The sequence below is a fragment of the Pangasianodon hypophthalmus genome, chromosome 7, assembly GCF_027358585.1.
Source record: "Pangasianodon hypophthalmus isolate fPanHyp1 chromosome 7, fPanHyp1.pri, whole genome shotgun sequence".
Taxonomy (NCBI): domain Eukaryota; kingdom Metazoa; phylum Chordata; class Actinopteri; order Siluriformes; family Pangasiidae; genus Pangasianodon; species Pangasianodon hypophthalmus.
The window spans coordinates 19,724,192-20,012,549 of NC_069716.1; the positions used below are offsets into that span (position 1 = coordinate 19,724,192).

Consider the following 288,358-nt stretch of genomic DNA (forward strand, 5'->3'; position numbering starts at 1 on the left):
AGAATGACTAATTTTTTTGAGACAGATAATGTTTAGCTTTACTTCACAGTTCTCCCAAAGTTCTGAACCAAAGTCATACTGATTGTACCACGCTATATACCATGTAGAGCTACAGGTCATTCTACAGGTGAACAGTTTATGACTCGAAAAAGATCAAACAGCGTGCACACGTGTATTTAATGGACTTGAGTGAGTTCATCTAAATTTTCTAAATAAAAAGTATTTTCCTTTCTCCTTTATACTAGATAAGAAAATAATTGCACATCTGGATAACATCACATTACACGTAGACATATTATATACTATTTGAAAGCCATTTAACCAATATACAGTATGTCACTGCAAATAAAATAAAAACAAAAATCATCATCCATTGCATCAGCTGTTATAATCAGATCCTTGCTCACTGAACTGCCAGAAGTAACTGCCGGAGAATTCATTTTCTATTTTAAACGCTTTAAAAAAAAAGTAATAATCTAAAATAAAAAATAAATAAATTATAAATAAAAATAAATTATAATTAAACTATCTGAATTTCTTTTTTCATGTTTCAAAAATGAGTAATTGTTTTAAGTGAATGCTATTTACATGGTACTGTATATATGTGAAAGGTATTACATTAGAATATTAACTAAATGTATAACAAATATTTGAAGAAAAATAAGAAATGTAAAAATTTTATTGGTCGTAATGGCTCAAAACCAATTAAAATCCTAGAATTGTCAGATATTTCCTTTTAATTGCATTGTCCTAGTTTTCTTTATTTCTACTTTTTGTCATATTAAGGTTGGCAGGACTAATTTTTTTTTTAAATATTTCTTTTTTTCTGTCATAAAGAGTTGAGTGCAGCACTCATTAATTCAAATAAAATAATGTTATAAGTGTTTAAGTATTCACAATAGTTAGCATCACACGAAAGGCCTCAATACATCACAGCAATTATCAAACTATCAAAAGTACATTATAGAACAAATTCAGCTTCCTCCTTAGAATTCTCCTTAAATTATGAGCTGTTCTTTCATTTTTAGCATTTCCACAACCACAACAAACCTCATGCTCATGAATATTCATATGTGTAAGGCTGCAGTGAAGTCTCCAGTGCAGTAGGAAAGGTGGGAAATGAGAGTGTTACAGCTATCAGTGGAACAGATGAAGCTAAAGTGGGCTTTTTAGAGGTGTCAGAGACATGAAGTAGGTGCAGCTGTAAAGGATGCTGAGGAAAGAGAAGTCATTGCCGGTGGAGTGTTGTCCTGAAAATGCCTCCAACACCTCCAACTAATACTATTAATGTAATACGCTATGCAGCAAGTAAATAACATTAGGCCTCTTTGAATTAAGAACAGAGATTTAGAGGCTGTAAGGTCAGATGGTGAGAAAATTTGATTATATTTGTGCTTTGGTGAAATGCCAACAGTGCACTTTTAGTGGGAGAAAGAGCATGTCACCTGCTCTACGCAAATGCCACACTGTCAGGCAGAATTGCTGAGTAACTTTTTGACCTTTTCTGGACAAAGATTATGCCTAGACCCACCAAAACATGAATTCAGATAACTAGAAAAGCACTGTTTAAATGAAAAATAATTATTATAAAATAAATGACTTAAAACACCATTGGCTTTATATGGAGATGATAGAAAGTCAATCACACTGGGGAGGGAACTTGAAATGTGATATAGTGGCAGTATGGCTTTTGTGATAAGAGCAAATGTGTCACACTGAAATTGCTCTTAAAATGGTTGATCTTTTCAGTGAAAAGCAATCAACAGGGGCCGCTTTCTAAGAATTAAACACTGAATGTGTGTCACAAGTGAATATTATCCATGCATTCACTGTGCAGTTGAGTTTGTGTGAAATGCTATACACAAACTGTAAGGCTTTTCATTAATGACATACAGAAAATGTTACACAGTCAGCAGAATATTGCATTTTTAAGAAGAAACACTGCATTTTTAAGAATAGCACTGCATTTCACTTTCATCAGTGGGTTGCACTCATGCCACACTGAAATGCAGTCACTACCCTAAGCTGTGCTCAGACAGCGTGGTTGTAAAGGGAGAAGGGTAGAAGGGCCTGAAAGCCTTTCAAGGAGATGTTGCTGTACATATAAAGGAATGCTTTTTATAGTTTCCTATAGGCTAATTGTCTCTTCATTCCTAAGGCACTGAAACCCTTTATTGTCAAACTTTTCAGAATTATTACCAAAACATGACCAAAGTGTTAATTTGACTACAATACTTACAGGCACTACACAGGCAATACCAGCTGCGTATTGCATCTCACGTGTTTAAAATACCACTATCAGTGATGATTAAGCTAAATATTTACAGTTATTGAGTTACCTGCATCTGGAGCTTGATCATAGCATTACAGAAGGTTGATGCTCTTAAATTAGACTCTGTAGCCTTAATACATGTCCTTGAGGTCCAATTGACTTCTTTTAACTCATATAAGATGCTCAGGAAACAGGTCTCAGCCCTGATTAAAGGTGCTTTCAGGCAGATCTAATTAACTTGTTGGTTTACACCACATTAGGGGATGGGCCAACAAATGACATAACAAGCTGCTTCAGAGCTGCTCATTACTTGTGCAATTAGAAATGTAATTATGAGGAGCTCCTAGTCCAGACTGGGGGATGTAGGGAATTTGTAGCTAATGGATCTTACACATGTAGACAATTTTAATTATTAACTGGAAGAAAAAAGATAAATTCACAACACTATGTTGTGTTCCTAACATTAATAAAGAGCTTGGCACAAACTGAGTGCCTGCTTTACAGTGCTGCTTAAACAATGCTTTCCCACCAATCTTATAGTGGCTTGATGTGGTTTCACAAATCTTCTAATGACATATGACTCTATGACTCATTCCTCCTGTCGAGTTTACACCATAGCTACAAGTAAACTAGCTGACAACCTACAATCCAGTTTTCTAAATAACCAAAGCAAATACTTCTCTCCTGACAGGAGTATGTTTTATTTGGACAAAATTCAGCATGCAATGTTTCATGTTTTATGTTTTGTTTGTCACATGTTCAAGCCTCAGATGCATTTAAATAGACACTATTTAAAGGTTTTCATTCACAAGTACTTTAAGAACATTTTTATTTTAACTTCTTATTGTATTTTAAACAGTTTTGATGCATCTGACCGTCTTTAATTGGTATTACATTGGATGCATAATTATGTACAGGTGGCAAGGTTTAGAAGTTTGACTCTTCTGGGAGTCACTCTGAGATCAGGGCCAGTATACATAAAGCTGCTCAGAATACATTTTGTGTTCTTAAGTCACACGAATTCTTAGAAATTCAGAAATTTGTCTCAAACTGTTAAGAGAAGCAAAAGGTATTATCACTCAGACAGAAAACATGCACTTGTGATTTTTCATTATATAATTGTATAATTGTGCTTTGACTACTTATTGTGCACTTCTACTGGCTCTTACTAGGGAAATGAGGTGTGGCTGATGGATGTACAGTTGTACTTCATCAGATAGTTGTACTTCAGGCTTGCTTTTTGTTTCTTAAATTCTGCCTCCTCGCTTCCTTTCCTTGCGTCCCTTCCTCACTGCTCCTCCCACTGAAGGCATTAGGAAAGAGGGCAAGGAAAGGAAACAAGCACAGGAGGAATCAAGGACAAATGAGATGTCCTTGTTCACCCAGAACATCATTTTAACTTGGTTTAAATGAATTCACCTATTGATTAGAACTAGAAATACACTGATGCATGTGTACATTATACACATAAATGTTGATGGTTTACACAAACAAGATTCTACTCATCACCTTCTCATATGTCTGTTTTTAAAGCACGGAATATTTAAATTCAAGGATTTTATTGGCACCCATTGTCTATTTAGCCTAATTAAGATGATTTTATTTGTGGATATTATTATTATTATTATTATTATTATTATTATTATTATTATTATTATTATTCCTTGATCCTTCAGAGCGCATTTTAAGAATTGGTATATCCACAAAAATGGCAGATTATCATCGCTTTCCATGTCATGGACTGAAAAATGTTGGATTCAGGAATCAAGGAGGCATGAGTTGGAGTTGCAGCCTATGTCATAGGATTAATTTATGAATTTATGAATTAATTTATAACACATAAGGACCTAAGCAGACTTCTATATTTTTAAGAGTAATTCTCAGAAACATTATACATATTAACCCTGACTTTGGCACAGCCATCAAGAACAAGATGCAAATTAGCACTCGTCATTTGGGATCTCTGTATATCAGGGCTTCAGTTTACAATAGTTATATTTGCTCAGTAAGCTATGGCAGTCTTCTGTCTTCAACATACAGTACTGTGCATAAGTCTCAGGTACCCTATTTTTTTAGTACAAACTTTGTTATAGATTTTTATTTTATGACTTCTACATTATTGATTCAGTACAAAAACATTTTAGAATTCCAAACATTAAATGTTACAGAAAAATGTTTGTATGTCAGTAAAGAAAGCAGCATATTACGTAAGAGACCACTTTTCAGACAAAAAAACATAATGAAGGCTGCTGGGTTTTGCTGCAAAAATAAGAAGCAAATGTGACAGTCAAAGTCTCCAGAAGATCTGTGGCTGCTTCTGCAAGATTCTCAGTAACACTTCCAGCTAATTTCCTTATAAAACTGCACAAATTATACCTGAGACTATTCATCACACCAAATATTGACTTTGTTTCATTTATTACTGTTCACTGCTCTTTAAATTTTTTTTAACGTAGAAGCATTTAGTTTCATGATTTTTGAAGGCATCTTTGCTCTACAGCATTTCTTTGCATGTGCCCAAGATTTTTGCACAGTACTGTATGTATATGTGCCGTTGTTTATCATCAGGGGTGTTTATTATCAGAGGGATTTTGCTGTGCTTGAACACTGCTTTCCATTTGAATGAGCTTCCTCACTAACCTTTTGTTCCCCCTAGGGGATTATGTTTTTCCGGGATAGAGTCTCTTCTTCTGTTTGTGCCAGACAGGATCCTCAAGCTGCATTCCGTAGCTCAGATATTTTGCTTCATTAGAGAGTGGTTTAATTGGGATCTTTCATGATTTGGCAAGAAATATGTTTGGGTGGTGTAAAAGTATGAGACAGGACCCAAAAGCATCTTGTGCCAAAATTGTGAGAACTGACAACCCTGAAATAATGTAATAGTCTACTGGAGGCACACAACTTTAACTCTGAAGCTCTGACAAGTATATATCCCTTTACTCAAAGGTTTCACAGTTCACTGTTCTTCCTGCACACTAATTTTTCTCTACTTGGCCTGACAGATCCCTGCTGAAAAAGCAACTTGGATTTGTGTAATACAAGTGGATTGCAAGAAAGAACCCAGCAAGTCCATACTAGTTGCACCAGCCTGACCAGACCATGATGGTTCACCAGCATAAACAAGCTTGGACCAATGCTAAATTTACATTGGTTTAAGCTTTCTGCATGGTTTTCTCACTATCTGCGTCCATGCTTAGCCTGTGTAAACACTGCTATGATTCTGACTTTACTTTTCCATGGTGTTCCTTAAGTATTTTATCAGCATGTTTGGTTGTAGGCCCTTAGGTATTCTTGAGTCCTTATACAGAATGGTATGGTGTAAGTGCTGTATATACAGACAAACCCATGTGTGATTGCTTTAATCATCATTTTCAGTCATTTTGTCCTCAGCTGTGGCCCGCTATTACAGTTCACATCATCCAAAACTGGACGGCATTTTATGATCAAACTGACACTCTGTCTTACTCATACTTTTGTACTGGTGTGTGGTCTAGCTTTACATCACATTTTCAGGTACTCTGAACACAAGATGTTTTGTTAGTTCTTTGCAATGCTAACTACTAGTCTGTGGTCAATTTTGGTTCTAAATTTTGCTATATGTATGTAAGGCCTATTATCAGGCAATGCTTATGAGAAATGACATATTGGATACCACTTTATGTCATCCATCATTCTGTAACAACACATTCATGTTCATATTTGGATGCATTCAATGAGATTTTGGTTGAATTGGTTTATCTTTTATCCTTCTAGTACCTAAAATATAAGAATAAAACAGCACTGCCTCTATTAGCTTTACATCTAAGCTTTTTGAATTCCTTGTCCTTTCTTATACAATTCCCTCTGAAAGTATTGGAACAGCAATACTTGTTTTTTGCTATACACTGTAGACATTTGGGTTTGAGATGAATTTGAGACGATAGACCAGAATTCTATAGAATTTTTGTTTGAAACTACCCATTTTTCAATCAAAGAATATTTGACCATGTGACTGACAGGTGTTTCTTGTTGCTCAGGTCATGCTCAGTTTGTTTCGCCCTGTTAGATTGCTTGTTTAAACAATTAATAGCTCTGATCTTGGTTTGAGCCCTGGGTTTTGCCTGTGAAGAACGCATTTGTTAATTAAACAGGATAAACCAACATGAAGACCAGAGAGCTGTCTATGGGAGAAATGCAAGCCATTTTTTGACCAAAAAAAACGACAGCAGTTGATGACAAACATTGTGAGAGCTATGAAGAAAACCCTGAAAACAACAATCAGTGACATCACCAACAACCTCCTCAGGGCAGGGGTATCACAATCCACTGTTCAAAGAAGCCATTGAGAAGTGATATATAGAGGCCATACCATCAGCAGTAAGAATTGGAAGGCCAGTTTCGAATTTGCAAAGAAATACAGAGTGTAAAGCAAAAACAAAATAATTGGCCTTGCTATTCTAATACTTTTGGACGGGAAACGGCAATTTTTGGACTGTATGTGTTTTTTTTTTCCAATCTGAAATGGATTGTTTGGCTGTCTTCTAGATTTCAACACATTACCTTAGCATAGGGACAGACTCCCCACTGTCTTCCATCACACTCTGGCTAGTTCTGGTTCTGACACTATGTTGCCCTGTGTATTTGTGTCCAGTTTGAAGAAGACATCTGTTCAGTTGACTGCAGCAGTCCAGTGTCCATCTATTTCCATGCTGGAGATATTTCAGACAATGAGAGAAGTATAGGGACAGACTCCTCACCGTCGTCCATCACACTGGCTAGTTCTGGTTCTGACACTATGTTGCCAGTGGATAATGGACACTACGTCATCAGTGTCCATTTTGAAGAAGACATCTGTTCAGTTGACTGCAGCAGTGCTTGGAATGTCATCAATTTTTTTTTTTTTTTTTTTAAATCTTTCAGACATCTCCAGACTTTGCTCTGACTGGAATCCACATTTTATCTTCTATCCTGATACATCTCTTGCCTGGCACAATTGTTTATCTGTTTTCTAACATCTGATCAGGCTACCCGAGGAACTTTTCTCTCAGTCCCATGACAAATTCTTAACTGTCTGTTCCCAGGCTGACTGTACTCTGCTATCTTTTTGAAACTGGAGGTTTCAAATACTACTCTACACCTCAGGCTAAAAGCTAGCTCCTATCTTGTGTAGCTCCTAACTTGTGTAGCTAGATAGTAAGAGTAAGAGTAAGATATTCCTTTATTTGTCCCGCAGTGGGGAAATTGCATAATTGCATAGTATTCCAGTACACATTAATTGTTGCCTGTTGTCATCCCATTGCAATGTGCAACGTGTTGTTTCTAACATTAATGATTGTCAGAAACAATGTTTGATTTAAGGATGCACAAAATCTTAGGATCTCAGTCATAAATAATTTGACACAACCTGTTAGTCATGTTCATTAGAATGAACACTTGTGGCATTTTAAAATCCCACACTTTCCACACCTTATCATCCACAAGAGCTATGAGCATTGACTACAGTGCTGCAGTAAGAATATAACACATGCAGAGGGCTGAAATCCTGCAGAGCCATACACTATGGGGATTACAGTGATTTTGAACGTTTCAGCAGAGTGGCATTTCACCAGAGAACACTAAATCTGACTCATGATAAAAAAGGATGAATCTACTGCACAATCCGAAGACGCCTGATTATGGTAAAGCCTTAGGCCTGTACAATTTACAATTTTCAGACTGCACTAAAAGTGCTGCAGAAGCTAATGATGGCAGTTTATGCTGCTTTTGTATGCTACTGCAATTATAGCAAAGAATATTTACAATCGCGTGATCAGCTCTTAAATACCAGTTTGGGGAAAAAGCAACAATTGATAGTGATAGCATATATAAAACTGTGTAACATGCATTCTGTAACCTAAGACTATTGTCATGCATTTTTCTAAATTCAGCTTCCTTGTACACACATCATGTCTACATTATAAACTTCCATGCAGAGAATTAGGGTTTAAGAAGAGCACAGGAAGGCTGAATTAGCATTGTCTTTAACTGAGTGAGCAAAACAGCTTCACATGACACAATCTACACAACAGCCACTATATCTGCCTGCCAGTTCCTCCATTTTAATCATTCCCTGTGTCGTCCGGGAACATCTCAATTCAGAGCCTTTACAGTTTCCACAGCAGTAATGGTGGAGTAATTAAAAAGGCTTGTGTGTGTCTCTAAAGAGCCTCAAATATGGGCCCATTTGTGCTCTTTTGCATTGTGGCTGATAAGCAGCATTATTGAGCAGCACCATAATCAAAGTGTCTACTGAGGGTGATGCAGGACACAGTGGTTCTGGGGGAAATAAGCACTGCTGAACAGATGCTGAAAGAAGACACAGTAAAAAGCACTTTTTGCAGTGAGGGCTGGTCATGATATTAGATGGGAGGGATAAAGGTTATCCATCAATAGCTTGACAGTGAAACTTTTAGGGTGGAGCAATGCATTTTATACCACAGCGTGGCTGAATGCTTGAATCTGCTTGGTCAGTAGGTGTGCATTATTTTCATATAACAGCATGGTATGTTGTGTGTTATTCCTTACATATCACAAGGTGTCATCGATGGCATAATTTTGTCTGTGGGGCTATTACACAACTATTACATACACTTAAAGTCAGAACGTGTTGTGAATCTGTAATGCCCTACTGGGTTCATGTTGTGTTTTCTCAGAATATCAAACATGCTAAACAGACAAAAACTGTACAGTTCTGTCGTTTTGTTTAATTTGTACTTTGGACATTGTATGCTCAGTCTATCTACTTTTAGTTTCTCCTCTAAAGGCATTTTGGAAAAAAAAAAGATAATAGAATAAATAATCCAATTTGTTCACAATCATTACACCAGGGACTATATTTAACATATACTTCACAAACAATTCTAATGATGTGCTACGGATTGTGTTTCACTCTGTCTAATCATCTGACATGACTGTCACTGACAGGCTGCATGAAGCTATAGTCTGAGCTAAAAAGAAATCAGCCCCGGCCTTGCTTCCTCATACTGTTCTGTGTGTTTTTCTTATGACTGTTGGTGGTGCTGTTGTGCCTGGTTCCATAAAATCCACATTAAACCATTTGTTAACAGCAAATAATCTGATGTGGCCACAAATTAAACCTTACATTGATGTCTTTTTATCTTTGAAAGCCAAAGGGGATTAACCCTGCTAGTCCATTTATGCCAGCCACCCCTGACCTCGTATTTTCTAAATACAAGACAATGAAACATGAAAATAAGAGATCCTCATGTTTCCTGAACTTCTTTGTTTTGATCAACTCATTTCTTGTTCAATGGAAAAAGTCCTCGTTGTAATATTATGCAATTATTACCCAATGTGATCATCTGGTGTTGGATTCCTCTTTCTCTCTACACCCCCTACTCGTTCCATCTTAGTAAAACTCGCCCTTTGGTTTTCTGGCCTAACTGTGCCCTGTGCCAGGAGAGCCAGCTGAAGAGCATGGGCAATGCCCCGTCTCCTGACTGTGGGCACTCAGCACCCTGCCAGTGCAGCAGACTCCTCTCTAGCCTCTCATGCCTGTGGGGTTTGTGAGCACACTTGCTTGGCATCATTAGCCTTCTCTTCCTGTGACACAATCTGTGTACAGAGAGAATACAAATGTAAGGGCAGGACAACAAAACACACAGTCCAACTTGGATGTTTGGGATCAGATTTTTTAATTGGGTTTCAGCTCACATAAATAACAATGTTCATATATATTTGTATTATACAATTTCATATAATATATATTTCCCCCTATGATTTACATCCTTGTCTTGCTAAAACTGATAGATCGACCGAAACAGAAACATGATAAACACACTAGTGTTTGATCATCTAATAAAAACTGAAATAACAATAAAACTTTGTGTAATCATTCTTTTTTTCCTTATTGGACATGTAAAAGTAATCAGTGAACAATGGAAATGTAAATAGTTCATTAGTCTATCATTTTAAATGCAAAGAAATGCACAGCTAATTGTAAACCTGATATGCAGTAAAGCAAAATGTTCAGTGATCTCTATGCTGCACATTCTCCTTACAAAACAGTATAGAATATTCATAGGAAGCAGTTCAAAATTGGTCTGAAGGACCCAGTGACACACACTCAAACAAACAATTCAAACCTGTCAGTTAGAGATGAACAGCCCCTGAATAAGACTCGAGCATTTTGGAAAACCTTTGCTTACCTGTTACTCATCCTCAATGGCTTCTGAAATGTAACTGGCATTAGAATTAAAAACCAAAAAGTAAAACAGAAATGGAAAAAAAAGGAAAATAGACTGTCACAATCTACATATATTGCTTTCATGTTTAGGGTCCACTATGACATCTTAACTACTCAGTTGATAATATAAAGAATCAAGATATTGGACAGCTGGAAATTCGCCGAGCTCTTACGGGAAAAAAAAAGTAATTCTTGCAACAACTATCCATTTATTGTGCATGTATGTTTCCAATAGCATTAATAATAACCTCACAGAACACACAAGAAAGAATATATTGGTGTAACCTTACGCAATGGGAAAAATGGATTAGCACTGTGATCAGAAGCATGCTCTGGGATTTTAGTACAAAAAACTTCGAAAAGCAAAAATGGCCATGGGAGAGGGCAGAGCTGAGCAGCCACAGGGACAGAAAAATAAACGAGAGAGACCCCACACATGACTATAGCAGCAGCAGGAGAGTGCCATCAGTAGTATGTCTGCTCTCTAGGCTGCACAGAGACAGCATAGTTCAGTTGGACGCCCATTTCTGTTTCAAGGAGGGGCTCAAGTATAACATACTATTGCCAATATACATTATCATGCTACACAATATTTTTTTGCCCACAAGGTAGAAATGATTGTCTATGACATCATTCACTGATTCCTCCCTGAATATTGTACTGAGGAAAATCATATGAGGCAAAAAAAATTCTAAAGCAGGATGAGATGGGATTGTTAGCTTCAATATGCCTGCACATTAATCTCAAAGTAGACTTCCTTTTACAGAATGTCACAACCCATGAAAAACTAAGCATGGAAGTGAATAACGTTATAATCAGCCCCTCCTTTCAACTGTTTGAATGAATCGATATGTGAAAGTGTAAATTGTATTCCATAAAGCCCTTTGGAGATTTAGTTCACCCACAATGCTTTTATGAGTTGGTTGATTTGGTGAGATGGATTCAGCTTTACAATAAAAAAAAAAATACTACATGGATCAGTACAGATCCATGTCTATAAAATCAGCAGTGGGACTGTCATGCTTTTCCACAAAATACAGAACAAGAAACCAATAGAGTGGAACAAATCACAGAGGAAATACATATCATGCTAGAAACAACTAGACAAAAACACAAAGAAAACGTTCTCCTTGTTCTCCCTGAATATGAAAGTTGTGAGTTTGTTTCATCAGATATTATTAAATGTTAACCTCAGTAGAAACGCCATATCTATATCCCTTTTTCTATTACAAGATAAATCCACTATATTATATCCAAACAATGTCCAGCCCTGTCCTAAGTCAAGTTTCTTTTTTCTCTTTTTACACACAGGGGCAGTCAAAAATCTTCAAAAAAAAAGTGCTTTTAAGGATAATAGTAAAACTGACAAAAGAAGCAAACCAACCTATTAGTCGTGAATAATTTACATACTTTTCCCAATGCATTAAAGTTCGCATAATCCATGACTAGTAGTCATGCAACACAACTCAAACACCACTGACTGCAATAATCAAGGTAAAATTAGCACATCCTTCAAACCTAGCTCCACCAATTCTATCTACACCATCAACAATGTGAGCCAGTGGTGGGGCCAAAATAAAAGTGAGGAAGCAGAGCGGACAAAATGAGCCCATCGGCCCTAGAGGAAAAGTTTCTGGACCGTTCTGGAAGAGTCGGCACGAGCATCTCAGTTGCAGCTCTTCATCGTCAGGCCATATGGAGACTCTTGCTGCCGGCTGCTGCCGTCCTGCTGCTCAGGGCAGTCCACAAAGTCAGGCACAGGCAGGCCAGACAGGATCATCAATGATTTATTTGAGATCATAAAGGTAGGGGCAACAGGAAGCAGGAAGGAGATGTCGAATGTGTGTAGGTGCTGTGAGTTCATGGCATCATAGAAGGAGAGCGTGTTGCTGTCATAGTCCAGTAGCACTCCGAGCCTCCGCAGCTGCAGCGACGCCTCCACCAGCATCTCTTTTCCGTTGTGCCGCACCAGAAAGTTATTGTTGCAGCGGGAGAACACCCATGATGAGGAGTTCTTGCCGTTCCACTCGTTCTTCGGGGCTGACTTGTATGCCACACCCACGGTGTACCTGCAGCACAAGCCGTGTTTTCAATGCAACGGTTGTGTGTATCAAAAATAATAAACTTCTGTGTTCAGTTTGGCAGCATAATAAACCAACCCCCAAGCCCAGCCCATGTATGGTTATTGTTGCTATGTAGGTCAAAAATTTTCAAAACAGATTTGTTTTTGGATTAGGAACAGTTTCAGGTAGAACTGGACAGCAAGGCCCTCAATACATGTTAGATAAATTCATAAACAGATAAAGGCAAAAAGAAAACGGCCAAATGCTATCAGTATTGACTTAAGCTGATCTTGCTCTACTTGATAAAGTTACTGCACAGCTACCGTGGGAAAAGCAGTACTTTAAGGTTAATCTTAAATAAACTATCAGCACAAAAATAGCTTTATGCTAAGATGTTTTTTTTTTAAAAAAAAGGATGATTCAGCAAACGTGTAGCATGCCAGCTAACTTTAGCCATGTTCCAGATGTTAAAATATAGATGTTTTGCGGGAGTATGATACTAAAAGCTTATTATTAAGTCAAGCCAAGCTCATTTAAACAGTAGCTTTAACAGCAGACGAAATATCTCGCCTTTGAGCAGATGGGTTGATGGTTGTGTTCAGCTGATGGTAAAATCTGGTTTATCACACAGACAAATCCAAAGCTGACATTTTCTTTTAGCTTTATTTTTGGTTTTGGGTATGGGTGGAATATAAATAAAAACGGACAGGAATGGTTACTAAGCAGTGATTGTAGGGTCAGGAAAAAGGAATTTTAGCTGCTTGAAATACAATAATGTACAACACACACATCAGATAGTACAGTATATACAGTATCATACATGGAGACTATTTTGTAGTAGGATAGATGAAAGATTTTTGACTGTGTAGAGCATGCTGGTGTTAAAATAGGCATGAAGGGCAGCTGTTCACAAAAATGTTGACTGGGTGAGGGCTGGGTGGTATTTTTTGTTCAACAAATCTGGTTAGTAAAACCAGTGCATAACTCTACAAATATAAATACAAATCGGCAACAAAATGGCGCTGGTACAAGGCTCAGAGGAGCACTGTTCCTGTGCCACAGTTATTCACAGTTATTTTTTACTCACCATGTGGAAGCTCCTAACAACACCTCCCAGTAATGGCAGCCACTGTCAATAAATACATTGCCAGCAGCGCCGTAGGAACCTGTACCACTGAAGCGCTCTGGTGTGTGGCTCTTCTTTAAAGAGCTCTCATCTTTCTCCATGGTCAGGCAGTCGTTAGACAGGCGCAGCTTCTTATGAGCCGTCTTTGGGTCCAGTTTAAAAGGCTGGCCTGTGGATGAGAAGACTTGACTGAATCCAAAGAGACAGCAGGAACATGTGCTAGTCTAGGACAAGGTTTTTCAAGCTTGGTCAATTTAAGCATTTTCCCTGATTCCAACACACTTGAATCGACTTAGCGAGACTTCAAAACGGCTGTTACATATGATAAATAAGCAGTGTAGAGGTACTCGAGGACCAGGGCTGGAAATGCAAACCTAGGTGACGTGAAATTTACTTTGAAATTTAGCACAAGCTGACTAAATGAACCTCCTGCTCATTAAAAATGAGTTTTTATTAAATTACAGTTTGTCTATGTGGATTCTTATGCATGCATTTACTATTAGGGATTATTATTAGCATTAGCTAGTTTTTTGGATTCCTCTACTATGCTCCAGTGCAATTCATGTCTGTCAATACAAAGCTCATGTTTTAAATTAAATGGTAAAATCAAGGAATGTGGAAATATGGAAAAGGAAAATCAGTGAGAGAGACTGCAAATCTAGATGAGGATGTTTCTCCTAAAGAGTTTTCCATCCCTCACTCTCTCACTGCAGAAGTCTGGGATTGGGCTTTAAATAAAGGTCAGGCCTGACATTTCACTCAGACCTGAAGCTAAGCCTGATTCCCACCCTAATGACTGACAGCATGGCACAATGGTCAGCTGGCATGTCTAGCTTCACCTGCAGTGTGAGTTACTGTGCTTGGCAATGAAGCATTCAGGCAATGTGCTACTTCAAGCCAATTCCATTAATGTGCTCTTGTGCTTTGAACTGCTTATCGCAGTGAGTGCAGTCCTCCCCAAACACACATGCACAGCCTTGCCTTTCCATGGGGTTGTAACTGGCAAGCAACAAGAGAGGCATGTATACACACACATGCAGACACGTGGCATGCTATAGCCAGGGCAAATGAAGAAAAACCTCTAGCCTATTATAATAAATGAACCAACATCCTTAATACAAGGAATGTGGAATAAGCCTGTGTAATAATTCATTGAGAACTTTGTAATAATTCCAAAGTGCTCCACATTAGCCAACAGCAGACTGTGTAGGAGAGCTGCACTCGGGGGTGGGAATGACTATCACATTTCTAACTCTGAAGGGATCTGATAAGAACATGTTCACAATGTAAACATAAGTGCTGATTAGTGTGTTTGGAAAGGAAGGGTATTTCATCTCACATTCTGTTCCTATACGAGTGGGAATAACACCAGGACAATGCTCTTGTATTTTTTTTTATTCCTCCTAATCTGACTTACATAGTTCTGAAAGGTTCTTTTTTTGTGCAATGACTATACAGTGTTGAAAAAAATAAAATGGTGGCTGACATTCAGGAAGTGTGCTGTCTCATAATGCAAATCTAGGCAATTAAACAAGTGCAAAGAGGACAAGGTAACTCTTAGACACTTAAAAGCTTCTCATTAAATATTCCAAACACCTTTGCTTGTTTATTCTAATTAAGACACACAATAAATGAATGCTTCAATTGGCCTGTAGGTGCCAAGACATAAACAGACAAGCCTGGTGCCTAATAACGCATGAAAATTAGAATAAGAGTTCTGATTTCACAGCATTTTTGGATATTTCCATAAATAATAATAACATACATATACATATAATAAAGAAACTTAAGATGCAAACGTACATAAAGCATCAAAATATTTTTAAAATACTGACTATAAGAATACTGATGCTGAATCAGTTTCCTAAAAATGAGCCCTCGTTGGGCTCATTTCACTTGGTTTCATGTGCTTCATCAGCTGTAGCACTGCTGATTAAACAGAGCCTTCTGTTGGCTGTTGAACACGCACACGCGCACGCGTGCACACACACACACACACACACACACACACACACACACACACACAAAAAGATCAGCATAAACTCATTGCATACACTATGGAGGTACGACTGTGTAGGTTGTTTACTGACTGAGGATAACAATAATTGAGATGTACTTCAGCACAGCTTGATTTCTCATCCCTCACATAATGAAGTGGCATTTTACTGGACGTTTAAAGGTCTATTGCACTGGCCCTGGTGGCTGATGTTGCATATTTTCAAGCTGGATTGAAAATGGAACTCATCTGTGGCTTGCAGATCTAAACATTCTGAATATTTAAGATGGGGAAAAAGTCTCAACATACCTAGAGGCAGCTATTTCACATTTATAGCCTCTGTCAGCATGGCTTTGATTTCTATCTTTCTATCTAACAAGCCTACAAAAAGATAATGCCTCTTCTCCTTGGTTGCCCTTAAGGCAAGATATGACATGATATAACTCCTGGTATTAGGTAAGGGATGGTTAAACCTTGTCTTCACCATGTTCTACAGGCATACTTTTGAGAACATCCTGACAAGATGTATTAAGGTCTGACATGGGTAATGTGTCTGGTAATTGCACTGTCTCGGACCTGTAACACAACCTGAAAATGGGTGAGAGCATCACAAGCGCTGCATCTGTAAAGCCCAATTATTTGCTCCCCTGCTATCTGGTAAGAGGTCATGCAACATTTAGGCCATGTGTGCCAGACTCATGCTTCTTAACAACCTGCTGTTCCCCACCAGCACCCGCAACAATCAAGTAAGGTCTAAATTCTTCTAACAGAGTGTTTAGGGTGCATACTAGGTCATATCCCATGCAATGTGTCAATTTGTTTAGGTTTATATAACTACGGCACTGGTTCATGTACTTCTTAATTTTACACTCTCTCATTTTACCCTTAATACATGCCATCAAATACAGTGTATTCTGAGAAAACACACACACGCACACACACACACACAATCACTGAGCATAAGGCATGAATGCACACTGGATGGGATGCCAATCCTATTCCTATCCTAAAAAAAACCTATTCAGTTTACTAAACTTTTTGGCTAAACACCCCCTGTTGCTTGACAGAAAAAAAGGGTAGGAAGCACCCTAGAAGCGCTATTACACATAAATAGTGAACTTTTGTGAAATTTCTGACAGGCATGAACAGTCACTCACTTATCGTAGCTGAATCTTGATTGCCATTTTATTAGGAATATATATTCTATATGTAAGTATGCTATATGCTATGTAGTGAGTGTATATAGTGCATGAATACATTTTGAATTTGGCCTATCTGTGTGATGGACCTTAAATAAAAATAAACAACTAAAATTCAAGACTTACTAATATCCACATGCACTTGTATGCTAAATGTTTTAAATGATTACATACTTTAATGTAATTCCTAAGCACAAAGGAACTTTTGCATGTTATGCTTTGTTGTAGATGTTTCAGTGCATGCACTCTTGCCCTTGCATTATGTTGTATGTGCACCAAGATTTCATATACTTATACACTTGTATATAAGTCAAGAAGACTTGTGACAAGTTCTTCTTGACTCTCGTTGCTAGCTACTCTTCTCTTGCACACGCCACACACACTTGGCTACTTGTGGGGCTGCTGTTAGCAAGACTTCACTTTAATGATGCAGTCACCAGCAGCTCTGCTTCTGGATAATTACAGCCAGCTGATCACGCTGAGACACAGACTCGCTGGAAACAAAAGATTGTGTTTCAGAATCTGCTCACTCTGAATCTGTTCATCAAACACAAAGAGCTTACGTAAATGGATTCAAATAGTAGTGCTGCTTTTTAGAGTAAGCTATTGTGTGATTGTGTGTGGCTGTGTGAGAGTGTACGCGTAGGGGCAGAGGAAAAGAAAACAGATGAGGGACATGCACAAAGTCACAAGAACAGGAGGCACTGTGGCCTTGGCCAGACTATCATGCCTGTACATGGCACCATGGGACAGTGTTCCTGGTAAACACACCTGCTGAGTAACATGACCCTTAGTGAAAGATTCCCATATCTGGCCTTTGCTCCCTCACCATTTAAAGCCTGTCTTTACCATGCATGCTGTGTGCTGAGTAAAGTAACTGCACTGAAAACCCAAGCCAGCGCAACAGGAATCGAGACTGCCTTTGATCAAGCAGACAAATAAAGCAAAAAGAGATGCTGAGTCTGGGTGTGATAACTCAGGCTGAGGAAGAGAAAAATAGAGGAAACAACAGGAGGATGAAATGTTAACCTTTGCTTCCAGACAGCCTGTATTTCAGCCCTAAACCTCTCAGAGCTGCAAAAAGCCTCTCATCCAGGCATCCATTTAAATAATATCTTCTAGAGCTTGTGGGTGTTTTGTAACATGATTGAGAGAAGGCAGGATGAGGTCTTACCATGCATGTGAGATCTGGACACAAACACAGTGCACAACTGTGCTATTATTATCATCAGGCTCAGTTGCTCTCTACTGATGAAACAGTGATAAAGCTGGTATATGATAGATCTACATAATTTGCCCAATTGCACGTCTAGACTGATCTACACACTGAGCCAGAGAATTCTTCAGGATGGAATTTAAATAGCAATCTTGCGTTAGACACAGATAGTAATTCTTATCAATCATGCAGCCTCTGGAAGTTAGGTACTGAAGAACCTAATGCATATTTTGAACAAGGCCCAACAATATGCATAATAAGCAAATACATAAAAATTCTAATGTGATTAATTAAGGTTTTTGCTTATGAATGTTTGTACAATTCCTTGCTGTGATGTGAGTAACTTACTGTTGGTTTTGAGGCGTGCTGGCTCGCTATTGCGGCTGCCAGCCTGGTTGATGGCCTTGACAAAGAATATATAACGGGTACCACTCTGAAGCCCATGCACTGTGTAATGATTCTGCTTGATGTTGGGCACAATCATCCAACTGTCCACTGAATTATACAGACCTACAGAGAGAGAGAGACAGAGACAGAGAGAGAGAGTGAGAGAGACAGAGAGAGAAAACAAGACAGCAAGATGGGAGACACAGAGGCAAGATGTGTTAAAACAAATGCACTATTTTTGCATACAATATTTTTTTTTTTTTATTATTCCTGGTTTCTTCTGATCTGGAGTTATCTATGTATTTGGGAAATACCATGTGAAATCTTGCTTTGCTTATCACAATAAAAAAAATGCCTACCAAAGAACAAATGTTTTTCACCATGTGTAGTGAATATATTGATTGGCCCCTTTGGGGTTCCAGGATGTGTACTTCAGGCAAACAGAGACAGCCATATACACTTCCCAAACCCATTTCTTATGGTGCTAAGATTTATACTAAGCATCTCCAGAGAATATCAGTGTATAGACATGAACCTGACTGTCAGTACTCCCAGCGTGTGAGCTTCAGACATGCTTCCTATCCACCGAAAGTGGATCATCCCTAGAGATTAGCACTCTCGCTTACAAAATCACTGAAATTAAATGTCAAACTGCCTACACCTAGAAAACATGATTCTAGTACATCACCCAGAAAGGACAGCTGAACAGCATCAAAAATGCACTCTCAAACAGCCCCAGTTAAACATTCATCGTCACTCCATCATCCTCACCACCTATGGCCTGAAAAAGCAAATCTTTCATCAATTTAAATCTTGCCTTTGCCATGGACTTCCTCAAGATAATTCAACATAAATGAGATAAATATGAACGCTTCAACTGTCATAAATAAGGCAAGGAAGACTTCAGACAAGCCTGAATAAAATTCAAACGTGCCTTCAGTTTCTTTAATAATTTTTAATGAATATGAAAAATTTAAAAAAGTATCATGACTAGAGTTTGAGGTTATATTATTGACATTAGAACTTGGGCACTGTCTGCTGTTCTGAACCAGAAGTTCAAAGAAACAGATGACACTGAATGTAGAAGGAATACAGATAGTATGATCATCACTCCCAGTCTTGTGTGTGTGTAGGTAGATAAAAGGATGAAATAAAATGAGGAAACATCTGAGGAGTACTGGGATGCTCCAAACCTGTTTTTGATGCTGCAACACTGAGTTTTTATGTGTACGCAGTGTGTGTTTTTGTGTGTAAGCAGGTGTGCTTCCATGTACAAGATGCCAATGACTGTACACCTAATGTCTGTGAGCAGACTGCATTCTGCATCTCAATAACCCAAACGTTCTTGCTATCACACTCAGTCTAACCCCTATCATAGGTGGCCTCAGAGGACTCTGCCTTTATTCTCATCTCATTGTTCCCTGCAATCCTCTAAAGCCCAGCTTATGAATATCTGCACCATAAAGAACTGTGCTTTTGCAGGAGTCACGGACAATGTTATCACGAATAAGCCTGCAGAAGCCTCCTTGAAGCCTGTCCCAATATGAACTGGGACAATGACATCATGTGTACATTATTATCTTCAAGGCTAATCGGGGACCTCATTGAGCACTGTAGAATTCTTCAATCCACCTTCAGAAAGTGTTTATTAATCTCTTATAACAGCAGGGCTCTGACAATAGTACCTGCTGCAAGGCAAATCACAAGAGTATTCTAATCTGCTCCTTCTAATACATTATCCTTTCTATAGTAACAACGCATTAACAGGGACTTGTATGGCAATACTCTCATAATTTATGCCCAAAATAATAGCTTTAAAATAACTGTTATTATCTAACATCCAAAGCTCTAGTGAGGCTTTCTGTAAGGAGATGTTTAACATTTATGAAAGTCAGAGCTTTAAGGTAAAGCTGCTCCTTTACGTTTTCCACTGAGGAGAAGTCTTCAGGACAGGGGACTCTGCTGTATTTTCCTTATTAGCTCTTTAATAGCAAGTTAGAAAAAGAAAAAAAAGAGAGGCCGGTGAGATGCTTATCATGACTAAGGATATTAAAGGTATACTCCAGCATTTAACCTAACCTCTATCCACTGCTTCTGAAGAAGTAAATCTTTCACAGTGTGTACAGTGTAGATTTCAAGCATTCATGTGTAATGATTGATTCATTTGTTCGTGAAGGACTGTCAGTGTCCTCAGTGTCAGTATTTCTGTGTCCCTTCATTCGCTTTACCCATGCTTATCTTTTCATAGTACATGGTATTGTTGTAAGAGTAGAAGGCAATAGCAGGATTCACTTCAACTCCACTTTGAGGTGAAATAAGCCACCTGGCAAGATGATCATATGGCAAAATACAAATAAACCTATTATTCATGAATAAGCTTGAGATCTGAATCAGTGTAATTGTAACTGCTTACTATAACATCACAGTTACACATTTTACCCTGATAAGAGATCAGCATTCCCTCAGTCCTCTCTACTTTGGAACAGGTACAGAGGTAAGGACAAATGGGTAAATTTGTACAATGCAGCTCGAGTGAATGCTGCTGTGAGGCTTGGAGTGCCTTTTGCTGCTGGCTTAGCATGCAGCTCCAGCAACTCTCATCACAATCAATCACCATCACAATAAACGGAGTAAAGAGCATTAGCTCAGGTCAGATGTAATCGTGCCTGATGCCAGGACAGCACCTGCTCTCACACGGATGGAAAAATCAGCAGGCTAACCCAGCCTCCATGCTTGGGCTAATGACTGGCCTGGAAGAGTGCAGTCCCTGAGCAAGAGAGGGAGGAAGCTTTTCACTTCTCGACTTCCACCCCATTAGTGTGAGATCTGGCTGAGATAGCTGCCTTTGGAGCTGTTTTTAATTAGCCACCGAGGGGTGCCTTTGTGTCTGTGCCAAACGTGTAATTGCTGATATCTGACCTGTAGAGAAGGGCAAGGTAAATCTATAGCTATTTTGCATGTTTTAAACTGGAACAAGGCTATTCAAATCATATCCTTGTTTATATTGGAATGAAAACTGGAGTAAAGAAAAAGAAAATTAAGTTGAAAATCCTTAACTGGACTAAGTTATCAAATTTTAACTGTCCCAAAATTGATGATAATTAAATGCAATAAGAAAGCTTATGCAATCCAGTCCAATGAAACCTTTTAAATATTTTCAAATCACTTCAACGATATTCCTCTGAAACCCATTTCAAACATAATCTTTTCAGAGATAGATCAGGAAATTGTTATAATCAGAGCAACCATCTACAGCTTATTAAAAAAATGCAACATAACACACTTAGGCCTCAAATTAGATTTGGTTGGGAATAAAACATGTAGATATCTTCTGAATGAGTTGTGTATGTGCAGAAACCAAGCCAAATAAAAGCAACAGGAAAGGCTCATATTTCTCCTCATGGGATAGAAGCAAATGCTACCAATAACCAGCTAGTGGCTACACTTAAGCACTTGCATCCACAGAGCGATGGAAAAAGTCGTCAATCCGGGAAGAAAGCATTCCTCTCCATTTCTCAGCCTCTCGGCTTGAATTCTCTGAGGAGGCTGCAGTAGCAGTGGCCAGAGCAGTGCTCCCAAGTCTCTGGGCTATTAGAGGCTTAAAAAAAAAGTGCTTTCTGTGCTGCTGTACCTGGATGAGTACAGCTCACTCCAGCAGAGAGAGAGAGAGGAACAGAAACAGTTGGAGAGAAAGGAAAAGAGGGAAAGGGCAGAAGGAAATGTGGGAGAAAGAAAAAGTGAGACAGTAAAGGAAAGATAAGCACAGTGTGTATTTGTGTAGGAGTGTACACAAGTGTGTGAAGGAAGTGGTGCTGTTCGAGTGCCACTCCAGTACTGGGCCTCTGGATTGCAGTTCTCACTTTCTCTTCCTCTTAAGCGGCTTCCTCTGCCAAGATCACGTCAAGTGCTGTGATGTCACCACTTTCATCTACTCCAAATAAGGACTTTCATTAACTTGTATGTTAATGAAAGGCATGGCACTAGTAGGTGGATCATGAATCTCAGAACGAGAGTCAAGTATATTTCTGATGCAGGAAAGCTTAACGTGTCAGCAGCTTGGAAAGCAGACCTCACAAGAAGCTTTGTTATACAATGGAGAGCATGCAGAAAATCTGCTCCACTGGGCTCTAACTTACATAAAGCTTGATCTCATCCTGCACTGCAGAAGCACATTCTTGACTTTAGTAGCTCATATTTCTAATTTTGGACAGCAAATTCAATACCTATTCTCCAAAATATCACACAATGCTGCTTATGATGCAGAGGAAAAGAGAATGTGTGAAAGGTACACCATACAATACACTGTATTTTAATGCAATACTCACTGATGAAGTTGGTCTGGCCCGTGTAGATCGTGTACTGCAGTTCATAAGACGTGACACTAAACTCGTCCTCAGAGGTCCAGTGCACGGTGATGGTGTCGTGGGAGGCTGTGCAGAGCTCATCTCGTATAGATGGTGGATTAGGGGCTGGAAAAAATATAAAGCTTATTATCAGCAACATGTATTTTTCTGCTCGAAAAAGGGTTTGTAGGGTTGCTGTGTATCTGACTCACCTGTCAGGTAATCCAGCCCCTCCAGGATTTTCTTTTCTCGGGAGAAGTCGAGGGCAAAATTGTCAAAGGCCTCATTCAGATTGACATCTGGGATAAGGACCTGTGAGGAGGCTGTGGCCATGGCAACCCTGGGTGTCAGCGAGAGAGAGAGAGAGAGAGAGAGAGAGAGAGAGAGAGAGAGATGCGCAGTGAGAGCAAGCTCCACTCGCTGTTAAACTTTATTTAGCACACTATTTCACTGTGACAGTCGGGTTACAAGCTCATCTAAGAGCACAATTAAAGAGTCTTGTAATACTGATGGAAATGGTACTGCATGGGGGCGATTATGCGTACCCTGTCGTACCCTGGCACGGCTGTGGTGCCACAGTGGTGGCACCGGTGAGCAGTTGCTATTCTTGAAATAAATCTTGCTACTGGACCCCTGACCTTAAGTCATATCTGTGAGAGGTCCCAGAGATTCATGCAGACTTGAAGTGCCCATGAACTCAAAACCAGTGTTCAGAGCTTTTTGTATCCATATAAACACCAATACAATACTATATCTAGGTTAAATACGAAAATAGTTTTGGAAATATACTCATTTTAATTTTATAGTAAGTCTCTTCTGGGAAAGCTATTAAAATTTTTTGATGAGTCATCTTGTACTGGTCTTGTTTTCCTCCAAATAAATGCTGCCTACAATATATAGGTCCTGCCTCCAGGGACAGGTCTTGTTAGCAGCAAATATGGTTCGTCTGTGTGTTTATGGCTTTCTGTCTTCCTAAAAACGTTTGGGGTTTATTCATTAGGAAGAGGGTGGAATTTGTGCATGATCTTGGTTATGTGATGGGCATGTTTCAAAGGAGTGTTTTACCAACCTGGGGCTCTTCAATGCTGGAATGTTTATAGTCTTTATGCAATGTCTGGGCTTGTCCATTGGTAGGAGTAAGCAATATTATTTAATCTACCCACTCAGACACATCAGATGCCTCATTGTGATGACCCTGTGACTTTCTGTCATCTCTGGCACCACTGACAGTCGAGTGTGGTTCATATATGTATGGCATAACTCTATAAACACATCATCTTCTTGTCGTCTAGGATATCGTTTTCGTTGAAATTGACAGACATGGGTAAAGGTAGTTGGAAAAAAGTCCTTGTTAAACCCTAAACTGTTCTGCATATTTAGTTGGTTCGCTAAGCTACTGTGAACTTTGTTTAAATTTGGCGAGGGTGTTGTGCATCTTGAATGCTATTGGCTGTTCTGTAAATCAGTCAAGCACTTCAATACAATTACTCTGACCTCCTGTTTCAAAAGAAAATCCGTCAACATATGGATTCAATTCACAGTCATATCAGGAATTTAATTTAATTATATTTGGCACATGGTCAAATATAAATCCTTACTGCAGCACTGCAGGTATTTTGTATGCAAGACCCTTCAAAGGATGAATCCAACAATCACTATTAGCTAGACTAAATCTGATAGGTGTGTGGAAAGCGTAGTTTGCTGATGTCATGGCCATGAGATGCCCAGGCTTAACCACATGTATCTGAAGGAAAGACTATTATTTATCCATTGCAGATTATAAGACTTGACACTGCAAGTTGAACCTGATGGGGAGAAAGTACAGCATTCAGGCACTTGTGCACACATAAGAGACTTTGCAGAAGCCACAGCACCCTTCAGGGTTCTTCAAAATCCAGTGTGACCATGTGCTCAAAGTATAGACAGAGCTGAATGCAGACCGTGATCTGCAGCACTCAGAGTATAATAAATGTGCAGACGTGCTAAAAGTTGACTTCATGCTGGGAAACGTTGAATGGTGTAGAGAGACACCGTATGTGTTTATGCATATATCTCACCTCTCTGCCACATTTCTGGCAGTCTGGAGGAAGCGAGCATGGTCGTTCTCTTTTAGACTCTGCTCAGCTTGTGTGATAAGAGCACTGGAGCGTTCCAGACACTGTCTACAGTTAGCGATCTGCTGAGCCAGCTTACGGAGCTTCATCACCTACAAAGATAGACACACACACAGATTTTTTCAACTATCACTGTACAAAATGAATCAATCCAACTACTCCCACAAGGTATATCATATGTCCTGTAGTTTACACTATGATGGAAGTGATGGATGGTGTTTAACCCCCTATGGATTCTCTTTTCACTGAATCACTGAGGAAAAAATGTAAACAAAATTTCTGTATAAAACCTGAATCCCACTAAACTGAAATTTGTTGCACAAGTTTTGCTTTGTGTATGAACCATTATTATTTTTTATAGTGTATTCTATTTTCTTTTGGTGTAAATATATCTCATAATTCTAATTCAAATATATCTCATAATTCATCTTGCATGAGTTGCTGTAATCTATAGCTAACGTTTTCTAATAGGCATGAGTCCATATTTTTGGACATTGGATTTTTGAAAGAATCTTTAAAAACCAAATGAGATGTTTATGAGTATAATGTAATTGTGATCACTTATGAAGTACTGAGATTATGTATCACAGTTGCAGGAAAGTGTGTCACCAGTGTGGAGGTGTATGGCTGCTGGCAGCTTATGAGTGTTGGAGAATAAGTGTTGTGAGTGCTGCATCATCAAGAAGTGCTCGAAGCAGTTCTACAGTCTATTATTCTGGATGCAATTTTGTGAAAACATATTTCAATTTAAAATAAAAAGGCAGAGGACCATTCTTATCTTTTTTGTGTCTTTCTCAGTGCTGACACTCACTCTCACTGTTATCTCTGTGCAGTAGCCCACTGTCAATAATTCGATGCTGCAAAATGTAGAGACTTTATTCCCTATGTCTGAACAAACTGAGACTCTTCTTGCTCTCCTACAGCGGCTTGTCTCAGTGGTTGAGCTTTGAAAGGCAAGCAGCAAATGGGTCAAATCTGAGTTTGATTAAAGTTTAATTGAGCTGCAAGGTGTAAACTCTGAAGCGGGTCTGCCCTCTCCACAGAAAAACTTTAGAAATTACTGTAAGGAGATGGTTACATGCAGAAAGTAACTCACTACTCTGTGGAAAGTTTACACACCACACTGTGCATCCATACACACAGTACAGCAGGTAAAGCTTTAATGTCATGTTCTTTGCGTTTGTGTGTGTGCAGTAGTTTGAATATTCAAATATTATTCAAATAATACCTTGGAAAATTGTAATTAAAATGCATCTCCTTATTTTATAATAGCATTTCTTTTATTATTATTATTATTATTATTATTATTATTACAATAATAATTACATATTTTCAGAACAATCAGTACAATCAGGCTCCTGAACAATTTCAGTACAATCAGGCTGCTGCTTAATCCTTACTTTTGTTCAGAAGATTTTGTATTTATATTTAGTTCATTTGAGAGGTTACCATGCCAAAGTAACACCCAAAGAAAACAAAATATAACCAGAAAAGATACTGAAAAACTCATGGTTATATAAGCAAAACCCCAATAATGGTGGCAATGGTGGTTGGTTATTCTGTAATGCCCAAGTGAGGCAGGAAATACACAGGCAATGAGTAACACTGCTCATCAAAGCACAATGACAAGAATAAACTATGTATACAGTCAAATATAATATGGAAGGACATTTTTTCCAGTATGTCTCCCCTCAGTATTCACATGAGACTGCTGCACTGAAATGTCCTGGACCAGCCTTTTAAGACCCCTGTGCTCATCCAGCCACAGAAAGAACATGATTGCTATGTAAGCTGCAGGCTGATAAGAAAATTGATTAAAAATGCTGGTTTCCACTCGACTGATGACAATGTCCTTTGGTTAGATTATTAGTGTTCAAAATATCTCATCATCACAGGACACCCTGAACCTATGCAAAATGCTTCCCTCATCACATACCTGGTCAATCCTTATTTTTAAACACTTTCTGTCCTTCTTGCCATATGACTGTGCTATAACACTCACAACAGTTGTCCTAACAAAATCTCATGATACGTGTTAGCACAGTCTGTCTTTCAGAAATGTAAATGTGCTACAGCTGGGAGCAGCTGGAAATATTTCTGTGCTGTTTTCCAGATAAAGCTTTAAACATGCAGATAATATCCTCCCGCTGCATGTCTGCGTCTAGACGAACAGAGGTATGCATTGTTCTCTCGTGGAAAAACACATGCTTCTTCCAAGTTCATAATGAAGTGTCTTATGGAACTGTTGTTTTCTCTTTCTGTCTCCATCCATCGCTTTTAAAACCTGTGGGAAACGGGAGCAAAATTGGCAAGCCAGACCACATTGCTATGCACACACCCCAGGCCTGCTTAAACAAGCTTGTTGACACTGAGACTGATTATGTTCTTATGAAACGAGTCAATACATTGTGGCATTAGTAATACAGTTATTTTCTCTTGGACAAAAGGATGACAGACAGAGTATGCCTTCAAACAGATCAATCATCTGTCGTGCAGTAAAGGAGAGATGCAGCATACTGGCATTGGATTAACTTGTTTAGTATAAAGGTATGATCTCCACTTGACTCAACCTGCTCCTGTTTTCCAAGACTTGTTTTTAGGGCCATTTTGAAAGGTCAGTGACATAATTTCAACAGTATTTTCATGCTTCCAGAGACCCGTCATATGAAATCAATCTCACTAGATGTGATAACCATCTAGCACTGGGGATTAGTACATCTGCCTGGGCTTCCTGCATCCCATTTTCAAGATAGTGGACCCTGACCAATCCAGCTATCCTGCTCTCCACTCAGGACAAGAGATCGTAGATGCTCAAACACTGTTTGATTAAGGAATTTTTAGGGATAGAGTTGTGCATGTTCAGAAATTAGTTTGAGAGTCTTTAGGGTATGGTATGATTCTATATAAATAAATGGTGCACTGAAGAGTGAAGAGTTACATAAAATGGCTGTAAGGTCAAACATAAAAAAACAAACGTATGGTAAAAGCAAAAACAGAGTTAAAAAAAAAAAGTAAAAATTGACTGAGAGCAATAGAAAGTAGTAGTTTACCAGTGAATACAACTTAACAAAGGAAAGCAAGCTAACAGTGGAATCCTGAAGAAAGAACAAGTCTGTGGCAAGGAGTTATGTCAAGATCAAGAATCTACTCAGAGTCACTATTTAGAAAAAAGTCGACAAAATACTAACATTAATGAACAAAATAAATATAAATATAATGCTGAGTGGCTGAGGGATTTCCCCTGGCTAGTTTATTTAAAAAAAAAAAAAAAAAAAAAAAAAAAAAAAAAAAAAAAAAAAAAAATCATCAAGAACTGAATCTAGTCCTTTGGTGTCTTTGGTGCACCAACAGTTAAGTTAACCTAGAAAAGAACAGTGCAGTGGACTGGCCTTCTTGTTTATGTTTGTGCTGGTTGGCATTAGTGAAGCGCTGCTTCTTCTCACCAGAGAATGCTTGTTAAGTGATCTCACACGGCTGGAACCAACACGCCATGCCTGGCTGGAATGAACCTGAGCCTGGCTCACTGTCTAATCTCATTGGTCTCGCATGAGCATTGTTTCTCCCTTTCACTTTCTCTCTCAGCCCATTTTCTCCTTCAAGCCTAGCACCTCTCTGCACTCTGCTTGTAAAAGTTTGTGGCTGGATGCACAGTTTCCTCCACTAATACTATATCACCCATCTCTCCAGGTTTCTGTCAAAGCAGGCTACGAAAGCCCTTAGAGATCTCCCAAAGGAGTGACGTGCGTCACACTTTATCAAAAAAAAAAAAAAAAAATCTCTACTTTCATAGGCTTTGTTATCAGAAGGCTCATGAGCGATCCCTCCCCTTTTTTCAAGCATCATAGACAGAAGGCAAGTGACAGGTCCGGCAGCATCACTTCCACTGACACAGATCTAGTGATAGGTTTTGAGAGTAAGCTCAGAGCTGTCGTCTCCATATGGGCTCTCTAGTTGACAGGTTGCTGGGGAGCGAGCACAGATGGGTCTTTAAAGACAAAGAAGAAACTGAAGCTTGTGAGGAGCCTATGCCGTTTAAAAACCTGTTCCCACAACTCATTCCTTTTCTATGGTTGAAGTTACTTTTGGCTGTATCATGTCACTTGGTCTGAATACATAATAGCCTGTTTTACGTGTAATTGATTGGCATTCAACGCACAAGCGCAGCCAGACGCAGCACCTCTGGGGCTGACTCAAATTTGCAATTAATTTCCCTTGTGTGCTGTCTTGGAGGAGCATGAGTGTGGGATAGCGTACCTTTGACTCTTTGATCTTGACAGCGATGACCTGTTTCCTCTGGCGAATGATTTCCACCAGCTCATCGCACTCCTCTACCAGCTTGGCCTCGTGCATGGCCGTATTTACCTGCAAGAAAGGAAAGCACAGAGATGCTGTCACGACACTTACACTCAGAGCAGTGCAGTGTGCTGCATGCTAATCTTGCTTTCTATTTGCCCCACTGACTTCTTCCTGTTCAGGGTGCATCAATATGCACTATGCACATTTAACTGTGTGTGAGGAGGGCTATGTCATTACAGAGAGTATTCTGGGAGGTTGTAGCACTGTACGACCTTCACTCTTGAAATTCCATTTTCAAGAAACACAGCCTCAATACAACAAAAAGTTATGACTTCGTTGCATACTCTTGACCTTTAATCACACCATATGCCAATCTTTACCCAAAGCTCACTATGCACATTAGAGCTGCTTAAGCTGCTTTAATCACACACATACCATGATACAATTAATTCCATCTGGTCTTGATCCCATTAGCAAAAGTAAGCAGTTCAAAAGGTTAACAACAGAAAAGGCAAACAAATGAAAGAAGTCAAATGACATGATAATGGAGTGATGGGGGAAAAAAAAAAAGAAAAAGAAAAATATGCTAACAACCTGTCACCTCCTACTCATACAGTAACTGTTAACCCTCTCTGTCTCCAACTGAATCTCTACGTAGTCATATGTTCCCTGGAAATATTATGGGAGCCTAGGGGTGGAGGTTTATTCAATCTCATTCACAGTGACACCTTCAACATGTGGTACAGTGCAGCTGCCTTGGTTCACACTCTCACAGTACTCCAACTGATTAATCTTTTACACTTTGAAGAAGTTTCATGTCTGAAAAACGCCTGCTGTTGTCTCTGCATATTTAATTAAAAAAAAAAAAACACATCAAAGCCTGCAGGGAACTTTGGATAATTCCAACACTTCTTTGAAATATATTCCACACCCTTTGTTTTTAACAGATTTAACCGAAGGCAGATTGAGCAACCGCCTTTGACTGTGCAAGTTCTGATTTTAGTCCGTGAGAAGAAGCTGTTGCAGCATGAGCTGATTGCAGTGGGTCTGGCTAATGGCTTCTCTCATCAAAGCCTGACTCCTGGTCTCAACGACACCCTGTGGTATGTTTAAACTGCTAATCTGCACACTTGGGGATCCCTGCAGCCTGTCACCAGTGAGGGACATCTCAGGGAAAACAGACAATCTTAACAGCACAGAGCAGATGCCAGTGAGAATGAGAGCTCTGGTTTGTCCTGCTGCTGATTACAGCATGGCTTTTCTGTGCACTGACAGCTCAGGACAGAATGGGACAGGAAGTTCTCAGTGCAAGGCCAGGAAACAGTCCTCTGAGGCCTGCGGCTGTGTTCTCACCGAGACGGAGATACTGAACTGCATTATTAAAAATGAATGAGGCAGAAATGGACTGCAGTGTGGTGGCCAGGGCCACATTGCAATTCACATAAAGCCACTTTGTCCAAATGAAACAGAGTAAACTCCTATGGCTTAGAAGTACTATAGGGAGGAAAGGGTGGGGAATTTTACTTAGATTCCAAGAATCTGGAGGAATCCAGAAAATTCTTGGGATATTTTGTCACTTAAAACTAAAGAAGTGAAGTGCACCAGAATTGAACTTTATTATTTATTAATTATTTGCTTTTCATGTAATCTTTATTTTACCAGGTAACTCCTACTGAGAGCCCTGCTTAGAGGCCATTACCATGATCACTGGTGCCATTATGCTATAAAAATTTCTCTACCCCCAAATCATCCATCATAATTTATAGATGACTAGATAAGAGCTCTTTTTATGACTCCATTTCATACTTTTTTCAGGTGGAGTAACCCTCTAATGGAGCTCACTTGAACACCACAGCTAGTGCACAAACTTTGTCTAGGCATGCATTCTAAAAGCAATAAACTCCTGAATGGTGCAACAGAAAAGAGACTGCTCTACCGTTGGGAGATGGCGAGTTTGTAACCTGACGAAGCCACAGCCATCTGTGGCTGGGAGCCAAGGAAGCAAAATTAGCCCTGCTCTCTTTCCCATCAGTCACAGCTACACTAGCCAATCGTGGGCGTCTATGTGCTCATGTATGCAGAAGAGTTCAGGAATCGTTTCCTCTGCGTGTGCTATGCTGCCCTGTGACACCGTATGAACAGTTTGATAAGGTGTGGTTGGCATGATTTTCTTTTCCTTTTTCTTTTTTTTTTTTGGAGGAAGCACGTGTTAGCATTCTCACTCCCCGGTTGGGAGCTGTTGTATGATGGAGGAAAGCTGGCTGGTGGGAAATGGCGAGTGACCAAATTGGGAAGAAACATGGGAGAAACCCCCAAACAAACAAACAAACAAAAAGTTTCGTGACAGGATTTGTTTACTGCAAGGAAGAAGACTATGCATGCAAGGGATATATCTTACCGCAACTTTAGCTCTTTTAGTATGTAATTTTGTAGAAAGTGCTTTATCTTGTGAGATAGTGAACAGGTTCACTATGTGGCATATGCGACATAGAACAAAATGAATAAAGAAGCTTAGATACTTCCAGAATTATTTACTTCAGGCAGATAGAGTACATTTCTTAAACCTTTCAATGTAAAAATCAATTCTGGTACAATTACAAACACCATCTGCCTAGTAATCAACAAAGTGTTTACGTACAATAGGATTTCATGGACACATTTCATGGATTTCACGGACAAATCAAATCATTACTGCAAATTACCGATATATTTTTGAGACGCATCAGTGTCCATGAATAATAAGCCTCATCTGGACAGCAGTAATCCACAGAGCTAGAATACTAAAAAAATCTGTTATCATTTAGGCCTTTTTGTAACACAGCTCTCATTTTGTCTCCTGGTCCTAGACCTTTATTAAATCACACAGGAACAGTGTATTTTGTATGACTCATAGGCTGTCTATAGCCATTTTCAAGGTTTTTTTCCTCTATTATAAGGAATGATTTTCTAATCAGAGCAGGGAAAAGGACAGAAAAGTGACAGTACAATGACAGTGACTGCCCAAACACTGCTGCACTTCCTGTAAAGGAAATTCATCATTTGCCATTTAGTACTCTCTGCTTTAGTAGAAATCTATTAGAAATCTAGTAATAGATTTCTGCACAGATTGGAGCATCAACTCAATGTTAAAGGTCATCAATAAAATGCATTTAAACAGGAAACCACTGACAGAATATTCATATAGAATCATAATCTGCATGATTTATTCTGATCTTGGGGTTCTAAATATTTAAATCACTGAAAATGAGGGAGGAAAAAATTAGCTGACTTTTATTTCTAATATACAGGAGTTTAACTGTTATTGTGGGCCAAAGTGTCCAAACTAGACTAATCTATAATGTAAAGCTTATGAGGAGAGAGTGGCATTTTGGGGGTCTGATAATGATGATGATGATGGTTATGATGGTCAGTAATACTGAACTGTGAGTTTGGCTGGACTTACCTCCACCTGCTGGCAGATCTGGATGAGTTTGGCCATCTGGTTTTCCAACTCACTGTTCCTTTTTACCAGATTGGTCAGGTTATTCTCCAGAGTTTGCTGTTGAAAAGAAAGAGATGCTGCATTGAGCTCGGAAGGTAATCAAGCCTTCAATTCAACTCAGAAGGGCTCTACATTAGTTTCTGTTTTGGGATGAGGTTGTTAAAATTGCCTGATCCTCTATTATTTCTGTAGGGTTTATAGGGTTTGTTATAGGTTCAATTTGAAATTTCATCAATTGCATAGATCATAAACAGAGATCCTAAAGGTCCCAGATGCTCCTGTCACACCTCAGACAAAAAAAAAGGTTTCACCTCAATGAATTACACGTATAGAGCAATGATCACAAACTCAAGAGAGACACAGATAGTATGATTTTAAAACAAAAGGTTAATGGTAAATTAGTTTCACACAGTCATTATCAGTGAGGGGGTACAGTCAAGAGCAGACAGTCTGTGGGTGAACTCCATAAGCCCTGGTGTTCACTGTGAAGATCATGCTGCTTAGTAATCCTCAATAAAATCAAGGTTAGCCAGAGACTGGCCATTTGTTTTTCTCTCTGCCAAGTGACAGACTGTAAAGCATGTACATCAAAGACCCACGCTTTATTTGTTAACCATGACGAATCTCTACCAAAAACCTATATGTAAGATGAGAAATGGTAGGCTGTAATTGAGATTACTGCGCATGCTTGACAAAAATACAAAACACAAGAGATGCATCAGTCTGAATGAACCCAGTCTCTCTGGGTAAATACTTGTGTATCTACCTGAATCAGAATGAGAGAATGAAAGAGAAGCACACAGATGGTGCCTGGCGAGGCGGCTAGTGGTAATGACATGGGTAGATAAAATAAAACAAGTTTCCAAAAAGCGTGGAGCGACGAGAACAGCCATGATCAAAACAAACACAACAATAAATAGGCACACGGAAAAGAGGCTGGAGCCTGGCCATCCTCTGATGGCGAGTCATGCACGTGGGATGCAGCCCGGGCCTCTCGACTTATCCCCCTGCTGTCAGCAATGCGGGCATCATGGGCACCCGCACACCTCCGACACAGAGAAGGGCCAAGGTAGCCTGTGACTCACCGCAGCGCTTGTCTTTGATGCCTCCATAACCGCTTCAGATACTCTGCCGGGGCTCACGTGAAAACCCTACAAACACACACACATACACACAGCCTTACTGGGATAGCTGGCTCCCTGGAACTGGTGGTAGCTAGTCATCCCTGCCTTCCTGCCTCTTTCAGTCTCCCTCTCCCTTTCTCTCTCTCGCTGCTGTGTGAGCCACCTGGGAGCAGGTATGCTTCCTGTACTCAGCTGGTGTTGGATGGTTGCATCAGACGAACAAGTGGAGCCATTCACGTGGCTTGTCAGCATTTTCAAATTCCGAGTGGCTAGGCGAGAACAGATGGGGGTCATTAATTAAAGAGCAAACGAGAAGGGGATGATTTATACATCAAACCCGAGCAGCATTTCCCTGGAGTGCAGGAAAGGCAGAAGTCTTGTTCAAGTGGCATTATGTAGAGAAAGAAAGAGTGAAGGGAAGAAGAGAGAGAGGGGGGCGAAAAACAAAGTCAGAGAGACACTGAGGGAGTAAGTGAGAAATTGAGACGGAGAGAGAATTAAATGGAGATAAAAGCAGAAATTTATAGAGGGGGAGAGAAAGAAAGTGAGAGAGAAACAGCTCCCTGGAGCAAGGTAGCATTGCAGTGCCCTCAGTCCTCTAAATCTGCAGCAGCACACACAGAGCCATTCAGAAATGCACTCATTAAAGCAGGCAGCAGACTTCAAAGCCTCAGCCTGAGCCATGCAAGAGCAGACAGCACACAGAGGGAGGGAAGGGAGAGAAATGCTGTGGCAGACAGGACAGAAAGCAGAGAAGTGAACAAAAAAGGAGGAGGGAAATGGGATGAAAAACAAACGAAAAAGTTTTGGAATGTCTGCATTTGGAGGAGCGGTGACATTATTTCAGTTTGAGAGGTGTCTATGGAGCAGTCGAGTGAGAGGTCTGAAGATGAGCAAGAGAGGAATGGCTGAGAGAAAGTGAAGGAAAATATGTGGATAGTGTAACAGCAAGGAGAGAGAGAGAGAGAGAGAGAGAGAGAGAGAGAGAGGAAGAGCATGACGCTGAATGAAAAGGTGTTGTATTCCTGTCAGACCATCAGCTGTTCATCACCCTGGTTATTCTCATGCACGTGTGGCATAATCACAGGCACACCCAGATGTTGTTCTCATCTAAGAGAGGACACACCACTGATCTCCTAACACGGAAAAACTTCCAAGCACATGGTCAACCTCGGTCCTCCAGGTGTCCTCTAGCCTCTTATTCACAGCTGCTCTATGAACTCTCTGTGTTAACTGTCAAGAACATTCAGAATACACATTAATAATGATGTGTGTGCTCGTAGAAGTAGCAGTTAGCCGCTTATCAGGCAAGCATTGTTTCTCTTACAGTTTGAGCATCGGAGAAACAACAACTAAGAAAATGTGGACATAGGATAAAAAGCGAAGGCTTTTTTTTCAGAGCCTGCTGGCTGAGACATGACTGACTCTCTGGGGAGACACTCTCTCATAGTGCTTCTCCACCGAAAAGTGCACCAAAAGTGCATCTGTCACTTTACCACATTAAAATAGGAGGTGTTTCTCTGGAGGTTATCATATGATGAATTAATAGATACGAGTACAATCTTCATCTTCAGCAATTGCGGTGAGAGTGGTGGTGGATCCAGAACTAATCTTGAGAATCATGGGTGTGATTTAGGAATACACCCTGGATGGAATGCCAGTCCATCACAAAAAATTCAGAAAATGTTTCAATTCAGCCTGGCTAATGCATCTACCAGCATGTTTTTGGGAGGTTTTGGGAGGAAACCAGAGAACCCAAAGGAAACCCACACGGACATGACTCCACTCAGACAATAACCCAAGCTCAGGATCAAACTGCGGACCCTGGAGTTGTGAGGAGGCAATGCTACCAGTTTGTGTAAAATGCTAATCAAATTTCAAATGAACTATTTTGAAATTAAAGCAGGCATATATCAGTTGATGTTAAAATGCACACTGGGACTGCGTTTCTCTGTCAGCAACCAAACTAATTAGCCCAACACACAGCGAGTTTGTAAATGGCAGCTCACACACCCAAACACACATGTGATAATACTGGAATGAAAATAAAGAGGAGCAAAAATTAATTTAATGGCTGCCCACATGCCCAAACATAGCCAAATGTGCCAATAACGACACTTTAGTGACAGTCGTGTATTTTATCTCACTGTCTACACTAGGCAGGACATTCAACACAATGTGAATAAGAAGCCATTTTGCATTTGCCCTAACTAGAAGATAGATTTTACTTGGATCATGAGGAAGAAATGTAAGATCGGTTGCTGGCTTCTTTAATCCACCAGGAAAAGGATGTTTGAAAAGAGTGAGAAACTCTGGCAGACATAACACTAGCCTACTACTCAATATTAGCTCTACCCATATGTCTTGGCTCACATGGCTTAGGGCCAAGAAGGGTAAGTAAATTCAGCACGAGTACTTAACTATGGCATGGCTTGTGAAAATAGTGACAATGTGGGGGATTATAGCTAAATTGCTGAGCCGAGCTGTGCTGCAGTGTCTGGTGGAAAAGTGCTATTACTCTAAGGAGAAGCCACTACTGTTTTATATCCGGCTTGGCATTTATTTTTAAGAACAAATTCACTTTGTTTTGTCTATACAGATTCCATTTTTTCCTGCCATTTTACCTCCAATTTTCTTTATCCTCTAACACAAGAAAAATTCAATGCATATGAATGTGATTCATTTTGCTTTGGAGATTTTCTCATTTTAATTTTCATCACTTCCAGGATAATGATTTTTTTTTTTTTTTTGATGATTCATATGTAGGCCTAACTTTGTGATCATCCAATTAAATGCTTTCTAGAACCATATACTGTATGTCCAGCCCCCGGGGGCAGTTCTTGATCTACAGAAGTAGCTCATTAGCAGCAAACATGGTTTGTCAGTGCATGTTTGGCAGAGCATTTCCCCACCCACATATTTCCCTTTTTTCCAACAATTGCTTGGTTGAGGAAACATGGTTGGAGTTTTGAAAAGGAAAGAATTTGTATAAGGTCATGATTACGTGACAGACATTTTTCAGAGGTGTTTTAACAACAATATGTCGCTACCGTGACTGATCGAGAATGTGATTCCGTCTTTATACATCGCCGGGGGTTCTCCATCAGTAAGAGTGTAATTCAAATGTAGATTTGGTGGGGGTGTGGCATATCTTGAATGTGTTTAGCTCTTGTATAAGTCAGTCATGGAGTTCAACACCATGTCACTCTAAGTTGCTGTTTCAAAAGGAACTACATCAGTATACGGAATCAAATCACAGCTAAGAAGCCATTTCATGGGGACTTTATTAGCTGTCACTTCAGTCTCTCAGATTTTCAGCAATTTTGAGCTAATGTCATTGGTTGCTTGCTGTTAGCTCACTAGTGTTAGCTGTTCGCTGAACCATTACCTTCAAAATCACACCAGACAGCGCATTATGGCCTGATTTTTGGTCCACTGCAGTGGAGAAATTATAGATGTGAAAGTCCATTGTGACTGTTTGCAACTGTTTCCTACTGATTCCATCCTGCACTGTATTTACAGTCCTCACATAATAACTGATTTCTGTAATAAGGGTTCTAGTACAATACTTCTGATTTACAAATTGAACAGTAAGTAATATTATGGGATAACACATTGCTAAATCTTCACTGATTCCCAAGAATTGAACTATGAGGCCCTGCATATCTCTTACTTAATTCCTGTTATAGGCAGTGCCATTAAGCTCTTAACATGGTTGACTTTTCTCCTATCCGTTGTTCATGACCTTAATTTGTCAGATGCCCTGTTAAAGTCTGACGTCATATCAATAAGTCGATTTGCTAGAACAAATTTTCTATATGCTGTAGTTCATCAGCTCATGTGGAGTTTGTTTTGTGCATAACAGCCACTATCTTGAGAACAACATGCAGAACATCCAATCATACAGCCATGTGCAAGCAGCATGAAGGTTAAAGAGACAAGCAACGACCTCTTTAATCTCTTCTTCTTCCGACGGAGGAGGGCCTGTGTCTCCTGAAAAAGGCCTGAAAAGAAAAATATCTATTCGTGCTAATTATACCCACACATGACGTTAAAGGGGAAGGAACTGCTCAACAGATTTGCCTAAAATATTGCTCCATGGTCATTATCTATCAAAAAAGCACATTCAACATCTGGTGAGCTTGTGAGTCGATCCTGCTATTATCCTTGAGCACTGGTGATGCTTTAAAATATAAATATATCTTATATCTGTGACTAAGTCAGACAGGCAGGATGCTCTTCTAACGAGACCATTATCTGTGGACTCTGTGCCTCCTCTGATGGGATGGAAACATGTTTGGCAGAGAATATATGCAAACAGAGCCAGCAGGTTAGAGTTAACGGACAAGACTGTGAGCAAACAATCGGTTTTGCAAAGAAATAAGACGGGATACAAGACAGGCCTTTATACGAAGCACAGTCTACACAGGTGAAAAAGCTGAGATTTCTCCCTTGCTCTCTCTTATAACCAAACAGAAACCTCACATGCATCCAAAATAATCACCACAAGACAAGCTGCAGGCCAGCATTTGACAGACAGCATAACAAATGGAAATTAATTTGCAGAAATAAGCCTGGCTCTTCTGCCAATGAGTTAAGTGGCAACAATTTGAACAAGCATGAAATATCTGAAAAAGTGGCTCACGTGGCTTGTCGGGGAAATGGATTTACATTTAATTTTGTGCAACAACATTAGGTGCTGATGAATTTCCCTGGAATTTGAGTGACATAGTGATTTACTTCTCCTGGAAGAGACAAGCTCTCCAGTGCTCAAGGCTGAGTTATCTTTTGGAAAGATTAAACTGCAGCAGAAACACTGAGGCTGCATGCAGTAAACAGGTGCCTGTCTTATGTAATCATTCAGGAATGCTGGAGTTTGCTGTTCTCAAAGTCTCATTAACCCAACAGTGTGAACTAAAGGTGAGAGTGAGGGTGGAGGTTGCAGCAAATCATTTGTCACAGCTTGTCATCGAAATGAATCATTGAGGTATTGGAAGCTAGAAATCATTGGGAAATCAGGTTAGAAGTCAGGCAACTGTGAAGGCACCCACAGCAGTGTGTGTGTATATATATATATATATATATATATATATATATATATATATATATAAATTAAATGTCATGTCATATTTATGACCATTATGTTCTGCTATTACCTGCTTGGTATCTGTGTACACTCACAGATATAAAGATACCAGACTGCACTTTTCCTAGTTGCTGGTGTGCTACTATCAAGGGTACATCTATTGTACCACTGGTATGTATCCTTTACCTTTAAAAATAAATAAGTTAAAAGTACACCACATGCACTTTCCCGGGTAACGGATACATACAATGGATATAAAAAGTCTACACACCCCTGTTAACATTAAAGGTGTTTGTGGTGTAAAAAATGAAACCAAGATGAATCATGCCAGATCTTTTCCACCTTTAGTGTAATATAGCAACCTATATAATTCAAGTGAAAAACAAATAGTTTTAAGAAAATGAAAAAGGTGCCAATAACCTCGTTGTACCTTTTGCTTGTAATACAGCACTCAGGTACCTGGCAGGCTTTTTGAGTCCATCAACTTATCCTTGACTTGGAAATTTAATTCCACTCTTCCTTGCAAAAATGCTCCAGATCGGTCAAATTGTGAGGGGATATTTTGTGCATATCCCTCTCTTCACTCCACAGATTTTTGATAGGATTCAGGTCTGGGCTCTGACTGGGCCATTACAAAACATTGATCTTCTTCTGAAGTCATTTCTTTGCTGACTTGGATTTGTGCTTTGGGTTGTTTTGCTGCTGGAAGGTGAAATTTGTCTTAATCTCCAACTGTCTAACAGAGGCCTGCAGGTATTTGGAGCTATCCATGATTCCCCCTATCTTGACTAGAGCCCAAGTCCTACCTGAAGAAAAGCAGCCCCACAGCATGATGCTGCCACCACCATGCTTCACCGTGGGCATGGTGTTCTCCGGGTGATAAGCTGTCTTGTTTTTCCCCCAAACATATCTTTTACAATTAAAAAGCTGTATTTCAGTCTCATCAAACAATAGCACATTTTGCCACATGGATTGGGGTTATTTAGATGGGTTTGGATGCTGTTTCATGATTGAACCACCCTACCCCACAGCCCAGACAAGTGACCAACACAGGAGATTGTTGTGACATGCAGGGAGTGACCTATACTTGCCAGATATTCCTGCAGCACTATTAATGTGGACGTAGGACTCTTTTTTAGCCCTCTCCTGATAAATAATTTTCAATAGTAAGATCCTGCATATGCTTTGTAAACTCTTTGAGGACGATGGAAAGAATACCAAGATGATGGCAAGAAAATCCTACAGAAACAGCTGATCTTTATTGGGGGTTAATCAGAATCACTTCATTGATGACAAGTGTATGATAATTACTTTTGGACATGAGTTTGAATGTGATTGTGCTCACAACTAACCAATCACATGGCCCATTATAAAAGGGTGTGCAGACTTATGTAAACAGGTTATTGTAAGTTTTTTTTTCCTTTTTCTTTTCCTAAAACATTTCTATTTGTTTTTCACTTTGGATTTTGCTGGTTGATATAGCACATTAAAAGGTGGAAAAAGATCTGACATGATTTATTTTGGTTTCCTTTTTCTTTTCATTACAAAAATCTGCCATTTTAACAGGGGCATGTAGACTTTTTATATCTACTGGGCATTAATGTTCCTTGCCTAATCTCTCATTATGAAAGATTATCGAAGGTGTGTTCAAAGCGTTCAGGAATGTTTTAATGTCTCAGCACGCTGCAATAAAAAGAAGAGAGGAATCACTGTGTACAGGACGTTTAAAGACACTGTACGTGCAAACATACAAACATACTCTTGCTTATGTTTCCTTATGTGCAAAAGACGCCCTGACGAAATGCAAAATGCACCCTTCAAACAGAGAAATTTTAGATCGTGAAACCTGCAGCGAAACCTGCTAGAATAATAAAACTCTCAGCTGGAGAGGAGATGAAATTTAAGGAGAGGCCTGGCATGTGCAATGACTTGCTATTTGAAGCCTTATTGAGGATAATAGGTAACTCTCTTCCTGGATCAGGAGGTCCTACTGCACCCTCTTCCTACTCAATCCTCCATTCTCTCAACAGTTTAAAACTGGAGAAGAGGGGTTTACTACTGAGGAGGACTTCACTGCAGTGTGTGTCAACTGCAGCATCTTCATACAGATATTATAGTAATTTTTATAGTAAATAGTAATATTTCAGCAGTTTCTTAACTATAAATCATGAAATCATCTAATCTGCAAAACTAAGTAAGGGTAAAACATGTTGGGGTTTGCTGTTCTGGGAAAAGAATTAATGTGTCGTGGCTTGAGGTAAAGCAGAGTTACTGTTAACAAGCCAAAATTGATTTATTTCCAGCAACAGCACATCCTGAAGTGTTTTCTTCCTCTTACACCATAGCAAACACTACATAAAAAAATATAATAAAATAAATAAATTATATATATATATATATATATATATATATATATATATATATATATATATATATATATCTCCATTTATAGCTATGTTTAATGTCGTGGAATGTCTGAGATACAAGTTAGTTCCTGTTATCATTTACATCTTAACAGTTCTGAAGACTTTCACATGTTGGAACAAGCTTATCTCTTATGTGAGATGTTACTATAGAAATGATAAGTTAAAGAGTGCATTCATATAAACCTTGCAGATGGAACTACTCTCAGAGCTGTTTAGAAAATGAACCAACATCATCTGACCAGTCAGAATTGAGAATTCAACAGCACTGTGGTGTCTGCTCTTTGGACATTAAGACAAGCTTCCCTGTCTTACCCAGAGGCAAACTGCCTTGCTGGCCTGCCATATAAACATCTTTTAAATGGAGGATGAAACGGCATACTGACAGCAAGAGCGATGAGGGCTGCTTTCTTTGGGGGTTCATAGCAAAGACATGGCCTAGTTCTTGAGCCACAGGAGACATCTCAAAAAGCGGGTTTTTGAGATGCACAACATGGCTGAGTGTCATGTTGTGAGGCAGGCCTCTAAAATTGATCTCAGTTCCTAATTGGCTGAAAAAAAAAAGTTTTTTTTTTTTTCCACACAATCTGGATAATACTTTAAAATATAGTGATCTACATTTTGAACTGTCAGAAATTTTAACACAAATGAGTGGTGAAAATAAGCTGCTGTGCACAGAGTGTGCTGTATCGGGCCCAACTTGTCACAGTGGGACAAATAAATAATAAGTGTGACATATTTATGAACTGGCAACTGCAGACATTACATTAGCACTTCCAGTTTAGCAGTCAATAGGGTGAGAAATCTGTGCATTAGCGTATTGGTCTCAGTGAATGCATGTGGGCCAACAGCCAGAGGATTAGTGATTTAATCCACACAGGCAGAAACAGATAATTAGCAACAGCCAGGGTTTGCACATAACAACTCCCCTTTGGGAGTAAAGTGACAGTGACTGACAGATGACAAGTGGACTGTAAGGAGATGATGAGCACACGTTGCACACGGGGAGATATGGATGTGTAAAATGAAGACAGGCTGGATGCGTCACATTGAAGGCTCATAAATCAATCAGGCTTCCTTTCATATAGTTGAAATTTGTGTGTAGGTGAAACCTATACCTGATTTACCATTACACAGCAGTGACATGAATATGGGTTTGATATTATTATCCCAAAGGAATTTGCTTTGCCATCAATATACGTTCCTGCACTAATTTCAGCTATGGCTGCTTCTCACCGTCCTACAGCCTACTTACTTCTTTCCAGACTCATTGTTGTAAAGAAAAGGAATATTCCTGAAGCAAAACAATGTTGTTGTGTACATCGGCTTGTCCTTGATAGTCTTGGAAACACAGTAACACAAACAAGAGCCAAAGAATCATGGATTTTGACTTGCACTATCAAGTCTAAGTCCTGCTCCCACTCATGTATATCTCTGTAGTGCAAATAAAAAGACTTTTGAGTAAGCACACTGTAATGCAGGATGTGTAATTATGTTGACAGCACAAACTATTTTAACTCCTCTGAGACTTATTCTCCTGCAGTAATTATATTAGTGTGCATAGTGGAGGGCTTAGTGTTAGCGTATCAGATAAACAGGCAGTAAGATGGGGGTGAGGCTGCATGCTGAGACTGTGATCAACTCAGCAGCTCTTGTGAGGCTCTTGTGTTGCTCTCTGTCGCCGGCTTTCCAAACAGCTGAGAGATGATGCGGCTGTTTTTAGCAGCCCATTAAAGGAGAACTCTGTGCTATAAAGCATGCATGAACAGCACAATGTGTCTGTATAAACAGCCTCAACTAAAGTCAAAGGGGCTGGGCATTTCCTTGCAGGTCAAACGCTCTGCTGGCTTCCTGTGATTTCCTGCCTTCAGACAGGTTATCGTTTGATGTCATTCATAATATGCTTTCAGCAGAAGAGTATAAATGGGAGTAGACAGTAGTTTTAAGCTATACACTGCCATATTCATGAATCTGTCTCAGAAGCTTTTGCTTGAAGTCAGCCTTTCTTGGTACAAATTAAATTTCTCAACTTGCTTATCCGAGGAACAAAACTGTTTGGTCCTATTTTCATACCAGACTAGGAAAAAATAGCTACCTAGGGAGAGTAACATAAGGCTTTTAGAGAAATGTACACTTACCGGCCAATTTATTAGGAACACACGTATATATACTCGTGCATACTCATGCAACTGTCCAACGTGGCAGCAGCACAATGTTGAAAATCATGCAGACACAGGTCAAGGGCTTCGGTTAATGTTCTCCTCAAACATTAGAATGAGGAATAAATGTGTTCTGAGTGACTTTGATCATGGCATGTTTGTTGATGTCAGACAGGCTGGTTTGAGAGTTTCAGAAACTGATGATCTCCTGAGATTTTCATGCACAACAGTCTCTAGAGTTTACACAGAACGGTGCAAAAAACAAAAACTATCCAGTGAGCAGCAGCTCTGTGGGTGGAAATGTTTTGTTGATTAGAGAGAAGAATGGGCAGACAGGTTTGAGCTGACAGGAAGGCTACGGTAACTCAAATAACCACTATTTACAACCACAGTGAGCAAAAAAAAAAAAAAAAAAAAAAGCATCGCAGAATGCACAAAACTCTGATTCATGAGGTGGACAGGCTACAACAGCAGAAGACTAGGGGTCAACTGATATGTTTTTTTCAGGGTTGATACCAATACCAATGATTTGTAATCAAGGACACCGATAACTGGTATTTGGGGCTGATATTCATTTACAATAAATTTGATGTTTGCGGTGTGAAAATTTACAAGAATTCAACTCACAATGTACATATATATAACATGAATATAACATTTAATATATTATTAAAATGAAAAATTCATAAAAAAAAAAACAAAAAAAAAAACAATTGAGTAACACCAAGTTGTGGTGTAGAAAGCACAGCCTTTCTGCATGCATGTTCTCCTGTGAGACTGCTCCCATTATTGTCATATATTGCTGTGACTTCAGTGAAAGCACATTCATGCAGGTGCTGCTTCATTCCCATGTTTCTCACAAACACTGAAAAGCATGTTTGATTAGATTTACTCGACACATGGTCAACATTTTTACCAATCCAATAGCGCTGCAGGTGGAACATAGAGACAGACTACAGATCTGTTGGTTAGTTGTACTCAATGCGTCATCCACATTTCAAACAATCCAATAAAGCTGTGGGCAGGACATTGGGCCAGACTACAGAACTGTGCTTTTTTTTTTAATAATGGTTGCATCAGACATGCGCATACATAATAATACTACTAAAAAAAAACACTTTTATTGGCAAGGAAACAAGTTCAAGTGCCGATTCCGATAATCGAAAAAATGCCGAATATCGGCTTCGATTATCGGCTACCCCCCGGAGGACCACACTGGGTTCCACTCCGGTCAGCCAAGAACAGGACTCTGAGGCTACAGTGGGCACAGACTCACAGAAACTGGACAGCTGACAACTGCAAAAACGTCTGGCGAATCTAAATTTCTGTTGTGAAAAGAAGGTCAGAATCTGGCATCAACAGCATGAAGCCATTGACCCAACCAGCATTGTGTCAACAGTTAAGGCTGGTGTAATGGTGTGGGGAAATTTTGGTCCCTTACTACCAATCAAGCTTTGTTTAAATTCTACAGCCTATCGGAATATTGTTGCTGACCATGTTCATCCCTTTACTACTACTTCTACTAGCATGATAATGTGCCATATCACAATGCATAAGCCATCTCTAAATGGTTCCATGATCATGGTAATGTGCTCAGTGTACAGTGGCCTCCCCAGTTAGCATATTTGAGTCCATTAGAGCACCTCTGGGATGTGGAAGAACGGGAGATTCGTGGCACAAATACGCAACTGAAAAATCTGCATCAATTATGTGATGCAATCATGTTAATTTGGACCAGAATTTCAAATGAATGTTTCCAACACCTTGTGCAATTCATGCCAGTGTGAACTGAGGCTGTTCTAAGAACAAGGGGTAACTGGTTTGGTGTTCATAATAAAGTGGCCAGTGAGTGTATACTCCCTTTTTTATTCCTGGTTTATTTCTTGAGGATGTCTTGTTTTGACATGTCCAGCCTTCACACTGACCTCAGTGGAAGGGAGATAAGATACAGGCCCTCTGTCTACCACCACAGCTCATTGGAAGGGTGAGAGATAAGAGCAGCAGAGAGGATTAAGTTGAAGTCTTTGTCATGGCGTTGTTGGACCCTGGAGTGGCCTGGAAGAGGATATCTGAGATTCCTGTGAGGTCAAAGAAACTGGGGTCTCAGACCTCTGATAATGCAAATGGCCTGTCTCACGCTTGCTGGCTTGTATTGTCTCCCAGACAGGATGCCATTCTGGTAAGCAGTTCCTAAACAGCAGGCGGAATATACTATGATGTCAGCAGCAGCTTGAGATGAAGACAAGCCACAGGAAATTCCTGCCCTGGTTTAGCCTCTGACATTCCAGCACAGAATGGAAAAACTCAAAGCATCTTTGGAAGTGGGGTGGTGACACAGGGTTAGGCGAGGCCCTGAGCTTAAGGATCAAAATAGCTCACAACAGAAAGAGAGTGGTTTAAAGATTGCTCTTTGTTTGGGTTAATCGTTCACTGCATTTTAAAATATGCATCCACATGCAACCCGTTTAGACAAAAGCTCAAGACTTCAGCTCACGCCTGTGCTGCCACCTATACTCTCCTCTGAAAGAGGTAACGAAAGTTCACTTCACGAGATCCTCAGAATACCGTATTTTGACAAGGCCAGAAAGGAGAGATGACAGAATATGATTGCATGCTTGAGACTTCTCATAAATAACTAATACAAATCTTATTTCAAAGGACAGCTAGATTGTGTGGAATAATCTCGTAAAACCAAGGTTACTATAGCTTTTAATGCCTCCTTGGGCAGTGTAGAAGTGACTGCTTCTGTTTGCTGATAAAGAATGATATTTATTTCGCCATACCCTGCAGAATTCAGCATACAGTACTGAAACACTGACATATGCTAGAACAGGGGTGTCAAACTCAGGTACTACCCTGGGCCACATCAGCATTTTTGTGAGCCTTTCACGGGCCACAATGTAAGACTGTTCACTTCATTTTTCAACATATTATCTACACTATCGATTAACACCAATAACCTAGGTGCTGACAGTAGAACAGGATGTCTCTATCTATTCAGTTGTATGAACTGATAACATTTATTCAACTAATGAAAGCCTTCTCAAAATGTATGTATCTGTTTTCCAGATATTGAAAATCTTTATTTAAGAAAAGCATTTAAGAACTCACTCTCTGCTAAGAACATGCATCTTAGTCTCCCATCTCTCTTGTCTTCACGCTCCATCAACTCTTCTTTTTTTAACACTATATGGCCAAAAGTATGTGGACACCTGACCATCACACCCACTTGTGGGGTCTTCCCCAAACTGTTGCCACAAAGTGGCGAGCACAGAATTGTCTAGAATGTCTTTGTATGCTGTAGAAGATTTCCCTTCAGTGGAACTAAGAAGCCCAAACATGTTCCAGCATGACAATGTCCCTGTGCATAAAGTGAGATTCATGAAGACATGGTTTGTCAAGGTTGGTGTGGAAGATTTGACTGGCCTACACAGAGCCCTGACCTCGACCTACTGAACACTTTTGGGATGAACTGAGACGCTGACTGTGCACCAGGCCTCCTCACCCAAAATCAGTGCCTGACCTCACTAATACTCTTGTGGCACAATGGGCACAAATCCCCACAGCTACCTTACAAAAATCTAATGGAAAGCCTTCTCAGAAGATTGGAGGTAATTATAACAGCAAAGTGGGGACTAAATGGGGAATAAGATGTTCAACAAGCAGATATGGGTGTGATGGTCAGGTGTCCACAAACTTCTGGCCATACAGTTTAATTGTAGATCTCTCCACTAAGTGATACTTTTCAGGGTTTAGAGTCATTCACTGAATCACACTAAAGGTCAACACCAGACTTGTTTCTGAATCTTTTTTTTCTACACAGGTCTGATTTGCATAAAAGGCAGCAGATAGACTTTGACTTTAAGCAGCACTGTGAAATAAGAGTCCAAGTGCGCTGTACAGTGACGTGTATGAAACGCGGGTGATTGCTATGCTATGGGATTGGTGTGAAATCAAGTTAGTGAGAAAATGTTGTAGTACTACAAGCTGTTTCAATATAATTTTTGCAAGTTTGTGCGATACAGATAGGGAAGCAGGCCATTATTGCCCACAGGCCTTGAGTGTGATGCCTGTGCACTCGAAGAACAATGAATGAGTAACTTCTGGAGTTGAAAACTTAAGGACTCGTTATAGCTCTGTAGAATACCATTGCATCACACAGGGATAACTTCATTCTGTGACTGTGGTAACTTGACATTAAGTATGTATGGGAAACAGTTTTTGTATGGGAATCCAGCCCTTAAATTTATTTCTAGGCATGGATTGGTTATACCTCACTCACATGCACTTCAAAAAGGCAAAATAGAACGCATGTTAATCAACAAGTACACTATTTTCTAAAGAATGTACAGCATGTCTCTAAAAAGACAAGAGACAGACAAGAAATAATTGCCAATTACACGCTTTGTCCATCCTTGCTTTATTCCACACACAAGCCTGTGATATTTAAAGTCAACCTTTATATTCGGATTATTTCTGTAGGTGAGAGGGTCAGTATGATCACTTCTATCATTACTCACTAAGTAGAGCACAATACACACTAATATATTAGCACACTCCTCAGCCCATATCTCTCTCCAGCACCTTTCACTGTAGAATGAGTGGAACTAGGTCAGTTGCAGAAAAAAGGAAAATCTGTCCGGGGAGAGTGTGAGAGGAGAACCCACTACACTCACTACAGAGCTTAGCATAATGACCCAGCTCTACTGCCTCGTACTTGCAGGCTTGGAACAAGAAAATAATAGCAGCATTTAGAAAGTGACCTGAGCATCTCGGTGACGATGAGAATGTAGAGGAAGTAAGAGGAAGAGTGTTTGCTCAGCTTGGTTCTTATCATCAGGAGGTCATAGACAGCTTCTTTAAAGAGCTTAACATAAGAGGCCCTGACAAATGAGCTGGAACTTGAATAAACAGCAAGCTGAAAGACTGCTGTGATTTGCAACTGTCAAAATAGAAATTAAGCCGTTAATAACCTTTTTTCATATGTCATATTTTGCATTGAAACACACACACACACACACCCACACCCACACCCACACACACACACACACACACACACAGAATCTAATCCCTGGGTATGTATTTAAACATGGCTCATATGCTTTGAAAGCATTAGTGTCATTCCGTATTTAAGTCACGTTGAACGAGTCAAAGTGGTGGAATCAGTGAGAGTTTGACTCTCATGGAGCGTCCACCAATGAGGGTAAAAACCTAAATGTAATATTCATCTTGACCTGTGCCTGAAGCTTTTAATAAAGTGTGATGGGGGTTTTTATTTTATAAGACTTTATACCATAACGCTGTCGAATGCTTGATTCTGATTGGTCAGTAGGTGTTGATTAATTTTCCTCAACTGCTTTGTCCTCGTTGGAATATTTTATTGTTTTTAGTCACAACTTGCACAGGGACTTGTACAGCAGGTGCAACACAAAAACAAATTCTACAAAACGTGAGTAATTGTTATTATGGGCGTTTTCTCATGTTTATTTAACATTTTTTTGGAAGAAGTCTCCAGTGTCAGTGCAGTGGTATAACTGTAATTTTTGGAAAGTCTCCAGGACAGAGAGCTTTCCAGTTTCTGAGTAACATGACAAGCTGCATTTTTTTTATCTTAATAACTTCAAGTCAGAGGAAAAAAAAAAAAAAAAAAAAAAAGGCTGGTGTGGGAACAACTGTTTATAGTTTCTATAACGCAAGTGGTAACAGCCACTAATTTGTTTCGCAGACATTCCACAACATTAAATGTAACTATAAAGAACAAAACATACAACATGTAATCGTATTGTAAATGTTGTGATATAAGAGCAATCCAAGACATGCTGTTATTGTAAATCTCGGGTGGTAATGCCACATCACACCACCCTTTCAGTGATTATTTTCCAATAACATCATGCCAGTTGTGTTTTAATCCTTGCATAAAAAAGATAGTGGCTTATTAGCAAGATCATGCAAGCAGTGCACATAATTATCTGCCTCCAGGCACTCAGTCACCAGCAGGCTGCGTGAGATGCAATGTGGGAGCTTAAGACTCTAGCAGTCACAATTCTCTCCAAGGCTACAGCCCTTCTGCAACAGTCCTGGAAGCTAGAACTTTAACTCAAGACACGAGAAGATTAAAGGTTTGCTGCACTTAGCTCAGCTACATTCCCTCTCTCTCGCTCTCTCTCTCTCTCGCTCTTTCCTCAGGTTGTGGACTGGGAGTTCAAAGTCAAGCAAGTTCAAAGTTGCAGCGGGGAAACATTCAAATTAGCTGCTGCAATGGAGAGAGACACTGCGTCAGCACCCGACACGCAGCACGAGAAGCCTACACATAAAAGTGCATTTAAAATGAGCTGTCTTCAGTGCTGGCTTTGACGAACACAGCAAAGCTAGAACTGAACTGCTGTTCCTGCAGCTGAAAACACACATGTTTAAATACTGCAAATCAGACCACTGAGCCAGTGTAAGTTACAGGACTTCTTTCAGGTCACTGGGAACAGCATTCAGAAATTAAATCTTGTCCCGGTGATTCATGCCAGTTTCTTTTTCCATGTGAGAGAATCTCTGGACAAAAGAGGTGGAACTTTCTCAGGTATCGACTTTCCTCCATGCAGTACACAATGCCGCTCATTTCAAACAATTCAGGGCTTCCCAGCATGGCCATATTCACATACTTGAGGACCAGAGGGGGGAAAACATCAATGATCAGAATTTCCTTTATCTGAGGGTGTGTGAACAAAGAGGTCAGCATGAATAGGTGATCACAGGGAGATCACATATACTTTCTGTGCTCGCCACTAATAATGATGCACACATTTAATAGCAGGCTCTTTGTGAGAACAGATTATGGCCTTCAGCACATCTCATATTCACACAGCCAGCCTATGAGCAGTGGCAGGCCGCACATACCGCAGGAACCTTAACCTGCTCTGTGCTTGTAATACAAATCCCACTGTGATTACCACCTAATGGGCAAGTAATATTTTATGAGCCTTTTAGAGTCAAGCCCTATAAACATTAGGGCTATAACAATATAAATGATATTTCACTCTAACACAACATAAGATTCTCTTTAACTGGAGTTCCAGTGGAAAAAAACAGATGATATTTACATAACCAAACTAGTTCTGTTTTCCGGTAATTCTCAGAAGTCTGTACACACTAGGAGTGTAACACAATGCCACTCTCTGTATCTGCTTAGTGTCCAAGTGTTCATCTGTATTTGGAGTTAAACCTGAAGTGAGCTTCATATCTGAGTGCACGTTTACATCCGCGAAAAAACCCCTCCTCCTTGTGTGACTTTTTTGTTGCGTCCCGTGGGGTCCGAGTCCCGATACACCTCCAGTCTCTAACTAGTTACCTCTAGTAACTAGATACCTTGTGAACCTTTCTGGCAAGCTTTATTTAAAAAAAAAAAAAAAAAAAAAAAAAATTTTAAATAGTGCACCATTTATTCATATCAGTATTTGCATTTATTTAGAACACATTTTTAAATCTGAAAAATGTATTCATACAGCAATTTTTTTAATTGTAAAGTGAGTCTAGTTGAAGAAATCACTATTAATAATTAACATCATTTCAGTTTGTTTGACCTGGTGTGTGTGTGCATGTCTGTCTGTCTCTCTCTCTGTGTGTGTGTGTGTGTGTGTGTGTGTGTGTGTGTGTGTGTGTGTGTGTGTGTGTCAGCTCTGTTCTGGGCTGTGCCTCAGTGTTTTGATCCTGATTCAGCAGTATTGTGCTTTGTGGTGGTCGAGCACTGATCAAAGGCTGGCTCCATCAGAGTGCAGACTCATCTACTATGATAATAACTCCAGCTCAAAAGAGCAGCTGGACAGGGTTGCTATCTCTTCCACACTTCACTCTGAGTACTGTAAACACACTTGCAAACAAGATGTAAATGCAGGGTGGATGCTTAGACTACGTGCAAGATGAGGCAAAATGAGTGAAGTGGATAAAACCTAAAAGAAAACCATGGAGCTCATATGAAGCATATTCAGCCACCATGAGTGCTTTTGCGTCCTATGACTGAATACAGCATTATCTCAAACAGCTTTGGGGAAACCAGCAGGAAATTCCACTTTTATGAAAAGGACAATGATAGAGATCAGCTGGACTCAGCTGAAGCATAGCCAATGAACTATCTAATGTCAGCAAAAAAGTCTGAAAAACATAATGTAAGGCTTAATGTCGAAATGATTCGTGTGGTTAAAGTTGTGGAAATAAAGTAGTTCACTGTGATTACTGGCAAAGTTACTGAAGCACCAGAACGTCATCATCTAAATGACATTCTGCGCTGTAAATTCAGTTTTCAGGATATATTACAGTATCTTCTTACAATTACGTACTTTCAAAGAGAATATAATTAAATTGTACATCTTGCCATGGCAGAGTAAGTATTTAATTAGTCTAGAAAACTTGCTAAATGTTTTAATATATTTGAAACCTACTTGCTCTCTACTTTTAGAAATATAGCCTATATTGGCTGATTTGCACCTGCTACATTTGTATATTTGTCTCTTAAAAGCCTTTTTGAGGATTTTTTTTTCTTTTCCAGTATATCATAGTGTTATCTACATACCTACTTCCTATTTCACTAACATAGTTCACTAACCCCTAGGAGACTTGCGTAAATACAATGTGGCTCTGTGGCGAGAAAAGAGAAAAGGCATGGGCTTACCTTGAGCTTGTCGAAACGCTCGCTGAGAGAGGTGACGTGGTGCTCACGGTGTCTGCCAACCAGCTTGCACAGGGTACAGATAAGCTGCTCATCTGTAGCACAGTACAGGCTCACTGTCTCACTGTCGTGCTCGAGGCAGGCCAGACCGCGCAGGTGCCCGTCACCTGCCGGCTCCAGCAACCGGTGGCTGGTGAATGGTTTCTTGTTTGGATGTGTGGCACGCAGGCAGCGCTCGCAGTACGACGCTTGGCACGTGGCACACGTCTTCACGGCATCACGAGGAGGCTCCTGTTCACAGAACTGGCAGGGTACGCGCAGCTCGGCCGACATCGCGCTGCCGTTAGCGCTGCCCCCGGTGGGTGTTGCGCTGCGAGGCCGGGGTGGGGGGCGAAGGCGGCTCTCGCTGGGTGAGCCGGGCCCGCTGAAAGAGGCCTTCTGGAAACGGTCAATGATGTTCTGCAGCGTCACATTGCGCCTCAGGCCGTCGAGACCGCGTGGGCTTAACGTGATGACGTGGCGGCACGTTGGGCACTGGAAGGCCGACACAGACTCAAGCGGCTTTGCGCCGGAACAGTGGGAGACCAGGATGCGATGGGCACAGCTGAAACACAGGCTATGGGCGCAGGGAAGTAGCAGCGGGTCCTCAAACAGCTCCAGGCAGATAGGGCATGTCAGCTCCGACTCCAGGGTTTCCATCTTCAGTGGGCCCGATCTAAAGGTGACATCAAATCCCACAGAAGCTGGTGAGTCACCTGCATGGCAGATAGCCAGGGGGTTAGTGGCAAGCTGGCACCCCTCTGCATCCAGGCAGCGTGGGGGGGGCAGCTAAAGTGACATTCCACTCCAAATTCCCAGTAAGATCCTGGTCTAGTCAAGATTAAAATTGTTGGTGTACTGAGACTACAAGGATGATATATGAACCCTATGGAGTGGAATGTCACTTTGACATAAAGCAGGCTGGTTAATTTTGGCAAACAGGTTAAGCGGCAGTGGCATTCAGTTGTATCAGCACACTTTAATGGGCATTGCAAAGAGTAGACTTCAACATCACAAAATAAGGATGTACAGTAATTTCTGCTCATCTACACAGGAGATTAGATTTAGAGACGGGTGACAAATTAAAGGAAACACCGCTGACTCTGTTACGCTGTGCTGGCATGGTTTGGGTCCACTTGTCCCTCTTACAGAGAGGTGCAAATCAATTACTGCAAATCAATGCAAAGTTACTTTGACTGATCACCTTTACCCCAAAACGAAACATTTCTATCCTTTTCCTTTAATTTGTCACCCGTCTGTATATTGCCTCCTATTACATAGCAAGACAGGGTCAAGCAGGGTCAGCTTATGGAGATGGTAGTAAGAGATGTGACATTTGCACAGATATCTCTCACACACACACACACACACACACACACACACACACACACACACACATTTTTGTCTTATCCTTGTAAGGACCTTCCATTGACAAAATTATTATTGCAGGAAATTAATGGTATACCTGCACCTAAACCTAACCTCAGTTACTGTCAGATATTCCTATCATTGATATAAACCAAAAACTACACACACACACACACTTCCCTTTTCACTTCAGCCAGCTGCCTCTGTCTCTGTAATAGCCCGAGCATGCTACATTAGAAACAGGAATTCTGACTCATTTGAACTGGCCTGGAATATGAAAGGTGCCTGTATGGCATGGTACGAATAAGGGGTGGGGGTAGTACAGCTACCTGTTACAATTTGAACGCCTGTGATTAATCAGAATTGTGTTTGGGAACCACCAAAATTCTCAAATATTTAAAAACAAACAAACAAACAAACAAACAAACAAAAAAAAACAGAACTTGAGAGCTTTACAATCAAAGGAGGTCTTTCAACTGGAATCATATTCCTAATTAGCAAACCACCTTGAACAGGATTTTATCATAACACCACAGGAATGATTAACTCATATTCTGTGGCCTTGAACGTTCAAGTAGTTGTGCTGTGTTGAGTAGAGAAAGGACTGCACTCTGGTATCTCACTCACTCATCCTGAGCTCATATACACTCCCTCTATGACAGGTTTATGTTACTGTCTGAATTTATGAGAAAATAAAGATTATAAAGAAACACTCTGGGAAGAAACAATGAAGAAGGATCAGTTTTAGTTTTATTCTCAGTGACACAATCAAAGTGTTGATTCAGTGTTTTATGAGACATTGTGAAGCCGGTAATAACGGGTGAAAAATAGCCTATAAACCTCACACACACTTCCCCACAGAAAACACACACACACATATACACACAGAGTAATCTGCTCGGGGAAACTAAGTTAGCAACATGAAACAAAGGAATTAAAGCTGATGAACATTGTTAGTAAGACTTCATTAATATTTCTCACTCTTGAAAAAATTCACACCTCTCTGCCATGAGACTTTTCACAGCCATTTGGCTTTTTACTGATTTGGACCTCAGAACACAATTGTTTTAATGATTTCCATATTCCGTGTCATATATCCAAAATCTAACACAAGACTAAATAAAAAAACAGCAAAAAAAAAAAAAAAAAAAAAAAAAAAAACCCACAGAAATCCTGATTTAATGCAGCTCATTTTCTCATATACTTTAAATCAAATCATTGCTCGTCTTGCCTTGGGATTGCTGATATGAAAACTCTGCCAATATGCTATGTATATACTGCTACAGATGTAGACTGAATTTGTCTAATGAAGCCTTTCACAGCAGCACTGCATGCTGAATGGACTGCACAACCTCCTGTGATCACTTCTTCCCATGAAGTCACCATGATTAAAGTGGCGCCAGGCTGCTCAGTAAATTCATTACTGGAAAAATAAATAAGCTGCTTGATCCAATCATGTAGATAGCGTAGTGATAAGAGCCAGCGTCCTTGTATTACCTTCACCTTGCTGCCTGCTCCATCAGATGGAGCTTTATTGATCTATGTCATTTAAAAAAAAAAAAAGAAAAGAAAACTCTTATTTTTAATTTAGGAAGGTCAGGAGATTGAGAAGATCTTGGATAAAGGTCAGTGTCAAACTTTGACCTTGGTGCTTTAATTAAATCTCGTGTTCTTACACAAGGTACAGAAGGATTCTGGGTGTGGCAGTATAAAAAGATTGCCAGGGTCACGTGGAAATAAGAATTAAAATACCAACTTATTTACTACCATTGTAAAAAAGAAGCCCTGGCACTTACTATATCTTCTTAGAAAGAAAGAACATTTCAGTGATCACACACTAAGATGTGTGTATGCTGATGAATGCCAGTCCCCTGTAAAGTGCAAAGCGCATGCATGACACAGCCCACAAAACGTAAAAAGCAAAAGGTAAAGCTCACAGGGAGCTGAAAGTGCAGAACGACGAAAGAAAGGAAATTTCTCAGAAGCAGAAGTGGAGGCTATTTTGACTATGATTTAGCAATGTAACAGCACCTGAAAAGGGCAAAATCTGGAGACAAAAACACACAAAAAACTAAAAAATAAAATAAAATAATAATAATAAAAAAAATCACACAGCAGCATTTCTTTTGTCTAAATCGAATGACTGGTCATACTTGTCTTAATCTTCCCTTAATGTGTTTTCTTACGTTCTTTAACGAATATGAAAATCAATATGAAATGACTTTCACAAAATTTTCATTACATTTGCACGTGCAATCGAAATAACTAAGCTATTTAAATTTGACAGAGAAATCCTCTGTTCGGGTGATTATTTTAAAGGTACAGTAAACCCCTCAGGGCAACGTCTGTACCGCTGCTGTGCTCCCTCCCACCGCAAACGCAAAAACAATGCATGCGTCATGGTGTGGCATTTTTGGAACAATGACAATTAGCCTTGTCTAAACAATGGGGACAATTCATTTGTAAAAGTGACTCGTAGAACAGCTCTTCCTTGAATTATATTTGTACAAGGATAATGACACAATACATAGTAAAAACTACTTCACTTGAGTAACCAGAATACATATGTGTTCTTGTCAAATTATACATTTATAATATTATATATATATATATATATATATATATATATATATATAACACTACAATGTAGACTGTAATGAAAAACTGGTGGAAAAATGTTTTAAAAGGTGCCACAGTTTGGCAACAGTGTAAAAATAGCTGAATCTGCTTAAATCTATGTATAAGCTATATTGTATTAATCATAATCATGGATTCTGACACGGAACTAGATGCTGTATGTACAGTTCTCCATGACGCTGTGACCATATGACGAGTCTGTAAAGGTCAATATAAGGACATTTCTATGCCACTTATAGAATATTTCAGCAATAAAAATATCTATTATTTTGGAAATCCAGCGCTGACCTACATACCTGATGACACAATTTTAGCCTCCTCTAGCCAGTCTAAGAGCCACGGTGTGCAAGTGCTCAAGTCCCTGGTGTTTGTGTGTGTGTGTGTGTGTGTGTGTGTGTGTGTGTGCGCGCATGTGTGTGCGTGTGTGTCATGATAGGAGTTTGCAGCCACCGTTCTGGTTGAGCTTGTGGGTCAGATCTCGCCTGTTGGCCCAGACTCTCTAATAGAGCAATTCATCTTGTGTCAGCCTGCAGCTGGATACCAGCTCCACATGTTTTGGTGGAGTCCCTGAACCGGAGATGTTAAAGCAGAGCAGTGAAGTTCACCCCACCTATACTACAGCAGCCATCGATTTAGAGCATGCCACGCAGCCTACTGGGATCTTACTGCTATGTTACTCAGACAGGAGCCAAGTCCATTCCCAACTTATCATTCTGAATCCGTGGTGAATGACCTACAGGGAGGAAGCACGGTACAGGAATGCAGGGGTGCATACAGGGATGCATGGAATATATACTATATGGCCAAAAGTATGTTCACACCTAACCATCACACCCACGTGCTTGTTGAACATCTCATTCCAGATTTAGTCCACCTCCGCTGTTATAATAAGCTCTGTGCTTCTGGGAAGGATTTCCGCTAGATTTTGGATCGTGGCTGTGGGGAGTCGCTCATTCAGCCACAAGAACATTAGTGAGGTCAGGCACTGATGTTGGCTGAGGAGGTCTGGCATGTAGTCGCTGTTTCATCCCAAAGGTGTTCAGTGGGGTTGAGGTCAAGTCACTGTGCAGGCCATGCGACTTCTTCCACACTAGCCTTGGAAAACCATGTCTTCATGGAGCTCGATTTGTGCACGGGGGCATGGTCATGCTGGAACAGGTTTGGGCCTCTTAGTTCCAGGGAAGGTAAATTATAATGCTACAGCATACAAAGACATTCTATACAATCATGTGCTTCCAACTTTGTAGTAACAGTTTGAGGAAGACACACATATGGGTGTGATGGTCAGGTGTCCAGAAACTTTTGGCCATATAGTTTATAGTACAGCTGTCAGAACAAATATCCCTGTTCAGGTACTATTTGAATTTTGATAATGTTTAAGGTAAGTCTATTGAAACTACCTAAACTCTCTGTCCAAATATATAGAATATAAAAAATGTATGTATACATAGTTAAGTAATAGATAAGATGCATGAAGAAGAGGTAAAAATTGTTGATTTTTATACTGGCCCTTGGTTGCTGAGTAATAAAATCTAGCTAAATATCAGAAACAATGACAAAATGTTGCCTCACCATGACTTAATTTATAATAATTATCTTTCATGGTATATGAGATAAGTACATACGGTGTAGCGCTAATGCTATTATTCTCTGTCTGTGGTAGCATACAATTAGATGGTTATTAATATTTCTATTAATAATTTGAATGTATTCAAATACTTTGGCCTTTTGGTTAATTGGGGGACCGCAGTCCAGATGCAGACCCAAAAAAGCATTTCAGTGGATCTACCCAAGCACTTGAAAAATACTATAGCAAAATGATCAAGGTATAAAAAATTGCCCGTAGCTGACCCAGTTCGGCTTCTGTAGCTTATCCTCTGTTACGGCCAAATGTTCATTTATGTAAATTATTCAGGTGAAACAAGCTTGGTGAAAAAGTTCTTTCATAGAAACTTTCATAGAATATTTATTTTCATTTACTCTCTCTGCCATGAGTAGTAAACTGATGAAATTGTCATTCAGAAGAAAAGCTGACAATGAAAACTATGTTTAAATATGATTGACCAGAGACGTATGCGTTTATTCTCTGCTTGAAGTTCAAAACAGGTGCCTCAACTGTTCAAATGTGGTAATGTGAATCAGCACTACAAAACAAAACATACCCACTTCAACCACTCGTCTTTTATTTATAGCCTTATCACTAGAGCTTAAACATTAAAAGGTAAATATTGCCAACACTCATGTTAGGTGCTTATCCGACTCTTTGTAATCAAGTCACTTTATGTAACTGGAGCTGCATGAATTTGAGTAACACATACCCATAACACCTACAAGAAATGGAAATAACTGTTACATTTCCCTACCATTAAAGTCCTCTGCAGCCTTACAAGTAATTCCTGACATCTCTAACTGCTGTGTTTTTTTTTAAAACAAACCTCAATTACCATAACAAGCCTCGAGTGTGGGTTGTGTTTACAGCAGAAGCTAATCCCAGGAGAAAGCGGTGGATTAACAAAGCAAGCAGGTGTGTATGAGGCAAAACGACTCTCCCTGGAACTGTAGCACATTCAAGCATGGCACACTTGCACTGTGCACTTTCTCTCACTCTGAATAAACACTGTCGGAAAAAACCTCTACATTCATATCCAAATGCTGACATTAAATATCAACGTGATCGGATAAGTGCACTATCTACTAGGTAAGCACTACACGTGTGCAGATTTGATGTGCAGGAAACAAACTAAAAGCTATGAGTGTTAATTGCAAATTATGGGATTAATCCACAGGCTACTTCATTTTGAAACGAAACAAATGGCTTTCTTAGAGTCTGGAGGCTGAAATGACCTTAAGATGAAATATTGTTGAATATGCAGTAATTGAGGACAACATCAAATTATACAAATTTTCTAGTTACCTCTAAGGTAGTCAATCAGCCACATGTTTTGTGTCTATGTGATGCGGCTTTAGTTTAGTATACTGGAGCTACAGGGCTGACATAACTGCCAGGTTAAAGAACAGTGTTGTGACTGAGACTCTGGAGTTCAAAATAGCTGCACTGACAGTGTTCAGGTAGAAAATGTGTCATTTTTATAACACTATGTCAGATGGTGTCAGAACCCACATAAGCGAGTCTATTTGAAACTGAAAGATTATGATAAACACACATTGCCACTGAGGATTTGTTAATCCAGTGAGATTTTCCTCCTACGCTCTGTAGCAGTTACTTTGAACCTTCAGAGCACACGCTGGTGCAGTAGGGCTACAGGCTGAAATACTGAGCTAACATTCAGTAGGGATTTAGTCTTAACCAGTCAGAGTACCTAATGCACATCAGCCAAATTAAGACAAATCATGATTAGTTATGGATGTTCTGTATGTATATAATCATAAAGCTCATTAATTCACTGTGACACATTTTGGCACAATGACCTAGGAAATCGCACAGAAAGTGTAATTTTCCATGCAAGCGGCCAGGCGTCTATTGTCCTGCTGTCAGAGGTCATTGTGGCTGCTGGCTGATGTTCAGGTTTTCCACATCCTCTCTTTAAAACATGCCATTTCTATTCATAGAATGTAAACAGCACTGTGGACTAGCAGTTGTGTTTCACTGTAAGTTGAGCCTGGTCAGAGGATGAGCTCTTTGGCATTTGTCCTGCACAAACATGGCTGGCTAACCTTCACGTTTAGCACAGCCAGATCCAGGTCGAAGCCCATCTGCTGCTCTGCCAGTCAACAATGTGGCTGTAAAGTGATGAGTGTCTTGCTGTAGGATGTGATTAATCCTGGAGACCAAAATATTAAACAGAGATTCCCCCTGCATGTCAAAGTGTGTGATAAATCTATCAAATTACATCAGCAAAAAATATGGATTTGGGGGAAAAAAAACAGCAAACGACTGAAAGCAGTGGCGGGCTATATGACAAAAATATCACAATTATTGATGGCAGAAGATGGCATATGATCGCATATGATGCACAAAATATATTGCGATATGTAGGTTTGCTCACAAACTGACAGCAATACAGAAAAGTGCTCGCCTTATTGTCAAGAGATCACAAGTGTGAATCCCAACTATGCCATATCCATACCTGGCCGGTAGCCTAGGGAGCAAAATTGGTCAGGAGGTGGGAGGGATCAGAGCGACACTAACCAATCACTGAGCTCTGTGAGCTCATGTATGTGGAAGAAGGTAGATAGTGCTTTCCTCTGAGTGTGTTTGAAAAGATGCAGAAGTTGGCTTCACATATTTTGGAGGAAGTGCATGAGTTTTAAATTTTTTTGCAAATTTATAATAAATGTATGCATTTTTTAAAATATAAAAACATTTTTATTCATGAAGAAAATGCTTAAAAAACTTTAAAAAAAGAGAAAAAATATATAATTTTAACATCATATCACCAATATGTGCCAGATTTAGTCCCCCTAAGACAAGTACAAAGACATTCTATACAGTTGTGTGCTTCCAACTTTGTGGCAACAGTTTGGGGAAGAGACACATATGGGTATGATTGTCAGGTGTCCACATACTTTTGGACATATGGTGTAAAAAATATTAAAACTGTAATAAAAAGATAATCACAAATCACAAAGAATAATCCTGATATTCACCATATCTCAGAAAAGCTTACTGACATAATTTAGCAAGTTATCAATATCATATCACATCACACCTAGGCCTAGCTTAAAGCATCATTAAACAGCTGTCTTAATATTAGTTTTCATAACTCTCCTACACAACTGATTTATATGACTCACTGTAAATTATACATGTATTTCATTTAAAAGTGGAATTTATGTGCCAATTTATAAAACAACAAACAAGACAACAAACAAGGAAAGTATCCAAAACAAAGTGAGAGCTTTATCCCTTTCCCCAGCATTCAGCACAATATCTTCTACTCAAGACAAAGACATCGCACGGCACCGCAGTTTCCTGGGCTGACACAACAAAGTGAGGTTCTGCTCATCATTTTAATTACACTGCTATTGCCAGAGCCGTACACAACCGCACCTTTCCCCGACACAATGAAGTTAAGACCTTCAAACGTCCTGTCATTTCCCTAATGCTCTTAGCTCGAGCTGTGTCTTATCGTGCCTGAGCACAGTATAGCGCCTCTACACACTCTCTTACTCACCCCAAAGCACTTCCATTATTGATGTGCTTTTGCTCTGGTAAGAACAAAACCGGGATATGAAATGCACTGCAAAAGCTTATAAGATATTTAGCACGGTTTAAAGAACAGCAAGCAGAAAAAAAAATAAAACGATAGAGTAACCTCATTGGCTGTGTCCCTGAGGTTGACTCTCAATTGGTATCCACTGCTTTTCAAGACTATGAGAAAAGATACAGCAAATTTGAAAGGGACAGACCGCCTCTCTCATTATCGCTGTGTCCTCTGAAGAGTTGTGGCGTCACTAAGGTATTTCAGAAGAGTGATACAAGGAAAGAATCTCAAACTCTTTTCTGATTGAGCTTGGGCACCATGGGTCCATGTCTCGGAGAAAATAAATAGACTTTGATTTTGTCGTTCCTCTTAGAGCAGGAGAGTCGATTCTCAATCATAAAAGATGATGTGGCAGGATTTGCCAATTTCTACTCCACGTTCTACTTTTGATAAAAAAAAAAAAAAACTCTTTCATTTCTTGAAAAGTCCAACCAACAATTTGGAGCTGAATGATTTCCATTACGTGCTGTGTTTTAGGAGTAGAACACTAACTGAAAAGAAACATTTCTAAGGGCTGATTCAGTATTTCCATGCTAGTCCCTGATGACAGACAATAACTATTTGATCAATAAGGGTGTAAACATTTGCAGAAGCTGCAGCAAATCCTTTAGTTACATCGCTCTGTAAACACACTTCCAGACACAAATTCATTTTCAGTCTTGTTTTATTTCCAGTTGGCTGTGCACCAGTATTCTGTATTCTGTTGTGTCGTCATATTCATTTCCTTTTGAGTATAATTCACCGACGATAAACTCGAGTGGTGACATGGTAAGCAAATCTGTTGCTACAGCTACAGTAAATGTGTGATACCTTTAAACATGGTTACTGTCGTAGGATCATGTGATTGGTTTTAAGTGGAGATTTTAAGTCAAACCGCAAACTGAGCTCGTAAGTAACACTCCCCAAATAGTATGAATATATAGTTTAAACTTACAGTCGGGTCCATAAGTATTTGGATAGTGACACAATTTTTGTAATTTTGCTTCTGTACACCACCACAATGGATTTGAAATGAAGCAATCAAGATGTGATTGAAGTGCAGACTTTCAGCTTTAATTCAATGGGTTTAACAAAAAATACTGCATTAACCGTTTAGGAAATACAGCCATTTTTTTTTTTTTTTTTTTACAGAGTCTGTCCATTTTCACAGGCTTAAAAGTAATTGGACAAACTAACATAATTATAAATATAAGGATTAGTTTTAATACTTGGAGGCAAATCCTTTGCAGTCAATGACTGCCTTCAGTCTGGAACCCATGGACATCACCAAATGCTGAATTTCCCTTGAGATGCTTTGCCAGGCCTTTACTGCAGCTGCCTTCAGTCGCTGCTTGTTTGTGGGTCTTTCTGCCTTCAGTTTTGTCTTCAGTAAGTGAAAAACATGCTCAATTGGGTTGACGTCAGGTGACGGACTCAGCCATTTAAGAACATTCAGTTTCTTGCGTTGCTTTTGTGGTATGTTTTGGATCATTATCCATCTGTACCGTGAAGCACTGTTCTATCAGTTTTGCAGCATTTGACTGAATCTGAGCAGAAAGTATAGCTCAGTATGCTTCAGAATTCACAGAATACATCATCAATAAACACCAGTGACCCAGTTCCATTGGCAGCCATACATGCCCATGCCCATGCCATAACACAGCCTCCACCATGTTTGACAGATGATACAAGTTAATCTTGATCTCATCTGTCCAAAGAATCTTGTTCCAGAACTGGGCAGGGTTCTTTAGACAGTTTCTAGCAAAGTCTAATCTGGCCTTTCTGTTCTTGCATGTTACCAGTGGTTTGCAACTTGAGGTAAACCGTCTATATTTATGTTCATGAAGGCGTCTCTTGATTGTAGACTTTGATATGCCTACCTCATCGAGTGTGTTCTTGATTTGACTAGATGTTGTGAAGGGTTTTTTTTTTTCCACCAAGGAAAGAATTCTGTGATCATCCACTTTAGTTGTCTTCTGTGGTCTTCCAGGCCTTTTGGTGTTGCTGAGTTCCCCAGTGCGTTCCTTCTTTTTAAGAATATACCAAATTGTTGATTTGGACACTCCTAAAGTTTCTGCTATCTCTCTGATAGGTCTAGGTTTTGTTTTTTCCAGCCTAATGATGGTCTCCTTTACTTGCATTGACACCTCTTTGGACTGTATATTGAGAGTTCCCATGAGCAGCTACCAAATGCAAATTCAACACTTGGAATCAACTAGAGACCTTTTATCTCCTTAATTTGTCATGAAATAATGAGAAAACAGGCCACACCTCGCCATGAAACTGCTTATCAGTCAATCGTCCAATTACTTTTGAGCCTGTGAAAATGGAGGGACTCTGTAAAAAAAAAAAAAAAATGGCTGTAATTCCTAAATGGTTAATGCAATATTTTTATTAAATCCCCTGAATTTAAGCTGAAAGTCACATCTTGATTGCTTCATTTCAAATCCATTGTGGTGGTGTACAGAGGCAAAATTCTGAAAATTATGTCACTGTCCAAATACTTATGGACCAGGCTGTAAATACATTTTAAACAAATGTGATGTCTATAAATTGTATAATAGGCTGCAGGCTATTAAAAAGCAAAAAAACAAAAAATGACAGACAAGCAACAAGGGTCAACAACAACTGACAAAAAATGACAGACAAGCAACAACAACCGTTAATCAAACCAGACGATACTCTCAATAAAAAAGCAAACATTTAGACTTAAGCTCTGTTCGGACGGGATTAAATTTACATGGGGTCCTGGGGTAATTTCCTATTTCACAGGAGCTTCTCTGTGATTTTATGTGCATCTGGATTGGCCGTGTTGTTTTTTTCTCCATTCTCCTCCGACAAAATTACAGGCCGAATTACCTACTGTTTTTCACCAATCATTTTAGTCCCGTCCGATTACACATCGGTGATTTTATATTTGGATGTTGCCTTACTTTTGAAAAAAAGATGTTTGACTGCAGCTACTTGCCGTATTTAGTCATTGAGCCCATGCATCAGTGACCCTACCCCAGATATTAAACATTGTGTTCATTTTATTGCTGTCTGGATGCGAGAGTTTTATCAACAATGAGACATGTAAAAAACTAATCCAATCTGACTAGGGCTTTAGGAGCACTTTTTGTTACAAACTGTTGGACTCTGCTACATCACCATGGCTTTATAACATCTCCAAATATGCAGAAATTGTGCTGTGACAGTCATTTTCTCTTCACTTGCAGAGCTGTGAGTGATGGGAATCTACTTACACACCACACATTCCTTTCTTTCAATCAAAAATAACAGAATCATCATCACTGATGCAAGTCTGGCTCTCTTGCTACATCTCAAGTGTTTAGAAGTCTTTTCACAGCAGTCCTTCTTTGAGCTGCTTCTGACCTGATGCACAGATTCTATCTTTTACATGCTGGATAACGGCCAAGCAGCGTTGGCACAGTACACAGTGTGTTTAATGAGAGTCGTCATACTGATGAGAGATATTAGATATCTCATTTCCCCCCCTGCATCTCCCTCCGGCCCCTCATCACACTTCAAAAACCAGGCTTGAACTTAACCCTTTAAACTTCGATCACTGGAGAGGGAAACAAGCACGGAGAGCTTGAGTCAATGTTTAAAATGGTATCCAAGTTCACATGATGGCTGTAGTGGACCTCATCACTTCCTTCAACATCTGATCAGACCATTTACAGACTTACGAGCAGTAGTGGAAATAATGCTGATGAAGTAAAGATGTCTGTCTGAATATTATAGAAAAGCGGCATTCATGAATGTTATGCCATTTTGAACAACTCCCAAATGCAACACAGATCACATTATATTTTTCTTCTGGCTTTAGACAATAAAAAGTTATAAAACCGCAAATGTCAAACATTAGGAATGTGAAAATAGAATTTGTTACTGCAAAAACTTTACGAGAGACCTCGCCATTGTGAGATTTATCTGCACAGATCACAACCTATGACGTGATAACACTTTTAAAAACATTTTGTTTTGCACCACGGATCTAAAACATTACTGACATTGAACATTTAAAGTAAATAATGACATCTATCACAACTGACCAAACCAAAATGTTTTATAAAGGATGAGGAGTCAAATATGGGGGAAAAATTCATTACAGATCACTTTATCTACTATATACAGTTACTAATGCATCCATTAGAGGTCCTTCCTTGGCATTATTTGGTGCTTTGGCATTATCTCAGAAGCACACACACTATTGTACACATACAGGCGAAAATTGTGCATTGAAAAAAAAAGTCTTTGCAGAAAAAATGTGGATTCAGAATGCTGAGTGCTCCAAGAAAAAAGGACAGAAAAAGTAGCTGTGCACAAAAAGTTTAATATTCAAAAGTACTGCGAAACCAATCATTATAACAAATTTATAGCAATTTGTTTTTCACTATATAACATTACATCACTACAACCTGTGTTGTCTATTGTAGGTATAAATATAGGCCAGTGATATCAATTTGAATAAAACTTAAAAAATGAATAAGGCACTTGTTATTAATGACAAGTGATTGGATGTACTGATGTGTCCCCTTCAGTGTAAGAATCCCTAGATAATTTTGCCACCTCTGTTTTAGATAATTTAAGACTTCGTGGATTTCATTTAAGGCTAAAACTAAGCTGTGGAATGATCAGGCTGATGGGGTGGTAATGGAGCTGCACACGTCTCCACATTTACAGCTCAGTAATGAACACCTGCACCAGAGAACGACTTTGTATTAATAAATGAACAGCTCTTTGTGAGGTGTTACACGACTGTGAAACCATGCACGAAGAGGGCAGGGGTGAAAGGAGGAGAATGAGGGTAGAGAGAGAGGTTGGCAGGTTTCCAAGACCCCTCTCAGACGTAGTTCCCATCCTGCACTAGGTTACAGAAAGGAAGATGCTTCTATTTATAAGCATCTGTAATGTTTGGTATTTCCTTAGGGCATGAGGGTGGGGAGAAGGCATTGTTGTTTTTGGCAATGTCTCATTGCCTTATTGAATCTGTACACTCAAATGCCTAGCTCTTCTTTATTATGTTGTTAGATTTGTGCTTTACAGGGCAGGCCTTTGTTTAACTCGTTTCAAGAATATCTGCAGTGCAAAGTGACACATTTCTTGAGAGTGAGAGCTTAGTTACGTTTACGTACATAAATTGTGCCCTTGAATAAAAAGGATGCACCATCGAGCTTCCATTATGCCAAAACAGAGAATAGAGAATGAAACTATAACATTGCTAACAAAATTTATTTCAAAAATAACTAACAAAAATACTCTCCTGTCCAAAAAAATGGTCTTGTGCTTTGTGCAGTCTTCTTGAATAGTACCATATGGAAAATGTTGGGCTTTGATAGAGGCTGTTTTAACATGAATGCCAGGAAAGAATTAAAGTAGTTTACACACACTACACTCCTACATCCCCCACATCTATTTCCATTCAGCACTGCGGGTCACCAAAATGCAGGTTAAACTGCACGTAATGGATCTTGTACGTGTGTGGGTGTGTGTATGCTTGATGAGCTCACTTTTGTCTGTTTTGTGTTAGGTATGCAGAAGAGCCCACTCATGCCAGGGCTTAAGAATAAAAGGCTACTGTAGGACAGCTGGAAGTGTCCGGTATCACGCAGGCCAAGACCAACATCTTCAGCCACATTCATCACTGATTCATTTCTCCTACAAGAACTCTCCAAAGCCTCACTGCTTAAGAAAGCAAAAACACTGTCTGTGTTCTCACATGCTTAATCAAGATGAAATTAGATGCTATTGTTTAGTAACAATTGCTCGATCAAAACCACCACACATCAGCTGTAGAGAAACACATGCTTGCTTGCAGTGAAAGATTATGCAGTGTGGAGAGTGGGCTTTTCAGCAGCACTCTAATCCAGCTGGGCTGGAGCTGCTGGACCGAGTAGGAGTGCACTCGCCATGCTCGGCTGAGAAGAACGGCATGGCCGTCGAGTGTTAGTCATGCAGCCAAAATGACTTTGCTCTTCATCCAGCCGTGCTCCTCCTTCTCCTTCACCTGCTCGTTCTGCCTCTCCACAAAAAGAACACAGGGGATCAAAAAGCAGGTCGGAAGTCCCTGGCTACATGTTTACATGCAGCCTAATAATCATGTATACACCTTATTCTGAATAAACCAATTTCTATTCAACAGTATGAGGTTGGAGATCCTTTTAAAAATGCATTGAAATAGAAAAATAATAGCCATGTAACACTTTGTGTCCAATTGCTTTCACTATCGGAATCAGCGTGTGATTTCTATGCAAGCGTTTAGCTCACAATGTGATCCTTGTAAAATGGGTGTGTAAGGAAACACAGTTCATGCTACAAATTTTAATCTATTTACAATACTTGTGAGGTTGGACTGAAATCAAACTAATATTCTGAGGCAGATGCAGGATGTGAATTGACCTCAGTAAAGTTTAAAACTTATTAAAAAAAAAAAAACACCTATATTTATTGTGTTATTCCCAAACAATGGACTTTACAGTTGGTAAACATTAAGTATGAGTAAAGGTATTTACTCACACATATCTGTTTTCCTGATAGATAATGTGTGTATTTTATGTTATTTTCAACAATTAAAACATCCTTGTTCCTGAACTTCAGGCAAAAAAGACATGCTGTGAAATTTACTGTGGTCATAAACTCTACTACTCAATGTCCATTTAAAGATCACACTTGGAGGACGTTTTGTTCAGTTTAAAAATATATAAATTGAATTAATCTTTCAGTAAAGTTCTGTGTAAATGTTTGCGTAAGCCAAACCAAACTGCCTCCCGAATTTACAAAGGTTTTAGAAATGGTGATTTTCTTTGTACTCGTGTGCGTATGTTGATCATCCATGAAGGGCAAAGCGCGTTCCTGACATAGCTCATTTGCATGATGTGACTTCCACAAAACTCCATATCATTACAAGTCAATCAAGTCGAGGTTTACATTCACACACTCAGGAGCACAATCAGGATACAAATATTTTTCTGAACTTATGGGATTATCCTGAATACCAAATTTCTTGTGTGAATGCTCATGTGAATGATTTACAAATAAATCCATTCGTATCCAGCTTGATAACTGAGGCCCATAGCTAGTAAACCTCTCGCCATTCACACACAATTTTGGATAGGATTACATGTAATGTGCATAGAAATGAGGAGTGTCCAGTTTAGGACATGCATAAACAGTTCATTTAGAATTTGTAATTGGAATGAATTCAATTGATTAGTGAAAATCTTTGCATGTAAACACAGCCAGTAAATAGTGTGCAGAGGTTACTGGCACATTTATTAAAAGACACTGCAGTGTTTTGGTTGGAGCCCAACATGATTATCATAAATGAATCAAGGAGAGAGTATGTTCATGCTAAAATATGGAAATCCTGACACCGCTGATGTCTCAACTGTGTATGCCAAAGACTGCTGAGCATTTAGGTGCTTCGGCTAATTAAAGTTTGACAAGCATTTTGTCACAATATGCAGAAACCTAGCTTCTACTCTATGATGAAGAAATGAAAGGACGTTTTCTGCTCCTTTTACTGTAGCTATGCTACCCTGTTCAGACAGATAAGTGTGTACACAGAATGCTTGAAACAAATGTGAATATTCGCATGCACCACTGAGTGTATTTCTGTCATGTCTGCTTTTTAAAATCCCTTAAAATGCAGAGAGAGAGAAAGTAGTAATGTGCAATGAATGTGCATGCCTTTTTCAAAACTAGGTGTGTATGCTACATGCCTGTCAGAGCACATCACGTCCAGCTACACCCCTCCCTGCCTGCTCTCCAGTGCTTTTATCAATCCGAGAGGACGAGACCCAGGGGTTAGGGTGGATGAGGTTGCTGATGATCCCTAGTGCCAGGTGAGATCATGGGAAACACAGGCAGCTGGCTCTTAACAGCCACAGCAGAAGCCTCCCTCCCTGCTGGAAACTCATGACCTCTTGCCTACCTCCATCTCCACAGCAGCACAGTCAATTAGACCCATACGCTCCCCTCCACCTCCATCAGCCTGAAGCTTCAGTTCGGAGCAGATGTTGATAAATGAACTGGATTTCAGGCAGAGAACTGCTGGATGGATCCACTGAAACATCTGTGGTGGTGTGAGAAAGCACTGCATTCTGATGTTAAAATCTGGCACCTTTTTGAAGGATGGATGGCTATTTGCTGAACTGATAATGGTGCAGATTTGACATATTGCCCAAACTGATCTATGATGTAATGCCATTAATGTGGGTTATTTCACAGAACTTGGCTCGGTTACTAAGAGGATGTCTATCAGAACTGTATCAGGTAGCAGCTGATTCTCAGAGCTCTGATATCTGTATACCACTGGAAACAGAAAAAGTGAGGTGTATCCCTAATTCCCTTAATGCCCACTGTCACTCCTGTAGGACATTTAGCTTCATGCAAACAAGGGCAAAAGACAGTATGCAGTAGGGCAGACAAGGCCCCATTTCCTGTTGCGGCAGAGGCAGCAGGGGCAGTAGGAGACTGAGCATAATTCACCATTCCTAAAGTCAGCAGACCTATTACACATCACTTCCTGTCCTGGTACATTTAAAATAAGCTTTAATAAAAAACAGAATTACTTAAGTGGTAATGACTATCTGTGTATTGGTACACCAAGTATCATCTCTGATGTGTCAGGACTCATAGAAGCACTAGCAGAAAAACCAATTAAGGCTTTTTTTTTCTTTTCTTTTCCTTTAAGGAAACATGTGCAAACTGCCTCAGCGACTTGGGAGCGCTCTACTGGAGGACGGTCCTGGAATTGAAAACAGCGTGAAAGCTTCCCAGGGACACATTATGGCACCCAATCTAGTCCTGAGCATAAGCACATTGTTATGGAAGTATATCAGTGACATGTTGCCACTGTTCACGGGTGACTTCATAACTTCATTATCCAATGCCTGCCACTATTCACCAAGTGCTTCCTCTCGGGCACATTATGGTGGATCAGGCAATAATAGTGAATGAAGACCTAAAAGGCTCCATATGTCACTGAGAAAACAGTAAACATGTCAAGTACATGCAGAAAGTCTCAGTCTCTGCAGCGCGCACTAGCTGGTGCTCTTATGGCACTACTAGACTGCCATGCTGCTTTAAGTGCCTGGGCGGAGTGAGAAAACAAGTCAGGAGCTTGACTCAGCAGGACCTATTCCAGCGCTCTATTGTGTTGTGTTCCTGAAATTAATTATCAGCTTGTAAAGAGGAAACTCATTCATAATGCATGACACTTCCTCGCTCCTCAATGCAGAGGCCAGGACTGACTAATGTAGTCAAGCACAGAAGCATATGATCCCAGCAATGGTCATTTTTTTAAGACATAATCAATCCCACTCAAGCTAAATTACCATAACGTAGTACACTTTCCTGCCAATTACCACTGTAAAACTTAGTATGATGGAATTATAAATAGTCACTTAGATATACACTAAGGTGCTTTATAGATTTGGAGCGTTTGACCATGAATCGAATGTGAACACACACAGATGCTGTACATGATGCTCTCAGTGTAGTGTTTGTGTGTTATTTTAAAAGTGTTTTATAAACAACAGGAATTATACTTTCTCCTATAGTTGAAATTTTCTGTACTACTGAGAAGATACAGCATTCAACCATTAAAAAAAAAAAACTTTATAACTTTATTTTTCTCCTGCTGCATCATTTGAAGGAAGCTAGACATCTGTTTTATTGTATCTGTGTAACAACAAATAATTGAACAAATGTGTAAGTAGACATTACTGATGTGTTACTATGATACTATGACAAGTTAAAGCCTCTAACCATTGTGCCCGATATTGCGAGGTGTAGACACCTGAGCTGAATGTGATCTCCAGGGTCTTCTCACAACCAATCCAGACATAAACAAACAGAGCTTGTTAAATTTACTTTGGACTACTCCTTCTACATAAACATTAACACCACATAAAATTATACCTTATATAATCAACTAACATATGAGCTAAATATTTCAGAAATCTGTCTAGATACCTGGAAGCATCAATATCGAAAACAATGCCAGGACCTTTTTTTCAGGCCTTGTGGACAGTTTCCCATAATGCCACTTTTACACCTGCAGGACTGGGGGAAATAGTCCTCTTTAGGTCTCCATGGATACAAGGCTGAAAGACAATAAACAGTACAGCAGACCCCATTTCCTGTTGGGGAAGTGTGCACTGTAGGCAGCAGGGACAGTAGGTGATACAACAGAGACTGAACCTGAGCCAGCGTGGCCCTGTGAGAGCTAAATATATTACATCTATATGCCCGGTTATACCTCACTTACTGTCTGTACATGGATTTCATTTCTAAATGTACTGATAGCATACACTTAGCTGTTGGGAGTATTGGTGTCCATCTTTATATGGCAAGGTCAACATTATTTAAAAAAAAAAAAAAAAAAATCAATTAAGCATTATTTTTTCCCACACAGAGCTTAAATAATGACTCATAAAACTAATAACAAATAACCAGTACTTAATCAACACACAGCACTGCATCTGAGCTGATTCATGCTCAAACGCTCCAAATCTATAAACACACTGTATGAAATATTTCTTACTAAATTGGAAAGTGATGCAACATGATCAGACATTTGACAGTAATGCAGGTAGTTAAGGCAAGATGATCACACCTTTTAACAGGTGATGAATAAAGGATACACTTTTTTCTGTGATGGATTTTATCCAGCATACAGTACAGGATGCCCTGATGATTCCTGAAATAGACTTGGCGCAGTAAGATGATGAGTAAAGAAATCATAACACCATTGTGTCACAGATCTTACTATTCAGTGCACATACCTGGCACTGAACATTGGCAAACTGGGCACTTAGTGCACAATTTGGCACAGGCATACCCTCCAGGACAGTATTGTTCATGAATTCCCCATATTCATGACTACAATAGCCCCGATTCCTGCAAACAGTGTGAATGCTGCATATCAGGTCACGTCAGGAGGCTTTTCACTCTGCTCTGAAACACATGTTACCACATCACATGAATGAGTAGATTTAAACAACCACACTCTCAGCTGCTCTTGTTGCACGTTTGTGGATTTATACAGCCCAGATGTCTCATTTACAAAGACATGTGTAACAGGATCCTGTGGACATGCAAATGTTTCCTAAAAGTTCCTACAAAAGATTTATGAAATATTCCTAAATGTTTCTACAGGTTTCTAAATCCTTCCTACCTGTAGCATGTTTATTAATTGTCAAATAATTAACGCCAAAAGTCAGGAATCAATGGAAATATGTTGAGCAAATATGTCCATCCAAACATGATGTAGCTGCTGAGAAAATGCGTAGAACATAAGGGTGAAATGTTGAGCATATGTTGTAAATAATAAATACAAAATCAAGTATATGTATATGTTACTCTCATTGGTTCCTGAATTTTTTGGACACTCTGTATATAAAAGTAGCCAGTGAGTGTATATACATACACACACACACACACACACACTATATATATATATTTCAGAAACTGCTGATGTGGGATTTACATGCACAACAGTCTCTAGAGTTTTCACAGAATGGTGCATAAAAACATCCAGTGAGCAGCAGTTTTGCAGGTAAAAACGCCTTCTCAGTGGAGAATGGCCAGACTGGTTTGAGCTGACAGCAAGGCTCTGGTAACTTAAATAACCACTCTTTACAACCGTGGTGAGCAGAAAAGCATCTCAGAATGCAAAACATGCCAAACCAAGAGGTGGATGGGCTCAGAAGACCACATCAGGTTCCACTCCTGACAGCCAGGAACAGGAATCTGAGGCTACAGTGAGCACAGATCAAAACTGGGCAGCTGAAGATCGGAAAAAGTCCAGGCAATGTTTTTCCGATCTTCTGTTGTTCATGAAAATCACAGGAGATAAGCAGTCTCCAAGATCCTCAAACTAAAACGTCACAGAGATCAAATTTTCCCCCACTGTGATGTGTGATGTGAACATTAACCGAAGCTCTTGTCCTGTATATCCAATATTTCACACACTGTGCTGCTACCACATGATTGGCTGACTGATTATTGCATGAATGAGCAGGGATACATGTGTTCCTATTAAAGTGGCTGGACACATGCTAGTTGACTTACTGATAACGTATTCATTCAGTCGCTCTCTATCATGTAACACCGGCATGAGTAAAAGACCCTGACCAGGAGGAGTAAATGTCCACTAGATTACCAGTACATAAGCACTAAAGATGTCTGTATAAATATTTTTTGCACTTGAGTACAATCCAGATTTGCACATTTTAATGTAAGAACAAATCTATTGCATTTAAGATCAAACCTGATGCTCCAACATGCGCAACTGGCGATTACAGAACAAAATTACAGTAACAAAGAACTGGTTATTGCTTACGTGTCTGACTGTCAGAAAGCTTGTCTTGTAGTAAAAAGAGCCCAAAGAGTGCCTTCCTACAGCTGAGTGAGCAGCTGAATTAAAGATAAATATGCAGAGAGGCAACAGAAGAGGGACAATGTGTGCCCATTGTGTTCATGCTTCTGTAAATAGCTTTCCAGCGTTTCCAGCCATAAATATTAAAGGGATTAGAGCTGTTACTTATGTGAGAGGAGAGCCCTATGGATGTAACCAGGAAGCGAATCAGATCAATGTGAACAATACACCTCTGAAAAATGACGGCTGCTAGATGCCATTTTTATGACCTTCAACACTGTGCCGACGGGTATTCTGGATGTAACGAGAAAACAACTCGATCAACAAACACCAATTTCTATCAAACAAAAAAAAAAAAAAGATTTATCAGTATATTTAAAGGATGAGGAGGTAAACAAAAAAAGGCTCCAAATATATCAAAATGTCAATAATTGTTTCAAGATTGAAGCAGCCTCCTGCAGAAATGTCTTTCAGATCAATACTTGGAATAATGAAAGACTTAAAAGTGTCCTTAATGGATTCACGACATCCAAAAAAAAAAAAAAAAAGCCTGCTGCACTTAATCCAGCTTTACACTGTACGATTTTCAGTCTGATTTTCCTCTCAAACACAAAAATCACATATTAAACAAATTCTTTGGCTGTGTGTGGAGATCAGTGGTCTCAGAATGCATAAGGTGATTTAGTATCAGCATGAGAAAGGTCATGATTAAAATCTCAGAGTGGGACTGCTGCGATGACACTCGTCTAAAAGCCACCAATAACAGTACAGCATACAATTACACAAAATTCACATGACAGCTACAAATACCGTAGCGGCAATGGCAGAACGTAAACAAAACGTTAACCGACATGAAGTATATCCTTATGACCTCAAACTCACTTTAACGAAAGTTTGTTTATAAGACTCTGTTTTCTGCATGAGCCCGGATTGATGATGTAAGCAGAACACAGTCATTTCTTTAATCCTAGATCTATCGCTAGAAGATCTTTATTATATAATCTAACACATGCTATTGCCGAGCCTGTTATAGAATTCTGCCAAAATTTTATCGGGATCATTTCGTAGTGTGTGACGTAATAAACGTATATCATAAGCCTGATGAAACTGTACAGATGAACATTTCAGCATTTTATATGCTTAAGGGGAAAAAATGGAAGATGAGGACGAGCAACACACTTTTTCCTGTGTGATTGAGAGACAGAAAATGATTCAGACATGCACAATGATCTACGCAGAAATAAACAAGGGTGAGCTGAAATCATTTTAGAAATGTCAACAATGCAAAACATGACAAAACTCTGGTAGATGAGATGAGCTAGATCAGCTGAAGTTTTTTTTTTTTTTAGCCTTTCAGTTTTGGGCTCTTTGTGTCACTGGCAGTCTCATGTTGAAGAGTGCTAAACTTTCTTTTAAACACTTGATCCTGAGATCTGAATCTGACACTGAACCTGAATCCACTTGGTCCAGGATCCGGACATTTTAACCACAACGCGTGTGAAACACACCAGTTCATTAACGCTGTGGACTGAGGCTGAGGCACACACTTCCCCGTGATGCCGAACGGCAACACGACTGATTTCTCTCTGACACTCAGGATGAACATAAATGAAATTCATTCTGCATTCAGGAACAGTCGAACATGGCGTTTCCCATGCTGTGTGCTTAACGTCTATAACTGCGACGGAAACTAGTTTAGCCAGACCTTTGCTTCTGAGGTAACAGGAACCGGACAGAAGTGTGGGATTACAAACGGGGGCGTTTATTAACAAAACATAAAACACAAACTTATACTAAAGCGTCGAATTATCACTTAAACCTCTTAAACCGCAAATTCGGATAAAATATCCTTAGCCCTGAGGAGAAGACGAGAGCTAGGCTAGCAGTTTCAGCAGCTCGAGCAGTTTCATGTCTCTTATGAAGAAGCCCACCAGCTTGTGCTCAGAAGCGTTTTGAGAAAAAGCCAGAGAGACGTGAACGTACCAGCTTTATACGTCGACCATTCTTTTCCTCTGTCATTTTGAAAGAAGCCTGCGGAACCGAGTGAATAAAACGTTAGACGGTGCAGGAGTCGCTGTGGAAGCGTCTCCACTCTTCAGCTCTCCAGAAACCCGAAGCTCCGCAGCGGCGCGCGACTCTCACTGAGGCACAGCGGAGAGGAAAAGCACGAGCGCGCAGAGCGGAGACAATCACAGGAAAGAGACAGACTCCACCCACCTCACAACACAGCTACACCTACACACACACACACACACACACACACAAACACAGCTACACCTACACACCTACACACACACACACCCACCCACACCCACCTCACAACACAGCTACACCTACACACACACACACAAACACAGCTACACCTACACACACACACACCTCACAACACAGCTACACCTACACACACACACACACACACCTCACAACACAGCTACACCTACGCGCACACACCTCACAACACAGCTACACCTACACACACACACACCTCACAACACAGCTACACCTACACACACACACACACCTCACAACACAGCTACACCTACACACACACACACACACACACACCCACCTACACAAACACACACACACACACACACAAACACAGCTACACACACACACCTCACAACACAGCTACACCTACACACACACACACACACCTCACAACACAGCTACACCTACACAAACACACACACACACACCTCACAACACAGCTACACTTACACACACACACACACACATACACACACACAAACACAGCTACACCTACACACACACCTCACAACACAGCTACACCTACACACACCTCACAACACAACTACACTTACACACACCTCACAACACAGCAACACCTACACACACACACACACACCTCACAACACAGCTACACACACACACAACACAGCTACACCTACACACTGACACACCACACAGCTACACCTGAACAATCACACAGAGCGCAGCTACAACTACACACTAACACCCAGCACAGCTACAATTACACACAGCGCAACACAGCTACACCTACACATGTACATCACACACACAGCACAGCTACACCTACGCACTCACACACAGCACAGCTACACCTACACCCAGACACACCCCACAGCTACACCTAAACAATCACACGCAACGCAGATACAAGTGCACACTCACACCCAGCACAGCTACACCTACACACTCACACAGCACAGCTACACCTACACATGTACACCACACACACAGCACAGCTACACCTACACACACACACAGCACAGCTACACCTACACCCAGACACACCCCACAGCTACACCTACACGCTCACAAAGAATGGTTACACCTACACACACCTACACGCACTCACACACACAGCGCAGCTACCATTACACACTCAAAGAACAGTAACACTAATACACTCCTATACTCTTACACAGAACAGCTACACACACACAAAGGACAGCTGTGCACGCTGCAACACACACAGACACAGAGCACAGCTACACCTATATGCTTACACACACTCAGCACAGCTACACCTACATATTCACATACACAGCATTACCTACACACTGACACACAGCACAGCTACACCTACACACTCGCGCTGGCCTATTACTATAACGCTAGCTCTAACTGGAAGCTACCACTGTAGCTGTAATATACGGACCTCCATATTCACTTGTATGCAAGTACCGTTTATGAAGTAAGCAAGCCTGTCATTTTATTCATTTGCTGTTAATCCTCTCCTCTTTTCTCCTATCTGACTGAGAAAAAAATCTTTCTGCTTCAAGCAAATAGTGACAATAATGCCAGTGTTTATGTGGTAAACAATCAGCTCTAATGCTTGCCGGAAATCATTGCACCCTGCCTCTACATACTTCCGGTTTTTGTGAAAAAGGCCCATTGCACACCTAAACAATGCGCAGGGAAAAATCAAGACAACCCAGTAAAACCTGTAAGATAAACGTGCATCTAAATAAAGGCTGTACACAAACACAACATATTATTATAAATGCTCAGCTAAAGAATAATGTCATTCTTTACTACTAATGTCCTCCATTCATCTTCAGTAACAGCTTTATTCTGGTTCGGGCTGTGATGAATCCGGAGCTCTGCCTGGAAACACTGGGTGTGCGGCGGGAATGCACCAGGAATGGGAAGCCAGTCCAGCACAGTGTGCCCACTTCTAATGTCCTTTAGTAATTTTCTTTTTTCTGAGAGCCAAATCTGCCATATGCAATAAAAAAAATTGTACATATATATATATATATATATATATATATATATATATATATATATATATATATATATATATATATATATATATATATATATACATTGATACGATTCTAAATATATTTATATAGTCTCACTTGTTAATTAGGTTCACACATGTTATACCAAAACTCACTGCCCCGGGTGCATTATGTAAGTGTACAGTTACTGACTATAGCCCATCTGTTGCAATGTGCAAGTCAGCCAACCTCCACCCCATCTATCAGTGGAAAGGAACTACCATAGCTTCATAGGTTATTTGGGTGGTGAACCATTCTCAACACAGCAATGACGCTGATATGGTTGTGTGTAGGGTTCTGGTATGAGTGTATCAGGCACAGCACCTTTCCTGGGGTTTTAAGCACTGTGCACATACAGTATATACAGTACATATACTGTACATATTTGAATATGGAGAAATACTGCATATGTATATACTGTACATTTTTCCATTGGTTGTCACTCATAGCTTTCAATTGTCAGCATTGCTCAATCAGCAATATTTCACTGTATCCATTGTGAGGACTCTTATCGCTCTCGTTTCAAGACATTGTTCCATTTGAAATCTATTTCCTGCTTCCGTTCCCATCCCAGGGCAAACGATGGAAATATGGACAACAATAGCACACTATGCAGTTACATGTATGTTTATGTTCCCAAACAGTCAATGGTTCCCTGTTGTGAAACTCAATCAGAAAGTCATTCTCATGATAAGGTCATTGTGTGTGTGTGTGTGTGTGTGTGTGTGTGTGTGTGCGTGCACCATTCTGTGATGCATGACACATCCCTGTCTGACTCAAAGTCAAAATATAGCTCAAACACACTAAAAAGCACAGATGTATCAGTGGTAAATGCTGTTGGTGTTTGAAAAGAGTGTATAAGAAATACAAGGCTACAGCAAGCATTTGTGATCCAGCTCCAGCATTCAACCCCTGAGAATTACAACTGACCCCTTTGGCAGGGACATTTATCAAAGTCAAAGCAGATTACAACCCACATCAGTGTATACAGAGATGGAAGTCTGCCCTTGCCATCCATAATGCTAGTCCTATGAACTAGCACAGATCTAGCTTTTATGAACTAGAAATGCAAAATAACTGAAACAGCCAGGAGTCTGGGTAATAAAAACATTGGAAAATAATATTGTGTTGGTCTTCACACGCTGAGCCACTAGACACACCCATCACAGGATTCAAACCTGTTAGACTCGCCAGACATACTTGTCTTAGACTGGACATGACACATTTCATCTCTTTGCATGAAAGACATGAAAGCCAGTGAAGCCAGCTGATGAAACAGGAAGGCACAGTCACCAAGAGCCATATTGTAGGGCCTTCAAAGCCAAAAGTACTTATTGATCTGTGCTGACAATACATATTTACAATAGAGTGAGTAAATTGGTCTGTTTTTGTTGGCGTGACGCATTTTTGAGCAAGGTTATGTTCTATGATGAAGTTATTGATCCCATTTAACAGCACAACTTCCAGAGTGCCTTTTCAGTGTGATGAATGTGCAGTGTTAAAAGCATTTTTCAGCAGTCTGATATATTTCTAGCCACTGATTAACAGTCCGAGATACAAAGAGCTGAGAGACAGAATGGGGGTAAAATTTCTGATGACAGGGAGGACAATGGTCACGTGAAATGTAACCTTCTTTTCCGAGGCAGGAGAGAGGCCTGACATGTGTCCTGCTTATATAACAAATCATCAACACATCATCATGTAGATCTAAGACGGAAGTGCATGGGTGTGAGAAGTGCGATGGATGACACTGTGTATGACGGACAGCTTTATAGAGCACACAGTGCAGCGGAAACAGGTCAGCTTTCAGCTTTAGAGCAACTGACAACATGAACTAATGTAATGGAAGAGAGTTGAAATGGAGGACATGCAAGGACTGAGTGAATGCAACACGATCGGCATCTAGATGACCTGTGTCAGGTGGTATTAACTGAACATACAGTGCTGTTTAGCTCTTTTGCAGGGACTGTGGAAAAACAAAAGCGAAAGAAAAGTTGAGGTGCTGAAGACAGATGGACTGCAGAGCTCTTTGAGCTCTAAAAGCCTTAGCTCTTTTTCATGTGACAATGAAAGATAACCACATAAGACAAGGGCTTTAACTTCCACTGTCATTTCAAAACAGGACCAATAGCTCTGTGCTCACTGTGACTTGAATCAGCACTGAATCAGCATAGATGTGGGAGTCATTTTGATCTTTATTTGTCACTGCTCACGTGTTACTGGGTTAACAAGTGAGAAAATTTACAAGAGGGCAATGAGTTCAAGATTTCTGCATGTTTACAGTTATATAATATTCTGCAGGGATATTCTGGAGTGCTAGTATACAGAGTTATACTTCAGTGACCAAGTGAATGAAAAGGGGATTCATCCAAAAATGCACACTAAGAAGAAATGAGGAAAAGACACTATATGGCCAAAAGTTTGTGGATACCTGATTGTCACATCCATATGTGGTTGTTGAACATCCCATTCCAGACTTAGACCCGCCTCACCCCCCTTAGCTGTTATAATAACCTCCACTCTTCTGGGAAGGCTTTCCATTAGATTTTGCAACGTGGCTGTGGGGATTTGCCCATTCAGCCACAAGAGTATTAGTGAGGTCAGGCACTGATGTTGGGTGAGGAGGCCTAGGGTACAGTCGGTGTTCCAGTTCATCCCAAAGGTGTTCAGTGGGGTTGAGGTCAGGATATTGTGCAGGCCACTCGAGTTCTTCCACTCCAACCTTCGCAAACCATGTCTCCATGGACCTCCAGGAACTCCGTCATGCTGGAACAGGTTTGGGTTTCTTAGTTCCAGTGAAGGGAAACTGTAATCCTACAGCACACAAAGACATTCTATACAATTGTGTGCTTCCAACTTTGTGGCATCAGTTTAGGGAAGGCCCATATATCGGTGTCCACAAACTTTTGACCATATAGTGTATAGTGTATCCAAGTATTATTCTAATAGGAACAGTCACTATCAGTAACACAGAAAACTACATATACAACGAGACAGATGGACAAAGAAACAAGGGCAACAGCAAGAGAATTGTAAGCAGCATCTAATTGACTCTTCATTCGTACCTCTGTTGGAGAGATAATTGTTGGAGAATTATGAATCACTCATCCTGATATGTGGAGAGCATGTAATGATGTGCAGTGGACTCGTCTTAGTAAAATCATTCAGTGAAAAGCATCAGCCCACATGCAAAGTCCACACCTGAGGCTTACAGCTTAACGGCACCATCACTTTTCTTTTAAAAGCAATTTATAATGGCACAAAGCATTAGATCGAAGCGGGGCAACAAATCAAGAAAATAATGTCTACTTAAATGATGACTATCTACAACTGTGCACACTCATTATCGATTAATGAAGTAACTGGGTGGCACAGTGGTGTGGCGAGTAGCGCTGCTGCCCCACAGCTCCTGGGTCCCTGGGTCCATCCTGAGCTCGGGTTAGTGTCTGTGTGGAGTTTCACATATTCTCCACATGTCTGTGTGGGTTTCCACAGTGATCTTCGGTTTCTTCACAAAAACATGCCGTTAGGTGAACTGTCATCTCTAAATCGCCTCAGATGTGAACGTATGTGTGCATGGTGCCCTGTGATGGACTGGCATCCCATCCTGGGCGTATTCCTACCTTATCCCCATTGTTCCCAGGATAGACTCTGGATTCACCGCTATCCTGACCAGGATAAAGCACTTACAGAAGACGAATGAAGACAATGTACATTGCCTTTAACCATTACGTAACAATGAGCATACCTAATAATCTGTGTTTCTCTCTCTCTCTGTCTCTGTTGAGCTACATTTGCTACTCCTGAGATATCACTGATCCTTTGCTCTCTGGACCTGCCTGATCCAACCTGATGCCTTACTTCTGGTTGGAGTTCTCATCACCTGAGTATGAGTATGGCCCCACATGGACAGCCTGAAGATCAATGAGATAACTGTGGTCGGTAAGACACTGAAATCAGAAAGATGGGTGTGAATGGTCTTTCTTGGTTAGCCTTAGGACTGCAATTGCTACAAACAGTTTTGCAGTCAAGTCTCCATCATTGAACACTTGAAAAGACTTCAAGTTAAAACTATAATGAATTCAGAAATGACTCTGATGCTTATATTCATGGGATGCTCATAAGCTCATATGTTCCTGGTTACACAACTGCACTATTTGATTATATAACACACAGTTATAGAAGGGAAATTATTTACAATCGCACTATCCGGTGTCACCTAGCTGAGGATGGGTTCCCTTTTGAGTCTGGTTCCTGTCAACATTTTCTTCCTCATGTCTTCTCAGGGAGTTTTTCCTTGCCATCATCGCCTCTGGCTTGCTCATTAGGGATAAATTTATAAATTTAAAATTTATATAGGGAATTTATATATTTCTGTAAAGCTGCTTTGTGACAGTGTCCATTGTTAAAAGCGCTATACAAACAAAACTGAATTTTAAGGAATAAAGGAGTTTCTGTGATTGTTCACAAAGCAACCTTATAAACAATGACAAATGAAAAACTTTTCCCTTCTCCTCATTCCTGGTATGCAAAATATTCTAGGTATGAGTGGCAAGCTCTGCACCTGGGTCTGCTGTAAGCTACTTGAATAAATAGTATCCCAGACTACAAGTCCGGCTAAGAGCAGCCTCTGTGTGGGCTGTGTGAAATGAATGATTGTGCTAGGCGGAGGTTTGGGGCGTAATGTCGATGGAAAAAAACACATGCCTGATTATGTGGGCTGTACAGCCCTACGGCTGGCTACAAGAATTAAACTGTAATGGCTGCAGTTAAATATGTAATGGCCTGATGGACCACAAACTGAATTCCCTTATACGCAGAATCAGGTGAGCTCAGAGGTCGTAAAGATTGCCTGCCAGCCTACGCGAGCTTATAGGCTGTTCTGCTTCACAGAAAGGCAGCTCTGTGTTACTGAATTCACACTAACACTATCTTAAATATCTGGAGCGAAATGTGTTAATAGAGGTGTTAATAGGATATGCTTCAGTGTAGCTGGATGTTAAAGTGGTTATTGATTGCGTGAGATGCCCTGTTCATTTCCAAATGCTCCACTATTAGTGTGAGCGGGTTAAATGCTAATGTGTCTTTGGAGTGGCTAGTGGACCTGCTGAAAGTGCATTGGAGTGACAAATCTTTGTGGGGCCTCTGTCACTTACGATTAAGTGACTCTCTAAGGAGCCAAATCTTTACAGGGCCAAATCGATAGAGACCTCATTTTAAGCACCTCACATGTCATTTATAGACAGACAGGCAGCACATAGGTCATTAGGAAGCTCCTGCAATGCTGCTAATAAAAAAATCACAGCACTGATCCAGCAGGAGTGCATGCAGATGAGGTGTGTTGTCACTACTGCACCATTTAAAGGAAGGATAATCAGCTGTTCCACACCAAATTCTGTGGTAGTCTGGGGACAACTCTTTTCTTACTAATGACCCTTGACACACCTATTTTCATCCCTGCTACAGTATTGACTCGTTGCTTAACACTTCATGAACTCAGTATTATAAGGTTCTATGTGGAATTTTGCCAGGTTTTTCATATAAAACTTACAGAAGCCTCAATATTATGAACAATATTATGAAGTCACTTTAGCTTCTACATATTCTCCATGATAGAGACTAGAGATAATCTTAGAGATTACAGTCAGGAAAATAGAAATTAATGATGAGTATACATAATCATAATTTTCTCTTAATAGGCTCAACATGTCTTTCTCTGATTATGTTTTTCTCTTATTTCATGAAATTAAGAGTAAGAAATGTTCAGATAGTTTGATCTAAGAGAATAATAAGGTTCTGTCTTTACTGTTAAAAAAATGTATTTTCTAATTGTCTGAGAATTTCCATAAAGTAAATTTAAGAAATCTTAAAGTCTAGGCCTTGTGGAGCTGTAAATGTAAATCAGTACGTTAGAATTTTCCAGCTTGGATGTGAAAACTTTGATGTAAAAAAAAAAAACAAAACAAAACTTTTAATACTGGGGTCATGACATGTACACATGAAAATTAGATGAAACACTATAAGCTAAGGCTGATTACTGGTTATTGGTAAAGAGGCTAGATGCCTCGTGGGCATTTATGGTGGGGGTTAGGGAGGGAGTGAAAAGGAGGTATGAAGGACAGGCTGTGTTTCAGACTAATCTCCTTACCTTGTTTTCTCCCATGTTTGGGAAGAGATGAGCATGATAAGCATGAACACAAATGAGCACTTTATAATGTTAAATAAAGGTGCAGAACACGGGTCTTATCAGCACAGTCTCAATCTACTTGTTTATGTAGCAAACAGATCTCTCTCTCTCTCTCTCTCTCTCTCTCTCACACAAACACACACACACACACACACACACATACCCTAAAGAATTAAGAGTGCTCATGTGACACACAAAATACTCAGAGCAGAAAAAAACAAGTGAGTACAATTGGAAGTCCAGCATTTTTCTCAACTTCAGGCAAATTTGGATGGGTTTTAAATCTTCCTAGCTCGGCGAACAACATCTTAGGGTGTATATCGCTGCATACACTGCACTCAATATGTTTTTATTTCAGATTGAAAATGGCATGTCTTTTTTAGCACACAGTAAAATAGGAAATTACCTCTTTTTTCATAAAATTATTATTTTTTTAAAATTAATGTTTAATTGTTTCTACTTGTCCCATCATACAAAGTCGACAAAACAAATGCTCATGAATCCAAATATGAAAAAAAAAAACAAAACAGTATGAACAGATTGAACCTGAAAGTACAAGTCTCTGGTTAAGATGTGTACTCGGAAACCTTATTCTGTTTCATAAAAGACCATAAAATATATGTAACGTTTGGGTGATTAAAATATTCTTAAATTGCAGCACGTGGAAAATCTTGCTGATTTTCTCAGCTGCCATTTGATCTTCCTTTGCCGTCACCCTATTTGCTATTTTTAAGAAGCACATAGTGATCCATATTAGCAGTACATCAGACACTAATGACAATCTTTAATCTACCCAGTGATTAGATCAAGAAAATGAATCTAAAATGATGAAACACAAGCAATGGAAAATTATCAGAATTTTTTTTGTAATATTTATTTCTTTAAAGCCAAAGCCTGTTTTGGATATCTTGTTTGCATATAGGAACACCCACAACCCTTCTCATTCATGTAATTATCTAATCAGCCAATCATGCGGCACTAGTGCAATGCATAAAATCATGCAGATATAGGGCCAGCTTTCAGTTAATGTTCACATCAAACATCAGAATGGGGAAAATGTTTTCTCAGTGACTGACCGTGACATGGTTGTTGGTGCCAGACGAGAGGATCTGAGTATTTCAGAAACTGCTGATCTCCTGGGATTTTCACGCACAACAGTCTCTATAGTTTACACAGAATGATGTGAAAACAAAAAAACATCCAGTGAGTTCTGTGGGTGTTGTTGACCAGAGAGGTCAGAGGAGAATAGCCATACTAGTCTGCGCTGACAGGAAGACTACAGTAACTCAAATAACCACTCTTTACAACCGTGGTGAGCAGTAAAGCATCTCAGAATTCTCAACGCACCAAACAACATTGGGTTGTACTCCTGTCAGCCAAGATCATGAGTCTGAGGTTACAGTGGGTACAGGATCACCAAAAATGGACATGTTAAGACTGGAAAAATGCCACATGGTCTTCTTCCAATCTTCAACTGCTCAGATTTGGACAGTGAGTGCAGTGGGCATATCCTGTATACCTACAGATTTTATTTCAATTTCAAGTGCTTGAAGTGCTCTTCTATGAAATTGCTTGATGAAATTGCTCTGAAGTAGTCTTCCATTTAAATTAATTTATTTACTTAATACCATAAAACTCAAACACTGAACTATACTTGCTAAGAATCAAAGAGGCCATGCCTTTACAGTAACCAAATCCTTAGAGGTTGAGTGTGGTTTTGCAGCAAATGCATGAGTTCTCATTCATGTTTGTTTACAAGGCTGGTAATCAGTACTCATTAGTGCACAGAGAACACTGCAGGCCGCTCTCAAATCCCCCCGTTACGTAAGAGTCACACACCACAAAACTAGCCCTGTGGGACCTTCAGCTGCTCTACTTCCAGTAGTAGGAACTGTGACACTGGAAGCAAACACAGCCCAGGGCATACCTTAACAACCCCTCATTGGGTATGGACAATGTGGGGAAAAAACTGGGTCGAGTCTGTCTACACTTTCCTGACCTGACATAAGCGGGGAAAATAATGACTGGGCTGTGTGTCAGTTCTAGCTGTGCTACTGGAGGTGTTTTTTTCCAGATGGCAGGGTGAGAAATGGACAGTGGATACCATTTGCATGACACACATACACTCCAAATCTAGGGAACAAAACACAATGAAGAAAAATGGAATATATTATTCATACACCGTTATGATTCATAGGACAATGGTAACATGCCATCATTTAGGAGCCATGTAATTTAAAAGACTTGGTATCAGACTGAAAGAAGCCTTGTGCATTTGGGATTTCTTCATGGTGCTCACTGTTCTGCCCTTGTGAAATGCCAACCGCAGGGTGCTAGTTTTGGCCAGGACGGTTTGACTCATGTCTCAGTCACACCTAAACGCTCTGACAGTACACGCTGCATCTCCTCTTATTAGAAATCTCTATTTCACCACATATCCACAAGGGAAACTCTTCTTCACAACAGCCATATGACTTATTTAATGATGTGTATAATAATGGAATAATAAAGAGGCAAATTCTAATCATTGTTAAGAGGCAAAATATAATTATAGCCAGTGGTGATCAGAGATTTCTGTAAGTGGAGAAATTAATTCAAGCCAAAGTGAATAATCAGCAGAAATGAATCAGGAGAAGATTAATGAATAGATCCAGAACAATTCTTGTGTGACAATGGTTGTAGGCCACTGCTTATGTAATGAATCCCTTAGAAAACAGTTTTCCTTAGAGGCACCTGCTATGATGAGAAAAGAGGCATCTACATCTAAGTCATAGGATCTGTGGAATAATGTTATGATATTTCAGCACTACACTGTAAAAGCTCCCTCAAACATGCATGGCTGTGTAAATACATTCACAAGAGTACCTTCTACCCAGAATCCTACGCCTTAAATGCATGACGATCCAAATCCTGTCATGCTTAAACATTTCTGAAGAACAAATATTAATGTCACTTCATATTTGTGATGCTTCTTGTTTTTACAAGCCAGCCAAAGACCTGTAAAAAAAAAAAAAAGTAGAGGTGCTGTGTTGCCAAACTAAAATGAGATTACACGCATCATATTTTTGCCATAAGTGCAGTTTTGACTCAGCTACATGGTCTGACTATTGGAAATTTTCATAAAACAGCAAGCTCATTAAAATTAAACACAAATTCATTCTCCTGCATTATCTGCATTTTCCAAAGAAGAAAACAATGCCAAAACCCATGTGCATTCTGAAGGCCAGGAATGCTGGCTTATTATCCAAAACAAGCACTACTATTGAAAAGGTAATGTTCACCATAGTTCCATAGTGTCTAGGTATTCGAGAGAAAAGACACAAAAACAACTCGTGACCAGCATGCACAAGTGAAAACCCGAAAAATAAACATAGCATGATGCTTTGAGAAAATTTACTGTTTACTGTGACACCCCCATACTTAATATCCTCAGTCACTTTTATATTCTTTAGTGTCAAAAGCATCGCAGCATTTATAGCACATCTGCAGCATCTCTGATATGCGTTAACGTTCAGTTACAGATTATAAAGTCATAAATCCAGGTTGTGTCAGCTTCGCTGTATTTATGTCTGATAGAGACATAAATAGAGAACTGATAAAGAACTGCTCTTTTATATGTGATGTGGCATTACGGCTTTGTGAGGTTGATGAATGCAGCTCCGAATAGAAGCTCGGCTGTGTGTGCCTACTCAGCGACGCAGAACCTCCGACAGCTCTCGAAATAATGATTATAATCACCCAAGCTCAGCACTGATATGAGACTCAGCACTATAGCTACTGCCGAGAGCAGCCAAGTGGCCACTAGCTGCAGTCGGAAATGGCAGATCGGCATTATGCTTTCCAGACAGTAAGAGTCCAGGCTTGTCAGTATTTTGTTGCTTCATAAGAGAAAGAGTGAGAAAGGTGTGATTTGATATGAGATTATGTAGTATTATCAAGCAAAACAGTTAAATACAATGCACTGAGGTATGGAAGAAACTCACCAGTTTCATTCACCAAGTTTTGTTTATGATTCCTAGTGAGCTTCCAGGTCACTGCTGAACATTCAGAGGAAAGGAACCTACAGGTTTTGACGTTGGCTATGGATATGAAATTGTTATGCCCTAGAGCAGGGGTCATCAACTGACAGACTCAACAAAGTACACGATATGGCCAAAAGTATGTGGACACCTAACCATCACAGCCATATGTGGGTCTTCCCCAAACTGTTGCCACAAAGTTGAAAGTATACAACTGTCTAGAACAGGGGTTATAGACAGTTGTTGCCATCAATTGCCATCAGACTCCTCAATACTCAGAAATTTAACACACACACACACAACTGGACATCCTCCATCCTCTTTTCAATTTTTTTGCACATCCCCACATTACATTATGCTGCTACAAATATTTATTATACTGTACATATCTGATACTCTTTACTAGGCTGCTACTTCTTATGTTTACACCTACAGCAACTTATTATTGTACTCTTTTTGCACTACTGTCACTGGATTCACTTTCTAATAGAACTGTGTACTGGTCGGCGCTGCACTGGGGCTTACTGTGCCCATTGTCTATCCCAGTAGTCATTGTACTATCTTGTGCTGTCTGCACATGTTCACTTTATGTATAAATTTATGTAGTCCCTTGTAGTTCTGTGTTGTTCTGTGTTTGTCTTATGTAGCACCTTGGTCCTGGAGGAACGTTGATTCGTTTCACTACGTACTAACTGGCTGTATGCGTAGGCTCCTAGCTTGCGTTTATTCAGTCCGCACTTTTCAGCGCACTTTGAAATACTCAACAAATCCAAAACAACTCAACCGAAATGTCTCAGACTCACAGCTTTCACTCCGTCAAGTTCAAGTTCACGCTTCATGGCGTGTAGGTGTGTGCGCGTGCGTGAATACGTGTGTGTCTTGCAAGCTCGGCCAACTATAGCGCACTCTTTCTTTCTGGTTATGGCAGTTACTGAACACACAAAGAGACACAAATAAGTAGACTGGTGGTAATAAGACACAGGTGAGAATCATCACGCGTTACCTGCCAGTTCGACCCGCCTCCTCTCCGTCCACCGCTGACGCTCAACCACGCCCCCGCTTCTGTACATTACTTTTGCTATTTCTTTTAATGAAAATTGACTGCATAGCATTATTTGAATAAAAACAAATCTCTCCAAATAATTTCTCAAACTCCAAATTTAGAGTGTACATGCATATTTTACATGGTGGATCTTACCATAATAATAATATGAAAAAGTAGATCTCTTGTCATAGAAGTGTGAGCACCCCTGGTTTAGAATATCTTTGCATGCTGTAGAATTAAGCTTTCCCTTCCCTGGAACTAAGGGCCCAAAGGTGTTTCAGTTTGACAGTGCCGCTGTGCACAAAGCGAGGTCCATGAAGACATGGTTTGCCAAGGTTAGTGTGGAAGAACTCGCATGGTCTGCACAGAGACCTGACCTCAACCCCACTGAACACCTTTGGGATGAACTGGAATGATGGCTGCATGCCAAGCCTTCTTGCACAACACCACTGCTCAACTTCTTGCACTCTTGTGGCTGAATGGGGACAAATCCTCACAGCCACGGTCCAAATTCTAGTGGGACACTTCCCCAGAAGAGTGGAGGCTATTAATGCAGCAAAAAGGGAACAACTCAATATTAATGCCCATGGTTTTAGAATGGGATATTCAATACTCAGGTGTCCACATACTTTTGGCCATATAGTGAATTTCAGCAGACTGAACCAAGCACTTGGAAAATACTGCAGTAGAATCAGAATCAACATATAAAGAAAACTGGCTTTCGGCGACTGTAGTTTTTTAAACATGAACCTTTGCAGATTCTGTTGCAATTTATCCAATCACATGAATTTATATAAATTACTTAGCTGAAGGCAGCTCATCAGACCAGAGACTAGCTACAGGGCTAGAGACACTAGGTCAGAAAGGGGAGAGCTTCCACAGACGTTGCATCGACGATGAAAACAGAACGTTTAAAGATGAATGAACAGTGTAGTTGGGTGTACTCTCTGCTTCAAGTTCATGGTGCTAGTCAAAATGGGAACATGAAGCATCGCTATAAAACAAAAAATAAACACATCAGATTGTCTTATTTAATGCCCTCAACTAATCATATATAATTAAGCATTAAAAGGTAACATTCATGCTGGATAATTAGCCAGATTTTATGTTACTGCACCTTTACCAATTTTAGTTGAATACCCCTGCCCTAGAGTTAGAACTCTACTGATGTGTGAAATTATGACAGAAATGGCAGATTGGTTTAATACTGAAAGTGTCCTACGCCTGTCTGTTGTGGCTTTGATATCAGTCATTTCATCCCTGACATTCTGCATATGTAACTTTGTTGAGTCTATATCTAGCTAGTGTTATGCTTGCAACTCAGGCCCTTTGTTCCTAGTTCCATGTCTCCTGGCTTCCTCAGTGTCCTGTTTCCTGGTTTTTGGTGAGTTTCTGGTTTCTCAGCAACAATTACAGGTCTGTCGCTGTTTCTGGAATTTCCCAAATAAACATGCTGTATGTGTTACACACAGTTGCTTCTAGTTCCCATGTGTTACACTCCCTTCACAGACATATGGCAAAACTATACAAAGGGCTGGGAGAAACCACTTTACAGTTCGAGGGCTTTGATCAAATTTAAGGCAGTGCTTTCTTTGGAGGAGTCAGGGAACCAGGGACAGAGCTCACACAAACTCAGGGCCGAGTCGATCCTCTTTGAAAGTTTGCTCACTCGCGCTGGCTTTCATCAGGCAGTCTGTGGCTTACTGATGACACACATCATAGGCAGGGAGGAAAAGTACAGCTCATAGCTGCGTCAGATGTGAAATGCACGATTGTCTGCTCTTTCCAGCTCCAGCTGAATACGCTGAGGGATGGAGCGCCTCTTTTTATTGCTGTAGGGTTTCAAACTTTAATTGAGGGACGGTGCTAGAGTATTGAAGCTGTCAGTGCATTTATTCACTGCAGGCTTCACAGTTGAGGTGTTTAAAATGGTCTCCAAACTGTTTGTGGAGATGAAAAAACTTCTGTCCTTGGCATCATTTGCTGAAAAAAATGCTGCTAGCTCAGCTGACGTGCAAGATGACTATTCAGCCTGATGTTTGTTCGGCTTAAGCGGCTGTGCCATATGGCATCTAGTTATTGGTGCCATTGCAACAGATTTGTTAAAACAAAACAAAACAATCCTTCAAATTAACCTTCCTGCTTAATAGCTCTGATATGAGTTATGTGAATTAGAGTACACAAATTCAAATGAGTTGCCAGACTGTGTCATAAGGACATCCAGACTGAGTAAGCAAACAAAATATTATTTAAGCTCCAGAAGTTATGTTTTGGAAAAAAAAATCAAAGATGGGGGAAATCCTGCTTCCCGTTTTCCCCTCAGGCCTGAATAGTTCAGGAGTCTCTTATGTACCCTGACATAAATATGATCATCAGAACATTAAATCTTAAATAATGTTCACATTATATTACAGAGCGCATAGTAACACTACTGCTGTCACCTTGCTGGATGCTTTTGTTTGGATCAGCTAGAAGGAAGTTAGTTTAGGCTATAACATACCTGAGGGCTTACAATTACTGAGGATTTAGAAAAAAAGCACTGCTAGCACATGGGACCACTAGAGTGACAAAGCAGGCAATGACAAACAGTCTTTGCAAGAGAAGAGGGGAACTGGCTGCTTGAGAGGAGTTAGCCTGGGAATCCTTAATGCAGCTTAAAATCACAGCAATTTGCTGCAAGGAGAGAATTTTTTTCCCTTATATTATGCAATGCTTAACAACCCTGGCAGAAAGTTTGGGGATGATTAGTGGAAGAGCATTTCTCATTTACTAATGGAAGGCTCAAGACTTGTACACATTATCATATAAAAACAACAGGGTGACATAGACTTGTCTGAGAATATTGCATAATAAATCTGTCATTATCATAATATCAGACAAATACTGTAAATATGTATTTCGAGAAATTATTCAGGTTCATAGCCATGCAGCACGGCAGCACATTCACATTCAAGCGATAGAGTACTATCTGTCGGAGATGACACCTTGTCTGCTAGAATCAAAGCTTTCCCAGTGCCAGTACACACACTAAAATGCTGAGAGACTTAACACTAGGAGCTTCATGTACCAAGCTGTTTGTATCTGTTTTTTTTTAGGGGTAATTAGGCCACAAAATTAATAAAAATTTCTTTGAATTAATGACTTATGCAACTATTTTATTTAAATAAGCTGTATTCTTAGCTATTCACCTCTGTGAACGAACTAGTAAGAGGACATGTTTGGGCTTAAATATGTCTGAATTGTGATGATACACAAAAGCTTTCTTGTGTGCAAGCTGACTGTCGAGTCTGGAGGGAAATGTTCAGCAAGTCAGGAGTGGGCGGAGTAGGAGAAACATACTGAAGACATCAGATCAGTGACTGGCTACAAGGAATGTTGTGCAATGAGCAACAAATAGTTCATACTTAAAGAAATCACATTCATGCACATGTCCTTATGCTCACTCTGCAGTTTATGCTTTGTTATGGTTCATATGCATGTTATTTTGCTGGATTATGGACGTTTGCATGACATGTCAGACATGCTTTTCGTGTTCTTGAGGATCTGCATCTAGTTCCATCGAGCTCCCAGCCATAATAAGTGTTTGGGCATGTCAGAGCTGTGATATAATTGAATGAGGCAGCTGACATGCACACACAAACATGTGCGCGCACACACAAGCACACACAGCATGAGTCTGCATTATCTGGGGAAGAGAGCTGAGCTAAGTACCTGTCAGAAGGCAGGGATCATGCAGTCAGGGAGGCCTTGTTGTGAGAGCCTGACAGCAAACGCGTTATCTCTGACTCAATGGGAGGTCTGAGAAATTCCAGGACTAGCAATAAGCCCTGCTAGGACATGGCTGAACCTGTAGAAAGCTCAGCGTTTAAGTGAGAGGAAAGGGCTGCGTGTGCATGTGTGTGGGCTCCAGCTGGACTGTCAGGGTGGAGTGATGGTGAACAGCGAACACTCGTGCTGCTGTGAGTGGATAAGTACCAGTGGGCCCCAGTCTACTTAGTATTGCAGAGCTGTTGCACTCAGACACTCCAGACTGACAGAGATAGAGGACAGAGACAGACAGAGTGAGAGAGAGTCAGTGACAGACAGACAGGATAAGAAAACACAGCTTAAATAAAGTCTGATTTTTATGTCCCCAGCCCGCCCCCCACCCGCCAACCCCCAACCAACTGTTGGTATTATATAAAAGCAATATAGTGTAGGGGAGAGTGGGGTCAGTTGTAACAGGTGGTCAGTACCTGTTATATAATATAAATTGCTCTAATTAGCAACAAGTTGTGACACTCACTCAGCACACACTCAGGAGCATCCTCTGGCTGCTTGTGACAGAACAACAACTTAATCACAGCTCTGAAGAATTTTTTGTCAAGAGTCCAATTTTGACATTTGAAATTTTAATTTTAAGCAATTTATCTCATCGGGAGAATGTTTTGAATTATGTGTTCAATTTGTAAGCAAATGAAATTAAAAGAGGCTAGTTTCAACTGGTTTTGACTGGTTAGTTAGCATGTCAGATGTTTTACAGTGCAGGGTCAGTTGTAACAGTGTTACCAATACAAGTATATAAGATATTTGATTTAATTTTATATATTTTCTGATATTAACATGTAAATTGTATTTGTTTATTATGAGTAGATAACAGACAAATGTACCTATCGTGTCAAAAAAACCCAACAACAACTGACCTTTAGAATGCATTACTCATAAAATGTACAAAAAAGTGACATGTTACAGCTGACCCCTATATAATAAATGGTAACACTTTATTTGAGTAGTCGACTGTAGACATTCATTCTATGGTTAACAAACCATTTATAGACTGTTAACAACCTATCTGGTGGCTATCATCAACCAGCATATAAACTAATTCTAAACAACAGTTCATGGTTGTTTTTTATTAAATAACCTATACCCTTATAATTTATAGACTTTTACTTTCACTTTATTTGGACTGTCCACTTTCTAGCACTTGATGTTTCCATCTATAGACTGAAAACTCATCCCTAGCATAATTGTAATTTCAAATTCAATTTGGCCTCTGCTGAGTAAGGAATAAAACATGACAGTGTGCTGATAGAGGAAAATAATCAACAACAAGGTTGTGTGATGTGGCCTGATGCAAAGTGAAGTTACTGTTACCACTACTGTTGTGGAACATCTGCGAGGCAAGTTAGCTCTTCTTATATTATCGCATTTGTTTCGCATTTTGTTTGCCAAAAAAAAAAAACTCTGTCCTGATGACTCTCACGTCATGGAAAACTCGCTGACCGTTACAAAGCGCTGAAAATCAAGACAGCTCCATACATCTCCTTAAACATCTTCTTACCATAAGTTTCATCATAAAGATTATACATTATATATCAGCACATTATAACTGCATTTATTATTTGCTTTACAAGTCCCTGTAAAAGTTGTTACTATAGAAAGGATAATGTATTAGAATGAGTATATTAATATAAATCTGTGATGTCAATTACAGCCAGTACCACTCTTAGAGCAGTGCTCTGTCCTGACCAAGCAGACTTGAGAATTCAACAGAGCTGTGGTATAATACATTTAATGACATTTTGATGAAAGGTAGTTAAACATCATTTGCCATGTTGCTGAGAATCAGGCTGCATGGCAGTTATAGATGGTTTGAAAAGAAAAAATATTTTAAGAAGTAGTTTCAAAAAGAAAGAATTAAACTGAAACAAAGATAAATAGTTTCTCCTGTAGTTTGAATGGGAAATAAGATTTATATGTTTAATGTTTATTTTGTACAAGCATTTTTGCTTTAATGAATGCCAATAAATCTGAAGAGTATTGTATTTTTTATGTACTACAGCAGCACTTACACACACACCGAGCACTTTATTAGGAACACCTATACACCTACCTATTCATGCAATTGTCTAATCAGCCAATCATGTGACAGCACGTTGGGTTCCGCGTTGGGTGTCAGCCAAGAACAGAAAGCTGCGGCTGCAGTGAGTACGTGCTCACCAAAAGTGGACTGTTGCAGACTGGAAAAACGTAGCCTGGTCTGATGAATCACAATTTCTGCTGAGGCACACAGACGTTATGGTCAGAATTTAGCGCCAACAGCATGAATCCACGGAGACCAACCTGCATTGTGTCAACAGTCCAGGCTGGTGGAGGTGGTGTAATGGTGTGGGGAATGTTTTCTCGGCACACTTTGGGCCCATTAATACCAACCAATCATCACTTCAATGCCACAGCCTATTTGCTTACCATGTGCATCCCTTCAGCCACAATTTACCCATCTTCTAATGGCTACTTCCAGCATGATAAAGCACCATGTCACAAAGCAAAAGTCATCTCAAACTGGTTTCATGAACATGACAATGAGTTCAGTGCTCTTCAGTGGCCTTCCCAGTCACCTGATCTGAATCCATTTGAACACCTGAGCGCCTGAAAAATATGCAGGACTTGCGTGATGCAATCATGTCAACATGGACCAGATTCTCAAAGGAATGTTTCCCACATCCTGTGGAATCCATGCCATGAAGAATTGAGGCTGTTTTGAGAGCAAAGGGAGGCCCAAACTCAGTATTAGTATAGTGTTCCTAATAAAGTGTTCAGTGAGTGGGCATTACAATATGTTTAAAATACATTTAAGAGAATGTATCTACAGTATATGGACATTTATTAGTAAATACAGGTAAATTTCATAACAATTCCTGTTCCATTAGTGTCATCTCCTGTCACACAGCTCTGGGCTCAGAGAGACAAGGCACTATGAAATCATAAATATGCATCCCAACTGCACAGGATACAGTGTGCCATGGGAATAAAGAGATCGATGTAGAAATTGCATTCTCAATTGTGAAGCATGCCTCAGGCCTTTTTAATAAAGCATGCTATAAAAATGTAATCTAGATTGTTCCTTTGGAAAAGATGCATTTGCTTGAGACTGGAGTAAGCGTGATGTACTGAAGATAAGAGTGGATGGAAGATAAGGCTTAGTGCAATTAATCTAACTTATTATCTGGAGAAAGCCAGCATACCTGTGCATTTGTATAAAACCAATAATCGAATCATCCTCAGGCTCCTTCTGGAAAATTCAAATTATGTACACAGCTGTGGTTTGACAGTTTTAATTCCACTTTTAGTCATCTTGTTGGTGAAATACTATCTTTGATTCACAGTGAAGAATCCTAAATATTCAAAGTAGTTTAAATGGGTAGAACCAAGGAAAGTACAGTCAGCTCAATTAAAAGGCAGCATATAAATATTCGGCTAATGTTGCAGGCAGAGCATCACATGACACTTTTCTCTGAGGACAATCCAAGATGAATTTTTTTACATGTGCTGCAGAGTTAAGATGACAAAACACTTAGATATACACTATTTTCTGGCTACGCAGCAATCTCCAGGATTAGGTGCTTCTCCAAGGTTTTTTATGTGTAATGGGAAAAGCATTCTGCATCGGCCAATAATTAGCTGCTGCTGCCAGAGCACGCTGCCTACCTTGAGTGATCTAAATAATGAACACTACACACATAAAGGAGAAAGGAGAAAATGAACCATATTAACAAACTAAATACATTTTAAACAGGCATGTTATTGGATGTGAATAACCTGCGTAACCTTTCTACTTTAATGCTAAGATGAATCATGGAGAGGACTTGATGACTGTGAGAGGAGGCAAAAAATATATTATGTCAAATTGACAGGAAGGACATTTTCATTTCTGAATTTTTCCTTCACATTTATTCCATCTAGACTGTTAAATAGCATCTCATAATGAATCCAGCATATTCAGACTCAAATGCATAATGTTCTCTGGGATTAATATAGTCTTGCTGCCTAGATTGTTTAGCAGTGTGGGCTCAAGTTATGGATGTAATTCTTATGTAATGAGAAGATGCAGAATAAGAGACGTCTCTTTTGTTTGAAGCTGCTCCATTCTGAGCCATACTCTGCATGCAAAGTGATTTAGCTATTATTTATCACTTTAAGTTGGAGGGCAGCTTCACTTAGATTTCACAAACTGTCAATGGGACTTTTATTGCAGGGGACTGCTCTTGAAGCGTGGCTCGAATGCCCAACACCCAAGTGCTCAGCTTTCTGCAGCACTGATGGAAACCACTTGAATTTCCTTTCTTATTTAGTGCTACCAAGGATCTCTAAGGCTACTGGGAGCAGGGTTCGGCATAGAAAAGAAAGGACGAAAAGCTGAATCTGAACACTATCACAGCCCTATTTGAGCCATACTCTTGACATAAACTAGGAAGGGGATGCTGCTCTCTCCTTTTGTATCTGTTCTTTCAACTTTTTGAGCTGAGGGACAAGGAGAAGACTGATGGAGCAGATAGTCACCGAAGCCCCTAATGACAGACAGAGCAGCTCTCTTATGTTTCTTCTGTCTTCCTGCAGCTAGAATAACGATATTGTTTGTCTGTGGAGAAAACACTGCAGTTGCACTTTTAAATTGGTTGGCTATTGCCGCTGTAACGGAATCAAACAATCTTCAGAATAAGATGTGGTATGACAGCAGAGTCATGACAATATATCACTTAAATTGGGAAGTTTGCTGAAGGAAAACAACTCTGCTAAGATGTAAGGTTTCTCAGGTTTAATCCCTCTGCCCAGTTTTGTAAATTCCCATGTCAAACAAATCGAATTTACTTAATTATCAAGATCATCATAAGACAAATGAGGTTCATTAGAGTGGGAAACATGAAACTGAGAAGAGCCCTAAGCTCAAGGGCTGGAGCTGGGAAACACTAGCAAGCTACAAAGTGATAGCTGATCATTAATTTTTCCTGTACGTTTGCAACAGGGAGCCACAATTTCAGCAACAGCACCAATTCTATCCAAATTATGTATGATGCAATAAAGCAACAAATCTAGACAATTGGCTTGAATGATTCCTTCGACCAATCCTATGGTGCTTTGGACATTAATTAAATCTTCCACTCACAACTTTACTGGTTGATGAATAAAAATTGAAGACAGGATAAACTATATATGACATTAGCAGATTTTGTTGGTGCTTCTGGTGAATGTATGTAGCTAATAAAGTTAGTTGCTTTGCTAGTCTGCCAATTATGCTAGTCCAAAGCCTAGCGAATCAAACAACCAATTATCATACTAATTAGTGCATTATAGTAATATGTGTTTAACTTGTTAGCTTTAGAAGTGATATATAGCCAATTTCCTCAATTCAACTCCATACACACCTCAGTGGGTTTCTGGTGATGGTCAAAGCTAAACCGTCCATCATTAAGGATAATAATTAATGTGATTGATGTGGTTCACTTAGCGGTACGGGACAAAACAAGGAAATTATTCATGCCTACGCAGTATTGAGTGGAAGGTTTTGAAGTGAGTCGTTACAGAGAAGCAGTCCGCATCAAACACGCATCACTTGCCGAGCACTCAATGACAAACTCAATGACAAACCCTTCAAAGGATAATGAATTGTATGCTCAAGTATCCAATTTCTCTAAGCAGGTATTAATGTCTGGATGAAATGTCAATAAATGTAAGAGACAGTGAGCTGACTAACATCACAACCATGGCTTTATGGCATGAAGTGATGTATTACATCATTTTAGCTCACAGCAGTGCAATAGTGAGAAACCCGTGCTTATGATTAGCTCCCTGAAGACGCACTGGTTTGAACTCCGGCACTAATGGTAACGTCCTGAGTTTGAGATAAATGTTCTGCACTGTTGTGAATAAGTCTGCACTGTCAACACCATCCTGCTCCACCTGTCTTTGCGCAAGACACTGTACATAGACGATGGATTCAAGGTCTCAAGAAAAAAACTCAACAAAGAAACAGTTGTTAAAAATTAATTATCGCTGTGGTCAAAATCTATTTCTGAATCCGGGATTACATACTTCTAACACAAATATACGTAGGTCAGACATGTGACTATATTAATACTACCTGAGTCAGTAAGGGTGCTTTCACATCTATTAATCAGTTTGCAGAGTCTTAAACACAGTGAAATTGATCGTTTTTGTTTGTTTGCTATTTGGTTCGGTTTGGATTCAAACTACAGTTAATTAAACAGTTCAAATGGACTAATCACTGCATATGTTAAAAGCGCCCTAAGAGAGACTACAGCACTGTGTTAGGAGGAAGATGTACAAAAAAATTCAGACAGCAAAAATGGATTTGTATTAATTGTAAAGATTGTATTCTTGAAATAATTATCAGCTGAATAAAATTATAGTCTAGCTTATGATAAATGGATACAGTTCTTGGTGGGGAATTCAGACTATACTCTAGAAGTTCTGTGTAACTGAGCCTGCGCTTTGAATTCTCCCTCTGAATTCTCCTGAGTATTAAAATGATATAGTTTGAGCCCCATTCATCTCAATATCATGTTTATAGTATGTCATGGTATCCAGTTCCTCTGCTGATTCAGAGTCACTGCCTTGTCCCACTGCCTTATTCATCTCTTCTAGTAGCAACTCTGAGCATTATTTCCTGATCATCTTCCTGGTTTTGACCTTTTTCTCTGTATTCCTCTGTTTGCTGGATCATTTGACCTCTGCTCGCTTTTTGACCATGTGTCTGCCTGCTGATTTGGATTTTTAATAAAGATTAAGCTTACTCTTACAACCACCTGTCTTCTGTTCATGACAAAACCACACATTTTCAAAGAGAATGATATTAAATGCTATATATTGCTGCAGCAGCAGTGTAATTATTAAAATATTGGGTTATGAAAACTCTTGAGATTTATTATTATGAGGTTTATTATTGCTAGATTTATTAAAACCTCATTTGCCTGGTAATGTTGTTCTTTTTAAAAATTAAGCTCCTCTATTTTAAAAGCAACACATCAACTTCGGTAATAATGTATTCTGTGATAAGCCATAATAATAAAATTGATGGCAACATGCTACTTTTTGATTAAGATTCATACTCAGAGGCACTTTAAGCAGTTTCCAAGAAGCCAGCCTACTTAATTCAAGCCCCACCTATCCATCACAGAGAGGAGAAACAACATTCATTACTGTCAGGCATCTGATCTGAATAACAGCCAACTCTTACACTGGACACCTCTTTTCATTTTAAGAGCGGTAAAAGGCTATGAATAGAGGCAGGTGCGGGGAAGTAAAGGGTCAGCATTTTTAGGGGCTGGTGACGCAGAACAGTCTGTGATGAAAGACTGGAGCTTGTCTCACACTGTGGATCTGTCAGCACCCTCAGCCTCTGTTTTCCTCTCCACTGTTCCCCATTTCACTGCAAGACATTTCCTATGAATGCCAGGATCACTGGGGGTCAGGAAAATTTACTCAGTATAAGTGAAATGTCCAGGATTTATAAATTCAGTTCTTTTGTTGGCATAGTAAACTTACGTTTTTTTTTACTGCTCTTTTCGGTCTATGATTGAAAGTGGATCTATGAATGATGTCAGAAAATAGAAAGCCGAGTGATGGAGAAGGGGCCGGATGGGGCACATGTGAGTGCTACTGTGTGGAACTGAAGGCTCGGTGGAGTGCTTGTGGGTGTTTGTGTGTCTGAGAGAAAAAGAAGAATGAGGGCATTTGGTCTATGGCCCTGTTCGATTAGCATGTCTGGCTCACAGACCTCTCATTTTTCTTCCCACACAAGTGCTTTCTCAGACAAGTGCTGCCACATTCCAGCAGCTTTATGGAGAGAAAGGGCAAGACAGGTCATTGTCCAAAAGTCAGATGGCTCGTTTACTGCATTGCAGAAAATTGTAATGACCACATAAATCAAAACTGTTAACACTACTAACAATACTACGTACAATACAATTGCGTACAGTTGAAGATTGTCAAAAGAAAGGTGTTTGCGTTAAGCCAAAAATTAATTCCCCTTAAAAAAAAAGGGGACACTACAATTGTCCTTCTATTAAGTGGCCAAAGGAAAAAAAACAAACTGCATTAGCATTTGTCCAAAAGCAAATGACATACTGAGTTGCATTTGTCAAGCAGAATCAACTAATGAAAAAAGATCTGGTGGTTCTCTGCAGCAGCACAGCAGCCGAACAGCAGTCACACACATAAATGCTAAGTGCAAATTAATGAATTTAGAACGCTGCTTGCACCGGCTCGCTTGAAGGAGATACAAAGGGCTCAGATCTATAAATACCCGCTACATATGATTAAAGTGGCCACTGTGATTTTTTTTTTTCTGTGGCTCTTCCTCTGCCATCCTACTACTGGCTGGCGTTCTGCTCTTGCTCTGACACAGAAGGGAAATTAAATGTCAGGATTTTTCCAGCAGTAAATAAATGAAATGTTGCCTCCAATAATCTTCAGGACTGGCTTGGCAGAACTCATCTCTGTGTTTACAACTTTAGTAAGAATCACATTCCAAGAGACTGCTGTCTCACTACAAAGTAATTTAATTAGCTGCATATTTATTGGGACATTTTACTTCTGATGCCATTTTAATTCTGGCATGACAAAGCACTAGATTTTTAATTTTTATGCCAGTTTTGTTTTTTATCTGGAGGATTGAAAGTTTAAATTAGGAAAATGCCACATGATGTTTAATGCATTCATTATTGTATTGTAATGTTGTATGTAATGATTTTATTTTATATACAGTATATAAATTATGCAGTACAGGAGTCTGCATTTTTGTAACTGAGGAATGCATTCACCTTACAATGCCAGCAAAGCCACGAAATGTCCTTACAAGCAGATCCCCTACAGTAATCTCACTGACAATGTATGTGGTGACCAAAAGACAGTCACCCTGCATAAGATCTGCACAGCTTCCTCATAAACACAGCAAGCTTGAGCTTATATAATGCTGATGAACCACACACTCTCAAATGACAGATATGACATTATTACACTAAGCCCAGCTCCCAAAAATAACATCGTAAGCACCCAGAAATCTGCTACAGCAATAAATAATGATATATTTGTCTGATTCAGACTTGATATCATTTTATGCCAAATAAGAGGTCTCTCTGGTCAGCTTAGTCAGCTGTACAGAGACTCCATGAAGTTCCTCACTGGGACTGCAGAAGGGATGAGACAGATGCATCTCTTACATGTTCTCTGAGTTTGTGACCTTGAAAAGGTCTTGTTTGGATTCACAATCCATGGCAGTGGCATAAGAAAAAGCCTTGAAGCCACTGTTCTTCTTTTTTTTCCCTCTGTAGAAGGAAAAGCATTTATTAATTATGAAAAGTTCCAAATGACTTCTACACTTTGCGGTTTGGTAAGTTCTTTAACGATGCTTCTAGCACGAGGTGGGCACTATAATTGGATAATTGTGTGTGATGTGCTGACTAATTGTCATCTAGATTTCTGGCCTGAGTCTCTGTAAGAAAGAAAATCTTTAAATCAAACACTTTAATGGGATTCACTGCACTATTGGTCCAATGCGCTTTTAATTACCTGCCTTTCTCCCTGTGCTACAACACCCAGGAGAGACATAAATTCTGTGAATCACTCACCGGTCAGGTAGCCAGCAACGCACTGTGCATTACACTATTTCACTACAGCCTACTGCTGCTACCACTACACTTGTTCTCAATATACATCTCCTTTATGCGTACACCCCAGCATCATGTCAATCCCAGATCACATTAATGCCAATCTACGGTCTGCTTTTCCAAGCTCAAACAATAAGACTGTTTCTAAATCCATCGCACAGACAGACAGATGCACTCTCAAACGGTTGCTATGATACTGTCTGAGTGATGTGAAGTGATGTGTATCATTTAGACAGAGTCGGATACGACAATGAAGAGAAAGAAAGCATTTGTCCCTTAACATTCTTTTCAGAAAAAAGCTAAATGCTCAGTAACAGCAAGGAATAACTGATGCTGGACATTATAGTCCAGCTGAGTTAGCCCACCACACAGACATTGTATAGCAATATACAGTTTTATCACCAGCAATAAAGCACTAAGGGCCATATTCAGAGCTGGCGACTTGAGTCCAAAATTTATGTCAATATTTACATGACGAATGTTTTGCGTGTACAGAGTCTGGCTATGCACATAAGGCAATTTTCTGTGAGCCCCACTCAGATTATACAAATTACCTGTGTGCACTTTTTATTTATTGACTTTTTCAAAAGAGTCCAGACCACATCCTTTAAACACAAGCACTTCCATTTTAGCCCAAAATCATCATGGATTGAAAATGAGGACTGAAAAAGGAAATTGTGTGTGTGTGTGTGTGTGTGTGTGTATTTTTTTTAACCTTTGCTGTCAAATATAATGTGATGTATCATTAAAGCAAGAGACAATTTAAAAAAGGCTAATACCCTGATATGATATGAATGAGATGTTTTTTTTCCTTGCTGTCAAATGTAATACAATTTAAAAAAGAAAAATATAAAAGAGGAATACCATGATAAGAATGAGAAGATGGCAAGCATTAAAATAAATATTCACTAGGAGTTTAATATATTGCCAATATTGCTGCATTGTTTTTTTGTATTAAATCCTCACTATGTGCACACAGCTCAACTCCGAATATGGCCTTAGGTACCATAACGGCCACAGCTAAAGTTCCTAAAAGAATCTAATTTAAATATAAATATTAGATTGAAATATAATCACATATATTTTTAAAAGATGATGCTAGGTGTTTGGAAAATGCCGCCACTGCTGAAGTGTTTACATCCAATGCAGAGACTAAAACTGAACTCAAAAGATATATATTATATATATTAGCATATATATATATATATATATATATATTATATATGTATATATATATGTATATATATATATATATATATATATATATATATATATATATATATGTATATATTAGCATTTTATATACAGTTGAGGTCAAAAGTTTACATACCCCTTTCAGAATCTGCAAAATGTTTATTATTTTACCAAAATAAGAGGGATCATACAAAATGTAAAATAAATTCATTAATTAATCTCTGTGTTATATTGTGTAGTATGTGCAGTGGTCTTGGAAACATGCCAATATTAAGAAATTAAGAAAAATGGCTATAATAACAACAACAACAACAAAAAAAAAAGACTAAAATCATATTCAGGATTTTACTTATAACGTTTAAAGATTCCTTACCATAATGACACATGAAGATGTTATTTGCCTGATCCTGACACACTTTTGTTTCTCTTGCCCTCTGGACCTGCATGATCCTAATAGCTCTTCTGTCTGGAGTTTTCTGCACTTGCGACTCACTTTCTGCTGTTGTGGATGCTTCTACAAGAATACCTTAAAGATTGCACTTTCCAAAAACTGACTTATCTTTTATTCATTGGATAATTTCACCCAGATACTGTAGACTTGCACCTAAGAGCTGCTGCTGTAATCATATCATATCCTTTCAACACACTTAGTACTGTTTGACTTTATAGTAAACGTTTGTAGAAGAGTAATGACTTACAATCGCACTATCCGGTGTCACCCAGAAGACGTTCCCTTTTGACTCTGGTTCCTCTCAATGTTTCTTTCTCATGCTGTCTCAGGGAGTTTTTCCTTTGCACTGTAGCCTCTGGTTTGCTCATTAGGACTCAGAATATAAATCTACCTCTGGATTTTTGTAAGGCTGCTTTGTGACAACGTCTATTATTAAAAAGGTCTGGAGTTACATTACATTAGGAAACTGTTCTATATAAAGATGATAAAAGAGTTGCCACGTTGGAATAAGTCAAGACATAGTCTTACATTATTATTGTGTTTGTCACAAATGCTGGTTGAAAAAAAAAACAACTTGTATAGCCTGTGTTCTTTTTTTAAACACTGCCCAAAACAAACCTTTATACTAAAGGAAGACAGTCTTCTTGTTGTACTTCACATTTTCTTCTTGTTTTCCTGTTAGAGTTGTTCAGTTATGAGCTGAATTATGGAGAGCCATGCATTGCTTCGCTATACCGGCTGATTGTTTGGTGTGTACAAGCCTGGAGTATTACTGCTTCGTTACAGTCACCTTCTAACATCAACTGATCTAAATTCAACTGTCTTCAGTTCTTTTATATTCTGTATATTTTTATATTCCTACCCGAAGTGAACGTAAAACAAGAGATTAAAGCAGCAGCTACAAAAGGATTGGGATACTTTGGTTCTAATAGAATATGTTTAATATTTTAGCTAAATATTTTCTTTTAATTATGAGTGACATGCTATAACCCCAGACAGTGAATTGGAAGTGGATCTATAATTACCTGTTAAGTGGGGCTATAATCGGTCATTTATTATAATTACAGTAATGAGTCACTTAAAGAGCCTATAGCAATTGTTAATGAGTCTCAGGTCCACCTGCTCTGACATGAATTTTAATTTTTGCAATTTTTTTGCACTTTGTGTGCCACCTGGTTCAGGTTTCTTGGTGCTGCTGTTGTTACAATATTTCGTCACACTGCATATGTGTACAGATGGGATGAAAATAAACTGGGAAACTCTTTTTGTCTGGAAACTTTTTTCCCCCAGCAGCTTGATCAATGTGACCACATGTACAAGCACATCTGGCAAGCCTCTTTTAAACAGCAGAAGATCAAATGCAGATGTAAGACGACCTTATACATCGCCAGTGATGGACAGCTCCCCCAGCAGGTTGTAAGGTAATACACACCTACACTACAGTTTTTATAACTGTTTCATATTATTTGCAAGTGGCATTATGATGAAACGGCAGATGTTGTTAATCATTAATAAAATGAAGGTGAAGGTTTTGATTCTGCAGTGCCTCTTATGTTTCGCCACCCCTGTGTTCCTGAATGTCTGGCTTTGTAGTTGACTCCGTGTGGCTCCTTTGCTCTTTGAACATGAATTGGAATGTTAAATGGTTCAGCCAGAGCTAGGAGCGTATTCTAAGGACAAACATTTACATAATAAATCATAAATTAACTGTATTATATGTCCTTAGTTCTCTGACACTTGCCTCATAACCACAGAAACATGTAACCAAGACTAAGTGGAGTGCTTCAACTGACTGTGGTTAAGCCTAATTACTTCAGTGGATCTGAAAAATCCCCTTGCAAAGTGCCAGACAAAAAAATTCAATGCTACGGACTCATTTCAGAGCAATTTCTCTCTTTATCCGGGGGCAGTAACCCAGCGCCGGATTGTTGGAGGGGAGAGGACAATGGTAGCTGCTGCTTATGGGACTGAGTTAATCCCAGCGCAATAGACAGAAAACCTCAAGGCATACTTGAGTTAAATTTCACAAAATTAACAATGGCATAAACAAACAGATATACACAAAAAAAAACCAAAAACACACACTCGCATGCAACCCTAAACACATTAGGTAGATGGATCTGATTTTTTTTTCTATTTAAAAAGCTGGTGCCATGTAAAATGGAGACGTAGAACAGTCCTTTCAGGTTACACACATCATCCAGAATTTCACAGTAAACCCATTAGCAAGCCCTCGCTCCTTAGAGACAGGACAACATACAAAGGAGCTGTTCTTTCTAATCATAATCACACAGTGCAACGCAGAGACAGAAAACTCAGGTGTATGGATAAGTGGATTTAAAATGGAGCTGCAACATCTTTTCCATCTCAAAAATGGAAAAGAATTGAGGAGCATCTATTTTTAATCTCCGTCCCACTTCTCAACTCAAGAGACCTGCAGTTCGGCGGATCATTCCTGGCACTCGATTTTTGCTTTTCAAAATGTTACATTTAGTAAAATACGCTGAAAACTACCTCAATCCCAGACGGATACAAACCAAAACTCTTCTATCTATTCTTCAGCACCACATATCATATATTTATCTTCAAAATAGATGTCCAATCTTATCTGTAGCTTTTCATTCCAACCAAGTTGGAGCACGACTAATAAGTCATCACTCGCTTGAAGACCACGACTAATTGATTAAACAAGTGGAATCCAGTGCTGCTGCTTGGTTAGAATGAAAATTTGCAGACACAGTGGCAATTTTAGAGCCCTGTAGCCTTGTATCTGAATATTCTAACATGAACTGTTCTTTTAGAGAATGCTATCCTTGACAGAAATGTCACTTGTTATATACTAAATGTCAGTGTTATATACTATGTCCCAAACTGTATGTCAAATTATGTTAAATAATAACATTAGTGATATACTTATGTGACATAATATTTATGGCATACTATGCTGTTTGGTACACGTATGTGTACATCACACTGTCTAGTAAGAATGGGGTGATAAAAAAAATATCATGATACATGAAGACATTTCTATAATACACAATTTGTATCATGGCAAACTTTCAGCAAAACAGTAGTGTTGAATTTAAATAAAATGAAAAACTGAATTTGATATAAGAATACATTATTTCACACTAAAAAGAAAAAAAAATTTAAAATAATAATTCAGTACAAAATTTTAGCATCAAATCAGCTTCTTATCACAATTTTGTAATTGTTATAATTGTTATATAAAAGTATAAAAGTTATAAAAAGCTACTGTGACACATACGCTATCTCAGAATAGTGTATTGTGGCATCTATATCATGATATGAATATTATAATATCATATTGTCCAGCCCTAGCTTCCAGTCACATGAGCTAGCTTGGTGCACAAGAATACTGGAGATAATATCAAGACGATTTAGCATCAGGTATTCTTGTTAGCTTTACTGGCTATGTTAGAGAGACAATATCAATGAACTATATTTATTTTCATTTTTTTTTTTCTTGAAACAGCTTTAAATGCAGTATTAAATGTACGATTAAGAATCAGTTAAATTTTATTTGTATAGAGCTTTTAACAACAATTGCGCCTCATTTATCAAGCTGGATAGGAATGGATTTATTCAAAAATCGTTTGTATGAGCGTTTCCACAGGAAATTTGGTGTTCAGGAAAATCCCATAAAAATTTGGAAAAAGGCTCCTACTTGTGCTCCTGGGTGTGTGTAAATTTACACACAAGAAAACTAATTAATGTAAACCCTCACTGATCAACTTCAAATCATATAATTTGCATAGATTAATATACAGATTAAATTTAAATCACTTATTTTAATAAGACACAAATTTTATATATTTTTAGTCCTATTGTTTCAGATCAATGACATAAAAAATATTAAATATAAATTAAGACAGCAAGCCAACCCAAATCCATTTTAAGACAAATAAGACTAGTCATTCAATTAAGAATAAATGCCTGTGTATAAAAGGAGGGCTGGTGTGTGCATATGGTAGCTGTAATCTGAGGCGGTGAAAGTGGCAGAATTGATGATACTGGAAGAGTCACCACATGCTGTGCTTAGGATGGACCGGATATTTAGGTATGATTTTTTTTTGCAACAGTTTAGAGCCAGCGCTTGCTATTTCACACAAGACCCTTGCCATTTCTTTGTATGCCTATATTTTGCCCTTGTTTGGATTTCTTGCTATGTTTCAAAAGGTACGAGTGAACAGTCTGGTATGTCTCAATTTACAGTGAGCAGTACAGTCCCTAGTGTGCTGTGTGCCGTAATCCTGAAGTCCATAAAAGCGTCAGAGCGCATTCCTCCTCCAGCCCTAACCTGACATGTTTACCGCACGTCAGCGCCTCATCTGTTGCAGGCATAAACAATGAAATCTGTAACTAACTTGTTTAATTTGCATAGCCAGCTTTATTTTCACCTTTTCACATTTTGCAGTGATTGGCATATTTGCTTTAAACTTGGAGTTACTGCAAAGTCCTCCACTGCTCTGGGTAGTGCCCTGCTTTTCCAAGCATCGGTGAGGACTCTTGGTTTCTCTCCATATTTTGTTCATTTCAGGTGCTGTGACTCTGATTATGTTGCTAAATAATAGATTTTTTATTCTCATACATGTGAGTCAAAACAAGTCCAGGTGTAGATTTATATTTAGAAACCTCATGAATAAGCCCTAGGCGACAGTAGCAAGCAAAAACACCGACATGAGGAAGAAACCTTGAGAGAAACCAGATTCAAAAGGGAAACTCTTCTGGGTGATACCGGATAGTGGGATAACTCATTACTCTTCCGCAATTGTATACTATAAAGTCAAAGTGTACTAAGTGTGTTCTGGATTTCCTGCATGAGCATCGTAGTCTTTATCAAGGACTTTAGCTGCAGTCCTTAGATACAAGTCTACAGTATCCTGATGAGATTATTCTGAGATTATCTCACCAGGACACTGAGATTATGCAACCAAATAACTGAATAAGACTCTCTAAAGCACTTAACAAAACAAAAAAGAAACACAATGACAGAACCTGAAATGTAAAACTGATCATGAAACACAAGAAGTGAAGAAGGAGGAAGAGAATCGTTGTGACACCAGCAGCAAGTGACTGCCCTCATACACTGAAACGTCAGCCTTCGTTCTGTTCATGTCTTATTTTCAACGCATGCAACTTCCAGTAACACAAAGCTTCTTCTTTCATAAGCCAACAAAATGCAATTAGGAAGAAATAGAAAACATTTCCCATATTGCGTGTCAGCACAGCACACTTGTTTTTATTAATGTAGGTCTCTGTGTGTTTTTATTTAAAAAATGTTTTTCAAAAGTATAAGCTTGAAACTGAAAAGCGCTACCTATACTCAGATAGCTACATGCTATAGATTCATACAGTTCCTCAGGTCCTGTAAAGTCAGAGCTATTTAGCAGAAAAATGATCTAACAATGTTTGACAGCAGAGATGAAACAGAGGTGTGGGTTTTCCTCAGCCAGCTTCTCCTCATAATTGGCTCTCTGTATGGTGGGAAATCAGTACATGCTCCACACATGCTCAGCAGTTCCCCAGCTTATTAAACAACTGGAACTCACAACACGTCTTTGTTGGAGTCTGCGATGGGGAGGCGCCCTGCTCGAATGAATGACTCTCAGTTTAAAATAAGGAATTAATACAGTGTGAGTCTGTCTTAAAGATCAGTGAGAAGCTATTTCACACCCACAGATGAAATGTTACGCCTACTGATTGAAGTCATTTCAACTGAAGAATAATGTACCCCCTCACAGACTCTTGTTTCATGCAAGACATTCCACAGTCACTCCATCTTTTTTTTTGTAGATTTCTGTATTGTGCTTTCTCTGTCATTTTCTTTTATTAGTTTCGGGTCATTTACTGGGTCAGAATAAGAAGCTATTCTTTTGTCCTGATAAACACGCTTTACTGCCTCAATGAAATGAGAAAGTTCAATAAAAATGGAAAGCGTTATAGTTAATTCAAATGAAATTGATTTGGAAAATGCAATGCTGTGTCTCAACATTCAAAATGATTAAAAAAATTGGAAGACTTGTTTCATGAATCGTAAAATTGTATTTTATGAGTCTATATAAAATCTAATCTAATGAATTAGCTTTTAATCAATAACTGAATAAATTAAAATGCAAAATATAACCCTATCTAGCATTACGCTTTCATTATACTAAATGTCACATGCATATACAATCACCAAACACTTTATTAGAAACACTATACTAATACTGGGTTGGGCCTCCCTTTGCTCTCAAAACAGCCTCAATTCTTCATGGCATGGATTCCACAAGATATTGGAAGCATTCCTTTGAGATTCTGGTCCATGTTGACATGAATGCATCACGCAATTCCTGCATATTTTTCAGGTGCACGTTCATGCTGAGAATCTCCTGTTCTACGACATCCCAAAGGTGTTCTATTGGATTCAGATCCAGTGACTGGGAAGGCCACTGAAGAACACTGAACTCACTGTCATGTTCATGAAACCAGACTGAGATGACTTTTGCTTTGTGACATGGTGCTTTATCATGCTGGAAGTAGCCATTGGGTAAATTGTGGCCATTAAGTGATGAACATGGTCAGCAACAATACTCAAAGAGGCTGTGGCATTCAAATGATGATTGATTGGTATTAACGGGCCCAAAATGTGCCAAGAAAACATTCCCCACACCATTACACCACCTCCACCAGCCTGGACTGTTGACACAAGGCAGGATGGGACCATGGATTCATGCTGTTGGCACCAAATTCTGACCAAACCATCTGTGTGCTTCAGAAAAAATCTAGGTTCATCAGAGCAGGCTACGTTTTTCCAGTCTTCAACTGTCCAGCCTTAGCTTTCTGTTTTTGGCTGTCAGACATGGAAAGCGATGTGGTCTTCTGCTGTTGTAGCCCATCCGCCTCAAGGTTCAACGAGTTATGCATTCTGAGATACTTTTCTGCTCACCACAATTGTACATTGTGGTTATCTGAGTCACTGTAGCCTTTCTGTCTTTCAGCTCGAACCAGTCTGGCCATTCTCTCTGACCTCTCTCATCAACAAGACGTTTCCATCGGCAGAACTGCTGCTCACTGGATGTTTTTTCTTTATTGCACCATTCTGAGTAAACTCTAGAGACTGCTGTGTGTGAAAATCCCAGGAGATCAGCAGTTATAGAAATACTCAAACCAGCCTGTCTGGTACCAACAATTATGCCATGGTCAAAATCACTGAGATCACATTTTCCCCCATTCTAATGGTTGATTTGAACAACACCCGTAGCTGCCGCCCCGTATCTGCATGATTCTATGCATCGCACTGCTGCCACACGTTTGGCTGATTAGATAATTGCATGAATGATTGGGTGTACAGGTGTTCCTAATAAAGTACTCATCAAGTGTATGTACAGCATTTCAGTCTGATCTAACAACTCCAAACTGCAACCAATAATAAGAGCCTATATAAAGATTTTCCAGAAGTGAAATCATGAGCTCTGGACCAGCAGTTGTTTTAACCAGATACATCCACATGAGGTTGCTGAAGGGATTTTCTGTTATAAATTTTCTAACTGGGTGAATAATCTATTTTAGAAGTCATCACAAATAAAACTCATGTGTGTCAGAATTAACTGAAGAGCTGATAATTTAATGCAGAGATTAAATAAGAAGCTTTTCCATTCAGATACAAAAACCATTAGCATTCATTCTCAAAGCAAATATTGCAGTGCAACAGAAAATAATAAATTTACATGATGGTAAAAATATGAACAGTTTAGAATTGTTTCCCTGATTTTAGGACCAATCTGACTGTTGAATTACTAACTACTATGGTAGATCTGGTAAATGTGAATCAGGTTTACCCAAAATGGATATTATCATGCATTTCCCTGCGGTGTGAGTCTGATCACTGGGTCTGATCTGATCACTGCTTTCATGTTGCTTTAGGTTAATATCATGTGCTTTTGTTTACATTACCATGTGCATTTTGTTCTAGTCCTGTCTCCACCCCTGTCTGGCCACTGGTTGATTATGTTAATGTGTTGACCTGTTCCATGTCTGACCTTGATTAGTTTGGTTATTTCAGCTTTGTTGTTTCTGTTCCTCCTTATGAAGAACCTTATCCTGCCTTCTGTCCGAGCCTTGTTCTCAGCGTCTGTGGTTCCTTCTGTGGTTTTGACCCTGCTTGTGTTTTTGTTTTGGAATATGGATTATCCTGTTTTAATGTTGCCTCCCTGTGCTCTGACCCGTACTCTGGACTTTGACAATGATTCTAGGATTGTCCTAAATAAAACACACGTTGGGTTTACCCACTTGCATCCTGCCTCCCAGTTCTCCATGGTAACAGCGTCTTTCTATTTCTACTTGCCAACACATGACATGTCCAGACCATAACTTCTGAATTTACATTTCCACACTATACTTAATTAAATGCTTTTCTGATCCAATCCACTGATTGTTTATGAGCCTGACTGACACAACACCTAGCTTTCATGTGACGAGAAGACACGACTTATCTTAAAGCATCCCCCATAATGCCTCTGGCATTTTCCCATAACTTGGCAACAGAAGCTTGCAGAGAGTTGCCTCTGTAATTTGTCAAATCTCTGATATGTTACTAGATCTACTGAGGTCTAATAACCATACTGTGTAAAAAAAAAAAAGGGGAATTATTGCAGCTCTAAATGTAATGTGTTATTTTTCCTAAGGCCAGTTGGAAACATACTTGATGTAGACAATCTAAGAATTTGAAGAAATGACTTGGAAAGAACCAGGAATGTTTACACTGGCCTTATTCATGGCATCAGGGATGAGAATGTGCATCTTGGCAGTGTATTGCCAGCATACGATAACCGCCTCCTGAGATCTGATTAGCTGCACTGAGTAAAGAGCATGTTTCTCATTGAACGACTCTCAGGAGAAACGAGCTGCTCTAAGAGATCAGGAGCACAGATTTCACTGCAACTGCCAGGCGTCTAGAATTGCGGCACTTACCTAATTTTTGTTTGTGCGGCACTGTACTCCAGCACACTGGATTTCAAATTAAACAATGACTGTGCATAAATAGCAGGATGCCAGATTTAATTTATCAGTATTTACATATATATTGGGTGGGCAGTGAAGGAATTACAGTCCTTTTCATACAAAATCACCACATCCTACGTGCCATGAACACAGAGGCAAATTGACAGACAAAAAATGTATCACTGTTATCCCTAATCCACTGTGTTGTACAGACACACAAACTCTCAGAAAAACCTGCAAAAGACATACAGTACACTTCTACTTTCCTATAGTTAATTTTGCAGTGTAGCTGATTCATGGTTTTGATTCTGCAGAGTGCATATGATAAGAATTGAAAAAAATGATATTTAACTTTAACCATTTATATTTAATTTTATGCACATATACTGTATGTATATTGTGTCCATACATTTTACGAGAAGAATGTGTGTATGTGCATCTTATACTGCCATCTAGTGATGATGAAATCCCAGAAGAAGAGACAGAAGCCATCCTTTATACAAAACACATATAGGATATAATGTCGATATCATGAAATTTTATGGCACAATATGCTTTTCTGAGATAAGGTGAATATCATAATATGTTTTTATTAACTTTTAAAAATATAATTACGAACTGACTCAAACTAGCTGATGATGTTAAAATTTTGTACAGATTTTTTTCTCCTTTTTAGAGTTAATTTTTAAATTATTTTTATAAATAAAAAATTTTACATTATTTTATGTCTACAAAAATATAATTAAAAAAACATTAAAAAAGCAACACAACTGTTTGTTAACAAACCTACATTTATGATACATTCCGCGTATCAAAAAAACGACTTTGAGAATCATAATATGACATTTTTGTTATTTCACCCATCCGCAGCTCACCAACTGGTAAGGATGTCCACCGATCTGCCATAACATTAAAACCACCTGCTTAATATTGTGTAGGTTCCCCATGTGTTAACAAAACAGCTCTGAGCCGTCGAGGCATGGACTCCACAAGACCTCTGAAGGTGTGCTGTTGTATCTGGCACCAAGACATTAGCAGCAGTTCCTTTAAGTCCTGTAAGTTGCGTGGTGGGGCCTCTGTGAATCGGACTTGTTTGTCCCGCACATCCCACAGATACTCGATCGGATTGAGATTTGGGGAATTTGGAGGCCAAGTCAAACCATTCCTGAACAATTTTTGCAGTGCAGCAGGGTGCATTATCCTGCTGAAAGAGACCATGGCCATTAGGGAATACCATTGCCGTGAAGGTGTGTACTTGGTCTGTACCAATATTTAGGTAGGTGGTACGTGTCAAAGTAACATCCACATGAATGCCAGGACCCAAGGTTTCCCAGCAGAACATTGTCCAGAGCATCACACTGCCTCCACCGGCTTTCCTTCTTCCCATAGTGCATCCTGGTGCCATCTCTTTTCCAGGTAAGTGACACACATGCACCTGGCCTTCCACATGATGTAAAAGAAAACATGATTCTTTAGACCAGGCCACCTTCTTCCATTGCTCCATGGTCCAGTTCTGATGCTCACATGCCCATTGTGGACGCTTTTGGCGGTGGACAGGGGTCAGCATGGGCACTCTGACTGGTCTGCAGCTACACTGCCCTATACGCAGCAAGCTGTGATGCACTTTGTGTTCTGACACCTTTCATAGCCAGCATTAACCTTTTCAGCAATGTTTGCTATAGTAGCTCTTCTGTGGGATCAGCCCAGACAGCCGAGCCTTCTCTCCCCACGCGGATCAGTGAGCCTTGGGCACCCATGACCCTGTTGCTGGTTCACCGGTTGTCCTCCCTTGGACCACTTTTGGTAGGTACTAACCACTGCATACTGGGAACACCCCACAAGACCTGCTGTTTTGGAGATGTTCTGACCCAGTCATCTAGCCATCACAATTTGGTCCTTGTCAAAGTCACTCAAATCCTTATGCTTGCCCATTTTTCCTGATTCCAACACATCAACTTCAAGAACTTACTTGTCACTTGCTGCTTAATATATCCCACCCCTTGACAGGTGCTATTGTAACAAGATAATCAATGTTATTCACTTCACCTGTCAGTGGTTTTAATGTTATGGTTGATTAGTGTATGTTGTAATAAATTATGTTCTATACCAGTGACAATAAAATGTGAATTTTTTATTTTTATTTTTTCACTCCAACCTTGGCAGAACATGTCTTTATGACCCTTGCTTTGTGCACAGGGGCATTGTCATCCTGGAACAGGTTTAGGCCTCTTATTTCCTTTGAAGGGAAATCTTAATGCTATAGCATACAAAGACATTCTAGACAATTGTGTGCTTACAACTTTGTGACAACAGTCTGGGGAAGGCCCATGTATATAAATTAAATAGTAGCCATACAGCATATTTATTTCCTTTTTGTTACAGTCATGTGCATTGGTATTTTTGATGTAAGATAATACTTCAAATGTACTTTCCAAAAAGGATAAGGTATAATGTGCATAGACAAACATTGCAGTTATCTGTTAATATATACATACACTTCTCAGTCAAATTTATCACAGAAAGATAACGTAACGTAACGTAATGTTTTAAATATATAATGTTTTTTTGCACTAAAAATACTAAAAAGATAATCCTAATTATTCTGATTAGCACTGATCTATCACAATTATTCAGATAATTTAGAAACATAATAGTTTAATTTCATTTTATCATTTTAAATAATCAGCATTTTCCTTCATTTCTTTCAGCTTGCATGACTTCAAAAGTATGTATCACATACATCACATGTAATGCTAGGATACTGTCTCATTTAAATGTTAAATAGACTGTGAGTGCACTAACTGCACTTGCTCAGGTGTGGCTGGATAGCTGTGTGGAAATGTGACACCGCTTGTGTCTGGGGAATTTGGCCTGAGATGGATTGAGGCTCGTGTTTTGGTGGGGAACCGGTGCCAAAGAGCCGAAGTGGAAATTAAAAACTGAGCTGTGGGCTTTTGGGAAGGAGGGGGGACAAGCACATCGCCCTGCAGCTGAACCATGCAGTTCAGACGAGGGACAGCCACCTGTCATGAGCCTATCCAAACTCATATCCTCTTACCTCCAACAGCCCGGACACAGCCTGGCTGCCTGGGAGGCCCTCTGGCTTACATGGCATGTGTGTGTGTGTGGATTAAAAGGCCTGGATGTCCTTCCACATGACTGATCCTCTTTTTCAGGCACAGTGAGCTGCTGTTGGGGAACGTACAACAGCACAGGCTGAACAGTTACATGTTACTCTGGAGGCACTGTGCTCTGTAACATCTGACCTTCATGAGACCACTACATCCGATTTGGTGTGAAACTGAGCTAACTGTTATTACTATAACAGATGTCAACTGACATAACACTGGTGATGTATAGCATAGTGAAACCAGCTTAGAACTTTGCTAAGTTATAGCAACGCTGTTAGAACCGACTCCAGTCAGTTTTAGAAAACCTATTTTTCTATCATGCATTCTTCTGCTAACAACATCTACGTCTCCTTTGTCACTTCAAAGGAAGTGGCTGATTGCCGGGAGACTTGAAGGCTATTCAAAGAGACAGCAGCCCTCGCCAGAGGACAGACATGAAGAATGTTTTTGAAGAAATGAAATAAAAAGGTAATCTTGAATGTCATATTGTTCTATTGTTCTCAAATCACTCACAAAGATTAAAGGTGACATAAGCACTGGAGGTGAATCATGGCAGTCAGATTAATCCCACTGTAAGATTCAAAATATAAATCAAGATTCAAAATAGGTGCAAATGTTAAAGCACTGCTCACTATACAGTGAAAGCCTTGAGCAGAAGTTCTGTCTAATGTTGCAGACAAAGTACAGAGAGAGAAAGAAGGAGAAGCTGTCACTGTTGGCTGCCTATGCTAATTACAGCATAAGCATGCGACATGATGCCACACTAAATAATGATCTCGACATAAACAAAGTCTTACTGATTGAGAGCGAATCTGAGCCTTTCTCTGCAGAGCTACAATAATGTGCTTCACTGTGAGAAGTTCTCTGAGCTTTGTTTCTCACTGCTAATTGCTGGTTGTCTGCTTTTCAGAGCAGTCTCAGTCTGTGGGAAGAAGACATGAGCAGCAGCAACTGGAGAAGCCATGATCTGTTCCAAACTGTTTCCAGTCAAAATTCGTTGGAATATTAATGCGTGAATTATGTGTCGATTGCAGATTCATAAGAAATCATACAAGCCAACTCATATAAAGACTAGTTAATGGTTAACATTAACATGAGATGTGGGTGGCTGTGGCTTTTTTATTAACTCCATTTGAAATCCAACAGTCCTGTATTTCAAACGTAGTTATAAAAAAATACTCATCCTAAAGTTAACGTTTAACTGCTTTTTATATGAATTGGCTTTTATGATTTCTTATGAATCTGCAATCGTTGGACTGTGTTGTCTGCTTATATGGAAAGAAAGAAAATTAATGACATTTACCCTTGCATACATAAGAAGCACATCTTAAATAAAACAAAACGAAAAAAATTTCATCTAGCACCATTGAAAAGGCCATTAAACTGTACCTTTCCTCGTACCCTCAAGGGTACATCTTTCGTACCTTTAGTAGCCTATGTATCATTTACCTAGACAGGTGCATGTAAAAAAAAGTCTCAATCAGAGTGGAATTTGACACTTTTGGCTCGTTTGCTATTTGTTTTGGTGTTTTCTAATTGCACACAATTACGCAAAAAACCCAAAAGCAAAACGTGTGGCCTGAGGGGTGTGTAAGGCTGCAAGCACATGCATAAAACCCTTTGCTAACCCATGAACGGAATACAGCAATGGGAAAAACTTTCCAAACTACGAGTAGAAAGAAAAAAATTTCACCCATGCACGGAGAATACTGAGCCACTAAAAAAGATAGATTAAAACATTCTGTGTATCATATCCACTGTTTATTTTTATTTCTACCCATTGCATTACTGCAGCACTACAGCTCTGTGCTTTGGCTCAGTTTCCACCTCACAGCTCACTTTAACAGCTCACATCTGCAGATACATGTTACAGTGGAACTCTAAATACACGGCATGTTTGGTGCACTTTGAACGGTTGGATTGATTCAGGATCGAATTGCTTTCTCACTGCAATCAAACCATGCTGGAGTTTGACTGGCACCAGACTGAGACCACTTTGCTCAGTCTCAGACCTGTTGTTCTGGTCTGCATGCGCATGTGATCGCTGTGTTCTCACCTAACCTAAACAAGTCTCACCAAAGAGAAAAATGCACCAGGCCTGTGTTTAAATGAACTAAATACTGCGTATGTGAACGCACTCTTAAAATCTAATTACAGCCCATTTATGTACCTGAAATCATTTTAAAGGTACACTACGTACACACATTTCCATGTCACAGATACATGTTAAAGGTTCAATGATGTATCCCTGATTAAGGGTACCACCCCAGCAACAAGGAAAACACAGTTTATTTTTTTTTCTGTGAGTGAAAAGGTTCTTTGTTTTGGTTGAACTCTTGATGGTACTATGTTGAACCACATAGCAGAAGGTTTCCCTTTTCCCCTCAGAGAGGAACACGAAGGACTCTTAACTATCCAAACTTTTGTTCTGAGAGTGTATGACAAGAACATCTTGTTGACACCCACGGCCATTCTCCACCGAGAATAGTAATAGTTCTCTGGCAATGAAGTAAAGACACTCTTTAAAACTCTTTTCGCGTTGTGGGAAATCACAGCTCCCCTGTGTTGTGCTACTGTTAGGCTCTCAGCAGGAACGTAACAGACTGAATGGTCACGGCGTTTGGAGCGTCATTTCCCACACGCAGAGACAGAACACACTAGATGAATGCGATGTGATCTGGCATCGTGGTCCATTTTTTAAAAAAAAAAAAATCCTGAGATGGGTAGAAACTTTCCCAGGATCCCTGGCTGATTTCTTCAGAGGTATGTGGCTTCGCTTTTGTTAGCACTATGGATAGATTTCCTCTCTCGAGCCCTGGAATCCAGCAGCCAAAGCGGGAGGCAACAATGGTGGCCTTTATTTGTTACTTAAGGCGCAGCGAGATGCTCCTGCGCACGGGTAGTGAAATGGTGCACTGACCCACAAGCTGCAGCCGTGACCTGGCTGAGCTTGAAAGTGGTCAAAGCTACAGGAACTCAAACAGAGGCTCAGCAGATCCAATATTTCTATAACTCTACTGGAACTGACTGTAGGTTTGACAGTGCTGCATACTTTTCTAATCAGACAACGTTCTCATGAATCCCCTGAGACACCAGAAGAGAGGGCATACACATCATCTCTGGGAAAAAATGAAGGAAAAAATTGTCAGCATGAGAGTTATAAATACTGTTCAGACGGGATAAAAATTCCAGACATACTGTATGTCTTTGAAGTAATGTTGCTGGAGGATCTCTATTGATTTTGATTGAATAAGGGAATTTTGTATAAATTCCAGAGGTGCTAGTATCTTCTTGATGTATGCATGGTTGTTACACCTAAAGTTCTATTTGTAAAACATACGATTGTTTGAACTTTATTATAGTGCTGGTCAATTTTCACAATTAATTTGGTTCATGCAAATTAATGTTTTAACGTGATTTTCGCAATGTTCTAATCGTGATTGTACATGTTTATAAATGCTATTTAAAAGTTTAAACCAATACAAAGTTAAAACACAGCATTCTTAACCTGATAAACACCTCCTACAGCCTGTGCTACTTCCAAACATAAAAAAAAAAAAATCACAATAAACTGGCAGCAATTTGCGAGGACTGAGCAAAAGGTTCAAATATCACTTCAGAGATAAGGAATTGGCACAGGTCTGAAAAGTCAGATGAACAAGTTTATGTAAAATATAATGCTGCATTACATCTAAGTGGTAAATCGCCAGTCGGAATTGTGTCATTTTCAAGCCCGGCACGTTCCACAGTGGACGCCCCCATGTTCGTATTTTGTCAGCAACAAGCTCGTCAGCTGACTCGGAGTCATGTATATTTATCTCAAACAGTTTGCTGTTTGAGAAAGAAAAAAGTGTTTTAGATTTAACAAATGAATATATCTGTATGTTGATTACTCTAAAGCTAATATTTGTTTATACAATATACAACAATATACAATATACAATATACAACAATATACAATTGTTATTGTATATAACAATATACAATATACAACAATAAACTCATTTAAAGGTAAGAAGCTTTACTTTGTTTATTTATTTCTGATGTTGTGCGTAGCCATGTTGATTTGACGTCACACTGTAAATGGGGAAAGAACTCGGATTTGAGAAGAATACCCCAAGTTGACTTCTCAGTTGCGGTGGCATTTCATGTCACGAATGACATGGTCACCTTTTACTCTGTCGAGAAAGAAGGGTTCATTAAGTTGTAAAATAAAATACTAAAATATCCTTTCTTTAAATATCCTTTATGTAAAAGAACCATTGTTTGCACTATTTGCTATAGATGGTGCTGTTAATATTTTTGTCCATTTTTAATATTATAACAGCTTGTTGTAAGGTTTGCGAATAAAAAGGTCACGCGTGATCATTAGGTCACATGACCATAACATGTATAAAGGCTGTAACTGTTCAAGGAACTCAATAGTTTCCCTAAAAAAAGTGTTCTAAATGTTATTCTGCCTTTTAAACTCAGTCAACAGTTGATTTTAGTTTGGTTTTGGCAGGAGATGATAGAAAAAGAATGCTTCCTGGAGTGTCTCCATACAGAAGAATAACTGTGAAACCTCTTTTCCCACAGGATATGACCAAATAGTTACCAACATGTCAATTCAGAGGAGATATGTATTACCTGGGATCATTTCTACAGGTCCTTATATAGGTACATGACAGCTTGATGAGATTAAAATCCAACAAAAACACTGAAAATAATGACATTAGCCCAACCCCCCACCCCATGTAAAACTAATCCAGTCTAAATAGGGCTATAAAATCAATGACAAATTAGTAATTTAGTGCCATTTGACATCTATATTGACATTTGCTACTTATAAGGATCTTCATGCTCTGTAACCTCTCCAGCCAAATGCAAATAATCCTCCCATTCATAGCCCCAGGGGGACAAATTAGCAGCTGGAGATGTAGGCCAGGGTAGCGTGGCAGTTAGCTTCTCCAAACATGTGCTTTTCTTTTGGCTGTGGTGCACAACTGCAGAAAGCTTACACAACCAATTTTGGCTTTGTCAACTTGTGAATATTTTGAGCTACAGCTGTGGAATCAGTTATTCAAACCATGGAAAGGCATGTTTTGAAAATGTCGGGACATTTTCATCAGTAAAAATATTACAGCAGGTTAAAACCGAGTGACAACTAATTTCACAGAGGACACAGTGATTGACGCTGACATAATGAAAAATGAAAAGCAAGCTGGCAGGACAAAAGATAACATCATCAACAGTAAATTGCCCTTTTTTATTTGAAGGCCAGTTATCATAGCCTGCAAATAAACTATGAGACAAAGGTTTGTAGAGAGAGACTGGTGGCTTTAGAAAGAGACTATAATTATGAACTCTGGTCTCATGTCACTTCTAAAGTCACACACCTTGCATCCTTTTTCATGTGACTTTGGCCAAGTAATACTTTGGAGGTCAATGCTTACCCTGCTTTTAGACTCGCTAGTCTCCCAGCAGACAAAACAATGAGAACAGCTTTGTCTGTTCTCTGTTCGAGATTTATAACTCTCCTAACATCTGTGCTATTCTGCTTAGCTGACACCACTGACCTTCTGCTGTAAAATAAAAGCATTAGGAGCTGTCTGATTCAGCTGGGTGCTGAGCTTTGTGTGAAACTGACACAATGAAGGTGTGAGGAGAGTGTTGAGGCACCAAACAAGTTTTACTGAAAACAGTTGTAGGCTCTGTTCTGTTGCCTGTGAAACAGTAACCTCTATTCTTCAGTATCATCTGTTTCAAAGCAGCCAGCGGCCAGTAACATGGTCATTGGTGTGTTTTGTCACATTAGCCGACAAAGGGACAAAAACAGACAAAAGGATGAACATTCCCTGAAGGAGTTTGTTAGGGCCATCTCATGACCTGTCCTGACCTTGTCCTCTGATCTGCCCTTTCACCCAAATCCAAACATCCAGCAGGGGTTCATTCAGGAAACTGAAGTGACCTGAGATGGTCTTAGTATTTTTACAGACACTGTGAAATAAATATCATCTTGGCAACTCAGCTGAGTGACTGGATTATACATTGTGTCTAATGAGCTTCTAGTTTCTGTAATTATTTCAGCATTTTAGCTTTACACAAAACAAGCTGCGAGACCTCATCATACAGTCCTCTCCTCTCACATGAGATGAAATGGCACATCTTACTGAGGACTGCGCTACTGTAAGATGGGTTCTGTTGAATCTGGGAACTATAACAACAGAACCATTACAGTGATAGACTTTTCTTCATAATGCAATTGGAAGAAACTCATAACTCTAAAAAAACAGATAAGCTACATTTTGATATTATATAAACACAAGTATACACACACTTGTTAGTATAGTTTCCCATCTCCTCTGACCTGCAGGAAATGATAATTAGTTCAATTAAGCCACATTTTATGCACAGAGCTTAAAAAAATGCCATTAACCACCTTTTTGGTATGTTAGTATGTGTTACCGGTTTTAACAAACCACACTAAATTTTTGACATATAATGCATATTACTCTAATAAAGAAGACAGACTTAAAGAGACTGGATTCCACATTCCACATTTCAGTTTTCCAGACTATCCAAATATTTATAAAAAATAACTATATTTTTCTTACCATCAGTTCAGCTGATCACTCACAGCTTTCATGTTGTTTGTCAGGGTATGTTTGAGTGTATAACTCTAATATTCGAGGCACTTTTATATCATCTTCTCGGTCTATTTTAGCCAATTTAAAATGGACATGAAACACAAGTTATACTTCCATTTTAACAAGTGTTTCAATCCACACCAGCTGCTTTAGAGGCATGTAAAGTGGGAGCCATTTTATAGCCTTGCACTTCCTGTGTCTAATTTTTCTCTCACTGATTTAAATTAAAAGCTACATTAACTGATAATTCAGTTTAACCAGTAAAATCAGATTTTGTGTCTTTCAATGCATGTTTTTTCTCATAATAATGGTAATAATGGTAATTCCTTGCTTTGCCAACATTTGTCAATGTTGTCTACACCAAATATTCTCAAACCCATCACAGAACATTGTCGTTATGTAAAGCAAAATTTCTATATTGGTAGTCCTTCTGCCTGTCCTGTTCTACTCAGTGCATGCATATCTGCATCATCACTAGATCCTTCCAACAAGGATATGGAAGTAAATTTGAAAAACAAATCAGGATAAGACATCTGTAGTTGAAATCAGAATAAGACATCTATAGAAATGCAGACACTATGTCTAAAAGTTTAAATGAAGTTGCCATTGTGAGCATCTTAAAGGAAAAAACCCACCCAAAATGACTTGCATATTAATCTTCAGAATTTATGTGATCTTCATCATATTAATCTTCATCGGTACACTCTGCTCAAACAGATAACATTCCAAAGCTTCAACTATCATGCTAATACCACCGTCATCACCACTGTGCTCGCATTCTCATAGATCACTAACTAGGCAAGCAGAATCTCTGCTGTACCGCAGTGCAACTGCTTTGTATAGCTGCATTGCATTCTGCAGATATAAGTCCAATGTTTGCTGTTTCTAATTCTATGTTCGATTTCTCAAGTTATATTACACTGACTGTGAGTTCTTGCTCTTTTGTTTTTCGGAGCAGCACTGGCTTATTGTACCACAGAACATACTCACACAAACCCAGAACAACTTCATTCAGCTTGAACATATCTAACTGAGCAACTGCAGAGGTCTATTCTTTGGAAATTCTCTTTAAAAAAGCTGGATGTGTTTTGGAATCGCCTATCGCTTTGGTCTCCGTTAAGTCATTCACTGCTGAATAAGTAAAGTTAAAACAATGCAAACTAATGTGCAAGGAATACTTTACTGGAATAAAGGCAGAAGATGGAGTGTCTGAGCTGATACAGAAGCCACTGAGGTTTCAAAAGCAATGTATGTAGAATAATTCTACTGCTAAGTCATGCTCAACTGGCACATCATGTGAATGTTTTGCCACAATAGTGATGGAAATCCCAGACTTCAATCTTCTACCTTGCACATTAAGCATGCAGACAGAGACCATAATAAAAAATAAATATTCAGCACCACAACCATTTGTTCTTGGCCCCTTGGCAGAGTAAAATAAATTACAGTGATGTCAGGTACAAAAACTGTTAATCAATCAGCCCCAGGGCTGCACTCACATTAAACATTTCACCCTACATGAGATCGCAACCTGTTAATTGAATATGCAACCCCTGACGAGAAGCCAACAGCATTAACGGACTCTAGCCTCTTTTCCTTCTGGATTCTTGGCACTGGAGCTGTGGGTGGAAGACACCTCTCTGTGTTCTCTACAGATATAACCTCCAGCTTTCCTGCAGCCAGTATGAGGCTGCCACCACTGCGATAAGAATAGTAGCCACATAGTCCTGAGAAATAGATTTGAGACACTGGGTCAGCCATGGAAGAATATCTGCCTCAATTTCAAATATATAAATATATATAAAAAAACTTTCTGACTTTGTGGACACCAAGAGATTAACGAAGTTACCTAACAGCAAGCACAAGAGTATTATTTTTCCATTAAAAATGCACAAAATGTAAAAACATGCATGTGTGCTTACATTATTTAGGTGTGGCTGACAGGGTGATACTGATATTGCAAAAAATTATGTTATGATTTGCGTTCCTGAGATCGCCAGTGTTTCTATGACAACAGCCAACTGGTAGCTGAGCTGATGTTAAAATCTATATATCCACCTGTCTTTTTACTTTCCCATTCCTGTGCAGACGTTAGACTGCTGTTTTGCTGGCTTTGTTCTGTTATCATAATGCATATCCTGAAAACGTCTTCAAGTATTTGAGTGATGTGATATTTTTACCTTAATGCCCACCCCCAATGTTAAATATATGCTTAGAAACCTGACAGGAAGTTGGGAAAAGCCAGAATAATCAGGAGCAAACCTGAACAAACACTGAGAAGACCATGGTGTTTTAGGAGGTTCCTTCTTCCAGTGCTGAATGCATTATCCGAGGCACAAGCCTTTGACAGGCTGCTGACAGATACCTGACATCCTAATGCCATGCACTTCCTCTCGGGCAAAGAACGTCATGTGAGCTGTCCTGCTCATTAAAATTCAAACAGTACCTTCATCAGCAAGCAAAGGATATGACAGATGGCCGTAGAGATAGCCACCAAGGAGAAACGTCTAGCACACAGGACTGTATACACAGTGCATAGTCTGGCTGGAGTGGCTCAAGTTTACGTTTCCTTTGGTGTGTGCAATCGGCATTTATAAACAAAGTGTGCAATAGATTCACACTAGTTACACTAACTATCCCAACTATCCAAACATCAGTCAGATGCAAATAAGCAGCTATGGGATTATGAAACCAAAAACACCCACCCAGTGGTTAAATATAAAAGCCCAAGGAAGCCTGACATGGAATGGAAAGTCACATTTTAAAACACTGTGGTTGAATTGCAGTCAAAACCCTGAGTAGGCTGTCATCTTATTTTATTTGGCTGTGGCAGCGCAGCTGGTGTTAGATGTGACAACATACAGTCTACAGAATCTTGCCTCTAAAAAGGAACTACACAATATGAACAAAATGGCATGATGCAATCATTTCTACTTATTGCAACTGTGCTATGACTTTTATCATGGTTCTGCATTACCATACTGCTAAATCCTGCATGTGACCTGGTTAAAGATTGGCCTCCAGTACCTCAGCCTTAATTATGGATCCATGATTCATCACACACAGAAATGCAGCTCTGAAATTAACAAACAGTACTGCAAAGCGTGGAAACACAAGCCATTCTACAGTGAATATTTGAAAAGGCAGGCCTCGGTGACTGGTATCTCGCAAAAAAGCCACAGAAAACATTGATGTCTTGAAGTCGTACTTGTTTCATGTAAGTTGGTTTGAAAATTAAAATACTGTCAAATACCATAAAACCTTTCATAAGTTGAAAAATATCATGATATGATATTTTGGTCATATTGCCCAGCCTTAAGTGTTCTTATAGGGAAAAAATAAGATTTGTACGAGGTTTCTAATATTGCTAAACCTTAATAAGGGGTTCTGAAATATTCACAGTTAACAGTTTTAGATGTAACAAAAATATATCATAAGGAAAGTGCAAAGCAGCAGTGTGTGTCCCCGAGATATGACAAAAATATATCTCATAACCAAGGAGGCTCATTTTCTGCCTCCTAAACCCTTTGTGGATAGTTACACATTTTCACTCCTCACCCTTCTATTAGCATCTTAACAATCATTGTTTTTTCTGGTTGTTATTGGACAATAAGCCCTAGGGTTAGGAAATGTAAAGGAGCACGAAAACAACACATCCAACAAAATTACACAATCTCACTCGGGGGATTTTTAAATTACCCCAAGTGATGCACACAACACAATGCATATTTATTAAATGACAGCTATGACATAGTACTCAAGTAAGTCACACCCATGCCACATATTATATTAGACAGCAAATACCATATTTAAACTTAGAAAAAAACATAGCACTATCTACAATAATTCACCGGTCTATCCCTCTAACATTCTAACATTGTAATCATGAGGTGACAATTTTTAGAAACCTTTCTAGGAGTATTGTCTCTTTTTGTGTTGTTTTCCTTGGTTATGTCTGCTGTCAATCACCTTTAATGGGTAAGATCAGCTATTGGCAATGTTTTTTTTGGGGGGAAAATATTGTATTGATTCTGTATCTTCAGAATCAACCTGAGGACCCGTGTTTAATGTAAAAACACATATTTTCAAAAAAAGTGTGCTAAACTGTATGTTTCCTCGTTGCTGTGGTAGAACCCACAAGCGTACCCGTACTGTACCTTTAGTATGTTTCTATTATTTCAAAAGATGCATATAGCCAATTTAGCGACTTCAATAGATTTGACTCCTTTTTAGACCCCTCCTGAGACTTTTTTTTTTTCAAAAAAGCCTGGTGACAAATCTAGTAACTTTGAGCAGACATTAGAAACTGTTCTGCATTCGATACTGCTGTCCAGCTCAGATCACAGCCAGTGGTTATACGAGTTGAGAGACAAGGTTCGGTCGACTCACCAGCAGTGTGTAAAGCCTGACTGAGTTGCACTTGTGTGAGCTGATGTTCCCAATGATCAGTCACTAATCACCACTGTTCCCAACAACCGATCACTGATCATTATTGTTTCCCAATAACTAATCACCATTTTCCCAACAACTAATCACCATTGTTCTCAACATTCATTAATCATTATTGTATACAACAACCAATCAATAATCATCATTGCTTCCAACTACCAATCATTAATCACCATTGTTTCCCAACAAATAATCACTAATCACCACTGTTCCCAACAACTAATCACTAATCTCCATTGTTTCCCAACGACCAATCACTGATCACCATTGTTCCCAACAACAAATCACTAATCACATTTACATTTACGTCATTTGGCAGAAGCCCTTATCCAGAGCGACTTACATTTATCTCATTTATACAACTGAGCAGTTGAGAGTTAAGGGTCTTGCTCAACGGCCCAACAGTCGCTGCTTGGCAGTGATGGTATGTGAACTAACGACATTCCGATCAGAAATATGTCTTAACTACTGAGCTAGCGCTGCCTCACCATTGTTCCCAACAACCAATCATTAATTACCATTGTTTCCCAACAACCAATCACTAATTACCATTGTTTCCCAACAACCAATCACTGATTACCATTGTTTCCCCAACAACTAATCACTGCCCATCATTGTTTCCCACTGACCAATTGCTGATCACCATTGATCCCAACAGCAAATCACTAATAACCACTGTTCCCAACAATCAATCATTAATCACCATTGTTTTCCAACGACCAATCACTGATCAGCGTTGGTTGTCCCACCCACACACTTCTTTGTTCTATTAAACTCTCCTTTTGGCTATATTTACAAGAAACTAAACGAGTTATTCCATCTGTAACCATTTCCTTCTTGTTTGTTTCCCAACTACACACTACCACTATTTCTTTTTGTCTGTATTTGTGACAGAAATGATAGTATTTGATAAATACATAAATAGATGGATCAACTCTATTTTGTAAATATGTCAACAGTTGTTGAGACTTTTCTTTCTATAAGAAATGTTATAATATATTATTATAAATTATTCTGATAAAACTCTACCTCCATACTATTGTTTTATTTTAAGTGTCTTCAGAAAGTCCTTCATGTAACACGTTCTGATATGCAAATAATCACGAGCATTCAAGGAATTCAAGGAATATGTAAATTCAGCTATAACGTCATCCGGCGGCTTCTACACTTTTTGAGCACTGACTGGACACTTTCCCCTGAAAAGAGTTGGCAACACTGAAAACGTCTTAAAAAGGAGACGCAGACTTTGGCAAAATGGTCAAATTTGCACAATGGTGAAGAGTAACGCGTTCCTCATTGTCTTCTAGCTCATCACTCATACTGAAGCATTGCTGATGTTTATTCGGTTGTTGTTGAGTGTAGTGTAGTGTAGTGTAGTATAGTGTAGTGTAGTATAGTGTAGTGTAGTGTAATGTACCTACAGTGAAACGCTTATAGTAAAGGAACCCCAGGTGCAACAACTATAGGGCTTATTCTCTCTCTCTCTCTCTCTCTCTCTTTCTCTCTCTCTCTCACACACACACACACACACGGTGACGTAGAAACATCAGTGCTTGTTATCGTTTTCATGTATGAACACTGTATAAGCGTCTCCTACCTTCTTCACTCGCCGACTAGCTCCTTCAAAGTACACTTCCCCCGTAGCTGTACAGTAACGTTACGCTGGCGCTCCACCGGTCAGAAGTTTAACGAGAACGGTTTCCTTGACTTGAGCAGGGAACTCGAGCGCTCATTTTCCCTCGCGTCGCTCTGAAAAACACACTGAAACTACGCTCAAAATGAGCCCGTGCCTGAACCGCCCCCTCACTAAGGAGCATTCAAGTCACCTCGGAGCGGTTGACGTTATTCCCCAGTCGACAAACTCCCACACTCAGAGCTCTCTGCGGGCACGTGACCCTCCAGCGGGAATAAAGCTGCGCGCGCCCCGCTATCTCACTATCGCGCCTTAGGAATTACTGCGCTGTGGCGCAGCTGGGATCAACTGCACTGCTATACTGTTATAGAGTTACACCGTTACGCTGTTACACTGTTATACTGCTATACTCTTATACTGTTATAGAGTTACACCGTTACGCTGTTACACTGTTATACTGCTATACTCTTATACTGTTATAGAGTTACACCGTTATACTCTTACACTGTTATACTGCTATACTCTTATACTGTTATAGAGTTACACCGTTACGCTGTTACACTGTTATACTGCTATACTCTTATACTGTTATAGAGTTACACCGTTATACTCTTACACTGTTATACTGCTATACTCTTATACTGTTATAGAGTTACACCGTTATACTCTTACACTGTTATACTGTTAGAGTTACACCGTTACGCTGTTATACTGTTATACTGCTATACTCTTATACTGTTATAGAGTTACACCGTTACGCTGTTACACTATTATACTGCTATACTCTTATACTGTTATAGAGTTACACCGTTATACTCTTACACTGTTATACTGCTATACTCTTATACTGTTATAGAGTTACACCGTTACGCTGTTACACTGTTATACTGCTATACTCTTATACTGTTATAGAGTTACACCATTATACTCTTACACTGTTATACTGCTATACTCTTATACTGTTATAGAGTTACACCGTTATACTCTTACACTGTTATACTGTTAGAGTTACACCGTTACGCTGTTATACTGTTATACTGCTATACTCTTATACTGTTATAGAGTTACACCGTTACGCTGTTACACTATTATACTGCTATACTCTTATACTGTTATAGAGTTACACCGTTATACTCTTACACTGTTATACTGCTATACTCTTATACTGTTATAGAGTTACACCGTTATACTCTTATACTGTTATACTGTTATACAGTTACACCGTTACGCTGTTATACTCTTATACTCTTATACAGTTACACCGTTATACTGCTATACACTTATACTGTTATACAGTTACACTGTTATACTGTATACTCTTATACTGTTATACAGTTACACCATTATACTGTATACTCTTATACTGTTATACAGTTACACCGTTACACTGTTATACTGTTATACTCTTATACTGTTATACAGTTACACCATTACACTGTTACACTGTTACACTGTTACACTGTTATACTCTTTTACTGTTATACAGTTACACCGTTACGCTGTTATACTGTTATACTCTTATACTGTTATACAGTTACACCGTTACACTGTTATACTGTATACTCTTATACTGTTATACAGTTACACCATTATACTGTATACTCTTATACTGTTATACAGTTACACCGTTATACTCTTACACTGTTATAGAGTTACACCGTTACACTGTTATACTGTTATACTCTTATACTGTTATACAGATACGCTGTTATACTGTTATACTGTTATACAGTTACACCGTTACGCTGTTATACTGTTATACTCTTATACTGTTATACAGTTACACCGTTATACTGTATACTCTTATACTGTTATACAGTTACACCGTTATACTGTATACTCTTATACTGTTGTAGAGTTACACCGTTACACTGTTATACAGTTATACTCTTATACTGTTATACAGTTATACTCTTATACTGTTATACAGTTATACTCTTATACTGTTATACAGTTATACTCTTATACTGTTATACAGTTACACCGTTACACTGTTATTCTGTTATACTCTTATACTGTTATAGAGTTACACCGTTACACTGTTATACTGTTATACTCTTATACTGTTATACAGTTACACCGTTATACTGTATACTCTTATACTGTTATACAGTTACACCATTACACTGTTATACTGTTACACTGTTGTACTGTTATACTCTTATACTGTTATACAGTTACACTGTTACGCTGTTATACTGTTACAGAGTTACACCGTTACGCTGTTACACTGTTATACTGTTATACTCTTATACTGTTATACAGTTACACCATTATATTGTTACACTGTTAAACTGTTATACTGTTACACCTTTATACAGTTACACTGTTATACAGTTACACCGTTAAACTGTTACATTGTTATACTGTTATACCTTTATACAGTTACACTGTTATACTGTTATACTGTTACACTGTTATACTGTTACACAGTTGCAACTTTATACAGTTACACTGTTGTGCTGTTATACCGGTACACCGTTATACGGTTACACTGTTATATTGTTATCCTGTTACACTGTTATACTGTTACACTGTTATACTGTTATACAGTTACACCATTAAACTGTTATAAGGTTACACTGTTATACAGTTATGCAGTTACACCGTTATATTGTTAAAACTCAGTTGTTAAAAGAAAATGCTTATAAGTCATGTATTGTCTCTATTTGAATGATAACTCCCAATTTGCACTTTTTTCCCACTGATTCATAATGGCATGAAGGAAGGTGACTTTACAACCATTACAATACGTATTATGAAAAAAGACTTTGTTAGGACTTCTTCATTTCTTCAGAACCTTTCTTCATTTGGGTGCTACAGATTGTATAATACAGTAATATGGATTTTGGCAGAATAAACAGTTACAACAATATATTTCTAAAACTATTTGACCTGCAATACTCTGCAGAAATACCAGGAGTGGGATCAACATTCCTGGAGCACTGCATTGGGCCCCTTCCATCACAAACAGCTTTCGAAGTGGAAAATTTCTCCTTGGAAGTTCCATCAAGCATGCACTTGGAAATGTAATCACTGTTTCCCATTATATAACCAGTGAGAGAGGACGAATATTGCACAAGTTGTTTTATAGCACAATTAAAAAATATATAAAAAACCATGTGGAATAAACAACTTGTGAAATCATTTGTGCCCTTGGAATGCCACAAGGCAGGCATGAAAAAAACCTTTCAAGCCGAATTCGTTCCGGAGTGTAAAGTGCATCACTCGCTGACACAGCACCGTTTGTTTGGGAAACTCTTGTGCAGCTGAGGGTGTTTAACTTCTCACTCAATAAATTCTAAAGACAGTACAGAGTGCATGCAAATTGGCCACAGTAATTACTGCAGGCAGAAGTTTCCAGCCTAAGGGAGAATAACTTCACACTCTGTGCTGTGCATTAAGGATAATACCCTTCATGGATCGTCCCTACTGACTAAAGCAATCATTATATTTACTCTAAACTACAGCTTTCAGCATTGCATGATTGCATCAGCATAAAGGCCCAGCTTAATTCCCACATTGTCTGATCACATGCCTGATGCAGTGTAATGTAAACAGAGGAGATGTAAAAATAGAGAAAGGATTATGTCTAAGTTACATAAAAAGTATAAGAAGGGTTTACATAGTATATCCCTTGAGGGGCTCTTGTGTGAGAAAAACTCTCAGTGCAGTCAGTCAATGGGGACTCTTAAGGCTGGAGTCAAGAGAAGTGGGTGCCTCTTTGTAGATGTGTTTTTTTCCCCCTACCTCCAAATTGCTCCAATACACCATGTATACATATAATTAAATGTGTCATGCCTTGTCTGAAAGATCTCTACTTTCCTATGGAGCAATGACACCCTGTGTCACCCTGGCACTCAACAAGTATACAGAGAGAAGGCAGGGAGACAGTAAATATATCAACAACATATGACTCAGTCACAGCAGAAACCCCCAGTGAATAGAGAAAGGCTGACTGAGAGCTGTGAAAACAATAAAGATGGAACAAATGGCAGAGGCTCTTCCTTTTCTAAGCTGCTCCTGCAGACTGAAGGAAAAGCCAGTCTGCTTCCTTGTGCAGAATGCTAAACAGGTAGCCCTAATTGCCACATGCCCCAGGCACAACCCTTTTCACAAAATAAGCCTGGACAACAGGCCCCAAAACCACAACGTTTTCTGGCTTCTGCATCTGTACATTGTGAAGGCAAAACCAGGATACAGCCTTGCGCCACTTTACTCTCTATATAAATAGTAATGGTTTTTGTATATGTACTGGTTTGTAATTGTTAGTGCCTGCTTTAGAACAGCAGCAGTAGTTTCAGATGAGCCAAAGGCAACATTTTCCCATGATGCTCATTAGTGCTCAGCTGTTGCCAGTAGAGCATGGGAAGTCTAAAAGTCATGCATCAAAAAGTCCATCTCTTTTGGAGTTCATTCAGGGAGAGTAGGACCATTAGGTTTTCTGCTTGAACCAGCTTTGCTAGTTTTCAAATGTTCATGTAGTGGCTAAGCCCATGTGCAGTATTTGCATAGATTCCACTTGGGACAAAATTAATTTGATGAAGTGACTGGAAACGAATCCACCATTGCAGTTGTTGCAGTGGTGAATCAATGTTCTCTGTGAAGCCTACAGTCGCTACAGATTTGCTCTAACTGTAATCCATGGTGAATGTTTCTATTACATTATTTATAAATCTTAATTAAGGCTAATTAATTCAGGATAGCACACTCTATAACGCTGATACTCCAGGGTATATGTCCTACACATTTCCAATGCTACCACATAAAACTCTTTGACGGTTACTAAGTAAAAATTACATGAATCTTATCCAAGATGAGTAAAGTCTTATGTTTAGAGTGCTGCCAGCCCATGGTTAAAGCTTCTGTTCAAATACTGCCAGCCATATCAATAGATTTTAATTCCATACAAACTCCTTTAAAAAACTATAGGAATGGAAATGGAAAGGGTTCTGTCAACAGACCAATGGCAGCACGTCAACTTTTTATTCATAATATCAATTATGGAAGTTATTTGGGTTGGGAAATTGTGTATTTGGACTAGAGTTTGGATAACAGCAAGAACTTCATAGCATCTCAAACAAAAGTATAGTCAATGTTACTAGAGTGGCCAAGGATAAGAAGATATCTGATAATTGGCACCAATTTACATAACGATTAGGTTATCTTGAATCATTAATGGTTTATAAATAGTTAATTGGCAATGGGAAGATCCAGCAAGGTCTGTGAAATAATTGATGAGGTGGACCAGAGGGGACATAGTGGCTAATTAAGTCCTGATAAGCTCTGTTCTTTATTTATGGCTTAAGACACATTTAAAAGCATAGTACTGACTTCACTTGATAGAGAAATGTGAAGTTAAATGATTATTGTGTATACATTCATCATCAGTGTTATGACCCTTTAGGAAAATGCTCACTCAGGTATCAACATGAAGGATATGAGGGTTGCCACTTACTGTGTAAACTGAAGAGTGTTTGTTTGTCCTGTCCATCTGTTAGAAGATTTACAGAGGGAAATTGAATGAAGTTAAGAATGCCAACTGCTCCCTCCCCACCCCCCCCACCCCCCCATATCTAATATGGGATTTCACAACATGCTGATCCCTCATACTCTCTCATAATGGCCTCTGCCCAGAAAACAGGTGTCTGGACACCTTTCAGGAAAGAACTCCACCCCGTTGTGAGGAGATGACTTGAATGTTAATGTGGAATTCGTATTTTGCTGAATAATAAGAGAAATAAATAAAAGGTTTGCTCCAACATAAGATCTAGACTGCTGGATAATCAAATTTCCAAATATTCTTCACATTTTATGTGAAGAAAATGCTTTCAAAGGTATAAATTAAACTTTTTCACTTGTACCACTTCTGTGCCAAGAAAATTGGAATATCAGTAAAAGGAGAAAAGGTTGAATATGAGAGTTCTATATTCATATAGGGTACACAGATGGTACTTTTTGATTTATGTTTTGATTTATATTTTCTAGACGTACCACTTTGGCTTACTCATTAATTCTTAAAATCAAGAATAACCCTGTCCTCTCATAGCATTATTCAACAGAGTGTGTGGAGAGGATTACTATTTTATGAGTTTTACCCAAGAGGCTTTTGAGGCATAGGAGTCCTAGACTGCAAGGTCAGGTCATACAATCATTTCTAATTATGTACTAAACTGCCTTTTGAGCAAAAGCAAGATTTAAAATAAGCATTTTCACAACACAGTATTTCAAAAAACCCTCATGGAGCAGTTAATCTAGTAGCTAGTCAGGCTAATTAGTGTGACTTTGTGACTAATGTGTCATTGGGATTAAAGCAAAGGGGCGTGCCAGTTTTACCAGGGGGATGGTTTTTGTACTTATTTTTTTCTAGGGGGATGGCGTACCCTTGCTTTTCCCATCAAACTGAGTCCTGGTGAGACAAGATAATGTTCTAATAGTCTAATGAGAGTGTGGAGTTTGTCTAATGTGCTTGGACCATGATCATGGGTATGTAATGGTGGCTCAAATGATATTTTTGGCCAGGGTAGAATGAGAATCTGGAGAAGCTTCCCATAATGTGTTGAGTACACGTGTTGAGCTAGACACATCTGGTAGGAACACAGGAACCAATAAACAGAGTGCATTAGTCTGTTGGTACTAATAAATACCAAGGAAATGCATCCTCTTTACTTTGGCCTTGAGTGTAAATGCTGACTCTTGTGTCTGAATGCTGTCTCTTGCAAGTGTCTGAAAAACTAGTCTAGTGCTACTGGTTTTATGCACCACACTTTTCCTCATGTAAAGTCATTTTAAAAAGAAAGGCATGGATTACATCTCTGGAACACTGGGTGTGAGGATGGATTGGATGCCAGTCCATGACAAAGCACCATGCTCACACACATTTACACACTCATTCACACCTAGGGGCAATTCAGGGTAGCCAATCCACCTACATGTTTTGGGAGGTGGGAGGAAACCTTAGAACCCAGAAGAAGCCCACTCTGACATGTGTAGAACATGAGAAACTCTGGACAGACTCTGGATCTGTGGACCCTGGAGCTGTGAGGTGGTAACGCTATTATTATGACACTTCTATAGAAGATATGACAGTGTTGATAGTCTAAGACTCAGAATTGAGGTATCTGTTGGCTGTCTGGACCTTTTGCTATTTGTGCTATTTAAAAGTTCTTTCATTAATCCTGCTGCTAAATTGCTTCTCAGATAATATTTTACACACACACACACACACACACACACAGAGGTCTATCACTGAAAATATGATACTAATGATGCTCTGTAATAGCTGGAGGGCTGAAGAATTTAAGTTCACTTCATCAACAATAACGACCTGAAAAAAAGCATAATGTTCAGCATATAATGTTCAGGTGTGTAGGGTATCCTTTTGGGTTTATGATGCACTTATCCTGCAAATATGCAATAATAATTATCTTCAGACATTGAAACAGAATGTAAAGAGATGCACTGTTTTACATTGTGAACTAAAATTAGGGCAATGATGGCAGTAGACTATCTTGTTCAGTATATGTAAACAACTGCTTCCACCCTGGGGGAAGAATCAAACTTTGAAAGTGCAGATAAGATTGGCAGTTATCTACTCATGTTTGAAATTGAGGTCCTGGAAGCATAGGCTTGTGCTTCAGAAATTAAAATGGGCCATGTTCTAACCAAGCATAGCTCCCAAACATAGTGACAAAATCAGATGAGGCTAGAAATGACAGGCTTGGCGTCCAGTTTGGACACAGCTAAAGGAGACAGATGGTAAGCAGCCACCTAGCTCATTTACTACGGCTTTTCAAGGTCACTTTTCTAATGGCTGCAAATCCCCCTGGTCATAAAAACTCAAACAAAAATGATTAGCGTTAGCTCCTTTTACTCAAATGTATCTGTTTTGTGTAAGAGCAAGCGGTTATATCACAGAGAATTCGATACTGTATGTGAAACAGATACATTAAATAAATTGATAAACTGATAAATTAATAAGTTCATGGAAAATGGAAAGGCTACAACAAATTAAAAACAAAAACAACAAAAGAAAATTTTGTAAAGGACCAGTTAAATACCTTTCCTTGCTCACAAAAGTCTAGATAACATGAATGAAGGATGACAACACTTATCTATTATTGCATAATTATTAATGATCATATTTTTTGCTATGAATAAAACAATTTGAAGTTATTATGAATTGTTTGGTATTGATGCTTCACATTACCACTTTTGACTAGTGCCATAGAATTTGACACAGGGCAAATAAACATACTTCTTTGTCCAAACATGTTGAAACACTCTGTTTTCATCGTCATGTTGGGAATTTTCTAATCAGACCTAAAGCGGGAAAAAAATGTTTTAATTTATGACCTAATGTCTCTAGGCCTGTAGCTACTCTCTGGTATGATGAGCTGCCTTCAGCTAAAAAATGTACATAAATGCATGCATGTGTTTTCCCAACAGAGGATCTGCTCCAGAAATTGAGCTGATTCATGTTTAGAAACCTAGAACAATTTTTTTCTGGGTTCGGCCCATTAGACTACTTTGCTGGATCCACATCTTGGACTGTGGTCTGCCAGTTTGACAATCCCTGTGCTAGACTATAGAAAAATGCCTTTGAGATTTATGTAGAGAAAATATAACATTCACATCACAGATACAGAATAAGAACATGCTGTGGTGCTTCATCATAGTCAAGCACCATATGTTTTGTACTAATTAAGAGTTGAAGAGTCAATGAAGAGTTCAGTCTAAAAGATTTTACAGTATGTCAGAGCTTTCAAGAGCTTTCAACTGATATCATCTACCAGTTTAAATGGAGAACATTATAATTAGTCAGAAAGAATCATGTCTGCTAGATTTCAGCAGTATAAATTCTAATGAATATTCATTGTCTCAAAACTGAATGATAAAATTCAGATAGAATGAGATCTGATTTGTACATTTTCTTTGTGCCTCAGGACTTTCAGTGTTTGGAAGCTAAACTTAATTTCAGCATGAATCATTACTGGTCCATCACTGTGGGTAATCGTCCCACTTAGGAAACAAAAGCTGATGTGGAATAATGAATTGCTGAAACAGAGGAAAACACGAGGAACAGTGTAGCCCTCCTTCTTGATAGAAATCCTGTGAAATGATGATACCCCAATGGTAAAGTACCCACAGGGTGATGAAGCTTTGAAAGTATACAGGACGAGAGTCAAATAAATCTCTTAGATGTATCGTGCTAGACTGAATAGGAAATGGTTGGTTGAATGTCTTCCGTAGTTTGAAATGAGGGGCAATTATGTGATATCTTTTCTCTGGTGTGTGAAATGCAGCTTCAAGGGAGAGCATCTGTCAAGGAAACAAAAGAAAGAAAAAACTAGAAGATAAAAATATATCACAAGAAAATGCTGTGATATAAGCATCAAGTGAGTATGATTTACAAAGGATCAGATGATCTAAATGAAGCATAATGAAGGATCTCTGGTCATGAGTGTAGACTAAAAGAAATACTGAACATATCTGAGCTATGCTGCAATATGTAGCCTTGGAAGACCCTTCACATGGTGAAATCTGAGGCATCAAAGTATATTTCTGGGAGTAAAAAGTTTTGTCTGTTTGCCAACAGGCTTTCCCAGATATATGACGAATGAAATTCGACTGACAATGGGTATTGTAGGCTAATTGTGATGGAATTTTCTTACTTTGTAGAAGAACAAAAGCTTTTCTGGCAAAAAAAAAAACTTCTCATATGTCAAAGTAAAAGATGTCATCTACAGTAGCCATTTAGAGTCTTCAATACTTTTCAGAGGGTAAACAAATCATCCCTATTAATAGATGAGAGGAGGAAGCAGTGTGCCAAATATAATCAATTGTTTTCTTCTGTCATTTCCCACAAACACCCGAGGCAGGAGGAAAAGGCCGTGCAAAGAAACAAACTCAAAGACTCTTTGTTGTGGTGATCTGGGAATCTGGGAAGCTTTCAGGACTTTTAGAACTGGTGTGAAGACTCAGGTACATGAATATGTGGTATAACCCCTTACCACAGTCTGCTTTTATCATTGTTGGCTAATCCTAGCCCATGGTCCCCTCAGGCAGATCATACCACCAACCAAAATAGATCTTCTCTCACCTCCTGCACTCCAGGACCATATACACTTTATGCGTGCTGGCATGCACATGAACAAGTGCCTCTGAGCAAGGGCAAGGCAGCCTTCATGGATTTGTGTGGATTTTAGGGCTTGCTATTTCAGAGGAGAAAGGTAATTCTGTGAAAGCACATGCTCTCACAGCAGAAGTAGATAAATGGACCACCTCACTATATTCTGAACTGATCCCCAGGGAGCAGTCTGAAATATCTCATCAAGAGGAGCAAGGAATAAGATAGACAGGGATTATGTTGAAAACTGACATGACCCTAGGTTTCAAGAGAACTGCTATTGCAACAGTTGAGTGATTTGAAATAAGGCTGTAGTTTGCCTGCAGTCAGGTTAAAAGCAAAGCTACAGAACAAATTCCCCTAAAACCACAGCAGATGTTCAGACCGCCCAGTCTCTGAGCTTCAATCTTCCTGCTCCTGTCAAGGGAAAGGCAAGAAAACCACAAGAGGGATGTGTGGATGCCATGAGCAGGAAGCAGATAGTTTAAATCCGCAAATGTTTTGAAAGTGGGAGGTAAGATCAGGTAAAGGCTGAATAAATATTCACTTATTAAGCACTTATTACAGAAGTGCCTCTTCAAATCCCAGTCAAATAGAAACACTTTCTGAGAAATTCTGACTCTATATGTATACTTTCACTATTATTCACTCTTAATTCTTACCTAGCAGCATGTAAACACTCCTCAATTCTTTGCAAGTTCTCCAAACAAGTTGTCTTGGTGTGGTTCTATAACTATACTGGAGCTACACATGGTTAACATATATGTATATGTATGTAAACATCTTACTAATGCAATAAAAATGATTCAGAGAAAAATATTACTTTGGATGGCTAGGCATGTGCAAGACTTCATTTCATTTGAAGTAGTTTTACTTTTCACTGTGTTTTTTCTGCAAAAAGTGACCAACAGTGACCTAATATAATCAACAAATTAAATTTGCAGTCTGTCTATTAACACCATCTAGGCCTCGAAAGATAAATATTTGTCTTTCCTTCCAAAATAATGGTTGAGATTTTCTATCAGAATTTCTAAATTCCAGTCTTCCTGTTTCTTGAGATAAACCTGTTAAATGAAAAGCAAGAAAAACACGAGATGGGAGCTGCATCCTCTCATATCTTAAAACACTTTCACAAAGTCCTCTATTTGAAACTGGTAGGTAAGATCAGGCAAAGGCTGAATAAATGTTCACTTATTCAGTATATTGAGCAAAATAATGAGTGGGATAAAGTAGGATCAAATCCCAGTCAAATAGACACGCTTTTGGAGAAATTTCATTCTGTATATGTGTACTTTCACTATTAATCTTTCTTAATTCTCACCTAGTAGCATTTAAACACTCTTTACGAGTGTTTACATGCTACTCATTAATGAGCACGCCAAACAGATTTCAGAAAGGTACATTTTAGACAATTCAGCCACCTGGGAGAAAATCATTAGAAAGACAGCTCACTAACATTCCAGAGAGAGAGCGAGAGAGTTGAAACAGATGGTGCTTGGAGAGGAGACTGATTTACACAGCAGACCTGAGATAATGTGCACTTTTTAAGTGGTTGGCCTCTATGGAGATGAAAGGGAACCTTTGACCTACAATAAGAAACACATTTGTTAACTGTCTGCCAACATGAAGGTTTGGCTCACACCCAGTGTGTTTAAGAATGATCAAACATTCACATACTAAAACCGAGAGCAAATACACCCAGGTAGCTCAGAAACAGTGTGTGAGTTCCTAATTTATATTCTGTCCATAGCTAGTCCTCAGGCATAATGCTGACTACTGTCTTGCTGGGTGTGAAGGAGGGCAAGAACTCTATGCCTCTCTTATAACCAAAGGATGTTCTCATTTGTTTGGGCATCTGCTTGTACTTGTAGACACAGTCAGAGCTTTTCACTGACGGTGCTTGGCAAGTTGCTAAAAAAACAATTCAATGCTAGGCTGCAGGCCCAAGGTGGTGAATATCTACAGAAATATAAACAGGCTAGTGTATTACTAGGAGAAAAAATTGAAGATTTAGGAATAAAACTGGCATCATTACAAAAATTGTGTCCAAATAGGTCTAAGTGGTCAACACTGTCTTCTTAAGGCAGCACAGTGGCATCATTAGACATTTTACATTGCTGACATTTTAAAATTTTTTAAAAATTATCACGTTCACTCATATGTGCCTGGAACACACATAAAGCATTGGTACTGATGCCCATCTGTCCTGTCTTTAATGTCTAGAATGTCAGTAATGATAATGACGGAGCCAACCCTCAGCAGGGAGCCACAGAGGATGGTCGAACAGCAGCCGCATGGTGTCCCTGAGTAAAGCACACTGAGAGAGAGAGAGTTAAAGTTACTACTCAAAGCACACAGGCTTCTTTGACACCATAAATGCTAGCTCAACACTCCCGAGAGTTCTAGAGCTGGCCAGCACCAATTATTCTGTTGTGCCATAGCAATCATTCTACTGGGCTGCCATATGTGTCTGTGAGACAGCAAATGTAGTCACAAAGCAAAAAGATTGTAGTCTTCTTGAGTTATCCAGCACAGACTGCAATGCTATGGGTACATAAGTGTTTTTGAGCCTCTGCTGTACCTGAAACCTCGAAAAGATTCAAAATAAACCATTATTTAGCTGTGAACAGTGAAATGAAAAGACAGAAAAGACAGTACATTAAGTGGCCTTTCAGTATGCTGTATTAAACATTATGCAAAGTGGATAATAAAAATATTACTAATTCAATAAAACTGATTCCAAGAAAAATATTCCTTCCATATTAATTCTGTTGTCTAGACATATGATGCAAGAAATAGAGCTGATTTGTATCATTTAAAGTAGTTTTTCTTTCTACTCTTTCCACTCTATTCTTTCAGCAAAATGTAAAGACCAAAATAGACCTCAAATACTCAGTAAATTAAACTCTCAGTCTGTCTATTAATAACAACCAGAACTCAAAAGGCAAATAGTAATCAATTAGCTTGGACTCTCAAAGTAATAGCTGAGACATTCTTCCCTGTTTTATTTCCTTTCAGGGAAGCACTTTAGGTCATTAAATAAGGAGAATAAAAAGTAGGTTTAAAGTGGAAAACAGCATTAAAAGTGGGATAGAACCAGCTTAAAAACCCTCTCCAAAGACTATTTCCACATAAACTGTTCCTTTCACTTTCTTTCTGAAGCAAAATGAGCAGAAAAGTAGACATAAACCTGACTGATGTTATAATGGTTTAGGTTTGATTAAAAAACTACGTATGACTAAAAATCAACATTTAAACTAAAAATATAAGAAACTGCTAATTGCATAATTACACATTTATGTAATTATTAATTTTGTACAGCTTGGACATTGGAAAGGTATAATTTAGAAAAATAAGAGAAATCCATGGTTTATAACTGAGATTTAAAGCCAACTGATATACAATCACCTGGCATAAAATGGCCTGTAAACTTTCAGTTTGGTCCAGAGCATTGCACATCTCAGGCATTTAATTATATTAAAAATGCTTTAGTACAGTTCTAAAACTATAACTTCGAAACTGAGCGGTTTATTATTGGCTGCTTGCTTCCTTCACAGCTAATAGCTTACTGACCTAATTTTAAATTTTAAATCTAATGTACTCGTGTACGTAAACAACAAGAAACTGAGCCGTACTGCAAATACATAGATACTGTAGTCAAGATAAACATTACAGAGCAGAAGAGCAATGTGACACCAAAATATGACATATCAGATAAATGATTCATTCTCACCATTTTCTTTTGACTAACAGCACGAAATAGCCTAGAGTCACTTTGGGACTTTACAGTTTTGCTTATGCAGCCAGTTTCTGTTACGTTATTTGTAACCATCAACAATCCTACCACTTTGTGACAAAATGTATTCATCTTTATGTTAACAGAAAACCAAGAACCTGACATTTGTTTATGTGGTGGTCACAATGCCACATCTTTGTTTTCCTGTGAGAGAATAACAATGCACTGTGCTCAGAGACGGAACTGTGCTATAAAATACAGTGCGATGTTAGGAATGCTATGCATAATTCTTGCTATGAATAATACAAACAGCTCTGAGCCTGGGAAATGATGGGAGAAAAATATGACCTCATTGAGATGCAACCCAATCTGGATGATTTTGTGTGACATCCATTACAGAAATCCATTCATTCATCTTCAGTAGATGCTTTATCCTGGTCAGGGTCAGGGCGGATCTGGAGTCTGTCCTGGGAATACTGGGTGCAAAGTGGGAATACACTCGGGATAGGATGAAGAGCATCAAGCATACATACATTTGCACACTCATTTATAGCTTGTGGCAATTTAGAGTAGCCAGTCCAACTACCGGCATGTTTTTTGGAAATGAGGAGACTGGATCACTCAGAGGAAACACACACGGACATGGGGAGAGCATTTTATAGATATCATGGTATTGTGGGTTTTCCCTTTCACAGGGTGACTAATATTAATGAGATAAGTCCACAATGACTCATGTATAAGTATATAAGTACACTATTAAAACATTTTTTATTTAACTTCATCTTTATCTTTATTAACAGATAGTACTGTTGCCTCACAGCTTCAGGGTTCGATCCTGGGCCTGGTTTTCTGTCTGTGTGGATTTTCTGTGCACGTTCTCCCTGTGTTCATGTAGGTTTTATCTGGGTTCTCTGGTTTTCTCCTTTTCTCCACCTTCTAAAAGCATGCTGGTAAGTGGATTAGCTACTCTAAATTGCCCCTAGTTGTGAAAGTGTGTGTCTGTGTGCATGGTGCCATCCAGGGTTTAGTCCCCCCTCACATTCAGTGTTCCGGATTCAGTGGCACATTCAGCGGTATATGCTGATGATGTGTGAGCTGCTGTAATTGCTTTTTCCACACATCATTCCTAATATGCAGTTATACCACTTGCTTTTAAAGACTTCACTTCCTGTGCAATAAGGAAATCTGGTCTACTTCGTAGATGGCATTGCCAACAAACATGTGTAACCTTTACAAGTTTAAAATCACAGCAATGCCATAACCATCCATGAAGAGAATACATTAATTGGCCCTACTCTGTATGGTGGAGGGGTATCATTCAATTCTGCCCTGTCAAGCAGAGTAACCCTAACCAGTTGTGGGTGTTCGTCAGGTCATGTATACAGAAGAGGGCAGCCGGTTTTCTTTCAAGTGTGTTTGGCTGTGATATGATGTTGCATGAGCACCAGTTATAAGATACAGTGGGAAAGCTCCATGTTTGGAGGAAGCATGTGTCAGCCCTCATCCTGCATGGATGGTACCTGTTGAGCGATAGGGAAGAGCTAGCTAGACTTGAGAGAAATAGAGAAGAAAATCTCAGTAAAAATACAAACAAACAAACAGGATATAATAAATAAATTAAATAAATTTACAATATGTCTTTGAGTAAAATTTTCATAGACCAAATTGATGTTTGAAATGATTTCTTTATAAAGTCTGTTCCTCCAAATATGAATCTAGGTTTCTGGATTGATGCAAAAGTTTTTATGCCTATGCGACTCCTCAGCATGACAAGTACATGTTGGTTGTGTTCTAGATTTAGAGCTGTCGCTTTTAGATCTGGCATCACAAACCCCCAACATCTCCCACTAAAAGTAAACCACCTCAGGCTTCTGAATTGAGCTCAGATTAGACAGAATCATAAATCTGACATCAGCTCTGACACCTAAGTCAAGTGTTGATGCGAGAGCTTCACAGCGTCCTTGGCTTTGAGATGACACTGCTGGCTCTCCTCAAGGATTCACGCTGGTGGAACTAAATCAGTCATATCTTCTGTGCCCTGGAGGCCACATTTCACATGATTAAGGTGGAGAGGTGGGCTGGGAGGTCATAAGACATAGCCCTGGGCTCAGAATAATGGCAGGAGGCTAGACAGCATCAATAAACTTTGTTTGAACCTGGGCAAAACAGAATCTGGGCATGAGCATGCATCTGGACTTCATGAGGGGAAAGTGGCAAAGGTAGCAAATGGCAAAGGTCTTTTTCTCCATAGCCTGGAGTGAACAATGTCCTCTCAACATGCTCAGCATATTGATTTTACTTCCCCTAGAATACAGATTAATGTTGAATTTTGGTTTAGAAAAGCTCACATTAGGTAAGGCAATGAAATTATTCATTTCTCTCCAAATATTAACATCCAGGGCTACAGGCACTAGTGAAAAGCGACTGAAGGTTTTATTGTTATAATGTGCTACATATAATTAGAGATCTGGCGAACTGTCAGGCTAAGTGTAGGTTTCAGGCTTCTAAATTAAGGAAAATGAAAAACTTTGTAAACATGACATTAAAATCTTCCCGGATAAACACCTCCATAATTCCAGTAAGATAAGCACAAGGCTGCATTACTGGGCATTACACCAAGTTTTACACTAAGAAAACGTTTCCATTACATGTACACTGCTATCTGATCCTGTGAAGATTAGATATATATTTTTATATGTTTTATAATAGCGTTACGCTGTACTATAAACTGGACTACAGATGAAAATGAGGCATTTGGGCTGCAATTTACAGTACAGTTGATACTGTTTATTAATGGGCACTGTCCCTGACAAATAAATTAGTAAATAAAATAAAATAGTCAGTTATTTCAGCCTTAGGTTTAATTGTTGTCCAACAGACACATTTTTTCAGAGTACTTTATACAATTGTTGTATATTATGAACCCCATCATTGGTAATTATTGGTACATTAAGAAAATGTAATAAATGTATCACAGAAATTGTCAATGGAATAAGTGATATTTTCAATGTAAACACATGGGGATACTGTTTAGTCTTCTCCTTAGTTTTAATTTTTGCATGATTTAAAATATCAGCAAGCCTTGAATATAAATCTGAATATAATAAGAGCACTACATCTCTTCCTGTATTGCATACAAATGTTATGCTTCTGGAGGGATCTTGGACCACTCTGCTATGCAGAATACATCAATCTTCACAATATCTCCTGGACTACTAGCCACAGCTGCAAAGCATCATGGATCCACCACTGCAGTGTAAAACAGGTATCGGGTGCTTTTGCGTGTAAGCAGTCCTCATTTTTGTCCAACATCCTGGTAGATAAATAAACAAATAAACAAACAAATGAATAAATATCAAAATTTATGAAGGATGCCAATAATTCTGGAGTGCAACTACCATAAAAAAACCAGTAAAAGCTGTACTGTGCACATGTTACATAGATTAAACATTTATTCATTGTACAAATTGTATATGTTGATTATGCCGAATGTTGTGTAGTGGAGGTTCTGTGTTCTGTTTCTTCAAGCTACCGTTTTAAGCAGTAATATGTCAGTATTATCTGGCAGTTACATCTGCCATGTTAAAAAAATAGTTTATGACTTGCTGACTGACTCGAGTATCATCCTATATCAGCTGCACAGTTGATGGATGGGACAGTCTATGCACATGCAGCGAGACAGCTTTATGGGTTCATAGTGACCTCTGCTGTCCAGCTTCAGGATTGTTAATCACAGTAGGAGCCATAAATTAAATAAAATTAAAAACCAACAGCAACAAAAAACCCTCCCATTTCTCAGTCATTCATCTTAAAGCATATTATTAAAAACCTACTATAAATGATTCAATAGTTAGAATGAATCACATAGAAACAGCTGTGAAGTTATGACAGTGAGGATATCTACATTAGATTAATTACATAAAGTGACAACATCAGTGATTGTGCAGATGCAAAACAGAAGGAGCTAATGGGCTTAATAATGAGCAGGGTTCACCCTTTGAAACCTATTGAAAGCTCAAAGAGCGGTGAAAGAAGAACGAAAAAGCACCTAGGATAGAAGCACTGATATGTTTTTATTCATTGATTCAGTCAGCTCTTCCATAGGTGCAGGTGGTGTGTATATCAGCCGCATATCTTCATATTCTTCCTCAGTCATCCCTTGACTTATCCCTTTTGAGCACTCAATGATTAAAAAAATGCTTTTTGATAGATATAAGCCAATGTTCTATTGAGTTGCTCACCTTTCTATATGTTGCGCAATCGTGGGGCAGCGCGCTCACTGGCCCATTTAGCGCCATAGAGTTATTATTGCACCTAGTGGTCAAAAATAGGAACTGCAACAAACACTAATAATAGACCCTTTGGGACAGGAATCATGCTGCACCATGCTTGCTCTATGTTACATCAACATTTTCAGTGGAGGTGCAGTGGGCAACATATAGATGAGATGTAACTGGGCTGGGCATGTTGGCAACCCAGGTTCGTTATATTAGCTCTTTAACAATGTCACGGGAAACACACCTGTTGTATCGAACAATATAGTCGAACAAAAGTATGTCTAAAACTGCTCAGAACGAGCCTCTAGATTGTATGCTGGATGACTATGTATATGCTGTCGAATCTCGACTGTCTATTATTTTTAGTATTACCCTAAAAATTCACTAGATAGTAGCCTATAGCATAAGTCAAGTGTGACAGCCTGTCAACTTAATTTTAATTTTAAATGTCTTAATTAATGTTGTCATGCCTCACCAAAATCTATGGTCATGAGCCTCTGCTGCATTGATTTCTTTCTTTCTGAATGTACTCTTTTGTATGAATGGGTGATAAGGGTTCAGAGAAAAATATTTTGATTGACCTTAACTGAGTCAAAATGGGACCCACAATTTATTCCTCTGAATATTAACATTGTCCATTTTTGTGAGATATGAGCAGCAAGGCCAGAGTCTGAGAGGACATATTGAAATCATCCATCATACATAATTTTCTTATAATGGAGGTGTCTGGGTTAAAGCACAGATCCATAAAAATGCGAAATATTAGAGGCCAGGTAATACAGGACTCTTCCTATTAGCAGTGGAGAGGTTATAGTCAATTTTACTAGTCAGCATGACCCTTTCTTCAGAAGGGCAGCCAATAATAATGACTGATGCTATGCATTATGCATCTAAGCTTTCACTTAAAGACACAGTACATATATAGTTGAATATGTTGTATAAGTTTATAGAATTACTTATAAAATATAGTCTCATTTTCATCCAAGTCATAATAATAGAAAACAACTTCTGCTTAAACTATTAAACACACGAACAATTAAGCTTTTCATAAACGTTTCTTTATTGAATATGTTGATTGACTAGTCACAGTCCAGGCTAAAAAGACCTTTGTCTTTATTAACTGGCAGAACTGCAGCCTTTAGCAGCAAAAACCTTCACCAAACAGTTTCTGTACCTGCTGATCTGACTTGCACAACAATGAAGAGGAATGGAATTCAGTCCAAGGATTCTGATACAAACCAATTTCAGTTAATCAATATTTCTGGGACTTCTTGAAAGAACAGTCCTCTGCAACATGTCAACTAGATTAAGGTCTAGACTCTGACCTGGCCAGTTCAAAACATACATTTTCTTCTCTTTAAACCATTCTGTTGTTGATTCCACTGTGTCTTGATGCATTGTCCACAAACACACTGCTGGATGTCTCAAGTCCACAAAATCACCTAGATGTTCTGGGGCAATGTTTTTTGGACAGATGAGACAAAAGATGAACTTTCTCCTTGAAATGCACAGTGCTATGTTTGGAGGGAAAAAAAGACACTGCACACTAACACTAAAACCCTAGCTCAACTTCGAAGCATGGTGGAGTTAGCATCATGGTTTGGGGCTGTTTTGCAGTCTCAGGGCCTAGAGATTTTTCAAACATCGAGGTGGCAATCAACTCAAAATTGCATGAAGAGGTTTCACAGCAGAATGTCAGGGTATGCGTAGGTTTTTTTCTGGTTTCCTCCCACTGTCCAAAACATTCAGGTAGGTGAACTGACTATGCTTAATTTCCCCTAGGTATGTGTGTGTTTAGGTGTGTGAATGTGTGTGTGTGTGTGTAGGGTGGCTTGTAATGGACTGGTGTCCCATCCATGGTGAATTCTCCCGCATTGCGCACACTGTTAACTGGGATATGCTCTGGATCCACCATGGCCATGACCAAGATAAAGCAGTTACTGATGATGACTCAATGTCAGGGTAGTGGTCTGTCACCTGAACTTAATTGAAGTAGGATGATTCAACAAAACAATGAGCCAAAATACACAAGTAAATATACTACAACAGAAAGGAGTAAAAGAGAAGAACAATAAAGCAATAAACCATGAGAAGTCGTATGTTACAGTGATTTAATCAAGCTTCAGGGTGTTGGCATGGTTAGGCATGGCATGAAACGGAGTAAAGATTTGGGTATTCGAAGAACAAAACAATGGCATACATGCAGCAGTTTTATTGTTTTAAAACTTGGTGCGTTAATACAGAATTTAGATTCTGTGATGTGATTACAGGATTTTACAAAATTTGAACACAGCTCAGTCAATCAGATTTTAGAACCGAAATGATCTCTTTTATAAGCTGTTTTATAATAAATAAACCTGATTCCAGACTTTACACAATCACGATGCTGTGGTATGACCTTAAGAGGGCTGTTCTTTCAAGTATCCTAGAAATATTGATGAATTGAAACATTTTTATCAGGAGGAATGGTGTTAAATTCCTCCTCACTGTTATGTAAGTTTGATTAGTAGCTGACGAAGGTTATTTCAGCTAATGAAGATTCTACACAACTCTAAGTGATGTGTTATTTGTGTTTTATTAGTTTATAGGCAGAGCGTGGTTATCTGTTATTATGACTGGGATTGAGATCAGACCACGTTTCAAAAGTAATTAATGCAGAAATCAATTCTCAACCTTTTTCTTCAGATGTACCAGTCTTGAACAACCAGTGATGGTGCTTTAATTTGTGGACTTGGTTTCTGCGCCCAGCAAGAGTACTGTGAAGCAGTATTAAATTATTGTGCTGAAATGATATTGATCTTTATATGAGAATGTGCAGAAAGAGCCTTCAGTTATGCTGAAGTTATCTTTTCTAGTTATCTATTACAATTTCATATTGCATTACTGTGCACAATTATATAAACATAAGTTTATATTATCTTGGCAAGCAATAGGTTTTCTACATTCTGTAGAAAAAGACTGTCATCTTTTGGCATCTGGTAAAGAAAGAATATTGGATTATTTGGGACAGTATTTGGATAATAACACATCAGATATTTGTGCTCTCAAATACACACAACTCTGAGTTAAGCCTTAACAACTATGTCTACTGTAGTGTGATTTCAGGTAATTTAGAATATTCTATGTATATTGAAATTATTTCTGACATGTAATTTAAAGCCCACACCACTAACAAGAGACAAAACGGTCAAATCAAATGACTTTAACCATAAAACCATTTTATTGGTGTAATGTTATAAAAATGGGAGTGCTTATGATGATTTTTCAGGAGGTCAATCCATTCAAGCAAATGGTCAGGACTATAGCATATGCTAATAAGAGCAAATGTTAAGGCCTAACTTAGAGTTGTGCAAAAAATTGATTTTATAATACTGTATGTAAACTTATGATTTATACCTCAACTGAAAATTTTAGCAATATGCATATTTTATTTGTATTTATATTATATCCTGTATTAGGATTTAGTTTATGACTTGACGTGTTGGAAAACTCCAACTGGAAAATGTTGGAAAAAATAACACAAACTACCAAATGTACTAAAAATTGCCTGTTTACCTATAGCCTAGAATTGTATCCAAGCAAACCTTTCATAATATAAATGAACTATTTGTGTTAATTAACAGAATGAGTTAACAAGATGTCTATAAATAACTATACCATAATGGCCATTCATATATGACTCATTTGGCTGTTAAAGCTTCCTTATTTCTGAATGCACTAAGGATTAGTGTATGTGTTAATTCATCATTATGAAAGCATTAGTAAAGAGTTATCAGTTATCTTTTATTTGGAAAAACAAAATTAGTAATAACAACAAGCTTTTTCTCCTCAAGAGGGCAGCATAGTTTTAATTTCACATTACCATTTGCCCACACAGTGCTTCAGTACTAGTTACAATTCCTTATGAGATTACTGTATTACTCACTGAATAGACCTTAAATGTATAATTTAAGTGAGCACAATGGAAATTTTTGTCAAATTATACATGACGTCATATTTGAGAGGTTGAGTTTGGATAACAGATATCTTTTCGTATCAGCGCTAACATTACTAGTGAAATAAGTTATACATTAACACTTTGTATTGTTTTCATGTTCTGCATACAGCCTTGCTGAATAACATCATTTAATCTCATGTTTGTGAACAGGGGCGGTGGTGACTGCCGTCCTTTCAATAAGCCTTGGCATCCTAATTGCCACCCCAATTCTAACCTCAAATCATAGTATCTATGAAAAGTCTGTTATTCCTATACAGTTCATGGAGCATTGTCAGTATTTTTAGTGTCAGGAACTATAAAGTGACATTGATGTGATATTTTTTACACACTGAAAATAATACAAAACTCATTTATGTATCCACTCTCAAGATCTTTGCTTTTCTTCACGTTTATTTCTCAAGTGACTGAGGTGTAGCCTGTACCTTGTGGAGACTCTAACACACTTACACTAAATACAGTGATACCACTGAGAGTGAGTCAGATCATTACTGGGATGTAAAACTGTGCATGGTCACAGAAAGGCTCTATTTTGATCTGCAGTATGATAAAAATCTGTCATATTTTAACTGCGAAATGCTGAATGCTGTTTTTTTTTTGCATTTTACATAATGTTCTGATCATTGAGCTGTTCAATGTTGACCTAAATTGTGAAAGACACTCTTTCGAAAATAGGCCAAAGGACTCTTCTGATCAAGGCTGTTTGTGTAGATTCTGAACAGTCTCGGGATTCAAATAAATCCCTGAGGTTAAAAAGAAGTGTTCTGTCCACTCTGGGTACAGATCACACAGTCTTAGAGTAAGATTTCTATATAATGGCCAATTTTCCTATAGTTTTGGGTTTTTAAAAATTATATGTTATTTCATTTTTTCCATGTTTGTGTTTATTGCCTGTGACATAAAGGCACATTTATACACTCACAGAAAAAAGGGTACTAAACTGTACCATTCCTTATCACTGGGGTGTACTGTATCTTTTATACCTGTAATGTGTATATTTTACCTGTGCATGAATTGTACCTTGAAATCTCTAAAAACTAATTAAGTGCAAAGAGTGTGTCCTTAAGGTGCAATTATGAAGCATAAATCATTTTAAAGGTAATATACATTCACATATCCACCTAATAGATAAGGAAAGCTACCGTTTAATACCGTTTAATACCATTTTTTCTGAGAATGAACATATTTTAGACGAGTCTGCGTCCAAGGCCGAGGTTGAGACTGGACAACACGAGAATTTAGCCAAAGAAGGCCAGAAGGAATGGATGAGGGAAGGAATGAAGTTCAACATGACATTCAAATCTGCAAATGCAAAACAGATGCAGTGACTGTGAAACAGACAGGTTGCTGTTGGAACATCCAATTTATGTGTCTCGTGATTACTATTTGAAATGACTGTATAAAGGGTAGAAAGGGAGGTGGCTTTAATAGATGGATAAATAATCCCAGAGGCTGAGGACTGCGAATTATGTATATGAACAGAGCGAGAACTAGAAACAGATTCAAGTTCAGTAGATTATTTACCCTTCATGGGGAACACTATGTACTGTTTTCTATATATAGTATTTACATCAATAATATAGTGTTTAAAGAGATGCTGTGTGAGTTACCAAGCCATATAACCTTATTCAGCTTGCACATAATGCACACTTTTAATTAAATCCCATCAACACAGATCCCTCAGCTCGAATCTGTAGAAGTTTTGTATCTTGTAGGTTAAGGCACAATAGCAAAACTTGTTTTTACGTGAGTAAATAAGATTGCTGGTGAAAAGGTGACTCTTACTTCTCCATTGCGACACATTTAACACTTTGTATAACAGTACACATTATTGCTGTCTGTTTTTGATAGGCACGCATGCAGTATCAGAGCACAGGGATTGTGCAAACAGAATTCCTGTTTTTTTGTTCACCACATAGAAAAATGCTGTGGTGGTGCCTTGACTTTGCACGCAAAGGTCAAGAAATTTCTCTAGATCTCCTCTGAAAAACACCCTTTGCCATGGCTTTGCTTTTGATAATCAGAAGATTGCATTTAGCCCTGTGTTCTCGAATTAAAGGACAAAACAAACAGTGGTGCGCTCCATAATGCAAACATGATCCACTTATTCTTCTATACCAACAAGATTGAACTGAAGTAAATCTGTTAACTGGCGAAGATATGCACCATTTATTGACCTTTGCATGACATGCCGTGGTGGAACTACAGGATTTTTCCATTTACTAAAAGTGAAAAAAAAAAAGCAAGAAGAATGCTGCTTGTGCAATCAGTAAGGTCTATCACACACAACTCCCTCACATGAACATAGCAATTCTTTGACGTCATCATGTTTTCATTTACTTATGTTTTATTGTTTGAGAATTAATGATCAGTAATAACAATAAAAACACAGTCATCAAGGACAACAAATGGACTTTAAGCAGACATTCTTGGAGTCCCTCCACAGACTTTGCCCTGTAGTCTGTTCACACACACACACACACACACACATACACGCACACAAAAGCGATGAATGTTGATCCGTTAATTGCTAGTTCTCTAAGAATGGTACAGTAATCAGCTGTCATGCAGCATGGCATAGCAAGTGCTGCATGTCAAAAGGAATGGAAAGACAGGCAAGAACCTTTCATACCCGTCTACAAATAAACCCCTGAGACACAAATACATGCATTTGTGTTTAAAATTAGTGCAGTAAAATGAAGCTAAGCAGCACCAGGCCCAGTTTGAGTACATGTACTGGATGTGTGTGTCTATATGTGCAGGTGTGGGGCATGTTTGTTATTTCTCTCTCATGTCTCTTTCCATGTCTTCCACCTCAGCACATGCAAACTATTTTTTTTCCCCATATCTGACTGAGGTCCTCCCCTAATTTGTGATGTGAGTGTGTGTGAACAGAAAGGGGAGGGCCCTGTGCATGCACTGAGCAGAATCTCTTACCAATCACAGGAGTTTCCCCACCCTCTCCCTTTCTCTCTCTCTCTCTCTCTCAATCCTGCTTGTGTGCTGCTGTACTCACGCACATGGGCAGGGAAAAAAGTACAGGGTGAGAGGAGGAGGGGACAGAAAAGCTTAGACAGCTTCTGGTTTTGCTTTCAAACACTCGCTGCATGCCATATCACCTCCCCGTGCACACAAAACCGGCGTGGCACAGACACTCTCATTCAAACACTCTTGTACACATTCAGAGAGGAAATCACATCTACACATATACACACATATACACAAACACACAGTTTTTGTCCAGCCACCCACTTGGACGACTGGAACTCCAACGGAGAGCACCTGCAGGGAAGCGAGGTAGCAAGAAATTCTACACCCTCACAGCCAAAACAGACATACGCCTGCTTCGCTGGAGCTTCAGAGCTGCCAGCACTACTGATTGGACGTGTGTGTTTGTGTATGCGCATGTGAGAGGAACTCTATCTTCCCTGAATTGGCCCAATGTCAAACGAAGACTGTCGTTCCCCCATTGGCCTGGACTGCTGCAGCTGCTGCTTGGATCTGGCCAATGGAAGTGAACCAGAACCAGGACGATCTGGACTCCCCAGCCTGGGAAGCCCGACCTCCATCAATAACTTCAGACAGCTCCGGGACCAGCTGATCTTCCAGAACCTGAACACAGACAAGCTGAACACCATCATGAGACAGGACTCGCTGGAGTCGGTGGTGCGTGACCCCTGCTACCTGCTCAATGAGGGCATCTGCAACAGCAACATCGACCAGACCATGCTGTCAATTCTCCTCTTCTTCCACAGGTATATATACACACACACACAAACACCCATACACACACACACACACACACAAACACCCACTTTCCACACATGGCCAAGGGCAGGAAGTCATTCACACTAACTCACAGTGCGTTGATTGCCAGATTATAGAGGTGCTCATAAAGGTGCCATAAAAATTAGGTTAATTAAAAATTATTTCTTTATTGCTGTTTAATGCATGTTGAGAAAAGGAACTTTCCCACAGATAATTAAGAATGAATGAAATAGATAGAATTGTGCCAAATCTGCAATCTCATTTCTGAGATCTAAGCACAAGCTAACTCAGTAATTAAACCTACTACAGAACTCAAATCATTTTTTTTGCATTCATGAATGCTATACTTTAGGATATAAGCTTGTGGATATTAAACAAATTGTAGAAAAGTTAAATCCTTTACATATTCTGTATAGTCACGATGTAGTCATGGTGAAATAATATGTAAACTGATAGTGTTGTCTTGACAGAATATATTTGTAAAACTCTTATTCTAGAAAGTTTTGTGGAATGCTTTTCTCATACTTCATAATGTTGAGAAATGTCAAAACACACTTCAGTTACAGTGTTGCTTCCTGATAAACAACTTTTTATAAAGGTAGGTAAACAGGCAAACTATCTAACATGGGGTACAAAAATAAGAAAATGAAGACCAGAACCACACACACATGGGCACATACACACCCACCCACCCACATAGGTTAACCCAATAATACTAATACTACTACTACTACTAAGAATAATAATAACAACATCATCATCATCTTATGAATTTAAAGATTTGTATAAAATCCAGAAGAAAATCTAGCCTTGTGAAATTTATCAACGCTCAAAGATTACAGTATGTGAAGAATAATAATGTAAATAATATAACGTTTGGAAAATAATAATAATAATAATAATAATAATAATAATAATAATAATAATATACACTAAGTATATAATAATTAGGCCTAAGTTTGAGCCTGGGTTCTGGACATTCTTCCTCTTTATCCAGCAGTGTGAATCTTTTGTATAAATTATGTTCGCTGGTGCTTCTTAACTCTCAGTTTATTATTGAGTTATTCACTTTAAAACATATTATTCACTAACTACAGGGAAAATGTAATATAATTCAGAGAAGAGTATATATGAGAAGTAATTGCAAGTAATTACAAGTGAGGATTGGCCCTTATGTAATCACTGGGTGCATTTTTTTTTCTAGAACCACACTTCCAAAAACAGAATGTGAACTTCTTATTAAATCTGTTACAGTTTGAAAAGTTTAGTCTGCTGCTATATGAAGAGGAAGACAAATGGAGGTGTGAAATGTTTGAATAACCAGTAAAAGTGTCTGTCAGGATAATAATGATACAAGGCATTAGCTGCTGTCATAGGTGCAACATTTCAAACACACCCTGCAAATGATGTCCTTGAGTGACATTTGGCAGATCATAAATAGCAAAGTAGCATCTTTTTTGTCTCATTTTGTGTCTTTTTTTCAGCATTGTTTGTGTCTTTTTTCTTTCCCCACTGAGTGCTAACTGACATGTGTACCTTTATTCACACACACGTGATCACCAGCCAAATAAGTGGCCTGACAACAAGCCACACGTAAGATGTGCAGAGATAGATTCTTCAGTTATTTTGATTAGCTGCTTAGGAATTTATTTCAAGCTAAATGACTGAATTATAGTGAATTATTGATAGATTGTAAAATGATTAATAGTCACTTTATTGCTCTAACCTATTGCTCAATTAATGCCACAAGACCTGTAGGGCATAGCAATCATAAATGGCATGATAACTGACTGATCAGGAATGGGTGACATAAGGTGCACAACCCTCCTAGGTCATTGATCTCCTTTTTATAGTGTTTGTATTGCTAAAACCATTTCGCAATAACGATGATAGTGATTTATGTAAGGAATAAACCACGACGGGGTGTGCAACAACGTTATCTGTTACTACCCCAAAGTGTCGTGTTTTATTCCTCTTATACCAGAGCAGTTTGCCAATGCTATTTTATAAAAATAAAAAAAATTAAAGAATGACACATATATTTTTATCCATTTATAGCTATGTTTATTGTTGTGGAACATCTGTGAAAAAAGTTTTTGCTATCATTTATGGTATACCAGCTATAAACAGTCATTCACGCAACAGCCTCTCTTTCTTTTCTCTTAATATTAATAGAAAGAAATGCAGCTTGTCAGGTTACTGGGAAACCACAATGCACTCTGTGCTGATGATTCCTTAAAAAAGGTTTCCTTACATTTCCTTTCCTTTCCTAAACTTCACCATATCAACAATTACACACTGTTTTTAAACTTTTTAGACAGACAGACAGACAGACAGACAGATAGATAGATAGATAGATAGATAGATAGATAGATAGATAGATAGATAGATGTTTGATCGTCCACCATACAAATCCCTGAGTAAGTTGTTGCTATAGAAACAATAATGTATTAGAACAGGTGCAATAATATTAACCTGGTAGCTGCCACTACTCTCGGAGCCATGCGGTTATAGAAAATGAATCAACACCTTCTGACCAATCAGAATTGAGCACTCAGCAGTGTTGTGGTATAAATCAGTTTAACTTGTGCACTTTCCTAATGAAACTCTATAATGAATAACTAAATTAGTGAAATCTTTTAATAGCACATGTTCATCAGTGATAAAAAAGTGAAATTATTCTAACATACAGTAATTTAAGTCCAGGGCTTGAGTCTTGAATCTTTGACTGCATAATAAAGTAGCTTTCATTTACTTTATCATGAATTCCTCCCTTTCATATGTAGCACTGAAAGACTACAGTCAAAGTTATATAATTGATTTTGACTCATGAGCTATGTATGAGAAATGTGGAGGGATTATAAGACCAGGAACACCTTGCTTTCACATCATATTTCTATCATATTTCATGCATCAGTGGTCATTCCTAGTATTAGAATCAATTAGCCACTGTTAGTAAATACTCCAATGCTTTTAGTCACTATGTGACCTGAAAGGCAATTGTTTTCTGTGCTCCTGCCACAGCCGTGCACATTTCAAACACAGATATTTTCTTCTTTATAAGCAATGATGTTTTCCTCTCCTTCGTTTCATTACATAATGTGTCATATTTTTATATTTTACACAGTCAAGCAGAAACATCTCATATAATAGGCCCATATAATAAGTTGCATTTTTCCCAAGATGTACACCCTTGATATTTTGTGAAAGGAGCACAGTGCTATTGATACGGCTGAGATAAAGGGGGTGTGTCTGTCTGAAAGGGCTTAGGACAGGGAGTAACTGGGATTTTGGCAGGACTGCTTTCTTGTGTCCTGCACAGGGAAGAACTCTGTGACCTATTTGCTAAAAACCAAACAACCCTGATGAGTTTATTTAAAGTGCTGAAATCCATGTAAAGGATTTCACCAGAGATTTGGAATAGGGCGTGCACAGCATTATTATTGCACTATTATTTTCCATGCAGCCTTTAAGTTGCTTCATTCTTGCCATCCCTTAAAGGATTATGTCTGGGTGGAGGTATATAAAAAATATGTCACTCAAAAGTTAAGATGGATTTTAATATAAATGATAATACAGGATTAAGGTTAATACAAGCAGGAAAACTGATGCATGCTGACAGGTTACGTCTGTTCAGGTGTTTATGCGATTGCACTAGGTCTGAGCCTTTGCTAACATATAAGCATCAGTGCTAAATCCTAAATCTCACTGACAAACACGCACAGGCAATTTTGAGCCTGTGTTATATATATGACTACTTATACCACAGTGCTGATGAATTGTCTTATCTGATTGGTCAGAAGGTGTTGACTAATTTTCTAAGACATGTTAAAATAAGAAATAGATTACCATGTGCACACTGATGTTGTTATGTATCAAAGAAATGTGTATAACTATTGATAAGGTGAAGCCTTCTGTAACATGAAGTTTATTTAACATTTATGGAAGGAGTCTTCAGTGTCAGTGCTTTGTAACAGCCAGTAAGTTTCCATCATGGGCTTTACAGCTTCTCAGTAACATGACATACTCTTCGTAGAGTTATCAACTTCAAAAGAATAACAAATAGGTTGGTGATGTTTATATCTACTATAATGTAAGTGAGAACAGGAACTAACTTGTCTTGCAGATGTTCTACAACATGAAATGTAACTTTAAATGGTTGAAAATATGACATTCATTAATACACCGCCCTGTTGTTGATTATTTTCCTGTAGTAGCATGCCCCACCGTGCGTTTTCCTTACTTATCAAATGGCAAATAAAGATATCATTCTGCCAACTTTGTGAAGTTACTAAGTTACTGAAAAAGATGGCCTGACCTGAAAAGAACAGAACACAGCCACCCCTGAGAAAAACATTGTGTTCTTAGGCTTGGGTCTCAAGAGTGAATTTCCGGACTTCCTTATGTTCACAGCGTCATTCTTTTCCAGTAGTTAACATATAAATATTTCTGCTACACAGCAGCAGCTAAGAAAGCACACACGGTCCCTCATATGCAAAGATAAAGGAATCCTGTCTATAACACAAGTCAAATGTAAACAGCACACATGCAGTTGTGTCTACAATACAAGTGATACAAAAACAACCCTGGCACAGTGGCCTGTTTGGGGACGTAAACTTTGTCTCCAGAGTGGGAGGGAGGGGACTGTGTGGGGTCATAAACAACAGCCCAGACATTTGGAAAGACAGCAGGAACAGCCCGGACAAGGGGGCAATAAACTAACGTCTACAACATGCGGTGGCTCACTGTTTTCTTCCCATAACTTAAGAACTAAGAGGTGGAGCATGGAGTTATGCAACTCCCTTCAATTTATTATTTTTTTCTGATTTATCTAGCCAAAAACATATTGAAGTTGTGGTTACATCAAAATGCTGCTGCTGCAATACCCTATTTAAAGGACAGAAGTTACTGAAGGTTTCAACACATTTTCATGGATTCTTTTTAAGCCTGTGGGATATTTCTTGAAAGGAATATGGGCCAGACTACTTACGTAAATACTTCTGGGGTCATGCAAGGCGGTTGAGGTTTTGGCTGAAGAGCTTTCCTTTGAAAGTTGTTTTGAGAAAGCAAGCCTGATCCTACAAGATAGGATAAGGCAGAGGAAATCTGGGCTTTGAGGACCCCAAGCATTGAGAATAAAGTACTTCCTACCTCTCCACTGCCCCTTAACCTACTTGTACGCTATAGCCATCTCTTGGAAGGAGATCAAGTGAATGCATTTCACAAGTCACAGCGGCTGCTCCCAGCTGTGTCAATAAATGTCTGTGCAAGATCACAAAAAATAAGATGTACAAGGGAAATGCACAGTGTGAACAGAAGCGCTGATTCACGGAGATCTCTCCTATGGGGAAATACACAAAGCTGAGACAAGCTTTTCATAACTTCCCATATGATCTCATGCAATATGATATAGGAAAAAAGAGCGATTTCAAGGAAGAGTTCATAAACTATGATTGCCAATTGTGCCCCATTAAACCCGTTAAAGCACTAGATCCTACTGAAATAGGAAAGACAGAAATTGTGTGACTGATTCCTTCCTGTTAGTCTAAAAAATGAATGGAAGCTACCACTTGAAATGTTGGAGACTCCTTTACAGGGTGAACTGACTACTGACTGGAGCCATATTCTTTTTATAAACGTGTCTCTCACAACTAATTTTACAGAGTGCTACGATTTTAGCGCAGGTAATTATTTAGACCTGGTAGTTGCATTTAAAGTTAAAATAGTATTGCTTGTATATTGGTTTCTACCTGGGCGATATTTATGAGAGTAAGCGATTTGAATGATGAATTAAAATTTCGATAAATACAAAATCAGCTTCTATGAAAAATGGACATACACTAGCAAATTACTAAGGCTAATAATTAATAAGACTATCAAGCACACTTATTCATTCATTCATCTTCAGTAACTGTTTTATCATGGTCAGGATCATAATGGATTCGAAGCCTATCCCCGGAACACTGGATACAAGGCGGGAATACACCATGAATTTTTTTTTTGGGAGGTGGGAGGAAACAGGAGAACCAGGTCTTGGGGAGAACATGCACAGAAACACTACACAGACACCAACACATCGGAAACCCTGGAGCTGTGAGGTGGCAACAGTACCTGCTGCACCACCAAATAACGCACAACTGTCAGGAATATCAACATTTCCCTCAAATATGTTAATAAATGAGTAATTTAAGATAAAATTACACTGTAATCACTTGGCATCAACTAAAAACCATATTGACAAACCTCAACATCGACGTCACAACACTAAATTGGTGATTTTACAAAATTTCTAATTTTGAAGTGCTGACTACCAGAAGAGTGAGCCACTTATGTGGAATCATCTTGTAAATGCAGTTAAACACAGCCCATTTGATCGCAGAATTGCTTTCCAAATAGGGATTATGATGTGACTCAAACACTGATTATAGTAGGCATGAGTAAATTATCAGAGGATTCGCATAAACTTGAACAGAGGTGTATGATATCGTTTTAATTGACTGGTTGAATAGAAGCATTGTTAATGACTCAGTCAGGGGCAGGGGGCCAACTGCTTGGTATATGGTGCTCTTGTTCACAGAAGCAGGGCTCTGGGTACTAAAAGCCAATGCTTACCAGACACACCCAGTCCTGGAATTTGCAAAACCACCCAAAACATCTGACTCAAAAGAATCAAGCAAATTATGCCAAGCTATTCGGTATCAAGGTAATAGATGCTGTACTTATGAATCAAACAATGTCAGATACCTAAAATATATAGCTTCTGGGCCTGTGTGGTTAACAAATAATGGAGTAATTAAAGAGGCAGAAAGAAATGGTTGACTTTACTCTGTAAAGAAAAGTAAACCTTTTTATGTGTTCGGAACAAAACAAACCCATAAAGCATCCATATGTGCTCAATGAGATTAGTTGGGAAGTGAGAGCAATGCTAGCTAATATAAATAGCCTAGCACTTGTAGCTTGTGAAACACACTCAGGTCATGGCTTTTTGGCTCAAGAAGACACCCTCTGGGATGGGTTCAGTGATGTTGATCACAGAGCTGGTCGAAGCCTGATTGCCTTGAGACACGGTTGCCTTTGAAGGCAAACATGTAGAAATCTGTCGAGAGCCATTGTAATTAAATTACAATCCATCTCCAGTTTAATTTATTTTGCAAGACTTTGCAAGTGAAAAAGAGATGAGAAATCTAGTCTTGTATGTCTGTGTCTGTGTGTGTGTGTGTGTGTGTGTGTGTGTATGTATGCATGTATGTAGTCTTGTGATACTAATGGGCAAACTTCAGTATCCGGTATATGCATGCCATGAAGGTAAAAGCCAGAAAATCAACAAGTTCAGAGTGCTATTCTCAAAGTAGCTGAGAAGGACCAAAGCGAGTTAAGCCTTATCCAAAACATATTCTTCATGCCCTCAAAGACTGCTGGCAGGAGCAGCTGTGGACTGAAATAGCTCACCTTTGCTTTCAGACCTGGCCCAATGCCCTAAAAAGGCCAAAATAACTCAGCAAGAAAATCTACAGAGCTTCTCCCCTGACTTCCCCTCCTTCTCCTCAATCTAAATCAATACTGAATCAACCTTCTGACACAATCTGAGTGCAACAGAAAATACTCTCTTTCCAACAGTTTATTAGTTTTTAAATGATGCATTTCTCTCTCTTTGAGGTAGTAATAATGGTAATGCTTTTATACTGTAACTTAGTTAAATAAAAATGGGTGTTATGTTGTCAAAACCAAGTTTTGTTTATTTTAGGGGAAAGTGTAGGGAAAGTTTTAAGGAAAGTAAGGTATTTTTTCAAAACTGAGATACGTTCGTAGGATTAGTTGATATTATCAACCTCCCTGTAGCTAGTTTGACCAGTTCTTAGCCAACATGAGTTTCTCAGAATGAAAAAACTTTCCATGGTGTTATAACATCGACAACCTGCAGCACTACAGAACCTGACTATTAACAAAACTGAGGCTTTGAAAATGCCAGTAGGATTATTCACGATTTTTTAATTCACAGTACAATAAATACTAGGGATTAGACATCCTAGCATACAATCTATGATGGAATTAGTTAAGGAGAGGACAGAGGGAGTTGCTTTTACAGGGCCTAGTGCAGAAAGCTGCACAAGGTTGAAAATCCCAGCATCCCTAATACCATCCCCAATCTATGCCCCAGGGCCTCTGTCCTCAAGTTTCCATCCACACCCCATCCGGCACTGCATCATTACATATTAGATTTTTCTTGTCCTATGTGTTTTTACTTTTATACACATTGAGCACTTTGTTGTACAGTACTGAGCAAAATATATTCGCATATACTGTATATTACCTTTTAAAATTTAAATTATTCCTTTTGATTTTTTATTAGTTTTTGTACATCTACCTTATGTGTGTTAATTATTGTTCACAGTTACTTAATGAGTCATTTTAAAGGTGGTGCTTCACTACTTTGCACGCTAATATATGACAAGTCTAATCTTGCATTTTGGATTTATTAATTTTTTGAAACATTGTTTCTCTGATATCGATTTTACATTTTGCATTTTACAACTATTTATGTGGGAATATCTTAAAGCCGATCCCTGTCACTGTCATCATTGTGGGAATATTTTCATATTTTGACTTCATATATTTCACTGAAAACTGATATTACCACAATCTGCAAAAAATTACGACAGTGCCAGCCAGTGGAGCAACAAAATTTATAAATTAATTGGTGCATATTTCCAAATTGTAACCAGATTTATTTGTCTTTAAAAAAAATGATTTGAAAATGCAGTGGAAGGTCTGAGGAGAGAGGAGAACTATTTGACATACATGCAGACCATATTTTCAGTTATTTTTATATATTGCTGATAAACAAGCTATTTTTTTACTTTGATTTGGAGGCTTTTGCTGATTTTTTGTTCACATTCTGCCTGTGAAGGAGTGCCATCTCTGCATTGCCACTCTTCCTCTGATATTTGCCTAGCTCATTTGTGGCCACCACGCCACTGGGATTGGCTGTCAGCCGAGTGGGTTACATAAGAGATAGTGAATGACAGCGAGTGCCGAGTGATGAACCATCGTGAGGTGCTGCTCTGCATTAGTCCTATCTACTCACATTCAGGCAATGACATCTATTACGATAATGAGAGAGCCTGTCAGCAGCAGCCACCCCCTTCATGGCCAAGCACAGACCGACTCATGCAATCAGATCCTGTCCACCATGACCTAGACACTGGCATTAATGTGATCTGTGTGACATTGTTAACATGGCTAATGCAAATAACCCAATAATAAAATGGCCATTATTTTTAAAATAATTCTGTTGAAATCCAGTGGTACATTTACATTGCACAGAGGCAAGCCTGGCTATGGACAAAGGTTTGCTGGTGCCATGTTTACACTGTTCCAAGATTAACCCTGACAAGCCCTGGCTTAGCCTGAAAGAAACGTTGTGTCCTGTCTCCATATACAGTGGGAGAAATGAATCATCCAGATATCACAGCTTATCCTTTGTTCGACTGGAGAGTTCCAAATAATACTTCTCCACAGGCTTGCTGTTTGGCAGCCAGAGCACTGTACCCCTACACACGCATGTTACATATTACTGAAGCTTGCCAGTAAAACAGTAGGATTTTGCTATGTACCTTTACACTGATGTCCAGGGCACTGTGTGTGCACTGACTGCAGTAGTATGAGTCTGGTATGCGAGTCTTTCTTCCTCCAAAACAGCCTTTCCTTGGTAAACAACTCTAAACTGTCTGTTTTGGTTTCGTGGCCCCTGATGGGTAATTACAGGAGCTTTTTTGTTTTATAAAATGGCACTCTCACGCAATGGGTTGAGACCATATGACAAGCTATAAAAAACACTGTGATTTCCTAGAGTGTATATTTTAGTCCAACAATCAGGTGGTAAGTGGTCATTTCCACACTGTGGCAAACAACAGTTTTTACAAGTTTGTCTAATAAAAGCAATGCACTTGAATACCTGAAATTTGAGTTGAATTACCATCATACAAATTTGTATGTGTACAAATCAGTATCTACAAAAAAATATGAATAAATTTTAGTTGCAGAGTTGAGAAACCACAAACTTGCACAATGGTTTTCTCATCAAAACATAAGTAGACTTAGGTTTCCCATTGAGTCATATAAGGTAGTGCTACTGCTGCAACACAGGCATTACGTTATCAATTTCTTGGTCAATGTTGGAACCCTTCATTACATTAATGTGATGAAAACAAGAAGATGGGAAAATACTAGAAGTATTTTTTTGTCTAGGTGTGTGTGTGTGTGTGTGAGAGTGTGCCTGTGTGTGTATTTTTATGTATTTTGTATATTCATGCCCCTCAACCTATATTTAAAACTACACTGAATTATATATTATATACTACTCAATTTTACTCACTCTCACTTTGATGGTATCACTTGATCTCTGAAAACAAACAGTATGTATTTTTAGTGGTAGGCTGCTGAATAAGGCTAGAATTGGACAGTAATTTCTTGTATATTTCTTGTTTTTAACCAAAATTGATGCTCATGTGTGACACACAAGTGTATGACTTATGTTTTAAAGTATTAAAATGTGACTGAAAGGAGAAAATAAGATCCAGTTACATATCCAGTGATTCAGAAATAGCTGATTTGGTTTTGACCTTTTTAATAATCCATGTAGTGTTTGGGCATGTAAGAATCTGTCCTTTCCTTTGCACTCATTTCTCCCATTGTGTTTACCCCAGCTGTGGGAGAACAACAGGGAAGGCAGTTTTAGTTAAGCAACCTTTATGTGGCTTTACAGGAAACTATCAGCTTGTCCTGGAAACACCCTGTTTCATGTCTGTGCCAATCTGCTTCTGTGTTTAAGTTTTTTTTTTCAATTTACATCCTATGTCTGCCACTAAGTGTTAGTCTCCACTAGACCTTTCAGCCTTAAGTCCCTTTCTTGTAAGTTAGGATTTGGTTAATTGTTTTGTAAATAGCGGATTGAACAAATTCACTTTCAGACTCCCCAGATGCTGTATTAAGCTCACCCTCTGCCAAACTCAGAGTGATTTTAGGCCTTACCCTGATTAAAAAATCAGGCTGAATATGCCAAAAAAACCAAAGCCAGATTCTGTCTGAGCCTCACCTTCTATGATTTGTTTACTAAAACTGCTGTACCAAATCTGCACTAGCACTAAGCCTTCTGCATGCACTGGCACCTCTGCTGTCATAGAAGGACACTAAGTGCCATTTACCCAGTTTGTGGCAGCATTCTTTCCACTGAGATGTCATAGAGCAAATCATGAGTGAGGTACAAGTCTGCCTGCTAACATGGCAGCTAATAGGCAAATGAGTCAGCAGAGCAAAGCAGTCTGGAAAACAGAGAAGAGAAAAAGAACACAGCTTACGAGTCCTGCCAAAGAAACCCACATAGACTGCCAAGAAACCCAAGAGAATGGGGTCTGGAACGTGAAACATTTTGCTCTGTGCCTCTTCCAAAGGGTTGAATGGGTTCCACAGAGCAGGGCTCTTTCAAGATTGACTATAGATAAAAGTCTCGTTTGTTGAGCGACTTCATTCACTTGCAGTGTACTAATCCGGGGAGGGTACACTTGATGGTCATTTAATAGTATTTTTACACTCAAAAAACTCAAAATTATTAGTGTAATTTTACTAGTAATGTGTGCACAATGTGCCATTCAAACTTTACTTCAAACACTATTTTGCATGACTGTCCTGACACATTCATGGAACCTATAACCAAACCACTAACAATGAATTCATTGAAACTCACATTTCAAACAATTTAGGTTGTTTAGCATCTGCTTCTGCTCTCTACTAATTCTTCATTCTCGGAGCCTGCTAGTGATTGGCTAATTAAACGTCATCCCATATTTGTGCCATTCATTTGACGAAGGATTTAGTCCTCTGAGCAAATAACAAACAGCACCTTCATTTCTGAATCACTCCAATTTCCAGACCGCTCTCCTATACTTCTTCTTAGTTGTTCTTCCTTATTTAGGCCTTTTTCCCCCTGTTGTTGATTGTAAAAAATAAAAATAATAATGAACAAACAAACAAATAAATAAATAAACAAATGAGCCCTCTTGATAATTTCCTAAAAATTGCACTTTGTACTCTCAATCTGGTTGAATGCCATGATAATCCTCCCAGGATTTCAACTCCACCTCTACATCTACATCAATCTAAGTCAATCTACATCAATCTCGGTCAATCTTAAGTCAATTGAGGCCATCTCAAAAATCTCAAATGATATGACATACAGTCTTCTTTATTTTAAAGCAAAATATGTTTTGTTACTGTTACCACCCCAAAGTTAATTATTTTCCAATAACAGCATGTCCTGACGTATAATTCCTCTTATACTACAGCAATTTGTCAAAGATTACACACCATACTTTTTATCCATGTATAGTGACATTTGATCTCGTGGAACGGCCACAATACAAGTTAGTTCTTGTTAGCACTTACAATACATTGTAACACTACTGTCAGTCACCTCTCTTTATTCTCTCTCAAAGTTAATAAGGCAAAAAAAAAAAAAAAAGCAATTTGTTGCAACTTTCCTGTAGTGGAAAACAAGAAATAGCTTTATCTCTGACTACTAAAAAACACTGACACTGGAGACTCCTTCCATAAATTTAAAATAAACATCTCCTTACAGAATCATTCACCATAAGAATGATTAGACTTTTTTTTCTGTTAAATAATAGCACCTTTTTTTAAAAAAAAAAATTATTATATGCCATACAAGTCTCTATGAAATAGCTGTTACTATAGAAATGATAGCTTATAAGAACAAGTGCAATATTATAAACCTATGATTTAAATTACAGCTGTCACTTCTGTCAGAGTTACTGTAACGGAAAATTAATCGGACCAAACAGATTCAAGAATTCAACAGTGCTGCTGTATAAGTTAGATATAGTGCTTAGTTGATGGAGCACTGAGTAAGTCTATAGAATTCTCACATAGCTTACATGCGACTCAGTTGATGTCCTTTGCTGTGCTTAAGATCTATTGTTTAGAAGCTTATGTTTATTGTCCTCCTCTCTAGAGACATCTAGTCCCTGGAATTCATTTAAGTCAAGTCTGGAAGTGGCAATGAATTTCATATCTAAGCCACTATAGACCCAAAGCTTATTAGCACCTGAGTCTGGATAGCATTCTTTAGAGATTCCTTCATTGCTCCATCTTGTCCAGTAATGACAGTTATGAAGGGCAAACTGTGAAGAACAGATTAAAGAATTAAAGTCTGGTCTATCAGCTGATCCAATAATAAGAAGCTCATGATTTCCCATATGTCAGCATGTTCGTTCATGTGACGAGTGATGACTTTAATAGGGGATCAACATAGATTTCATGTGTTGTTGTTCTTCCAGCTGCTCCCATCAGGGGTCGCCACAGTGAATCATTGGTCCACATATTTGATTTGGCACAATTTTTATGCTGGATGCCCTTCCTGACACAACCTCCCCAATTGTGTCTGGGCTTGGGACCGGCACTGGGAGTGCACTGTTGTGTGCAACCCCAGTGGCTGAGGTTGGTTCCCTGGCCGGGAATCGAACCTGGGCTGTGGCGGCGAGAGCGCCAAGGCCTAACCACTCGTCCCCCAGGGACCCGTAACATAGAGTTCATGTGTACATGAACATAATAGCAGTGGTCGTCAACTGGCCAACCGTGGTCCGGATGCAGACCCAGCAGGATGTTTCAGCCGAGTTCTTGAAACAAATATTGTAGCAGAGCTAATAAATATAAGGGAAAAAACTGACTATAGTTCAGCGGCTCTAGTTTTCTAAACATTAACCAATAATAACTAACGGTTAAACAAAGCTTTTGACATTCAGTCATGTTATAGGATATAGGATAAATTTAATGCAAGTGCTTTAGTGTCCACAATCTGTAAAATATCTGTATGAAGAGATTCTGGACAAAACAGTTGCAATCAGTTGCAATCAAAATCTAGGAATAAGACTCAGAAAACCAGAGCCACGTTTTTTTATTGATAAGAAAAACTTCTATACTACACAAAAAAGGGGCCAGCCCCAAATAATGCAAGATCACTGCATATCTTGAAAGTAATGATATACTTTTTATTAATAAAATACTTCCAGTGTACATTTGTTTCCCCTTTCAATTAATGTTTTCTACAGTTTACCTAAAGAACTGGGAGTACAGCCAAGTACCCTATCAGAGGAAGCACAGCAGAACAACAGCTGTGAGCACCCTCGCTCCCCACCTCTTTCTCTTCCTCATTTTTTTTTAATTTCCCTCTTTCAGTGTTCTCTCACACATGCATCGAAACACACAGACACACACACTCACCCACACACACACACACCAAAGCACACACCCGTCAACTGTGTCAGACAGTGACACAGCACGCCCTTCTCACGAACATTCACAAAACATGAGTGTCCGGAGCTGGAATAATGTATGTTAATGACAGTGTGTGTTAGTGCTACACCCATTTTCTGAGGAAGACCTAACACCTTCTTAAGAAAATACATCAAATTGATCCCTTTTGTCACCAAAATAAATAAGTAGGTGCGGGAGAAATATTTTTGAAGCAGAAATATTATAGCTATCAAAACAGTCCACCGCACCCCAAACATTGTGTTCAGGCGAATCTGTGTGCTGTGTGCTTTGGATGCACTTCACTCATGTAGGAAATGAGTCAACAGAGAATGCTCAGCAGCTTGAAAGCGCAGCTCCTTAACTGCCACTTCCAATCCCACGTCTCAGGGGATCTGTCTAATAATAGGGCTTTTCTGTGCCCGCTTTCCTTGCTGTCCTCATGCGAGGGTCATGCAGAGGCTCGTCCTACGCTTTGTTTACTTCCCATGTCGCCAGGAAACTCCTAGTTACCAAGTTTGTATATGGGCTGAAGTACAGTGCTGATCAAGTCCATCTAATCTCTAAGTATATACTGAAGCTGAGTGTTGGCAGACATTTTGTTGCTTTTTTGTTACAGCCTATATTATAATAGTCATAGTTGCTGTACAATCCTGTATATTATACAGTATGCAAAATTAGTTTTAGAGGCAAGCATGTGGATTTGATTGGAATCACATAGTATTGTGGTGCATAAATAAATAAAAAGGAATCAGCAAGGAAAACAGGAACAGGCCCCATACAAGCCTATGAAGCACCTGCCTTTAAAAATAAACAGACTAACATGTTAAATAGTTAGCACCACAGTATTGATAAGTGCTGAAAGGAATTTAATTTGGACCCAATAGTGCATGACCATACACCATGTGCGTATGAAGACTGACAGATGGATCAGGTGAGTGGGTTGTAGACAGTCAACACCCTTTATCAGTAGAGCATGCAAAAGCCAAAAGCCTGGAGAAAGTGCAAAGAACGCTTTGCTGAAAGCAAACACATAGTTCAAGGCAATCTCTCCAGAGCCCTGGGGGGCATTCTGGATGACAGAGCAAGAAGCCTAACACCTTTGCTCGTGCCAGGAATAGCAGAGAACCAGACAAGCAGTCGAGCACTCGCGCACATGTGAAGTAATTACCTGGCTAGGCCAGACAGCAGCACACTCCTGTGCTTCAGGCTAGAGGAGCTTTACATGTTGACACAGTATCATGATCAGTGCAAAAAAACAACATGTGCAGAGGGATGACTGAACCCATTTAATGGCTTAGCAACGTAATTCAGCTGGTGCACTGGGTGGGTCGGAGGAGTTTGAACACATATGCTAGTGCAAAATGCTGTCAGTAGAGGAGTTGTTTTCATCACTATCCTACCGAAAAATAACTTCACCTCACAATCTGTATGGCTGGAAACAGGAGTTCGGGAATGGAATGAGAGACATTCATCCATTGTACTGTTCTAAGATAGGTGATACGTTATAATTTTCATGTGAAACAGAGAAAAGATGTCTGCTTTTGACTGAGTTGTTTGTCTAAAAGAAAAGAAGACTATGGCACTTCACTAGAACACCTTGGGTGTGGCATGTTGGAATTTGACATTGTTTTTGGTTCATTAAGAGTCCCTCATTAAGCTTACATACAGTATGTTCAAATGAGAAATAAAAACACGGATATCCCTATTAAAGCCTGAATATTTTCTACATATATATAGTGGTTCTGCTTGTCCATATAAAGGGTCTGTATTTCACTTTGTGGTCAGTTTGTTTAGTGCATACACACTTCGGCACAGTGGGTGAAAATGCCAGTTTTATTTCCCTTATAGCCATTTCACCTCATAATGGATCTGATTGTTAAAATGCATTATACCACAGGACTGTTGACTTCTCTATTCTGATTGGTCAAAAAACACATGTAATCTTTGATATATTGAAGTTTTGAAATAAAGGAGATGTTTATTTAGCAGTTTTATATGGCGTTCCCAGTATCAGTGCCTTGTAACAGTTAGAGGAAAAGCTGTAAATGTACGTTTTCAGATACAGGAAAGTCTTTGCAGTTTCTTGGTAATGTTACAAGCTGCATTTTTATGCCTTATAAACTTCAAGAGCTAGTAAAACAGCTGGTAAGGGAATGACTGTTTATAATGTAATTGAATCTGGTATTTACAAAATGACTGCTACAATATAAGTGATAACAGGAACTAACTCATTTTGTGGATGTTTGACAACATTAAATGTAACTAAAAATGGACAAAACAATTATTGTTAGTGTTGGGAAATTCTTGTGCTATAAGAAGAATGCAAATCTTTAGGAAGTAATGTTATAGGAAGATAATCAACTTCCTGGTAGCTGCTCTCTGCTCCGCGTTGGGCCATATCACACCACCCCAATTTTGATTATTTTGCTGTAATAGCACACCCCATTGTGCTTTATTCCTTTCTTAGTACTCAGTAAGTACCTGTTACTGTCCAAGTACACAAACAATTTCTGCATTTATTTTAAAATTCTATAGGGCTGTTCATTTTGATATATGTAACTGTGGGGCGCCGATCATTTTAAAGCTATTTTAAAATGTCCGCCGTATTTAATGGGTAGACCCCAAAAAGCAAACAAACAAAAAAAAGCTATATAGTATATATAATAGTAAACATCATAGCGCAGTGTGGATTCTTAACCTCGCTGACCCCTCTGTACATTACATGTTCTTTGAACCCTGGAAGAGTGCCTGCATATCACCATCTGTGTGTGAACTCTCTCCAGTTTTGCCGGCAAGTTTCAGATTGTTCTGGAGATAACATGACAGCTAGATGGCTCCAAACGCTCTGCCTACGTGTGCAAATCCTACGCATCAGCTACCTCCATCTCTGTTATGCTCTGTTCACCTGCGCACTTTGCTCTGGCTGGATGAGAGTGAAATGAAACGTGAATGTTTACATCACTGCATTATCAAACCTGTATTTATATCACGTTTCAATTAAACTTTCTCTTCTGACATAAATAAGAACACAAATAGTGTCTGTACACAAAAGCACACTTGCACACACTCATGCATGTGCATGCTAACATACCTATGCACACTGATCACTAAAGCAAGCCTGCACTAGTGAGAAGCAGCTTCCATCTGGCTGTAGCCTGGCTGTTTCTCGGAATTTCTTTAAAGACAGAGTATGTAAGAAAAGGCAGTGAGGAACAAGTCCACTAAATCTGCCCTGCCTACAGCCTGACATCCAAATTCTTAGCCTGAACATGTAGCCATGAGCATTCTTACTCACTGGTCTCACAGATTATTGGATTTTTATGACCTGTGTATGCATGCACTGTATAGTCTGAGTGAGCAATAACTAACATCTTTAGTCCTGTGCTGTGTAAAGAATAGATAGATCACAATAGTAGAAATAATTGTTGTGGTTTATAATGTAACAGACACAAAAGACACTAACATTCGAAACACAAAGACAGCACACTTTTTGTATCCACCTCATTCTAAACAACTCAATCCACCGTGTGGAGAGATGAAAAGTAATGGAAGTAATAAAAGCTCTGATGCGAGTAATTAGAAGGTGAATTTATCAGCAGTAGTTCACCCCCCAACACACACACACCCACACCCACCCACACACACACACACAAAAACACCTCACCATCTTGGGGCTTTCCTTTTTCTCCCCTACTTTTCTGTGAGGTTAATTATTCTTTGTGCTCACAAGGTAATGAATTCACTAAATCGTCGTTGTCTAGAGACACCACAGGAAGAAATGTTGAATTTCAATACATTTACACTCATTTTCAGGCCTCATTGCCTGCAACAAACAAAGCAACTCTCTGCCAGCACTGTACCTGAGCAAATAAATGAGACACAGCGGGGGTGCGCCTGGCTCTGCTTGGAGAAGAGGCGTTCTCTAATGAGCTGATTTGGGCACAGACTCTATGCTGTGCTGTTGATGCCATCCGATCCACATGAGAGTGGATTCTCGGAAGAGTTGCATCCTCTCTTCTTGGCACTGTTTCCTACTGCTAGGGCCAAAAGAACACTGCTGCTTTTCAAGGCAGGAAAGGCAGTGGCTTTGTGATCACCCAAACAATAACCCCATGACACAAACCTTGTCTCCTGTAGTCTGGTTCTGATGTCATTCAGTTCAGGGTGAAATGGGGAAAACTAGTATCTGTAGATATATATTTATACATCTTATAATTTATTTATAATTTGTAGATTTAACCCTCCTGTTCTTAGCAGGTGAGGATCTCTTGAATAAAGGAAAAGCTATCCTATTTCTAGACATATTTACTAATTTCAAGATTATTGAAATTAAGTCTTATTCTATTGGCAGATAATTTTGCTTCTTTCTAGAAATATATGCTTGAAATGAGTAAATGAACCTTGAAATCAGTAGAAAATGTCTTGAATTAGGTTTAACAAGCTTATATTTGTTTAAAAACATCTCATAAACAGAAATATTAGTTGAAATTTTGTATATTCAAGATATCTTTTTACTTGCAAACATAGCATTTTTCTGCAGCAATAGGTGCCATATTGAGCAAGACCATATGCAAGACTATATGTTACCTTGGGCACACAAAACACACACTTATAAGTGCTAACAAAAATAATTTTTGGTGGCTTTATTTCGTCTGGTTACACTCAGGTCACAGTAAGTTCTGTAACATATATTTTTTAAATAGAGTATTTCACTTTTTGCATTTCCTGACCTTCGATTTATCATTCTTACCACAGAGAGAACTTTATTATACTAAGTTCACGTTTTAAGAAGGCTTTACGATTTTCAGCCCAGTTTTGCTGTCATACACAAAAAAAATCGCACACAGCACATCATAAAAGAATTCTTTGGTCGTGAGTTATGATCAGTGGTCTTATAAAACATAATATGACATTAAGTGCCATTGTAACAAAAGCCGACAACCAAGTTTCCGCAGAGTCAGAATTGTTTTTATTAAAATCTCAGAATGTGACCACTGCTATAATGGCCGTTTTAAAGCCATCAATAGGATTATGGCATTAGCAAAACTAATGGGACAGCATTACTGGAGAAATACAAATGAAAATACTGGCTTGCTCAATGAGTCAGTATACCAGAGTTGCCAGCCTACATACCCTTGTACAGTGAGTTGCAAAGGTACCATGCATGCTAATGGACAAAAAAATCCCTACTAACTTAATGCCACTTTTAAAAATGGGCTTCTTATACCATGTTGTCTTCTTAGACCCACCCATGAACTGACTCCACCAAATTCTGCATCTTCACCTTAAAATGTGTTTTCTCCAGGTATTGGATATTGGATTTCTCTGTCACATTGCGGAGGGCTTGTTTTTGTTTATGCAAGCCCATTTTCTGCATGTGCCTGAATCACTCTGCTTGATGACATAAACAGAATGTAGGTTTAGCGTTAGTGTTTAGCATCTTAATCACATTCTTTGACATAGAGAATGTATGTTATCTCACAGTCTGTTATAGAATTCAATCCAAATTATAATGGGTTCATCTAGTACAATATGACTAGTAATAATGTTGAAAGACCACTGAAATCGCACAGCGTAAACCTGGCGTTAGTTAAAAGTTAAAATGAGACATTTCTGTTGACTTGTAGCTGGACCTACCTAGCAGCTGATGGACATGAAGATGCTCTGGCATGGTTTAACATATGTTCTGGCCATGCATGTTTTATGATTGTGCTAAGGAAGAAAAGCCCACTGCAGAAGCAACCACAGGGTTTACAGCTTCCTTAGGCTCTGCAGATGAGGCTAGTTATATAAACCTGCCGTGACAGTGGAGCCCACTTTCTTGAGCAGCAGCAAAGCCCACAGGAGGCCGTTGTGTAACAAGAAACATGGATTAGTGCAGTCACTGAGCGGTCATGCGTGGGAAAGCCACTCTGACATTTCTGCGCCTCTGCAGAAAGCCATGCATTATTAATTGTGCCCATTTGCAGCAGCACAGCCACTGCTGCACAGCTGCACTCACATCTGGAATGCCCTGTCTTCACACCTGAACAGGCAGAGCTAGTTTAATGGATATGGAAGAGGGATCCAGTAGTCTCCTTAGAGGCACTGTGTCCTTCAGGCATAAAACACCTTACTGTCAGCTGAGCTGCTGATGGTGGGGTCGATGATAAAGCCTGACATTGGTGCCTGTACATAATCACACCAGTTCAAGAATTCAACAAAAGTCTTTTTCGGACACATTACTGTAAAAAAAAAAAAAAAAAAAAAAAAAAAAAGGACGTTCACTGCTTATCGGAACACAGGCACACTGGGCTGTGAAGCATAACTCGCTCTGGGACACTAGGCAGATTGTGATCATGTAGATAGGTGCTAATCAGATTGGAAGAGCTCAGTGTGGAGCTTCTTCATGCGCTTTTGTTCTGGCTTTAAGCCTGGGGAGAAATCCTTTTATTAAAGACGTGACAATGACGCAAGACGATTGAGGTGTGCTTTCTGTCTTTCATCACCTGGTATTTGCATGCATGAGACTGTGTTGAAAAAAACAACAACAAAACAAAACACAGAATAAAGTGTAAGTTCTGGAGAGTTTTCTCCAACATGGTTTCATTTTGCAAAGAGTTAGAAGCCATTAAATCATATAAATCAAATGACACTGATGACTTTGGTTTGTTTTTTTGCATTCTTATAGATTTTGATTTTTCATAATTTTAAAAGAGTTATGCACAAAGAGAACTGTATTTAAAAAAATGCCAATTTACCATAATCTCATAGCATGTAACTACACTGTCACCTTGAATATCTCATCTCACTGATTTAGACTCATGTGTGCATAAAAAAAAAAACTCACAATCATTTAGAGTTTATGGAGAGCACAGATAAGCCTTCAAAACCATCAAATATATGGTTAAGCATTCATAATCTTGCTTCACAGGAGTACATTCTAGGAATCATTAAGATCCTTCCTTGAAAGGAAGCAATTTTAAATATGACAGACTAGGACCTTTGCAGGCTAAAGGTAAATCCACATACAGACAGAATCCCTTTATGTTCTCATGTGACATGATAATAAATATGGTCACACCTGGAACTCGGAATCAAAGGAATTTGAAGTATTTGCACTATATACACACCCTAGCGAACTGACACGTAGTGTCTTCCTGTGAACATGTGTAAGAAGCCTCTTCTTAGAACTTGTCTGCTTCTGCAGTGTTTGGTATGTCTGTAATAAGGTGAGACCCGACATCAGCTAGAAATGGGATTCCCCAGCTGATGAAGTCTGGAGATTTGGTTTATGTTGCTCAAATCTCCATTGATTTAAGACAGAGCACTGGCTAGGTCCCAATTCTCCACTGTGTACTCCTGTGTTCTGTAAAAACTAGCACTAACAGCCAGCCAGGACTGGACTGGAACTAGACTTGGGATGTGTAAATGGTAAACAGAAAGAGGGAGAGAAAAACCTTATTGGTGCATCGCATGAAATACTGTACAATGATAGAAAATTTAAAAAACGTGACATCCTACTGTTTGAAGTGAAAGCTTGTCAGACAACACTAAGAGGAAGTAGTGTTTCTATATTGTTCTAATAAGCAACTGGTTCCTCTTATCCATGGCTGGGAGATAAGGGAGCAAACTTGGCCATGCTCTCTGGGTGGGTGGGATGGCATACATTCTCTCCTCAGTCAATCACAGTGACACTAGTTTCTGTGAGCTCATGTATGCAGAAGAGGGCAGATAGCACTTTCTTTGAGTATATTACACTGCCCTGTGACACAAGATGAGCAGCAGTTTGAAAAAAGTGTGGTTGGTTGGCTTCACGTGTCTCAGAGGAAGCACGTGTTAGCCTTCACCACATGTAAGCTGTTGAATAATAGAGCAGAAATGGCTGATGGGTGGGAATGGGCAGGTGAGCAAATTGGGGAGGAAATCCAAAAAGAAAGAAAGAAAGAAAGAAAGAAAGAAAGAGGGTTCCTTTGTGAATAGGAATAGTGCTCTACATATAACCTTTAATGGTTCCCCCATGGAAACAAATTAAAGAACATTTAAGAACATTTTTTTAAATCTATGATCATACTGAAAGCTAAAAGTGATGCAATTATATTAATATCCTAGCAATGTCTTTAACAAAACCCTTTAATGTTCACAATACATTAAAATGTCAGTTAAGTTCCTCCTTGCTGAAAACGAAACATTATGAACAGATATGTTTACTCAAACCATAATACTTAGTTCTACAATCATCAGATAATATCTTTTTTACTGTTATGATGATCGTACTACAGGGTGTTCCAAAAGTCTCCATACATAGGGGACTATGTATGCCAGCACCACGTTGGTTGTGCCTTCGTCATTGGATGTTTGTGGATGTCCACTTCTCAGTTGGTCCGCAACACTTCCAGTCTTTTTGAATTCGTTAATAAGTTTGGCAGTAGTGTCATGTGTGATGTGCTTGCCATGTTTCCTGTTTCCTGTTAAAGTCCATCACAATCCTGCAACAGCTTCCTGATCCAGCCATGAGAATAATTTCAAGACATTCTTCTTCTGTCAAAGAGGCATTCTTAAAGGCTATCTGAAAAAACATATATAATATAAACTAAGTATGAAAAATTTTGGAAGACATTTTGCCAAAAAAAACCCAAAAAACAAAAAAGCAACTGTTAATTTCCCCTATGTATGGAGACGTTTGGGACACCCTGTGTAATTTTTTACACCTCACATCCTGTGTACTATTTTGTGGCTAGTTTGTATAAACTTCATTTCTAAGGAAAGACAAATAGTTTTTTGTTGATGGAGCAGCTATCAGAGAAGTAGTCATATGGTTCATAAAGCCATATAAACCTGTCTACATTTTGTGACAGTCATTTCATTAAATACAGTCTTATACAAATGTCCTCTATGTCATCAAATAATGGTGCCATATACAGCTTTACAAATCCCCTAACCTTAGCGTATCACATGATCAGAATACAGAATTACCCATGTGGGCGTGCAGATGAAAGAGCTGGAAAATTACCTTATTTGTTCCTACTGATGGCCATGCAGAGACATATGGAACACTCCGTGCTCAAGGCAAGCTTTCTGAACAATGTAAAGTCTGTTTACAATGCAAACACTACAACACACCACTTAGTACAATATAAAGTAGCAAGGGAACAGTTTTTTTTGTCTTTAAAGCAAAGACTGGAATCTGGCAACCCACTTGCTTTTTTCTGTCAAGCAAGAAAAAAGAAAATTTGAGATGGTTTCTGCTGCAGTATGAGCAATATTTTAAAGCTTGTCTTACTGCATCAGCCAGGCAATATGTAACATGATTTACTGAATTCTATAACAGCACCACAACAATTATTGAAATGTTACTCCAGATGGCTGAAATATATGATTATATTATACAGTATCTGTATAATAGACAATTAAGCTAATAGTCCATTTTGGGGTGAAGCAAGTACCTTAAGCACACATTATCCAGGTAAGATCCAGCTCTCTCAGCCCATCCCAATCAAACTAATAACCATATTCAATGGATTAAAAGAGACTTTTAATCCCCTGACTTGAATAGACAGCACCTGTTTGCACATGTTTGTATACCCGACATTAATTCTGCGCATGTAGAGCTATATCGGGCTCAGCAGCAGCCTTCTTTATAGTATTATCAAGCTTTTTTCTGTTCCTGTTGTCTGGATTTTGCCTATTCATCCATAACAATGGTGTCTGGGGGCTGAGTTGAACATTAGACTTGCAAAAATTGAAACACATCGTCTGGACACCTTGAAGAAATGTGTAATTATCCTGTGCAAAAGCGTAAACAGCTAAGATTTATGGAAACTTCAAGACAGGTATGACGATAACTTCCTTCAAAGAAGAAAAAAACCCACAATACAAAGGATTGCATCAGGCAGGTATCAGCTTCTTAGTTACAGAAAATGAAGGCACATGTACAGAACACATACCTGAACTACCTCTGTGACCTGATGTGACCTTGTCATTTAATCACCATGTCAATTACAGTTATTAACTTGACAACCTGTCATAGAATTTGCTGATTGCTCATGTCCGAAGGCATTCTGAACAGTATTTTTGATTCATCATATTAGGAAGTAGAGCAAGCAGAGAAAACTTCATTGTCTATCTTCTCTCCTCCCATTCAGCTGAGACAATGGGACACTTTCACTCATATCCTGACTGTTCCAAAGATCCTGCACAGTACTGCCAGTGCCTGACACCAAGATAGCTTGCAAAATTCGACAATACGCATGTAGCCATGAGCTACAAGCCTCCTTTCTCACCTAGTCTATTCAACAGGAGGGACAGGCGGTAAGTGGTTGTAGATCATTCATCCTGACAGCTGATAGATTGACTGTGTAGGTATGCAGCGAGAGTGAAAAAATGAGTGCTTGTCTAACTGCTTCCAGCTCAGGGTTGCAAAATTGTTAGGCAAGGCTGTCAAGTTCGTTACCCGCCTGACCTCACTGCTGAAATCAGTGACGGATTGATCATGTGTTGATTAAGATTTATTTGAACTTTGTGAGTTAAAAAAGTTTGGCAGTGCATACGAGCTTGACGGTGTACTAATACGACGAAAGTTTTTACGAATCAATCTGAATGTTGAGCAAATGGTACAAACGTATCCTACAGCTTGGTTTTAATGTTGGGACAGTTCACTTTTATGCAGAGTTTTTATTAAGGCTTATTAATGATAGTCATAACATCACTATCAGTATTGAGATACATGCTCTAATGGCCTGCATTGTTTCTAGGATACAGAAGTACACACTACAGCTTCTTTTCAGCATTGTTTTTTTGTGTTTGACATTAAATCAGCATCCGTATTAGTCTTAAATAGTCCTTTAAAGCACATTATTTGTGCCACAGCAGCACAGAGCATTTGTGTATTGGATCGAGTTTGTGTATTGGAGACATCTCCGCTGTCCCATGGTGACAGGACAGAGACACACTGTACACTGCCCCACTTTAAACTTTACAAAGTGTCTTATTGTGCATTCGTACAATTAAGATTAGAAGGTGTTATACAGTAGGGTCCAAAGGTTTTTTTTTTTAACTGTTTCTTAAAAACTAATACACACTTTTACTGATTTTACAAAATCAAAACCAGTCAGTGAACTTTCCAGTCCTGCTGTATGTAATGGTATATGCACAACACAGCAGCTGTTAGAGTGCTGCCTCAGCATATGACTGCACCACAGCAGAATACAGAGTGAGTTCTGTAATTATAGAACCTTCACTCTCTGCTTTTTTTATATTTATTCATATGGAACTAATAAAAAGTACATCAATCCCTTTGAAGAAGGTTACATAATGTTGAGCTCATAACTAACTGAGAAGATTTGTTCCTTGGCTCCTGCAGGGCTGTCACCATGATGTATAACCTTACATCTCTTTTCATTTCATACGGTACACAGTCATTAGCCCTCACCAATTAGCTTGACTGTAGCACTGCCGGTGTCCACAGTCCAGGAGAGGAGATGCAAACGTAGCCCTACTGCTTTAAAATCCAACCTGGCAGCCTTGCATACACAGCTTAAAATTAAACATGACAGCCAGTTCATATTGTCACTAATGGGTGCTCAGTTCTTTTCTGTTCATTCTCTCTACATGGGATGGGTGCTGAGCCTTTATCTTTCTAACTGTTCCACTGGGATCAGTTAATTAATTTGACAATTCCTTAAGAAAACTTTTTAACACTGTATTGTACCTCTAGGAATTAAACTGCAATCAGCTGAGGCATTCTTTTGGTTAGATGTGCTATTCCAACAGAGTGACACTGATTTTTTTTCTTAATAGAGCCTTGAGTATAAAATAGCCTGACCAAAGGATCTGACAAATAGAAGAATTATTGCAATTACTTATATGAAAATATGTATTATAGCAAAAATTGCTACAAAATATTTGATACAATAACAATTCATTCATTCATCTTTAGTAACCGCTTTATCTTGCTGAGGATCATGGTGGATAAGGAGCCTAACCCGGGGAACACTAGTGGGCGAGGTGGGGGTACACCCTGGATGTGATGCCAGTCCATTGCAGGGAACCATGCATACACACATTCACACACTCATTCGCAATTCGGGGTCATTTAATAGCCAATCCCCCTCATGCATGTTTTTTTGGGTGGGAGGAAACTAGAGGACCCAGAGGAAACCAGTGTGGACATGGGAAGGAGATGAAACTCCATGTTCTCCCTGGAGACCCTGTAATGCATCAATGCTATGAACAATTCTTAGTTAATGTATCTGATAATATACCTGTTAAAAATCCTTGCCTAAAAGACCAACAGTATCAAAAGGCACAGCCCTTTATATTGTCTGATTCTGTGAACTTGTAAGTGAAGGAATGCTTAATGCTATTGCCATGGGCATAATTGAGGGTTAATCATTAATCCAATGCATCATTTCTCATGGGAAATGATCCAGCCCAGTACTTAGAAACACCCACATACAAAGCTAATAAATTACACATGTAACATCTTGATTGCCTTCTGATGAAATCATTTTTACAGTTTTTTCCCCTGTATGTAAATTTTATGTAGTTAAAGTGGTACCAGGAAACTGACGACATTAATCAACTACCTGTTCTCTTCTATAATTATCCATCGATAACTATTTTTCAATAACTATTTTTCTAGTCCAACTTACTGACGTCAAAATGTAGATTCTTTTAAAGTATATCATTGCTGATTCAACATGGTTAAAGTGTTTAACTGGTGTAATTTCTGTAGTTAACAGCATATTTCAGATACTTCCTCAATCTGGTGTATAATGAATAACCACAACAGGATTATTTGCATTCTATTTAATCGTCTTCATTCATGCAAGGGGTCCAACTTCGGTCTGGGATGTCCACTGCTGTGACAAACACAACAGAACTTTGCACAGTGGGCACTGACGTAAGGTTCAACTCTCTGGGCTCATTAAAATACTGCATTCTAGTTTGCATCCTAATTCGAACACTTTTGATGAGCATGAGGATCACTGCAGGGAGAACAGGGACTACAAGTCCCCTAGGTGAAGTGAACCCTATACTTTGCATTTTCAGGATATGGGAAGGGAATATATATTTAAAGAGATTACTGTTGCACAGTGCCTGGGAAATTGTTAAACGCCCATGTTGGGAACTTGCCATTGAACAGTGGGGTAGTTGTGACACACACTGTACAATGTCTGGACATATCCTTCTAGAGGCTGTGCAAACCATATGGTATAGGCTTCCTTCCTAGGAGGGTGTGATAATGACTCGTACAAATTTTACAGCACTTACACAGAACATAGTATAAATAGACCAAAGATTACATTACAGTATACTGTGAGACTGAATGCCTAGTGTGTGCATTGTCTACTAAATAAGATTTAATTATTGGTTAATATTCTTCTTTTATTACATTTCTTTATTAATTTGGATGCTACTTTTATCCAAAGTGTCTTACAAGTAAGACAGAATGTAAAGCCAGTATCTATGACCATCACACCAGTGCTGCAGTATGGCAGATATTTCCAAAAAGTCAAGTGCAGTCCAGTTGTAGGAAGAACAAAAAAGAGCCACAAGTAAACACATGGGTTGGTGTGAGGGCTAGTATTCAGGAATGCTCACACATGAGACTGAAAGCAGCCAAAGTACAGTTTATGCTGCAAAGATTGAGTTATAGCTTGTGTCTGCTCTCATGCAATAGTACATTCCCAGAAATAAAGGTACCAAACTGCATTTTTTCATGTCACTGGTGGTACCATAAAGAGGCATCTAAAGGTTCATCTTTTATAACTTTAGTTTGTATCTTTTATCTGGGAAGGTGCATGTAGTTTCCCCTTAATTAGCTTTTCTCCTTTAGTTTGTATCTTTTATCTGGGAAGGTGCATGTAGTTTCCCCTTAATTAGCTTTTCAGAGTCTTTAAGGTCCAATTATGTACTGTAATGATTTTTTAAAGGTGCAGTATACTCACATTTCCAGGTGAATAATGCATACTACAGGTACAAAAGTCAAAGAATAGTGTAGTTTGCTTTGGTATATTTAGTTTCTGAGAGTGTACCTGCCTGTAATTTACTACAAAGCCACTAGATGCCGAGAATGAGCCAATAAACAGTCAATAACAAGGGGGAAAGGAGAACACTGAACAGTCAAAATGCATATAAATGAACTTTAAAAATAACATATCTATATATAAAATAACTTTTTAAATAAGATAAAATGGGGACGTATACTATCAGAAATTATATATATATATATATATATATATATATATATATATGTGTGTGTGTGTGTGTGTGTGTGTGTGTGTGTGTATACATACATACACAAACACACACATACATATATATATATATATATATATATATATATACATAAATTTGATATGCAGTATTTCAGGTAATGTTAAGTTCAGGTTGATTAATAGTGGCATTTTAGAGTTGGCTGATAATCAGAGAGTTATTTAGCTGTAAAGCATGCTCGAGTTGTTTGTAGTTTGATGTTCTTGTTTTTGACCCGTGGCTTGTCGCTGCCTGCGGTGTTCCTTGCATGGGTTCAGGGAGGGGTCAAAACCGTCTGCCTCATTTACATAATTTATTCATGCGTCCGCCCTGACGTCATCCACTGCGAGTATAAAGCGAGCTGCGGCAGAAATAGCAGCATTCTGCCGACGGCGTTTCTCTGAAACACAAGTATATAGAAGTAGCGCCCGGCTTTTCGGGAAGCGCGCGAGCAGCACGAAAACAAAACTCCCGTGAAAGTTCGCTTAGTGTACTGACAAAAAGTCGCAAAAGTGGCGACAAGCATTATTCAAACCGGTTTAATCCTGAATATGAATACAGAGATGTTCAAAACGCCAATGGAGGTGGCTGTTTATCAGCTGCACAACTTTTCCATCTCCTTCTTCTCGTCGTTCTTGGGAGGAGATGTTGTGTCGGTCAAACTCGACAACAGGTAAATACATGTCTTTAATTCAAGCGGTCATTGTTGTGTAGCACTGTTTTAGCCTGAACCGAGCCTGTAGAGGTTGTTTATTTTGTCAAATAGAAAACAACCGGTCAGTTTAATGGTCGTTGAGTTTCTGTACATTAGTCTCCATTAACTGCAAATCATCTGCTTCTTCTTCTTGCCACACTGATCATTTGCAGCCTTTTGCTGATTTGCTTGCACCCATAGTACATACCATCCCTGTGTGTATATGTGTGTGTGTGTGTGTGTTTACCCCTGTGTTCTGAGTGCTAATGATTTTTGGTTTCTTTTCATTTGCAGTGCCTCTGGTGCTAGCGTTGTGGCCATAGACAACAAGATCGAGCAAGCCATGGTAAGAAGGAATTCCCCTGACAAGCATGAATGCAAATAAATTCCTTTCCCAGGCTTGGTCTTGAAAACAATGCATCCAATCCATTATGTGATGTCAATAATGTAAGACTAGAGCAGTGATGCAGACTGCAGATATTATGACACACAATCACACACTATCACATGATAGTGTAACTCTCATCGAAATCAGATCACCTGAGAAAATGACCTTCTTTCAGGCATGCATTACATTTCTTGTAAGACCCAGTTCTCAAAATATGTTTATTAGACCAAGCATGAGAGTTTAGCTTTGCATTTCTTATACAGAGTGAGGAATGTGACTGGAAGTCTGAAAAGTAAATCCTCTCCTGTTTTTCTTTTCTCCCAGGATCTTGTGAAGAACCACCTGATGTATGCAGTCAGGGAGGAAGTGGAGATCTTGAAAGAGCAGATCAAGGAGCTGGCTGAAAAGAACAACCAGCTGGAGCGCGAGAACAGCCTGCTGAAGAACTTGGCGAGCCCAGAGCAGCTGGAGAAGTTCCAGTCACGTCTTCCATCAGAGTCCCTGCTTCCGCTGGAAACGCAGGGGATGGAGACGTCCGAGCAGCGCAGCCAGTACAAAGGCTCGGCTGTATAAGTGGCTCTGCATTGGGGCGGGCAGAGTCACGGCTCCCACCTGAAATGGACCTCACAAGTTGTCGTCATTGTTGATGTGCAGCTTCCACACGAAGCTGGCTGTACAGACGGGGTAAAACCTGACCCAAATGAAAGCCTCCAACGTTTCCAGTGGCCTTTGCCTCTTCTGTAATATCCGACAATCTCTTTGGACTTATGCGGAAAAAGAGAGAGTGATGTAGGTTACAGTACGACCAGACCACCGGCCGCGTGGAGGGGGAACCCGGCTTCGCTTTTCTCTCGCTGCCTCTTGAGGACGAGAGGGGCTTGTCTGACAGTGCTGGTCCTGAGAAAAGCACCTAGGGATTGTTCCCTTAGAGACTTGCTTTCAGAGTCACAAGAGCCCCATGTGGAGTTCTCAACGCTACAAGCTACCTGGGATTGCACATAGTCAAGCCTATTGACTGTGCTTGGACTCATAAGCTCACATTAGTGGTCTCACACGCACACATCCACGAGAGCTTATGTAGCTGAGCTGGACCTTTTGGTCCATGCTAGTAGATTGGTGATTTTTAATCACACGCTTCATAAGAATCTTCTGTATTCTTTGCCGATGGGGCTTGCTGCTTGTAAGGGATGTTCTGCTTTGGTTTTTCTTTTGAAACTGAACAAAATCAACTCCTGTAAACTGTCGATTCTTTTGTGGGGATAGTGATGTGTATAAATTTGCTTAGTTCTGTAAATTAGCACATGATGTAAAGAGAAGTGATGGAATGATTGAGTGGAGCAGCATCTGCTCTTTTTTGCATGTGCACTCCTGATATTGCCAACTTGCTCACTGGCAGGACTTGTTTTTGTATGCATGTTGTCTGAAGAAGACAACATGCTCTGAGCTAACATTTCTAACTACCAAAGTCTCACTTCATACTCATGTCACTCATGACCACATACGTGTGGCGAAGGTATTTTTGTCTTCGTCTGTTTTTTTAAAACATGAGTGTTGTTGCTTCACTGTGTCCATTGAACAATGTTTTCAACAATGTATGGATACAAAATGCACATAGCAATAAACCTTATGTTTACACTAAATCTTTCCAGACTCTGCTGCAATTACTTAAAATTTTACCTTTTTAAATGCAGGAAATTCTAAGATATGAATTTATAGCTGGTAGTTTGAACTATGGTAATAACTAATCTACAGCATTGGTCATTAGCTCACATTTGGTAAACACATCTTCAGATATAATGTAACGTAGACATGTAACATTTGAGGTCACATAAATAAGAGCTTATAATTCATACATATTTCATAACTGACTTCGGTCATTTGTAGTTAAAGCAATGCACCACTAAAAGGAAATCTGGCAAGGACACCATGTCAATTCTGTATTTATATAAAACCTTAGATTAAACAGGAACCAGAGTGCCTTCCTCCACAAAATTTTGTCGAATAGACATACTCTCATTTGAAATATGAATATTGAGCATGACCACAGGTAAGAGGAATTCTCTCTGTGCTTTTTATAAAAAAAACCCTTCCTACACACCATGATTCAGGTAAATACTGGATATTTACCTACCATTTTGGACTATCATTGAGGGCCTTATGCAATGTACTTAGGACTCGAAATAAGATCTCGCAATGTGGATTTAAGTTGATAAGTATATCTACATATAAGTTGTAAGAGCTGCTGGGCATCAACTACAAAGCAGGTTTTGAGGAAATCAGCAATAAGGGCCTGAGATGACCTCTAGCGTGTAAGAATCTTAGATCGCTCTGTTCCAAGCAGAGAAAGTCTCAACACTGGCATATTTAGTGAAACTGGAGCAGTGTTGGGTTCCCAGATGGCAAGCTTTCATGTACGAATCAGAGCTCAACATTTCAATGCGACTCCTTACAAGGCTCACCATCCAAAAAAGGGGATTATATGAAGGTTATGCAGTTCAGCTATCTCTTGAGGAATGTCCACTGGATCATACTTTTCATGCAGGCAGACTTCAAAAGAAGTATCCTCTGTTTGTGTTAGATTCACTCTGTTCTGAAACACAATAAGTAGTAGTTAAGTGTCTCTATGTCACGAAAATAGTCTTCTTGATTGTTTGCTCTGAAAACAAAACATCCTTAAAAACATTTCGGGCTATAAATGCATCTTTTGTTCTGTCCTCATTTCTCTATCCAACAATTCCGATTAGTGCTTCTGAAGTGGTCTAAATAAAACTATACCCCTGACTGAGATTGGAAGAAATACTTTCTCTCCACAATAATGCCTTTGGTAGGAATGTGAGTGCTCTTTGGAGTGGCTGATGGCTTCTGGCCTGGGTGCTGTACTTCAGCTTTAGCCAAGAAATTAAAAAAGCAGCTTTTATGCATCTCTCTTATGCAACTCTCCAACATCTGGATCAGTATGATGTGGTGAGCTGTTCTGGATATCAGTACTAGACTGACTGCGGTCTGCCTTGCATGCAAGTAGAGTTATTTGCTGCTAAGCCTTTTAAATAGCTATAACAGGCATGCCAATAATAATGCGTAGTCCCGGGATGGGAGAGGAGGGAAAGGAAAAATGCAGTAAATAGTAAAAAACATAACACATTACATTTTTGACATAGTCGTTTTGCAAATCACTTGTTTAATAGCCCTTTTAGGATGTGTGAAATGGTTCCATGGAGCCGATGTTTTCACTCTTGTTGGTCTGAAACTGTATGAACGTGTCTCCACTGACTGGTGCTGGAGAGCAAAGGAATCAAATCACTTTCTAATTATTATTAAAATGATTTGTGAATTGTTAGATTGGTAAAAATTTGATCAAAATTTTCCGTCCTTTTTTTGAAAGTGCTATTTTGACCATTTTCAGCTGAAACTTTTCAGTGCCATCCCTAGTTGTTAACCAAATACTTAACTACTTAACTAGAAGTACTTATCTGTATACATACCAAATGCTTAACTATATAAATACATCTCTAATGTTAGATAAGTCAAACATATATTTATCCTCTTACAAGACAAAAATACTGGTCAAAAGTTTGTGAGACGGGGGTAAGTGGGTGGGGGTTTGGGGGGTCGTTGGGGGAACTATAGGTAAAAATCAAGACTGGTCTATTGGCGTATTTTTGAGTGATAATTCACACCAGCATACTCTATACGCTAGAGGCAGGTTTGCTATAATCTATGTTTGTCTCCTGCCTAAATATAGCCCTGAAGAAGTTTGATGGCTCACTACGGTGTAATGCTTGACATCAACACATTGTGGAAAACGATGGGTGGTATACAATGCATGAACCTTGTTAGATCTTTTATGCTTGGTTCAGGCAGGTGCATCCTGTAGTGAAAAAAAGGCATTTACACCAGGAAGGGCCTAATGTCACGGATTGTATATACTGTACATGTGATGGGGTTCTGGCTCATAGCTCAAGCTCATGAAATGCTTATAAATATGTTACAAGGCAAGATTTCTTTCTTATTTCTTTTTTACTGCACAGCAGCTTAAAGCAAGCATTATACATGGTGGATTTATAGAGACTCCCATAAAGAATTGTGGAAAAGCATCGAGTAAATCTCCTTCGCAGTGGGATAAAAGTAAGATCGTGCAAGGTTGCAAGTACCATGCAGTCAGGCAAGTCTTTCTCTATTTAGTGTTGAGGAGTTCAACAATGCACAGCTCATTTCTACCTAAGTGGCACGTAAGTCCTAACTACAAACACACCGTCCTGTATTACCCACATCCCCCGACCTTCATTTCTGGTTTTCCGTGACTTTCATACACCATCACATACGATTCACATGGCTGGTAACATTCATAAATCTGGTTTATGTAAGCAGACATTTGGTGTTAGGCATCAACCTTTTATTTTATGCTTATGTAGCTTCAAGAGACGATGGTGAAATATAATTAATCGAAATGACCTTACCAATGTTTTCTATATTTTTTGTAAATGACTTACAGTTCTTTGTAAATCCGTTTTGGTATGCTGTGCAATTATAGAGCACTAAAAATGCTGTATCAGCAAACAAACTATGGATATGTTAATGAGGAAAGTAAGATCTTCTGTATCAGAGTGTGAATTATACACTTAGCTTGCAAACTAGCTGTCATACATGCTAAAGTTTTTAGCAAAATTCTAACCAGCTCTTAATATTAAAGAAGGAACTAGCTGTATTTTGTATTGATAGTAACAATAACAATATTAAAAAAAAACTGTAAATAGCTATACCTAGCTAGTAGCAAAATAAGTTAACCAAGCTGCACTCTACAAATAACCAAAATGACAACAGCTGCAGTAAATAAATTAAAAAACAAACAAAAACGTAAAGCAGATCACGCGGTTACATTTAAATAACAAAGATTAGCCTACATACTTAGATTTGTTCCCACATTGTTAAGAGGGGTCAAGCTTGAGGCAGGGGGTCAACAGTGAAAAAAAATTCACATGACTCTTTGTTTGAAAATGTGTCTTTCTGGCACAATTGGGAGAAATAAGTGAGCAAGTGTACCTTTTAAGAACTTAAGACCATTTTAATTCTCCCAGTCATCCACTCCTTTCCTTTCAGACAAAAGCTTGAGACATGACAGAGTGTTCATCATGCTCAGAAACCTGTTTTCTTTCCCATGCCAGGTCTTTCCGAGTGCAGAAACACACTTGCACTTTGCTGCACTGCTTTTATAGAAAAACGATTTAAAAAGTGTCATTAGTGAAGTTGTATCTTTATGGGATAAGTGTTGCTACACTTTCATACTTTATCCAAAACTCTGTACCAGTCTTAGTATGCGTGAAAGACTTATCCCATTGTATCACTTCACTTTCTGAGTTAAAGCTCTTGTGGACAGAGCCTGTAGTTTGTGGAAAAGCTGCTGTAGTTTAAGTAAGGAATAAAACATGATGCGAAATGCTGTTATAGGAAAATAATCAACGCTGGGGTGGTGTGATGTGGTCCAGTGCAAAACAAATTACTGTTAACACTCCAAAAGTTGATTATTTTCCAATAACAGTGTTCTCCATCGTGTTTCCTCTTATACTACAGCAAACTGCCAATGATTGCAATTTTTGATTAATTAATGAACATGTCATGCTTGTTAACAGTTTATACAGTAGTTACATTTAATGTTATGGAATATCTGGGAGTTAGAGCCTGTTATCACTTATGTTACAACAACAACAACAAATGCAGACTGTAATGTTACCGAGAAACTGGAAAGTTTCTGTCCTGTCCTGCCCTGAAGACTTTCCCATTGTGGAAAATTATTCCAAAGCGCTGACACTGGAGACTTCTTCCACGTTATATAACTGTCTTCATACAAAACCTTCACCATATCAATGATTATATGTTTTTCTTTGTTAAATACCACTTTTTAAAATACATTTATTATTAATTATTATACACTACATTTAATATAATTATTATAATTATTTTGTATTATATGTGTGCATATCTTAGTTTGTTGTTGGTTCTGTTTATTGTTGCACTTTGGGACGAGAAACTAAAGAAAAACTTTTCACTGTATGTAATATGTATGTGAAAAATAAAGAACCTTGAACCTTAAACCTTAACCTTAGATACAAGTCTCTGTTGATGAGTTACTATAAAATTGATAACATGTTAGAAATTATGCATTACTATACACCCGTGATTTGAATTGCAGCTGGAAATACTATCAGAGCTGCTGTTATAGAAAATTAATCAACACCATCTGACCAATCAAATGATTGGTATGAAGAATTTAACAGCACTGTGGTATAATATATCTATATTCTGTGGTATGTTCTAATGTTCGAATTTAAAATGCAGAGGCTTGAACAATATTATATCCATAAACATGGAGTTTAATTGCTGAGTAGACTGTCCTAAATTTCCACTTCACAATAATATCAAAGGAATTCTTAGCAGGTGGTGTTGGAAGGAGTGTAAGTGTTTGTAATTTCTTTTCTCTGATAAGCGCCCTGTGCAGTCTGTAACCTCCTAGTTTTGTTCTCTCCTGTTTGTGGTATTAGCTATGACAGGAATGTAGCTAACCCACAACATCTCATGCTAAATAATGTGGCAAAACAAAGGCCAACAGCGTGAGGTGGAGGATTTAATTTAAAGCTGTGAAGTTCATGGTTCCACCACGAGACGTGCACAAGCTGAGATTTAACCCAGAATGCAGTGTGCATGCATTCACCTTGAAAGGGGGGTGGGCGAGGGAGGTTCAAGCATTACATAATGCACTTGAGGAGTGCCAAGTTTTATTTCTGGACACCTCCTACGGTGCAACACACCTGTTTCTAACATTTAGATGTTACGGAAGATTTTGCCTATCTGGGTGAGGTGTGAGATCAGTGCTGGAGCAAACTATGCAGTGTATTAAATCATCGTGAGGTGTTTTCCAGTGTGTGTTTTAAGATGGTGACAAGAACCCAGAGGCAGTTCATACACATGTTTGTAATGTAAAGTATGTCTGTGGATGGAAACATGCCTGTAATGATTATTTCTACATTGAGCAGAAGATATTTTCTATGTCTTTAACCTGTTCATAAATGCAAACAGGTTAAAGACATAAAAAATATCTTTTTTTAATAAGTAGTTTGTGTTTCTGTGGTTCTTGAGTACAAAAAATGTCAGTATCTTATCATGATTGTCAAAAATATTGCTGAAGTCTTTCTGGCTAATTGAAATCAATGCATTTTTGTAGAAAACAGGGCCAGGTTCAATATATCTACAGGTCAAACTGTTTAAGTTAATGGCGTGATTAGGTTTCACAGGGCTGAGCAAAACAGCCAGAAGCTACAAGAGTTATCAATACTCGAATAACATACATAATTACTGGTGTTCTAAATCAGTCACTTAACATTTATACTGACAAATGCTTCAACCAGTCTCATGTCACAACAGTGTTACCAGGATAGAATCCAGATTCAACATGACCTTGTTCAGGATAAACAATTACTGAAGATGAATGAAAGTATCAAAAGAACAAATGAGCTGCTTATTTTACTGACTAGAATTATTTCATATCCACAAATGAACTCTGGTCATGGTGGATCCAGAGCCTATCCCAAGAAGAGTTGGCATGAGAAGGAAATACATCCTGGATGGGACGCCAATCCCATCTCAGGGCACCACACACACACACACACACACGCACATTTTCACAGTCATTCACACCTAGGGGCAATACAGAGTAGCCAGTCCACTTACTGGAATGTTTTTGTGAAATGTGAGGAAATTGGAGAATGGATTTAGGGAGAACATGCAAACCTCTGCACAGACAGTAACCCAAACTCAGGATTGCACCGGGGCCCCTGGAGCTGTGAGGCAGCAATGCATTTCATTCTTACAGTGCACACTCTGGTCTGGTCTTCATTCACCTTCCTGAGTCCTGGCGCACTAGTGGAAAAAAACAAACATAACACCGGTATAATACAAAGGACTACCTGCTGACACTCTGTTTTCAAATCAGAGAGCTCGGAAATGAGGGCCTTTGTCGTGACAGCTAATCCTTGTGAAAGAAATGCCTGCACGCAGTAGCTACTTAGTGCGTCTATATCACTTGCACACACACCGCACAAACACCAAGCTGGGAGAGGACAAATGCAGGTCAGGCTCAGCAGGGCTGCTGGCCTATACCTGACCTCCCTAGATTGAGAACGTGACATATTGTGACTAAGAACAAGACTAATGTTTGACAAATGGTGCAGCCTTACTATTAAAACAGATACAAATGTACAGCGCAGATTGTGAGTAGGTGGACAGTGGACAGTGACAAAACGATTTTGGCCTTGATTTTGGCCGTGAAACCGTGACTAATATTCAAGCACAGAATGTTCACTTTAATACAGGAGGATCTTCTAGAAACTACAACTTTTTTATGTACATTCCTCCAATTTAGTGGACCAAAGGTAATTGAATTAAATAAAAGTAAATTTGAAACTCATCTTGCTATTTTTTTCATTTCAAATCAAGTTTCTCAATATAAGGGTGGCATGGTGGTACAGCAGGTTGTGTTGCCATCTCACAGCTCCAGGGTCCTGGTTTGATCGTGATCTTTGGGTTTCCTCCAACGTTCCAAAAACATGCCAGTAGGTATATTGGCTGTGTTAAATTCCCCTAGCTGTAAATAAGTGTGTGAATGTGTGTATGGGGCCCTTCAATGTCCTGGTGTCGCATTCAGGGTGTATCCCGTCTCATGCCCAGTGTGCAGGGGTAAGCTCCGGATCCACCAAAACCCTGACAAGAATAAAACAGTTACTGAAGATTAATGAATAAACATCTGTTTGTCAATGTCTGAACTCTTAGAAAAGGGTTCTTCAAGTGTTTTTAAGTGTTCTTTGAATAATTAAGAGGTGTACATGGAATACCTTCTGATAAAAATACACTGTGATGGGGTTCTAAGTAGAACCTTGGAGGGACCACAGAGGGACCAGAGAAGGGAATACGATTCTAGTTACTTTCAAACTACATTAGAAGTTCTCTCTGAAGACTTTGGTTATTGCTCGGGAAGTTCTAATGTCTTACTCTGGGATAACAATGTGCACACATTTTTTTGAATGCCAGAACAAACTACATCTAGAACAAAAGTGTAAACACTTGGACAATAGAAATGTTTCAGTGTTGAGTTTTGATACTAAAGACTGGTGGGGCATTGAGTGTTGTCACTGAATGAAGGGAATAAGTTCTATAAACACTGTTTTCCCACCGTGATCCTCAGACGTTTACAGCTTTCATAATATTTTGTGATAATAGCAGCGTGGTACATTTCCATGGGAATCATCTGAAACCTATTTTCTAAGTCTCTGACGCCAGAGGAGATGATGGTGTTGGGAAATCTAATAACAACTCTAGCAGGTTCAGGTTGTTTTGGGTGGTGTGTGGTCTGAAAAGAGTGGTTGATAAAATCATCTCAGCTCCTCAGTAATGACACTCACATGCCACAGTAAAGGCTTGGCCACGAGGAAGATTCAGGTGACATTATTTTACCATGGCTCCCCCATTCTTAAGAAAAACATCTAGTGTTCAATTTGGAAGCTGTTGTGCCAAGTTGCATGATTACGTAATTGTGCTTATTACTGTTTTTGTATGATGTTTGTGGTTATTTGGCCATTATGGCAGACGCATTTCCCTTAGGTTATCTAGTGGTACTGGAGTCGTCACTTTCCCACTGCTGCCTACACACCTCAGGAAACGTACGGTCGTAAACTGTCCAGGATATGACCTAGAGGACAGGCTGTTAATAGCATATATTTTCAAAACACCGGATGTTTCTTCTGCTACACCGTATTTGGTGTTTTGTCTGCCTACTATCTGATATAGCAGTATAAAAGGATGGATTGCTTTTTTAAGGACTGCTCCAAATTTATGCACCTTTATGTGTCACGCTTTATGTATTGCTGATAAGGTTTGGTACAATTTCGAACACTTTAACAGACATCTGTCTCAATCAACATTTTCCAGCCAAAAAGGAAAAGAAAATAGTCTGTGGAGCCTTCTATGGCTATTTATAATCGGCGAGACTGCTGAGTTCCTTGTCTTGACTCGGATCGGGAACCCAGCTCCGCCTCGTGCGTGACTATTTAAGGGAAATCTGCCCAAAGGGGAAAATACATGGCACAACGATACTGAAAACTAAGTGTAAAATCACATGGCACAGCTTATCTCCCTTATCTAGGAGCCACTCAGAAGTCTATTTTCAAAACTGGTATACTTGAAATAGGCACTCTGTCTCTTCATTACATACTAAATCTGACAGTTTTCTGACTATACAGTGGACAAGTGGTTTACACAGATCTTGCGTATTACAACAGATCCTCTTGTGTAGCGTGGGTGGTTTGTGAAATATGTTGAAATATGCTTGGGGTGTGAACATAATTGACAAATCTAGGAATGTTTTTCTGGGGAGATCTCACACATTTCACACTGAGATTTGTAAAGGTAGCGGCCTATTATATTATACATACCAACAAGATGCAAATTATCACTGATTTATTAATACTTTAACACCAATGCCTCCATCAAAACAATTAACAATTTTAGTAAACACTCCATATTTTTCTAGCCATGTCTAAAATTCAAATGAATTACAATTTCAAGTACCACAACAGGCTAGACCATTTCTCAACTGTAAGTGTCTAGGTCAAATGCTGTATGAATTAGCTAGCTTTGTGTTTAATTGAAATGGGGCTAATAACTGCCCTATGAATTCACCAAAGTCACCACTTTCCTTTAGGTTACTTGTGTATTGTAGGTTGAATGTGACACTAGCTATCTGTTAACTTTGCCTAGTTAACTACTAATTTGCTACTAGGTTGCTAGACACCTACTTCTATCATAGTTGCTCACCCTTGCATTAGCTAAGCTAAGGTAGGGTGAAGGCTAGCATATGCTTCCTTTGAGACATGTGTAGCCAGACACTGCATCATTTCTGTGCACGCTTTGTCTCAGCACACCTGAACACTTTGGGGAATGCCTTATCTGCCCTCTTCCTCATACATGAGCTCACAGGTACCCACGATCAGTTAGCATCACTGTGATTGACAGGGGAGACCTTTTCTGTTTCTGTCACTCAGGAGCCCAGCCATGCTACTTTTGTGCCGCTGTTATTAAAAAAATACAACAGCTATCATACTTCTTCCCTTAATATTTAATAATAGCTACATGGTAGCTAGAATTTTGATAACTACAGAAAGCAAAACGCCATCATTTATACTATCTACTTCACAAATTAACACCCTGAGTAATTTGTACTCTGCATACAGATGGCATAAATGTGAGTTTGTACACATCTGTGACGTTATATACAATTGTACATGTTTTTCCCTCCTATAGATTTGTCTCCAAGCGCAAGCAAATTTACAGTATGTATCTTACTGGGAAAAAACAAAATGTAACTTGCTCTAGAATGACGATCCATTGGATTCCTCAAAATTTGAGAACTAAACTGAAAATCATTAATCCGAATGTGATATTCAAATAGCATGTTCGTACCTCACAGATTCTTGTTGTACTGAGACATGCTTTACAGTCCAAAATTTGCAAGGTGAAAACACACCACTTCATAACACAACACATTTGATTACAATGTGTCAAAGTTTCCATGCCCAAAATGCTAGTGAGTGCTCTTTAAAACGTGTTACAGTCTGCCATTAAGATAATATCATACTGTAATGAAAAATGTAAAAAAAAGTTCATTGCTTTGCGCTAACACACCTGTGTAACGTCATGAGAGTCAAGGCCTGAACTGAGAAGGTATGGTTTCCTATCTCTATCACTGTATGTGCCATCATATAATTAAACATTGTAATTATCACCTGCTTTTGGAAGACCTGTTTTCCCTGTGTGAGTGAGTACAGAGTGTTCTCTATAGATTTTATGACTTTCTTGTGGTATAGAGACAGCTGTAGAGCACATTATGAGCATGCACGTGCTATGAAATGTGCAGGCCTCTGCATAACGCCATGCATTTGCACACAGTATTGCTTTTGCACCCTGTAAAATACACGAATCCTGTGCAGATGGAATTTTCACAGAAACACTTATGTCCATCCTGTATGCACAATCAATTTATTAACATTTTAAAAAATATTTATAAGTGTAAATACAAAATAAAAACAGCAAACCATAAAACTGTACGACTTACAGCCATTACTCACTTTGGAAGGTTGGATGGTGCTTAATAAGGTGAATAAATACATTAGCACATCTGTTTTGCACCAAAAGGGCAGTCGAGCTATTAATAATATGTCAAATCATGTCATTTAGTTTTATTAATATTATTTTCATTTCTTAGAAAGCTGAATAAGTCAACATTCAACATAATATGGTGTTTCTGTGGTGTTATATGAGGTATTGTGGCATCACAGCAAAAGCTGAAATGTTGTAAACAGCAGCTTCAGGAAAACAGAATGTTCCAGATGTTGCACATGTTCCTCAGTTTAAAGATGTAATAGCTCAAGTTGTCATGTAACGCAAACAAACAAGCTAAAATCATAAGGTTCTGTGAATAGCTCCTGAAAGCTTTGCCAGTAGCAGACTGACTAATTAAAATGTCTCCCACTGGATTTTGACTGGTGCAGGAAATTTTGACAGGCCAAATATTTTACTGTTTTTTTGACTTGCTCCTGTAGAGCATGATGGATTTAATGCATTCATCTGTGTACCATGACAGGTTTTACAGAAAGGGAGGTGTACCTGCTCATTCCAAAATTACGCTCAGCCTCTGTCTTAGGACAAACTCGGTCCTAAACTGACCAAAAAAATGTCGGTTTTAACAAATATTCTGTTTATACACATTTATTGATTGATTTAATTCTAATAAATATTAAAATAAAAGAAAAACAGCAGCAGCAAACAACAATAATATCAATATTATGTATATATATATATATATATATATATATATATATATATATATATATATATATATATATATATATATATATATATTTATGGTGATAGTAGTAGTACAGGTAGTATACTACTACTATATATATATACTGTAAATTGTTTATTACTTTTCCCTTCCTGTTAATTGCCATAAAATGCACTGGGAAAATTACTTAAGACTGAGGCAAACAAAATTATTTACACCAAGACCACCAAGGTACGTTGAACTTTTCAGTTAAAATTAAAATTAATATGGTTGCTGTGTTTAAATGAGGCTGGGAATACACCACTGCTTGAGGTTTCAAAGCAACTTTAACAGTCCAGGATGGCAGTTTTATTTGATTACAGCGTATGTGCTCATACGAGTTGCACTCAAAAAACAGCTACTCATTAAATTTCTGTAGAATAATTAAGCGCATGGCTCGGGTGTACAAAGTGCAGAGACTTGTTTTGGAAAAGGGCTGTAAAATTCCCAGCTGTTACTGACGACCATGCTGACTTTATACAGGAACTCATGTGCAGACACACACACAGACACACACATACACACACACACACACACACACACACACACAAAATATATATGCACACACACATGTAAACAAACAGATACCCATACTAGCAAATTGTGTTTATGTTCAGTAATAAAATCATGCTCCAGAAGTGCAGACACATAAATCTCAAGCTCCACACTGCGTCAAGACAAATACTCTGGACCAAGGTTTAAGTAAACACAATGAAAATAAACACTGGCCCTCTGTAACCCATGAACTCTCACCTACTAATCCCAGTACATTACATTTAAAACAATGCAGACTTCTAAACTTGACACCAAGCAGCCATTTCTTTATTACCCACTGTTCACATCTGAATGTTCTCATTAGCAAATGTCTCATCAACAATGCTGAGTCATTAAGGGTGTCTGTTTGTGCTGTGCTGTGCTCATCACACACTGTACCAGTGGCTTGAGGGCAGTGCTGGCCCATGAGAACCTCTGAACATTGTGTTTTAACTTGTTGAGGTTTTGTAGGCTGATCGCACTGAATAAGCAATACAGGCTGATAAGGTTAGAAAATGAACATGGGATTTAGTGAGGTTGCTGAGCCTCCTGTGATAAAGACAGGGCAGAAATATATAGCTGCTACAATGAACAAACAGACAGAAGAGCTTAGAGGGATGATATATAACAACAACAACAACAACAACAACAATAATAATAATAATAATAATAATAATAATAATAATAATAATAAGTATTATTAATAACCAATATTATTGATTGTTTGATTGATTGATTGATTGTGTTAAGTGTGTTACATAAAAAATTTAGACAGAGAATAAAACAATCGCACTCTATCGGGATGGTATACTTTCTCTCCCATGTCAATCACAGGGACACTAACCAATCAGTAGCATCTGTGAGCTCATGTATGTAGAAGAGGGCAGATAGCACTATGCTATAGCATTAGCAGCAGTTCAAAAAGATGCTGAGGTTGGCTTCACATGCCTCAGAGGAAAGAATTAAAAAGATTACAAATATTAAAGATTAAAAAGTTGTGAAAATTGCTACAGTGAGGAAAAACTTCAGAATACAATATGAATGCAACATAAAAGTGTGTAGACATGAGTTTTCATAAAATTGTCATTATTATGAAAAGGCTGAAATGCAACCATTTTGTCTTCAAAATGTCAGAAATTGGTCACATTTCAGGCCTAGTAAATCATACCGCAGGAGCTAAATTAATTTATACACACAGACCTTTATTCTCTCGGAGTCTAGAAGCTTTGAGTGATCACACGTGTCAAAGTGTGTCCTACTAATTACAGTCACACGAAGAAATCTGCATGTGGCAGGACCAGATCTGACACACTGTGGTTAATATTTGAACTGACGGCAACTAAACGACTAATAAAATTTTAAAACGTTATTAATTACAGTAATCATTTTTTAAGTGCTGTGAAATGCTGGAATGATCTAGATGCCTTCAGTGCATGAAAACTTACACATTTTAAAAATTTAGAGCTAATTTACACTTATAATGGTATAGTATCATGGTATATCCGCTCAGAAACACTGTATGTCATTAAGTTTTCACTTAATTTTCCTATGTAGCTAAAGTATAAAATTACGTTTTTGCTTTGTAGAACAAACCATTGTAAAACATATATGAAGCCAAGAATCAAGACACACATTCTCAAATTTCATCTTTCAGACTGCCAGGATTAAACTTGAAACTCAAGGAGAGCACTCTGCACACAGTCAGGATGTCGGACAGGCCGTCCTCATAACCAGTCATAACACACACAGTAAATAGTGACACCTCAAACACTGATCAACGATCAGCAATGACAGCTGTGTGCACATTTGGGCATGTGAAAGTTGGATCAGATGAGCCTGTGCAGTACATTCTGTCTCAGTTGGACATAAGAAGTATGTACTGACATTTTGAAAGAGGTTGTAAATTAGTTGAACTTAAACAAGTCAGAATGCAGGAGGTCAGAAGAGCCTGCAGGTGATGGACCTGAGAACATGAAACACTCCACTCCTATGCTGCATGTTCTGCTCTGTGAAGTTTGTTGTCCCAACATAACTATTAATCGAGACAGAGTCATTTAAATTCCACAGAATACCAGGTCAAGGCTAATTTATGTCCTGGTAAAGGTTACAGGAAAAAAAATGCATGTATGGAAATGTACATTAGTAATCCTATAAATACATTATTTAGATGTAACATATTATATTAAAATAAATTAAAAATTTACTACTTTATATAATTTATGTATATCTATGCACTAGTTGTAAAATTATTTTGGATTAAAATGGATGTATAGTAAAATGTATATATGTAAGTAAATTTATTAAAATTTATCTTTTATATATATATATATATATATATATATATATATATATATATATATATATGTGTGTGTGTGTGTATATATATATGTATATAAGGACATGTGTATATATATGTATATATATATATATATATATATATATATATATATATATATATATATATATATATATATATATGTGTGTGTGTGTATATATATATATATATATATATATATATATATATATATATATATATATATATATATACATATATATACACATGTCCTTCCTTTGCACTCAAGACAATTCTTCATGGCTACTCATTTATGCAATTATCTAATCAGCCAATCGTGTAGAAGCAGTGCAATGCGTAAAATCATGCTGATATGGGCCAGCATCTTCGGGTAATGTTCACATCAACCGTCAGAATGTGGAAAAAATGTGATCTCAGTGATTTTTGACCATGCCACAATTCTGGTTTGAGGATTTTCATGGTTTGAGGATTTTCACGCACAACAGTCTCTAGAGCTTACAAAGAAAGTAGTTACATTACATCCAGTAATTACATTACAAGACTGGATTAAAGTGTGATTAAAACAGCTTAGTTTACTTGGCTGATAGCATTATAAACAGCAAATAAATCTCTGTCTTTACACAACAAAGGAAAATATTAATGCTCAATCCCTTGCCTGCTCTCTCACAGACCCCTCAAATGCAGCTTAATTGATTTTTTTTTATCAAAGCTTTGTCTTTATCTATGTTTTATTCAATATTGTATTCTTCTTCTCTCTTCTTAGATATTAATAGACCATTCTTGTTTAATCACTAGCCACAAGCAACCTATTTTATTGAAGGCCCATGTTTTCAACTCTAAGTATGTCTAAAATGCGGTATTTCAAGTTCATTGAGGGCATTATTCTCTCTCTCTCTGGCTTCATGTTACACACAGACAGTTGGCAGTTGGTGGTACACATCCCTTGCACCTGATGCAGTCAGCGGTGAGTGTGTGCACGCTCTGAGGCGTTGGTGTTTAGTGTACTGTGTCCTCAATCCATCATTCCATGTCAAAACTTTGCACGACACAAAGCAGGCACAGAGCTGGACTGCCGGGAAGAGCACGGTGACTTCTCGTAAGCTTCGTTAACAACACTGAGCCTCATTTTCAAAGATATATAAGCCATCAGATCAGTGTGAGGCATAATACTATAGTGCGTCCATATGCTTACAAAAACATTCATCAGACAACGCTGGTGGTTTATAGTCTTTAAGCATTATTAAGCATTATTTAAGCATTGTTATGTTAAAGATCAAAGTCAGCAAAGTGAATTTCTCTCTTCATGTGCTCTATATTTAATTTTTATAGACAGATACAATGACCTCTTACTTTTAACTTTACAACTTACATAAAAAGCTGATATTATTGAAACAGCAAACGCTAGCACAAAACCAGCTATGAGCTTTGAAAACAGGAGCGCAATCTTTCTTCTTAGCATTAACTAATTTTCACATATTTCTATTTGTCTGTTTCTGAGCCAGTAATCTTAGACCAGGGAGTAACTTTCAGCCAAAACTCCACTCCAGCCTCTCATCAATCTGTGTCTTTAGACAGAGTGTGCAAACACTCAGCCTCTGTGAGCTACTTACTGGGAGGAAAAGTGCACTGGGTTAGAAAATAGATAAAAGAGGTGCAAAAAAGGAGTTGCACAGGGTAGCAGATATCTGTAAAAGCACATGAGCCCATCTTACGAAACATCCAATATTCTATTTATTAAAAAGAAAAGATGAGAATATACTGTGTATTTCTTTTTATTTTCTAACCCACTCCATGCCCAGTGGTTTGCTCGTACAAACCACGGTAGTGGTGATTGACCACTACTTCCTTAATAATTAATAAATGGCTCACATTGTACTTCATCTATTGTTGGGGTTTTGTAAAAAATACTCATGTAATCCTAAACTAGTAAGCGCTAGTTTGAGACTGAGTTAGAGTGGTTATTTGTTTTAAAGAGGAAGCAAAAATTCTTGCACAACGGCATCATGAGAGTTACAGTTAGGCATGGGTTAGAAATTCTACCTTTTGTTATTACATCATTTGTAGCCTCACTGGCTTTGACTTTGATTCGAATTCGTAAAAAAAATGTTTCATGAGATTAGGTCAAAAATGGAGGTTTCTTTTAGATTACTGTGTAGCTTGTGAAGGCGTTACTGTATCTGTGGAGGACCCAAAGGTAAACTCTGATAGTGAATTTGTCTGTATTGTGTAATGCAATAAAAACATTAACTTTCATCAGCAATTCTACCATTTTCATGTTACCTGTCAGGGTTTGTGTAGATGTTTTGTCATGGCGTGGAACGGAATTTACAATCAGGCTTAGAACATGACGTTTCCCTTTCTATATTTATATAAATTCATACATTGACTTCTTGTTCCTTCTCTGCACCAAACATCCCAGCATGTGAAGTCATCAGTACTCTTTTGAGAATATTCTGGTTGGTTTTTTTGGTATAAAGGGGAATTTCCAGAAAACGTCTGTGTCCTTTTTTTTTCAAGCTTTGTGAAGTCTTGCTCATGGTTCCCTGCAACATGCTATTTTTACTTCTAATTGAAGTGTTGAATGTGTAACGACTCCCTTGTTGCACACTGTGAATTCACACCTCCACAACCTGTGTTACAGCTCAGCAGTTGCGGCAATTGTTAGCAGTTTGCTCTAAGTAAGAAAATACCAAGGTTATAAACACCCTATTTTGCTGTTTACTGGACATAAAATGGCAAGGACCCTCCCAGACTGCCTGTAAGGCATATAGGAAACACTTCGTCATACTTTTTCTTTCCAAACAGCAGCATGATGGCTTATTTCAGAAGGGTAGGTTATTCCCATTCCATGGTTTTCCAATAAAGCTGAACAGCGCATTGGCTGTGGGGAAGAGGTCCTGTCTGGACCTTTTTCCCCACAAATCACCTCCCTTCACATCCGTTTTTTTTCTTTCAGTGATGCAATGACCATAATAGGTCTTTTTATTTATTTTTTCATAAGAAAACATTTATATGAAAAATGATAATGTATGATGCATATTTAACTTTTACCTTTCTTTATACCTTTGATGCATTATATATTGAATTCAGAGTTTGGACATATGTGGCACATATGATAATATGGGCATAGACCAAAGTTTCACAAGTGTTCTGCTCCAGCTCTCTAATGTACAGTCTCTCATGCATGTCTGTTCAGCACCCAAAAACAACACACCTGAAGCAGGGCAGACTACTACTACAAAGCCAAAAAACACGTTTTGGAGATTTTACTGTAGCTCTATATAGCTTTTTCTAGCTGATAATGTGATATGAGTTAATAAATCAGTGTGTATGCTCTCAGGGAGCTGTTATTCATTAACGACCGGGATATATTATGGTAAAAATCAAGATACAATTGGAGAAACATCTGGGAATGTGTTAATATATTATAGACTACTATTTATGCTGCAACACAGGATATTTTTCTTCCTATCTTCCTACCTACGGTAGTTAATCTTTGAATTACAGATGACGCTACAGTATATCTCATGTGTTGTTTGTTATTTTTAGCTAACGAGTCTAAAATAACTTTTCTGTGACTTGGATAGGTAACTTCATGAACCTCCCAGTGAACAATAATTTCAAATAATATACAGTATACAATAATATACAGTACTGTGCAAAAGTCAGAGACCACCATTTTGTTTTCAATTTAGTGGCAAAGAGTAAAGTGATGGGAAAATGTACAGTACATTAATTCCATTTTTTTATTTATGCAGGTTATATATACAATGATTACAGACTTCATACTGTTTTTACTGTTGAGGATTTATGAACAATAACAATAATGAACTGTCAGAAAAGGGGTTTAGAGGTGATTTATTAACGCATACACAAATGAAACAAACTAAATCAAAGCAAGAATCATAAGCAAGAGCTAGGAAACCATGGTATAAAAATACTACACAGATTAACAGGCTAAACACAACAAAAGCTTGACAAAGAAACACAGATAAACTGGAACTTAAATAGAGGCGATAATTAGGTGAAACAGGAAATAGGTGCGAGTAAACAATGAGGCATGTGACTTGCAGTGCTGCTGGGATATGAGTCCTTGTTGGCCGAAATCAGCACTGATGTAACATGAACAGTAATGACTGGAAAATCACACAAAGGTCTTCCAAAAAAAACAACGACAAAAAAAAAAAAAAAAACTACGACAACAAAAAAAACTATTGTAAAAATTTTATTTGTTTACTTGTAATATTGAAATTTAATATTGACCTGCTTAAATAAGTACTGCATGGCTGATTGACTGAAAATGAAATTAATGTTTTTTTCCATCATTTTCTCATCATTATTGTATGCTACCAAATAATTAACAATAAGTACTGTTTTGTTTTGACTGAAAACAAAAGCATAGTCTCTGACTTTTGCACTGTATTTAATGGAACAATGTAACCCACAGCCCCAAGTAAATAGGCTTCCTAAACTCGTACGTGCAAAGCTTAGTATAGTATGTGTGCAATTCCAATTCCAGAGAAGGACCAACTCACTCTGGACTCTGCTCTCTCCACTCTTGGCCAGTTACTTGTCTGCCGTATCCTCCTGTTTATATTGGCAGCAGCTGGTGGCTGATAAATTCTCCTGATGCAGTGATAACGCCATGCTGATGGCTCGTTTTGCGTAAGCGTGACAAGTCAAATTGAGTTTATCAAAAGAGAAAGGGATTTTTATTTATTTATCAGCAATGGAATTGAGTCATTTGCCTAAACATGGAAACACAGTCATCACTGAGAGGCCTGAGTGCCTGTAGGTTTCAAGAGCAAAATCTGGTAAAGCTGATTAATATATGCCTTGGTTTAGAGATTATGGAGTAGAATTGTTTGGTACTCATTCTCAAGAAATCTCAGGAAACACATAAAGACATAACTCCTATTCAATGGTTCTGTAGAGCCAATAATAAAAGCATAAAAGACAGATAGCTGTAGCTGAAAGCCACAAGTCCCAGATCCAAATGAACCTGAGCTGCATCAAATTCATTCACTTGTCTTCAGTAACTGCTTTTTCCTGTTCAGGGTTGAGGTGGACCCGGAACCTATCTCAGGAACACAGGATGTGAGGTGGACTACACCCTGGAAGGTACACCATTCACACCCGTGAGGAAACCTGAAAACACCCACGCGAAACTCCACACAGACAGGACCCTGAGCTCAGGATGGAATGGTTGAGGGATTCAGGATGGAGGGACCCTGAAGCTGTGGGAAGACACCACTACTTGCCCACCATGCTGCTGCCAACTATGTTCTTCCTAATAATAATAATAATAATAGATATCAAATAATAAGAATCCTAATTACTGAGTGTGATAAAGAGAGCTTAGCAAAGAGACATGAGGCAGGGCTTTGAGAACATTGACCTGGGATGGCCAGAATGACTGATGTAAAGGGAAGATTTAATCACTATTCTGTTACTCACTGACAAACAAGTGTGTGTACCTCAGTATTTTTGCTATGGCAAGTCAAAGGACAGACCAATGTGTGTAGACATAGTTTCACTGTCAGTTTCACTGCATTTACTGAATAATTCATAGAAGGTACTTAAGTTCTTGTACTTTAGTTATAGTTAATGTGCACTTTAGTTATAGTTCCAGGTAAAACTGCCATAGAAGATACTTTTAAGAAAATAACAACACATGTACAGTGCACTTAAGATCTTACAAACCACATCAGCATTTCGATCGAGAAGATGTATAAAAGAATTCTCACACTTTTGAAAAGCAACAGATGGGTACCTGACATCAGGGGGTTGCTTTAATTTGTTTTCATTATCTGCTTGAGCATGCTGACCATTGATTTTCTCATTTAAAGTTCATGAGAGAGGTGAATCTTCCAGTGTTTGTCTGTAGGTGCAAGAGAATCAGGACAATATCAGTATGGTGAAACCACTGAACTTTAAGGTGACAGACGGCTATAAGGCTCTCCAAGGCATGCCATGATTTGGTTCTTATGGAGAGCTTCATTAAATCCGTTAGGACTGGTGGGATATGGGTGTAAGGGAAAATTCTCCTCGAGGGATTCCACAGAATGAAGCAATTTTCCATGACTGACCCGATGTCTATTTTATCAGCTGTGAAGTGCCTTTTTATAAACTTTACAGTGGGATTAACTATATTAACTTCTTTGCACGGATGTTTCAAAAGTTTATTTTTAGTTTAAAAAAATTATCTTTAGGTTAGGAACATATATCCTAAAGATGCTATAACGACCTGCTGTTTTTTCCCAGGACTCAAAGGAGGCAACCTGTGGCTTGATCTTAAGCTGAAAGTGTACGTCCTTCTGTGACACACATCTGCGCCTAGCTGGATTGACCTCTCTGGCCAAAGGCTGATACACTTCGCCCCAGGAGAGATGCTGGGAAAAAAGTCTTTGCAGCCTTACACGCCAAAGCTTGCCTCACACTTTCTCCATCAGATCAACTGATCAAGCCTAGCTTTCGTCAGCCTCCTCTAGCCTCCCCGACAAAGGGCTCCCTCCTCTGTTTACTTTCCTGTGGCTGCTGTTGCCATAGCGACAATGACGAGAAATCTTTATGTAAATAGCAAGTAAGGCAGGGAGCTGGAAACAGGAGGACATTAAGAGTCAGCACTCACTGAGTCATCTTGGCCTGCTCTGATGTGTCTATAATTGGGCCTGTCTGATGTCTGTGTGTTGCTGGAGTAATGACTGTCACGCATTTACGTTCTCCCTAATTCAATCTTTCCCCTAGTTTTCGTAATTTTTGTTCCTTGGGGAAAATCATTATTATTCCGAGTTGTGAATCCTTACAGTGGTTGTTGGCTTGTGAAAAAAAAAAATGTGTTTTTGAGTAGCTGGTAGATGTTGATTCTTAGATTGAGTCAGATGGTAAACACAGCCACTTGCTCTTTAGATTTCCAGAACATAGCAAGGCCCTGATCCAGGGACTGAGCAGCTTATTGCACGGGAAAGGCAGCTGATAGATGATCCTAATTCCTTTTGGGAAACAAAGGCACATAGCTCTTTAGCCAGAGCATAAACATACTATTCCCCATGGGCGCTAGAGGAACTGAGAGTACTTTTATGGTACTGTGCTGATGGGATGATCTAAGGAGTACAACGAGGGCCGTTTTTAAGACGTCGGCAGTATGGGAGAATTTGATTACCACATTGTTAGAGGGTTTTCTAATGCCGTTTCCTCCAATTGGCACAGCTATTAATACAGCAGACTGTGCCAGGGGCTACATGCTGAAACAGCGCACAGACTATTGTCTCAGATAAAGAATAACAGGAATCATCTGAATGGAAAAAAATGCATGCAGCTTATGTTGTTTTGTTTTGTATGTTACGTACAACAGATGGGCCCAAGTGGAAAACTGACAGAAAACATCAACAACAACACATTACTTATTGAACAGGAGGACACAAATTCTATGCAACAGAATAGATATGTACAGTATCTGTTGAATTTTCCACTTGTGAGGACAGCACATGTACACACTGTACCTTATGGGATTTTTTTTTAAATTCTTTTATCTGACCTCAAGCCCATGTAACAGATACTCAACTGTTGGACACAACGATGTTCACAACATGTCCAGTTGTATATATTGTATGAATGCATGTCTCTACTTACTTTTAGGCCCATATTAATTCATGTCTCTGGAAGTAGTAGACTTAACTGGTCTATGGCTATAACAAATTTCTCAAGAAATACATTAGAACAATTTAGATGTTATCTAATCTCATTTGGACCCAAAGAAACTGTGGCATGTGTCCAGTTCCTGAATGTAGATTGTGATTACAGGTGGCACTGAACCAAAAAGAAGCAAACCCAATGTTAATTTATCCCATTAACATTTGGAATGCTGCAATAAGTTCACAGATCAGATCAGCCGAGTCACCCAAATGAAGGATCCTTATATCCTAAGGGACCTTATCTGTGTCTGTGTGCATGGGGGAGACAGTTAGTCTAAACAATGTAGTGCTTAATGATGGTTCTATTTTAGTTGTCAGCTATCAAGTTACAGACACATGCACATTGCTTTAATAAGGTGGGTGGAACGAGATGTTTAATGCTTTAAACCTGATATGAAAATGTAGCATAAATGCTGAAGTTTGGGACAGAAATTTCACCTCAAATGCTTTCTCATTACAGCTTAGCTCATGAAGCTGCATACCATTACTTACATAAGCACAGAACATGATGTTTTCAGCCTGGGAGATTCAGACAGGAAGAATCCTTCAAAGACAGGAATGGCCACAGGGTGATAAACAGCCATCCCTTCTCAATAAGTTTCTTGTGCTAGTGTCTGTTCTAGGCACAAATCATTATCTACTCTTATCAGTTAAGAAAATCATTTTACTGCAAATAACCTTTGCACCAAACTGAACTTTGACTATATTTGGTGGTCGAATTGTGAAAAATATTGGTAGTGGGATGGTGGACCCAACAATGTAGCTGTATACACGTATACATACAACAATGTGAAGTTGTATTTAGTTAGCTAGTCAGACTACTAATATAATACCATATAACATAATTAAATATCAAGAAAATCTCTCAGGCATATGCTGGTTAAGTCTGTATCATAATTGTTTTTTCAAACCTGCTGCCATATCTTCATGTTGTGTTTGATTTTTGAAGGTTAAAACTACTGAGTGCTGGTTTGTTAAACACTTCCCTGTAATACTGATAAAAAGCATGCATTTCTACATAATCTCCTCCTACATACACATGGCCCAATAATGAAAAACTCCTTAACCATCCGAGGCAGCTCAAACTGTGATGGAATTAAAATAATGATGAAATAATGAAAAACAAACAAACCAAAAAAAACACAACAACAACAACAAAAAATGATTAATCCAAAGGAGGAGAAAATTGGGAATATAAGTTTATGCAAGGTTTATTTTAAATTTAAACTGCTCACAAGTTGGTTATAAACTAAAGTAATTTGGTTCAACGAATGGTTTTGAAGTCAACAAAGCCGAAAGAATTAAGGAAATGACTAAATGACCTGCTGAGATGTCTGATTAATAGCGGTAGGGTCACAGAGCAGATATGCCATATGGAGCAAATCACATGGTCAGGTGTCTTAAACTACGGCTAGCAATTATCAGTGTCAGCGGGGTCTCCACTGGCCGAGTGGACACCACACTGACTCATAAACACATGTGCAGTTGGTTTGGTGCTAATAGAGTATGGTGTGTTCACTCATCTGTGTAAGAGGCCCTTTAGCACAGCTTGTCTCATTCTAATTCAAGCGCTTATGCTAGCTATTTATTCCAGGAACCATGGCTGAACACTGTTACACTTTACACAGACTGAAGAAGACATCATATCTTGCTCATTTGCTCTGACACACTCTGAGTTTGTTCAACAGCATATAAATGTTAAAAAAAAGAGCACTAGATGACTAGTGTGTGATGTCTTGTTCAATATTGCATATTGCATTCCACACTTTTCACATCTGATTTGACTGATCTGAAAGTGTGATCTGAGTCATGAAGCATTAAGCAAGTTGACATACTTATATTATTCATTAGTATGCCACACATCGTTGGTGTTGTCATTGACAACCACTTGACAACAGTGTTTGTACACAGCAGTACATTAAGCAGTGAGGCCACATGCGATGAGATAACACTGATTGCTTGTCACAGACGCATTGGTGCAAAACACTTTCTGTTTCTCCTAAATGCATGCTTTTGGAAGAAATAAGGAATTTGTTTTGTGAGGGTATACTGCTGAGTAGACCTGCTACGCAAGTTTGGGACTTCCCAGCAAACAATGAGGATCACATGAACATTTTGAGGAGCACATTATAAAAAGAAATATTTACAGCACTAACAGATTAATGAAACATATTATAGCACTATAAATATGGAATGGTTTGTAAATTATTGTGGTACAAGAAATATTTATTAAAAAGAAATGGGTGAGCACTCAAAAAAAGAAACATAAACATAAAATTTAATTATTGTCTAATCAGCTGAACCATCATCGAATTGGCTGAAGGACGGTCAGATCATCTGTTGCTCTAATCCATTACATAGATCATTTCTAACACCAGGAAGGTTGAATCCACCTTCAGCATATTTGTCTTACAATGTGACAGGACATAATAAAATGATTTAACACATAATTCATGCTTTATTACATTATAGTCAGTCTCAGTGACAGGCCAAATCCATCCTAAGGGCCATCTGAAATTCAATGGGCATTTTCTTTTCCAATATCAGTCACACACACAAAAAAACATTGTTTGTGCATCCGTTTACTACATGCTGCAGGCTTTTTGTGATTGTGATTTCATTTTGACTCTAGAAGGCACTCCTGGTGTTTCCCCCCAAACCTGCATGATTGTACCACAGAAGTTCCTCTATAGGCAGGTATTGCAACCTCTTGTTTCACACTGCTTGTGGTGTTCGGCTAACATGCAAGCAGAAAGGATTAACATACTCATGTTTCATATGGGACCCAACTCTTGCACAAGACATAATCATACCATCAGCATCTGACACTTGAACAAGCCCAGAAAACAAAAACAAAAAAAACCCACCATCACAGAAAGAAAATACAGCTGCTAATAGCATGTTTATGGCTGATTGGAGAGACAGCACTGATGGAAGGGTCCTTTTTTTTTTTTTTTTTTTGCCCGGACAAGTCTCCACTGGTTAAAAGAACATAGTTACCTTCTGAACATAAAAAATCTTTTGGCCTTTTGTTCTATATTTGCTGGCTGGCTTACTTGAAACCTGCCAAACATAAACTTAACAGTGAAGAGCAATGGAGCTAATGAGAATCAACACATGCTCTGTGAAGTGTCAGGAGATTCATTTCAGGTCAAGGGGACAGTTCTGTACAGTAACTCTCATTTAAATAAATTTAATTCCACACACGGGAAGCTAAGATTACAAAGTCACTCAGTGGAAATGACAGCTGATATTTGGTTCACTCTGGTATAAACAAGGAAGAGTCAATGACACAAAGATGACTGTCATTTAAAGATGATCACAGAATACTGAGTCTGGATTATACCAGATTACATTTGGATACCACTTAGAGTTAAGTGCTTGCCAGTAAGACTGCCTGAAAACCTGAACAGCATGTAAGACATGGAAAGCCACAGGGATTTTCCAACCAAGTAGTAAAAGTGAAAGCTTAAAGACAATCACTTTCAGTGTAGCAGTACGTGTTTTACTGTTTCATTTAAACCCTTCCCTGAAGTGTCATTAGGTGAGACTTTTTTGTTATATTTATTTAACACAGTCATTTGACTGTGATATACCTTCCTTATAAGGTAGTGAGCTAATCCCTTCTGAACATATGCCTAATTAATATAATAATCCTTGTTTTGTACCACACATTTCAAGTTTTGTACCCGGGAACAACTTGATTGCTCATTCTTTAGTCTGATGATAGCGTACGGAAATGTTGCATCATATTTGTTGCATGACTAACATCATATCATCGTTCTTCAAAAGGTGTGTTATATTGGATTAATTCATGTTGTAGGTGGATTGCAAAGTCCATCTACTGCATACAAAGCAATGACTAAGACATCATTTTCTACCCAGCCCATTTAGAGTCACCCACTTTGAGTAGGTGGTACATTCAGTCAATACTGTATAAACTATGTGGGAGGACATTTCTATAAACAGTAGTATGCTATGAGATGCACATGGCGTCATTGTGACATGACTGTGTAGGATACACTTGGGTCTTTCATCAGAACTTCCTCCTCCTCCACATGGTGAGGACATCAGTAACTCCACACAGTCTTCTAACAGCCATCCTGAGGAGATAATCAGTGCCTCCATTCAATCTATTAACATCCATTTTGAGGGGTGATCAGTGCTTACAGACCATCTCCTAATGTTCATCCCATGGAGATCAGGGTTTTCACACAGGCACCTACAAGCCCTCCAGATGAGGTCATCAGTGCTTTTACTCAATCCCTTCCACACACATCCTGATATGGTTCTTTGGAAATATAGTGGAAATATAGGGTGTGGGATAGACTTGCAGTCTTGCTGAACAGTGTACTCTGAATGATGTACTTTGAGTTTAGCTGAATAGTATACACTGGAGAAAGATCTCCAGTCTAGATGAACAGTGTACTTTGGAGAAAGATCTCCAGTCTAGATGAACAGTGTACTTTGGAGAAAGATCTCCAGCCTAGATGAACAGTGTACTTTGGAGAAAGCTCTCCAGCCTAGAGGAACAGTGTACTTTGGGGAAAGACCTACAGTCTAGACGAACAGTGTACTTTGGGGAAAGACCTACAGTCTAGACGAACAGTGTATTTTGGGAAAGATTTATAGTCTAGTTAAAGATCTACAGTCTAGTTGAACAGTGTTCTTTGGGGAAGCCACTGAGTCATAGCAGGGAAAAGCCAACCATGATGAAGAACCTCTTTAATTTAATGCAGCTAATGCTCACTGTAAGTTAAGACTATACAGCAAAATCCCAAAGGTTGTGTGTAGGTTATTTTCAAAGCGATTACTGATGTCCATCTTTTTATCTGTGGTTCCTGAAGTGCGGGCCTGAGACCCCCAGGAGTCTGTGACATACACCTAGGAAATCTGCTACATTATTATTTATAATAATAATAAAAATAGATTAATAGAAGATCACTATTACCTACTGTTAAGTTCCATTAATATAATATTATAGTTATTATTGAGCTATTATAGTCATAGTCACATGGATTTCAAATTATTGTAACATTATACCATTCAAGATTATGTGTTTCATCTGGGAAGCTCAATACCACAATAATAAAAAAAAAAAACTAAAATGAAAAATAACAAAAACAAAACAAATAAAATCTAACTGCAATTTCAAATCAGTCAAAAGACTCATTGGCTGCAAAAAGTTTAATATCCTTAACTTTCTGTGTTAATTATAGAATGTTGCTGTGCATTAATTCTCTTTGAATCTATTAAAATTTTCAGTTGCCTTTAAAGGGCTTGATTGAGGTCAATATCACCGCTGCTATATGCATGAACTGTCTATCAGTTTGTATCTGTTGGTGTGGTCAAAACAATGTTCTGTCTCTGTGGACTAGGAGACTGTTCCCATGGTGATAGGCTGTAGCTATAAACAGAGAGAGGAGGAAGTGGAGGAGGAAGTGGCTCTGCACGGATGACGCAGACAGTTGTGGCTCTTATATAGACCCACACTATCTGTCTACACGTGTTTTCCAGGTGCTGCAGAGTTTGAATTCTTAGAAGTCAAACTGAAATGGTCGAATTCATTCGTGCATAGAAGAGTCACCTGGATGTGCCTGGAAAAGTCTGCAAGAACTGATTTGCTTACAGTTGATTCATTTTAATTCATTTTACAGTTGATTCATTTAAAGTGTATTGTTTTCCATGCCCTGGATTTTAGTCCTAGATAGCCACAAGTTTCCAAAATGATCCAGGCAAGCATGGAAATTCTCTATACCAAACACACACACTCCTTAGTGTGGTAAACGGTCCCCCTCCTCCCTAAACGTTTCCTGTGTCAAAACGACCACATCACACCCAAATACTGAGGGAAACATTTACTAAAGCCTCTTCTCATGCAACCACTAGTTGCTTCAGGAAGAACATTCATGAGTTCAAGAAGCTGATTGGCTCCTTAGAATGTCATACCACTGCTGCCCACACCCATTTTTGGAGTCTGACCCACACATGAGAGTATTATGTCATGCTTCTTTGTTATTTTGGGTAGGGTGATGGAGCTCACAGAGAAATCGTTCATTTTCACACCTACTTTCACTGGCTCATTTCATATGTTCCCTGGACAGGGCTGTAATAGTTGGGATAAATAAACAGCTAAGGTTATAGTGCACCTAAATTTAAACACTGTTTAAACCTATTTTCCGTTTTTTAACCATGACTCACTTGCCAGTGTGACCCACCCAAATAATGGTGGAAAAATAAAGCATGGTGTAAACCATTCACAACCAAGACAAAAGTTGTTTTTGCAGCAGAAATAGGCAGATGGTGACATCATGACTGCAAAAAGGGGAAGAGAACAAAAAAAAAAAAAACAAAAAAAAGACACAGTCAAATATCTTTTTTCCATATTGGGTTTAGATATAAAAATTACAAATAATGTGAGATAAATTAAAATTGAAAAGGAAAGCTGTATGTATGTATTACATATGTTCAAGTTGGGGCTTCACTGCTTGAGCGTTAGCTGGTGCTCTATAAGTGCACATAAACATCTAGACAAGCCAAAACCAGCTAGATCTGGTTTTTCCTGGTCCCTTCCTGCTGAGCGAAACTGAAATCTGCGAACTGCCGCTTATGAGTCAGAGCTATGTTACCAAGGCCTTTGCTTCTCAATGAGAAAAACATGCACGGCTCAGTCTGTCTGGGTTTGTAGTTGAGGGAATCCCTTATTATGGAAAAACACACATCATGTCTTAGTCTTTCGGTGTCCAGTTGGCTCCTTTCCCACTAGCTCTGCCCAATAAACTCCACCCGTGTTTAATATATCTTCTTCTGTGGCATATTCTGAGACGCAACTGATACTCGGAAGGGGACAGAAATACATTTGCTCTAATAAAGTAGTTGTGCTGTAGGGAAAAACAAACAGTCTGCATTTAACAAAGGTTCGCTTTTAGAAAAAAAAATTGATTTGCACCTAGTTAATGTGTAACCATGCCAGCTGGACTTACAGTGAAAAGAAAGATTAGGAGTATTTCAGAGAACAGAGTTAAAGATATAACTGGAAATCCTGTTACTCCATGAGGGCTTGAGATGCACTGCACATCTAAGATAAATGACAGCAAATCCAGGAAGTGCAAGCAAAGTTTGTTATTCAGTGAGAGACTCTGAATAAGTGAAGCTTCTAAATGATCCAGGCAGACACAGCTCCAGTGAAACACTGAAGTGCCTTTATTTGTTGATAAGCCTGTATATATTATTGTACACAATAAAGACATGCTCCTCTAAGGTAGGTATTAGATTGCACGCAAGCCTTGTTGTCATGTCGCATACCTGGCATTCAGTTAATATGTCAACAGGATAGTGTTGCAATGTATGACTGAATTGTTCCTTATAAAAATGCCATATATCTCAATAGCTAAAGTACTCCAGAAAGTGACTGGGCATTAAAATCATTTGCACACCAGTTAAACAATTAGACCTTAAAACAACACACATCATCCCTCCAGACTGCACATTATATCCCCCACTAAAACTCCATACTCGTGTTCTCTCTTAAACACTTGTGCCATCACAAAAAACTGTGTGAAACCCATCTTCTAGCTGAACACACTCAACCATGAATGAATGAACGTCCTGTTTTTCATGTGCACAGCCAGTGCCCATAAATCAAAAACAGAGCTCCATCTAAAATTAGCCCCCTAAACCCAAACAGGTAGGAGGCCAAAAATAGTAGTGCTTGTTTTTATGTCAGGGGATTTTCGTGTTTACTGATGGTCCACATATAGCCTTAATAGTGTAACTGCTCTAAATGTCAAGGGTGTGCCAGTAAAGATTTGTGAAAGTGCTGCTGCGTTGCAGCACATTCCTGTCATTTTCATCCAAAACACTGAGGTAAACTGCCCTGCCCTGCCCAAACAAACAAACGAACAAACTAACAAACAAATACTAAATAACTAATCTTAGTAAATAAATAAAACCTGTTACCATTTTGTTTATAAATTCATAAATAAATAAAACCCATTTTACCTTTATGCGTCTATAAATAAATAAAAAAGTAACTTTATGCGTCTATGACTACCTAACTAACTAACTAACTAATCTAAATAATTAAATAAAACGTACGTTACATTTTTTGTTAACAAACTATCACACGCGATTTTAATTTTACATGTCTATAAATAAATAAATAAATAAATAAGTAAAATAGGTTTTGATACAAGTTCTCAGATGAACAATGCTTGTGTAAGAATGTACCTAACAGAAACATTTCAAGTTGCATTAATTTAATCAGTGGCACAAAACAAATCAGGACAAACCTGCAGGAAAACAACACCACTGACTGTAGTTCATTTTAAAACCTGTTCTGTCTGGAAGATCCTGATTGCTGACATGACAAAGATAATGTATTTATTGATTAGCTAACAGTTCCCAAATTGTTAATAATTCACAGTGTTCTGTCTGACCTTTTGGTCTTATGCAAATAAAAGGCAACACAGCATTTGTTTTTCAGTTATATAAGAACATCTAATGAAGTTACAATATATAATGTTTTTTTTTCTCAGCTAAAAAAATATATCATTTGCTTCTTTTAATAGTCTAGTCTTTTAACTCTTTTAGTTGAAATATTTCTGCTGATGCATCACTGTTTTTCCTTCCTAAGAGACTCCGCGGCAGTTTCTTACAGCTGCTTTTTTCATTTCCACTCTCCAAGTAATGACGTAAAGAACTGGCAATGCGAGGGGATTGAGATGTGGAAAAAGCCAATCTGTGTCTTATTTGCCGTTCTCTCCCAATGGGAAATGAAGCTCTATATTTAGTGCAAAATTGCTGGGCAATAAAAACACCTAACTATACCAGCAAATCAAGTTCACATATTGCAGATTTAAAAAAAAACACCTATAAATAAAGAAATGGTAATAATTTTCTATCTAGATTGACATAACCAGTAATATAATTTAATTTTCTTGTAACAGTAAACAAATAAAAGTTTTATTGTCATACTAGAATTTCCTTCATGATTATAATAATTTTGTTTTTTATCTGGCATGCTGTGTACCAGTCCAATAAAAAAGTAAATTTGCAGGTTTGTAGGCTTCTCTGTCTCACCATGTTGAAACTGACATGATTGATTTTCAGTGTAAAGACGGAGGAAAACACAACACTGTTTGGCAATAATCGCAGCTCAAAAACTTGGCTCGGAGTACATCAAGCTTGGCAAAAATGTAAAAAAAAAAACAGTTAAGCAAACTTAGACTGTGTTGTTTGCTCCAGATGTAAGTTCAGAGGACGGTCACTGGCACAAACCCAGGCAAAGTGCTGTAAAAGAAAAGGCTGGGAAAAAAGCAAAATGCATTAGTGTGCAGATTCATAGAGAGCATTTTGATTAGATGGTCTTCTAACTGATCAACTGTGGGACCTGAGTCATAAAACTACTGAGCAGTGTTTTTGTTCAAGCAGCTTCCGAACATCTTCCAGTTGTTACAGCACTGGGCAAAGCTGTTTAGATATTCTGTCCATTACACATTAAAGGTTATGTTATTTATAAAACATCTCTTGCTCTAATGAGTATGGTTTATTCTCTTTTTATGAGCTTTCCTTAAACTGATTCATTTGTTGCTGCATCAGCATTATATACATTCTATTTACATATACTGGGCCTTATTTAATAGAAAGTCCTACAAAGGTTTTTTAAGAAGTATTATTATTCTGAGATGTGTTTATTCATGATTTATCACATTTGAAAACAAATGAAAGTGAAAGGAAAAGGCCATATTTTCCTATCTCAGCCTCATCCTGTGTTTGACAGATGAGCTGATATCAGCATCCTGAAAGGTCACGTTTCTCCATCCGCTCCGTCTGGACCATGTTTCCATCCTCCCTTATTAGTGCTGAGAGCTCACAATTCCACTAGCACTAATGCAGGGTAAAGAAGCAGTGAGAAAGACATAGATACATTGTGCATATGGTGAAGTTTTAAACCTGACAGTGAAGGGAAGGCATCTCCCATTTTTCTCCTTAATTGTGTCATCTGCCGATTTCCTCCATCCAGGCAGTTCTCTCCTATCATACAACAGATTCCAACCAGGGAGGATGAAGGCTAACACATGCTTCCTCTGAGACATGTGAAGGCAGCCAACTGCATCTTTTTGACCTGCAGCTCATGCTGCGTCACAGCGGAACACACTTAAAAGGAAAGCGCTATCTGCCCTCTTCCGCATACATGAGCTCACAGATGCCCACGATTGGCTAATATCGCTGTGATTGAGTCTCTCAATGATAGAGTGAATGCTTTTCTGTTGCACCACTTGGGAGCCAGAAGAGTTTTTTTTTAACGTTGTCATTACATCATTACATATCAATACATACATATCATTGTTTATCATTAATTTATGGATTTCATCAGATGAAGTAATAAATCAATGAGTTGGAATTACATGCGTGCAACAATTGCTGCTTTTGAATATTCATACTATGCCAATCTAATATTTTTTTTCTGCAACAATAGAATGTAGGTCTTTATTTTGCTCATGGTGGCAGATGTCTCGTCTGAAATGTTTTTGCACCTCAGAGGCATCTCAGTGACATCTTCTGTCACTTACAAAAGACCTGTCTGCCTTTGAGATATTTGTTCCAACAGCGTGTTTTTTTTTTGTACAAATTAGATATGGATTATCTAACAACCTACTCAGCGATACTACAGGCTAGACTTAGCTAAAGGCTAGAGACTTGATTACAGTCACGTAACTGGCTCAAACTGGCTGTGAGTAAAAGAGCACAGGCCTGGAGGAAGAAACCAGGTGGAGCTGTACTGTCTGACTCTTATTATTCACATGATAGACAACCCAATGATGATCAAGTTGTCTTGTCATGTCTTGTCAAAGTTATGTTGGGTAAACTAGTAGACAGCATTTATAAATTCATGCCATTATCTTTATAGTCTTGTTCCAGTGTGGAACAGGTTGAGATATTCCAATTTGGAAGAACAGAACAGAACATTGAATGGGCTCTCACTGAGCTGAATATTTTCCACTGGGACCACTGGCATTCATATGCTAGGCTGTTGCAAAAATATCATTACTTACCATTTGGTCATTAATATTTAATGTGGTGGATGACTAAATCGAACATTTTGTCTCTTTTCCTTTGTTTGGTGGCTCCAGACTCTGATTTTCGCGATAATCCAGGGCTTACCTACCAGAGCAGAAGCTGTAACCCTAACCCTATCCCAACCCTAACCCTAACCCAGCTGGACCTTGTGTATGGATTGTACGGGTGACCCTTGCATAAGCAAATCAAACAAAAACTACTGTTTAAAACAAGTAGGAAGTGGAAAAAAGAAGAAGTATGTGCTGTGTAGGGAACTCTTGGTGTGATAGCTCAGCAGACACAAAGCCAGCAATGTTTATAGCTGAGTGTGTGATGTCAGCAGTAAGATATCATAGTCATACTGATCAGGGCTTGATAACAGTGCTTTTCTCCAACAGTTATCTAGATGTGGTATCTAACTTTGGAGAGGAGTGCAAATATTGAGTTGCTGCACAACCCTTGATATGTGAGTAAACAAAAAGAAACATTATTGTGAAAGAGTAAATCATGAAACAAAACACCTCATGTTGTATTGGGACAGGGTCCGTGTAGATGCATTGCATTTGTCTTCTTTTATGAATTCACCTATAACAGTTTTTACAGTGCACATTATGATTTTGTGAGCTGTAACTGCTCTGTGATTGGGTATCATTAAATCAGTCTTGTCAGTGTATTTGGAGGGCTAAAATAAAAACAGTGGTGTAGGTTGCATTTCAACTTTTCGGACCAATGTTGCAGTTCAGACAACATTTCATAAGTGTTTATATATGATATACAGCAAACAAGTCCTCACTGGTGTGTGAATTACAAAATGGACGTTTGGGACCCAGCATCTGTTTACCGATCCATACGGTACACAGTTCCACTTAGGTGATCTTAGGTGTTACTTAACTGACATATTGGAGATGGCTAAGACAATTACCTAACGTGCCTGCAACTGGCAAAAAGGAATTTCTTGTCTCTGAGGAACACAGTTACGTGTCACTGAGTTCATTGCTTGACAGCAAGACTTCACAGTTCACAGCAAAACTTATAGAAAGTACATTTAGCTTCTTTCTTTACCATCTGCCTTTCTGTTTAGTCTAGTCGATAGCTCCCCACAGCAGTGTCTATGAATGGAAAAGTCAACTAGTCTATGCAATCCCTAATATGAAAATTAATTCAATCAAACAGAAACAGAATTCAATCAGAATTTGCTGATGGGTGTCTTTTTTGGGCCTACATTCCTCTGCCATCTTAGGTGTTACTTAAGTAACACACACACACAGGAATCCAGAGATCATATCTGCACTGTGTAGCAAAGCCCCTAAGCCACATCTGTCACTGCCTGCTCTGTATGAAAGTTCATTTTTATGTATGTTAAACCCCTAAAGTTGTACGTTCTACATGTTCAGAGTGTTGAGATTGCAGTTGAGAAGAGAGAGGCCTATTTCATTAGAAAGGCAGGAGGAGCAGGTAAGAGCTCACCTACTGGTCATAGAAGTCATTGCACATCATTGGTAAAGTAGCCAAGCAACTGCAAAGTATTACAGATCATTTTGTTTGTTCCACAGTTTATATATGATTTATATATATATTTTTTTTCAAATCAGATTAATTGGTTCCATATTTATGTATTTAATGGCTTAATACATATTATTGTTAGTGATTCTGGATTTGTATATATTTCTCATCTTATTAGGTTCTGCATGCTGGTATGTACAATGAAATAACAAACTGTTTATATTCTCAGATTTATTATCTTTTGTCTACTGATACTTTAGTATTATATATCACACATGTGAGGTGGGGATAACAGAACTGTGGCTGTGTACTTTTGAGAAGGGAAGCACTATCTGATACCCAACCCTTCCCCTTCCTGCAGTAGGGCACAATCTTTACAGATGGTATACTTACTGCTGTACCTGATTAATGGCCCTGTGCTCATGTCAGTACTACTCTTTATGTCAATCAAGCTGGATACAATGCATCAACAGGACATACTGTTTAAAGCATATGATATAAAAATTATATAATAAAAATACCCAATCAGAGTCGTTTAAGTACTAAAGTGAAATATTGTTTACAAGAGACAAATATATCAATTTTGAGGAATCGCTCACAATAAACCCAGACATTTCTGAATCAGGTAGAAAACATGCATTGGTCAGCAGTGTTGGTGCTGGCTGCTAGAGGTTGTTACTATGGTTACAGACATTATAGGCTAGCGTGAGCTGACTCTTATCCTGTTCTAAATGGTAGCTAAGATGGCTAAGACAATAACCTAACATGTCTGTAAATCATGAAATTTGTTTAAAAGGAATTTCTTGTGTCTGAGAAACTCATGTACCGGTCATTGAGGTCATGGCCTGACAAAATGTCCATCATAATGTGCATTGTGTAACAAAGCCTCTAAGCCACAACTGTCACTGTCTGCTCTGTATGAAAGTTTGGTCTGCAGTCTGACTAACCTAACAAGAGTACAAAATTCTGGAGAAGTCTTTTGCACTAGTTTGTATTCAGTTCCCAGGCTCAGACATTTCTGAAACAGGAGAGTAACATGCATTGGTCAGCAGTGTTGGTGGCACCCGTTGTGCTTTAAGAAGACATTTAAGTATTTTTTAAGTAATTATTTGAGGTTGTCACTATGATCACTAAGATCAGTGCTAACTTCAGCTTTGTCCCACAAGGTGTCCCTACAGTTCTCCTCCAGCTCACGCTTTAATGACATAGGCAAAGTTGAAATGTCTCATTCTCAAATTCTCACTGGTGCATGAATTGAAAATGGACATTTGCAACCCAGCATCTGTTTCCTGTATACTAACTTTACTACAGTTTCAGTCACTTTCATCAGGCTTACATTCCTCAGATCCCCAAAGTCTGTCCTCCTAGGTGTTACTTAACATATTGGGAAAGGCTAAGACAATTATGTATCATGTCTGTAATGTACCAATTTTGTCAAAAAGGCATGTCTTGTGTCTAAGAAACTCATTTAAATGTCACTGAGGCCGTGACCTGACTTCAAGATCACAGCAAAAACACAGAGACTGTGTTATATAACAAAGCCTCAAAGCCACAACTGTCTCAGTCTCTGCTCTGCTCTCAGTGTTGAGAGTGGAGCAGTGAGAGGCCTGTAAAGAGGAACAGATAAGAGCTCACCTACTGGTCATTGCATGTCATGATGAAGTACCAAAGCAAGGAATAAATACTGTAAAGTACTACAGATAATTTGGTTTGTTCCACTCAAGTTACATTCATTGTTCATGATTTATATATATTTTTTTCAAATCAGTTAAACTGATTAGACATTTATCTAATGCTGTGCTTATGTTTTTTTTTTATATTAGTTTCTGCATGCTGTACGTGTCACTAGTACTAATTTCCAAGACGTTCCAAGAATTTCCAAGAATTTCAAATAAATTCCAATGAAACAATAAATGGTTCATATTCTCACGTTCCCATATTTGGCTACTGGTACTTTATTACTTTATTACTTTATCACACATCTGAGGTGGGGACAACAAAGCTGTGGCTGTGTACTTTTGAGAAGGGAAGCACTATCTGACACCCAACCCTTCCCCTTCCTGCAGTAGGGCACAATCTTTATACATGGTGTACCTTCCTAACTGCAGTAAAACAGTTATAGTCACTCTCACCAGTAAAGACACTAAACATTGACTGTATGAATGTGTATAACCATGGCTAACTATGTTAGATATAGTTTACAAACTATTATGTCTACCATGTGTGATTATAAATAAGTTGTGAAAGAAGCTAGAGTTGCCTATAAATTTAAACGCTACTAGTTCATTCACTCATTCATTCATTTGCAGTAACCACTTTATCCTGGTCAGGGTCAAGGTGGATCTGGAGCCTACGACAAAAAATTTGCATGTGAACATTAAGGTAATAAACCCTTCCATTCCATATTTTGTGAAGGGTGCCTTTTTGGGCCTAGATAACATCTTAGGTGTTACTTAACTGACATACATATTGGGGCTGGCTATGACAATTACCCAGCATAACTAAATTTGTGTAAAAGGAATTTCTCATGAAACTCAATTACGTGTCAGTGAGGTCATGGCCTTATTTCACATCACAGCAGAATCCCTGAGATAACATGTGCATTGTGTAACAAAGCCTCAAAGCCACAACTGTGTGCTCTGTATGATCTGGGCAGTACTCGGGCAGGTGCCCCTGCATGTGAGGCAGTCAGACGAGGAGGATATTTTAATCCGAGAGAAGTGAGTACAGCTGACAAGATTAGTGACTTCATGCTGGCAGAACAAAGAGGAGAAAGCTGAAAGGCAGGAAGGAGCTTTTCCATGCAGCTGGACGCAACCTCATGTGCAGACATCAGCCCCTTGTTAGCGATGGTCACGTTGTGGCCTTTCGTTCCGCTCTAAACGGAAAACACTGGGCAACGCCTGCAGGGAAAGTAACTCTGCAGGTGCACCTAGGAGGCCTATTGCTTTCTCTAGATCACTCACACACTCACACGTGTGCTTCTAACATGCTGGCTGCTCTCCCACCATGCTAAGTCTGTCAGACCAGACAAATCACAACAAAGTCATGGAGCAAACTAGCCATAAGCCTTAATTTATTATTAACATAGCTGTAAGACTAGTGGCGTGTTCAAAATGCCTTCTGACAGAGGGCAACTCGGGGTCTCAAGTCTCCCTAAGGAGACAAAACAAGCAACAGGTAATTTGTTGAAGGCACGCATGCTGTTTTTTCCACTGCATGTACAAAAACAAGAGCAATAGACCTTGGGGGTTTTTCTGTAGTTGATTATACAACAACCTGAGAGACGACTTTAAATGGAACTGTTACACTTATGACAATAAGCAACTGGATCATTATTGTTATTTTGCACACAGGGAAAAGCCACTGTTAAGTTCAATGTGGACAGATGTTTTTTTTGGCCTGTTTCTATTTTCTGTAATGAAATTAGGGACAAAGATAATTATTTGACCAAATGTAAAACCATTTGTATGAGTTTTATAAACATAAAACTAATAAAAAAAAACCCTGAAAAATTCACTTCACATTGTTTTGCTCAGCAAATCCCAGAAGCACGCTGTTCCAGAATAAGAGAATTAATTCTTGTAATTAATTAATAAATAAATAAATAAATAAATAAATAAATAAATAAATTCTCTAATAGTTAATTAATTAATTGTTATTGTTATTATTATTATTATTGTTATTATTGTCATTATTTATTTATTTATTTATTTATTTTAAATTCATAGTCTATGTATCTACGTAAATTTGTCTATGTATCTGGTGACCCCATTCACTTTTGCTAATTATAAAACACAACATGGCATTGTTGTCTTGTGTGAAGACCCCTGAATAACATTCCCTTTGAATTTAGTTCAGGATCCCCATTCTATAAAAAAAACACGTCAGTCAGCATTTAGTGGGTGAAAAGTAAATTGCCTGTGCATTAGATCAACCCATCCCTGTTTGTAGAAATATGGGAATGTTCAGCAGTTGCATTTTGTGTGGTTATTGTTGTAAATGTCATGCATTTCTTGAATGTTCCAGACACAGTTAAAGTTTATTGCTCTGCTTTCTGTCTCTCGTCTGGCCCGAGTGCCCTAAAATTAACGTCGGAAGTCAACACTTGTTTTGCTCAGAGAGTTCAAGGAACATTCTGTTTCTGAATAAGATGTAAATACAGAGACACATATTATTGTCAGTTCCCTTGCTGGCATGTCATGTTTGGCTTTCAAAAGAGAGAATGGATGCTCAGTTATCTGGAAAGACAAAAAAACTAATGTTGGGTTTTACAAGACTTCCAATGGACAATCCAACTGTTCTAACTTTAGGCTATTTGTGCATATAAACCAATTTTGTGAAGTAGCCTCTGCGGAGAGAGCAAGATTACATAATAATATCAATTTTGAATTCACAGGAAATGTAGCATTTAATATACTCTTACAAGCTAGTTCTATAAAAGTAACAAGCAAGCAAGCACAGCTAACGAAGACTGAGAATAGAGATATGAGAGATATGATTACTGAAAGTAGAATTCAGCGGCAATAGCTGCCATGTCGTCAGGCACTGTACTACGGTTTAATAATAACTCACTCACTTTTATACCTCCGCAAAATGCAGAAATGTATCACATGACAAGACTTTCCCATCCCACCCAAGATGTGCCTGAGTAGCTAACAGTGTTGAAGTCATTTTGCTCAACCACAACTTCCCTTCATCTCCGGTCGCAACTTCTGTCGAAACCTTCTTGAAACTATGGGTGACAGCATTTCCTGCTGGAGTGTATTTTTGCTCTTACTTTGGCCAATTTGTAGGCACCACAATCAGACGACATCAAAAATAGTACAAATGAGTCAAACGGAAAAAGACGTTTATACAGTGAGACTGAACAGGTCCAAGGCCTGTACGCTTGCACAGCAGAAGAAGCATTTACTCTGGGCTTTTATGATTACAATAGTCAGGGTTATCAAAAAGGTTTTCTCTCTGGGTGGCTTTGCCCCTGGGTGTGACACTTTTCTCAGAAAACAGACAACACTCACAAAAGAAGTCCATAATCTCTACTTAAGAGAAATTTTATGAAGGATTTATTTATGCAGTAGATGCTATTTACAATGTAATAAAACCTGAGATGTGAAAGCTGTGTGCTGTGTTAGAGCTGCTACTGCAATGTTTTTTAAAATAAAATATAAACATACAGTTAAATCTATTGAAAATCTTATATGATGATCAAAGTATTCTGAATTTTATGTGTACAGGAATCTCACAAGTAAGTCTGTCTGGTTATAATGAAATCATCAGTACACTGGGTTTGGTGATAAATAAGTTAAATGCACGTGTGTCAGTTTTTTCCTACTACTTTTCTAGTATATATAGTTCTGAAACCTACACGTTTTTCAGAACTGAAATGTGTTTTGCTTTTGCATGCATCTCAACCATGTAACATGTAACATTTTAAATGCTGGTTACCCCTTAAAGTGAAAAGGGAGAAAATTCAACTGAAAGACACCCCACCTACCTCTATATTTATAACCTAATCTACCAGTTAGGTTAAACACAACATTGCTGCAATGCAATTTTTTTTTCCAGAATTATACATTTACAATGGGAAATGAGTTCTCACTTTGGTTATCAGCATTATCCACATCAGTCTCTGTCGCAACACCTGAGATAAAAGTCATTCGCAGCATTTAAACACGAGCCTCATCATCTCTTCACTCCACTGAGCTCTGTTCAGGCGAACATTAGTGAGGAAATCATCGCTGATTAATTCAGTCTGTTCTGTTCTGTTCTGCTGGCTAAATTTGCATGTTATTAATGTATTTTTATCAGGTCAGTTAAACATTTTTCAAACTTTGTCCACTATCATCTGTATGGTATGTCTAAGCACTTTTCTCTGTTTTGATGATGATGTGAAGGTGCAGGAGCACTGCGGTCATCCTGACAACCAGTATCTGATCACAAAATGAATTGATTAGGCTTGTCCTTTTCATATGTCAAATAGCTATCCAAAAAATGATCAAATCATAACTTGCTTATAAGATCACACTTAGCTAGCAAAGGTTTTAGACATCTTTAGACAGACAGACTGTTTTTATTGCTGCATTCATCCTTATCTGATGTGATTTTTGCAGTCAGACTGCCAAGTGAAGGTTAGAAAGTAGCCTAAATAAAATCATATCTATGTTGTTTTGTATCTACTTTAAAGTTGTTTTTAAAATAGAGATGTCAAAGTATATTATTGTATACTGTATATTATTATTTGTCATTTTTGGCTGTTTTCCAGAATTTAGCTTTAGCTACATTCGACAGGTTTTTCCCAGAACACAGTGTGACATGTCTACCCATGACACCTTTAATAAACTAATGCTGCCTTTCTGTAAGTGTGTAAATGTGTGGACTTTGCCAGCAACAAGAGCCCCTTTTAAGAAGATAATATTTCTTGGATTGACAACTTTTAAATAAACGCAGTTTCTTCACTTGAGAAGCTCTTATACATTGTCTGTTGTGCATTGTGATTCAGCTACTGCATGTCTGACAGAGCTGTTCTCTGAGTCATTGGATTACGAATCACAAATGTGCGATCCATGCTCAGTTTGATGCTTTGTCTTGTGTTAAATTAAATAACAGTCACGGAGTGCATGCTGGTGGGACTCTTACACGTGAAGAAATCTTCAGAGAGCAGTACTACGTTCCAGTAAATCTTCAGGAGAAATGCACTCCATGATGAAGCATGCCATCTGTGGGTAGTTTCCTGGTACTGCAGCTCGGACAATGAATCCTCATATGACCCTAGTGCATGCATGCAGCCACACATTCCCATGCACAGGCTTAATCTTGTATATTTTGCACTGTACTCTGCTTGACTGATAGCTCAGTAATGAATATATGAGAATGGTTCATATGCTGTAGTGTGTGTACTAGTGAGAGAAATGGACCCATACGACCTTTGTTTTGTTGAAAGCAATTGATTAGCATGTGCATTCCATTTAAAGAATTATTAACCTCATAACTTTTACCCATTATTAAGCAACACAGTGCTTCAGGCTGTTTCCAATTTACATATAACACCTGGCTGTGTTGTCCGTGTCTAAATGTTTTGAGTATTTTGAATTTCGATGATTCACTAAGGAAAAGAACATAACCTGTTTTTGCACTACCTTTATTACATTAGTCCTGGCATACAGCCTGGAGAGGTTGCGTGCCATCCCTTTCATAAAGATTATTATCTGTATTTGTGGTATAGTGAGTGAAGCATACAGCTGTGCCACAGACATGATAATAAGGCAGTTGAACTTTTGCTTACTCTTCTGGCTGGCTGAGTGTCAAGCTGCAATATGGAAGCAGGAACAGTTACAAAAAAAAATTTGGTTGGTTCTATGAGCGATACATTATGAACAGGAGTTCGAAGATGTATGACTTCTGGAAAATAACATATTGATAAATGCAGCATCATGGTTAGTGCATTTTTAAAAGGAAACCTGTCACATGTCCACTCAAATTTATAGGGTGGTAGAAAAAACAAACCCACTTAGAACTTAATTCAAACTTTCCTTGCAGCTACTATTATGAAAAAGTGGTAAGGAAGAGGAAGTGACTAGCTCCTTTTGGGGAAAAAAAATGTAGTGACCATTTTCCTATTAGTTATGTATGATCTATGCCTTCTTAGAACTTACTCTGTAGTGCTCTTTCAAATCTAACTGACTTTCAAGACTAACAGCCAGAGCAGATTCTGGCTATAAGCGGTGTAAGAAGACACATAGAGCCATCAGGGGCCATTAAGAATGGAGACTATCAGGATTTTTTTTTAGGATGTCACTTAGAATCCCAAGGTTTTAGAAACAGCCCTGCTTATAAGACATAAGACCTACAAGACAATAACGTATAACTTATCAATTTCACACTATTTTACTCATATACTTTATTATACCTTAATATACTCTTTATGGTTCAAGAAATTTTCCATACAGAACGGTTCCTTACATAACTTTTCCTTACAAATGGAAATTACCACAGGAATTGCACTTTGTTACTATAATTAAATTTTATTGTTAAAGTTCCTATCTTGACATGTACACTCATAGACTCCTTCCAGCATAGGACTTTTCATTTCACTAAATTGAACTGCAATGGCACTGTGTTTATGTGTGTGTGTGTGTGTGCGTTGTATAAAATGTATAGCGTCTTGTACATTTACACTGATCAGCCATAACTTTAAAACCACTGACAGGTGAAGTGAATAACATTGATTAGCTTGTTACAATGGCACCTGTCAAGGGGTGGGATATATTAAGCAGGAGAAATGGGCAAGCGTTAGGATCTGAGCAACTTTGACAAGGGCCAAATTGTGATGGCTAGACGACTGGGTCAGAGTTTCTCCAAAACAGCAGGTCTTGTGGGGTGTTCCCAGTATGCAGTGGTTAGTACCTACCAAAAGTGGTCCAAGGAAGGACATTCTCTTTTACTTCATGTAAATGTCCTAGTGCGTGTGCGTCAGTTACCTGGGGAAAAGTTGGCACCAGGATGTACTAAGGGAAGAAGGAAAGCCGGTGGAGGCAGTGTGATGCTCTGGACAATGTTCTGCTGGGAAACCTTGGGTCCTGGCATTCATGTGGATGTTACTTTGACAAATACCACCTACCTAAATATTGTTACAGACCAAGTACACACCTTCACGGCAATGGTATTCCCTAATGGCCATGGTCTCTTTCAGCAGGATAATGCACCTGCCACACTGCAAAAATTATTCAGGAATGGTTTGAGGAACACGACAAAGAGTTCAAGGTGTTGACTTGGCCTCCAAATTCCCCAGATCTCAATCCGATCGAGTATCTGTGGGAAGTGCTGGACAAACAAGTCCAATTCACAGAGGCCCCACCTCGTAACTTACAGGACTTAAAGGATCTGCTGCTAACGTCTTGGTGCCAGATACAACAGCACACCTTCAGAGGTCTTGTGGAGTCCATGCCTTGACGGCTCAGAGCTGTTTTGGTAGCACAAGAAGAACCTACACAATATTAGGCAGGTGGTTTTAATGTTATGGCTGATCGGTGTACATTTACATTTATTCATTTAGCAGATGCTTTTATCCAAAGTGACTTACAAATGAGGAAATACAAACAAAGCGATATATCAAGCAGAGAACAATACAAGTAGTGCTATCATACAAGATTTTTAATTGAATGCTAGAGGAGCGAAGTGCACAGAGTGGAGGTGTAAGAGCTATCTTGTATCATGTTTTGTATTATAAAATAACAAATAGCTAATTGAAAAAGTTAATTTTATTTTAGGGTTATTTATAGTATGATGGAAAATAAATACTTTTAATCTTATTCACTGACATTTCCATGTAAAACTCTGTGCATTGTCATGTAGACCCTTCAAATACTAGAAATGTCTCAAATATATTTTGGTTGTGCTAATAATCCAATCTTTTTTGTTTCTGTGCATTAACTTTATTTATACCACACAGTCGATGAATTCTGACTGATTGGTTAGAATGTGTTGAGTAATTTTCTATAATAGCACAGTAAGGCAAATCACAGGCAAATCACAGGTTTATGCTGATGCACTTGTTCCAATACATTCTTGTCTCTATATTAGATTTGTAACAGTAAGTACATTTTCCACTAAACAGAGCACTTCTTGTTTCTAGGTAATATGACAAGGGGCATTTTTTTTTTAATAGAAAGATAGAAGAGAAGAGAGGTTAGAAGAGATAGAATATTCAATTCAATTTAAATTTATTTGTATAGCGCTTTTAACAATGGATGTAGTCACAAAGCAGCTTTACAGAAATATATAAATTCTAGATGTAAATTTTAAATGTATAAATGTATCCCTAATGCACAAGCCAGAGGCGACGGTGGCAAGGAGAAACTCCCTGAGACGACATGAGGAAGAAACCTTGACAGGTTTCTGTCAAGGTTTCTATCTGGTGTGAATCGGATGAGGAACCCATCCTCATCTGGGTGTCACCGGATAGTGTAATTATAAATAATTTCCTTTTTTTAACTTTGTGCTATATAGTCAAAAAAGTGCAATTGTGTAACAAAGCTTTAATATGAAGTCTGTTTTGTCAAAATTATCAACTGTTCACTGATGGAGACTTGAGTGCAAAACTGTTCATGGCAATTGCAGTCCTAAAGCTATCATGGCATTTGTAGTCCTAAGCCATTGTAGCAAAACTGTTTGTATCAATTGCAGTCCAAAGCCATCTTCATGGTTTCTAAGTGTATCTATAGGCTGTCCATATGGGGCCAACCTCAGCAGCAGCGAGTAGTTTCCAAGTGATGAGAACTCCAACCGGAAGTAGGGCATGTTGCTGTTGAAGGGACAACTGTTTATAATATTTATAAGGTAAGTGATTAAATGTAACTATGAACTGAAAAAATGTATGATGTGTTGTTATTCAATAAATAAAGTGAGTAATTGTTGGGAATTGTTGTGGTATAAGAAGAACAAAGTGAACTTTGTGATTCTTATAACAGCATTCCCCGTCATGTTCAAATCTGGCATCCATACAAATTGGTACAGAGTTGATAGGATGTTTAAGATATAGTTAATAATTAAGGAACAAAATGATTTTAGATGTGCTGTTCTAGGAAAATAATCAACTTCTGTACCAATTTGGATGGTTATTGTTGTGCTCTCTGAAATTAAAGGTACTTTAATATAAGAGTGAGCTCATGAAGATTAATTCAAATTCAAAGAAGCAGGTTGACTTGATGTGATTTTGTTTGATTTTGTTTGATTTCATATGAAGAAAGCATCCATCCTAACCCTAACCCTAACCCTAACCCATGTAACTTGTCATACAATTCGAATCATGCAAATGGTTACGAATTTGCAAGTGTGACTTCTAGTGCTGACTTCTAACTGCAGTAGAATTCAGTAATCTTTATATATCAGCGAGGATACTTGCTAACTTTCATTGAAGTACAGTTTTGGCTTGTTAGCTGTGGAAGATTAAGATTTTTGAGTTTGACACAATCCTCACATGATCCCTTTAACATAATTGACCAATTAAGTATAATTTATCTGTACTTTTTGCACTCCTGTGGCTAAACATACAGTACACGACCTTTAACGCAGGATTTTTCTCATATACCGAATGTGTTCTCTTGCATGCACACACTCCTCATTAACTGTCACCTCAACAAAACCGTCCATGCCAGACTGTGTTAAATGCAAAGATAGCATGACAAAAATATTGATGCTGTTCTTGATAACACGCTTAAAAGCCTCACGTATCTCAAACTGCAAGTGTACCATGAAGTCTTGGCAAGGGACACACACACACACACACACACACACACACAGACAAACACACACTACACAGGAAAGATCTTGCAGGGTGCGCATTTCTTTTCTACACTTGTGACCTTGTGTTTCGAGGTCATGCTGTTCTCTGCATAACAAGCCTGTGCTGTATCAAGATTTCAACGGCATATGCCTGTCCTCACAAAAGTGCAGACACAATTGTCTCCATTTCAGATTGGCACACAGTGCCTGGAGGTTGTTTGAGTTTGTTCCGGCTTGTCTTGAAAGCACAGAGTAAACACATGACGATTGGTTCGTTAGGTTATAGTACACCATAAATGCAGCTTGCCATGCATGTATTTCTGATGCCTAATTATAGGATGTGAAAGCATATCATCTTGGCAGTTATTACAAAGTATGTTCCCGTCATTAAATCCAACAGTGGAAACTGTGAAAATTGCTCGCTGAAAACAAGCTCTAAGGCCAGGTGTTTATTTCTGCACAGCCATGCTGGAAGTATCATAAGCCGAACTTGAGTCTTATTGTGACCCTCAGCTCCCTAAGGCCATTAACCTAACCTACAAAAGTAATCGTCACAAGTGGTTCAAAGCGTAATGCTAAATACCGTAAGCATCATGAGACTAGTCATGGGATACTTTTAGGACCAAATTTACATAACATTCTTGGGGGGACTTTGCGAAAAAAGGAGATGGAGAGAAAAGAGAGACCAGTTTTACTGAGGGACGTCCCTTAAGGATATGCGCGTTCTTAGTTATTAATGCTTTTATAACTGGACTAGCTGCAGCTATCCACAGTCTCCCTGTGAGACTGATAGTCTCATACAACTCAGATGCTCTGTGTATTCACATCCTGTAGCTTTTTTTTATCCTTTCATTCCATGTGATGACACCCTCCATAATCACTGTCATTGTCTGCATGAAAGATTATTGTGTCTGTGCTTCATTAAAAGCTGTACATTTGAAGATCCGCTGGTCTTTTTCCATCTTTAAGTGTTCTCCTGCTGTAGACCATCTGCCTCAAGGTATGATATGTTGTGCATTTTAAGATGCTTTTCTGATCACCACAGTTGTAAAGAGTGGTTATTTGAGTTACTGTAGCCTTGCTGTCAGCTTGAACCAGTCTGGCCATTCTCCTCTGACCTTTTTCATCAACCAGGCGTTTCCACCCACGGAACAGCTGCTCACTGCAGTTTACCATTCTGTGTAAACTCTAACAATTATTTTGCATGAAAATCCCAGGAGAGCAGCCATTTCTGAAATACTCAAACCAGCTGAAGTCAGATTTTTGCCCCATTCTGATGTTTGATATGATGTTTAACTGAAGCTCTTGACCTGTATCTGCATGATTTTGGGGTGGTCTGATACCACCCCGAAGTGGATTATTTTTGTTGAACAGCATGGTCAAGAGTGTGTTATTCTGCTTACACCACAGCCAGTGATTTGCCAAAGATTACAATGTTTAATTTATTAATGAATGATATGGGGCACATTTGAATGGTTCAAAGTTAGATTTAATGTTTTGGAACATCAGTGAGACAAGTTTAGTTCCTGTAATCACTTACATTAGTGCAACGATTAAACAGTCATTCCCTCAGACAGCTCTCTCTGTCTCTCCTTCTTTCACTCTCCAAACCAAAAACCAGAAAGCACCTCTTCTATCTTGAAGACTTTCCCACATTGGGAATCTTTGAAAAGCACCATGACTGTTACAAAGTGCTGACACTTGAGACTCCTTCCATAAAGGTTAAATAATTGTCTCTTAACAAAAACAAACTTCGCCACATCAACAGTTATACCATGCTGTATGTGGTATAAAGGTATACATACTTCAGAGGAGGATAAGCTGTTCAGTATTGTTGAAGTAGGATGAGTAATTGTAGCTATGTTTCACCTCTAGTTCACCTCTAGCATTGTGCAGCAGAGTGTGAATTCACATACATTATGTAACTATTTTTTCCTACTTGCTTATACCACAAAAGTATAGAAAATGGCTGTTAATCCTCTTCTTTTGTGACCGAGACATTGGTATTTTGAAATGTGTCTATTATTATTGAGAAAACAGGCAAATTTGTGTCATTTTTTTTTTTTCATACAAAGTCAGAATTTTTTTTTTGTTGAAATTTTGTGAACAAAAAGACACAAATTCACCTGTTTTATCAATGAAAATAGGTAAATTTCAAAATACCAATGTCCTGGTCAGAAAAGCAAAGGTTGAGAGGATTAATATCCATTGACTATACTTTTGATGCATAAGCAATTAGAAACACTTAGTACCCAGGAACAACAATTGTGTTACATAGTGTTGTACTGTATATAGTACAGTTCTTCTTCCAAAGTAAGGCGAGTAATTTTAGACATTTTGCACCTCTAGTTCATTCTTAGTGTTATACAGCAGAAAATTCAGGATAACTAGGATAACTGTTCTATGGTTTGATATCAGAGGCCTTGATTAAGGCTGCCCACCGCAGCTTTCATATTGCTCTGGAGGCAGTTATGTAAACAGGTGGTGTTATGTGCGCCAGAAGCTGGTCATGGTCATGTTTGTTTGGGCTCAGAGTTAAGCCTAAACTTTCTGAGAACATTAGCATGTGAGTTGTGTGTGAATGAGCCTGCTTCAGACCAGCCATAGTTCGAGAAAAACACAGCTGATGCAATGTCTCGGACTCATGGTCAGATGAGTTTTCTTGAATGTCTTTAAGGAGTTCTTCTTGACTTTTTAAATATAAATTCAAATTTTTATGGTTTCCCACAGATGTGAGAGAGATGTACATTACCCATGGCTTGTGAGCTATGTTTAAGGCAAAATGGATTTAATTCTCAATGATCTTGTCATGCTATTTCATGTGATGAAGGCACTCAGTATATGACAGATTGCATGTATTTGAGACATGTGAGCCATATGAATAGATGAAGTGACTATGAGTGGTTTTATGGTCATTAATTGATATGTCATATGGTAACAAATACACATGACACACAAGTACAGTCATGTGTTTTGACTGGTACAGTCTGGAAGGGTTTTTAGTTTGTGCTTAAAGGATCTATGTAGAACCCTTCAGCATGGTGTTGTGCTGTTAGAGCAGGATCCAAAGAGCTCTTGAGAAACCAGTTTCCCTAAGAGTGTAAAAAATGAGAAGAACCTATAGGACAGACTTTCCCTATAGACAGGTTCAATGATACAAGCATTTTCTCAGGGTATTTTTTGGGAAGGTTAAAGATTCTACCTTTGCAAAGGAGTTTTCTAGTACCTTTTGTGAAAGTGAAACCCATGGCTATAGACTTCACCATGAAATCTTTAAGGATTCAGTTAGCTTAGCCTAACTGCATGCTTGATGCTGGAAAGCCTGCATTATTATTTATACTAAATATGTTTTTAGCTCATGAAGTGTAACCATAAAGGCATTTTTTTTCTTTCCTAACTACCTCAAATTTAAATTTAAAGTTTTCAAATATTTTCATTCAAATGAATTTGAAATGAAGAATTCCTCGAGATGGAAACACCCAAAACCTTTAGTGTGCTATATTCTCTCTTATAGAGTGTAGAGATGAAATCTCTCTTGCTGTAAATATTCACTTTAACAAAACTGTCAGTGCTTCAGTTCTTAACCTCAGTAAGTCCCACATTAGAAATCTGATAGTGCTCATGTGATCTCACTTCCTCTAAAATGTACAGAGCAGAAGAGGTTTTCATGTGAACAATGAAATAAACATGTTGAAGGGTTACTGCCCAGCATATGCCCTTTCTATGCCCTTCTCTTTACATTGGTTATATGTAAAATATGCAAAATATGCTTACTGTATTTTTGCTGTGTCATCCTGAGTCCTGTTAAACCAATGCACATTGGCCGTATAGCAACTTATAAACAACAATAATACATCAAACCATTCAAATGTTTATAGACTGTGATGATAGAACATGATGATGAATAAGAGTATGAATATATTATAGTATATAGGTTAAATACAACAATTATAGTATATGGGCTGCCATTCCTGCTCAGGGCACCATGCACACACATTCACACACTCATTCATGCCTATGTGCAATTTAGAGTCACCACTTCACCTACTGGCATGGGGTTTTTTTGGGCAGTGGGAGGAAACCCACGTGGAAACTCTATATAGACAGTAAACCAAGCTCAGGATCAAACAGACGACTGAGGCGGCACTCTGCCACCCACACCCACTACAAAGTGAAATGTGAATTTGTTCTAAAAAACAGGAAAAAAACATTATGTACTTTTCATGATGACACTCAAATCATTATCACGTCAGAAATTGCTTTGGCACTCTAACTTTACCAAACATTGCTATACGTTGCATTGCGTAAGGTTTGTACTAAGTTTCAAACTTGCCACGTGGGTTTATTTTGACGGCAGTGGTGAGTTACTTCCTTCTCTCTCTGGTGTAGGAGAGACAAAAAGTACCGAACACGAGCGCTGTTGTTTTGAACACAGAAACAGGAATCAGCAGATGATGCCCTGCCTCCTGGTCTAGACTGAGCGTGCCATCAATTATCCCTGAATATCTGCGCTTAATTGCGTATTTGTAAGTGTCAGATATAGAAAACAAGCTTACTTAACTTTCCTTTCCATCTGACTAACTTTCCTTTCAGTCAGGATTGTCACATATCGCTATCTTAGAGGAAGATTTGGATCTAGCTTTTGTGGTATCAGCATCCATTTAATAAAAGAGACCACACATGCACACACACACACACACATATGCATGCACATGCATGCATGCACACACAATGGCCTCAGTCTGTCTGTTTGACAAGGATGAAACAGTACACTGCTATTCTGTGTATGCGTTACAAGAAATGCACTTGTACCCACATCCCCTTGCCCACACCCACCACAATGTATTCAAACAGAAGGTTCTGTGTACACCACGCATTCAGTCTATGAGACACAAACACAATGCTTTGCACGACTCTTATGTCATACGGACCGTCACGCAAATAAAGGATGTCCAGTGTTAGTCTGTCGTTCAGATTTGGAAAGGATGTTTCAGATTTCCTAGAGTGCTTGGGAAATCCTAGATCTGATTATGATACATATGTTACGATTTAGATTTACATAGTAATGCATATTATCAAGAAAACAAAAGATTCTGTACAAATCTCCACAGAAACACCAGTGCCCTTTTCATGTGCATATGGCTTGTGTGGGATTTTTTTCCTTTTAGAGTTCAGGGATGTGGAATTTCTGCCGATTCTAAAATCTGAACATGTGCACACACTTATGTCAGGATTTGGCAGTGAACTTGGCTTCACTGTGTGCCCTCTTGAATGAGTGGGAAGTATCGAAGAGAACAAAATGTTCCAGACACTGAAAACAGAAACTAGGTCACGCTGCTTTTATGAAGTCTTTTGCTTCCCCCATTCGGACTCATGCAGCACTGCAGCCGCATGCTGACACTCAGAAAAAAAAAATCAGTTCATTCAATTATATGAACATTATGCAGGAGGAGTGAAGGAAAATTGGGTACATAATTGAATTAGGTTTACAATGGTGGGGATGAATTAAAAAAAAAAAAAGCAAAAACAATACTGATACAATATGCTATTATGCTACAGTCTGAATGAATGATTGCTGAAAAGCTGAAAGCTGAAAAAATTGTATGCTTTATCGTCTTTTATTATTTCAGTGGAATAAGATCACCCTCTGTATACCATTTATTAAGTTCAACATTACATTATTGCATAAATACACCCACACCCACACACTCACCCACACACATAAGAGATATAACAGATTTAGCATTCTTAGACTAAGCCATAACTCAACCTAGTCTGCATGCACTGTAAGCTCTTGTCATTCTTAATATCACCACATGGTGGAGACGAAGAGCAACTTTTGTTAATTAAATCAATTGAATCTCTCTTTTCCTTATGAAGACCTGATCGTCTTTTAAAGGAAACATCTTCAATGGCATCCAAGGTTAATTTTGTAATGAAATTCTGACTTGACATTTTTTGTTTAAACTTCTTTCATCGACATGCGTATTTTCGCTTTGGTGAAACATGTATCCTACATTACCCACAATGCCATGTGACTACCCACTAATAGTGGTGCCAGTGAAACTTAGCCCTCGCTTCATCTGTACCCAAAAGGGAGCAATGCAGCATCACTTTAGTCCTTTAGTCTGTCCAGCTCTCTCACCTTCTCACCCGTACACTCTGCTCAAACAGATCAGCTTCCAAAGCTTCACCTCTCAACCCCATTGTGCTTGTACATCACATAGGTCGTTAGCTAGCTGCCCAACGTTTACTGTCTCCAGTAATTCTATCTTGGATTTCTCATTAATATGACATTGAGCGTCATTGGAAAATGGTAAGTGAGAAAAAAATCCCTTGCTCTTTTGTTTTAAGAGCGAAACCTGATCCTGTTATCTCTTATGTTTGTAATGGAAATTGTTTCTCCTATTAAATGTCATTGTAACTGTGCTAGCAAATATCTCATCAGTAGAGCACACAACTGCTAACTTCTCATTTTCATCAGTAATGAAAATACAGCATCAACCAACAAATTATCACCAGAATTGTAAGCACAACACAATTTTATTTAACTTTTTTAATTTAAACATATTTAACATGTTTCAGGATAGGTTTCCTTCAACTTTAGAAGAAATGTGAATGTTTCTGAGAGCATAATTTAACACCTTTAACTCCCAGGCGCCAGACTTACATTCCCAACTCCTGTAACTACATATCTCTTCTGTTAGTGAATAAATAGGAGAAGTTAGCAAATAATATGCTATAAGCTAAATTACTAAATAAAAACAGTACTTTAAAAGGTTAACAGTACTTTCTCACTATCAGTAACATAAACTGTCTGTATTGTTCCATCAGATTATTATAAACAAGCCTTACTACTGTATATTATCAAGTAATGTTTATTAGCTCGACAAGGAAAGTGCGCACAAAGCTGCTTTCTGCATGTCAGGTTTAAAAGAAGCATTAAAGTGGCACTGGTTATAACGCTTCAGTTAGCTTTTGACTTTTAATTTCTTTTTAGTGCTCCAATGCCTTGCATTTAAAAGCCAATATGCAGAAAGCAGCTTTGCGCACACTTACTTTGTCAAGCTAATAAACATTATTTGATCATATACATTAGTAAGGCATGTTGGGTTTAAACAAGCACCAGTTATAATGCTTCAGTGAACCTTTAACTTCTTTAACTGTTAACCGCTTCAACGCCTCAAATTTAAATGCATCAGACGTGAAAACAAAGACATGAGGAAATCAACAGGCTGTGTTATACAGAGCAGCAAAACACTTTGCTGCCATTAAGCTTTTATTGAGGGAGAAAACATAAGGGGCTTTATAAAGTTGTGATTAGCCCACAGTAGAGACTAACTGAATACGAATACATTATTCAGAATGAAGAGATAATGTGTTCTAACAGATACAAATATAGATACAAGTAGGAGGTGCACTATTTTGTGTTTTTTAGAAAGGTTCACAGGGCATGTGTTTGAGAATAGAGTTGTGCATTGGGACCGCAACAAAAAAGTCACAAGTGTGGGAGGTTTTTCTTTCATGAGGGTGTGAGTAAGCTCATGGGACAAATAAAGACCACTTTCATTAACCTGAATATGATACATTTACAGCGTTCCTTCATTCATCTTTAGGAATAGCCTCATCCGGGTCATGGTGGTTTAAGTTAAACTACTAGCTTGTTTATATTTGGGGAAAATAGAACCAACTAAATAATAATAATAATAATAATAATAATAATAATAATAATAATACAGTCCCACACATATCACTAGTTGAGTTATGAACTTGAGTGATGTAGCTGAGGTTGAGGAACTCTCAGAGCCAGAATTCACAAACCGTGATGACAGCGCTGACATTTATGCCTCTGTTTTATCTTTATTTATCTATTTTATTAATTTTTTTTATTATGAAACAAACAGACGAAACATTCTGGTTTAGGCCATGCTCACTTTATGTTAAATCTGAATACAGATAGGGATTGTTGAAGCAGTAGACAGATACACATATGAATAGTGGTACTGCATTATATTCCTATCCAAACCAGGAGTGCTGAAAATTTGACCTTTGAAAATGGCCAAAATGCACATCTCAATATAGCTTCTACTGGAAAATAAATAACATGGTGCATCTTTCTGTGGGTGATCTCTTCCTGCAGTGGCTAGTGATGCAGATCATGATTGAACATGAGGGTGTGACAACAGGACAAAAGGCTCCCAGTGTTGCAGAGCGAGACAGAGTTTGCATTATTTTGGCCCATACAAGTATTGGCCAGTGTATTCATTAATGTGATGTTGTTTAAGATTTTGCCATCAGATTTCCCACCTCATGACTCTGCACTCATTCTGAAAAAGGACATTAGATAGAGCTAGATGATTGATGTATTTGGACACTACAGAAACACAAAGTGGTGACAGGGTAGCTCTCTGGTTTCTTTTAATATTCAAAAGTTTTGATTTTATATTCTCAAGTTTTATTCAATATTCATTCAAAACCCTAACCCTTAGACAAGTATATACTGTATACTCTTAATGATTCGAATAGCTCCAAACTAAAATCTTGAACCTTTTTAAGAAGCTCCGAACAAAGAACCTGTGTGTGTGTGTGCGTGTGTGTGTGTGTGTGTGTGTGTGTAACAGTTGTGTTCTGACAAGTCTCCAATTTATCGGTAATAAGAAATATTCTGTCCTGTTTGTATCACAAAATATAAGCTATATAAGGAATAAAACACAATGGGGCACATTGCTATAGGAAAATAATCAACAGTGGGATGGTGTTATACAGCCCACATGAAGCAGAGCTGCTGTTACCACCACAAAGTTGTCCCAAAGTGTTTTATTCCTCTTATATGAAAATTTGCCAGTGATTAATTTTTTTGTTTATTAATGAATGGAACGTAATGATTTTTAACTATTTATAGTTACATTTAATATTGTGGACTGCATAGTTCCTGTTCTTGCTTACATTATAATGCAACTATAAACAGATATCCCCTCACCAACCTCTCTTTTATTCTCTCTGTTGAAGTCAACAAGACAAAAAAAATCACTTTTTGATGTTACAGAAAAAACACAAAGTGGAAAGTTCTCTGTTCTGAAGAGTTTATCTTGGTGGAAAACCTACTGACTGCTACAAAGCACTGACACCTACAACTTCTACCATAAATGTTAATTAATTATGTCTCCTTACAGTAGATTTCACCATATCAAAGAGTATTTTATCTGTTATCTGTTTATTATTAGCCTTAGATTATGTAGTATATTGTAGAACTATTGTCAGAGCTGTGCTGCTATAGAATATTAATCAACACCTTCCGACCAATCAGATTGGAGAATTTAAACAGCACTGCAGTATATGACATTAATCAATATTCTATGAAAACTGATCATAACACAAATTAGGATTTCAATAATCTCAGATATGAAGAGTTAAGATTAGGTTGAGAATATCACACAGAACCTGTTGTCTTGTTTAATTTATTAATCATTTACACTGAAGTGCAACAGGATGAAGTTATTACTATATACTATTTTGTGACAACAGATTCATTTAAAAGCAATTAAGTCCTAAATCGTTATGCTGTTAACACATTTTGGAGGATCTTGAGTTCTCCCTCACTATTTTATTTTCATATTCGACACTTTTCTGTCAGTTCAGTGTGACCTTCCTACCATGCACTTGTCAGTTTGAGTAGCTGTGGATTTACACTAGGCTTGCTTGCTCTATTTTTACTTCATGCACTTGATACTCGGCACTGCAGAAAATTAATGAGTTCCAGTTTCATCTATTAGCAAATCTTCAGCTGTTCCATGTCCTACACGATGGCAGAGCAATTGATTGCTAATTCAAGCTCTGACCGACATTAATCCTTCAGCAAATCGGAAGCCCGGGGGCACTAATTCAACACAAAGGCAGTGGCTATTTGCATCTCCAAACAGAACCTGCAGTGATCTATGGTGGCTACATGACATCCTGGAGCATGATTAATTCCCCCCCACCAGAGGACACAGTGAGCGAAATAAAGCAGCGAAATCAATAGTGCCTTTATTGATAGGTTTTGCCAAATAAATCTGACATTTAACTGTTATCACAGGGAGGAAAATATAACTCTCCGACAACCCGGTTATGCTTTCAGAAAGGACGAGAGAAGAGGAGAAAAAGAGGAAGAGGTCTGTCAAATTACAGAATGCCGAGTTCCCTGTTGTAGCGTTCTATTTGCTGAGCTGAAAAGTGTCTGAAATCAGGTTTGTGCAGCAGAAAGGGCTAGTCTTCCCTTCGAGGCAGTAATGCCTTCCAGGGAACATTAAGCCATCACATCAGCGGCAGCGGCACACGGCTTTGTTGAGAAAGCACACTGCGTGGGCTGGTGATTTGGCCTTGGCTTAACAAGGGAGAAAAGTGGGCCCACAGCTCTCTGCTTTTAGCTGCTGACAACATCCTCACGTAAATGGAGGCTCTCTTGTCCAGTTTGCAAACAGTGCAGTGTTCATCAGGCAGATAATGTCTCCTTTCCCCCTCTGGCTTGCTCTGCAGGCTCTTTCCTTACCTCTACCTCCCAACCAACTCAGTGTATTCCCATCACTAACATGCTGTAGATTGGACAGCAAGCTATGGAGGACATGTTGTGCCAGGATGGATCAATATGCAGGATTCCATGCACAAAGCTAAGCTGACAGGAAAGACTCCTAGAAAGCAGAGCATGACCTTTGAGAATACAACCTGAAACATCTCCTAACTCTGCCAAGTTAATGCTGACAACCCACTGCGCCTGCACTCATGGATCATTTATTTTCCTGGACAGTACCAATTGGAGAAAACGGGTTGTACTAGTAAACAAAGTCAGGTCCATCAATTCCAAAACCCCCTGGGTTACCCTGATGAGTTCTCTTCATTCTACCTTCTCCACTTCCTTTCACATCTCTGGTATCATGGTCTATCAGTGGCTAACCAAAGGTTATTCAAAGAACACCAAGGATGTCTCCTTGGATTCCTGTCTTGTTTAAAATCACTTTTCTGGAGTGCTCTCCAGCGTCTTGCATTAGCCAGCTTTCAATTACAGCCAATGGCTCATCTACATACTGCACAGGGCAGGATCTGCTTTCTCAGCCTGTGCTATTACACAGCGGCCCTGACAGGAAATCCATACGTGTCTGCTGTAGCCATTTAGCTCCCACTTCTCTATTTGCGGCGTGAACTTGTGTGTCATTTCTTTTGTGAAAACCAGGATAAATAATTTAAAGGAGAAAGCCTTATCTGGTGGCAAGGTTACTGTCAAAACATTCAAAAACACAACCATAGGTGCTGGATCGATTTCTAAATCTGCCATTGGGCAACCTGCCTAACATTTTCATACTGTTTGCCTTGCGTTAGCCCCATTTGTGGCCAAATGCACTCAGCTTATTATGGCGCGCCTCCATATTTCTGACGACTCACATGGCCTTTTGAAATCAGGCATTTCAAGTCACTTTTTTAATGCCTACACATGCAGCTAATGGTCAACAGGGGGCAATGTGACCTACGAAATCGGGTGCTGGGGAGTCTTTTTGTCCTCCAACTGGTGCAGTCGTCTTGTTCGAAGGAAAAAAAAGACTGCATTGCATTTAGGGCAATTGTGTAGCAACAGCAGGATGAAATGCCTGTGGATTTACAGCAGTCTCTGGCAGTCTGCATTGTATGCCTCAATTTTGTTTGGACAACCTGCTCTCCACGTATAATTATCGCTGATACAATTACTATTCTTTATGTCAGTGGACATGCATAAATATAAACTGGGGCAGGCTTTACATTTAGGGAGTATTTGTGCAAACTGTCTGCATTAATACCAGTCTGTAATGAATAGCTCTCATTGCTCACTTCAAGGACAATCAAATTTATATTCGTGCTTATTTTTACTCCCTTTTACCGTGTGCTTGATTTGGCAGATAATTAACACTGTGAAGACTTCTGGCGGGTTGCTCTTCACTAATTCTTGCACTAAATTATCAGCCCAAGAAAAGGAGGATTTAACAGATTATCGCTTGTCATTATGCAGAGCAATAATATTTCTAGTACAAACAACCAAAACTGTATATTGGAAAGATTTACTTTTAGATTTGAGTTATATTTTTTGGTAGTTCAATACACAGTAATTTAATTGCAAAAGATAACCATTTAAACAATTAAGGTATTGATTTTTCAGATATTTATATATCTCTCAAAGGAATTCATAGAAAGTGTGTGCGTGCGTGTGTGTGTGTGTGTGTGTGTAGGGGGGGTGGGGGGGGAGGTTAAGGCGAGGGTTGTGTTTAGGTGTAGGCATGGCATTAGTTAGCTGCATTAATAATTATGTCAGTGGAAGGTCCTCATAAAGATAGCAAAAAATCTTTGTGTGTGTGTGTGTGTGCGTCTCACCTTTAGGTTGGTCAACAGTCACATTAAAAGACACTTCCTACCGAGATATTACATTCTCCCTTGTGACGGCGAGAGTACAAAGGAACTCCATTTGAGTTCCTGAGAGTCGAGATGCAATTAGCATCTGGTTTTTGCATGCAAATTGAATTACTTGTTTCTGTGGGACCTTAAGACCTCACAGACATAGGCTATTCCCTGCTTGTCCCTGAAGCAATGTGGGTCTGGCAGCATTAACATTTGATAAGAGGAGTCGTTTACAAGTCCCAGCTGCCTGCGAGACGCAGACGGTGACCTTTCAAACCACTGTAAATCTCAGACCTTTAAGACGTACACTGTTCTTGTCTAGGCCATCGAAAAGTTCCCTTTATTCGACCACCAAAAGCACTGAGTTTTTTTTTTTTTTTGTTTTGCTGTGCTTTGTTTAGATAAGTCTCACCGTAATAGGATTACTTCCTGGACAAATCCACAGAAACTCCTGCTGCAAAAAATGTTACTAATGTGCTATTATTTCTGGTATGATAAATTTGGTAGTGATACATTATTAGGTTACATCTTGCAACGGCATTTGTTTGCCTTTGTACTGTTGCCATGGAATCTGTCTCTTGTCAAGAAGAGGCCTCACCTAGTAGATCTTATAAGGAACATTAGGAAGCTCATTGTGGTGATTGATTTTCATAACTGGCCAGTTGTAGATCATCCTCCAGCAAATCCTGTTTAATCTAATTGGAGTACATTGTAAAACACTCTACTCAGAGAGAGAGAGAGAAAGCGAGCAAGTGAGAGAGAGAAAGAGAGAGAGAGCATACAAGAGGAAATAGGACTGAGTCTGAGCCCACGGCAAAAAGTTTGAATTTGAATAAGCAAATAATAGAAGCTAACGAAGAAGGTGAAAAGAACATCGCAGCAGCAAACCACAAAGGTGTGACCGATACCCATTTACAACATGATGACTTCATGAGTTTATTAGGAATATAAGCAGTCACATGCTGATTCTGAGAATGTGCTAGACCCAATTTGAAAAATAGCACCATGCAAGCGGTAAGGTGATTGTTGCCATAGGAATATATGTAGGCGTGTTAATTGGTACATTAGTCAACTGAAGATGCCACCTGCCCTTTACAATACTCTCCATGATGAAAACACTGATGCTGATGCCATAAAAGCTTTTTGTTCAGAATCATACATGGCAAGGCTACAGTCGGTGTATATTTGCATGATCTGTACTTGCAAAGAAAAGCCATGGTGAGAACTCAAAATTTCTACCTGCTGTCCACAGGATGAAACTGGTATCATACATTTGCAGTTCTGTATGTTTGTATGCTCTCTCTCTTTCTCTCTGTCTCTCTCTCCACCTGTACTGAGCTGAATCAATGTGTGGTAAAAATGCTGGAGCCGAACATGTGAATTTCACACACTCTGTGCGTCAGACAAATAACACCCAGGTTATGACATCAGCAGTTTCCCTCCTATTGAAACTGTCAAAGCTAAGAGATGCATAGGCTCTTTCTTTTCCTTTCCCTTCACACTTCTGGCAAAATGGGTATATTTATATGACTGTTCAAGATACGGAAAGCATTCTGTACCTAATAGGAATGGATAGAGTAAACCATGTGGCTCACAATGAGGAGGATTTCAGTTTTGGCCTAGTTGTAAGGAAAGGAATGCCTTCTATTCAGCAATCAGATTCTGAACCAGTCAATGATTTACACTGTTCCATTACCTTCACAGCTTTTGTTTATGTATTGCTTGTATATCATGTCATAAACCTCAAACAGTCCATTAGTGTACTGCAGTCTTCGTAGTTTTCATCTACAAAATAGGGAAGGTGGTCTGGCTACAGAGACTATAGAAATTAGTTTTTTTCGGAGCACCTACTAGCACTCATTAGCCATATTATCAAGAAAACTTACTGTACAATATCATCTTGTAGGTAGAGAGTTGACTGACTGTAGCCTATCAATTCATTCATTCATCGTCAGTAACTGCTTCATCCTGATCAGTGTCATGGTGGATCCGGAGTCTATCCTGGGAACACTGGGCACGAGGCAGGTATACAGCCTGGATGGGATCCCAGTCTATTACAGGGCACCACACATTCACACACTCATTCACACCTAGGGGCAATCAAGCATAGCTAATCCACCTTCTGCCATGTATTTGGGAGGTGGGAGTAAACCCCAGAACATGGGTGAAACCCACATGGACACAGGGAGAGCATGTGAATTTTCAGTACAGTGGTAACAGGTGTGATAGTGTTGTGTTGCTAAAAGTGTATCAGGTGCAGAGGTCTTACAGCCTACAATAGTGCTGTGGTCAGAAACTGAGCACCGATGAAGGACTAAAGCACAAGTAACATCAATTGTGCATGGCATAAGATAAGCTATAGTTTTTAACTATATACCTACAAGGGGGATCAACAAAGTATGTAATAATGTGGCCAATAAAAGTAGCCAGTATTTAATTGCACACGTACTACCACACCACACATGACCATATCAGTGCCACTGCTGTGCTGAGAATAACCCACCACCCAAATAATGTCTGGTCTGCAGTGGTCCTTTTCCACTGTTGGACAGGATAGTGAGGGTCAGATTAATTCTACAGAACGACAAGTGGGCAACATTCAGTGATCGTGCGCCTGTACGGTAGGCTTACCTGATAAAATGACTAACGATTGTATGTACAAGCTGACGCAGCCAAATGAATGTTTACACTTCCTGTCAAATATTGGGGAGGCCTAGCTTTTCAAAAGCTTTTAAACCTAACCCTAGTTTGCAATAACAGAGTAGAGACAAATATAATTGATTTTGAGGGAAAAGCATCTTTAAATGCAAATATCATTTGCACAACACATGGCGTGTGTTTGTGATATACACTCACCTTCCACTTTATTAGGAACACCTGCACACTTGGACATTCATGCAATTATTCTATCAGCCAATCATGTGGCGGCAGCACAATGCATATAATCATGCAGCTACAAGTCAAATGCTTCAGTTAATGTTCACGTCAAACATCAGAATCTGATCTGGTTTGCACAACTGTATCTAGAGTTGGAATGGTGAAAAAAATGAGAGAGGACAGAGGAGAATGGCCAGACTGGTTTGAGCTGAGGGGATGTGTACAGTAACACAAATATCCACCCGCAGAGAAGCATCTCAGAATGCACAACATGTTTAATTTTGAGGCAGATGGGCTACAACAGTAGAAGATCACATCGGGTTTCACGCCTGTCAGCCAAGAACAGGAATCTGAGGCTATAGTGGGCACAGGCTCACCGAAACTGGACAGTTACTTTTTCCAATCTGCCCACATCATTGATTGATTGCATAAACACATGAGTGAGAAGGTGTTCCTAATAAAGTGGTTGGTGATCATGTATTTTATGATATTTACAGTATTAATCTCATCCTTTATTTGTACTTGTACCTCTAGACAGGCTGAAACCAGTCTAGCCTTTTGAGCAATTGCTTTGTTTGCTTAGAACATTTTCCGTTTTGTTTACTTTTTCTGTCTTGCTTGAGTGTTGGTTTTACCTCATCTGATGCCAGACCCACTACTGTACCAAGCTCCTAGAGGAGATTCTTCGGTCTGCTGCCAAACAAATGACTATTACAATGACATATTTGCTGTTCCCCCTCTGCTGTCTGAGGTGGTGTTATTGGACTGAGCACCACAAGGACAAAGTAAGAACCAAAGGATTTGTCCAACGAGCTTTGAACACACAGAGAGCTGTAGCGACACTGGAGTCCTGATGTAAAGTAAAATCTGTTTTCAGAACACACAGCTGAGACACAAAGACTGTCTACAAAATTTATTACAACTACAAAGAGAGCATGGGGATGCATAATTCATAAACTACACTGCTTATGTACGTGGTAAAAAAGAAAAAATAATGTAGTGTAAGATATTCTATGGACTGACACAAAAATCCACCAAAAGGATAGTGTTTTTAGAATGTGATAATTCTTTGGCTGTGAGGGTAGTCATGCATTCATTAAGAACGATATATTACCAGTGCATGGCATCAGACATCCAAGAGAAGGCCTTATCCAAGAGCAGGGAAGATAAGACTAATGGGAATAGTCTGATATATGAGACTCGATAGGTGTGATGAAGGAGGATTTGGAAGGGATATAGCTAGATAGTGACATGACATAATCTGTTCCCCTTCATATTGAGACGGCAGCACTCTAAGCCTGCTCTGATGGGCACAAAGCTCAGACAGCAGAACATGCTGGAGATCTGAACCCCAGCTGCGCGTACAGCATCAGAGACGGCCTGACACGCAATGTGGAGATGAACATAATCACCTTGTCATAAAACAGCAATAAGGGGAGTATGAGCAGTCATCTATAGAGCATTCTGCCTGCAGCTCACTAAGAGGCTTTGTACATGTGGTTGACTGCATGGCAAATTCGATTGAAAATGAAGAGTAGGAAACATGATGAAAATAATACGAAAAATTCTTCATTTTCTCAATAAGGGTTTATTGTAAGCATTCCTTGATCGATTTTTTTCGGTGGACTCTTAAAAGCACAATATGACTCAATGTGAAATGAGTCAGTGAGCTTAACACCACAGAAGTTAGAGTTTCTTGGATTCATATACTGAGAGTATTTTATTTTTGGTTCTTGTAAAAACTATCCCAGTTTAAAGCCCCCGCATTAATGAGTGGTCAGGTCCCTTGATGGCTGCTGTAGTTGGCGAGAAGTGCTGAGTGAGCGAACGAAGCTCAGGCCGAAGCTCTGTGAAATATCTCTTGCTGGAGCGGGAGGAAGTGATCGGATGCTCAGCTCCAGCTCCCCGGGCAACTTTGTCTGAGCAACGGCTCAACAAGCCTTTTGTGCCAGCCTCTCTTCAACATGAGGCTTCTCCGACCACAGTGAAGCCAATTAGAGCTGTGTTCTTGAAAGAGCAGCAATTATTCTTTCGCACGACATGCATGGCTCCTCACGTTCCACCCATTATTATCTCCTGGCTCCCCCTCTGCGAGGACCTGGCAAACTGTTCACGCATCCCAACTCCTGTGAGCTTCACTGAGCCTGGCTGTCCAACGCTGCAGTCTGACGCCGACAGGGCAGAGCTAAAATAGCGCGTGGAATAAAAGCGTGCGGGCGAGCACGGCAGTGAAAGTGCTGGTTTCAATCATAGCCCCCTGCTTACTCGCCAACGATGTCTCTTTCAAATGCATGGTAATTGCTTGTCTAATGTCAGAGCACAAAAGCATCAGTGCATTGGAGAGGTCAAGGAACAGGGCTCAAATGAGCCGCTGCTGTTCTAATCTGAAGTTGGAGGTGTTTTGTGGTGACCATTAGTAAAGCACCCACTAAGGACTATGTAAATCACCTCTAAAAACTCACAGGAGAAAAGCTATCATTAAAACAAGCCATGAATAGATATTGCAATGAGAGAGGCCATAATAAGCTTTGTCCAGGCTTGCATGCTACTCTGCATGGATAATCGCTCTGGCAATTATAAGTCACTGTAGGAGGTTCTCCTGTACAGCCCTGGGAGCCCTATCCACCACAGGTGCTCACTCCCTGTGGCCCCTGTATTCCATAAACTCACGTAAGCACACAAATTCAGTGCTGGTGGTGGAGGTTTCCTGTGATGAGACAGCTCTGGGAAATGCAAAACAGCCTGTTAATGCAAGATACATCTCTGTGAATCAATCAGATTCAGCATTAGGGATCAAATTTTTTTGAACAAATGAAGTGATCATGTGGAATTACTTATTATGATTCTAATAAAATTTCTTCTTGCTGTCTTCCCTGTAGAGCTCTTATGCCATTCCTCATATCCTACCTTCCAAATTCAGCATGGCATTCCTGCATCTATAGTCTGTAGTCATCATTAAAAAAAATCTCCTTCTAGATGAATGTTAAGAAATCATTGTGGCCTTGATTTTTTCCAAATCTTTTTCTGAGGCAGTTACTCTATGATAATACCAAGACTGCATAATGAAAATTACAGAAATTTTGGGGGTAAGAAGCTGTCTTTTTTTGTGCAATACAGGTGGAACAAAGTTTCATGACTGTGCAATTCGCTCCTTTCATCTGGGCCCGAGACATCTTGTTGGTTTTAAATTTGTACACGCTACACTCTCCCTCAGGCTGTGCACTAATCCCAGAGAGGCGACGCTGGAGTCTGCGGATTTGTGGATACACACACCCACGCAGTCTTGCCTCTTTGACCTGCCTGAGCCGCCGTTCTATAGAGATGCTGCTCCTCAAAAAACGAGCTGCTCTAGCCAGTAGCTCTGACCCTGAAACCCAATCATAGGCAACGCAGAGCAACAAAACATTCCCAGGGCTGTCATCTACAATAGACACACAACCGCAAGACCTTGTTTTACAGCGCTGTCGTGATAATCAATAAGAGACTCGCCAGCTCCAAGGTCCTGCTGCGGTGCATTTCCCATTCGCTTGCTTGCTTGCTTTCTCTCTCACACTTTCTCTCTCTCTCTCTCTCTCTCTCTCTCTCTACACTCTCATCCTCACTGACTCCCACTTGCTCTGGAGAGAATGGTCTCAAATAAATTGATTTGATGGTATTGCTGATGTTGGATAACGTGAAAAAGCCCAGTGGAAGCTGTCAACGAGGACCCAATCAATCACTGTGCCACCAGTGTATTTATCCCCCCCCTCCCCATTGCAACAGTGCTCTACAGAAATAATTGTTTATTAGAAAGACTAATCTAGTTCAGAGGACCTGTTTACGTGCCGACCACAGCAGTGTCGGCGCAAGGAGATGGAACGCATTCATCGGCCATAGCTCCACAAGACGGATAGCTTGAAACACTTAGATAAGAGAGACAGTGCAAAATAAGTCCCAGGCATCTCGCTGACACAAAATAGAGTGGCATCAGCCAGGCCTGTCATACCACAGCTCAAATAAATTGATGCTCAGCCTGTCCAATGGGGCTGCTAATTGTGTCTTCTTTTACCTGGAAGGTTTTGTCAGCGTGCATCTGTCATTTATGACATCTGTGAAATGACAGTCTTCCAGGTGTGGAGAGAGGCGGATGCCGGGTCACAGACTCCATGGCATGGTGACAAGGGATGTGCTCGCTCCCAGCCATCACTTCATTAATCTTGAGCTAAGATGTAAATCCCAGTGGCTGTTTGTTTAAGCCTGACTGCTTTCTTGTTTTGCTGAAGTGTGAGCGGGACAGACTTCTTGCTCCCGCAGGGTTTGATCCCACGCCGTCTGCTGATGCAGGGACTTGAACGCACTTCTGCTGAAATACTAGTTTCATAATGTGGCATCGCCAAACCAAAGAAAACTATTCTAATGCTGCTTTCTCCACTGTTTGCCTGGGAAGGTGTAGAAATATGGAGGAATCAGTGGCCGATGATGAAACGGGACTTGCTTTAGATCAGGGACCGGACTGACTAGATAGTAGGACCGAAGATGTAAATGTCCATGGCATTACATCACAAACTAACTAACTAATTGAAAACCATGAAAACAGAAAAGCAAGCAAAAAACATATCTTGGATCCTGATTCAATCTGAACGCATTTGGCTTTTCTTTATCAGTCACACTTTAAGCCTGAGTCCTACAAAATGTAGCAAACCTTTTTTTGTCATATTCTGGTAGTGTGTAGTTCAACTATTAACTTACTGCTGCTGAAATAGTTGCTATATATTACGTTGCATGTTTATTATATTGCATGATGTTCTGTAGCTGTATGCAACCAACTATCTGACAGTAGAATCAAAAATTAGTCCTACACAGCAAACTATTACAGCATATTAGGTCTTTTGGGAATGTGGCCCTCTGGAACACTGACAGCGTGCTGCAAGTGCCTGCTGCAATGATACATGACAAATAAATCTGGACTAGGACAAACACTGGGGAACACTTTGGTACACGAAATTGACAAATTATTATTGAAACTATTACTTAAACTTTTTCTAATTCTAATATGAAACAGGTCCTTTTACATTACAGATACTAACTGTAATGGAGTTGAGAGCTGGTTATTCCTTGGTTCGTTTCACCGCAATAGAAATGCATAAAAGATGAATTATCATTGTTAAAATATAGTGCAAATGTCTAAAAGTGTCTGTATTCAGGTGCAAAATGATATTATGAATAATACTTCATAATACTTTTACTTCAAGGGATGAAGAAATGCTCTTAAGGGTGGTGAAGCACCATTTTCCACAATGCTTGTGTCTGACAGTGGTAAAGGTTAAGGGTAGTGTTTAAAGGACTGCATGACAACTACATAAGCCCTACATGACAACTGAAATAAATCAACATAAATATTTGTAATACTTTATTTCAGAAGACTGCTTTCCTGCTTAACTTTTATGCCATAGCTAGGTCAAGTAAGCTTGATATTTGTTGACACAGAAGTCGTGTTATAACACTTTCCAGGCTGACTTTGTGTTACCTGACTCCTATTAGAATGGCTTAGATGGCTTAGTATCCCTGTGGACACTACTACCCTTATATGTTATCTATAATTTCAACAGAGATTGTGTAACACTTCGCAGTTAATCACATGATATCAACAAAACCGAATTGGACATGGCTAAACCAGATTTTTTTTTTGGTGTGGGACTGTTTGTTTGTTTGTTTGTTTGTTTGTTTGTTTATTTATTTATTAATTATACATGTGGGATTATTATTTTTGTCTGTATTTTCCCATGATATTTTCTAACAAATTTGATTGTTTCTATTTCCCCAAATATAAACAAACTAGTACCTAATTTAAACCATGACACTTACCACGCACTTAGTAAGGATGAATCAATGCTGTAAATGCATCGCCTACATTCACCTTAATGAATGTGTCTTTGTTTGTCCTGTGCGCTTTATATCTTTACCAATCACCCACATGAAAGTAAAAACCTCCTCCTGCATCTTGTTTGATCCCAGTCCTGAGACACACCTCTAGTGTCAACCAGACACCCTATGAAACTTTCCAGCAAAAAAAAAAAAAATTAAAAATTGGTGCTTGTCCTAGTTGTATCTGTATTTGTCTCTGTTTAGAGCATATTATTTGTATTATTTGTAATAATGTATTCATATTTGGTTACATCCCTTTATCTAGATAGCTAATGGTTTAATCAGTGACATGCTAGCTTCCAATAAAAAGCTATATATTTCACTGGAGGTTTAAATAGATAATCTAGCTACAGAGCACATGCATTAGCTTGCTAATTTATCTATAAGCGACTGTATTATGTCTGTACAATTCTCTAAAGTTGATGATAACTGTGTCTTCTCTGAACTATCAAAATGACCATTACCCCAATGATAAGATGTGATGTGTTTTGTAATTTGCAGCAAAGTGTATTCAGTGTTTATTTAAAGACATGCAAGAGGAAGCAGATATCCTCGCATCACATGTTTCACTTTTTTAAATGTCAGTGCAACTTTGTGCAAGTATAAATTTGTAACATTTAGAGGTCTGCATTGGTCTGTGGACAAGGATGTACTGACATTTTATATCAGTGCCCAAACGATTACGCTTAATTTTAGTTCTAGCTCAGTATAATTGCGCATAATGTTTGAGAGCATTGCACATTTTGTTTGATAGAGAGGAGGATAGAAAGGGAGGGAGGTAGGAGAGATGGAGAGACGGAGAGGGAAGGAGAGTGAGAGAGACAGAATCACGGAAGAAGAAAAATTACCATTGTCGCACACAAGGATGGTGGTAAATGGTGCTTCATTTTGCAGTAATTTACAAATCACAGAGTGGAAACAAAATTAGATTAAGAGGGTGTCTTGAAGTGGACCAGCTAAACATCACTATTAATTATGTGTTTGTCAAGGGGAAAGGGCATTTATTTTAATGGCAGAAGGAGAAACAATGACTGTTCTGTTGGTCTGGATGGGGTTAGAGTCATTTCTCATGCGTTAAAGGCACAAGAAAAAAACAAGTTCACTGATGTCTGCATTAGCAGTGAGGCAATTAAAATGCCTTATGAACAGCAGGTTCAGAGAAAGAGCCTTCACAACTCACTGCAGACATTAATTAGCAAAGGACTGTAGAAATCAGTCACTTTTGAGCTACTTCTCCCACTGAATTTTATATATACTCACAAGTGACTGATTAACAACAAATCATTGATCAGGAAATAAAAATTTAGGAATTAAACAAATACTGTAGATCTCTCCCTGCTCTATCAATCCTGGTTCCGTTTATGAGCTTGTATATAGATTATAGCTACCATATATACACACACTACACACACAATATACAAAATATATTCGGTATTATAAGAAAAAGTTTCTCATCACAGACAGTGAAAGAGATTACACCGATTTAAAAAAAATCGTCCTCTGATGGTTTTGTCATCCTGAGATTCTGAGAGGCTTCATAGTGGTAAAAGTCGCTGGGAAACTCACTGCAGCTGTCAGAGAGATGGAGATGTCATGCTGACAGTGCAGTGAACTTCTCCGCAGTTTAAGAAGCGCAGTCCTGGACTGTCCAATTCCAGTATCAGCTCAGCTCATTAAGGCCCAGTAGTGCAGTGAGATGATGGGGGATGTGGGGAGAAGAGGGCATCTGGCTATTCCCAAGCGTGGGCATCCGGAGGGGCATCTGGCAGGGTGATGCCCTGGGTCAGGCTATCTGTAGATGGAGCACCACGTGGACGGGATGCTGTCTGCTGCCGACAGCTCATCATTTATCACTGCTGAGCAGCAGACGTCAGGTGAGTGCGTGATTAATTTCGCTTTACCACTTTCAGAAATAAGCACTATAAATCATCTTAAGCTCCCTGCACGAGATATTTGGCAGCGGCCGCATGACAAATCTTTACTGCATTCTGTACCACCTCTGGTAACACGTATAATTTTTTGAACCCACCACATGTTTTTTTTAAAAACAAGAAACAAAACAAAACGAAAATGAAGGGCAGGCAGACAGAGTGACAGAAACAGCCTCCAATGATTAATAAAACATGACAGCTCCAGTTAGAGCAATCGGCAACGTAGACGGAAAGCATGCACAAAGCATTTGTTAACATTTTTCCCCTTAGTTTCACTGATGTGTCCATCCATCTGTTTCTGGTGAGTGTGGGAGGGGTCCAGTGCTGATAAAGTGGATGGAAGTTGGTGTAAAACAGACTTTCTGAGCTTCAGCGCAACAGACCTTACATTTCAAGCGTTAGAAAGTAATACTGATTATTTGGGAATGTGTGGCAGTCTGCCAACCTGTCTGCCATGTCATTAACAGTTTTCGTAGCACTCTAATTGCACGTGCTGGGCTTTAAGTCACGTTTTCTGTTATTTTTTTCACAGGGTGAACGCCAAGAGGGTGTCCAGAATTAATTTTTTTTTTAAACCGATGCCCACATCTTGGCTGAAATTAATCATCTTGAGGCCATTTCCCCCCTCCACTTCTGAGGCCAGTCTATTTAATTAAGTAATGACTTTCAAATCAAACTTAAATCATTGTAAAATGAAAACATTTAAAGGAGTTCTTCATGTGCTAATCGATTCATTTGATGCAAATTTCCCTGTCTTGTGCTGTATCTCTTAATCTGCTGTCTGTATTAACAGATAAAGCTTGCAGACAATAACAGCGTTTGCCAAATATGATGGATTAATATAAAGCCTAAATTTTGCCATATAAATCTAGTCACAGATACTATTTACTACTGTAGTCCAGTGTTCCTCTCACTACCTGCTCTGCTGACCCTTTGTCATTTTTCTCCACTGTCCCTGAGATATGGAGTGTTTTACAAATCCCTGTTTTGTTCCCAAACAATGCAGGATGTCTGTCCCTCATGAGCTCGACAAATGTTACACAATCAGGGCTCCCTAGCTACTAAGCTATGCCTACAACAGTCAATTCGGCTCAGAGGCAAAGTGAAACAAATCGATTACGAGAGTGTGCTTCAGTGTGGCCATCAACCAAATGTTTCAGAGACATGGGTCCTGAAAAGAAAACCTAAAATCACATTTACTGCGTGGAGACGAGAAGAACAGGTATAAGATGAGAAACATTTTTTCTCTTTTCTTATAATGCTAGGAGGAACAGAGACTATACTACAGAAAGCTTCATTAACTATCATGCTTTTAGGTGTGTATACCTGTATAGCTGAATATTATAAATTATACATTAGAACACACACTCCTGTTGCCTCGCACCTCCGGGGTTGGGGGATCGAATCCTGCCTCTGCCCTGTGTGCATGGAATTTGCATTAGTTTGCAGTCCAGAGACATGCGTTGTAGGCTGACTGGCTGTAGTGTGTGAGCGTGTGTGATTGTGCTCTGTGATGGGTTGGTACTCCGTCCAGGGTGTCCTCCGCCTTGTGCCACGAGTCTCCTGGGATAACCTCCAGACTTTCCCGTGACCCTGTGTAGGACAAGTGGTACAGAAAATGGATGGAGGCATGGAATACACACTCACTGGCCACTTTAATAGGAACACTGGTACCCCTGCTCACTCAGTTATCCAGTCAACCAATGTGGCAATGTATACAAGCTCACTGAAACGACCCATTCTCATATGTAAAGTGAACATTAACTGAAGCTCTTGACCTGTACCTGCATCTAACCATCTATAGACTATCAACAATCTTCCACATCTATCAGTTAATTCTAACATGTTGATGTCCCTTTTGCTTTTGCTTTATGTGGATAGACCACTTTCTAGTTCTTGATGTTTAATAGATCATCTATAGACAATCAGCTCATCCCTAGTCCTATCACAATTTCAAATTCAATTAATGTGGACTTTTTGATAGATTTTATGATACGTTGTTGAAAGATGGATGAATATCATTTCATAAGTTATTGATAATCAGTTGATAGGCTGCTTCATGGCTTTCTATAGATGGTTTATCCAAATAAATGTTTGCTCTGTATAAGACTTTTAGTTCCTGTTTGAAGTATTCTAGTTCCTGAAGTATTAATTAGCTTTAATAAATAAATAATTTTACTCCTCCCCAGCAGATGCGCTCTGAACTTCCTGATGCATAATATCTGTGATGTGAATATTCTGGATGTCAGTTATTATGGCTTTTATAACAGTACTATTAGGCGGAAGAAGAAGAAGAAGAAGAAGAAGAAAAAGAAAAAGAAGAAGAAGAAAATTCTTCTGTGCACGTAGTTTTGGAGGGTCATCATTTGTGACCTGCTATATGAAAAGATTCTTTTGTTCACCCAGATAAAACCCTATAATACCAAGGCCACACACTGTGGACTGTATTTGGAAAAAAAAAACCCTTCTCCCTCGACTCAGTTCAATCTCTACCAATAATGGCTATAGTTATGGTAAGCTGTGCACAGACACATTGTGTTTCTGTTGCAGTCTTAATAAAGTGAGTACTCCATGTCAGCCACGTTTTATCAGCTGATGCATATTACTCCAGAGAAATCCTGTAAACGTATGTTTTTAAATAAAATCACCATTTCAAAACACATTACATCCACAGAAATACTACAAAAGTCTGTAGTTTTTAGTGTGCGCATGTGTGAACGAGTGTGCTGGGGGTTTTTGTGGGGGGAGTTGTGCCTAGGATTGCCATTGCCACAGGCAGTGGGCCAAAAGCAGTATCAAGGCACGATGAGGGTGTCCCATAAAAATGCATGGCCACATGCTGCTACCAGAGGTGTTTCATCTTCCCTCTGTCTGCCAACCCCCAAACACCTGGAGCATGGGCGCTTCCGGAGCCTGAGTGCACACAGCGAATGAGAGAACACACACGGGCACACACACACACACAGTCGAAAACACACTCCACACAAACGTCCTCCAACAATTCTATTGGTCATCTTATTGGTCTGCTTATTAATTTAGAAACATTTGCAACCTCTAGGGAGAGGGAGAGATAAATGCCAGCAGCAGAGACAGGTCAGTGGTGAACTCATAAAACCTATTAAAGGAAGCTGTTCATCACCTGCATCAGCAAGCCTGATTATGGCCATGCCTAGCTGTAAAGCTTAGTGGCCCTGTGCACATTCACCCAGAAGCCTTACTGCACTCCAGGGTTGAGTAAAGCTCTGATAACCGACCTTCTGCCCCCATTACTGTGAGAGCTGAACACTTTGGCATGATGACAACATGCAGTAATTACAGACAGACAGGTATCATTATCCCAAATCAGTGCTATTTAAGTACTGAACTTTAATATAAATTCTGAAACAGTGTTTTAAAAATCTAAATTGAGAATGCTTACCGCAGATGACTATATATTAGCTTCGATAATTTAGTCATTCCAATGTCCCTACATTAAGTGCAAAATACATTAACAAACAAACATGCAAACAAACAAACAAAAAATGCAATAGCAAATCAGAAAACGTAATTCAATTCAATTCAATTCATTTTTATTTGTATAGCGCTTTTTTACAAAGGTCATTGTCTCAAAGCAGCTTTACACAAACAAAAGTAAAGTGAAGTGTGTGTGTGACGTCTCTGATGAGCAAGCAGGGCGACGGTGGCAAGGAAAAACTCCCTGAGATGGTGATAGGAAGAAACCTTGAGAGGAACCAGGCTCAACAGAGAACCCATCCTCATATGGGTTTACACTGTAGTGTGCGTGTGTGTGAGTACAATGTGTGTTGGTGTAGTCCATGGAAAACAGCTGAAGCGTTTTCGTGGCAGTATGAAGCATTGCCGGTGGACAGGTCCAGAGTGAAAGGGGGGGAGGTCTGGATTACCAGCAGCTCAGGAGTGATGCTCATCTGGTCCAGAGCGTAGGGGGGTCTGGATCACCGGCAGCTCAGGAGTGTAGCTCGGCAGAAGGAGAAGGAAAGTGGTTAGGTACACTCACAGTCACCGTGTGGAGATAAAACTCAACATCCACGAGTCCCCCAGATCTACTCCTCTGATAAAAACACTAGTCGCTAAATGCTAGGTTAAATAAATAAGTCTTCAACCTCGACTTAAACACTGAGACCGTGTCTGCTTCACGTACATTAACTGGGAGGCTATTCCATAATTTTGGGGCTTGGTAAGAGAAAGCTCTGCCCCCTGCCGTGGTTTTGGCAACGCGTGGTACTGATAGACAGCCTGCATCCTTAGAGCGAAGTAGGCGCGGCGGAACGTAAGGTACTAACATATCGCTTAAATACTGCGGAGCGAGACCGTTTAATGCTTTATAGGTTAGGAGTAATATTTTAAAATCGATGCGGAATCTTACTGGGAGCCAGTGTAATGTAGATAAGACTGGCGTGATATGCTCATACTTTCTAGTCCTAGTAAGGACCCTCGCTGCTGCGTTCTGAACTATCTGAAGCTTATTTATGCATCTAGACGAGCATCCAGACAGTAAAGCATTACAGTAATCTAATCTGGACGTGATAAATGCATGGACTAGTTTTTCAGCATCACTTAGCGAAAGTATATTTCTAATCTTAGCGATATTTCTGAGGTGGAAAAATGCTAACCTGCTTACATTATCTACATGCGCCTCAAATGAGAGATTAGAGTCTATAATCACACCGAGATCTTTTACTGTTAGACTACTTGAAACAGAGAGACCATCTAAAGTAACAGTGTGATCTTTAAACTTACTTCTAGCGGCTTGTGGTCCCAGTACCAGAACCTCTGTTTTTTCTGGGTTTAGCAGGAGAAAGTTGCTTAGCATCCAGTCTCTTATGTCTATCGCACATGCCTCAACTTTCTTTAACTGGCTATTCTCATCTGGCCTAGCTGAGACGTATAACTGTGTGTCATCAGCATAACAATGGAAGCTAATATTATGTTTACGGATTATGTTACCTAAAGGGAGAATGTATAACGTGAAAAGCAGTGGGCCTAAGACTGAACCCTGCGGAACGCCATATTCTACTCGATAACGTGCTGAGTGGTCACCGTTTACATCTACAAACTGATAACGATCAGTTAAATAAGATCTAACAGCAAATTCAGCAAATACAACAAAACCCCCCCCAAAAAAAGGAAATCAAAGACACAACAGTAAATTCAGAAACATATCAACAGTAACTCAAACAGAATGGGTGAGTCCTTATCATCACATTCTCATTGCTGATTGGACACAGCATACGACCATCACAATTAGTGAAGCATGAGGATTAATTCTCTCTTCTGAATAACCCAGCTTGCTTTAGGTCATATTAATGCCATGCAAAGGCGACAGCATATCTAAAATAACATCATATGAATTCCCTTTATAAAAATAAGCAAACATACAAGCATTAGTAGATTCATTTCAGGTCATATTTCCTCTTACTGTAAACATCATCCAGCTCTCCGTTTTCCACGGTCTCTCAGACTGCTTGCTGTAGCCAATCAGCAACAAGTTTGTGATGATCAATAAGGACCTACCTTTTCCTTTTTAAAATACTGTCGATACTGTTTGGTTTTGTTGTTGTGTTTTCTGATTTGCTGCTGAGTTTTTGGTTAATGTCTTTTGTACAGCCAAAATAAAAATAGTTATTACATAACCATGATTGTCATATGTCCCTTCTTGTGTTTGTTTAAATTGAATACTAAAATGACTATTATGTCAACTAATTTTAAGGAACTGATCATTTTCTTGAAGAGCATGCATGATCAAGTGCAAAACTAACCTTTGTTTTATACAAACTGTCATGGTAGTGCCGAATATGGCACAGAACTACACTACCCATCAGCCCCAGCACATTACAGGACCAAGTCACATGCCTCACTGATAACCCGCACCTGTTTCCTGTTTCCCCTAATTAGTGTCACTATTTAATTTCTGGATTCTGTGCGTCTCATTGTGTAGCCTTTGTCATTATGGTATGTCACTCAGTCCATGGTGTGGTCATGTTATTGCCATGCGTATCTAGTTCTTTTTGTCTTGTCTCATGTTCATCGTTTCTGTTATTGTGTACTTCACTTTATTAAACACTAATCTGCACTTGCATCTGCCTCTGCTACTAAAACCTGACATAAAGCTAGACCTAACTATAGATGCAGCCGATTTTATGGGTGGATTTTTTTTTCTTGTGGCTTCTCACCTCTTATTTTTATATTCATATCTTATTTTTATATAATTTTGCACTAAGGTATATTTTTGTAAATGTTAATGCCATCTATCTAACATATATCTATTTATATGTTTATTGTTATTCTGTTGTTATTGTATGCTTACTGTCTGTATGTTTATTGTCTGGTCTTGGCTGCAGAGAGGCATCCAAGTAAGAATTCCATTGTGGCTGGTAAACTGTACTTGCACAGCTAACAATAAAGCTTTGAATCCTTGAATGAATGAAGCGAGGTCCATGAAGACATGGTTTGCCAAGGTTGGAGTGGAAGAACTCAACTGGCCTGCACAGAACCCTGACCTCAACCCCACTGAACACCTTTGGGATGAACTGGAACGCTGACTGCATCCCAGGGCTTCTCGCCTGATGTCAGTGCCCGATTCCACTAATGCTCTTGTGGCTGAATGGGCAAATCCCCACAGCCACACTCCAAAATCTAGTGGAAATCCTTCCCAGAAGAGTGGAGCTTATTATAACTGCAAAAGGGGACCAATTCCATATCAATGCCTATGATTTTGGAATGAGTTGTTCAACAAACAGTGGCAGTGGCAGTGAAGGTCAGGTGTCCACATACTTTTGGCCATATAGTATATGTTAATATACTATGCTACCTGTGAGCTATACTAATTAGGAAGCAGTGTTAGTTACTCAAGTGTTTAGTAGCCACGACAAAGCTTTCCCAGTTATCCTGGCAATTATTTGCTGGTTATAGCAACATCAAAAAATATATTGTCATATTAAATATTTTGATACAGTAGTAATGCAGCATTAATAGTTGTTCTAATAGTGATCATAGTCTTATTCTGATGAGATCCTATGTAATATGGTATTGTTCAGTTTTCTGGGTGTGGCTTTTGAAGTACAATTAAATGCACTATGTGTGTTACATCATCATTTACTTTAGAAATCTATCACCCTTTATACAATTTTCTCTTTTTGTACACGACAACGTTTCGACCAAGATTAAAAAAAAAAGATCACCAAAACAACAGGTTGATGGAAACAGTATCAACAGATGGATCTTCCTCCACTTGTATTCTGTTCAGCACAGTGTTACTGGACTCAAAGACACAATGTTAAGCCGCCTGTTTTGATGAAAGGCCCCAGTTAAAGAGCATTAATAGTATTTACTGTCTCTCATTATTGCCTATAGAGATAAGATGGTAATACTCTCTCCCCCATCTCAGTCGGTTCTGTCTGAGTCAGCAAGGGAGTGAGTTGGACAGAGAGCTTGCACAGACAAGGACCCTCCTACATAGTTTTGCTCTATTAGAATATAATAGGCACCACTTTCCCTCCCCTTCTGAGATATATTTCTCCTCGGTGTGTCTTCTTCACGCATCGGAGCTGCTGTTTAAAAGCTCTTCCCCACAGAGAGTTAAGGCAAAAAAAGACGGCAAGCATAAGCTTCACTCAAAACTGCAACCTACTTCACAATCAAACACATTATGAACTGCTATTAGAATTAGGACAGTTTCTGGGGAACTAGAGGGACACAAAATTATCCAAATCCTATTAATCTTTTGTGAAAGTGAAATGCTGACATTTTGTGATCTAATTAAAAGTACCACATTATGAGTGGCAGAATGGATACAGTAATTAACTATTATTGAGAGAGTGTGTGAAAGGAAAAGGTGACTACATGGTGAATCTAGTCAAAAAGGAAAATGCACGCAAAAAGTCCATTTTATGCATATCATTACAGTCACATTCTTTTCCCCCTAAGCTTTAATTATTCAATTAGCGCAAAATGCCATTCCATGCTGTGATTAAATTGGGTAAATGCATCCATTAAATTGTCTGTTGCTTAATCAGCCACTAAACTGCTCTCCACTTTAAATTTACTCTGAATGCTACATATGTGTTATTGTTTATATGCACAGTACAATGCACTCATCTCAGTGTAGTCTGCACATTTGCATTTCATCCTCCTCTTTGCTGCCTCGATAATTCAGATCCAAGTGCTTTCAGTTCCTTCATCATCTGAGGCCATCAGGTAATAACACCCCACAGTGCCTGCCTAGATCCTTGGTCAGCAACTTATCTTTCGCTGGACACTGGCCCCTACAGGCCTTTAAATCATTGCTTCTTACTCAAAATAACCAAGCCAGTCACGTTGTCTGCTGTCATACTTGGTCATCATAAGAGATAATTACCCGCCTCCACGGACAGCCGCACTGTGCAGCTCTACCAGCAGCACTCTCTCACAGTGAATCTGTCGGACCTGCAAAAGGACTCGGCGTGAATAACGAGTCTGGAGTGGCAGAGATTCTGTCCCTCATGTCAAAAGCACACTCGCACACACACACATCCTCAGGTAATGGCAAGCAAAGGTAAGTCAAACTTCAGCAGTGGGAAAAATTATTTTTTCTTTCCATTCAAGAAGAAGATGTATCAATCAATAAAACAGATGAGCACTTAAAAAAGGTTCACAGCAGCAATTCTTCAAACGCTGGCAGAACAGGTACCTTTCGGTGGGTATGACCGACAGGGGGCACTGTTGCTGTTTGGAATAGAGGAGCTACTAGTTTGCTGCAGTGGGTGAGTGGACAAGGGAGGAGGGAAAGGGAAAAAAAAAACAAAAACGGCTACTCATTGAGTGACAGGAGGAAGCTACAGTGATCGGTATTGATCCTTTGGTGCTGTCCCGTCGCTTGACCATTGCCCTTGTGCCCACGTGCGCCTAGTGCAGCTTTATCAAACTTGGGCCATGACGTTACAGCCAATTCAGAGGCTTCTGGTCAAAGTTGCTCTGTCTTTCTGTTTGTCTGTCTGTCTATCTGTCATGCACCTGTATACATAGTAACAACAAAGATAGTCTAGCGAACTCAAAAGAGAAACCTCTGTTGTCTTGGGAACCAAACTGAAGATGTTTCATGAGCTACATTCACTAAAGCATCACGAATAAGGTTTGGCAAATCCAAAAGGCACTAGAGTATGGTATTTTAGTGCATAGTAAATCACTTTTTTTGAAAAGTGGTCTTTTCTTAAGAAATGTCAGGTCTTTTTCAGAAGATGAACATGATACAGTGTGTGTTGCACATAGCAACAGCATTGAAGCGACGCTTTTAAATCTGTCTGGTGGAGCTGGTGGTGACTGCTTTAGAACTAGACGTGTCTTTTTTCATTCACACGCACACTGACTCTCTCATACACACACACACACACATTTCAAACAAAATCTATAATCAAGATCCTGCGCTCCACCCCCTCCAGTGAGGCCAATTGGTATTCCAGAATATCCTCTGCCCCCTGTTGCGTCAATCTCTAACCAGAAGAGAGAGAGAAAAGAAACTGCTAAACCCTAGGATGGAAGATGGCTAGCTGTGGATTAATGGCTGCAAGAACAAATGAACTCTAGGAGAGAGTTTATATCCATCGATACAAAGTAGCCAGGAGGACGACTACCTGCATTTCTATATTGATGCACCATACAGGTTGCTTGGGTTTACTCACTGCTGGATTGGCGCTGACTTTTAGTGTGGGCTGAATGAATAGGACAGCAGGCTGAGTGGCGCTCTCTGCATCGAAATGAGGCTGTGATGAAAGTCAAATCATCACAAGTCAACAGGTGCTATTGACTTGTGTTATTACAGATAATTGTACCTCGCTATTCCTGTGGTGTGCGGTGGTTACAAACTAAATACAATATTCATATCTGAATGCGACCTACGAATTAAAGTCAGTAATCCTTACTTTATTTCCATAGAAATGAAAGAAGCCAGTTTGCATTTGTCAGTGTAATTTATCACCCAAGTCCACACACACAGAGATTGTGTCTTCCTATGGCTATTTACCACTGTAAGCCGTATGACATCGGCTCGTCCGTTCAGCCTGTAGCCTCTCACATTTACATGGCTGTTTAATTTGGTTATCTGTTAGGCAAGGGTGAAAAGAAGAAGGCATTACACAAGGAGTGCCTGGGGCATGCATTAATGGCCTTCTGTCTTTGATGTTTAATTGATATTTTCCTCAGTATAATGCCTGAAGGAAAAAAATTCCTCCATGACACAGAAGTACCTTCATGGACACAGCCTAACCTTCCCTTAAGGCTGTACTGGCTGTTTCCTCAAGAAACAGCCAATGGCTATTCAAACCAAACACTCATGAATTCAGAAGACAGAGGAAAAAACAAACTGTGTTGTCTAAGGTTAGTGAGAGTTCGCTGTTATTACTTTGTAAGCACCTTCCTCTGCTCATTATATAAAAAATGATCAGCCTCTTCAATATTTTTGACTGTATTGTTAAGGTCTTGTGTATTTGAAATGATGGACTTGTTTCTAAATTATGCATTGTTTCTTTGGCTGCTTTGGAGTGTCTGTCTCTGTAAAAATCACATGAGATGCTGACCTTATAAATAAGAGGCACCATTCTTTGCTTAGCATTTTTAGTAGGCTTCTTTTAAAAGATAAAATCAATACACCAGGTGATGAACTCCGAATCAATAGTGTTCAACGGCATGGAATTGAAAACACAGGTTTCTGAAGGCTTTTTTTATTATCTGCACTGGAAAGCTTGAACTTTTGTTGGCCGAGTAGACGCAGATAAGAGCACAATAGCTGTTTCGCTGTCAGCTGAGGTCATACTCCAGTGAGCTGACTTCCTCCAGTATCCATAACTATTAAACTAAACTTCTCCAGCCAAACAACCCTCCGTGTTTGTGCTCTGAAGTTCTTTTGAGGATTTCTTTAACTTGCTTTTTTTTTTTAAACCACACATACAGTATAAATCCAGTGGTGCTCTAGACTTGTGTTCCAGTTTTATCTCCTGCTCTAACCAAGGAAGAAGCCTATTCTCTGTGAGTAGTTGGTGAGGAGAGAGAGAAAATAAGTGATGCTAGAGCTGCAGCTTCGAGTCCCAAAGATACTGGCGCAAAAAGAGCCATAGAGAGAGCCGCAGGACTAAGGCGGTAAATCCAGCCTGATCCCTGTGACCTATCCAGACTTCATAGATCTCTCTCATCTGACCACCGAGGGAGAGAGAGAGGCCTCTGGCACGGTGTCATTTAATTACCTCTGTGTCTTTTCCATGTGCTCTGCATGGCACTTGTGTGAATCAAGCACACTGATGTCCTTGTCTGTAGGACTTTCAGTAAAGCACTGAAAATAATAAATAAATAAATAAATAAATGAATAAATAAATAAATATAAAGAAACCCTACCATGTCAGTCTTTCCTGAAGCACAGCTGGTTATTTGCTCTACTGTTTGGCTTTTGTGAGCGTCTCTGCCAGAAGCCAAGAAAAGGAAGTAAATTGAGTTTGGCTGTAATTTATGTTGAGCCACATCTTACGGGTAAAGTTATCATCCTTTGTTGGGTCAGTATTCCTTTTCTGTTTATGATTAAAATGAGCTACATAGATGAATAAATTCTGTGTTGACGTTTAGGTGCACGCGTCACACAAATTATTAGAACCAAACCACCGCTCAGTCTCAGCTGGCAACAGAGTGGCAGCAGATGGCACCGACGCCTCCTGATCCCAAAGGAAAGCTCCATCTCATTCTTATCCCTTGTCCAGTCAGGAGGTCATTCAGGTGAACTGAGGAGAAAATTGGCAAGGTGCTGTTGAGCGGGCCCACCAAGCTGCCAGGAAGATATTCATCCACAATGGTAAATAACAAATGAAAGCTGCGAGTGGAATTACCTGTCTGGAGGCCTCTCCTCATTAAATGCCATCTGAAACGGAACCTGGTAACTAATGGACGTGGTGCCCATGCTGGTGGTTATCAGGAGGGGCATACATCAAGGAGAATGTTGTTAATATCAAGTGTCTCATCTGGCCAATCGTGAAATAAACGCCAATGGAGCTTGCAGTAACATGGCGCGACGGCGAGAGGTATCTAATGGGACGAGCAGTCTGCACTGCGGGGACGTAATGGCCTGAGACATCATTTTTCAATGGGAGTGCATGCCCGTGTTAAGATGTCGCAACATTGCCATTTGTAAAAGAGGATGGCAAGATGTCACCTGCTTAGCTGAGGTTAGGCCAGGATAAATCAGCCTGACGCCTTCTGCAGACTTCATGCTGAATGCAGAATGTTCTGAAAGACCTGTGGAGCTTCTCTAGCTGACCAATGCTTCCAACGTCATAGCACTACCCTGGCAATAGTAGTATGCAATCAATCACACCATCTCAACCATGTTTTCATCACACACACACACACATCATCACTTCTCTGAAGTAATCTGCCAAAGATGTGGCAGCACGGTTTTATAGGTCACCGGGTACAAGTGCATGCTAACAGAGATATTTTGAGTGATGATGGGAAAACGTGTAGAGCTGTGATTTACTGGCTCATCCAGCTCCATAATGAGGAGTAATTCCACTTTGACACCCCGTTTCCCCCTTTGTGCTGAGCGGGGAAACTCAGCGTTTCTTCACCATGTCTCCTGCAGGAAGAGGTGACCTGACACCCATCTTATTAACCACAGGATCCTGCATGTGTCTTCATTAATAGCCTATTAAAACCGACATACAGAATATGAGAAACTGACCTCCCTTCCACAATATCCGGGGAGGAGATTAGCAGGAACTTGGAAGATTTATGCTGCCGGAAGGAGAAAAAATAAGTTATTTAGCTGAAGTTCAAAGACTAAATAAATCATCATTAGGTGAAAAGGAAGGAAAAATGTAGCATTATGTTCAGCAAAGCAGGCTTGAGTCAAAAAGGCATAGTGTAGTGGCTTTATCAATAACTGTCAAAGATGAGAGAGAGGGAGAGAGCGAGAGCGAGAGAGAGAGAGAGAGAGAGAGAGAGAGAGAGAGAGAGAGAGAGAGAGAGAGAAATAATTTTTTCATGGCCCCAAATGACTCACAGCATGCTGGAACTCTCAATAGCCCCAAGGTCAGATGCAAAGCTGCACTCCTTTCACTCTGGTCCACAAGGCTTTGAATGCATCCAACAGGAAGTGACACTAAAGTGCCATGAAAAAGGTGATTGTCAGCATCTCTTCATTTCAACAGGCATATTTTGATGAATCTCATCCATGTTTAAATGAATGTCAATAATTTGCTCTACAAGTTTTGATTAGAATGAAGCCAATTACTTGAAGTTTCAACTTGTTGTTAAACAGGAAATATACTGTATAAATGATAAAATATTGCTAGTATGGACAGATACAGAGTTCTCAGTTTACTGAGTGCATCCTGTTCCTGCACTTATTTTATCAGGTGCAAGTCTCACATAAGTGCATTTTGGGAGGATACAGTTGTAGCACATCTGTGTGCTCAGTTTCAGCCATAAACTGAAAGTCTAATCATTCATTTGTTTATTTTTTAGAAGTGTGCTATTCTACAGATTCCAAGGGGTTACAGCAAAAATCTAGAAATAAAAGGGATAACAGGCTTTTCAACTGTGCTCACTATGTAATCAATAAAATATGACAAGGTGAGCTGTTATAAGAAATTAATCAACAATAAGGTCATGTGATTCATTTCCCAAAAAAAGCATGTCCTGCAGTATTTTCTTCTTCTTTTACTACAACGGTTTGCTAATGATGAAGGAATGACTCATTGTACTTTTAACCATTTATAGTTATATTTAATGTTGTGAAGCATGCAAGATAAAAATTCCTGTTATCCTTGCATTATAGCAGCTATAAACACTTGTTCCCTCACCAGCCTCTCTTTTTTCTCTCTCTTGAAGTTAATAAGACAAAAAGACACCCTCAAGCTTGACATGTTATTGAGAGAAAGTCCACAAGTCCTGAAGATTCTCCTGTGGTAGAAAACCTACTGATCAATGCGACTGCCTCCATGAATGTTAAATGTCTCTTTACAGAAAGCTTCACCATATCAATGATTATTCAGTAAAGAATAGTTTTTCTAAGGAAAAGGGACAAAACTTTTTTGGACTTTCCAGCTTACAACTGTGTCTGTGAATCAGTTTACCATATTTAGCTATGTATCATAATGGTGATATATTATTTCTTTGACTACCCTAGCAAAGAAATAACACTGGCTCATATCCCTTAAGAACAAATAAGAGGGTCTCCCATTTCCGTTGATACCGTCTGCACTCTTCATTAACTTCAGTAGGCATTTTAGTAGCACTGGTGACTTTATAAGGAAAAAAAAAAAAAAACAATGCTAGGCCTCAGTGATGCGCAAATGCAGACGATTGAGCTGGTGATGACAAAACTGGTGAACTGGTGAATATCAGGATTTGGTGTCTTACACTGCTACTGCTCTAATATGAACATGTTGTAGCTGTAGCTGATGTAGCTGTATTTTTTTGGTAGTTTGTGTGGATGGAATGAAATGAAGCAGTGGGCTGTATTAGGGGACTGAATGTACATCGGTTCTGTAATGAGACTAATGCTGTTTAACCACAAAAAAGACAACAGCAAAACACTAACCCATGAAGAATAATAAATGCAGAAATCAAAGCTGTTGTTTTTTTCTATACCACTTTACAGTCTCACGGGAAAGCAAGTCAAATACAATCTCACTCACAGAGAACGAATGCAGAATCGAAGACGACAGCCTCTTTTTCTTCTTAAGTCTTAATTAGTTGCTGCTGAGCTGAATGCTCGCTCTTCTTTTGAATGCCTCCACTCCACCAAGACCAAAAGCATCAAAGAGCTAATTTTCTTGAGTCTGTTTGCATAAAGAGCAAGGGAAAAAGTTTTTTTCTGCTCCTCATCTCAAGGCTTTGTTCACTGTGCACACACCCACCTATTATCTTTATGACAACACTTCATATAATTGAAGATAACATCCAACCTTTATTCATCAAAGTTTTATTCGCCAATTCTTGATCAAACATTAGTTCTTATTACGTTCACATAATAACGCCCGAGGTGTCCTGTTCATCTGGCAAGTTTTTTTTTGTTTTTCAGTATACTCAGTGAGCCTCATTTATCAAGCTAGATATCAGTGAATTTATTTGTAAATAGAGCACAAGAGCATTTACACAAAAAATGTGGTATTCATTTAAATCCAGTTCATTCAGAAAAACATTTGTTTTCTACCAGAGCTCCTGCGTGTGTGTAAATTTATGCACAAGGAGTTTCAGTTATGGGAAGTTCGATTGAGTTTAAATTGTATAATTGGTATTAATGAGTTACTGTGTTTTTAAATAAGGGGTATGTTGTGAGGTTTAATTCGCTTATTTATTTAAGCTGCACACACAAATTTGGCAAAAATTTTGTGGAGCTCATTCATTATTAATGACTTGAAACAAAATTAACCAAAAGAATGAACAAATTCATAAATTATGACAAATAAGACTACCCAATCAATTAGGACAAAAGAAATGGCACCCTATAAAAGGAGGAAGAGTTAGTGTGTGTCTGTGGTAGCCGATGCGCTGCAGTGGATAAGCTGCATTACTGGAAGGTTTAGCATACACCATGCTTAAGAGGTGCTATTTCACTGTTTAGTTATTGTTTTGTCATTTTCATCTCTCTGAGATTTGTTTTTTATGGAGTTTTGTGGTCATCTCTAAATGTAAATCAGCTGTGCTGTGAACACGCTTTACTAAGTTTATTAAAAGACAAATGATATAAATGATATCCAGTGAAAGGGTAATTCATTACACTTGAATACCTGAATGTGAACTGAATGAACAGCAGTGACAAACCGACAATCCACTCAAGCAATTACATATTCTTAGAAGCCTGAGCAGGTAAAATAGCATTATTTTATTCACTCATATAGCACAATAAAAATTAATTGCAAATGATTGGTTAGGGTCTTTCAGTTCAGCCTTTTGTGATGGCTCTCACTCTTACCCAAATACTAGATAACTCTATAGTCCTCCTCTAATGAGGCCAACACGTCTCATAGAATGATAGAAAAGAACAGCCAAACAGAGTGCACGAGGGCCGTCAGAATATAAAGGATTAACATTGGAATTATGGAGGAACTCCAGCTTCTTTCATTCCTGGATCTAGAGTAGACGTAAACTTAGATTTCTCCAGTAATGTCCTCCTAGTTTAATTCATACAGTTTTTGTTTGATTTTGTTGTTAAATAATAGCAGTTGATACCACGTTGCTGTTGAATTCTCAAATCTGATTGGTCAGAATCTGTTGTTTTATTTTCTGTTATAGCAGCTCTGACTGTAGTTGCAGCTGTAACTGGGTTACAGGTTTATATTTTTTGCACTCCTTCGAATAGTTTATCGTTTCTATTCATTTGTATGGCAGACGCTCTACATAATCTAATACTAATAATAAACAATTAAAAAAATTATTTATTGTCAGTAAATTTTCCCCAAAGGAGAATCTTCAGGACAGAGGGCTGATTTGCTTTCTGCTTTCTCGGTAACATGTCAGTAATTTGTCTCTTCAAGAAAGAGAGACGAAAGGTAGGCTGTTGAGGGAATGACTGTTTATAGCTGCTATAACGTAAATGATAACAGGAACTAACTTGTTTTTTAACATTCCACAACATTAAATGGAACTATAAATGATTTAAAAGCATGACATGTTGTCCAGGAATACATTTAAAATTCTATTCATTAGCAAATTGCTATGGTATAAGAGGAATAAAACACTTTACTGTTATTGGAACCATCCCAGCCACGATTATTTTCCTGTAACAGCACAGCCCTGTTGTATTTTATTCCTTACATATGGTATCAGCCTTCCAGTGGCCAATGATGTCACAAACTCCGCATTTGAACATTTTCAGCAGCTAACATTTCACCTTTGCTCACTAAAAAGTGCTGTACTAAAATATTCGTGTTCTACAAACTTAAGGTTGTGACCTGGTCACTTGGTTGACCCTCAATCCATGACCAAAGATACAGCATTGGAGATTTATAGAGTGTTGCCTTCAGATTTCACATTCAGTAGAGAGTTTAGGCCAGCAAATAAAATATAAGACTCTGCTCTCCACAGGTGTTCAATGTCTAAGAAAAACGTTGAGGTGTTGCAGATGGCAGATGGTGTGTACACAATGAAGAATACCATCTCATTTACCCAGAACTGAGGAAAAAAAACAAAAAACACGTCATACAAAATTAAGAACTAGCCTTAGAAATAGAGATAGAGTTCCACAGCTATCTGCACTGTGAATGAGAAAATGATCACATTCAGTCGAGCATGAAAGACAAGTATTCTTACATCAGCACTGAAATAACCATATGATTCATTTCACTTATTCATTACCTCCATTAGCTAACTGGGTTATATTCACATTCTCTTTTGATCAAGTTGATTGATACGTACTATGAAGTATTCTGCATGTTATTAACCGCTGCTGAATGAGCTGTGGAATCCGTTCCGTCTGCTCGACTGCTTAACTGAAATAAACCTTGGCATAATTGCAATAGAAGTGTATTGGGTGCGGTGGTGGTGCTGGTGGTGAAGTGGTGGTGGCAAATTGAGGTTGTTCAGTGCCCTACAGTCTATTTATAGATGTGCAGCGAACTGTTTTATAGAATTGAGGTGAATGTGTACTTGCATGCCTACCCATGTGGGTGTGAACATATCTGTGTGTGTGTGTGTGTGTGTGTGTGTGTGCATACAGCTAATCTAGATACCACAGTTCATCTTTCAAACACACACTGAAAACACCCTTCACTCTAATTTGTCCGTTTAACAGACAGCCTCACCGGATCAATATGAATGCAATCTACAGCTGTCCTATTGTCTTTCGCCAGAAGTAATCGGCTAATTAAATTTTGATGTTGAATGAGAAATTGATTCCTTAGACAACATCGTATGTGTTTTACATTTGTCAATGACTGAAGGATCTTTAGTGGTTTATAAAGTGGTGTGTGGCTCCACTAAAACACAGTTGGTGAGTTTTCATTTAATTACTCTTACCTCGTTGAAAATCCCTCACTGCTCTCGCTCATTGCTAAGTGAAACCAGGTTTATTGAGTTTGTGCCGTTCTTTACTTGATGATATTTACACATAATGGATTGCCACAATGGCTCACGGAGTACCTTTTATAGATTAGCATGGAGCCAGGAGACTTAATTGAGGAAATAAAATGAGACTAGTGTGAGGCATTTCACCAGAATTCTAGCCATCTTTCAGACAGAGCAGATCCCTCCCGGTGGCGCACAGGCATCCGGCTTGATGGGTAATGACACGAGAACCTCGAAGTATGTTTGTAAATTACATCCTAGCTGAGAAGATAAATCAAATGTGGCCTCATTGTGCAAATACACATTCTTCAGCTGTCAAGGTGACTGCAGATAAAGTAAAGCATTAAATGATTTTCAGCCTAAAATTATTGCCATGCTGTGTTTAGACTAATGATTGCCGGTAGTGTGGATTTGGAAGGATATGCTAAAATGCAGAAAGCAAACTTGAATTGCAATGTATAATTATTAAACACTTAATTTGCTTATTATTATCATGCAAATCACACAGAATTCTTCTACAAAGGTTGTTTTGTGCGTTACCATGCTGAAATTTTATTAACCATAGTTAATACATGGGTTTTGCATATTGTTTCTAGTATTGAAATACATCAGCAAACCTCTGAATAAAATTTAATACATTGCTTCAATTAACGCAACACATTAACATACAAAATGATCTCCCTATTGTGAGTCAATATTAATATTAATTTATTTTCCCTCTTAATTTTCCAGTAAAGCCTTTAAATAATTTTTATCCATCCATATTGTATTTATTTAGTATAACTCTTCTGTTGTTTTAACAACACGGTTAATGGTCACTTAAAACAAATACATGAAATCCAGCTATTTGACTGAAATATAATCAGAGACTGATTTAATTTCATAGACTTTCCCCCTAAAGGTATACGCCAAATAAAAATGAAATGAAAGCTACTACTCATGCAGCTTTAATACTTAACTTTCCCCATGGGAATAATTAGCAAGTGAACAAAAGATATAATTGCATTATTCCAATAACTTCGTTGAAGGTTCAAACAATTAGTGAGGCATCAGACGGTGTGGTCATAAGCATATTAAAGCACAGAAAAGGCCTGATGGCTCAACTTTAGAAACTCTAGGTCTATTGCCTTTAAGGATTTAACCAAAGTTTTATATTGTTCCAAAATACAAAAATATACTTATAATGGACAGACACACACACACACACATCACAAAGTGTGATACAGTATAATACAGTTATACCTAACAGTATAATATAGTTATACCTAACAGCACTAAGCCACAGTGTCATTCAAATATAAAAAGACATTAATATAAAGTTTAATTTTTGCCATCCACATAAGATTATTTACTATTAACAAATGTCTTAAGGAGGATTATTTTGGATTTTCGTGCAACCAAGGGCAACAGCATCACCAATGATCGTAAGAAAAATACACAGAATAGAACGAAGTAGCAAAGGTGGGGCTGATTTCTTTCTAGCCCAGATTGTAGATTTATTCATTAGTAACAGACGTGTAAAGTGATTACACAGAGTGAAGCTTGATTTCTTGTGCATTTAGGCTGATATTTTCATCACATCTATAACATGTCATCAGCAGTGATTGAGAAGGCTCAAGTGAAATTTATATATATATATATATATATATATATATATATATATATATATATATATATTTATATATATATATATACACGTAGCTGTAAGGGGTGGGAATGATGTAGATTATTTACTTGATCATCCTTTTTCACCAAAATGCCTTTCAACGAGAAACAAAATGAGCACATGTTGGCCAATCAAAGTGCAAATTACACAAAAGGACAGATGATAGAACTGTTAGTGTTTTTTTGTTTGTTTGAATGAAAGGCTTACAACTTTAAAACACTTAGCATTAAAAAAAAATAGAAATCCTGAATGCAGCTGAATGCTATCTGCCTTTAAGTGTGTGTAGTAGTTTGCCATCATTCTTATTATGCCATCTATGAGACTTCATGACATATGCATTATTCAACCATAATAGTTTCATCGTTGAGTTGTTGGTAGATATTAGGTTTTAGCCCTTTCATCTAATATCGCAACCAGCCGTCACTGAATATAAATAGCAAAACCTGAATATTTATTGTGTGGTCTCATCAGTAATCAGTTCACACCCTATCCATTGGTTTAGCATTAAACTCTCAAATTTGTACTCATTGTGGTCACTCCTTCATTGACCCTGCTGTCACGGGAATTTACTCGAAATTTCAGGAAGACTAACAAGCTGTGGTTTGATTTTTATGAATGTACATCAAGCATATCTGCTTCCTATTTTCTGTCTGATGTATGCCATTGTTTATTTACCTAAAGCAGCCAAAGGGTGTGTGTGTCTTTGTGGAGATAAGCAGGCATCAGCAGGGGACAGATTGGCTGGAGTGCATTAATGTGCGCGAGGTGGCCAGGATCATCCATTTTTCATTAGGCCAGCTTCATGAGTGACATTTTCAAGTTGGAAATTTGAGACATTTTTGTGGACTGACATTTCATTTCCAGCTCCTCAGTTCATGTAGAAGCCCCTAGTCTCTGAAAAAAAAATATATATATACCCACAATGCATTGTTTCAAGAGAACATCCCTTTGTGCCAGTCTTATTCAGGGATAGTATTATTTGACATTGCCTTGGGCACTGCATATTCAAGTAAATCATTCCTGGACTCACTTTAAGTTTCTAACAAGTGACATGAGGCATGAATAGTTGAGAAATCTGATTGGACTTGAATGACTATGTGAAATATTAAATGTAACATGGTTTCTTTTGTTTTTTAGAAGTAGGACACCAGGAGCAAAATAAGGCAACGTGTCCTCCAACACCTGAAATGGGCGAGAAACTATGACTATTTTATACGTTGAATATAAATGGCTGAGAAGCAGTTCACTGTATGTTGGACTGGATTGAATACTGAGTGCACGCTTGTGCACAGCATTTATAAACATGTGCAACAGCGTGTGTTGTAAGGACATTACTTAAATAGCAGTTTTACAGCTGCCTCTTACATCTAATGGACTCTCACAATATTTATTTCTTGGCTTTCCCGAGGTTTGCCCACAGACATGTGTGCACCAGCACTGCACTGGAGGAAGAAAATGAAGTAATCAATAGACACAAATAAGAGAAATCTTCTGGAGAGAGCTTCATCATTCTTTGTATTAGCTGGGCTCAGCTGTGGATGCCCTGTATTGACATGCTTAACTTTCACATATTGGCTCTAATCTATGGACTTCAGAGAAAACTGAGTGGCCTCTATCTGTGTTAGTAAGGTGTTCTCTGTAAAAGGCCTTATCTTAATCTTCCTGTAGAGCCACTACAATGTTACACATGCCATATAAATATAACATAGTGAATCATCAATATGAGGCTTTATGAGGGCTTTGGCTGTTTGTTAATATCTGCATCCAGCTAATGTAGGGTTTGTGCTATTATACAAGAATTATACAGTTTTATTGATCAATAATAAACTGTCACTCCATGCATACAGTTACAGACCATGACAATACTGTAAAGTACAAAACTATACTATATGCAGGTACTACACATGATGGAAAAAGTTAGATCAGTTTTAAATTATAGTATAATATATTTAATTTTAATATACAGCATTCTGCAATATGGTTCATATAAAAAATGACTTTAAACTTCTTGTACTGTAAGAGTCTTAATTACGCCAATGTCATCTCAATATTATCTCAGGTATTATGTTAAATTGATTTAATACCATCCTGCGCTGACAGGCAAGCAAACACCTACCGCCCACCTACCTGTACACTTGCAATCAAATCTACTTTAATGATATTAATGCCACTTTGTTTAGTGTCAAGTTTGAAGGGAAATGTATACTTTGATCATCTAAATCATCCACATCAGTCTCTCTAGTCTTATTTCTGGCGGTAAATGTCAGTTATGCATTAGAACATGAGCCTCAGTGTCGTCTCTTCACTCGACTGATCACTGTTCACTCTTACACTGGCGCTGAAATAATCGCTGGTTAATTCAGTGAGTTCTGTATTGCTGGCTAATTTTCCCATTAAAAAAAAAACTATACAGAGTGTCTAAGCTCCTTTCTCTGGTTTTATGATGATATAATGGTGCAGGTGCATTTTGACAGCTGCAACTGATTACAAAACTGAACTGCAAACTGAATTGATTATGCATTTGTCCATTTCCCTATGGAACATAGCTATCCACCAAATTTATCTAAGCAAGACATTCACAGTGTGAATAAATCATACTTAACTACAAAGGTTTTATACATCTTTAAACAGACTGACTGATCCCACATTTTTTTTCCCCCAGAATTCAGCCACAGAGACATCTGATGGGTTTTCTCAGACCGCCCCACATATACGGTAATATACCACCAGAAGTAATTAATAAGCAATTGGTAAATTACTTCCTTATGTGTTTATTTACTCAAACTAAAGTAATCTTACTGTAATGAACTACTAAAGTGCTGAACAGTGTTAGCAGTATATTTACTGTTATATATCTGTAACATTAGTACTGAAAAATTTAACAGTGTGAAACTGAATATTAAATAGTAGCATAACCAGAATCAGCCTTTTCCTAAGTTAGCTAATTAGTTATAATTGCTGCACTCACAAAAGAATGTAACTCGTTATTGCTAACTTGATCACTATTGCTAACTAGTTAGTAAATATGGTAGTAGCTGAGAAGCAGTCTTTTTAGAGTTAGCTAATAGCTAATGGAACTGTTTCTACTGATGTTTCTATTTCTATTGACCAGATTGATGTTGGGTATCTTTGAATAATATGATTCAAATATTATCCTACAGTAAAGTAATGCACATAAAACAGACTTAATCTCGTATACATATATGTGTGGTGGCCTGGGAAAACCTTTCACATGGTGACATTTTCTCTTCTGAATGTAAATATAAAATTATAGTGTTTTAATCAGATTTCCTCCCGAAGTGAAAAGGGAGGATTTAAAGATTTCATTTCAATTCCACTGAAAGAAACAAACGCATCAATAGTCTAAAAGCAAACAGTATGCAAATACTATTACATTTATATGTAATAAATAAGATGTACAAATTATAATAATGACCATGAAAACTACATCTTTAGATGTCTGCCAGCCTTTATGCATAACCTACATATTAATTAGTAAGACGCTAATTAATTAATCAGAAGTCCGTGAATCCAGCAGGGATTTATACATTTCAGTCATACAAGTCTAAATATTAAGATATTTTTTCTCAAGATAAATTGATGACAGTGTTATATGGGATGTGGGTTACTACTGAAACAGCAACACATTGCTGTGCCCTTATGGTTACTTTGATGATAATTCTTTACAAGCATTTCTCTAACTATCAGAAAACATGCTAGTAGACAACATACTAATGATTGGCAAAGAGCACTGCAGATCACACCCTAAAGATCACAGTGCTCCATATGTATGAAAGTGCTTTTGACTACTTCGGGGGAATTGAAAACTTACAGCGATGTTGCATCATGCCTGACTGATAAGCTGGCCAAGTCTAGTGTCTACACATAACACACTTCCCCCGACTTCAGAAAGTGATTTGGCAAATGGTGACTACTCATGATTAAATGATCGGTAAAGAAAATTGGCAGAGTCTGTGTATAGATGCCACACCTTCAGTTGATACAGTATTTGTCACAGTAGTTACAGAAAAACAGGGGTTCTCAGTGTTTTTAAAGCCATTTGAGCCATTTTAAGGGCTCAAAATCCTCACAACAACCCACCAAAACCAAATTTCTAGTGGGAATTACACATACACATACAAAAAACACATACAAACATAAAAAAACAAGTATTACATGTCATATTTAACTGTTATACATGAAAGAGGGAAATATAGCATATGAGTTCTTTATATTTACAACTTTAGGGTTTTATGCATCACTAAAACATCAGGAAATGTTTACTATTTTATTTGGTAGAAGTTCTAGAACATGACTATTCCAATGCAAAAATGTATTTATTTAAATTTTATTTCAAATAGCTGCTTGTGTGCTGCCGGTGTCTGGCCACCTTGATGCTTTTAACCCTTGTGTTGTCTTAAGGGTCAAACATTACTGGCCACTATGTTTAACAGCAGAGAAAATGAGTGGTTTCCACTGATTAAATGCAATGTTTCTGCAGTGTGAAAAGGGAAAACCCAGATTAGATTTGGGGTTTAAACTTCAATTAAGCTGCTTTAATTTAGGGGTTTTATTGAAGGCGGGTCATTTTTGACCCTTAGGACAAGGGAAGTATACATAACGTTAAGATTACCCAAGGGTTAAAAGGAGCTCCAGATTGAAAAACCTCCTGTAACTGAGGAAACCCCATGTGGCGTCATGACTAGAAGGTTGAAAACCTATGCGGTAGAATGTTCTTAAATAATTTGTGAACTTTATTTCTGAAATCTAATTGACAGTGAGGATAGAAACCAGGGAATTTTACACATAGGTGCTATTATTCTACTTTTATACTCTGAATGTTTAATTGAATGAGTGAATGTGTCAGTTTACTGGGTATATCATATCCTCCACCAGTGTGTGCGTTAGCTGTGAGTATGTGACTCTCATCACTCTGATCATCCATAACCATTATTCTGTGGAGTTGTACTTCACTCAGCTCTATACACCAAGTGGAGAATGTAGATGGAGAATATTCTACAAAAAAAGTGCAGAATTTGTTTGGCCAGACCACGGACCTGGCCTTGTCACCTTGCACAAGGTGCAGAGAGTAGGATTGGGTGAGTAAAAATGAGAAGTGACAGGATATTGATTTGCTTATCGCCACACTGCAGACACACCGGGGTGGAGGGAGTGTGGGCGGTTGCTTATCAGACCTCTGCATCTGATAGAGAGAGCGAAAGTGAGAGAGAAAGAGAGAGAGGGGAGAAAAACAGATTTGTTAGCTGATTGGTTTGCTTCATTTTGGGCCTCACTTGCTTGCAGTGTGTAGTCCTGACAGCCATGCACTTTGGCAGTAAAGGAAAAGGAGCCTTCTGATGTGATAGGATTATTCGCCTATATACAGTAATTGACAAAAAAAGAGACTACTATCTCTAAATAGGATTTTCCAATTCTGCCTGCAATTAGGTGACGTTTAAAAATTCAACACGCAATGTTCAAGGAGAAAAGATCGTCTGCATATAAAAATGTGTCAGAAATAGGGGCAAGACAATTTTAGCACGGGTGTGTGAGAGAGACAGTTCAGCGAGCTAGATCGGTTGTAGTTCATTTAGGTCAAGTCCAATACAAAGCAGTCAGAAGGGCCTCATTTACATAAAATGGATTCATTCTTTCTTTACTTTGATCAAAAAGAAGAGAAAAAAAAACTTGGCATAACAATGAGACTTAGAAAATAGACCTGGTCGACGCTTCAGGTGTTTTCTTTAATCATGCTGAAATGGAAAATGTATTAGATCAATATCAGGCAAGTCTGTGGGCTGCTGTAGTTATTACTCTGCTTGTTCCTTTCTCAAATTCTCCCAAACAAGCTGTATATAAGCAATGTTAAGAACATGTTACTGCACAGTCAGACTCTCCACAGGTGTTTGGCTGGGTGGGGATGGCATCCATTATGGATAACATGCTTTTTAAAATGCAGTGTGTAGCAGCACCAGCATGTGACTGGTAGACACCAGGAACTCATTACCCAGTCCTTTCACCCACGGGCTTCCTGGGCTCGTCACGTTCATTTTCTCTTCCCATTTGTTGGATAACAAATAGTAGTTCAATGCCCAGATGGGGATCGCCACCGTTTTAATAAAAACCTCTCCTCCATAAGACATGACTCCTCTTGGAAGAAACTGCTGCTTAGGTCATGATAGATCTCAGCATTTGTATGCTATAGAGGTTTAGCACTCTTTCTTGCACTTGTCAAAATGAAGTAGAAACTTTGGGAAATGAGATGCAGCACGCCTCCCTCTTTGTGCTGTCAGGTGATTAACTGACAAAGGTTGCCTATTCCATTAGGATCATTATGATGAAAGTGCATGCATTACCAATCCTCTGTTTGTTTTAGAGGTGAATGAGAATGAATGAGGTTATGACAGAAAAATAAAATTATAACATCTATGCTATAATAGTAATAACACTACTAATACTACTACTAATAAGGTTTATTAATGTTATTAGAAATGTAAATTTTATTACAAATCCTCATTCATCCCCCAAAAATTAAATAAATAATAATAATAAAAAAAATAAATAGAATATGCAGCTTTACAAGATTTTGGTTAAAACTATGGACTCATGAATCAAAGGCTTATTTTGTAAATTTGAGTTTACTTATTTTGTAAATTCAGACTATTATTTATTTATTAGTTTTATTTTACTATTTATTAGTTTCATTACACACTTTAAATCTGTGTTGTCTATGAGCTTTTATACTACCATTAATTTTGTGCTTCAATTTGTATTGTTCCTTAAAATTGGTGTATACATTTTCTCATAAACGAGCTTTTAATAATATCTTGAAATTTCATATTTGAAAATCCCCACACTTGGCTTTCTTGCCTGTTGCTATAAATTGGGAGGCCCTTTTCTTCTCCTAGAAAACCCAGTACACAGGAAAAAAGAGCCACTGAATGACAAAACATGATGCATGATATTATTTACCAAAATGTCAGAGTTGCCTGTAAGCACTTTAGACCTTGAAAAATACCTGGATCAGACACCGCTGAATGCCCATGTTACACACACTGCAAGCCACTGGTCATCTAACACACCAGATTGTTCAATCTTTGCAGGTGAAAGGGGAGAAAATTCTTTGTAATGCTCATAGCAACTAAAGTCCACCCCATAGCTGCAAAGTTCATTTTGGTACAAGATTAGTCTTCAATATATGTGTCATTGAGGCAATAGAGTTGTCAGCCTATTAAAAAAATTGATCCCCTAATGATTCTGTTAATAGAAAGATCCCTGGGACACAGGGGAAATAGAGGGAGGGAAAAAGAGGGCTGATTAAACCATTTTCATTTACTTAACTTGCAGCGAATATTTCAATTAGAGCATCTCCAGGCAGAGAAGTAGTAATGTAGGGTTAAACTGGAGATGGGAGAAAATGAGCCCCTTAAAAGGAGGAAATGAAGAATCCCACACACGCGAGAAGTCTTTTTCACAAGGTTTATCTCTGCCACTTCCACTCTCAGTGGTGTCACTCAATTTAATACGGAGACACTTTTTATCACAGCCCCATTTGCTCTGATCCACAGTGAAGCCGCTCGACAACAGACATGCAGTCCTCATGAAGCTCGTGAAGCTGCCTGAATGGGGACTTCAGTAAGATCTACCCTCCCAGCAAAAAAATGAGACTTCCTGTGGCCCCCTCCTGCTGCCTGTCCCCATTACCATAAACCCACTCACTCATGAGAACCATTAATGCAGAGTCTTATTAAAAACCTATCAATACACGCGCTGCCATTGCGCTAATGGGCAGGAATTCCTCTCCGTTAAGCCCGGACTTGCGGTTCCACTCTGGGCTAATGAGAGCCATCCCTCAGCATCTCTTTGGGCTAAATCACCTTTATTTGTATCTGCCTCCTCATGCTGTCTGTAATTTATGGAAGTGTGCACTATGGGGGACACATTAGTACTGGCCTAGAGGGCCATGCTTACAGGGTGATTCAGCTCTGTGCTGGCCCCATGGTGCGCTGTTAATTGTTCTTTGCTGTGAACCTGGTAATAAAAAGTAGAGGGGGGAGTCACTGATGCTGCTGCTGATGAGGCGATGCTTTGTCTACGTTTATTTTTAATGCAGAGTCAAAGGGAGGGTGCTTTCCAGTTCATGCCCTGCAGGAGTTTGCGCCAATAGCTGAGAACAGGAACTGTATATTGCTCTATCAATCTGAGCATTTTACAGCTCCTGCCTCTCTAGCTGTGAGAAATGTGGGAGTGTATTTACACTGGCATTTACAGTTTGAGGCTGGTGTAACGCCTAGCCTCTAGAAGCTCTGTCACAAGTCAAGTTGGAAAGATGCTTTGCATATCACCCTTATGATACAGCCAGCCTGCTTTCGTGGCTGAATGTTTGCAGTTTGCAGCAGGGTCATCCTTTTAATATTGAAATTACACTTTTTTTTACAGCTCAAAAGACTTTGTAATGGCCAATCAGTCAGTACTTGGGAATTAATAGATAATATGTTCTAAACAGGTACAAATACAGACAAGAACAGGGATGCACTATTTTTTTTTTTTCAGGGCATCTGATTTTTCTCTGGTTGGGTAAAAAAAACCTTCTGGTTTAGGCCATGTCTACTTCAGGTTTACAGCACTTAGCAGACACCCTTATACAACTTATAGAAGTGCTTTGTAGTCTCTATCAAACACATATCCTCATGCTAGTTCACTAGATCAGGGACTAAGAATATCATTGAGCTAAATCTCTGATAGGGGAAGATTACCCCAGTAACAGCCCCATACAAATAACACTGCAATGCACTAATTTATCAATAATTACTATTCAAACTTATAGATTATAAGGTCATCTAATTTCATTGGCAGCTCTGCCAAGACATTATAGTTTTCAGTTACACCCATGCTTTTGGTCGAGGTGTTCATTTAAAATCCTTTTTAACAGCTACAACGAAAACACCACAGGAAACAAGTATCGGGCTGAAGAACAGATAAAAAAAGCACAGTGGTCATCAGCCGAGCTCTTAGTGAAGAGTCTGCTGTCCCGAAAACCCTGCAGGAGCCCAAGGAACTGTGAAGCACAGACGCCTATGATGATAGAGTAGAACTCTTCAACTCTTGATCTTGGGGAAGATTTCTTGCCGAAAAGAGAGCCAAACAATTGAGCTCTGTCAGAAACACGTACAAGAGGTCACTCCTAAATGTATCATAGCTGAGCAGAGAAGCACAACCCCTTGTCCTCTGCACATCAGAGTCAGTCAGACTCAGGTCTGTAACAGTTAACTAAGATCTGTACTGTCCATTCTGCAGTCAGTCATTTCAAATAGGACCAACCACTGGCAGAGATAAATGGGACGTCCAAGAACAAACCTCTATCTGCCACCAGAAGCAGATTCTTGTCTCACTAAACTCACCACCAAGCTAGCCACTGATCTCAGCACCAATCCAGATTGTTTGCTACTTCATGGAAGAGCTCATTGAGAACATCAGCCAGAATAATAGTCCAAGCTACCTAACTGTCCAAACCTCCCAAGTTACCCAGCAGTAGGGATGTACGAATACATTATTCAGAATTAACAGACATTGTGTTCTAAATGGATACAAGTACAGATAGGAATAGGAGGTGCACTATTAATTTTGTTTGTTTGTTTGTTTGAAATCTTGCTAGAAAGGTTCACAGGCCATCTGGTTGAGACTGGATATGTGAATTAGGATTCCAAAGGATAAAAAGAAAAAGTTGTGTGACTAGAACTCAAATAAAGACTGTAACATGCAGCCTGAAGAGGCAGGATGCAAGTGTGTAAAATCAGCATGTTGTTTATTGAGGGTTATCCAGAAATCGTAGACCATGGCAGGAGTCAATACAAATGAAAGCAATGCCACAGAGGGATAATCTATAATCATAAGTCAAATAATCAGGCAGAGGTCAAAACCAAGAAGTAACTTGGAAATACAGGAAACAGGAAACCTGGGAAACAAAGGCTTAGAAATGCATATAAACAACAAGACTTCGCAAAGAGAGAAAGACACAAAATGATATAAGCAGACAAACTAATCAGTATATAAACATGTAACAGGTGTGCACACTCAGGATATACACCCATCACAGGACAGGACTAAAACAGAAACCAACACAAACATGAGCACATGGGAACCACAACGTGAAGTAGAAATCTGTGACAAAGACCATATTCGTTATAAATGAACGTATGGTGGTCATTAGTAACTGCCTGGTCAGGGTCGTGGTGGTTTAAATTAGGCTACTAGCTTGTTAGAATTCTGGGAAATATTACCAACTAAATACATTAAAAAAATATCACAGGCAGGTAAAAAAAAAAAAAAAACTCTCAGGTGATATGAGGTGAAGGAAATGTCAGAGCCAGAATTCACACACCATGATGACATTTCTACCTGCCAGTGTTTTTTTTCCAGTGTTTTCATAGCAGTAAGGGTCATAGGTTTGTATATAAAAACTCTTTTGGTTTAGGCCATGCCCATTTTGAGTTTAAGATTCAGATACAGATATGAATATTGGATCACTAAACAGACATAGATACATTCACAGATACGGTTTGATGAGTTTGATGCATCAAAGATCTTTTTAAATATTAAGACTCTGCTTTTGGGGAGTGAGTGTGAATGCTGAGAGAGGAGGAATAAAGGTGGACATGTGTAAAAACTGGCAGCTAAAAGAATTGGAAATGAGAAAACAAGCCATTGTTCTGACAGAATCCAATTACTCAGTTTGATTACGGCTTCAGCAATGGTATGCCTGCCTGTAGCATGCAGGCCTCGCTAGATTCATATGTGCTCCCTTGAGAGGCTCATAATAGCCATCAGAAAAACAAGGCAATAATGTTATAGCCATGGCAATCATTATCTGCCTTAGAAATGCTACAAGCCTGGAGAGTGAGGAAGAGCCACCTGTCAAGCTCAGCCGTAAATAGGAATGCAGTTTGAGGAATGCGAGTGATGGCCTAGTGTTGGACTGGAGCCAGGGACACATTGAAAGCAACAAAAATCATTGACATGCTGAGTCAGGTGCCAAAACACATACATTATACATCCAGTCTTTCTCTGATGCCTGTCCGTCCTGCCATTTCCTTCCAAGCTCACGAACACATGGGAAAGCACAGAGTGTCAAGCACCCATAGGCTTTAAATACTTGTGAGGGCAAACTTGAAAAGGCATGCATCACAGAACTGAATAGGAGGGAGGAGTTGATGCTTCATGCCCGGGAAAGAGAGGGGCAGTGGTGGTGGGTGCATACACTGGGGGGCAGTATTGTAACACAGAGGGTCTAAGCTATTAACACTGACTAAGAGGTAGGAGGGCTATCTGTGGGGGTTAAATTAGCCATCTATCCATCAGGAAACATTAAGAGGAAAAGGAGGTATCAACTTGCAGATGCGGAAAAAACAGGTTAAGCTGACATTGTAGGGACGATCATGCGAATGTTTTTCCCTAAGTAACTTCCCAGGTTTATCCTCGACACTGAGCAGCACTGACAGAGTGTTTTATTTATTACTGCATAATAAGCTGGTGGAGGTGTGAGCCTGTCTAGCAGACTCTCATTAAGCAATGGACCTTTATTTTTAGAAAAAGAACGTGAAATGCAGCAACAAAATGACAACTTGCTTTAATTCAAAAATGACAACTTGTGATAAATTGTTGCAGTGCATACAGTAGAAAGATACAGATTTAGTTACATGAAACTTTTACACTGAATCAAGGTTTGCCTTTAATTATTCAGATTCACAGGCTTGGAGACAGTGTTGCTGTCTTTGTGCTGATAAATATAAGTATTCACACCTCGGACAAATTGTTGGGGCTGTTACTGCTAGCGTAATGCAGTTAATGCTCACAGATGAGAGAAACCATGGGCAATGGGCTGTAAAATCCCAAAAAGCATAAAACAAGATCCAAATGGATATTTTGGGAATGCAAGCTCGCTAGGCACATCACAATGCCTCCTCTGAGCCTCATTTCCTCTAGTAAATGTCACACAAAACACGTAATATATCACAACAGTAAACATGTGCTGCATATTAACACAGCAGCTCCAATTTACTGGACATCAGTAGCAAATTAACTTGCATATTATCGCTGTCATTTACTGGTGCTGGCTCTATAAATTGCATCCCTTCATTTGCATGGCAGGGTGATTCTTGTCAGTACAGACGGTTTGTGAGGCAGTGGGAGGGTTTGGAGGAGCAGTGTGTGGTGGCTTACAGTCACACTTTGACTTTGTTCTGTTCTGGTGGCCCTGCTCAGTTCTTTTCACTTCAACCCACAAAAATGACTAAATCCTCTCTCTAAAGCGCTGCATCCCTGCTAGTGATGTGGACACACACCTCTTTGAAGTGCTGCTCGTGCAGGCTGGACCGCTGGGCTCTTCCTCTTTGTTGTAGTAATGGTGGATGACCCTTACAACAAGCTCTCCTTCATCCTTCACGTGTCCTCTACATAGGAAAAAAAATGTAACACTATATTTCAAGGAATGCATATAATGGGTTAATTAAGGTCTTTTGTTCAATAAAGCTCATATTAGACACTTATTCACTTTGTATTATTACACCTGTATTAACACATAACTGCAGATCTCTTATGTGAACATGACTAGTAATTGCATAGTTGTGATAATGCACAAAAAACACTTTATTAAAACCTTGTTATATAAAATATTGAGAATGAAATAACAACTCATATTAACCTTATTAGTCTTAATTATCAGTGTTAAAGCTTTAGGTTCTACAGCATCAAGCAACTGCATTTTATGGCTTTAAAAGCTAATAAAAGCTGAATAAGTCACTAAATACTTGATTATGTTTTCTATATTCTAAGAAATAAAAAGTGATAAAAAGATTTGAGTGTCAGTGTGTGTCTCATATTCTTAGGTCAAGATCAATTACGTTGTTCTAAATAACCACTAAGCGTGAATTAATAATGTAACCTTCACTAGCTAAGGAATAAGGCCAGTGTGCTATAACTGGCTAAGATGCATCTTAAAAGCTTTTTTATGCATCTCAATTATTATTATTATTATTTTATTTCTATAGCACATATTATACTTTTCCTTAAACACAATAGTTTAATTTATCATGAAAAATTATTTATTTGAATTAAGCCATGGTTTTGACTCATTAGGGTTTAGATTATTGATTGATTGATTGATTGATTGATTGATAACTTTATTGTCCATTTCTGGAAAATTGCCTTTGGCTTCACAATAACTACACCGAAAAACCTCAGGCCACTTACATACAAACCCACACAGAGACATGATTCAGTAGTCCAAACATAAACCATAAGGCAACAGGTATTAAATAAACGAGATTTAATATCTTGATATAAAGTGCAATGAGCAATTACATTATGAAGTTTTAAACACCTCAACCTTTGCAATGCTGATCTTTATA

General features: G+C 38.8%; 2 protein-coding genes across 7 annotated transcripts; one reads left to right on the forward strand and one right to left on the reverse strand.

Moving 5' to 3' along the window:
• Window positions 1–9,928: 9,928 nt before the first annotated feature.
• mid2 (midline 2) lies at window positions 9,929–129,522 on the reverse strand. Of its 5 annotated transcripts, none has more exons than XM_053235248.1 (11): window positions 129,232–129,522; window positions 52,166–52,877; window positions 33,803–33,868; window positions 32,679–32,774; window positions 29,195–29,302; window positions 24,884–25,032; window positions 23,039–23,166; window positions 22,809–22,952; window positions 18,445–18,606; window positions 13,647–13,854; window positions 9,929–12,565 (listed from the first exon to the last, which is right to left on the reverse strand). In XM_053235248.1, the coding sequence occupies exons 2-11, from the start codon at window positions 52,859–52,861 to the stop codon at window positions 12,163–12,165; spliced, it is 2,160 nt and encodes a 719-aa protein (XP_053091223.1). In that variant the 5' UTR covers window positions 52,862–52,877; window positions 129,232–129,522; the 3' UTR covers window positions 9,929–12,162. The 5 variants fall into 5 exon arrangements, with proteins under 5 accessions (XP_053091223.1, XP_053091224.1, XP_053091222.1 ...); XM_053235249.1 differs by having other exon boundaries at window positions 52,166–52,917; XM_053235247.1 differs by lacking the exon at window positions 129,232–129,522 and adding an exon at window positions 75,785–76,005.
• A 24,897-nt stretch (window positions 129,523–154,419) lies between these two features.
• Window positions 154,420–186,459, forward strand: tsc22d3 (TSC22 domain family, member 3). Of its 2 annotated transcripts, none has more exons than XM_026918384.3 (3): window positions 154,420–155,158; window positions 184,726–184,777; window positions 185,144–186,459. In XM_026918384.3, exons 1-3 carry the CDS (start codon window positions 154,845–154,847, stop codon window positions 185,390–185,392), a joined length of 615 nt encoding a protein of 204 aa, XP_026774185.1. In that variant the 5' UTR covers window positions 154,420–154,844; the 3' UTR covers window positions 185,393–186,459. The 2 variants fall into 2 exon arrangements, with proteins under 2 accessions (XP_026774185.1, XP_026774186.1); XM_026918385.3 differs by lacking the exon at window positions 154,420–155,158 and adding an exon at window positions 184,099–184,410.
• The last annotated feature ends 101,899 nt before the right edge of the window (window positions 186,460–288,358 follow it).

Bases quoted from the DNA above. Each gene is read 5' to 3' on its own strand.
- mid2 (XM_053235248.1), bottom strand. From the start codon at position 52,861: ATGGAAACCCTGGAGTCGGAGCTGACATGCCCTATCTGCCTGGAGCTG. The intron at 32,775-33,802 runs GTGAGTCACAGG...TCTTTTCAACAG, and splicing joins CATCAAAGACAAGCGCTGCG to CAAACTCTGGAGAATAACCT. The intron at 25,033-29,194 runs GTACGCTATCCC...CTATCTTTGTAG, and splicing joins TCAAGATCAAAGAGTCAAAG to GTGATGAAGCTCCGTAAGCT.
- tsc22d3 (XM_026918384.3), top strand. From the start codon at position 154,845: ATGTCAAACGAAGACTGTCGTTCCCCCATTGGCCTGGACTGCTGCAGC. The intron at 155,159-184,725 runs GTATATATACAC...TTTCATTTGCAG, and splicing joins ATTCTCCTCTTCTTCCACAG to TGCCTCTGGTGCTAGCGTTG. The intron at 184,778-185,143 runs GTAAGAAGGAAT...CTTTTCTCCCAG, and splicing joins ACAAGATCGAGCAAGCCATG to GATCTTGTGAAGAACCACCT.